Genomic DNA, 288,358 nt, shown 5'->3' on the forward strand with positions numbered 1-288,358 from the left:
ATGGGGATGCCAAACAATTCAGAGACTTTGTGGAGATTCCAAGGTGATTATTACAAGTGGTTGTAAAAGCCAGAACCACACAGATAGTAGCAGGGTATGTTTTGACCGGAGTGGGTCGGGATTTTTGGTGCAGATATTTACACGGAACCAAGGGAGAAAGTAAGAGCCTGTCACAGCAGGCCCAACGCAGGCTGTGTGGTTGCCAGGCAAGGAAACGCCCAGAAACCCGTCTGGAAGAAAGGACGACGACGACGCTGGTGGTGGTGGCTGGTAGTAGAAGAGGTGATGGCAGTAAGAGCAGAGCTGACATTTTGGCCAAGAGGCGGGAGTATCGGGTGAGATTCGGTTGTACCGTGGCCTTCACAGAAATAGGAAAAGCTGTGGCACCGAGTCTCTGCCGTTCCTTCTTTGGATTTGAGTGGTCTCTTATTTCTGCCACTTTCTACATGTTATCCCATCCCCTTCTGGGTAAACAAGTGTTTTCAGTGAAGCTTTCGTTTCTCTCTTGATAACATGACACGGCCCCACCGACTTAGCGCCCAGTGCAACATGACTCAGACTGTGTGTCTAAAACCCTAATTGCGGAGAGAGGGATTCCACTGGACCAGGTTGGGTCAGCTGTCCAGTGCTGTGACCGGTGGGTCGGGGTGATGCTGGGCTCCCTTGCCGGTGTGGGCAGGTGTTCTCTGGGCCCGGGGCAGGGGAGCCGTGGTGGAGACCATGGGAATCTCTAGTACAATATTTGGGCTTAAGGAGAAGCGGCCATCTGTAAGGTAAGGATGGTAGGATTTGATAACTGATAGGATCCGAGACGTTCCCCTTTGGGAGATGTGGTCGAGAATAAACTTGGAATTGGTTGAATGAATGAATACATATTTAGTCTGAAAAAGAAATTTCTGTATTTGCTGAAGTATTTACCGACTTCAGAGCCTGTGAACATCAGACTCCTGTATTGTTTATTTATTATTTTATTTATTTTATTTTATATTATTTTGGAGAGAGAAAGAGATAGATGGGGAGGGGCAGAGACAGAGGGAGACACAGAATCCGAAGCAGGCTCCAGGCTGTGAGCTGTCAGCACAGAGCCCGATACGGGGCTCGAACTCACGAACTGTGAGATCATGACCTGAGCCGAAGTCAGACACTTAACCGACTGAGCCACCCAGGTGCCCCTGGACTCCTGTATTGAAATGAAATTACTGCAAGTTTGACTGTGCCATTCTTTGAGTGACCTTTACCGAGTCATTTTTCTTCGTGTCTGTTTCCTCATTTTTTCCATGGGGATTAAAATACCTGCCCTATCACATGGGCTTGTTGTGATGAAAGAAATAATGCAGTTTAAAGTGCCCTGAGAACTACTCGGCGTGACGTAAATCGACGCTTTACGACTCACACGTGAATAATAGGTCACGTATTATTCCTAACAACGCCCTCCTTGGACCCACACCTGCGTGCACACGTGTGTCAAACTGCTGACTAATAGGTATTTCCCAAGGGAAGGAAATGCCGTAATGCTCAGCACTGGTCACTTGTACCGCCCCCACCTTTCCTCTGAACACTTCTGAGCAGAGAAATCACTCCTACTCCAACCAGGAGTTTTCCCACCCCCCCGGGTAGCCTCTGCTGTGAAGAGCTTATACTTGGAACAAAAGAAGGAAGACCAAGGACAATACAACAAAAGAGGTACAACTTAAAGCTTGTGGGCTGTAGTGACCATGAGAGACGACTTGTGACAGGAAGGGTGTGGATGGCATGTGCTTGTGAGTGTGAGTGCCCTAGTGTGTGCGTATGTGTGCATGTGTGTGCAGGGGGGGCGGTGGTCCTGTAGAACAAAGTTCTGGGCTAGGCCTGGCTTTCCTCCACCCTCCTGGGCCCTGGGAATGTGTGGGAGCCAGTGGTCCATGGAGGGAAGAGCCCACCTCTTCCAGCCCAACCCTCCTGTGGGGTTCTTCCTGGCGGCTGGTGGACCGGAGGAAGGGGATTTTGTTTCTTGTTTTTTTAAGGGGGGGAGGGGCACAGAGAGAGGGCGGGGAGTGTGTGTGTGTGTGTGTGTGTGTGTGTGTGTGTGTGTGTGTGTGTGTGAGAGAGAGAGAGAGAGAGAGAGTTTGGGAGAATCCTAAGCAGGTTCCACGCTCAGCCAGGAGCCCAATGCAGGGGATCCCACGACCCCGGGATCATGACCTGAGCCGAAATCAAGAGTCCAAAGCTCAACTGACAGGCCACCCAGGTGCCCTGAGGAGGAAGAATTCTAAACAGAATTGAAGCTAATGCCACTGCGTGTTGGATTTTCTTTGACTTTATTTTCAGAAAAGATCAGTTAGGGAGAGACTGGAAAACTGACACTGGATGTCAGGTGCTGACTATCTCAGCTTAGGCTCAAAATAATACCATGTCATGCATATTGTCCCCTCTAATTTACAGAGAATTAGGTAACTAGGCTTCAGAGGACTTAAATGAATATAGCAAGTAAGTAGAGACTCTGATAGTCAAGCCCAGGCTCGTTTGATTCCAAACACTATGCTCTTTCCAGGACACCATGGGGGGAATCACTAAACCACCATCTGAAGATTTCACATGGAAACACTCCCCAAGAGATGACTTATCTCTAGTCAAACACTGCATGCAACTGTTTCAGATTAACGAGCTATCAGGGATATCTTACCCACCCAGTTTATTGCTGGCAAAATACAAGCGGATGCATATCTTGTTTTCTATAGGATTTTCTTCCAGGAAGGGAGAATCTGATAACGCGTTCAGTGCTAGGAAGTTGGAGACACACACTACCGGTGCTCAGCTGTCTCTTCTCCATCCCTACCAGGGGCTGGCTCTGATGCAGCCTTTGAGGGAACTCAGCCAGTAGGGGCTTGATTAGCGGCTAGCACTCTTCAGAGCTCTTAGGGGTATGCACGTCTATAAAATAGATCCATATACTTTTTTTTAAAGGAGGCATTTTCTTTAATGTTTATGTATTTTTGAGAGATTGAGAGAGACAGAGCATGAGCATCAGAGGGGCAGAGAGAGAAGGAGACACAGAATGCGAAGCAGGCTCCAGGCTCTGAGCTGTCAGTACAAAGCCGAATGCGGGGCTCGAACTCACAAACCACGAGATCGTGACCTGGCTGAAGTCGGACGCTTAACCGACTACGCCACCCAGGCGCCCCTATATACTCTTGAACGTACTGTTATTTGAGTAGTTCAGAAAGGGGGAAACATACATCAACATGAGTTGAGTGTTTAGAGAAATTTCGTGGGAAGTGAGTTTAAACTTGGCTTTGCAATAAGAGCAGAGTTTACAGGAAAGAGCAGGAAAACAGGGGACAAGGATATTTCAGGTGAAGGCTGTACCACATATGCAGAAAGAGCCGTGAGCCAGGCTGTTTGGCGAATGCTGAAAAAAATATCGGAATGGCAGAATCGAGAATGAACAAGTGACCTTAAGGAGAAAGAGGCGTTTGCAATCTATCCTGGGGAACAGACTCTGACTATTTTAGGGTTAGGAGAGAAGCCAGAAGCAAGTGTCGTTTCGGGAAGGTCAGCACGGGGAGAGACAGGTGTTCTCATCAGTACCGGCCAGGTGGTTGACCGCTCTCCTGATCTTTAGATCTCTGGGCGGTAGAGTTGCCCATTTCTGTGTCACGCCAATGGACAGGCAGCTTATGCAGCTTCCAGAGTTCACTGCTGATACAAACTTGTCTGTTTGGAGGTGTGGGGGGACTAAATATTCTGACCAAAGATTTAAAGGGACAGATACTTCAGCATTTTGAGGCCTGGGCAGAGAGCTCAGAAATCTATTTCATGCTCTGACCGCTCTGGGCAGTTTCCTATCTGTGATGGTTCCCTGTGGCTCAAGGCTAGAATCTCCACAGCGCGACTCCAATGTGTTTTGCCAGTAGTGTCCCTGACTCTCCCGCAACCGTCTTCGCTAGCTGTATCTTTTTGCTGCGGTTTCTAAAACAAGTCCTGTTCCTCCTAACCTCTGAGCCTCGTGTATGCCGATCCCTCGGCTCAAAATGTCTTTCCTTCTTCCCTGCGCGCTCCCATCTGTCCATGCCTCCGCTTTCTTTCTCGTCTCTCCCAATGGTGTACTTAGTCAGTGCTGTCTTGTCTTTTGTACAGTAGCCACTTGACTTCTTACATTCTCCTGGCCATGAGGTTATGGGAACACCGCTGACATTCACGTGCTAGTGCGGGTTGGAGCAGACCGCCTGGGTTTGCATTGCGGTTTCACCTCTTGCTGGTTACATAAGTTAGGGCAAGTTGCTCTTTGTGTGTCTCAGGTTTCTGGTCTGTGAAACTGGGATGACAGTTGCTCCTTCAGAGGGTAGTGAAGAGGAGGAAATAAAAACCATGCATGTGAACCCTTTGACATAATGCGTAGGATCCAGGAAGCACGCGTGTTGCTGCTATTCTGATAGTGTCTTGTTTATAGCACACATACACCTATCTGTCGAATTGACCTGTGTTTTGGAAGTGGTCGGTGTTGTGTTTTCAGGGGGTGGAAGCAAGGACAGGAGGTGATGAAAGTCTAAATAAGGGTTCTGTCTAGGGAATGGGGGGAAGGAGGTTTTGGCATCACGTTATGGTCCCTGTATCTGCACGGCCTCCATGGCTCCTGAATAGACGTGTTTTCCTAACATCCTCAGGCCAGGTAAGGCTGTGTCGCTAGGGCAGCAAACGCCTCTATGCACCATGGTCCTGGTACCTCAGCCTGGCCTGAATTATCTCTTTTGTTTTCATCCGGGGGCTAAACTTTTATTTTTGATTTTTTATAGTTTATTTATTTTGAGGGAGAGAGAGAGTGTGCACACACACATGCACATGAGTGGGGGAGGGACAGAGAGAGAGAGAGAGAGAATCCCAGGGGGGCTCCACACTGTCAGCGCAGAGCCCGATGTGGGGCTCATGCTCATGGCCCATGAGGTCAAGACCTGAGCTGAAGTCGGACGCTTAACCAGGTGAGCCACCCAGGTGCCCCGGGGCTAAACTTTTAAACTGTTGCTGTCAGGCAACAACATAGATGTCAGTATGTAGTACAGGGCCTTGTGCCAAGTAGGTGCTTGATGAGTTTTCTTTTTTAAACATCAGTGAGTACCTACGGCATTCAGAAACCTGATTTGGGGGGCGCCTGGGTGGCGCAGTCGGTTAAGCGTCCGACTTCAGCTAGGTCACGATCTCGCGGTCCGTGAGTTCGAGCCCCGCGTCGGGCTCTGGGCTGATGGCTCAGAGCCTGGAGCCTGCTTCCGATTCTGTGTCTCCCTCTCTCTCTGCCCCTCCCCCGTTCATGCTCTGTCTCTCTCTGTCCCAAAAATAAATAAACGTTGAAAAAAAAAGTTTAAAAAAAAAAAAAAAAAAAAAAAAGAAACCTGATTTGGGAGCAAGGGAGGTATTGGCATAGTTGAAGGTTGCCTTGGGTTGGGAGTGCAGGGCCTGGGCTCTAGTCATGGCTGTGAAGATGCAAAATAATCTTAATAAATGTGACTGGCTTATTGAGTAGCTATTAGGTAACACCGAGTCTTCTACTTGTATTATAGCATTTGTCTCTCTATCTCCTTCTAATGTGACTGAATAGGATCGTTTCCGGCTTCCTGTAGGTTGAGGACATTGAGGCCTGTGCGGCTGTGCGTCCTCAGCCAGTAAGCAGACCTGGGCTTGGAATTCAGGTTTGCCCGATGTCGTATCTGGACCTTCTGTCACTACGCTTATGCAAACCTCACAAAGTTCCTGGGCCCCAGGTTCTTCATCTGTATAATGCGGGGACAGTAGCTGGTGTTCCTTAGACATAACACCAGATGCCCCAACCCACCTGGTCCCTAACGCTGAGCAGACAAGCATTCGGATGGCACTTCAGGCCCTTGCTGCTGCGGGGCCATTGTGAATCTCGGCCACATAATGTAGACAGAAGGCCTTGGTGCCCCGCAGGCCTCCTTGCTCCTTAGTTTCCCTTCCCTTCCTCTTTTAGCTCTAAATTCTCTGACTCGGTGATGCCAAAGGAATATGGTAGGTGTGTGTTTCCCAAAATCTGGTCTTCAGGCTTCGTTGGCTCCTGACATTTCACTGGTGGTCACTGATGAAAAAAATAAGGACCAGTAACTAAACTGTTCAAAAAGATAAATTGATTCCATTTTAGTAGTCTATGTCCCCTATAAAATGGCAATGATAATAAATCATGACTTTAGCTTTTCCAGGTGATAGGCACAATTTATAGATTTAGGTCTAATGGCCCAAATTTTTCTGAATTTTCACTGGTCCATAAAAGCAATTAATTGTCTAGGAATCTAGGAATAACAGTTGGGTGGGGTTTTTTACACTCTATGCTGAAGAGAATTTTTTTTTTATTTCCACCATGTCACAGACTGAGATTTTTGTAAACTTAAGATACAAATGAATTACAAGAGAAAGGAAATGAAAAACCAGGCATACACAAATACCCACTCCATTTTTTAATTATTAGGGTCAAAGAACATAAAATTATTCTGTCATATTGCAGCAAAGCCTTCTAATTTTGTACTTATTTCCTTGGGGACTGGCAAAAACAGGCTTATGGGTCACACTTGGAGGGACACATTTGAGGGGGGATCTGCCAGGAAATTTTAGAGCAGCGCTCTAAAATCCTGGGATTTGTGGATATAATTCAGTTATAATTCATGGATGTAATTCAGAAAGCAAGCGAACTTAGAAGGGGCAATATTTATGTATTTTTTTCTTTGCTAAAATCCAGCCAAAATTTGTCTTTTAAGTATAAAGTGAGATCACAAACATGAGTAGTGTTAGAGGTACCTAAGAATTTGGTTCCAAGAGAAGCTGTAGTTACTTTTGTATCATATTTTGACGACAATCTCAAGATACTATTTATACTTATCACTGTTTTGAGATTGTAATAGCGGTTAGTCCTCTTACTAGATTTGTTAGCTAATATATCATTAAAGAAACACATGCATTGTTATATTGCAATTAAAAAAAATCCTCGGGGTGTCTGGGTGGCTCAGTCTGTTGAGTGTCTGACTTCGTCTCAGGTCATGATCTCATGGTTTGTGAGTTTGAGCCCCGCATTGGGCCCTGTGCTGACAGCCTGGAGCCTGCTTCAGATTCTGTGTCTCCCTTTCTCTCTCTGCCCTTCCCCTGCTCTCTCTCTCTCTGTGTCTCTCAAAAGTAAACATTAAAAATTAAAAAAAAAATTAGTAACTAATTCAATCAAATCTGTTTTCTTTGTATCCTTATGTATTTTGTCTCATGCTTTTGAAAATATAATTTTAGAGATGCCTGAGTGCCTTAATCGGTTAAGCATCCAACTCTTGATTTCAGCTCAAGTCATGATCCCAGGGTTGTGGGATCGAGCCTCGAGTCAGGCTCTGCACTGACAGCATGGAGCCTGCTTGGGATCCTCTCTCTCCCTCTCTCTCTTCCCCTCCCCCCTTCAAAATACATAAATAAACATTTTTAAAAAATAAAAAAATAAGGATGTAATTTTAAGAGAGGTTCCCAGAGGCACCAGACTGCCAAAGGATCTCCATAGCATAAAAATGCTTGCGGACAACTCTTCTAGAGACCAGAGAAGACTATTCTAAAAACATTTTCAAAATTATTTCCTTCAAATCACAGATCAGAAGGTTGTGTTAGTAAATGTCAATGGGACACTGAGATGGTTTCTGTTTTGCTTTTTATCATCTACTGGTTGCGTCGGTCTGTGTTCCCTCGCGAGGCGCCTGAACGTGCTCACCTCTGTATATTCGGCACCTGGAGGGGTCAGAGAGGGTCAGGGCGATCACGTCTTCCTCCAGGTTCTTAGGGATGTTCTCGAAGGAAGACCATGATTACTAATTAACTAGCAAATCTTATCTTGAGAATGAAAGCTGGGCAGTCACCTGCATTTGAAACCCATTGGCATGGACACAGTAACCGCTCAGCAGGGCTGTGACTGCACTCTGTGGACTGTGCTCCTTGTTTCTCTTACTAGGCCATCCTTCGGGAGAGTGGCGACAGTGGTAGGAAGTGATGAGGTATGTTTGTGAACGGTGTGTTTATTTATGGCTCTAGATGTGTGTGTGGACTGGTGCTGATCTCCTTTAGTCAGACCGTCCTTGCCACTGATGAAACACAGAACTACACAGCAAACATAATTACACAAACACACACTGAAAACAAGGTTCAACTCATTTAATTTTTTTTCTTGCTCTGTGTGTGTGTGTGTGTGTGTGTGTGTGTGTGTGTGTGTGCTTGCGTGCACGTGTGTGCCTTCTTCTGGACCAAGGCTGGGTCTACAAGCCCTACTGTAGCTAAGCCTTTGTGCATGTGTGTGTTGTGTGTGTGCATTTAGGGGAGGGTGATGAAAGAACAAATACTCAAGGTAGCAATTCTTCCTGATTCAGGAGGTGAGGTGGGGGAAGGGAGGCAGAGGGGTTAGAATAGAGTCCGTCAGGACATTCCTTCTGGAAGGATGCTGAGTTGTGGTTGAGCGGTGGTAATTAGAGAGTCCATTGTGGTCAGGAAATTGAGAAATCTATTGCTACCTCCATGAGTTGGGTGCCTCAGTGATGGAATAAAGAATTATTCTAGGGAAGAGTCCAGGTAGTGTGTGAATTACAGGGGCGTGGGCAGGCATTGGCGTGCGGGGGGCTGTGGGGAGTGTGAGAGACTTCCTGTGGAGTCAGAGAGGAGGGCACGGAGGGGAAGACACAGGGCCTGCACTGGCAGCCTTGTGTGAAACAGAACGAAGTGCTGAGGGAAGGGGAAGGCGGCAACTTGTTGCTGATGGTCTCTCTCTGGTAAAGCCTGAAGAAAGCTGGGTCCTCACTGGTGCTAGACCCATGTGGGCATTTCCTGGTTACTGAGGTGGGAAGGAAGAGTTTCTGTTGGGGAAAGAGAAGGAGGCCAAGATCAGTTGCATGGGCTCACTAGAAAAGGCTACCAGTGGTCCCTGATATGGGGTCCGGACAGTGGCCTTCATGTGCCAAAGGGACCTCCCGCTGTCCACACTGGCTATTGCTCTGATGTCATGTTGCGGAACAGTGAGTGCACATGTGCTGGGCCAGGTGGGAGTGAAAGGGGAGGGGTCTGTGGTTTGTTGTGCTGGGCAGGGCCAACGTGTATCAGTGACCACATGATGCGCAAGGACATTCTGTCCTTTACCCCACTTTTAAGACAGCTCATCACCATTTCACTCATGCTTAGACATGCGATGTCAGTGATGTTTTTGTTGTCAACCATTCCCTTGTAAAATGAGCTTTGATGAGCTGATAAAGTTACTTTACAAACTGCTCCATAAGCATGGAATACCCGTGAGCTGGTGGGCTTGGAAGAAGACAGTTTCCATTTAAAGTGGGTTCAGGAGTTAGCTGCAGAAGGTGACGAGGCAGAAAAGCCTCTGCCCACCCTGGTGCTGGGGTCATGGTAGACCATACCTGTCTTCTAGAGATGATCCCTTTGTGGTTCAGATGGGGAAACTGAGGCCCGGAGGGGTTAGACAGTAGCTGGGAGACAATGAACCAACCCAGTAAGTTTTGCCCAGAAATTTTGAGGAATAGCCATGACTGGCTGGGCTCCTCTTTGAAAATCCTCAGTCTCTATAAAACTAACCCTCTCTTTTCCACTCGATCTCTTGCCTTGTGTTATCAAAGGATTTTTAAAAGAAAGTCTTAGATCATCATATGCAAATACAGACACTGTATTTACAAAATATGACAATAGATTATCCAGTTTTCTGAAATTACTTTTGATAGCTATTTCAATAGTTCAGGCCCCTACCTGGTTTAATCTACCTGCTTTGCCTAAATAGTTATAACAGTACCAGGAAAATGACCTTTGGCAATTATTCATATAACCAGTTTATTTTATTTTATTTTTGAAATGTTTATTTATTTTTGAGAAAGAGAGAGAGAGAGAGCAGAGGAGGGACAGAGAGAGAGAGAGACAGTGGATCTGAAACAGGCACTTCGCCAAGAGCAGAGAGCCAGGTGCGGGGCTCAAACTCATGAGCCATAATATCATGACCTGAGCCGAAGTCAGATGCTTAACTGACTAAGCCACCCAGGCACCTAATATAACCATTTTAATTCAAGAGGAAAAAATGACTGTTGGAGTCTGCACAGTTTACGTACAGTAATCATTTGGTCTTTGCAAGTGAGCTCCTCCATGAGCAATCTAATTGAAAGTGCAACCCTCACCCCCACCTTCCTTATCTTCCCCCTTCTCCATTGCACTTACCACAGCCTGACCTGGATGACAGGTGCACTTGTTTATTGCATCTTTTTCTAACCACAAGAGCATAAGTCCCATGAGGACAAGAAGCTTTATCTGTTGTGTTTGTTGTTGTAGAACCAGCTCCTGGAAGAATGCTTGACACATTGTGCGAGCTTAATAAATAATTGAGGAGTGAATAAATACACTGCAATCAGATCTAGCCTCCCCCCAAAGACATAGCATTGATAACTCGATGATGAATAATTATGGAAAGTGTGCATCAGCCGCTCGTTCTTGGTCTCATGGAGAACTCAACAGAGTGCTGTGGGCCACACCCTTAAAGTGAATTGACTTCTATGGATGCTTACAAAAGCACTTTTGAATCCCCCAGGTGCTGTGGGGACTGAAATGTTGCAGAATTTTTGTTTCCTTTTCTCTCCATAAAGCTTCCAACCCCGTGATTATCTCGGGAAGGACACAGCTATCTCTCATGTACCTCCTCTTAATTTAGCAGCCTTAATTATTCAGAAATACAGAAGTTTCCTGCATTGCATGACATTTGGATTCAGACTCCCTGGTTTGAAGCTGAGCTCTGAGTGCTGGACCTTGGGCACCGTAACTTCTATCAAGCTCAGTTAACTATTGGTAACCTGGAGATAATTACAGTCCCTCCTCGTAAAGTGGTTGTGAGGACTGATGGAAATAATGCATGGAAGTATTTAGCCTTGTACCGTGCACATTCTGAGTACTTAGTTAATGACCCAGATACTGTCTGATAAAACTGCAATCTCACAAAAATCCTGAGCTGGTGTACAACATGGGGCATTATAACTTAGACTACAGAGTAATGGTTGAAAATCTGACCGTGGAGTCCAAAGGCCAGTGTTGAAATTGTGGCTTTGCTTGTTATCAGCTGTGTGACATCAGGCAAGTTATTCGACCTTGCTGAAATTTTAATTTCCTCATCTGAAAGTGGGACTGTCACAATAATTAACTTGGAGTTGTCGTGAGGATTTCATGCAAAAAATTATGTAACCTTTTAGCACATTCATTCAATCATCATTAGTTATTTTTATCATTATTATCAAATTGCACAATTTTTGTTATGTGGAATAAAATATTTAAAGATTGATGACAGACTGCCAAATAACAGGTTTTTTTTTTAACATTTTTCTTTTAAAAGCAATTAAAAGCAATTTAAATTACTCTCTTACTGTATTTGCCTTTTGCCATTTGTCTCGATTTTGTTTTCCTAAGTTGCATTCCTAAATTAGATTGTAGATTTCACCATCAAGATCCCTGTGATTCAGAAAGTAATGTCAGCTAGAAGATGCTGAAGGTTTTTTTTTTTCAATAAGGTTTAAGGAAATGTTTCTCTTCTATAGGGAGAAAATAATTATTGTTGTTCCAGGGGTGCCTGGGTGGCTCAGTTGCTTAAGTATCCGACTGTTGATTTCACCTAAGTTCGTGATCTCATGACTCATGGAAAGGAGCCCTGCTTCAGGCTTTACACCGAACAGAGTGGAGCCTGCTTGGGATTCTCTCCCTCTCTCTCTCTCTCTCTGTCCCTCCCCTCCTCTCTCTCTCTCTCTCTCTCAAAATAAACAAATATTAAAAAAATTATTATCATTGTTCCATAGAACAGGTAACCATATTTAAATATATGACACAAAAAGACTTTTGATAAGAGGCAGAAAGATTTATTTTTTTTATTTTTTTTCAATATATGAAATTTATTGTCAAATTTGTTTCCATACAACACCCAGTGCCCATCCCAAAAGGTGCCCTCCTCAATACCCATCACCCACCCTCCCCTCCCTCCCACCCCCCATCAACCCTCAGTTTGTTCTCAGTTTTTAAGAGTCTCTAATGCTTTGGCTCTCTCCCACTCTAACCTCTTTTTTTTTTTTTCCTTCCCCTCCCCCATGGGTTTCTGTTAAGTTTCTCAGGATTCACATAACAGTGAAAACATATGGTATCTGTCTTTCTCTGTATGGCTTATTTCACTTAGCATCACACTCTCCAGTTCCATCCACGTTGCTACAAAGGGCCATATTTCGTTCTTTCTCATTGCCATGTAGTACTCCATTGTGTATATAAACCACAATTTCTTTATCCATTCATCAGTTGATGGACATTTGGGCTCTTTCCATAATTTGGCTATTGTTGAGAGTGGTGCTATAAACATTGGGGTACAAATGCCCCTATGCATCAGTACTCCTGTATCCCTTGAGTAAATTCCTAGCAGTGCTATTGCTGGCTCATAGGGTAGGTCTATTTTTAATTTTCTGAGGAACCTCCACACTGTTCTCCAGAGTGGCTGCACCAATTTGCATTCCCACCAACAGTGCAAGAGGGTTCCCGTTTCTCCACATCCTCTCCAGCATCTATAGTCTCCTGATTTGTTCATTTTGGCCACTCTGACTGGCGTGAGGTGATATCTGAGTGTGGTTTTGATTTGTATTTCCCTGATGAGGAGCGACGTTGAGCATCTTTTCATGTGCCTGTTGGCCATCCGGATGTCTTCTTTAGAGAAGTGTCTACTCATGTTTTCTGCCCATTTCTTCACTGGGTTATTTGTTTTTCGGGTGTGGAGTTTGGTGAGCTCTTTATAGATTTTGGATACTAGCCCTTTGTCCGATATGTTATTTGCAAATATCTTTTCCCATTCCGTTGGTTGCCTTTTAGTTTTGTTGGTTGTTTCCTTTGCTGTGCAGAAGCTTTTTATCTTCATAAGGTCCCAGTAATTCATTTTTGCTTTTAATTCCCTTGCCTCAGAAAGATTTTTTAAAATGCAAATGATACGTTATTCAAGAAGTCTTATTATCCATGCCTATTAATTATCTATTGCTGCATAGTAAATTACTCCCAAATTTCACAGCTCAAAACAAGAAATATTTTTTATTTCACAGTTTCTATGGGTTAGAAATGCAGGAGCAGCTTAGCTAGGTGGTTCTGGGTCAAGATGTCTCATGAAATTGTGGCCAAGATGTTGCCAGGGGCTGTAGTCATTTGAAGGCTTGACTTGGCCTGGAGAACCCACTTCTGAGATGACACCCTCCCTTGGCTGTTGGCTAATGGCCTCAATTTCTTGCTGGTTGTTGGACCTTCTCATAGGCCTCCTTGAGTGTCACTATGACGTGGAAGCTGGCTTCTCCAAGAAACGAACCAAGAAAAAGAGCAAGGAAATGATCCAAGAGAAATAGAAAGGAAGAAGCTGTAGTGCCTTGTATAACCTAGACTTGGGAGTCACACACCATTCCTTCCACCACATTCTGTTTGTTAGAAGTGAGTCACTGAGTCCAGCCTACTCTCAAAGAGTGAGGGACAGGAGATTTGACTCCCTCTCTGAAGGGAGGAGTATCAAAGAATGTGTGGAGGTTTTTTAAAAACCACCATATCGGGGGCACCTGGGTGGCTCAGTCACTTAAGCACCTGACTGGCTCAGGTCATGATCTCGCGGTTCATGAGTTCAAGCTCCCCTTTGGGCTCTGTGCTGATAGCTCAGCCTGCTTCAGATTCTGTGTCCCCCCTCTTCCCTCCCCCATTCACTCTCTGTCTGTCTCTCTCTCAGAAATAAACATTAAAAAAAATTTAAAAACCTACCATTTCATAATTTTGAAAAATAATGAATTTTATTTTATTGCAACACTTTACTCACTCCTGTCTATGGATATTTACACTATTCTCAGTCTTTTGCTGTTATATATGTTTCGTATCAGCTGCAGTGAAAAACCTTGAACTTACCTCGATGTGCAAGTGTATGTGTGGGCTTAATGTGTACAAAGGAAATTCCAGATTGAGTGTATGTAGTTTTAATAGTTTTTGTCAAATCTTCATTAAGTATATGGTGTTTACGGTTTGACTGTGGGTACAATGTGTGGGTACCTTTTACTTCATAGTGTCTCACATAGTGCGTTTATAAACATTGGAGAAACTTAACATAAGCCATCTCCTATCTCACAGCTACTAGCAACCACCAAAGGGAAGAAGACACAACCACTCAGGTAGGCGTTCTGATAACTCCTGTCCTTGCCAGTGAACATGAGATCACTCTTTACCTCACTAGCCAACTTCGTTATATCAGGCATGGAAGGTTATTAATTTTATGGAATTTTATATGCAAAATTAATATTATGGGATACCTTATAAGGCCTTTGGGAGTGTGAGGTATTGGGGACAGAACAGGTAAGAAAGATTGGAGTTGGGTAATTTAGTTTAGAAGAACCAAAGTCATCCTCATAGGGAAAGGTACAGCCGCTACATTTCCTTTCACAAAGTAAGAGGGCATTATATTGACAAAGAGCAATTTCTTTTTATTTTTTTTAACGTTTATTTTTGTTTTGAGAGAGAGAGAGAGACAGACCTTGAGTGAGGGAGGGGTAGAGAGAGAGGGAAACACAGAATCCAAAGTAGGCTTCAAGCTCCGTGCTGTCAGTATAGAGCCTGACTCAGGACCCAAACTTGCAAACCATGACATCATGACCTGAGCTGAAGTCGGACGTTTAACCGACCAAGCCACCCAGTCGCCCCAATAAAGAGCAATTTCTCATCAGTGTATAGGAAGCGAATCCTCTTGTCATTTAACCCTTGGGTGAAGGACCGTGGAGAATGTGGAGCTTGCATGGGGACACACTGATTGGGTAGAGAACGAGGCTACAAGGCAGAATGAAACAGTAAGTTTCAGATTCCCGATCTGGGAGCGTTAGATTGAGGCCTGAGGGAAGAAGAACCGGGCTGTGCTTTTTGAGTGAAGCTAGCATGATTTACAAGACAGTGTGGGAGAGGAGCTGTGGATGTGGGTGCAGAAAGTGGGTCTTGAACGGACAAGACTGACACTTTGCCTCCCATTGTTTCTTCCTGACTTCGTGCACCTGTGTCTCAGGTAGTGAGTGACTCACCCAACACATGAGGCTCTACAGCGCTTAGCAGCTAGGAGGGTAGATCAGAAAGGGTTCATAAAGACAGGAGCCAGGAACACACATCTGCCATTTCGTGAAACACCGAGTGAGATGCGCTGCCACACTCACTGAAAGTGGGGTAAACGTATGTCTTAGGAACATCCTGCTTCTTACCCAGCACCCACTATCTTCTCTAAGGCAAATAATAACATAATGACATGTAATGCTTTGAAATGTGAAGTGTTTTTATTTGATTTTCACAATAAGAAAGTGATGATAGGTAATAATTACAATAGGTATTGTTAGTTTCACTTTTTACAGATAAGAAAACCAAGACTCAAGGGGCACCTGGGTGGCTCAGTCACTTAAGCGTCCGACTTCAGCTCAGGTCATGATCTCACGGTTTGTGGATTTGAGCCCCACATCGGATTCTGTGCTGGCAGCTCAGAGCCTGGAGCCGGCTTTGGATTCCGTGTCTCCCTCTCTTTCTGCCCCTTCCCTACTCACACTCTGTCTCTCTCTCCTTCAAAAATAAATTAGCATCAAAAAAAATTTCAAAGAAAACCGACTCAAGAGTATTAGGGAAATTCTTTTGACTATGACAGCAAGAAATGGTAGGGCAGGAAGTCAAGCTCCAGTATTCTCATGCCCTATTTAGCATGTTCTTTGTTCTGAGAAGGAGAACTTGGGGATAAGATGAAGGAAAATACTAATGAAATATTTAGCAGAGTAATCAACCAGAGAGTAAAATATTATTGATCAATAAGTATTGATTACGCAGATTCTACCAGTAGATACTTAAGGAAATAAAGAGGAAGAAGCAGGCATAATTTTTATGCCCTGGGACCTCACACTTTGAGGAAGAAAAGGAGAAGAAAAGGGTGTGTCTAAGGAAGTAGACACACCTTTGGGAAGAACACCTTTGGAAAACTTACGTGCTTGACCACAAATGAGCTGGGGGTAGAGAGGGTACATTGACATACTAGAGGTGTTTTGATGGGGTTGATAATTTCACAAGGGACCATCCATCCCCTAAGACTCCCTCCAAATGTGTTATTTGGTTTTTTGTTTTTACAGTCTCCAACTTAATATTTGTCCCATTTTTCACTGTCCTCAATTTATACCTGCCATTCCTCCTCCCACCCTATTAGATAGTGTCATATGATATTATTAAATACACTGATCAACTCAAAATTCCCAACGTGATTTTAAAACAGTAGTGGAGGGAACTGAATATCAAACTCATTTGGGGAACTTTTAAAACCTACCCAGAAAGGTTTAAGATGGTAGATGGATCATATGACTTTACCTGTTTTCCTTTCCAAACTTCCACTGATATTCTTATAAAGATGTACCAAATGGAATGAGTCTGTAACAAAATGGAAAAAGAAAAGCAGACATGACCATTGTGCTGGGTATAGCAGAGCAGAGACTATCTCAGCTCATAATCAGCCTGAGGAAAGGGGTCTGTAGAGTTGGAGGCAGTTCTGCACAGAGAGATCACTGGGCCCTGAGCTAAGAGTAGGGAGGATAGAGCAGCAGAGGGGTATAACCAGTGTTCAGCTACGGTTGGACTTAATAAACGGGCTGTGAAGAGCATTATCTTCCAGAAAGTGGATTTACTAATGTATGTTTTCCTTATAATGAGATGGTTTCCAGCTATTTCTTTTTATGTTTACAACTCATATGAAGGCTGTTATTCATATGAAAAATAGTTACAAAGGTCATATGGAGAGGGAATGGCTGTATATTCTGAAAAAAATCTTCCTAGAGATATTGATTACCTCTCCTTAATACTTCAAAAATGGTTGATTAAAAGAAACCTTACTTGGATCCTTTTGTAAAATAAATAACTGCATTCCAATTTATATTATTTTTTATATCCATTTCTTTCTTTTTCTTGTTTTCATTTGGATTCCTGTGGTTACTGGCAAGATTCCTGGGATGAAGGCGCATGGTTTCTCATTTTGTCCCTCCCTTATCCCTCAGGAAAGAGGAATGAGGTCCCTGAAGTGCACCTGTGATATAGAGTATCTTATAGTGTTGTTTCCACTCAGTCTTGCTCCTGAATCAGCAAATACTCATTTAGAGCACCTGCCAGGGGCATCCCATGAGGCACTGTGGAATTCTTCCCAACATTTTCCCCATCATAGAGCACAGAGAAAATGATGGTGGCATCATTAGGCTAACTGAAAGGGCTCTGGATTCCCAAAAGAGGCAACTGTCAACAGGAGAATGGCCCAGTCCTGGACTGTCTACCAGTGACCCCCCTTCCAACCTGTCAACAGAACCAGGGAGTCAGTATCTCTGACTGTCAGGCTGAGACAGATAACTCAGGGAGGGGTGAGATATTCTCACTCACTGGCCTCTAGCAGCTTAAAACTTAGGAGAGGAAGACAGATTGTCCTCAGAGTTATGAGTATAGATACAGATAGATTGCTTGGGAGCAAGAGAGGGAGGGAGGGTTAATTTTAAGTCCCAGAGGAGATGTTGTTTGAACTGAAGAAACACGATTCTTGTAAGTGAAGAAGATAGGGTTGGGGGAGGGTGTGGGTTTTGCTGTAGTCATGAAGAGAAGCATGCCTTTGGAGTATAGACTTAGAGTGAATTTCAGCTCTACTGTTTATCACTGCTGATAAGTTTTATACCTTTCTGACCTCTGTTTCATTGCTCATAAAATAGAGATGAATAATACCTGTATTTCAGGATTATAAAGGTGACTAGTAATGTTTGGAAAATACCTGGAATACAGAAGCCCCAAAACCTTAGCTAGAGTGATTATTAAGAGTTAGACTATAGGGGCGCCTGGGGGGCTCAGTCAGTTAAGCATCCGACTTCGGTTCAGGTCAGGATCTCATGGTTTTTGGGTTCAGGCACTGTCAGTGCTTGGGATGCTCTCTCTTTCCCTCCCTCTCTACCCCTCTCCTACTTACTCTCTCTCTCTCAAAATAAATACATAAACCTAAAAAAAAGATTTAGACTACAGATGATACCATTTCATCTTGTAAGTAACGGCAGCCATTACAAACTCATGAAGCCTCAAAACCGCTGGCCTTGCACATGGAGCAATTCATTCCTATAACTTAAGGGGATACAAGAAACTAGTTAGATCAATGAAACTCATTTTAGAAATTATTCTATCACACCATCGAATGTGACAATGGGTTTGTTCCCTGCTTCTATGTAGGATCTTACAGGGAAATTTCTTTTTCCATTCTGCGTGATGTATTGATTGTAACTCATCAGCTGCACTGTCTGTTGAGTGACACATTTCTGCATTATAGTATGGCTCTACAGAGTTTCTCATGCTTTTGAAGCAGTGCTGTATCTGTGTCTATAGATGTACATTCTCACCCAAAATGTGAAAGACAGAGTGTGCCCTTTACCTAAGAGGCAGTGAGGTCATAAGGACAATCCTTAAGGTGGAAGTCAGGATCCTTAATTGTGCCGTGGACTTGTCCTAAACCTTGGGAGTGTGTCATTTAAACACATAGACCCCCAGTCCTTTCACTGGTAAAATAGAAAATTAGCCTGGTCATTCTCATGTGTCAGTATTGTTGCAAATATAGAATGCAACATCCTGAGTAGGATGTTGCTGTCTTAGGTCAACAGATAGGACATTGCTGTGGTTCTCAAAACTTAGCTCAGCTAATGGCATGAAATGTCAAGCTTTCCCTTTCAAAGACAGCAAACATTATCTAATAAAATGCCATTGGAATTTTACACAAGTGGCCAAAAGATACGACTTAGTTAATGTTCAAGAGAGAATAACAAGGGAATGGTAGTAGCGGGTCAGAAGAAGGAGGTGGTAAATGCAGTGGCATCTGGGGTAACCCTGGGAAGAACGTGGAGTGGGTCACCGGGGAGTTATGTTCCTTGCTACTGATGGAGGGTAGTGCCACAGCTCAAGCCAGAATGAAAATTGTCCTTCACAAGGGACAAAGTCCCACAATGGAGGCACCGAGGGAAATTTCTAGAAAGGACTGCCTGCAAGGCATGATCCTCATCTGAACATGCACATGGTGTTTAGCTCCATGTCAGGAAAAAACCTTAAACGTGGTCTGTGCGTTTCTGGTCTAAGGGAACCTGCTCAGAGACCCAGTGACAGTGCCAGTCACAGTGGTTCCTGCTTTAACAGCTGCGAGTTCTTCCTTCCTTTAGTTCCTGTTTCGTTGTCAACATACTCACTCTTAGGAATGTGGTATTTTATTATTTATTTATTATTTATTATTATTATTATTTTTTAAATATATGAAATTTATTGTCAAATTGGTTTCCATACAACACCCAGTGCTCATCCCAAAAGATGCCCTCTTCAATACCCATCACCCAGCCTCCCCTCCCTCCCACCCGCCATCAACCCTCAGTTTGTTCTCATTTTTTAAGAGTCTCTTATGCTTTGGCTCTCTCCCACTCTAACCTCTCTCTCTTTTTTTTCCTTCCCCTCCCCCATGGGTTCCTGTTAAGTTTCTCAGGATCCACATAAGAGTGAACACATATGGTATCTGTCTTTCTCTGTATGGCTTATTTCACTTACCATCACACTCTCCAGTTCCGTCCACATTGCTACAAAGGGCCATATTTCATTCTTTGTCATTGCCACATAGTACTCCATTGTGTATATAAACCACAATTTCTTTATCCATTCATCAGTTGATGGACATTTAGACTCTTTCCATAATTTGGCTATTGTTGAGAGTGCTGCTATAAACATTGGGGTACAAGTGCCCCTGTGTATCAGTACTCCTGTATCCCTTGGGTAAATTCCTAGCAGTGCTACTGCTGGGTCATAGGGTAGGTTGTATTTTATGTTTTATTAGGACATTTGCCATGTTGCTGGGCTCCATATCTGGACCGATGGCGTCAGTATCTATCCTGAGAGTGGTTCAGCTGCTCTCAGGGCACAGGTCTGCCGTTATCTTCCCCTGGTATGACAAGGTTGAATGAGTGAGGATGACTTTGCCTAGTCCTCCCTTATTAGTGAGAGGATATTTCAAAGCCTACTTTATGCTCGATCTCTGAAGATGAAGGATAATGGATTCAGAGTTTGAATTCTATGAATCTTTAAGACACAAATTTTGACTTAAAATACTATCCATATTTAGCGCCCCAATAAGACCAGCTTCATGGTTGTCTCCAGCATGTAGTTTGTTTGGTAGGAAGCACTGAACTGGGGATCACAAGCTGCTGCCTCAGACTCCGCAGAGGGAGGGTACCATCTGTGCGGGAAGTTCTCTGGTAGGAAGTTCTGGAAGTTAGATGTATTGAGGAGAAGGACACTCAGTTCCAAGACAGCTTATAGTGGCCATCAATTGATAGGTATCAAGTCCTTTACGGTCTGGAAGGCAGTACCTTGAATCAAATCTGATGGAGATCAAGAGTGGATTGGAAGAAGGGGACAGGAATAGGTTGAAATGAGTTTTGAAGATCGAGGTTGTGGCAAGCTCAAGAATATTCTATTCGTGAGGGACCCACCAAGAGCTGCCAGGATAGGTACAATAGCCACAGAGAACTACATTCAGCTGTTTGGAAAATTTGGTTCTAGTCCTTGACCATGTGACTCTGAACAAGGCGCTTTGCTTACTGTGCCTTAGTTTATTTATGCATAAAACGAAGGGGCTTGAGTAGCTATTGGCTCCACTTCTAGTTTTTAACCTCATGGACACCATTTTTTAATATAGTTTGCCTAATAAAATGTGTTTATTACAGTTTATAAGCCTATAATAAGGTCACTGTTTCTGAAACATACTTGCATATCAGAATTATCTGTGGAGTTTTTTTTTTTTTTTTTTTTTAAATCAGGTATCTAGGCCTTAACCCCAGAGATTCCAAATGCTGAACATCTGCTTTAAACTGCTGGGCAAAATATTTTAATCCCTAGTGAGGATTTATAACAACTTTAGGCATAGGTAAATGTGTTCTTTCTGTATTTGTTTGAAATTGACCATTCTCCCTGGGAATTCAGAGATAGCCACCTGGTCAGGATGACCCATCAGTTATATTCAGTTGTAGAATTCAACAGCTCTCATCCAAACTGTGGTTTCTAAATATTGTTCCCACTGAAAAGAACAAAGTCTCTTCAGAGACATTTGATTTGAGACTGGGGGCAGGAAATGTGCAAAATGAGCCTAGGTCATCAGTCATAACAGAGACAAGGAAACTATTAAAGACTACCAGGAACCAACTTGAAGAGACTCCCACTGGGTAAAGATGAGGCAAAATGAGCATTGATGATAATAATATCAATGTGTTAGGATAGATGTGTTTCAATCCATGAGTTCATAAAAATATTGGACAAATATTCTCACTGGTCCTTTTTGGAGGTTGCTAGGGCAACAACTCCTTCTGAAAGCCAGGAAATAGAGTCAAATGTTGATACTACCTCTCCTATATGCACTGTACCTTTATGATCCAAGTAATAGATGAGGGGAAATTTCTCTCTACAGTAATATTTTATCCAGTACACAAAGAATGGTAGAATTGTAGTATCATTGTCACAACTAATTGAATAATGGATCTAAGAAATGCTCACCAATGGCTATTAATATGACAAAAGGAGAATCTGTTAGATTTTATGTGTCTCCTGCTGTGAGCCATTCTTGCCAGAAAATCAAACCTGTATCTGGTCAAAACTCTAAATCTGATCATTAATTTACAGGAAATATAAGAGTAGAGAAACATGTTAGTTTACGGATGCAATCTACAAAATCCAGATTGTGGGGAAATCAACAGAACAAACCTGTTGATTAAAAAACGTTTAGCAGACACAAACCAATTACAATATATAAATCTTGCTTGCATCCTGATGACAGTAGAACAAATTATAAAATATCACACAAGGAAGGAAATTTCAACATTGACTAGATATTTGCTGATTAAGGAATTATTTTTAAAATATTTTTGGTATAACAACAGTAAGTTATTTAGCTTTCATGAAATTTATTTGTAATGCTTAAATATTTTTTTTTTTTTAATTTTTTTTTTTTTCAACATTTATTCATTTTTGGGACAGAGAGAGACAGAGCATGAACGGGGGAGGGGCAGAGAGAGAGGGAGACACAGAATCGGAAACAGGCTCCAAGCTCTGAGCCATCAGCCCAGAGCCCGACGCGGGGCTCGAACTCACGGACCGCGAGATCGTGACCTGGCTGAAGTCGGACGCTTAACCGACTGCGCCACCCAGGCGCCCCAATGCTTAAATATTAAAGAAAAAATTTTTAATTAATCTCTACACCCATCATGGGGCTCAAACTCACAACGCCGAGATCAAGAGTCTCACGTGCCACCAACTGAGCTAGCCAGGTGCCCCAATACTTAGATATTTTCAGATTAAAAGCCATCTAAGGAAGATTTGCTTCAAAATAATCCTGAGTTAGGGAGAGAAGTAACTGGAAATAAAGACAAAATGAGATTGGCCATGATTTGATCACTTTTTTTAACATTTATTTATTTTTGAGACAGAGAGAGACAGAGCATGAGTAGGGGAGGGGCAGAGAGAGAGAGAAAGGGAGACACAGAATCCGAAGTAGGTTCCAGGCTCAGAGCTGTCAGCACAGAGCCTGATGTGGGGCTTAAACTCCATGAACTGGGAGATCATGACCTGAGCCGAAGTCAGACACTTAACCAACTGAGCCACCCAGGCACCCCTGAATCGGTCATTTTTAATCCAGGTGATGGGTACATCCATAAGGGTTTGTGAGTTACTCATATTATTTATGTTAGATTTAGATTTGAGCTTTGCCATTAAAAAATTACCAGCTGTATATTAAATAAAACTCAAATCTTAAATTCCCCCCTCTCCTTATTTTTGTAGATGGCAAGAAAGAAGTTGAAATATTTCACGAGTTTGGAGCTTATGCTCAGTGTTCTTCTGCTTGTGGTGTTTATCATCACTATTCCTCTGTTCGTGCTTTCAGCCATGGATTCTTCAGAATCTAAAGGTAACAAGGAACTCTGGTGTTCTCCCTCCGTGCGTTCGTTGCCCTTGTCAGAGCAGTAACCTCATAAATGGCAGGGAAGTGATGCTCTCCTATACACTGGTGTGAGTATGTGTGAGTGTGTGAGTTTGTGTGTGTGTGGGGGGGAGGGGGATGTGATATGTGCCTCGGTGAGTCCCTGACTGAAACTGTGGCAGCCACTTAGGTATTCTCTGTAGGCCTAAGGTGATACTTTTATTTCCCAGTTAATGCAGTGCAGGATTCCACAGCTGACTCTTGAAATAAATTTACTGAATTGCATTGAATAATTCTAACTTTGTTAACAATATTAATTCACCCTTATTAACTAATTACCCCTTATGTGAAAGGCAATTGGGTAAGTATATAATCAATTAAAATATTTTAGGCCAAAGTTCTGTTCTTTAAAAAATAACAACTACCAGAGTTATTTAATTAAAAGTTTGTTGAGCTGTCTTACTCTGAAAGAGGGGCTGGAGTGTGCTGAGTGGTTCATCTAGGAACAGCTTCTATGAACCAAGTGATGAAAGGTTAGTCTGTGGCTAGAAGACTTCTCTGCCCCTCCTACCTCCATCCCAGCCCTGACAATTTCTACTTTTGTGGGGAGTTAGAGCAAATGATCTCAAAGGTTGTTCAACTCTTAAGATCCTGTGATCTCGAAGATGGAACCAAAATCCTTATGCAGAAACTGGCACAATGGAGTTCTCTTAATCCACCACTTTTGAATTGGAAAAGAAATGAAAGCTAGTGGAAAGCCTCACTGTTTTGTCTTAATGTCCTTATTAACATTGTAGTGACCTAAATAAATCTCACTTCCTTATTTTAGAATGCAATAAGTGTGTCTTTTTTTATTTGACTGAGTTTTAAATCTGAATCAAGGCACTTGGGCAGATCCTAACTGCCAGTTTTTAGATTGGTGGCCTCCCTTTACATTTTTTGTCATAGGAGGCTTTTATATTTACAGAAGTATGTCACCACTCAGAAGTATTCTCTGTTGAGGGAATGAACACCCATTGACTGAGCCACCAGTATTGAGGTTATGATGATTAGGGCAGTGACATTCAAGACAACCACATACACTGGACATGTCCTGTGTGCAAACCTATTGTTTGCACAGCCGCTGGGGGTGAAAATAAAGGACCAGAGCAGTCTGCAGATGTTTCTGTTCAGGGGCAGATACTTAATACTTTAGATTTTGCAGGCCATACGGTCTCTGCCAAAACTACTTAATTTTGCCATGGTAGCTCAAAAGCAGATAGAGATGATACATTAAAAAATGGGTGTGGTTGTGTTGCAGCAATACTTTATTTAAAAATCAGGCTGTGACCTGATTTGGCCCACAGGCTATAGCCTCCTAACTCCCAGACTGCAGAAGGTGGATTTGGTTCTTAGTAAATACAGTCAGCTAGAACAAAATGAAGCTTTCTAAAGTGAAAGTGTACATTCCAAGGACATCGACGTGAAGCCCAATCAGTAGCGGAGTTCATACCATTGGAGGCGTTGAGAACTGTGACGATACTGAATGCCTGTGATATTAGGTCTGTCTGATGGTCATTTTATGTTTGTTTGTGGGATATCCCAGATCCTGGGACAACGAGTACCACCCCGGGTTCTGCTGAGTGCCCAGTGGTCAATGAAGTGGAACGGATAAACTGCATCCCTGACCAGCCACCAACAAAGGTTTGAATTATGGATCTTGTTTGCACTTAAGAGTTTATGCCAGTGGGTAGTTTCTGTTGTTGTTTATTTTTGTTGTTTTGTTTGCTCGTTATCTGTGTGTCGCTCGCAGAGAATTGCTTACATTGTAGCTACTGGTGCCTCAGGCAAATGAATCCTGTATCCATGCTTGTATGGCCGTACAGCTTTGGGAGAGGAAGAGCTAGAAAATTCCTTTGTGTTGACAGATTAAGTTAAATATGAATTTCAGATAAACCATGAATGCATTTTTTGTATAAGGATGTCCCATGCAAGATTTGGGACTTATTTATACTAAAAATAGATTTGTCTTTTTTCTGGGCAGCACTACTTGGTCACTGGCTCTCTCTCTCTCTCTCTCTTACTGCCTCTGTTTCTCGCCTTTTCTCTGTCTCTCTTTCTCCTGTCATGATTCCGAAAGGTTATCTAGGATCTACAATAAAAAGTCATACACATGCGTAAAACATTATTATTTTTTTTTTAATTTTTTTTTTCAACGTTTATTTTTGGGACAGAGAGAGACAGAGCATGAACGGGGGAGGGGCAGAGAGAGAGGGAGACACAGAATCGGAAACAGGCTCCAGGCTCTGAGCCATCAGCCCAGAGCCCGACGCGGGGCTCGAACTCACGGACCGCGAGATCGTGACCTGGCTGAAGTCGGACGCTTAACCGACTGCGCCACCCAGGCGCCCCGTAAAACATTATTTAAAATAAGGACCAAGTTTTAAGAGCCATGTTTGGGATGGCTGAAAACAAATACCAGGGTAAGATAGTGCTGGCATCTCAGTATTTACCTTGGGGCAGTATTTCTTGATCATCTGCTGAAGTCCTGTTGAATATTATGATTATAAAATTCATTGTATACACTGCGTCAGTCGCTTTTCACATTGAGAATGAATGACAGCCAAATGCAGCCATCTGAATGAAGTCCACTGATGTCAAACGGCACATTTGTATCGGACACAGATAGGATGCCCGCTGCATGTGATGCCTGGGCATGTGGCACTCTCACGTATGTCTGTCCAGCCATCCTGTTGTTTGTACACTGGGATAATCTATGATGCTCTTGAGAATGGTTGTTTTGGTTTATCTGAAAGTCCTAGTACCAAAAGACATTTTTCTTTTCTATTTTTTTTCTCTCACACTTCTGGAGGCTAGAAGTCCCAAGTCAAGATGCTGGCAAGGTTGGTTCCTTTTGAGGGCTCTCAGGAAGAAGCTGTCCGTGCCTGTCTCCTAGCCTCTGGTGGTGGTGGTCAATCCTTAGCATTCCTTGGCTTGTAACTACATCACTCCAATTCTGTCTCTGTCTTCACATGGCTTCTCCCTGTGTGTGTGTCTGTGCTCAAATTTCCCATTTCAAAAATACTTGGCATATTGGATTAAGAGCTTAATCTACTCCAATATGATCTCACCTTAACTAATTACATCCGCAACAATCCTATTTCCAAATAAGGTCACAAGATGAAGTAGTAAGGATCAGGACTCCAACGTGTCTTTTTTGACGACATAATTCAGCCTATAACATGGCAAAGTCACGTACATGGGAACTATGGAAAGTGGGAATTGTTACAACTTGAGCCTTTGGTGTTGACTGATTGGGCGTAGATGCTGAGTCAGTGAGAAGCAACACAGCATAGAAACCGACGAGATCAGCCATAAGATGTGATGGACTGGGGTTGAGGGGAGTGGGAAGTTAAGGCAGAGAAGGGAACCAGAGCCAGATAAGTAGCTTGGCCTAGAGAAGATGTCTAAGATTGGAGCGGAGTGATGGGATAAAACTAGTCAGGAAGTCCAGATGCTGTGTTGAAGGCAAGAGAGAGATCCAATCTGGTAGATAGCTCAGGATCAGGAGATCCCCTGGACAGGACAATGCAATGTTCTGCCCAGCTGTCACAGCACTGAAGGGCAGCAGCCTGGACAGCAAGCCTGCTAAGGTAGGAAATAATTCCAGTTAGGCCAACCTCCCTTACCAAGACTATCATAGTGTTCAGTCCCCTTCATCTGGCATCTTGCCCTGGCTGAAATGACCTTGACCTTCTCTTGGATTAGTGAAGAGAGTTGCCTGCTGGGAGTAGGAAGAAATGAAGCTGAACAGAAAAGGCTGATTTAAATTTTAGAAGACCTTGGAACTCAGATAGAGGAAGTTGAGTTTTGACATGATATACAGTAGCTGGGAGCCACGAACCACTTCAGGCTGAATGGAATCATGTCATGAGAAACAAAGAAAAAAATGTAAAATGCAGGAATAAAGGAAAAAGAAGATATCAGGGATAAAGAAGAACCAGAGCACTCTGGTAGAGGGCCACGTGTCATAAAGTTCAGCATTTGGGTGATAGGTTCAATTAAACTAAATATTTTTCTTCTCATGCGTTCTTGTCGAAGAGAGAAGCCGCGTAAATAAATAACTGGAATATAAAACAACAGATCATAAGATACAAAAGAAATATGATGAGGACCACGGAATAGAATAGATTATTATAAAGGAGAAGGTGACAATATGGAATTAAAGATGAGTAAGATTTTGACACACGTGGGAGGAAGGCAAAGTGAATTCGAGATAGAAGAGGCATGTAAACAAAGTAACGGAAGAGGAAATTGTGGGGCACACACGTGGCATATCAAATGGTCCAGTATGGCCGAGATACGGGGTGGGTGCCAGGGAGAAGATAATGCCTGAGACTGGAAGGTAGAGTAGAGCTTGATGAGAGAGGACCATGAATGTGCTGCTTTGTTCATAGGAATGGGAAGTTGTGAGCTAGATAGGCTGCACCTAAGCAGGATGTTTGGCACACTACGTTCGCAGAAAGTTGACCCACACCCATTCACTCGACCCCGTTACACTGTGCTAGAAGCCTCATTGCTCGGAAGCCCACTAGAAGACGAAGGCCTCCTAAGTCCGTTCCCTCTCCTACAACACCCCAGCTTGTCATTGGTTCTTGAACTTTGGATGTCATTACTGCCTCAGGAATGTTTCTTTGGTGTTTTATTATAAAAACTTTTAACAAATTCTGGGGTATCAAGATTATAGCTCAATAAAATGAACTTTGCCTTTTTCTATATATTGTGCTCAACCAAAATAATCCATGACCTTGGCATTCATTTCTTGGCCCACTCCTCTTTAGCTCAGCTGGAGAAAAATGCTCTGGGAGTATTTTCAATGGTCTGTTTTTTCATAGGAGGTATATCTTTGGTATTTTGTTGCATGTTTTAAGTATCCTCGTGACAATATGCTGCTCCGCACTGTTGTTGACAGGCCGAGTCTATGGATAATGATGTATTTGTATAATGTACAAATTAAAGGGAAGTATATGGCTGTATGGAGGAAAGAAATTATGAAATTATGAATATGACACCAGACTAGCAGAAGCTTCCAGTGTTGAGGCCATTGCTGTACCATTTTATCGCTCCTATCTCTTTCTCTCCCCCAGGGTTACTTATAAAGAACTAATAGTAGATTTCCCTTCAGATGATTCTTTGTTGTAGACCCCCTTGTTTCTCATTCCCAATAACGAGAGGGAATCCTAGGAATCTATTTGTGAAACCACATGGAGTACTCTTGGGAGACATTTTGGGAGAGAATGAGCTCCAGGAGACCCATCCGTGAGTCTCAGAGGAAAAAAAATGCTACCTAGTCAGTATTATGTCTGGAAATCATGATAATTTGGCTTTATTCTTTTTTTTTTTTAATTCTTTTATGTTTATTTTTGAGAGAGAGAGAGACAGAGACAGAGCATGAGCAGGGGATGGGGAAAGAGAGAGAAAGGGAGAAACAGAATCCGAAGCAGGCCAGACTCTGAGCTGTCAGCACAGAGCCCAAGGTAGGGCTCGAACCCATGAACCATGAAATCATGACTTGAGCCAAAGTTGGGAGCTTAACTGACTGAGCCACCCAGGTGCCCCTTGGGTTTCTTCTTTTCCACCTTACAAAGTGTCTTTTTTTTCTTGGCCTATTGTGTTGTTGAGACCTTCAATATACTTTTAATTCTAGAAGTCACCTAATATTTTTTTTTTTAACGGGAACGTTTCTGACATTTTCCCATTTAGTAACATGCTTATTGTAGTTTTTTGATAGATACCCATTATCCAACTGAGGAAGTTACTTTTTACTCCAGTTTGCTAAGAATTTTATCATGAAGAGCTGGTGAATGTAAATGACTATAAGGTGTACTTTCTTTAATAAGTTATTGTGGTGAATTACAAAAGTGGATTTTCTAATATCAAAAGATCTGTGTATTTCTAGAAGGAACACTACTTGGTCATTACTTAATATATTGCTAAGTTCTGTTTTTAATGCTGTGTGTCCTTTTTCTTTTAGGCTTTTGCATTTGTGTTTATGGATACAGCTGGGCCCTAGTTTTCCTTTTTCTTTCATGTCTAAATTAGGTGTAAAATATCTCCTTCTTTGTTTCTTTTCTTGCTTTTTTTTAAAGACTACTTTTTTATGTTTATTTATTTTTGAGGAGGGGAGGGGCGGGGGGTGGGCAGAGGACCTGAAGTGCAAGCTCTGTGCTGCCAGCAGAGATCCCGATGTGGGGCTCAAACTCACAAACGGTGAGATCATGACCTGAGCCAAAGTCAGATGCTTAACTGATGGAGCCACCTGGGCGCTCCATTCGCTCACTCTTTTAATTGTTAAGAAACATCGAGTTTGGGGGACACCTCAGTGAGGACTTGGGTAGAGCAGAGCTTGATCCGGTCTTAAACAGTCCTCAGCATCTGGTTTCTCACCATCTCTGAGTCAACCTCAGTTCTCTTCGTGTTGGTACAGGAGCCTGTATATATCCATCATGTAAAAAGCAAAATAAGTGGAAACATCTTTACTTTTTTTGTGTACTTTGTCCATTAATTACTGAGGAGGCTCTTTAAAAATATTCCATCTTGTACTATCTTCTTCAGTTTTGCCTCGTTAGAGTCTTTAAAACCTTTCTGTACATATGTTCTGTAAATATGTGAAAAAACTTCTGCGCATATCAAGTTTGTGATGTCATATCTCCCTGGAGCCTTTTGTCATTATTTAGTGACTCTGTCTCCCTAATGGTGCAATTTTACTTGAGGCCTATTTGTCAGGTGTTGCTAAAGTGACACTAGCTTTTGGTTAGCATCCTACTCACATAACCTATTTCTGCCTCTTTTATGTACTTTTGTGAGCTTAAATTTTAGGTGTGGCATTTCAGCTGAATTGATTTCTAAGCAGTCATCGCTGAATTTATTTCTGTAAATTTAATCTATTTTTGTCTTTTAAGTTAAGTTTTTAAAACACATGATATTTGACCTAACCCATTTTTTCCTAAGGTCTCATTTTGTGTTTTGCATTGGTTCTGTTTCTCTCTGTCCTGCTCCCTACCCGTTCCCCACCCCACCCCCCACCTGCATGTTTTCTTTCCTTAGTTTTTGCATCGAGGATTTTTTTCCCCTGAGCTTTAAATTCTGTATTGGAAGTTACACGTGTTTTATTATTTTGTCAGTGCCTCTTAAACTTAAATCCTCACATCCAAGTTAAAGGACATTCGTGTCTTTGATCTAATTCTTCTTTTTAGGGTTCTTCAATCCTATTCACATCATCAGTTTTCATAGCTTCTCTTTACAACTATTTTCCGAGGTTTTACATCCTTTCTACTCTCTTATTTATGTGCATCAGGCTTCTCTTTCTGCTTCTCGTGACTGCTTGGTTCCACTGCAGGAACTGCCATTTTCAAGTTGGCCAACAGAGACTGTTCACTTTTCTGGCTACTGCAGCCAATTCTTTGATCTTTACCCTTTCCAGTTCAATGAAGACGTTATTAAGCGCTGGGAAGCATGCAAAAACCATTCTGTTTAACGCCCTTTTCAGCACCTTTCTCTTTTCCTGATGCACCGAGGCTTCATCTGAGTGGACTTGGAAAGGAAAAAACAAAAACTATTGATGGAAGTTGGGTTTGCAGTGAAACCCGATCCCATAGCATACTGTCTGCAGATAGACACCATTTTCCCTTCCTTAAATTGGTATCCACATAAAAATAAGCCTGGGGACTCCTGGGTGGCTCAGTTGGTTAAGCATCCAACTTCTGCTAAGGTTATGATCTCATGGTTCCTGGGTTCAAGCACTGAGTTGGGCTCTCTGTGGTCAGCGCAGAGCTCGCTGCCGACCCTCCGTCTCCCTCTCTCTGCCCCTCCCCCACACTCTGTCTTTCTCTCAAAAGTAAATAAATACACTTAAAAAATTAGCATGTGATTAGATCTAATTGTTCATATATCTAAGCAAGTGCTTTTTGTCTTATCATTTGCAAAGCATGGCCATGTCCTCCTGGCAACGTGCTTAACAGAAACTCAACCCGGAGTATAGGAAAAAGGCAACGGATACCAGAGAACTAAGTTTTGGTCCTTGCCTTCTCAATAGCTAACTAAGTAACCTTTGGCAGGTCGGTTCACCTCTGTGAACCTCTGTCTGTCTGAGGTTCCTCATCTGTAAAATCTGTGTAGCGGGATGTATTAGTTATTTATTGCTTTGTGACATTATCCCCAAATTTAATGGCTTAACACAAAAACAATCTTTTCTCACATTTTTTTATGGTCACAAATCTGGCTTTGATGTGGCTGAGTGCCTTTGGCTCAAAGTCTTTTAGAAGACTGCAATCAAGGTGTCTGCTGGGGCTGTGGTGTAATACTTTTCAGGCTCATTCATGTGATTGTTGGAAGGATTGAGATCCTCCAGTGTTGCTGGATGAGAACCTCAGTTCCTAGCAGGCCATTGGCCAGAGACCTCCCTTAGTTCCTTCCCGTGTGGTTCCATCCACAATACATCTCGCCTCCCCAGAGTGAGGGCTCCAGTAGAGCAAGGGAAAGAGAGCAAGCAAGACAGGAGACATCATCTTTCTGTAATCTAATATTAGAAGCAATATCCCATTATTTTTGTGTTATTCTATTAGTTACAAGTCACTAGGTCTAGTTCACACTCAAGAGGAAGAGGTTTCTTTGTACTTGTTTATAGTTAACTTGGTTGCTTCTCTCAAATAAATTAGTTGAAGTGAGAAAGGGATTGTATTCATTTTAGTCTCCACTGGATTCTGTCTTTAATTGTGGTATAAGGCAGGCACTTTTCTTAACTAAAAATTAGACTGTATTTGGGTTTCAAGGAACAATTACTTTCTACCTTTGGGGATGTTGAGAGATTATCTATCTATCTATCTATCTATTATCTATCTTTCTATCCATATACATCACACACACACACACACACACACACACACACACAATAGATGTGTTTAAAAGTCAGAGAAAACTGATTTGATTTCAAAGCTTCTGAATAAAGCAAGGTCCTTTTTCTGAAAAAACAAAACCAGTATAAATGAAGCTTCATTTGTAATTTTGGGTTACTGGTGATATACCTATATTGTAGTTTAGGATATTTAAATAAATTTATCAGTTTTGTTGTGATGGCAGATATGGGACTGCATTGCATTCCCTATATCATTATATAATAACACTAGCAGGATAGGACATTGGCCATAAAAATTAGTCTTTGAGTACAAGGTGTGCATTGACTGAGATATGGCACAATGTCTCTAAATATCATTGTAAAACGAGGTTAATGATACCACAAGCTCAAATTTTATTTGTAAGTGATAATGTTCTATAAATTACTTGACAAATCTCTTATTTTAGGCCACATGTGATCAGCGTGGGTGCTGCTGGAGACCGCAGGGGACCATAAGTGTGCCCTGGTGCTACTATTCTAAAAGCCATGGTTATCAAATGGAGGGTGACCTTGTAAAAACAAATGCAGGTAAGCCAGACAATGAGGCAGGAGCTCCAGATCCTCTGGAGGTTGGCTCTGTTTGCAGCAAAGGAAAGCCTTAGTAGCATGCAGAGTATCACCCTGCACAGCCACACGACTGCAGGTGACAGAAGGTGGGCACTACTCTAAGGCAAGAGCGACGATCTCTTTCGGCATCAAGAAAAAAAATCCATTCTTGGGAGTTAGAAGGCATGTTCTATTCCTGGCTCTACCTTTATGTCCCTTGGTAACCTTGTACAAACATTGTGAGCTCTTTGGCCCCCAAGTTTCTAACTTTTAAAGTTTGTTTGTTTGTTTGTTTGTTTAGAGACAGAGACAGCACGAGTGGGAAGGGGCAGAGAGAGGGAGAGAGAATTCCAAGCAGGCTCCGCACTGCCAGTACAGAGACAGACATAGGGCTTGAAACCATGAACTGCGAGATCATGACCTGAGCCAAAAATCAAGAGTCAGACGCTTAATGGACTAAGCCACCCAGGCACCCCCAAGTTTCTAACTTTTAAAGAGAGGGGTTTGAACTTAGTAACCTCTGAGACTGCTTGCAACTCTAATATAACATGATTTTGCTGATATGGAAACAATTCCAATTTCATACACATTTTATGTCAATGTCAATATTTATGAACTAAACACCTTCTCTTCTTTCTCCCACCCTAAAATGTAGGGATACTAATGAACATTCTGGAGGTTAACAGAGGGTGACTACTTTGGGGAGGCTCTTAGCATAAAGGTAGGGGCACGTTGCCCCTCCAAGGCTCTTGGCCTGATGGCCTTTACTAATAAGGTCTCAATTATCACCTACCTTATCACAGAACCTGGGACATGGCATCAGTGTATATGATCACCTGTAGAATGTAATGTATAATGTAATGTAACATGAGAATAACTGAGAATGAACAGAGTATATATATACAAATCGAAGGCCCAGTGTGCAAAGGGTATATGATTAACACAGAATGGCTGATGGACTGATTGAAAGAGAATTAGGCCTTTGCATGGGAGATTTCAAGCAGATTTTGTAAGAGAGGCATGAGTTTTAGAGGGAAGTGACAGTACCCAGATTCACAATCTGGCCCAAGGTACTATGTGCGTATAACAGGTGTATACCTATCTTTTCCCTTTTTTAAGAAAAAAAGGCCGACAGTCCGTTTGACATAAAGCTTAATTTGTATTAGCTATTGTTTGCTAGTTTACACAGACAGCTATGTAAACCTTTTCCCCTCTACATACTAGGATTCACAGCCCAGTTGAACAGGTTGCCTTCTCCATCTCTGTTTGGAAATGATGTCAACAATGTCCTTCTCACAGCAGAATACCAGACAGCCAACCGTTTCCACTTTAAGGTTGTGATTTCTTTATTCTTTAAACATCTTTTTGAAATGTTCTTGTTCTCTACCTGATGGCCACAGTTACTACAAAATAGGCAATGCTGCTAATGGAGGTTTTTTTCTCTACTGACATTATTCTTACCTAGTACCTCTATGTTGAAGGCATCTGTTGCCTTCCTTCAGTGTGACTGCCTCTTGAATATATTTTATAGAGTCAACTGGTAAAACTTGGCTTTCATATACGTGTCCTTGAGACCATGTGAAGTGTATTCAGGAGGGAAAAAGGAAAGAATTATCACAGCTGTGCAAACTCTAGAGATAGTCCTTCTCTGTAGACTTACAATGTGTATTTCTACCAAAAGACTAACTTCTGCCCAAGTGTTAACCATTTGACTTGGTAATATAATGGGTACATCTACCTCAGACATAATGCCATTTGGATCAGTTCCTGAGTTCAGTACTGTGAGCATAGACATTGGGGAGCACTGCTGTTGGTAGGGAGTCTTCTGTCTTGGAAATACTGAGAAGTTTCCATTTTGACTTTCTTTTCCTTCATGTCTCTGGCCAGTTGACCGACCAAAGCAAGGGCAGGTACGAAGTGCCCCATGAACATGTGCAACCCTTCAAAGGAAATGCTGCTTCTCCTTTGACCTATGAGGTTGTTGTCTCCAAACAGCCATTCAGCATCAAAGTGATCAGAAGAAGCAATAATCGTGTCCTGTAAGTTTTGAAAACCTTCTGGGGATCAGAGTAGGAAGGACGGGGCGAGGGAGGTTTGCAAGCCTGAGGAAGAAGGGTACATGCATTTCACATTCCTGAAGGTTGTAAGCCCACTGTTGGTGAACAGACTGTCTCCAAATGTATACTTTTGTCTGCCTTCCTCTCTCCTCCCCCTCCTCCACCTCTTCCTCCTCCTCCTCCCTTCTTTTCTTGTTGTTGTGGTTATTACTAAGCACTTATTATAGGCCAGGCACTGGGCTGTGTCCTTTTTTCCATTTTTCCTGCTGTGTGCTCAGTTTTTCCTCTTTATTTCCCCCTTTCCTCCATCCATCTGACCATGTGTCCACCAGTAACTATTTACGGAACATCTATTATAATGTAAGAATAGTATTTTGGTCACGCAGTAGGGTGTCTAAGGGAAAAAGAAGTCCTGATCTCTTGGCATCTATGGGAAAAAATCACAGAAGGGCAAATGGGGCCAGTTAAATAGAGGATATTGAGTCATCAAAACATAGAGGACACTTTTCTAAGAGGTCGTGTCCTTTCCACTCCACTTGCCCACCTGTCCCTGCATTTTGCATCGACGTCTAGGTTGGACTCAAGCATCGGACCCCTCCTGTTTGCCGATCAGTTCCTGCAGTTCTCCGCCCGACTGCCCAGTCCTAACGTGTATGGTCTGGGAGAACAGGTGCACCGACAGTACCGGCATGACATGAATTGGAAGACCTGGTCCATGTTTGCCAGAGACACAATCCCCAATGGGGTAAGCCCTCAGGATGGCCCCCTCTGCACTGAAGGTCATAGACTCATCCTTGACAGTCACTGCTAGCAGTGTAGGATGATAGTTGAGTGAGACTCTGGGGTGAGGCTGTTGAGGTTTGCATTTTGACACTGCCTGACGCTCACCAGTTATGTGGTTCCGGGCAAGTTACCTGTACGGGTCCTCAGTTTCTCATCTATAAAATGGGAGGAATATACTCCCCTCATAGGGTTGTGATAGGAATTAAAGGAATTTATAGGTACAGAGTCTCTAGAACAGTCTGGATAAAGGAGATCATTGAAATGATTGATTAAGTGATTCTTGCTATATAGCATCTCTATTTACCGAAAGAACTCTAAAAACATACGTCTAGTTTATTCCATTTAACAGGTGAGAAACTGAGGCTCAGAAATAGCCCAATGTTTAAAAAAAAGTTTGAAGTAACAGAAATAGGATCTCATCCCTGGCCCGTCTAATGGAAAGCCCATGCCCTTGTACTACCGCATGCCTATCAGAAGGACAGAAAAGGTGATGAGTCAAAGCAGCTCACCCATCTGTGAATGACTGGTGATGGTTATCTGATGAAGACCCTCAGATCCTTGCTACTCAAATGGGCATCACCATGTGAGAAATGTGGGCTCTAAGCTCCCTCTTCCATCTATTGAATTAGAATCTGCATTTAGGCGTATCTGGGTGGCTCAGTTGGTTGAGCATCTGACTCTTGATTTAGGCTCAGGTCATGATCCCAGAGTCATGGGATCGAGCCCTGTGTTGGTCTCTGTGCTGAGTGTGGAGCCTGCTTTGGATTCTCTTTCTTCCTCTCTCCCTCTTCCCCCCCCTCCCCCCCCCCCCCCGCTCCTGCATGTGCACTCTTTCTACCTCTCTCTAAAAAACAAAAAACAAGAAACAAAAAACTGCATTTAACTAACATTCATATGTAATTTCTTTCAAATTTTTTTAATGTTTATTTTTGAGAGAGAGAGAAAGAGCACAAGCTGGGGAGGGGCAGAGAGAGAGAGAAAGAGAAAGACATAGAATCCAAAGCAGGCTCCAGGCTCTGAGCGTCAGCACAGAGCCCGATGCAGGGCTCAAACTCACAAACCACGAGATCATGACCTGAACCAAAGTTGGACACTTTAACTGACTGAGCCACCCAGGTGCTCCCAATGTAATTTCTATGCACACCAAATTTTGAGAACTGCTTTTCTAGAGCAGTGATTTCAAGCATGACTACATATTGGAATCACCTGGAGACATTTAACAAACTCTCCACCCACAGTAACTCTGTTTTAACTGGGCTAGGATGCAGCCCAGGTTGAGAACTACTGTTCTAAAGTCTTAGAAAATCAGCTTAAGTTCTCAAGTCTACTGTTCTGAAGACTGGAAGACCAGCTATCTTGAGTAGAGCTCGATCTAGTTGCATGTTAGAAAGATGTTTGATTCGTATTAAGGCTTGATGGAGCTTTTGCAAATGTGGTTAGGTTAAGCCTCTTTGAGAGAAGAGACCTTTTGAACTACAGCTTCCAAGTTCTTGTTCTCCCACATTTTAACAGATATCACAGGCTTTCACATTTCTACTAGGTAAATGGTCATAGCTGGCTCATTCAATAAAAGAACTATAATTCACTTGGCTGACATCAACTAAATGTAGACTTGATATTTTATTTTATTATTATTATTTTTTTAATCTTTATTTATTTGTGTGTGAGCGAGAAACACAGCATGAGCGGGGAGGGGCAGAGAGAGTGGGAGACACAGAATTGGAAGCAGGATCCAGGCTCTGAGATGTCAGCACAGAGCTTAATGTGGGACTCGAACTCGCGACTGTGCGATCATGACCTGAGTGGAAGTTGAATGCTCAACCCACTGAGCCACCCAGGCACCCCTAAACTTGATATTTTAAAGATTTATTTGTTGGGGTGCCTGGGTGGTTGTGAGTTCGAGCCCCACGTCAGGCTCTGTGCTGACAGCTCAGAGCCTGGAGCCTACTTCAGATTCTGTGTCTCCCCCTGTCTCTACCCATCCTCTGCTCACGCTCTGTGTCTCTCTGTCTCTCAATAATAAATAAACGTTAAAAAAACAAAGTTTTAAAAAAAAGATTTGTCTCTTCTTTGACCTTGAGGTCCCTGTCAATTACTCACATGATTAACACTGATTTCTTAGGTCATTTCCAGCCATTTGCGGTTTAGATTGTTAGATGGTAAATTTTTTATTTTTCATTTTCTTTCTGCAGGATGGAACTAACTTGTATGGTACACAGACATTCTTCCTGTGTCTTGAAGATGCCAGCGGATTGTCCTTTGGACTGTTTCTGATGAATAGCAATGCCATGGGTAAAAAATTAAGGGAATATTCATGAAAAAATGCATAAGAGCAATTTTCAGGCCTGTGATAAGAGCAGTGGAGCCCTTTAGGAATGGCTGAACCACAGCTCAGGGGCTATGTTCTCTGATCGTCTCTTCCCTATTTCATTCTCGGTTGTTGTATGGTAGCCACAAATAAGGCTTTCTCTCCTAGCTTGTGATTTTCCTGAATCCGGTTGCCTCTTTTGGAATATTTTTCTATTATAGAGTTAGAACAACTAAGCCTATTATTCTATAATCTACTCAGAGGCAGTTTCTACCAATTTGTTCTTTTTCCTTCTTTAGACTTCCATCCAGTATAGTGGTTGATATAAACTCTGGTAGGAAATAGCCAATTGCCCTGGGCCTACGATGACAGTAGCAGGGCCTAACAAGGGAGCTACAACTGAGCAGTGAATATTTCATTTAGATAATCCAAAGATAGCAAGGTGAAGTGGAGTGGCAAGGTCATCCACAGTAAGATCAGTTTGTTTAAGAAAAAACATTGTAACATCATAGGACTCCAAGAAGTCTGCTAGCTTCCCCATCTTTAAAGGTTTAGACTGGATCATTGGTTCCCAACCTTTTTTTCTGCTTGTACCAGTAACAGTGCATCTCAGGGGTCATGAATCAATCACTACATGGGAAGAGGAGATATGTTAGGATTTTCCAGGGTTGATGGTATTGATCCCTACCCTCTTCTCAACTGAATCAATGGACCGGATAAGAGCTGCTCAAAGCATGGCCCACCGCTCATTCACAAACTGAGTCTAGAAATGGAAAGTAAACATTGCTGTAGCATCCAAGGGCATGCATGAACCCTTTCCTGTTAATTTTCACGCTATTTAACAAAAGCATCAGGTTGCAAAGAATTGCAAATTAAAAAGTAAAGCTCTGATCCTTTACTACCAATTGTTTGAGACCCACTCTAGGTGACCTAAGATGATTCTAAGATACCTAATAGTCTAAGAATAGACTGAGTTAGTGCAGGGATTGTACAGTTATTTCAGGGTGTTGAAAGGAACTAGAAAACAAGTTGAGTGAGGCTTAAAGGGAAAGGTCCCAGGATCCTAGATATTCCATGTGAGTTATTCTTGTGACCGAAGAGTACATTTCAGTAGATCTTGAATGTTTTTATTCTTTTATTCCTAAATGCAAACCAAGGCTATGGGGAGACTTCACCTCTGAGAACAGTGACTGGGGCTTAGAGGGATTTTGAATTTATAATATAATCTCTGACTTTTTTTTTTAACTTGGCTTTTGCTTGATGTGAGCTTAACTGAGGCTAGTACCTCAGTGTATCTAATTGGGTTCCATAGCTGCAGTGATGATGGGGCATGGGGTGGGAGCAATGTGTTTTGTAGCTGTGAATGTGAGAGAAGAAAAACTTGTCCTCTTGCCCTCATCAGTGTGGTATTTGGGGGCCTGTGACAAGAGATGGGCTAGCAAGAGAAAAGACAGTTTATTTACATGTGCAACATGGGAATACAGAAGAATGCTCAGCCAAGAGTAACTCAGAGGGGTGTTTAGAACTTGGGGCTTATATTCCACCCTAATACATAAATGGGAGGGGAAGAAAGGACACTTATGAAAAACCAAAGGACTTTTTGGAAAGATAATGAGCCCTTAGTGGGAAGATAGAATATTCTTGTGACGATGTCTGCTTGGGTGTGGTGCCGAAGTTTTGTCTCTCCAGGGGTGGGAATTTATGACAAGCGAGTTATTCTGGAAGCCCTGCTTTTTGGTTGATAAGGGATTTTGGAAACTCAAATGTTTTCAGCTTGAAATAACTTCTGTGCTACAGTGGCTTATCTGGACCCCTTCAAGAAATTGATTGCTTTTTCATGAAAGCCTGAGTCCTGACATAAGGAGTGAAGACACTCTAATCACCAATTACTGAGATCTGTTCTCAGAACAAATGCTTTGCCTTTCCCGTGCTGTGAGGGCAGACTCGATCAGCAGAAATGTGCCTCTTTGTATACAAAATTTGAGGCACTGGATTCACTTTATTAATATTCAGATGATTGAGGATCCTTCAGTCTAAAACTTTGTAATTAAAACTAGAGTAAATTCTAATATTTATTTTTTTCGCTTTTAATCTTGCAAGAGGTTGCCCTCCAGCCCGCCCCAGCTGTCACTTACCGCACCATCGGAGGCATCCTCGACTTCTATGTGTTTTTGGGAAATACTCCAGAGCAAGTTGTTCAAGAATATCTAGAGGTAAACTTATGATATCATGATTATGACTGAGGGAATAAATCCTAAATAGTACAAAGAAAAGTAAATTTAATAGGCAAGCACGAGTCACAAAAAATCTGCTATTATAAGTCGCTGCTGTAAATCTGCAACTACAAATTGACCCTACCTTCAATGATTTATAAAAGGGGCTAGGAAAATAGACTAATATTCTAACATTAGGAAATGGTATCTTGGGAAATGGAATACATCTTATGCCACCCAATCAATGCTTACAAAGTTTTGTTTAAAATAGAGTATCTGTGGGGTGCCTGGGTGGCTCAGTCAGTTAAGCACCTGACTCTTGATCTTGGCTCAGGTCATGATCTCATGGTGGTGAGATTGAGCTGGGCATTGGGCTCCCCACTAGACATGAAGACTACTTGGGATTCTCTCTCTCCCTCTCTTGCTGCCCCTCTCTTGTTCCTGTACTTTCTCTCTCTCTCAAAATAAATAAAACTTTTGAAAAATAGAGTATTTGCTAACTTTTATTTCACATACTTCTATCAGCTCATTGGACGGCCAGCCCTTCCCTCATACTGGGCACTTGGATTTCATCTCAGTCGGTATGATTATGGAACCCTACAGAACATGAGAGAAGTCGTGGAAAGAAACCGTGCCGCACAGCTCCCTTATGTAAGTAAGGCTTTAAACATCTTCCAGTAATAAAGGAATTCCCTTGGGGAATAAACACAACTGTTTATACTGTCTCCCCCTGAATTTTTTTTTTTAAATATACAATACAAAGATTTTTATATATTCAGGAGGCTGTACATTTTGTTGGGCTAGCCATGCCTTTAAGGAACTAGTTCTTTTTGGTAGGAAATAGTAGAGACCACAATTTTGGAGTTAGGAGGCAATATGTTTGTCTCTGTTTTCTTTAAAAAAATTTTTTTTTGATGTTTATTTATATTTGAGAGAGAGAGAGAGTGCGAGCTGGGGAGGGGTAGAGAGAGAGGGAGACACAGAATCTGAAGCAGGCTCCACGATGTCAGCACAGAGCCTGATGTGGGGGGGCTCGAACTCACAAACCACGAGATCGTGACCAGAGCCGAAGTCAGATGCTTAACCCACTGAGCCACCCAGGCACCCCAGTCTCTGTTTTTCTTATAACATTTTATTAGCAAAACTGTCCTATGCTTACCCTATTGACTACACTTATAGAATGTGTTTTTATTTGAATTCTCAAAGGATTTCTTTCCGTAGTTTAAGTGAGCAAAAGTGCATAGTACATACACATGATAATAGCATATTTTTATATTTTGGGTGGTCACATCTGAATGTATCTGGTATATCATGGAGAGTGAGGTTTTTCAAGAGTGAGGTTTTGCAATGGGAAAAACCCAGTAGTGTCTGGAATAACATTCCTCTCTCCCCAACCCCAGATACATACGTCCTAGAGCAAGAGTCCATTTCATTCCCGGCTCCACTATTTTCATACAGGCCAAATTAGGAAAAAATAGGTGCCAAAGAAAACTTGAATTACGAGAGAAGCAATGAAACAAAATGTGGGGCAGTACAATGTGGGAGACATGGGACAGACAGCCCCTTCTTCCCCCTTGTCTTGTGGATGGCGTAGGATTTAGGTATGGATATGTTTTTGATAGCCTTAGTTGATTTGTTGTAATTGTTGTGGCTTGTTTGTTAGAATGGCTTTTAAGGCCAGAGGGCCAGGCAGCAAGGTCAGATGATGCAGTTAACCTGATTCCAGGGGTGGGAGTCAGGTCTTAGGGAAAACAATGGGTCCTCTGTTTTTGAAATTACTATTGGAGGAAAAGCACCTAGATGCCAGGGACCGATCCAGAACCCTGTGCAGGGCACAGCACAGAGTCATTGTGTATTGTGGATAATAACAATGATAATAGGACTGAGTCATTCGAACAGGGAAATTCCTGAGCACAAGGTTGTGGACTTTGTGTATTCTTTCAGGATGTTCAGCATGCTGATATTGATTATATGGACGAGAGGAAGGACTTCACTTATGACCCAGTAAATTTTAAAGGCTTCCCTGAGTTTGTTAAGGAGTTACACAATAACGGACAGAAATTGGTCATCATTGTGGTACGTGCCGCCCTCTTTGTCCTCCAGGTCAGGTGCTTGCTCTTCCTTGTCGTTACATCCACCTCCCTCTCCACCGCTCCCCCCCCCCGCCCCAATTCCCAACCTCCTTTCTGTGCCTCAAGCTTGAAGCTGGGTCCTTCACTGTATTTTTCCTCTTCTTAGGATCCAGCCATCTCCAACAACTCTTCCCCAAGCAACCCCTATGGCCCGTATGACAGGGGTTCAGATGCGAAGATATGGGTGAATGTTTCAGATGGGGTGACTCCGCTCATTGGGGAGGTAATTGAATGGGGGAGATGGGGGCTGGTGCTGGCACAGGGGCTGTGGCAGTGTGTGTGTGTGTGTGTGTGTGTGTGTGTGTGTGTGTGTGTGTGTAGTTGTCTTGTTGGACGCTTTCAGATGCCTTATACACATGGTGGGGATAAACTTGCCGCTGTCGTCTCATCCCCACACACCTACCAGCCATCTCACTCATGCATTCCCCTCACAGCCAAGTCCCTTTAAACAATAGCCTGCACACTGAATACCCTGTCCTCACCCTCACACCCCTTCCCTCTCCAGCTGACTGCAGGTGGCTGTCCTCCCCTCCGTGTCACTGGTGCTGCCCTGATGGATACCACCACATACCTCCTAACTGCCAGATCTAATGGAACCATTTCATCCCACTTTGTACTCTGTTTCTTTGTAGTATTTCACCAGTTTGACTACCTCTGCCTCAAATTTTACTCGTCCATGTTTTCACAAGGGTGTTATCTGTTGGTTCAATTCTTTTCTTTTTTTTTTTTATTTTAGAGAGAGAATGTGAGTGAGAGCATGGGAGAGAGAGAATCTTTTTTTTTTTCAATTATTCTAAAGTTTATTTATTTATTTATTTATTTATTTAGAGCACACATGAGCAGGGGAGAGGCAGAGACAGGGAGAGAAAGAATCCCAGGCAGGCTTCTTGCTGCCAGCATGGAGCCCAATGCAGGGCTCGAACACACGAACTGTGAAATCATGACCTGAACCAAAATCAAGAGTCAGATGCTCAACTAACTAAGCCACCCAGTACCATTTCCCTCCCCCATCCCCCTCCCGAGAGAAAGAATCTTGAACAGGTGTCACACTCACTGTGGAGCCCGATGCATAGATCATGACTCTGGGATCATGACCTGGGCCAAAATCAAGAGTTGGGTGCTCAACCACTGAACCACCCAGGTGCCCCTCTGCTGGGTCACTTTGTTTTTGTTTTTGTTTTTCCTGCTGGTTCTCTTCTACTGCTTCTGTTGACCCTGTGTCAGAGAGAAAGCAGATAGCAGGGAATACAGAAGAGGAACTGATGCTGCAAACCCACAACTTGTAACAGCTCAGTTGACATTTCAATGGGACTCTCCCACATTTACCATCCCGGGCCTGGGCCTAGACAAAGTGAGTGGGAATGGTGAAGCAGAGGTCAGAGGTGAAGATTAATGAGATAGATGATGCTGGGTCCATGGATTCAATCATTTAGGTTTTAACCATTTTTTATTATTTATTTATTTAATTATAATTTTTTAATTCTTATTTATTTTTGAGAGAGACTGAGAGTGTGTGAGTGGGGGAGGGACGGAGAGAGACACACAAAATCCGAAGCAGGCTCCAGGCTCTGAGCTGTCAGCACAGAGCCCAATGTGGGGCTTGAGCCAAAAACTGCAAGATCATGACCTGAGCCAAAGTCAGACACTTAACCGACTGAGCCACCAAGGCGCCCCAAGGGCTTAACCATTTTTTAAAATGTGTTTTTCCACAAGTGACCAATCACATCCCCCTGATGTTTACTCTAAGTATCCAGAGTGCTTCACATTCCTAACTGGAAAGAACCTGTACCTGGACACCGTGATTGCCATGACCACATTAGGAATCTCTGCAAAGTGCTCTATTTTACTCTATATTCATTTAATTGACTCTGATCAATGTTTTTCTTTTTCTCCTCTAGGTCTGGCCTGGAAAAACTGTGTTTCCTGATTATACCAACCCCAACTGTGCTGTTTGGTGGGCAAAGGAATTTGAGCTTTTCTACAAGCAAGTGGAGTTTGACGGAATCTGGATTGTGAGTTCTTAATATTTTGAATATTTGGTGACTAATGTTCACACGGCATGTATCTATATCATTGAGTCAAGGAACATACTGGGAATAGGAAGAAAGGAAAGCACATATGGCAATAATTCTAATATTCCCAATCCTAGTATGTAAATAATCCTGCCAAAACATGTAGCTTAGGACCTAAATCAGATCATTAGATCTGGAAGCAAACTCAGAAATTTGTTTTTTATTTTCTGAATCCAGCTCTTCTTTTAAAAAGGAATGAGCTGAATGAAGTAAAAATAGGTCATAGATGCCTTACGTTGTCACAAAGTACACAGATTGTTTGATTGCCAGTTCGGGGCTCTTTCATTTGGACACGTTGGACAAATTGGCCAGAACCAAGGTACCCGGGTGCGTGACCAAACTATGGCTGTGGTAAGGACAAATGTCATGTATAATACCAAAGGAAACCAAACGCAAAGCAGCAGATGTTCAGCAAAACTGGGGGAGCTCTAGAGCTAAACTTTTTTCTATTTATAAGAGAAATGTAGAAAATTCTAACAATACAGAATGCTAAAAAGATGACAGTAAAAACCCTCTAAGATGTTGTCAGCCAAAGACATCTATCATTGACATTTTGGTGTGCGTCTTCCCGGACCGCTCACTTGCCCATCTGTTGGCACAGGCTCGCCCCCTCACTGTCTCCAAATAGGTATTTGTGTGTGTGTGTGTGTGTGTGCGCGTATTGACATGTGTGTGCATTTGTAACTATATTTGGATATATAGAGAATGTGTAAGTTGATATATATGGAATCATATAAATTGAAATCTTTTTTTGCCTAATGTTTTTGGAAATTTTTCATTTTTTTTTGTAATTATAGACATACAGCATTTTGAAGGGATTTTGAGAACCTTCTCTGTGAAGCCTTCAATGGGTAGAGAAGACAGGATCATCTATTTCCCTCCATGTGCATAAGAACCTCTTCAAAGACAAAATATCTGGAATCATTTCTCTGAATCCTCAAAAAAAGGGGAAGGCAAACATCAGTACCACATAGTTACTTTTCCTTAGTGGTAGTTTTGTTCTTTGTTTTGTAGGACATGAATGAAGTTTCCAACTTCGTTGATGGTTCTGTTTCAGGATGTTCCACGAGCAACCTAAATTACCCCCCATTCACTCCCAGTAAGTCTTGGTGGTAGTGTGATTAAAGTGGCAATGCATAGTTGGCATTTTTAATTCATAAGGATAGATAGGAACAGCCTGGCAAGGGAGTTTGGACATAAATCTGCATAGGCAGGGGCTAATGTGGGTAATATATACAGGAAATTAGGAAAGAAAAATTGAAGCACTCCATGCTTTCCTGAATAAGGTATAAATTTGAAGGGGGCCATCTAGTCTTTCCACCTACAGTCTGAGCTTTCCACCTACAGTTTCTAGGGGAAGGTCAAGAGAAGATACAGTGCAGAAGCCAGAGGCTAGTGGTTAGTTTGTGTTGCTCTCGAGTGCATACGCCCGAAGGTCATCAGGACTTAGCAGAGAGAGACCAGGTAACCGGGCTTGGTCTGTGGATGACAGTGAAGCTTGGTGACTTCAAGAGTGTGAAGAACAGACATGAACCATAAGGATGAAAAAAAGCCAGAACCCATGGCCTTGAAGGTCAAAGTCAGAGTCAGTGAATATGATACTGGTGAGCTCTGATGGAACTTTGAACAACACCATCGCTCAGGGTATTGCCCCAGAATTATGGCATTTATCATAGTTTGAAGAAAGCTAGAGGCTCACAGACACATTTCATCTTGATTAAGGGAAGAATGAGGTGCTAGCATTATAGTGTCTTAGGAATACTTCCAATCTGGTGAGAAAATGGGAAAATGGGGGTATCTGGGTGACTCAGTCGGTTGAGTGACTGACTCTTGATTTTGGCTTAGGTTGTGATCTCATTGTCATGAGATCAAGTTCTGAGCTGGGTGTAGAGTCTGCTTAAGATTCTCTCTCCCCCCTCTCTCTTTGCCCCTCCCCAGCTCGCTCTCTCTCTCTCTCTCTCTCTCTCTCTCTCTCTTTCAAAAAAAGAAAAAAGAAAAAGAAAAAGAAAAAAATAGGAAATTGGGGCAGATGGGCCAGGAACTTGGGTGGGGGAGCTACAGAGTTAGCACTTCATTCTTTTGGTGACAGAAACTATTTATGTTTTAGTCTAAGGGAAATATGATAATCAAATGGTTTTGGAAATATTAATCTGACATTAGTATGAGTATGAATTAGAAGATCAGTCGATCGGAAGTAAATAAGCTATTAAGAAACCATTGCAGTAGTTAAGATGCAAAGGTAATTTGGATCAGAGTCAGAATGGTACAATGGGAGGAGAAAAGAATGGGTGCGTGAAAGAGATTGGGGAGTCAGCCTTTATACTATCGTGTCTGAAGACAAGGGGTGAACAATGAATTTACTCTTTCATCCAATATTTCTGTTCTCGAACCACATAATTTGGCTCGGTTTGAAGAATTCAGATTCAGTCTCAAATCTAATTGAATCCTCTGGCTTCCAGATGCCTGCCTGTAGTCACATGAGCACCCGGGGTGGAAGAATGTGCATGGATCGGCACAATTTATTTATATATCAGAGAAACCACTGCAAATGTATAACCCTCTGGTAGTGAGGAAGCGGTGTGATCATTTACAGGATGGCCACAATAAGCCCCGCCCAGAGTGCCACCATTTCAGGTTCTGCAGTAGTCAAGGAGCCGGGAACATGCATCTCAGGCTCTCATTGACTGCTCCCTCTTTTGCCCCAGGAATCCTGGATGGGTACCTGTTCTGCAGGAGCCTCTGCATGGATGCAGTGCAGCACTGGGGCAAGCAGTACGATGTCCACAATCTGTATGGCTACTCCATGGCGATTGCCACCACACAGTAAGGCCCCTGTTGCTACGACTCAATACACCATGAATTATTGATCTCGTTAGGTGCCAGCTGCCAGGGTGTTGTTTTTAAAAACTCTGAAAGAGGGGCGCCTGGGTGGCGCAGTCGGTTAAGCGTCCGACTTCAGCCAGGTCACGATCTCGCGGTCCGTGAGTTCGAGCCCCGCGTCAGGCTCTGGGCTGATGGCTCAGAGCCTGGAGCCTGTTTCCAATTCTGTGTCTCCCTCTCTCTCTGCCCCTCCCCTGTTCATGCTCTGTCTCTCTCTGTCCCAAAAATAAATAAACGTTGGGAAAAAAAATTTTTTTTTAAATTAAAAAAAAAAAAACTCTGAAAGATAAATATGGTTATTAATACTGAATGAATGAAGAAACCACCTGGCCCATAGGGAAGAAGAAATCTGATAAATATTTGTGGAATGTATAAAATGAGAGAATGGATGAATAAATAAATGAATGAATGAATGGTTGGAAGAAATAAAGAGAGGTTACTTGACCAAGGGCAAATAGTTGATACATTGTAAAAGCAAAATTTAAACTCAGTTTTGCATGAGTCCAAGGTCCATCTGTTTTCCTCTGTGCCACACTGTATAGACAGGAGGGGATGTGCCTCAGGGTTTTAGATACTGGCTTAGCATCCTTATACATTGCTGTGTCCACCTTTGTGTATAGACTCAAATTCTACAGTGAGGGAAATGTCCTGAGAATTGACTGCACTTACTGTAGCTATGGCAGCAGGAAGCCAGACTGAAACCACATTCAGTCATTAGCAAAGTCATAGCATAAGTTTAGCCTTCTTGAAAGATGTTTAAAATATTATAGAGTGAGTTTTTAATATATGCATAGACTTCTAAAATATAGATGATATATATTTATAGTTACTTATAAAAGTACACACATGCATCTATACATTTAAAATGTCTTTATACTACAAAATTACGAGTGAAGTGTTTCTACTTTAAAAGAATTTAGGTTCTAAAAGGCTGTTCATAAATTCATTTTTGTGTATGTTTAAAATCACACAGTGCGAAAGATCCATGGACATACATCTATGTAAAGTTAGATTTCACCTTTGTTCCATAAAAATTGTATACCTCTAGTTACTAGCCTTTTCAAGGCTGCTTTTAAAAATCATGGGTGTTATAGGGGCGCCTGGGTGGTGCAGTTGGTTGGGCGTCTGACTTCAGCCAGGTCACGATCTCGCGGTCCGGGAGTTCGAGCCCCGCGTCAGGCTCTGGGCTGATGGCTCAGAGCCTGGAGCCTGTTTCCGATTCTGTGTCTCCCTCTCTCTCTGCCCCTCCCCCGTTCGTGCTCTGTCTCTCTGTCCCAAAAATAAATAAACGTTGAAAAAAAAATTAAAAAAAAAAAATCTTGGGTGTTATGGATTTAATAATGTACATAAAACACCTTAAGACAAAGCAAAACAAAGTGTAAACATACGTAAAGGTGCAGCCTACTTCCACAGCAACTCTGACCCTACTAGGAAGGAGCTGAAAGAGAATGAGGTATGAACTTTTGAGATCCTCGGCATTATCACTGTATCTGCTAGGTTGAGACACGCTAAGGTCACACATTGACTACTTAAGCATTTCTCCCCTTCTAGAGCTGTCAAGACTGTGTTCCCTAATAAGAGAAGCTTCATTATAACCCGTTCGACCTTTGCGGGATCTGGCAAGTTTGCAGCCCATTGGTTAGGAGACAACGCAGCCACCTGGAATGATCTCCGGTGGTCTATCCCTGGCATGCTCGAGTTCAACCTTTTTGGTATCCCAATGGTGAGTCCACGTCCCAACCTCAATTCCCAGAAAGATTCATCCTAGAAAATTTTCAAAGTGTAAAGCTCACCTCTCCTACCCTTCCTGGCCCAGGGATTTAGTGTCTTGAGAACAATGGCTTCATCTACATCAGTATGACTCTGATACTACAACATTCTTTCCTGCACTGTCTTATTAGGATAGAAAGTGCAACCTTGAAGTGATATCATTGGAATATTTTTCTATCAAAGTATAATATACACGAAAAAGTACACATATACTTAAGTATACAGTTGATGAATTTTACAAGCTGAACACATCTGTGTATCCAGTACCTAGATGAGAAAACATGACATTGCCACGTCCCTAGAGATGGTCTTGACATCTTTTAGTTAAATTCAACATATATATTTATGGAGCTCTTACTGTGTGCAAGGTATTAAGGTAGATATGCATGGTGAGGTGGAGAGAAAAGCATAAATATAGTAACAGAAACACCTTCTATTTCCCCTGAAAGTTTACAAATTTTACATATATTTTATATATATATTAAATTATGGATATTTGTATGTTTATATAAATTTATATGTATATAGGTAAGCTAGGGACATATAAATTAAATGTTGAGGGAGATCCTGAGAAAGAGACTTACTAATCCTGACAAAATTACAAGAAACAGGGAGTCAAGGAAGGGAGTCAGGAGAAACTTCATGCAAAAGGTTGCCCTTGAGTTTTCCCTTGAAAAGTGGGTTTATGTTATCAGACTAATGGGAAGGTCATTTTCAGATTGAGAAAGAAACAGGAGGCAGAGCAGTAAGGGGGCAATTGATGTGGCTCTAAGGATTGGTTTGTAGGACTGGAGTGGTAAGTGATGCTAGAAAGGTACGTTAGAACCAATTTTGAGGAGCCACCAGCTCAGCTGTATGGAGACCCTGGCAAGTTTTGAATAGGTGAGTGATGGAACCCGATTTAGGCTTTGGAAAGTTAATTCTGATAGTGGTGTGGTCAAAATAATAATATCAACAGTATTTCTCATTCTGTTCATCAAAAAACTGTTGCATATCAACTGTTTTACTTACAGTATCCACACTACAGAATCTCATAAAACTCTGTGTAGCTAATTAACGGCCACTTTAACACAGGGAGGACGCTGAGGCACAGAAGGGTTGAGTAGCTTACCCACAGTGATCTGACAGTAAAGAGTGGACATGGGATGTAACCCATTTCAGATCACACTATATAAGCCTTCTCTGTAAAAGTTGGCAAAGTTCAGTGGGAAGCAGGATGATGGAAGTGAGGTGTACATTCTGTCTGTGTGTCCCTCCAGGTTGGTGCTGACATATGTGGCTTTGCATTGGATGCCCCTGAGGAGCTCTGCAGGCGGTGGATGCAGCTGGGAGCGTTTTATCCATTTTCCAGGAATCACAATGGCCAAGGCTACAAGGTGAGGCTCCCAGGAGACACGATAAGTTTGGTACACATTAGAGCTGGGTCTGTCCGCATCCTCGCCAAGACATCTGTTGAGCCGACCTCCTACCCTGGTGCTTCACTTAGCCTAATTTGCAATTAACCAGGACCTCCGAAGATACACCATTAAAATGCCCTGCTGTCACAGACTCTGCTATTTGCACTGTGGCAGTCAGGGAGATGGCGAGCCTGTGAAGGTCTTTATCAAACATCTGTACGTTCAATCTACATTGCTCATTTTGTAATGAGAATCAAATGGGGGAACTACTTAAAAACTATTGAAAAGGCAGTCTGCTGCGAGAGCTGTCCTGAGCGTGATGGAGGTGGACAGGCTGCAAGGTGAAGAAGGGCACTTACTTGGTGAAGTGATCTCCCCCTGCCACCCGTACCGCTCAGAGGCGAAGCTTGTACCCTAGGCCCCGGGTCTTTCAGGAACAAAACTCTTGGTTCTGATGAATGGCGTCTGGAGTTCTCCAGTTGCTTCTGTCATTCTTAGCTGGATCATAATTGCAACCTTTCCTTTCTCCCAGGCCCAGGATCCTGCCTCCTTTGGAGCTACCTCCCTGCTGCTGAATTCCTCCAGGCACTACCTTACCATCCGCTACACCCTGTTACCCTACCTCTATACCCTCTTCTATTGGGCCCACAGCCGCGGGGACACGGTGGCCAGGCCCCTTCTGCATGAGTAAGTTACCCTAATCAATAGGGATTTTGCTTTTTTAAATTTTTCTTAATGTTTATTTATTTTTGAGAGAGAGAGAGAGAGAGACAGAGTGTAAGCAGGGGAGGAGCAGAGAGAGAGAGGGAGACACAGAATCTGAAGCAGGCTCCAGGCTCTGAGCTGGCAGCACAGAGCCCGATGCAGGGCTCAAACTCATGAACTGTGAGATCATGACCTGAGCCAAAGTTGGACGCTTACCTGACTGAGCCACTCAGACGCCCCCAAAGGGACTTTGTTAATGTAACTGGTGACATGGACTGTTTCAAAATATTGGAGTGAACAGTGAAATACTTCTATTTTTAATATAGATAGAATAGTCCATTGGTATTTGCAAGGCTAGTGCTGCCTACGTACTGTTCCCGAGGTATATTTAAGTGTTTTAGCCTGTTCCCTTGGGGATAGAACTAGACCAACATCAGGGAACTTTGGGATCTTTTCTTTGTTCTGCCACCAGTGAACTCTTTATCTTAGACAAATCATTAAAGTTCTGTCATCCTTCATTTCTTGATTCTTAGTTTAAAGGATTTGAACACTTGAACAGGATGGTCTCTTCTGTAATGCATTATGTTCAGGCCCTGGGATGAACTTGTCATTTACACAAAAATAAGAATTTTACAGAGGATTTCTAGAATTCCAGAATTTTTACTGCCAGCCAATCCAATGAGCATCTCCAACTTAACTCTACAAAAGGGCACGGAACAGTCTTTCCTTGTCAAAATTGAGTGAACTCCCTTAAGTGTCTGATGTTCTAGACCCTCAGGCACATATCTTCTATTATGATTATTATTCCTATTATTATACATTCATTATTTTGAATCAGTTTTTACCGTCTCCTGGAATTCCCTGTTCAAAGACGGCAGCTACCCTACAAGAGAATTGAGTAGGATTTTATTATTTGCTATTTGTTGTGATTACATCCAGTTCTTTCTTGATGGTCAGCTGAAGCTTTAAGATGTATTGCTTCACTTTTATTGTATTTAAAGGGGCATATGGCGAATAGACTTCAGTCTGGACCCTGCCTAGCATATGTCCTGGAATAAACACCTGTGTCCAACCAGGGGGAAGAAAAGGAGGGTTCACAGACTGGGGGACGTGGGTCTGTCTGCCACAGTGGTGGAGGCAGGGGTCAAGTACATGTCCCAGAATAATTTAGGGGGTTACCGCAGGCAGGCAGCCTGCATGTTTTGGACAGTTGTGGGGAGAGTTGTCAGGAAGCATTGACCCAGATATCTGTGAACGTCTCTCTGATCTGCAGGTTCTACAGGGACAGCAACACGTGGGATGTACACCAACAGTTTTTATGGGGACCTGGCCTCCTTATCACTCCAGTTCTGGAAGAGGCAAGTGACCCACAGAGGCACACAGATGGCCTCCACTTCTGTTCCTGCTGCCCTCCAAACTCTTCTCTTCCTGGAACAATTTATCTTCTTCTTATCCCAAGCCCATTTCCAGCCTCCATGGCTGGGTCGGCCCTGAAGACAGTGTGCTGAGGTTTGGGGAAATTGGGGATCTGTTACTTACATATTTTTTTCTATGAGTCTTTTTTCTTGACCAAGAGTCCAACCAGGGTAGAAGCATCTACTGGGACTCTGTGTTTAGGGACGGTCCTGTTCATCATTACATTCTCACAGCTCCTTGAGGTAGAGGCAGAATGGAGCAGGGGCCCAACACCCTCTCTAAGGTTGGATGGAATTGGGGTGTGATCTCTGCCTCTTCCTCTTAGCACCTTGTGGTCTGGGATGGTTCCTCGGCTGGAAAGGTGAGATCATGAGAGTACCCGCCACTGGGGACAGTTGGGAGGATTTCATGAGTTAATGTAAAGCTGCAATTTTTGCCACAACGTGTATTTCAATATTATTATTATTCCTGATGGGATTCCACTGGGATTTTTCTTTGGGTTTCCAAGTTATTGCTCCTATTATTCCTATTAGAAGAAAGGCACGGTTTGATAACAGAGAAAAGACAGGCTGTTTTTGCTCTCTCAGTATATGGTTCAGAAGCTCCCTTGGGAATGCTAAGAAATCCATCTTATACCCTTCAGAGACTGGGCCATGAAGAACAACAGTTTGTTTCAATTTCAGGGTGCAGAGAAAGTGATGGCTTATATGCCCGATGCCATCTGGTATGATTACGAGACTGTAAGTAGCTTTGACTTTTCTTAAACTCCTCATGACCACAGCTGCATAGACAGGGTCCCTCCCTGGAGACAGGAACATCTATCCATGCACCTAGGAGTGTTTTTGCCATGTTTTCTGTAATTTCATAGCATAAGTCACTTAACGTCAGTCATGATGAGATTCGGAAAAAAACCCACTTTTATATACTTTATTCAACAGTAAGATAAGGGCAAATGGCAGAGGGTCCAATAGGGAATTTCAGCCTGGTCAGGAGTCAGCTGACTTGTCTAAAACGGTCAGTTCATCTGCTGTATGTGAACTGGTATAAATGCTCCCCCAAATTCCTAAGTGGTGGCAAAACCTGTTGCTCTTAATTGTTTTTCCTTCCTCTCGTTCGACTGCCTGACTAGACAGTAACTCAGCTGGGTGGAGGAAGAGGGAGCTGTAGATAACTCGGCGCCTGGAGAAGAGGGGGGGCATGGATGTGCTGTCCTAACAGGTGCTTGATTTGTGTGCTTGCCTCAGGGGGCCCGAATGAGATGGAGGAAGCAAAGAGTGGAGATGGAACTTCCTGGAGACAAAATCGGACTCCACCTTCGCGGAGGCCATGTATTCCCCACACAACAGCCCGCCACCACCACTGTGGTCAGGTACAATGCGGCGGGAGTTTCCTCTAAGGGGGGTGCTGCTGATAAAATTGGTCATTGCCGTTCCCATCTGTTGCCCAGGCAGAAGATGCTGAAGCTTTATGTGGCGCATGGGGAGGAAGGGGATGGGGGTGGGGGGTGTGGTCATCAGACACTGTGATTTACAAGAAGTTGTGGAAGTTGTGGTTTACAAGATGGATGTTGAAAGAATTTAATCCCTGTTCTTTAACTTTTTTTAATGTTTATTTTTGAGAAAGAGAGAGAGAGAGAGAGAGAGAATGTGAGTGGGGGAAGCGCAGAGAGAGAGGGAGACACAGAATCTGAAGCAGGCTCCAGGCTCTGAGCTGTCAGCACAGAGCCCAATGCGGGGCTCGATCTCATGAACCTTGAGATCATGACCTGACCCAAAGTCAGAGACTTAAATGACTGAGCCACCCAGGCGCCCCAATCCCTGTTCTTTCTTAAACCGCTGCATTTCTCCTCAAAACACACTGACTGCTGGGGTGGTCATCCTTCCTGGTTTTCCCGGGACCACTTCAATTCTAGCACTGAAAGTTTCATGTCTTGGGAAGCCTCTCATTCTAGCAACAGGGGTCTGTTGATCACCCTTCCTGTTTGGCCAGATCACCCATCCATCGTGCTGTGCTCTTGACTCATTCATCCTCATTTCTAGGGACAGCGAGTCCACGTTTTATTCCCCTATAATCTCAATTCCCCATTCCTTTCCTCCCATGAGCCATTTCTTTCTTATGATGCAAAACAAGGTCCAAAAATTACTTATTCAATTCAAATCACCCTCATACCCCTGTTTTCTCCTTTACAACTCTGTGATTCTGAAATTATAGACTCCATCTGTACTAAAGAGGTACACAGTTCTGTCTGTCTCTAAAAGTATTAGCTTATTTATTTTTAACAGACTGGGCGTTCTTTGGAAGTTAGAAATCTTTCTTTTCCTTTGAACTTTCCTTACTACCTTAATTTTTCAAATTGCAGGCTTTTTTTTTTTTTTTTTTTTTTTTTTTTTTTTTTTTTTTAATGATACTTCTACATCTAATACCAAATGGTTTCCTTTTCTCTAGCTGTTCAGCTTCAGGCTATTCTGCATGCTGATACTAAAATTATCTTTCCAAGATGAAGATTTTTGACTTGTTGCTCCCCTGCATGAAATCCAGACTCTTTCATGACTAGGGGTGTTCAAGGCCAATCACAGTCTGGTTCCAAGTTAACTACTGTGCCTCCTGATGCATCGGAATACACGCCTATGGACCAGCCACGCCCCAAACCTCTGGTCCTCAGACATACCCATCTATCCAACTGTGTTTGGGCTTCTGCCCTTATTACTCTCTCTGACATCCTTCCCCCGTGCCTTCTTAACGACTCTCCAAAGATTTCATCTGCAAGTTATCTTCCTCAATTCTTCCAGCAGAGGGAGTGCTGCCGCTCCAAACTTTTTAAATACTCTTTTGTATACTTCTAATTATTTTTTGCTCTTTAGCTGACTTTTTTTTTCTTTCCTTAATTTTTTTTAATGTTTATTTATTTTTGACAGAGAAAGAGAGACAGAGCTTGAGTGGAAGAGGGGCAGAGAGAGAGAGGGAGACACAGAATCTGAAGCAGGCTCCAAGCTCTGAGCTGTCAGCACAGAGCCCGACGCGGGGCTCACAATCCATGAGACAGTATGATGTGAGCTGAAGTCGGACACTGAACCGACTGAGCCGCCCAGGCGCCACAATCTTCTTAATATTTTAAGCATTTCGATCATAGTTACTTTATACCTTGTATTTGGAAATTCTATTGTCTAAAATCCTTTGGAGAATCCAAATTATTTTTCATTGCTTTTGCCAACTTTCTTTCATGCTGGCTTATCACCTTGTGTGTTCAGTAATTTTTTTTGTGTTTCAAATGTAGTGATCTTAAGGATCCAAAAAAAGTCCCTCCAGAGGGGATTTGCCCATTTCTTCAGTTGTGAGTCAGGACTTCTGTCACCTGAGGTCATCTTAAGCTCCCTTCAAAGACCATGTGTTGGGTGGGTCTTCTAGGGTGTCTGGTGTCCTTCAGATTATCTAATCCACCACTCCTAGAAGTCTTCCAACTTTTGTGTCTCTCTTTACTTTCTGCCTGGATTATTTAGCGAATACGTTTAATCTTCCTTATAATATTTAAGGTCATCCATCAATAGAGTTGTGATCTATTTATCTTTGTGTCTCTTGGACTTGCTAACAAATGAAAGCTACTTCATACATGTGTGTTGAGTGAAAGCAGGTGATTTGGTTGATAACAGAACCTGACTTGCTCAGGGCACAGTGGAGGGCTGACATGTGAAAGAAGAGAAAACGTGAGGTCAGTGATGGGCCAATGGTATCAGGAAACGGGGAGGTAGTCCAGGAGAGTCGTGAAATAAGGAGGGATTCCACATGAAATGGCCCTTTCCCCCTCCTTCTCTGTGCCCACCTACTTCACCACCTTTCTGAGTCATGTTTTGTGCTTCATACTCTAAATTATGGAGCAGAGAACTATAGGGTTTGATTTTGCTCTCAAAATGAAATAATAATGAATAATCAAATTAGGAAAGTTGCCATTAAACTTTATTGTATTTTGTTGCTTTCTGAGTCAAAACGGTTCTTAGGCAGGGAAAACAAATATATCCCCCCAACCATAATTAATACTTCCCCTGCACGAATCATCTCTAAAATTAGGCTGAACCAATTATTGTCTAAGATCTCTTTCTCTTCTAATAGTCTGTTTTCTAAGGAATAGTTGCACCAGCAACTTTTATAGTAGCTATTGCAGGGATTTTGGCACTTAAATTCTGGCCTCCTACATAGATGTGTATTGCTAATGTTTGCAGTATTTCTGTCTCCTGTGACGTTATTGATTCTAGAGAAAGATGCACCCGTTGATTTTGCTTTTGTGCCTGAAGAAAAGCCAAGCCATCTGCTGCTAGTAACCTTTCCCATGTGAAATCTCATGGAAACACTCCCATCTCTTTTGGCCAAGTTCTCTGAGTCTTTAGTCTTGATCTCCCACCTAAACCTTGTTTCCCACAGTCGACGGAACCCTCTTGGTCTCATCATCGCCCTAGATGAGAACAAAGAAGCCAAAGGCGAACTTTTCTGGGATGATGGGGAAACTAAAGGTAGGTACTGTTAGGACAACCTGCATCTGTGAGTTACATCCTCTGGCCATTCAGCTGTGGGAGAAATCTCACCAGGCACAGCAGCGTTAATCACTCAAGAGGAGGATTTTGGTTTCAGTTGCACTGTTCCCAGCTAGTGGTAGGCGGACCACAGATGGAAGGAAAACACATTTCTACCTTTTAGAATGCTTCCATCAGACAAGCAGTATATACAGGCTCTCATTTTATTGTCAACAGGCATCTGAAAGAGATGTTTTCAAGACTGTTCCTGCCATTCACTGTAGATCTCTTCCCCAAAAATGCTTCTGTACAAATATCAATGATATGAAACATACCCATGCCGGTGAGTCAGAGTGAGACTATATTCTTCTTATGTGCCTGACTCTGGCCATGCTTCTTAGCACATTTTTCTGGCTCCAGTATACTAACAACTCTTGTGGCTCAAGCTTAGGAAACAGATTCACTTGGGGCATATGCCTTAGAAGCACTTGGAAGGGAATCTTTTCAAGGCTAAGGTAGGAAGGAAAAGGGAAAACAGTGGCCTGGCCTTGGAGACTGTTTATAATCTTGCCATTCTCAGGATGTAGCTTTCAGTACAACGAGGGTGCAATCTGTTCTTCTGGGTGGGCAGGCCAGAGGTTGACTCATCTTTCTCTCACTTGCAGATACTGTGGCCAGTAAAATCTATCTCTTATGTGAGTTTTCTGTCACCCAAGTAAGTAGCATATTTTTATGAATCTTAGGTGTGAGCTTTGTCTGACCGTTAGCTCATGTATGTTTGTGTATGTGTGTAATTGTATTCGTAGCTTCATATGCCTTTATAACTGTAGAGCACATTTCCTTTTTTTTTTGACAATAAATTTATTTTTTAAATTATTTTTTAAGGTTTTTTTTTTATTTATTTAAAAAAAATTTTTTTTTCAACGTTTTTTTTATTTATTTTTGGGACGGAGAGAGACAGAGCATGAACGGGGGAGGGGCAGAGAGAGAGGGAGACACAGAATCGGAAACAGGCTCCAGGCTCTGAGCCATCAGCCCAGAGCCTGACTCGGGGCTCGAACTCACGGACCGCGAGATCGTGACCTGGCTGAAGTCGGACACTTAACCGACTGCGCCACCCAGGCGCCCCAAGGTTTTTTTTTTTAATGTTTATTTGTTTATGAGAGAGAAAGGGCACAAGCAGGGGAGGGGCAGACAGAGAGAGAGAGACATGATCTGAAGTGGCCTCTACTCTGACAGCAGAGAATCCGATGTGGGGCTCAAACTCACAAACCGTGAGGTTATGACCTGAGCCAAAATCAAGAGTCAGACACTTAAACGACCGAGCCATCCAGGTGCCCCTATTTTTTAAGTTTTTATTTTATTATTCTTTAGATATTTTTAATGTTTATTTATTTTTGAGAGGGAGATAGAGAGACAGAGAGAGAGAGACAGAGACAGAGCATGAGTGCGGGAGGGGCAGAGAGAGAGGGAGACACAGAACCTGAAGCATGGTCCAGGCTCCAAGACAGCAGCACAGAGCCTGATGCGGGGCTTGAACCCATGAACTGTGAGATCATGACTTGAGCCAAAGTTGGATACTTAACCAACTGAGCCACCCAGGCACCCCTTAAGTTTTATTTTAATTCCAGTTAGTTCACATACAGTGTTGTATTAATTTTAGGTGTACAATATAATGATTCAACAATTCCATACATCAACCAGTGCTTAGATGAGTGCATTTCAACTTATGCCTTAACTCCCAACATTGAATTATCCATGTTAGTAAAAAGAGCAATCATATGGATAAATCAAAGCCATCAGCCTTTTAAAATACAGTTTAAAAAAATTTCTCAGGGCACATGGGTGACTCAGTGGGTTAAGCATTTGACTTCTGCTCAGGTCATGATCTCGCAGTTCTTGAGTTCAGACTCCACATTAGGTTCTGTGCTGACAACTTGGAGCCTGGAACCCCCTGTCTCTCTCTGTCTCTCAAAAATGAATAAGTTTTTAAAAAATTAAAAAAAAATTCTCTGTGCATATGTGTTTCTCTCTCTCTCTTTTTACTCAGGGAAGTATTAAAGTAAGTTTGTACTCCTCAAGCACATGTGAGTAGAGACAGCTAAGAGGTACTCAAAGCAGTTTTGGGTATTTGGTCTAGGACAGAATATTTGAGTGCCTTGACAATCTATCAGTGGATCTTTGTGCTTAATTGTTTTGCAGAACCGCTTGGATGTGAAGATTTTGCAGTCAACCTACAAAGACCCCAATAATTTAGTATTTAAAGAGATTAAAATTCTTGGGATCCAGGAGCCTAACAATGTTATAGTGAAACACAATGGTGTCCCAAGTCAGATTTCTCCTAATGTCACTTACGATTCTAACCTACAGGTAAAAATTCATTTTGTTGAGATAGTTTATCAAGAATTTATAGCTTATGGTGGTCCTTCTTGCCAAGGTTGCCTGGGTCCTGAAGGACTAGGGCACATTCTGAGGTCTGGAGTGGAGAAGAAGAGGGTTAGGAGAGAAAAAAAAGGAGGCAGTAGACGTGAGCTAGAATAGATCAGGGAGGTACTGAGGTAATGGAATCAGATAAAATGGCCTTTCCATCCCTATTCTTGTATTTGCCCCTCAGTCTTCTGTTCTCTCTGACTGGGACAGAAGAGCAAAGTGAGGAGTGTGGGGGACAGGGTTAGAGGGAATGTGGGTCTGGCCACTGCTGGCTGAAGCAAGAAAGGCAAAGTGGGAGGTGGGATTCCCATTAATTAAAAATTTGAAGTGCATTTTTTTTTTTTACTGTGTTCAGATATAAAAACTTTCTCCAACACATACATTTTAAAGAAATATTTTAAAGAAATTTTAAGAAATTTCTTAAAAGAAATATTTTTAAAAAATTTTAAAGAAATATTTCTAGGCTGATAGGCCTAGCTAATGCTGCTTATTTGGTTAGAGAATATTAAATAATAATAATAATAATAATAATAATAATAATAATAATAAAAACCCATCACTTTTCATCAGTTATAATGAGACCTGATGCTTTTGAGCAGATTGTAATCAGTTCCTCTGGTATCTCATGCTATGAGGAATCCTTCCCCATCCTCCTTCACTCCAGGCCCTGTAGGTGATCTGGGACTGGGGGCTGCTGGGTCAGCATGTTTGTGAGAGATCTTCCAAATTTGGAGTAAATGCGTAAATCTGGTATTCTCCTTTAATGTTGTATCGATGATGTTGGCCATTTTGCCTTACAACATATATTGAGGATACCTACATTATGAAGTTAGAAATAAAGTACAGTTGACCCTTGAACATCATGGGGAGACACTGACCCTCCCACACTGTCAAAAATCTGTGAATAACATTTGACTCCCCAAATCCTTACTGATAGCCTACTATTGACCAGAAGCCTTACAGATAATATAAGTTATCAATTAACACATATTGTGTGTCATATGAATTATAAACCATATTTTTACAATACAGCAAGCTAGAGAAAAAATGTTGTTAAGAGAATCATTCAGGAGAGAAAATACATTTACAGTTCTGTACTGTATTTATTGAAAACAGTGCACATGTCAGTGGACACGTGCAGTTCAAACCCATATTGTTCAAAGGACAACTGTATCATATGGTTAGTTATGTGGACAGCACCGGGCAAACCATTTGAAGAGTGCATATATGAAAACAAACTCAGTAAATATTTGTTAAATAAGTTAATTAATGCAAGAGCAAAGGAATTCTTATTGCTTGAATTTGGGTGGTGGGGAGACACAATTTGTACACATGAAACTACTGGGCAGGGGACAGGCAGTCCAAAGCAACACAAAGGAAATGTTCAGTTACAGTATACCTAATTTCAATGTCAAAGCCTCATGGAGTCGCTGAGCAAAGCCATTGGGGAAGTCAGGATTTGAGCTGGACTTTGAACGATGATGTATCAGGTAGAGATTCGTTCATCTACAAGTGATAGGCAACTGAGCTAAATGGGACTTTAAACAAATTGGAATTTTCTTCCTCACACAATAACAAGTCTAGAAAGTGGTCAGCTGCTGGCGTTGGTTCAGTGGCTCAAGGCTGTCAGGGTTGATTGGCCAGTAGCAGAATAAAAGAAGAAGCAGGAAAGAAAAGGTGGAGGGAAGGAGCAGGCCCTTAAATCCAGAAGGAAACTCTGGGCCAGCAACTCCCAGTGGACTTGGACTTACCTATGAATGGCCACAGCTATGTTACAGGGATTAAAAGGAACTTAATTAGGAACTTAAGTTCCTTAATCAGGAACTTTAATATTCCAAACTGAAATAGTGAGTAAGAAAGGAACTTTTATATAAAGCAAGCAATTAGCCGTGCGTTCCACAAAAGGGCACCATTTTCCTAGAAAGAGTTTTTGCCTAGATAACATATTCAAAGTTGAGATGTCAGAATAAGCCAATCTAAGGGTTGAGAATAGACTTACGTTATTTAGTCTGTGAGTATTGTATGACTAGAATAGGGAAGAGATCAGCTTGGACAAATAGTGTGTGGTTAGATTTGGGAGGGTCTTAGGCATCAAAGTGAGAAGGATCTGATTCTCAAAGTGTGTCATATGGATCCTTGAATCAAGGCTCTGGAGAATGGGATTTGTAGAACAGGGAAGTTTAAGGTGAATTTAGTCTGAGAAGAGCCTGGAAGAAGGGTGATTATCCTTAAAATGTGATTTTATAGCTCTGGACAAATGAGAGCTTTCACTATGGAAATTGCTAATTAAAGAAGAGATAAAAATATGTAGAAAAGTTAAATATTTGAATTAGTGGGACTCAAAGAAGCAGGTTTTAGGCTTTGAGGATTTGCTCTTGGAGAAATGAAAAGGTTGGGATGTTAGAAACAGAAGGAACTGTAATGATGTTGCCAACTCCCCAGTTTTGCCTTTGATGAAACTGAGGCCCAACGAATTAGAATAATTTGGCTAAGTTTCCACAGCAGAATGGAGATGAGAACCCAAGCCACATGTTCTTACTCCTGTGTTCTTGCCACCACTCCAGACCAAGGCGGGACACTGGTCTGAAAAATGGAGGGCAAGAATATAAGCTCGATTTGGTATGACCCCGTGAGCTTGTGTGTGTTATGCTTCAAGGGGAAATGCTTGTAGGGAAATACTTCTTGACCAAGTAAGGATGAGGAAGGGGAGTTAGGGAAGGAAAGAAAATGGGTGATCACAGAAGATTTTATTCTCCCTAATTCCCTTCCGAACATGATGTACAAGATTCGGATAGAGTTGGTACCTTTGCTCTCTTCCCCCCTCCCTCCATATAGCCCTCTTTATAGCAGCTCCAGTGCTGTGTTACTTGGATGTTGAGAGTCCGGTCTGGTTTCTATCTCCTCTCCTAAGAGAGGTTTCGGATCTTGCGAGGGTTTTGTCCTGAGCATTAATTTCCTTGTCACTTACCCATCCCTGCAGGTCGCCCTTATCACGGAAATTGATCTTGTCCTGGGAGAAGCATACACAGTGGAGTGGGGCCTGAAGATAAGGGATGCAGAAAAAATAGACTGTTATCCCGATGAGAGTGGTGCTTCTGCAGAAAACTGTACTGCCCGTGGCTGTGCCTGGGAGGTAACCCTGCTGATGACGCTGACACATGCCAAAATCCACGGCACTTCATCTCCAGCTTCATGAGCGTAGCGCCAATTCCCATGTCACTACTTAAAACCCATAGAAAGGAAAGATTTCCAACAGAACCCGAGTTTTTATCTGACTGTAAAGAATAGGTAGGGACATGAGTAGGACCTTCCTTTTTTTTATAACTACTTTGCAAGGAGACCAGGAATTTAAATGTAGGTCGCTACCAAAGAGTATCTGGCTTTGTCTCCCTGCAGATTGCCTTTTCTAGCCCCCTTATATTTGATCATTCTAGGAACACATACTGAGCTGACGTTAGCTTTCCTTTTCAGGCACCTAGTTCTCCTGGGGTCCCATTTTGTTATTTTGTCAATGACCTGTACTCTGTCGGCGACATTCAGTACAACTCACGTGGTGCCACTGCTACCGTCTCATTAAAGTCTTCTTTATATGCCTCCGCTCTGCCCTCGGTACCCGTGACCTCCCTCCGTGTGCAAGTGACCTACCATAAGAACGACATGGTGCAGTTTAAGGTGTGTGTTCACAGTGCGTCTATGTATCAGGTACTGCCTGGGTGGTTGGCAGTTCCATTACTTTTGCTAGTGGAGGTTGCAGAGCACTGAAGTAAGGGTGCCCTTCTAAGCTAACCCTGCCCCAATATACTAGATCATTATCCTAGAGCACCAAGAAACCGTTGACGGAACAGTTCTCTCTGTTCTATTTTGAAGAGATCGCGGTGTCTACTGTAAGGAAAGTGGTTAGGAGCACAAGAGTGAAAAAGGAGGCTGCCAGTTAGGTCATCCACGTGGGAGACCAAGTGTAGAGCAGGAATAGGAAAGGAGAAGGATGGCGGGCATCTGGGAGGACTGAAAAGGTAGGATCACAGGATCGGGTGATGCCTTCAAGTACATGATGAGGGAGAGGGAGGCATCAAGAATGATTACCACGTTTCCGGCATGTGTCTCTATATGGATGGTGGTGCTATTAACTGGATGGGAAAATGGGAAAGGCTTGGGCTTGGGCAAAATAAGAGATGAGTTCAGTTTGGGATGCTGAATTCAGGGTGTCTATGGAATAGCCACACAAGTGTAGTGATCTTTTTTTCCTATGATTTAATCACAACTAAGGATTAGTGATAGGCTGTTCTTATGTCTTTCTCTACTGAATCGTCAGTTTCTCAAAGACAGGAATTTCTCTGTTCATCTCTGTGTTTCTAAAATCTGACATAGAGCTTGTATGTAGTTAGTACTCAGATGTTTATTGAGAGAGTAAATGAAAGACATCAGGCGTTGCCCGAAACGTTCTTCACCACCTGCTATCAACCTGGACTCTGAGTCCCCTTACAACTTCTAATACAGGGAAAATGCTCTATTATCTTTCTGTCCTCACCAAAACACTGGCCTGTGGTAGGCACCTAATGAGTTTGAAGAAAATGAACTTGCTTGCATTTCCTGCATTAACCCTTTCTTACTCTACCTCCTGATCATACCATAGCTCTCTCTCCAGGATCTGACCTTTTTTTTTTAAGTTTATCTTGAGAGAGACAGAGACAGTGGGAGCAGGGGAGGCTCAGAGAGAGAGGGGGAAAGAGAGAGAATCCCAAGCAGGCTTCACACTGCTGGCTGGAGAGCCTGACGTGGGGCTCCAACCCACAAACTGTGAGATCATGACCCGAGCCAAAACCAAGAGTCGGATGCTTAACCAATTAAGCCACCCAGGGGACCCAGGATTTGTCTCTTTTTGACCCTGCTTCAATACTCTGTGCCTTTGCATTTATTTCTCTACCAGAAATGACTTTATCTCCTTGCTGTGTTTGGTTAATAATAGCTGCCAAGTTTTTAACACTCAGCCTGCATTTTTCTCGTGAAACCTTCTCAGTCTTCCAGTAACTGTGTTAGGCATTTTCTTCTCTATAATCTCACAACACTCCTACATCGCTCCACATTAGCACATATCACCACCCGGGTATTGCGGGTACTTCTTTTACCTCCCAGGAGCATGTGAATTTCTTAAAAACAACAGTCGTGTCTTATTTGATTTAGTGTGTCTGGTGTCCAGTACAGCATCAGGCAGGAGTAGAGTAGGTATTCAGTGAATCAATCTAGACCCCATTTTTAGCAAGAACACCTATGATTATTTTAATCAAATAGTGTTTTTGATGGATATTTTTTCAATCACAGTGGCTTTCAGATATTCACGTACACCCACACGCAAAGTAATAAATAATATATTCATACATACCAAACTGATTTCTAGACTGATTTTTCCAAGATATCACCAATGTCAAAGGGAATGTGTTACTGTGATAGGGGCCTTAAAAATGAGATATGACAGACTCAGATCAGAATGTGAAGTCTATTGTTCTTTGATATTGTAACTAAATCCCTGGTATCATGAGCTTCCAGAGACAAAGAAATATTAGCATTCAGACTCTGTGTCAAAGATACCAAGTTTCTGCTAAGGATATGGTTTTGTAGAGTACTATATTTTCCTAATTTTTTTTTCCCCACTCACCCTAGATTTATGATCCTAACAACAATCGGTATGAAGTCCCGGTGCCTCTCAACATACCCAGGGTTCCATCCAGCACCACAGAGGGTCAGCTATATGATGTCCTCATCAAGAAGAATCCGTTTGGGATTGAAATTCGCCGGAAGAGTACGGGCTCCGTAATGTAGGTAGCTCCTAGTCGGATTTGGAATTGACGGTTACCTATACATGCACTGCCAGGTCCATTGTCCTTGGAGATACCCTGGCTCAAAGCATCACACCATCCATTTCCAGATTTATGAATATGTTATTCCTTTTGGGTCTGTTCTTATGAGAAATCTTTACTTCCCTGGCAATAATTACTGAGGCACTTACATATATTAGGGATTCATTCAACCAATGTTTATGGGGTGGTTAGTATCTATTATCTCTATATTAGGTGGTTATAGAAGATGAGGTCTCTCTTCTCATGCCAAAGATTCATGGTAAATAACAAAGATAATTTAAGTTAAAATATACATAAGGAAGTTTAGATAGTGACAACTGCTATGTAGGAAAAAGAACAGGGTAGTCAGGAGTTATGGGGGGTTGACTGCTTTTGATACTGTGGTCAGAGGAGGGCTCTCAGAGAAGGTGACATTTGAAATAGGACTCAGATGAGAAGGATCCACCCATGTGGATCTGGGGGAAGGGGAAGAACCCTTCAGACAGATGGAAAAATAGGTGCACACGGCCGTGAAGCAGGAGCAAGCTCGCCATATTAAGGGAGGAGATGTCCATTGTGGCTGGAGCATATTGTGGTCGGATCGCTCCAGATGTTATGTAGCAAGTGGACCGTAGAAGAGAAGGAATAGGACCCCGCGCTGGGGTGGAGTGGTAGCAACGGAGGTGGTGACATGTGATGGGATGTGGCATCCTGGGGACAGAACTGAAGGAAGGCAGTGGGGGAGGAAAATAGGAGAATGAAGGCTGGCTCCAGGGCTGGTAGCAAGTGCATCTAAGATCATTTTAATGAAATAGACTTTGCGTTTGTGTGGAAGATTAACAGAGCTCTTGGGGGGAGAGGGGACCAAGAGTTCTGTTGTCCTGGCAAACAGGGTGTTGACTGTTTGAAGCCAATAGGATAACCCATTTCTTTTCCAAATACACCCTTTTGTGTTGCAGTTGGGACTCTCAGCTCCTTGGCTTTACCTTCAATGACATGTTCATCCGCATCTCCACTCGCCTTCCCTCCCAATACGTCTATGGCTTTGGGGAAACTGAGCACACAGCCTTTCGGAGAGACTTGAACTGGCACACGTGGGGGATGTTCTCCCGAGACCAACCCCCGGGGGTAAGGAGAAAGCACTGGGGGATCTGTGTCTGCCTCTCTCTGCTCATACTGTGTGCACTTCATGCTTCATCTTCCCTGGCTAACCTTAGATGGTCACATTCTGCATTTGGACAGAGGGCCAATTTGTTGTCAGGCTCCTTTGTTCTTTTGTATTTAGTTCACTGCATGGACCTTATCAGTCATTTTTTGTTGAGTTTCTTTCTCAGCCATGATGTCTTTTAACCTCTTACCGCTTCTCCCCCACAATTCTCCCAGTACAAGAAGAATTCCTATGGCGTCCACCCCTACTACATGGCACTGGAGCAGGATGGCAGTGCCCATGGGGTGCTCCTGCTAAACAGCAACGCCATGGGTAAGATGACACCAACATCTCCTCTTATTTCTGTGAACCAGTCATTCTTCTTTTTTTTTTAAATTTTATCTAAATCCAAGTTAGTTAACATATAGTATTGGTTTCAGGAGTAGAATTTAGTGATTCATCACTTACGTATAATACCCAGTGCTCATCCCAACAGGTGCCCTCCTTAATGCCCATCACCCATTTAGCCCACCCCTTCACCTAACACCCCTCCAGCAACCCTTAGTTTGTTCTCTGTATTTAGGAGTCTCTCATGGTTTGCCTCCCTCTCTGTTTTTATCTTATTTTTCCTTCCTTTTCCCTATAGTCATCTGTTTTGTTTCTTAAATTCCACATATGAGTGAAATCATGTGGTATTTGTCTTTCTCTGATTGACGTTTTTCACTTAGTATAATATATTCTAGTTCCATCCACATCATTGCAAATGGCAAGTTTTCATTCTTTTTCATAGCTGAGTAATATTTCATTGTGTATAAATACCACATCTTCTTTATACATTCTTCAATTGATGGACATTTGGGTCCTTTCCATAATTTGGGTATTGTTGATAGTGAACCAGTCATTCTTGAGTAATGTTAGAATGTGTTTGACTGAGGGGTGCCTGGCTGGCTTAGTTGGTTAAGCATCTGACTTTGGCTCACGTCATGATCTCACAGTTAATGGGCTGAAGCCCCACATTGGGTTCTGTGCTGACAGTTCAGAGCCTAGAGCCTGGTTCAGATTCTGTGTCTCCCGCTCTCTCTCTGCCCCTCCCCTGCTCTCTCTCTCTCTTTCAAAAATAAATAAACATTAAAAAAAAAAAAACCAGAATGTGTTTGACCTAGCTGCTCCCTAAAGTCAAAATTATTACCCTGGGGACAGTGATTTTGTTTTTTGTTTTTATTTTCTATCTAGGCTTTCTGTTTGTTTCAGTTCAGTAACATGTGGTAATGAGAGTTAACTCTTATTTGGCAAAAATGTAAGAAGGGATAGCAAGACCAAGGAAGTCCCAAAAATCCTGTAGGTCAGCCAGTGGGAACCATCTTTTTATTTTGAATTAGTGGTGAAGCTCTGGGTAAGAGTGCTCACCCTGGGGGTATGGGAGTGTGAAGAAAATGTGTATGGTCTCTTGGAAAGAGGGTGGGAAATCAGGGGAGGGGAAAGTATGCATGTAAAAACTGGTGGAATCAGAGTAAGGTCTGTTCCTGACTTCAGAGTTTTATATGGATGTCAACTCCTGGTTTCGACAATGTACAATGGTTACATAAGATGTTGTCATTGGGGGAAATTGGGTGAACTGTACAAAGGACTCTAGTACTATTTTTGCAAATTCTCGTAAGTCTTAAACTATTCTAAAGTAAGAGTAATAATTTGAAAAGAGCAGAATGACAAAACATATTATAAAATAATAATAAACCCAATGGCAAAAAAAATCCAGGGGTAGCACCCTGTAGACTTTCACTTCTTTAAAGTGCCTAGTATGTAGGCATAGTAAAAATACTTTTTCTTCATATTCTCTAATAAAGAGGCATTGGGAGAAGGAAAAGGTAAGAATTTCAGGGGTAATTCCTCCCCTTGGAAGTTTCCAGCTTGATTGATATTTTCCTATATCTTCAGATGTGACATTCCAGCCCCTGCCTGCCTTGACGTACCGCACCATAGGGGGAATTCTGGACTTTTATGTGTTCTTGGGGCCAACTCCCGAGCTTGTCACTCAGCAGTATACTGAGGTAGGAGGGAATTAAATTGATAATCAAGTATTCACGTAGTATCTTCTGAGTTCCCAAATCTACCTTTATTAGTATAGCTCTCAGATGATAACTGGAATTGTTGGTCTTTCTGGAAGATAGATATAGACTATAAAATGAGACAAAAGACATCCCAAGAACTATTAAATTTGCAGCCTCTCAAAGCATTGCAGAGTAGCAGAAGTACTAGTGGTGCTACTGGTGGTGTTGGTGGTGGGGGTGGGGGTGGCGATAGCAGTGATGGCAGTGGGGGTGGGGGTGGCAGTAACAGTGATGGCGGTGGGGGTGGGGGTGGGGGTGGGGTGGGGGTGGCGGTAACAGTGATGGCGGTGGGGGCGGCGGTAATGGTACGTTGGGGGATGTGGTACGACGTGTTAGAGGTGGTGGTGGTAGTGATGGAGGTGGTGGACCTGGTGGTACAGTAATGGTGATGGTGATGTGGTAACAGTGATGGTGCTTGTAGTAATGGTGGTCATAGGGGCCACGACAGTTACTTTGGCCGCAGCAACGAGCATGCATATAACGTACTGCGTGTCATGGATCATTTTACATATATTAACTCATCCAGTCCTCACGGGAGCACCATGAAGCAAATACCAGTATCATCCCCAATTTACAGGTGCAGGAAGTGATGAACAAGAGGTTTTTGCCTTCTGCGTAGGGCCACCTAGCCAGCAGGGATTGGAGCCTGGATGGTAAGCCAGGCATTTTGCCTCTAGATGCTGAGTTTTTAACCAGTAAGCTACAATGCCTCTAGGATTCAGAGTAAAATCAGATTTTCCAAACCTCTTAGGGAAGAAGGTAAGATCCAGCAGAAAGCTTTCTCCAAGGTGTCCCTGTGGCTTTTCATCCTCTTAGTTTCTCACCGTATTTGAATTTGCTGCTTATCTAGCTTGGGGCACTGGAAAGATGTTCTTATTAATTTATTGACAATGTCAATCCAGATTCTCCTTTTGAAGGATAAAGTTTTCTGTCTATTTTCTAGTTGATCGGTCGGCCAGTGATGGTTCCTTACTGGGCCTTGGGATTTCAGCTGTGTCGCTATGGATACCAGAATGACTCTGAGATTGCCAGCTTGTATGATGAGATGGTGGCTGCCCAGATTCCTTATGTACGTTCTCCATATGTGGTGTACTGGCTCTGGGATCTTATGGCCAACACTAGCTGTCTCTGTATGGGGATTAGCTTGACTTGGGGGGCAGGGGTTCTATAACTACACAATTTTAAAACATTTAGTCAAAAACATCATTGGTGTCATAAAAATGAAAGGTTACTCAAACAGCAGTTTTGCTTAAAACAATAAAATGGCCCAAATTCAGCCATACCACCACATGTGTAGATATAACCTCAATTCCAACACTCTGCTGGTACAGCACAGTCTTCCCTCAGCTTTGAGCTAAGCTTGTAGATAGGGATCTGGTTTCCTGATGAAATACACATGGAAACAAATTCTGTCCTTCACTTGAGGACAAGAGGGGTCCAATAATCAGAGAAATTGATCCCATGAACTTCTTACATTTTTAATTTTCTTCTATTTTCTTGTTGTTTACAATTGTTGCTATTAATGATAAGTATAGCATGCAATATTTCATTTTTAAGAAAGCTTGTCTGGTAACCCCCAGGATTGGATATTCTAAAGCAATTACAGGGGATTTTTTTTTAAAAGGTAGATTTGCCATCCATCCAGTTGTATTAGTACTGGGTAGGTTACATTATGTTATTTTCTCTGAAAGTGAACCACTGATCCCAGGGCCAGCCTCCTGGGGCAGGTAACCACAATCATTCATACCAGCCATTCACAAGGCACTTTCTCATCTGCCCTTTTCATTGATCCTCATAGTAGCCTTGACAGATATGCATTATCGTCTTTTTTTTTTCTATTTTACAACAGAAAATTTGAAAATTTCCCAGAACATAATACCCGATACCTGGGATTAGAAAAAGTAAAAAAAAAAAAACCATCTGAAATCCACCATCAGTTAGTAGAGGCGTGTTCTCACCTGGAACCTGGCCTTTATAATGGGGAACCTCTCACTTTCCTTGTGTGCTCCCCCAGGACGTTCAGTACTCAGACATCGACTACATGGAGCGGCAGCTGGACTTCACCCTCAGCCCCAAGTTTGCAGGATTTCCAGCTCTGATCACTCGCATGAAGGCCGACGGGATGCGGGTCATCCTTATTCTGGTTGGTCCCTCTGTGAATGGGTGAAGTTCGTTGAGGACAGCGAATGGGTTTAGTGAGGGGGGGAAGCTTCATATTGTGTTTCCCTCCATGTTATGAGCAGAGAAGTTGAGGTTCAGTGAGAAAGTGTATTTCCCAGAATGCACAGAAGCCCTACAGTTCAGGAGGAAGTTTGTGCCCTTCTGTTTGAAGAGTTCTCCTTTTTTCTGTCCTGAGATGTTCTCTGGCTTTGGTCTTCTCACCTGATCTGAGCTTCGATTTCAGGACCCAGCCATTTCTGGGAATGAGACACAGCCCTATCCTGCATTCACCCGGGGTGTGGAGGATGATGTCTTCATCAAAGCTCCAAATGGTGGCGGCATTGTCTGGGGAAAGGTATGACTAGAGTGGTGATCTGCTAATCCCCAGCCTGGGGTTGGGTAACTGTTGGTGTGTTTGTGCATGTTGTTTCTGGGCCTTTTCCATTTGGGTCCTGAGATCAGAAGGTCTCATTTTCTCAGTCAATATTTGTCAACACAATTGACATTTTTAGAGAATGTACATGTGTATGTGCATTATGGGATCTACTTTTCTCTAGAACAAAATCAAAGTATTACCATCCCTAGGACCTATGGTATATAATTTCTCAGGAAATACTATATAACATAAATTATTTAGTGCATTGCTTTTGAACAGTTTTCTCTCCACAGGTGTGGCCTGATTTCCCTAATGTCGTTGTAAACGGGTCTCTAGACTGGGAGAGTCAAGTGGAGGTAAAGGGCCCTTTGTGGATGTGGGTGAAGTCATGACTGCCAGGAGGGTGCAGCTGTACCCGGGATAGCGGACATCCCCATGCCATGGGTGGGGGTGTGGCCAGGAATACACTGAGGGATTTTGTCCTGTGTGCCCATCTGTGTGCTAATCACTTTACCTGTAATATTTTACTCCCCGTTGGGATGTAGGTATTATCATCCTCAGCATAACTAGGATTCAATGAGCTTAAATTACTGGTCCATGGTTTTAGGTGACTGAGTGATGACTTCAAATCCAAGGCTGTCAGATTCCAAAAGCCCATGAAATTTCCACCTCCAAGAAATACTGTTTGCCTAGAAATAGTATATTTGTTGTTGTTCTTGTTTTTGAGTATCCCTTTTAAACATAGTCTCCAAACCCTGTCTTTAGCAATGGGATCTTTTTCTCTGTAAATTTGTTTTCCATGGACAAGCTTCTCCATCTTCGCTCTTATACATCCCTTATCCTTCTTTGGGTTTCTCAATTGTGCTCTTACCTTCCAGTTCCCAGCTTTGCGTTAAAACTTGCTTTCTCCAGGGTACAAGTGCTTACTTGTAATTGCTCTTAGATAGGGATTCAAGGCAGAGGACCTGGCTTCCTCTTCTCTCTGTTGCTTCTCAGAGGAAACCACTTGAAGTTTATTGGTCCAGGCAGACCACATGGACACAGGAATCTGCCAGGCCAGAGAAGGTCAGGGTCTCCTTGGCAGACAGACATTCATTCATTTGTTTATTAATTAATTCATTCATTCATTCATTCATTCTTTTTTTTTTTTTTTTTTAGTATTTTTCCCCTAGCACAACTGAAGTATAACTGACAAAATTGTATATTTATTTAAAGTGTACAGTGTGGTGATTTAATACGTATATATCATGAAATGATTATCACAGTCTGGTTAATTAACACGTCCATCACCTCACATATTTATCATTTATCTATGTGGGGTGAGAATACTTAAGATCTACAGTCACAGCAATCTTTAAGTGTATAGTACAGTGTTTTTAACTATAGTCACCAGACTATACATTAGATCCACAGAAGTTATTCATCTTAACAATGAAAGTTTATACCCTTTGACCAGTATCTGCTCATTTCCCCCACCCATTCCCCCTGGTAACCACCATGCTACTGTCTATTTCTATGAATTCAACTTTTTTTTTTTTTTAGATTCCACATATAAGTGAGATCATATAGTATTTGTTTCTCTCTGTGTAAATTTTTCGTTTAGCATAATATCCTCTAAGTTCATGTATGCTGTTGCAAATGGCAGGATTTCCTTCTTTCTCATGGCTAAATAATATTTCATCATATATATGTATATATATATATATATATATATATATGTATATATATATATGAATGCATACATATGCACACCACATCTTCTTTATAAATTCATCAATTGATGGATGCTTAGGTTATTTCCACATCTTGGCTATTGTGAATAATGCTGCAATGAACATGACAGTACATATATATCTCTTTAAGATACTGATTTCATTTTATTCAGGATACATATCCAGAAGTGGGATTGCTAGATCACATGGTAATTCTATTTTTAAGTTCTTGAGGAACTTCCATATTATTTTCCATAATGGCCATGCAAATTTATATTCCCACCAACAGTATGCAGTGGTTCCCATGTCCTTGCCAACAGTTGTTATCTCTTGTCTTTTTGGTAAGAGCTATCTTAACAGGTATAAGATGATATCTCATTGTGGTTTTGATTTGCATTTCCCTGATGATTACTGATGTCGTGTACCTTTCCGTGTACCTGTTGGCCATTTGTATGATTTCTTTAGAAATATACCTATTCAGGTCTTCTATCTAATTTTTAATCTGTGTATTTGTTTAATTTTTTAAAGCGTTTTTATTCATTTTTGAGAGAGCAAGAGATGGAGCGTGAGGAGGGGAAGGGCAGAGAGAGAGGGAGACACAGAATCTGAAGCAGGCTCCAGGCTCTGAGTTGTCAGCACAGAGCCCAATGCGAGGCTCAAACTCGTGAACCAACCACAAGATTGTGACCTGAGCCAAAGTCAGATGCTCAACTGACTGAGCCACCCAGGTGCCCCATAATCTGTTTATTTGTTTTGCTTTACGTTTTGCTATTGAGTTGTGTAAATTCCTTATATATTTTGGAAGTTAATTTCTTATCAGATATATGGTTTGCAAATATTTTCTCTTATTCCCTGGGTTGCCTTTTCCTTTTGTTGACTGTTTCCTCTGCTGTGCAGAAGTTTTTCAGTTCTATATAGTCCCACCTGTTTTTTATTTTTGTTTTTGTTGCTGATACACGTGGTGTCAGACCCCATCTCCCCACATCATTGCCGAGACCAACGTCAAGGAGCTTTCCCCCTGTTTTCTTCTGGAAGTTTTATGGTTTCAGGTCTTATATTTAAGTCTTTAAAAATTTTTTTTAAGGTTTTATTTATTTTTGAGAGAGAGAGAGAGAGAGAGAGAGAGAGAGACAAAGAGAGTGCAAGCAGGGGAAAGGCAGAGAGGGAGACACAGAATCTGAAGCAGGCTCAGCACAGAGCCTGACACAGGGCTCTAACTCATAAACTGCGAGATCATGACCTGAGCCAAAGTCGGACACTTAACAGACTGAGCCACTCAGGAGCCCCTATGTAAGTCTTTAAAACAGGTTGAAAATTTTTTGTGAGTAGTGTAAGATAAAGGTTTTGTTTCATTCATTTGCATGTGGACATCCAGTTTTCCTAACACTGTTTATTGAAGAGACTATTTTTTCCCATTGTGTGTTCTTAGCATGCTTGTCAAAGATCAACGGATGGTATATGTATAGACTTCTTTCTGGGCTTTCTATTCTGTGTCATTGGTCTACGTATCTGTTTTTATACCAGTACCATGACTTTTAAATCGTTATACTAGGAAAGGGCCCGCTTCAGCAATGAAGAGGTTGCCTATCACCATACAAGCTCCACATTTCATCAGCCATCACGAGCATTTGGAAATCTGTGGGGCAGTTTGGATTATTACAAGGGGAGCACCAAATTGCATTCATTTAGTGGGACGTGACTAGGGATGCTCATAGCTCTGATGGCGGGGGATGTTCCACCAAGAAGTCTCCTGCCCCAAATGCCAGTTGTGTCTCTCATAAGAAGCACTCCATTAGGGGGCCATGATATGTATTTGATAGCACATAAGAGATTCTCAGTAGATAGAATAATTATGAGTATTTATATTAATGAAACCCATTTCATGAGGCCAATGGGGGCGAAGCTCCTGATATCCAGGTCAGGCTCTGCTGAAGGTAGTATAAAACAAACAAACATGCAAATAGCAGGAAGCCTGTGGAAAGCAGATTTCTGAGTCTGACGCTTAGATTTAATTCAGTAAGGCTAGGATTAGGCCTTAGAATTGCATTTTGGTAGCAGACACACAGTGGGCTCGAAAAGTGATCCTATGGCCAGGCGTGCAGGTGAGTGCATCCCGAGTTGAGACCAAGGAAGGTGAGGGTGGAAGTAAGAAGGAGGGAGACAGAGCCACAGCTTTGGGGAATGGCAAAACATTTATTTCATGGGTCAGAATCATCAGAGCACCTTTTAGTGAAGTTAATGAATTTGAGTTGGTCTCATTTCTCCCTTGGATCCCATATGGGATTCAGTTATGACTCTGGCATGGTGGGTATTGACTCTGTTTACCCTAGTCCTCTATCCCCCACCCCTACTCCATGTTTCTAACCCCGTCTGAGCTGGACCTCTGTTTCTGGTGAAAAGTTCTCTTCTTCTGGTTCCACATTTCTACCTCTATTTTCTAACAAGAAGCCATCTCTGGGGTGCCTCCCTTTCAAAGCATTCTCAGTGATGTGGTTCACTACCTCTTACTACTTTGTGAGCTGGACCCCTGCTTTCTGTTCCATTTCTGTTACCTGCTTTGTGTTCCTTTTTTGCCTTTTATCTAGAGATATGGGCTCCTACTTGCCTTTTGTCTGTTGTGTGCAAGAACTGGAGGTTTCCTAAACTAAGTCCTCTTTCTGTGGTCCCCCCTCAGGACCTACCCCCTCTGCCACCAGCATTACTTAGCTCTTTAACTCTTCAAATGCACTGAGAAGCACAGAGGAACCTATTTACTGGGACATACAAAAGACCATACACTTCCATCACAAGCAACATGGGCTGTATAGAAATTTATGAATATTTGCTGCTGCTCAGTGGTGTCAATTCACAATTATGCACCAAGCATTTATTTTATGTCAGGTTCTAAGCTAAGCACCGTGGAGGGTGCAAAGACCAGCCAGATGAGTATAAAAATAAAATGAGTTTTGAGATGCTCTCAAAAACCTTACAATATAGTTAAGCTTTCGATCCACTCTCCAGGTTAAAATAAAGACAGATTTTAGGGGCGCCTGGGTGGCTCAGTTGGTTAAGCATCTGACTTCACCTTAGGTCGTGATCTCAGAGTTTGTGGGTTGAGCCCCACATTGGGCTCTGTGCTGACAGCTCAGAGCCTTCTTCAGATTCTGTGTCTCCCTCTCTCTGTCCCCTTCCCCTGCTCGCACTCTGTCTCTGTGTCTGTCTCTCTGTCTCTCTCTTTCCCTCTCAGAAATAAATAAAAAAAGACATAAAAATAAGTTTAAAAAAAGACAAAAAGGAAGCTTTTATTATTTGAGGAAGACAAAGAGAAGGGGTGGCAGTGTTAAACTTCCCCTTTAGCTCCTCCTAAATTACTTGACACTGTAACTCTCAAGTGATTCTGCAACTGTAGTAAACAGTTGCCCACTAGTTAGAGATCTTTTCCCTCATCTCCTTTTTCCAGTGAGAATGAGACAGGAGAGCACCTGGACGTTTCTTTACAGCCTGTTGACTGTTTCAAGCTGTAGTCTCTCCCTGGCTCCTGTTTTGTCCGTCTATCTATCTATCTATCTATCTATCCATCTATCTATCTATTTAAATTCAGGTTAGTTATCATATATGTAGTATTGGTTTCAGGGGTAGAATTTGTGATTCCTTACTTACATATAACACCCAGTGCTCATCCAACAAGTGCCCTTCTTAATACCCATCACCCGTTTAGTCCATCCCCCCAACCACCTCCCGTCCAGCAACCCTCAGCTTACTCTCTGCGTTTCCTGCGAAAAGCGATCCTATGGCCAGGCGTGCTTAGGCAATGGCAGGACAGAAGTTGAAAGTTAACCATCTAACACGTGAGACAGTGACTGCTACCATTCATGTTGATACAAAGAGGAAGACAGTCCATGGATGCTTTCCAAATGCTAAGAAGGTGTCTAACTTATGCTAATGTCTCTTCTGTGCACTCATTATATTTCAAATAAGCCGAGAAGGTTATTTAGGCTCTGTTTGGATTATCTCTCACCATGTGGTACAAGGATGTGCACGAGTTATGCTCTCGGGAAGTGCCTTTAGGCTATGTAATATCATTTTGGTGGACAAACCCACTGTGTTTAATGTCTACAGCAATACCGAGCTTATGTGGCCTTCCCAGACTTTTTCCGTAATTCAACTGCCACATGGTGGAAGAGGGAGATGCGAGAACTATATACCAATCCACGGGATCCAGAGAAGAGCTTGAAGTTTGATGGCATGTGGATTGTAAGTGTGTGGGTTTATGTCTGTGCCCATGTGGACAGGTGAGTTTCGGTCTTTGTGTGTCTAATCTTATGTGACCATGACCTTTAATTAAGAGGGATAATAATCATCCAAGAAAGACCTTGGGCATATCTGATGGCAGCTCCTCCAGTAAAACACCAAGGTGATTACTAAGGAATTTCTTGGAATTGAGCCTTGCCTCATACCCTGAGGGAGGATTTTTTTTTTTTTTTTTTTAAATCTTCTAGCCAGTTATTCTGGAGAGCTTAATTGATCATTCTAGTCAATTCTCAGCTGGATTTGATGAGTCTCCCTGGGCTGGTATCTACAGGATTGCTGGAAGGTTAATGATTTGTTCACTGCTTCCTTGTCTCTGAGTTGACGGGATGTGATGATTTTAAAAAGTAAGATATATCTGTGTTTGACATTTCTAGGATATGAACGAGCCAGCGAGTTTTGTGAATGGAGCAGTGCCCCCAGGCTGCAGGGATGCCACTCTGAACCACCCTCCCTATATGCCACGTAAGAGCCCTCGGCCTCCTCTGTTGGCAGAGTCTGGGCTGCAAGGAGTGACCTCTGCAAGGGCCCGGCAGCCAGGGTTTATCCTGACTGTTCAGGGCGCACCTTAATTGGTGTTGTGTTGTTTGTTTGTTTGTTTGTTTGTTTTTTTAATTTTTTTTTTCAACGTTTATTTATTTTTGGGACAGAGAGAGACAGAGCATGAATGGGGGAGGGGCAGAGAGAGAGGGAGACACAGAATCGGAAACAGGCTCCAGGCTCTGAGCCATCAGCCCAGAGCCTGACGCGGGGCTCGAACTCACGGACCGCGAGATCGTGACCTGGCTGAAGTCGGACGCCCAACCGACTGCGCCACCCAGGCGCCCCTGTTTTTTTTTTTAATATTTATTTATTTTTGAGAGAGAGAGAGAGACAGAGTGCAAGCGGGGGAGGGGCAGACAGAGAGGGAGACACAGAATCCAAAGCAGGCTCCAGGCTCTGAGCTGTCAACACAGAGCCCAGCACAGGTCTTGAACTCATGGACTGCGAGAATATGACCTGAGCCGAAGTCGGACACTTAACCAACTGAGCCACCCAGGCACCCATGGTGCTGTGGTTTTTAGGGGGCCAAAGATTAGCACACATCAAGCGCTTTACCCAGTTGAGTGTGTGTACAAGTTACTGACCCTATTGGCTGAATTTCTCAAATTTGTTTGAAAAAAACTTAACAGTGGTGATGTCCCCAAAGGATTCTAGAACTAAGTTTCTTAATTCTTCAGACTTGTGTGAATCCCTCCATGGGAGTTTGTTGTGCCACCAGTGGGGGGAAAGTAGCAGCTTCCCCTTATCGTGGAGTCTTTGGACTTTGGCGCTAACACTTGTGTTCATGTCTTGGCTCCAGAAATTAGATTCACTATGAATTGTATGACCTTCAACAGATTACTCGATGTTTCCAAATCTCAGCTGTTTGAATTGTAAAGGGAGATAGTGATATCTCTCTTTTTATAGAGTTACGATAAGAATTACCTGAAATGATTTACAAGAAAAAAGCTTAGACTACATCCTGTCACGTGGTCAGGTGTTTGGCAGCTTTGTCTTCTCCCCCTTGCCCCTGCTTGCTCCTGGAGAACTTTGCTCCTGTGAAAACACCCATGGGCTCCATTGCAGCTCAGAACCGTGCACATTCCCCTGCCCCTGGGGAGGAAGGAGGAGAGGGACCCATGTAGGGGTCAGATTAGTCTTAAGCTCCAGTGTCCAATCCCTTAAAGGGAGGTCAGGGGTAAAGAGGATTGAGCATGACATTTATATCACTAGCTCTTTCTCCTCAGATTTGGAGTCCAGGGACATGGGCCTTAGCAGCAAGACCCTGTGCATGGAGAGTCAGCAGATCCTGCCAGACGGCTCACGGGTGCGACACTATGACGTGCACAGCCTGTACGGATGGGCCCAGACCAGACCCACCTACGAGTGAGTGGCCCTCTCCCTTCTCTGGTCCACACGACCCGCAGGGCCAGCCAGTGGCTGATAGAGTTGCTCTGCTTTTCCTTTCATGCACCCTCTCAAGGGTTAAGAAGATTTTAATCATGACTGGGTCACAATTCTTATTTATTAAGTGAACACGAGCATGGAGCCAGGCATTGTTAGAAGGACAGGTTTAAGCAAGACATGGTTCTGCCGGTGGGAGACTCGATAGTCCTCGTGCAGGAGGCACATATGGAGACCCAGGCAATGATCACACAGAGCAGCTGATGCCGTGATTAATTACAGGAGGTGAAGGGAACACAGAGGACTGGCTCTCTCTTTCCTTTATTTCATAAGTGACTCATCTCTGTTGGGTTTGTTTGTTCGTTTCTATTTCTTGTTGGAGAGCCAACTGATGGTCTACTGAACTAGCACTATCCCATTTTGTGAGCTCAGTCAATGAATAAGAAGAATTATTCTAAAGAAGCCTTCTGAAGGAATTCGCCTTCTTCCTCCCCAAATCTCAAACCTTAGTACTTAGTAAATACGTAGTTATTTGTTACTACTTGTTATTTTTAAGGTTATGTGTTATTTTTAGGTGATCCAGTAAGTTTACTATAAAGTTCTTTGTAAAACACTATGTAAAGGCACAACTTATTATTCTCTCTATCATCTAGGGTCAGTCAGTGAGGATGCCATTATGGCTCAGATTTCTGTATTTCTTCCAGTAATGCAGGAGACATTTTGTCACCATGACTCACGCTCAGAAACCCCCGGGAGGAGAAGCTCTGTGGCCTTTCCTCCCCTAATCTCCCCTATATCACCTCCTTGCTCCCCTCCATCCAGAGCTGTGCAGGAGGTGACGGGACAGAGAGGGATTGTCATCACCCGCTCCACATTCCCCTCTTCTGGCCGCTGGGGAGGTCACTGGCTGGGAGACAACACAGCTGCCTGGGACCAGCTGAAGAAGTCTATCATTGGTGTGTGGGCTTATCCCAAGGGGCTTCTGCTGGTGGGAAAGGGGGTTAGGGATCTTGGTAAAGGATTCTTGAGTGGGGAGAAAAAGGCAGATCACGAGTACTGCCTCTGACACAGCTGTGGTCTCATTGCAGGCATGTTGGAGTTCAGCCTCTTTGGTATATCTTATGTAAGTGTCTTTGGGGTCACTTCTAATCCCCAAGCAGGTTGTCACATCTTTCAGAAATCACCAACAGGCTTGTTTTATTCTACCTTGCTTCAGACAGGAGCAGATATTTGTGGATTCTTTCAAGATGCTGAGTATGAGATGTGTGCTCGCTGGATGCAACTGGGGGCCTTTTACCCCTTCTCGAGGAACCACAACACCATTGGGACCAGGGTATGATGCTAGCTCATAGCTCAAAAGTTTTATATCACTAGGAATATAGCTTCCAAATCTGAGCTACAATTAATGCATTCTGTATTCTCCGTGACATCTTCAAAACCATTAAACCCTCATCTTTCTTGCTTGTTTTATTTGATACACTTAAGTGTTGTGAAATGACTACCACAGCAGGATTAGTTAATACCTCCATCACCTCACATAATTACCATTTCTTTTTTGTGGTGAGAACATTTAGTATTTGCTCTTTTGGCAACTTTCAAGTATATGATATAGTTTTGTTAACTATAGTCACCATGCTGTGCATTAGATTACCAGGATATATGCATCTTGTATCTGGAAGTTTGTATCCTTTGACTGACACGTCTCCATTTCTCCCATCCTCCAGCCCCTTGATAACCACTGTTCTTCTCTTTAATAGATGTGAGGTGATATTTCATTGTGGTTTTGATGTGCATTTCCCCGATGACACATGATGTTGAACAGCTTCTCATGTATCTGTTGGCCATCTGTATGTCTTCCGTGGAAACTGGAAACCAATAATAGGAGGAAAACTGGGAAACCCACAAATATGTGGAAATTAAACAACCAATGGGTCAAAGATGAAATTGAAAGAAAAATTTTAAAATATCTTGAAACAGATGAAAATGGAAACATAACATATCAAAACCTGCAGGAGGCAGTGAATGCATTTCTAAGTGAATGCATTTCACCTACATTAGAAAAGAAGAAGCCAAATCTCAAATAAACAACCTGACTTTATACCTCAAGGAACTAGCAAAAGAACTAAGTCCAGAGTTACCAAAAGATCAGAAGAGGAATAAGTGAAGCAGAGGCCAGAAAAACAACAGAAAAGATCAACCAAACTAAGAGCTGGTTCTTTGAATAGATAAACAAAATGACTTGCTAAGGAAAAAGACAGAGGCCTCAAATAAATAAAATTATAAATGAAAAAGGAGACATTAGGACTGATACTACAGAAATACAAAGGATCACAGGAGACTACAATTATAAACCAACAAATTGGACAACCTAGAAGAAATGAATAAGTTCCTATGAACATACAGCTTACCAAGACTGAATCATGAGGAAACAGAAAAGCTGAACAGATAAATAATGAATAGGAGATTGAATTAGTAATAAAAAAATCATCCCTCCCGCCCCAAGGAAGCTCAGGACCATATGTTTTCCCTGGTGAATTGTATTGAAAATTTAAAGAAGAATCAACACCAAGACCTCCTCAAACATTTCCAAAACATTGAAGAGGAGGGAGCACTCCCAAGCTCATTTTATAAGACCAGCATTACCCTGACATGAAGCCCAGATAAGAACCCTACAAGAAAACTATAGGTCGATATCGCTCATGAATATAGATCCAAAAATTTGCAACAAAATACTAGCACACCAAATTCAACACATTGGAAGAATCATACACCATGATCAAGTGGGATTTAACCATGGGATGTGAAGATGATTCAACATACACAAATAAATAAATGTAATACACCATATTAATAGAATGGAAGATAAAATTCATATGATCATCTCAAAACATGCAGAAAAAATTTTTTTTGACAAAATATAACCTCCTTCCATGATGAAAGCTCTCAACAAATTGGGTGTAGAAGGAATGGACCTCAACATTATAAAGCAATGTGTGACAAGCCCACACCTAATATTATGCTTAATGGTAGAAGCTTGAAAGCTTTTTCTCTAAGATCAGGAATAAGACGTGTGCCCACTCTCACTAGTCCTATTTAACATAGTACTGGGAAGTCCTAGTCAGAACAGTCAGGTAAGAAAAAGACATGCAAAATATTTAAATCAGGAAGGAAGTAAAATTGTCTCTGTTTACAGTTTATATGATTTTATATGCAGAAAAACCTAAAGGTATCATTGAAAAACTATTAGAATGAACCAATTCAGTAAAGTTGCAGAATGCAAAATCAACATACAGAAATCAGTTGTGTTTCTATCCATGAACAGCAAATATCTAAAAAAGAAATAAAGCAATCCCATTCACAGTAGCATCAAAACTCAATAAAATGCTTAGGAATAAATTTAACCAGGGAGGTGAAAGATCTAGACATTGAAAACTCTAAGACATTCCCGAAAGGAGTTGAAGAATACACAAATAAATGGAAAGATATTCCATGTTCATGGATTAGAATTAACATTATCAGTGTCCATACTACCCAAAACCATTTATAGATTCAATGCAATGTCAAAATCCCAATAGCACTTTTCACAGAAATAGGAAAAACAATTCTAAAATTCACATGGAATTACAAACAACCCCAAATAGCTAAAACAATCCTGAGAATGAAGAACAAAGCTGAAGGTATCACGTGTCCTGGTTTCAAACTATATCACAAAGCTGTAGTAACCAAACAGTATGCTATTGACATAAAAATAGATAAATGGAATAGAATCAAACGTACAGAAATAAACCTTGCACTTACTATGGTTTGACAAGAGAGGCAAGAATACTCAGTGGAGAAAAGACAGTCTCTTCAATAAATGCTGTTGGGAAAACTGGATAATGACATTCAAAAGAATGAAACTGGACCCCTATCTTATACCACTCACAAAAATTAACTCAAAATGTAGTAGTAATTTAAATGTATGACCCAAAGCAGTAAAACTTCTAAAAGAAAACACAGGGAAAAAGCTACTTGACATTGTCCTTGGCAATGATTTCTTTGGACATGACACTGGGAGCACAGACAACAGCAATAAAAATAAGTAAGTAGAACTATATCAAACTCAAAAGCTTCACAGCAAAAGAAATAATTAAAAACTGAAAAGGCAGCCTATGAAATGGGAGAAAATATTTGTTGTTTTTTAATTTTTAAAAAATGTTTTATTTTAATTTTGAGAGAGAGTGAGTGGGCAAGGGGAAAAGAGAGAGGGAGACGTAGAATCCGAAGCAGGGTCCAGACTCTGAGCTGTCAGCACAGGGCTCAAACCCATGAACTGTGGGATCATGACCTGAAGCAAAGTCAGACACTTAACTGACTGAGCCACCGAGGCACCCCAAATATTTGTAAACCATCTATCTGAAAAGGAATTAATATCCAAAATATGTAAGGCACTCATTCAAATCAGTAGCAAAAAGCCACAAGCAACATGATTTAAAAATAGGTAAAGGACCCACACAGACATTTTTCCAAGAAGACATACAAATGGCTAACAGGTACTTGGAAAGAGCGTCATGTTTTAGTGAACCAGATTCCTCAGTGTTCTTTACATTATTTTGTTTGTTTGGTTAGGCTGTGTTGTACCAAATATATACCCAAAAGAATGTCTTATAGAGAAATTTCATCAGCTGTATTGTGAAAGCGTCAGTGACTTCTTTAAGTATATTAAGAATATTCTTTGCCTCAAAAAAAAAGTCTAAAAAAAAAGAATATTCTCAGTCTCATCTGTAATCAATTTTGGTTTAGCTATATATGATCTTCATTTGTAATAAGCGTTCAGGGACTTCTTTAGGTCCCCAGGTTCCCTTAGTGAGCTCTAAACATTCTTCTTTTCTCCTTTAGAGGCAAGACCCTGTGTCCTGGGATGCAACCTTTGTGAATATCTCCAGAAGTGTCCTGAAGACCAGATATACCCTGTTGCCATATCTCTACACCCTGATGCACATGGCCCACACGGAGGGCAGCACTGTCGTCCGGCCTCTTCTCCATGAGTGAGTGTCAGATGGAATCCCAATGACTAATGAATAATATCATTCTATGTAGTGGCTCCTGAAGAAAAAATTTCCTCCAAATTAAGTTAAAGACACAGTTGCCCTTTGCCATAAGCTTTCTGGGACAGACCATACATTATAATTCCTTTTAGCACAGTGTCAGTCATGCACTAGGTCCTTGACAAAAGGCTACTGAATGAAAAAAATTCAAAGTGATACAGTACAACACAGAATAATTTCTCTCTAAGTTGGGCCTATGAAAAGCTACCTATCTTTTGTAGCCGCTCAGGTCACAAGACAAGGCCAGATGTGAGGGCTGAAGATGTGAGGGCTGAAGGCCATTCTTGCATTTAAAATATGCCATGGTTAAGAAACATGGAGGTATTGATAGGTGAGAACATGTCTAAGTTCATCCATTTCTGGGGTTTGAAGAACATGATAGACAGTAAGTATACAGCTGGTTAAGGGAGACATAGGGAAAGAGTAAAGGAAGACAAAGAACGCAGCTGGATTTCTGACTTGGGTCTGAACTTGAGGAGTTTTCTTCAGGGTCTTGGCCTGAAGCCCTGTTGGGTTCCTGATTGTGGTACCTTGGTTTCTCTTTCCAGGTTCGTGTCAGACCGGGTGACCTGGGATGTGGACCGTCAGTTTCTGCTGGGCCCAGCCTTCCTGGTCAGCCCTGTCCTGGAGGCTGTGAGTACGGAGGCGTCTGATGACTAGAGAATTACAGCTCTGAGACCCAGTGACTAGAGGCAACAAAAGAGGACTGGTCTGCTGGGGCTCCTGAGATGTGGTCTCTTACTCCATTAAAACAAATTTTGCAGGATTGTTTGTACCATGTGCATACCTTGTTGCCAGCTAGCCCTTCCCTTCCTTCTGTAAGACATCCTCAGGAAGCAAAAGCCATATTTCACTTTTTCTATTGATGTATGTAGGCTTCTGGTTAAAATACCAGCCAATTGCATTCTCCCCAAAACTTACTGCACTAATCAGAATCCCTGAAGTACTGGTACCATAAAATCTACAAAAATTTTTTTCTGCCCAAGACCCAACCTCAGTTTATCTCTTTAGGGAGAATATGGGGTGACTGTGTAAGCAGATGATTTTTCCCCATAGTCCTGATCCCAAAGGGCTTTATGGAAACTGCCAGTCTGAGGCAGGGAAATCTCCCATTTGGGAAGAAGGGAGGGAAGAAAGGTTTCCCCAACATTGCTGGTCTTTAAAAAGATGAGCACATTGGTCCAAGGCCACCACTATTGTTTTGATCCTTTTACTGTACAAATTGGTACCTTGCCCAAGCCTTGTTTGTGTTTAATTGTAGAATGCCCGAAACGTCACTGCATATTTCCCCAGAGCCCGCTGGTATGATTACTACACGGTAAGTTTTTCTGATGATTTATACAATTTGGGGAAAACGGTAGAGTGCACAGGCTTTAGAATCTGATAGCCCACTGGTCGAATTCTGGCGCTATAACTCATTTGATGTATGATCTTGGACAAGTCACTTTTAACCTTGTAGCCTCAATTTTTTTTTCACCTCCAAATTGGATAAGAGCAGTCTCCTCACAGAATTGCTATAAAATAATTTATTTTGTGAGTGTTCTTTATGTGTGAGTTTTTATCTTCCTCTATACCACAATGGAGTGTACAATGAAGACACTAGAAGACACTTGAAATTGTTCTGTAAACTGTAGTTTTTGTTCATATCATCCCTTACGGGACTGTCAGTTCATATGTATAGGGGCCTTTCCTCTCTGTCTTTTTATTAAATGTCTCCGTCTATAGCACAGATGCTCAAGGAGTTGTTAAATATAATCTCCCGCGGTAAGCATAGTCTTAGGCAGTGTGTAAAATGCACGTGGAGGTACGGGACCCAACCGTTGTGTGTGGAAGCAACACAAGTGCATTCAGAAATGCAAGATGAACACGTCATTCTCTGTCCTAGAACATCTGCAGGCTAGTCTGAGCCCAGGAGACTCAGCTGGGAAAATGGGGCCTTTCAAAGCAACCTCAGGGCCATTTCCTCCCATGGGGACACAAGTCAGGCTTTGATTCTTAAGGAAAATCAAAAGAGGCGTTTCCTCTCCTTGTAACCAGGCCTACCTTCTGACTTTTCTGCAGAGAGCAAAGCAGAGGGCTCGAAATACAGCAAAAGGGGAACAGCAGGAGGGCAAGAGGTGGAACATACTCTGGTTCTTTCAGTCAGTGGCTTTGCAGTGGGATTAGGTGAAAACTGTACAAGGACAATGGAAGTCGTCCTCCTCCTCCTCTCTGTTTCATGGAGCCCCGAGTCCTGACACTCACCCCACCACACACACATTTTTTTTTTCTGGGCTGGATCTGTCCTCTGGATGGCCCTACATTAGGACTCTGCTATGTGCTTCCCAACCAGGGCTTTCTAGGAGGGAACAGCCAACTGTTTTTAAGTGACATAGCCCTTGTCCTGAATTTGCATGTTGACTGTCCCATTCACTGACAGTCCGTGATTCTGAGTACAGTGAGGTTCCCTGGTGCAGCAAGTGAGGTGCCTGGGCATGAAGTTTAAAAAGGTACTCCTTCTTAAGGCTGAGCCGGCATTTGCATGACCCTGAGAGTGAGCACTGCCTTAAATCGTGCACCCTAGGCACCTCGCTTATTTCATTCTAGTCCCAGCCTGGCCCAGGTGCAAGCCACCCTACTGAGCTCCAGGTATCAGAATACTGGAACAGTTTCCCCACGGAGTTCACCACCTAACCTGGAGCTGATATTTGTGTGTCTTGAACAGTAGTGCTTATGTACATAATCATATGTACTATATGAAAGAAACTGATGTGTGAGAGCTAACAGAGGACGGTGTCCTGGGATTGTTGATTTTATACATGGCTTTTAAATAAAAGAGCTTTGGTTGAGGAAAGAAAGGAAAAAAAAAAAACCACTTAGGAAGCCACAGATTGATGGGGCAAGCCATTTGGAAAAAAAAGTAAGTTTTGATGTTAAATTCAAATGAAGATTCCATGGTTGGGATTAATGGAGAAATGTCTTCTTAGTTAATCTCCACACATTTTGGTGATTACTTTTGTAAAAGAGCAGAGGTTGCCAAACTACCACCCACAGCCAAATCAGATTCATACCTGTTTTTATAAATCATTTTATTAGAACACAGTCATGAACATTTGTTCACTTATTGTCCACAATAACTGTGCTCACAATACAACAGCAGAGTCCAGTGGTTTCACCGGAGACCTTCTGGCCTGTAAAGCCTAAAACACTTACTATCTGGTCCTTCATAGACAAAGTTTGCTGATTCCAGTTCTAGACGACATACGTACACTATGAGACCTAGTCTACCATCTGATCATTTCCTTTCCTGTGAAAAGGAACAAATTAATTATTCAGTATAAGGAGCAGTGTGGAATGTTAAAACATGGCATCAGAATTTAGAAGAAGAGGTGTAGATGTACTGGTTAAAGAATGAAAGTCCCCTGGGGGAATATAAGATTGGAAAGGTACCTTGAAAGATATATAAGGTGCCAAAAATACATTAGGAAAGTAGAAACACCTCTACTGGTAAAAAGCCAAACACTGGAGAAGGTCAAGCACTGGAAAATGGAAAGTGAAATTCACCATTCTCCCTATCTTCCAACCCTTGGCCCCCCTTCTAAAGCTAACCCCCATTAACAATCTGTTATATATCTTTGCTGATAAAAATTTGTACATAGACTAGCATTGCGTATTCTTTTTGTATTTACACAAGTAGTGTCTTACTGTACATGCTGTTCGGCTCCTTGATTAGTTCACTGAATAATATTTTGTAAAGATCTTTGTATATCAAAGGACTTTGAACTTGAACTCTTTGAATGTGAAGCTCTCCCCCCCACCTCCTTTTTTAAGCAACTTTATTATATTCCACTTATGGAATCATTTAGCAAACCCCTTGTGTTCTTGTTTTCTTTTTCTAAATAATGGTGCAAGGCTGCAGGAAACACCATTGTATCTGTATCTCTAAGTTTTTATCAGTAGGATTTCTGGGATTTAAAAATTTGACAGATATTGGCAGATTGCTTTCCAGAAAGGTTTTATCAGCACCCAGTCCCACTGAAAGTTTACTGAAGTGCCAGGTAAAGATACTTAATATTTTAAATTTTTTCTTTTTAATTTTTTTTTTCCAACGTTTATTTATTTTTGGGACAGAGAGAGACAGAGCATGAACGGGGGAGGGGCAGAGAGAGAGGGAGACACAGAATCGGAAACAGGCTCCAGGCTCTGAGCCATCAGCCCAGAGCCCGACGCGGTGCTCGAACTCACGGACCGCGAGATCGTGACCTGGCTGAAGTCGGACGCTTAACCGACTGCGCCACCCAGGCGCCCCAATACTTAATATTTTAAAAGATGAAGAGGAAGGATGTTTTTACAGATGCTAGCAAAAGCATGGAAGAGCCTTGCACTTGGCAAATAAGAATGGGGACTCGGGGCACCTGGGTGGCTCAGTCGGTTAAGCATCAGACTCTTGATCTCGGCTCAGGTCATGATCTCACAGTTTGTGAGTTTGAGCCCCACATCGCGCTCTGAGCTGATGGCGCGGAGCCTGCTTAGGATTCTGTCTCTCCTCTCTGCCCCTCCCCTGCTTGTGCTCTCTTTCTGTCTCTCAAAATAAATAAATAAACTTAAAAGAAATTTAAAAAAAAGAATGGAGATTCAGGTCCCCCACTTGGAGCAGATGATTCAAGCACATCCTATTTCTGAACTTGGCTCCTTTGTTGTCACACAGGTTATTGTATGCTTAAATGAGGCAGGAGTTCAAGTGTAATTCATGCGATTCCAGTTTCTGGAGTTAGCCTAAGGCTCCGTCTCTTTCATTCAACAGAACTCTTCGTTAGCCTGAATTCCATCTTGTGTATCCAAGGGTTCCATCTTACCTACCCTAGCATGGGCTCCACCCGGTAGTCATCTGAATTTCCAGATGGAGAAGATGCTTAATACAAGAATCCTCAAAGTAAACTGGCAACTTTCAGAAACAATTTACATTCCTACCAGCACTTAATGAGAGTGTTCATCTCCCTACATCTTTGTTGGGTTTGACTATTAGGTGTTTGTTTTTTTTTAATCTTCATATTCATCTTTGTATCACTCTTGGAGGCAATGTGGTTCCTAATGCTCATCATTGATTTGATTTGTGATTATCCTTGACAGGCTATTTATATTTCTGGGACCATTACTATTCTTTTACCAGTTTCTTATTAAGATATTTAAACTCTTCACACTGATTTGAAAAGATCTTTAGATAGTTAAGTCAATAACACTTTGCCATATTCATTGGAGATATTTTTCCACTTTGTCATTTGCTTTTTAATTGTTTCTAACTTTAGATAGAAATTTTAACGTTTACATCATCAAATTAATGTTTTAAGTCACTGGAAAGAATTTATCAATGAAGGTCAGGATATAACTTTTTTCCCTTCCAAATTGCCAAATTTACCAATATTTTTGCTTTGCTAGACTCATGTTGTCATGCACTGCTCTTTTTTTTTTTTTACACATCTCCAAATATGTATCCTCTTTAATGCTAATGAGATTATACACAGAGATATAATGAACACATCGATTTGCGTTTACACATTACATTTTTAGAGTTTATCTAAGATTTCCCTTTACTATCTTTGATATGTTCATTTATGAATTGTTTATTCTGTCAGTCCTGAGCATTTTTAAGGACTGCATATTTAGATTACAGTTTGATATGTGCTAGACCAACATGCCATCCTTTTTCAGAAATGTTTTTGTTTGCTATTTTTATATATTCTGCCAGATAACACTAAAACAATTTTATCAATCCAGAAAATAGAAATAAACTTGCACTGCATGATATGATACGTGATATCATACATATCATCATACATATTATATAGTATATTAATATTTTATATATGGAAAGAAATGAAAAAGTTACAGATTTATTCCTAGAGTGTATATATTGTTACCAAAAAAACATGTCCAAGAATGTTTCATAGCATTATTTGTAAACTAGCAAACAACTGGAAATAAACCAAATGATTAATAGTAAAGTAGATAAATAGATTATATTCTATTTTTAAAAGGAATACTATAGGTCAGTATAAGTAATGAACTATTGCCACACAAGTAAAAATGATGAATATCACAAACATAAGATTGAGCACAAAGAGCCAGATACAGGAAAGTTAAAGCATGTATGAAATATAAGTTCAAAAACAGGCAAAAGTGACAGAAATCAGAGTAGTAGCTGCCTTTGGTGTGGTGATTATGAGAGGGAATGAGAAAGCCTCTGGGGTGCTGGTATATTCACTTCTTGATCTAGTTGGTGGCTTAAGGGGTGTATTCACTGGTAAAATTGTACTGAGCTATATACTTATGTTATTTCAAAGCTTAATGAGAAAATTTACATCCTCAGAGAGATAAGAAGATATACTGAAAACAAGAAATTGCATGCTATAAGAAAAGGCATACTAACAACACCTTGGAAATTAAAGGCATGATGCAGAAATTTTAAATTTTGTTTAAAAACAAATTATAATAGCACCTACCCAGAAAATAGGACAAAAAAGCAAAGAGAAGAAAAGCAGGAGAGAAAACATAAGGAAGTCCCACTTAGCTTATAACTACCACTTTTTGCACGATTTTTTTTGTTCTGTCCAATGGAACTTGGGAATTAGCAAATGCCTTGAATGAAAGATAGGTGAAGAATGTAAGACTCCTGAGGGGCCTGGGGACATCAGTCAGTTAAGCATCTGACTTTGGCTCAGGTCATGATCTCATAGGTTATGATCTCATGGTTTCTAACTTTGAGCCCCACATCAGGCTCTCTGTTGTCAGCACAAAGTCCGTTTCAGATCCTCTGCCTCCCTCTCTCTCTCTGCTCCTCCCCTGCTTTCCCTCTCTCTCTCTCTCAAAAAATAAATAAACATTTTTTTTTTAATATGAGACTCCTATCTTGGGGGATGGTTCCCATTTCTCCAGGAACATGACTCCTATCATAGCGGCCTTGGTAACTATGAATTCCCATCCCTGCACTGTCCCATCTGTGTTCATCTGGCTAGCAGAAGCAACAGGCACCCCTTACTGCTTGGCCTTTAGGCCTGGCTTGTTTTGTGAAGTGGCAGGTGCCTTGAGGCAGGAAAGGTTGATGTGCTTCAGTAAGGCTGGGCCTTCATCTGCACTGACTCTTAGGTTCTCCAAATAAGCTACAAAAACCGGCACTTTCCATCTCCTTCTAGAGTTCTTTCCCTGCCTCAGGCATGCCTATGTGATTGAGCATGCCATGAGGTGTCTTCTATCCATTCCCCCTCCTTTCTGTCATACTGGACACTGCAGTTTGTAGACTTGATTCAGGAGAGGGGGAGGCATGGGGCTATTCTGCCTTGTCTTCTTGATTACCTGGTCACCTATTTTTATGAGGCTTAAGACCAGGCAGTGTGTACGAATTAAAGTTTTTATCTACTTGTGGCCATTTTCTTTGTTTACAGCGTAGAACATATGTTGGGTTTTTAAAACCATGCTTCTCCAGCATAATCAATGACTATGCAGTTGATGTAGATTCCCCTGTGCAAAGGCATTTGGGTTGTCTGTTCTTATTTTAACAGGGCTGCTTTTAAATTTTATCTTACAGCCATTATCTTAATGGATATTTAAACAGGAATTCCTTACACTAGCCTGGTCAGAAGCCATCTACAGGAAAGTAGACAAGCTGTTGACACACTGTGTCTTAGGAATGTAATCATGAGATTAAAATCACATCATATTTATGTCATGTGTGGTAGAAGGGAAATACCATGGAGAGAAGTAAAGAATTTGGTAGGGAGATAACTCGGACAGCTTTACATATGTCGAGTTTCCCTTGACGGTGGGATAATCGATGGAGGAAATGTCCAGTGTTCATAAGATATCAGAGTGAAATGTCGTTAGAGATCATATAATCGAATTTTCTCACGTTATCAGTGAGAAACCTAAAGAAGCCCAGAGACGTGGGGCTGGAATTTTATTAAATCCTGTGGACTTTGGAGTCCTGAGGCAGGCCCGTGAAGCAGAGTCCGCCCCAGGGAGCATGGCACCCGTCACCGTGCGTCCTCTTGATCACCTACCCCTACAGTTCCTACAGGCCGAATATGTCCAAAATGAACATAGGGGACCAGATGGAGGAGTGTTATGGTAGCTTTCCTCCTTACCTTTAAAATAGCAGTTATCAAATGGGGGTGTTCTGTCATGGGGACATTTGGCAATGTCTGGAGACCTTTAGATTGTCACGTGTGGTGGTGGGGCAGGGGGCATCTAGTGGATAGTCAGAGGTAAGCGTCTGAAAAGCATAGGACAGCCCCCACAGCAAAGAATTATCTGGCCCCAAATGTCCACAGCGCTGGAGCCGGGAAGCCCTGCCCGAGGTGGAAGAAATGTGGAAGGCTGGCTTCTTAGAAACTGAGCCTGGCTCAGAGTAAGAGAGCCCTGCCACACAGGAGGCAGGATGAAAACGTTAAACATAAAGGAAGTTGTAGCGAGTTAAAGATAAGGATTTGTAAAGTGAGTCAGCTCCATTTAGTACTATCTGTCAAGTAGGAGTCAAGGTGTCAGTTGAGTTGGTGGGGTGGGGAGTGGAGGCAGTGAAAGGAGACAGAGCGGGGACAAAGTGAAAGGGAAGGTCTAGAAATGCCATTGCAAGGTGTGTGTCGGGAGCCAACCAGAAATAAGTAGGAGGATTGCTCAGCCGCCCCTGGCAGTGCTCTCTGGCACAGAAACAGGATGTGGGGGATGTAGGCAGAGATCCACGCTAGGATCTCTTGTCCTAAGTACAGTAGAAACCCCGAAAGACATGGGGTCCTGCGGCGATGTTGTAGCAGCCGTGCAAGAGTCCACGCAGTAGCTGAGTGAATGTCAAAAAGTGTAATAGCAGCTGTGTGCTGAAGGGTCACGGACAGACAGCAAGTTCGGGAAAGCGGGCAAGACGTCTGGTAAATGCATCGTTCAGGGAGATCTGTTCACTCCCTCATCCTGTCTTACCTTCCTCTGGCCCTCAGGGTGTGGACATCAAAGCAAGGGGAGAATGGAAGGCCTTGCTGGCCCCTCTTGACCACATTAATCTACACGTCCGTGGGGGCTTCATCCTGCCCTGGCAAGAGCCTGCACAGAACACCCACTTAAGGTAAATGACACGACAAGATTTCCCCTTTACCGCCAGTCAGCTCAGATCCGGGTGAAGCCTGACAATTTGTATGTAAGCAGTGCCTGATTCACGCTAGTTTTAGAAGACTTTCTGGATCTTAATTGACTCTGCTAAGAAACCTGTTGCTGGAAAATTGTGTAAGCCACATTGCCATTGATGCTTGAGGCATCATATATAGGATTTAAAAATTTTAAATCTAAGTCTATATAATAATTAATAATAGCTAACATCAAATGAATGCTTGTTCTGTGCCTAAAACTCTACTAGTATGGAGGTTTCTGTTTGGAAATTATTTTTCTTAACAAAAGGAGAAAATAAACTCTGTGACGTGAGTACTCTTATCCCCATTTTACAGATGAGCAAAGAGAGGCTTCAGGTGGCTAAGAGATTTACTCAGAGTCACACACTTAATAACTAGTTGAGCAGGAACTAAAATCCATGTCTGCTGATGTCAAACTAAAATTCTTAGGTCCATATTCATTTAATTCAAGAAATTCAGTTAAAAACTGAAGAACTTAGGACATTTGTGAGTGGAGCTCACCTTACATGTGCTTAGGAAATTAGGTCATGAAAAGAGAAAGATCACTTCAGGATTTTTCTCACAGATCCAGTGAGTTGGCTTGCAGTTTCTTGCCGTACTTTTAGAGCACTTCTAAAGGAAAATTCCATTCATTCATTCATTTATTCATTCATTCATTCCTGACATAAAGTAAGATAGCCACTGGAGACAGAACTAGAACCAGATGACAAGTCTCTTCAATCCTACTACCCAGTATTTATACCGTGAGGCACTTCTGTTAGGCTTCTATGAAAACCCTTGGTTTATGGTTTTGTTTTTAGCTAATGGCTCTTCCTACCCCATTGCAGCCGTCAGAAATTCATTGGCTTCAAGGTTGCCTTGGATGATGAGGGGACTGCTAAAGGTTGGCTCTTCTGGGATGATGGGCAAAGCATTGGTGAGTAAGGGTTGCCTTGGATTCATGTCAATGCCACTGACTAGGGGGGCAGGCCTGCTTTTTTTTCTTGTCCATGTTAAAACAATGTTGCATTCTGAAACATGGCCATTTGTTACTTTAAGTGCATAATACACATTGTGTATGATCTTTATGCCTCATGTAGAGGAAGCAGAGCTCTGAATGTCTCACCATTACCCAACTGTCCTAATTCACTGTGGGAGATAGCAGTGTAGAAGCCATAGGAAAAGTTTCTTTGTAGCCAACTGAGATAGACTTCCCTATGGTTTATGTTCAAGGCCACATTCCCTAATTACAAGGCTTACTATCCCAATAAGAAAGGCAGTGCCTCTATCAGCTGTGCTATTTATCTGGAGGGATTTTCCATTAGGAGTTTATAGGAATTGGTAAACTCTCGGGAGGAAGGCTTAAGTACCATTAGCTATGTCTAAGCCAATGCTGTCCAGTGCAGTGATGGAAGTAAGTCAGTATCTGTGTTGCCCAATATGGTAGCCATTAGGCACAGGTGGCTCTTAAGCACTTGAAATGTGACAAGTGCTTCTGAGGAACTGAATTTTTTAATTTTGTTTAATTATAATTAATTTTATTTTAAATAGATATGTGTTGTGCGTGGTTACTATCTAGGACAACACAGCTCTAGAGGGTAGCCAGTGCCCCCTGGTTGAGTGGTAAGCAAATTAGAAAGAGTCCAGAACATGTGGAAGAGTGAGAAAGCCCCAAAGGTAGGAGGTAGGGTGGGGATACCTATACTAGATATACCGAGCTCATAGTTTCCCAGGACAAAGAAGTCTTTTTTTTTTTTTTTTTTTTTGGTATTCTTTGTTCTCTGGAGATTGCATTGAAAAAATTATCTAATACTCCTCAAGATAAGCTGACCAAGACACCAGTGTTGATGTTTGTGATGGGAGTGTACGTGCATGTATGTACACATATGTGTGCCTCTAGCAGGTGGAATCTGGAAATTCTGAGGTGACCAGGAAGATGTTGGGAATGCTAGACCATGAGTAAGAAATATGGATTAAGAGTGGTATCAGGAAACTGCATTATGTGAGGTTACTCTGTTAGATATATTGATATTCATTTCAAACATTTTGGGTATGGGGCACCTGGATGGTTCAGTCAGTTAAGTGTCTGACTCTTTATTTCAGCTCAGGTTATGGTCTCATGGTTTGTTGGTTTGAGCCCCAAGTCGGGCTCCGTGCTGGCGGTGCAGATTCTCTCTCTCCGTCTCTTTCTGCCCCTCCCTTGCTTGCACACGTGTGCTCTCTCTTTCTCAAAAACCCTTAAAAAAAACACATTTTGTGTAAACAGTTTGGGGCAAAGTCTGACTAATCTCACAAAATGGACCCCTATAAAGAAGAAAAACAAAATGAAAAACAAACAAAAATCGTCCCTACTTTCTCAACAAGCAAGCAATTAGAATTCAAGAACGTAGCTCCAGATCATGCTTACCTTGTTGCTTATTTGCAGATACCTATGGAAAAGGACTCTATTACCTGGCCAACTTTTCCGCCAGCCAAGTGAGTGCAACTGATACTATGGGGGGTGAACAGAGTTCTGCTGGGTTAGCTGGATGCTGGATATCATAAGGGTACATAGAGTGCCTCCTTGAATCCCTTCACAGCTCATCTCGTTAATTTGCGTCTTTTCCTTCCTCTAGACTTCAGATGGACATTTGATATACTCTCAGGAAGTTTTCTGTGATTAAACCATTCGTGCTTCATCAGTAATTTATTCCAGTTCACCGAGGCACAGATGGACAGATTGTTTCTGTGTTATCTAGCCCTTCCTTGTTCCTATCTTTCCTTGGAATGGCCTGTATATTTTGTGACTTCTCTACATGTATAATATAGAATGTTCCAGATATATACACGCACACACACACACACACACATACACATGTTTATATACATACATCCATATTTATATATGGATATATATACATATATATACATCCATATATACATATATATAAATCCATATATGTGTGTGTGTGTGTGTGTGTGTGTATAAACATACATATCCTTATATATAAAGTTCCTGATAGCTAAGACTCTTTGTCTTCTTAGAGTTCAGGGTGAGTCTAGAGATCCTGCAGATGCTTAGCCAATGCAAAGTTGAATGGTAGTTGGAAGCAGGAGATAGAGGGCTGAAATCATGGTCTGCTTTATCCAAGGGCACAAGATGGTGACCCTCACAGTGTCTTACTTCGTGGTTTACATTTGTGCCTAAAAAAGAGGTTGAGAAAAATTTAAATGGATTTTTGCCTCTGGTTTCTTTTATTCCCAATTGACAGAATACGATGCAGAGTCATGTAATTTTCAACAAATATATCACCGATACAAACCCTTTGAAACTGGGCTACGTGGAGATCTGGGGAGTGGGCAGCGTCTCCATTTCCAGTGTCAGCATCTCTGCGAGCGGCATGGTGATCAGACCCACCTTCACTTATAACCCTGCATCACAGGTTTGTGACCCGTATTTCCCAATCCTGAGACAGCCAGAGCAGTTCCTGCCTACCTCCCTTCCAAACGACCCCCTCTCCTATAGAGCCATTTGGGAAGCCCTCCGTGTTGAGTGCATCAGCAGTAGACAGCCTGGAGGTGAAGGGAAACTTCCTGACTCATCATCATTGGGAATTGAGAGTCTGGAGCCTTACTTGCCATGTGTGTTTTCTTGTCTGCAAATTTATATAAAGCTTTGTCTTGACTCCTTCACTCCACCTCAGAGATCTATTTCCCAAACAGCCCAAACTACCATATTTCATCAAATATATGACACCTTCAAAGTTGCCCCATTATTTCATGTACCACGGTGAAGAAAAAGAGGATTACAGAAGTATGGTGCAATGCTTTAGTATCACTTAAAATTTCTACTTTAAACACATAGAGAGTTTTGCAAACTTTGTTTAAACCAAGATTTCTATCCTTTTAATGTTAGTGATAAGACAGAGGAAAATATTGGGTAGAGACACATGGACATTGATAAATCTGCATCAAAGTAATTTGGATAAGGTAAATTCTGAACGTGAAGAAATATTAGAAATGCCTTAACCAATTTGTATCCCATGTTTTATTATGAAAATTTTATGTAAATGTTTTAAATTATCATTTTATTTATTATTATGTAAAATAAAAGTATGCAGCATGAATGGGTTAAGGTATTTCCTCTGTGCTATCAGAGGCACTGGTGATACATCATTTCATAAAACTTCTTCCACTAATATCTATGGAATTTTCTCCAAAGCTAGCAACATAGTTTATACAAGTTTTCATCTTAGCACTTTCTTGATCTCACTGTCAGCTGGGATTCATATTCTTTCCTAAAGTAATCTTTAAGTGGTCTGTACCATCCATTCATAATACTGGTAATAGCAATGAAGTTCATGCTTGCACAGATAACAACAACTGTCACAAGTGCTGCTTAGCTCACAGTAATTCCAAGGCTGTTGATTGCAACACACATTCTGAGCTCATGAATGTTGTATACATGGAAAATGTGCACCTGAGGATCGATGTAGTGTGGCATTTCCAACACCTAGCCTCACTGGAAATGGGTCTTTCTTCGTGTGCTTGCTTCTTGCTTTTTCCTAGACTCTTTTTTTCTTTCATAATCCTTCCTGATTAAAAGGCCTGAAACAAAATTTTCCTTCTGTTTTGTATTCTTCATTCATTTCCTCATATTTGCGGCTTTCTTGTTAACCAATTGCCCCAACCTTACCAAGAGCTCATAAAGGACTTTGCCCAACTTTGTTGCTGACCAATGGACTGTTATACAAGCTAACACCTGCACCTGCAGTGACATTTATGGAAAACATTTGCCTAGAAAAAAGCTGAACCATTGGACTTTCACTGGGCAATCTTCAAGTCACTATTGGGGAACAGGAAAAGGAAGATCAAAGGAGCATTGTGTAGAATGGAAATAAGGGCTTCTTCTCCCATTTGTCTATGCCGTTGTGTCTCTGCAGTCATTTGTATTGCATTATTTAGGGCCTGTTGTCTTTTCCCTATCCCTGAACTAGTTTTGTACTCTAAGGAATCAAGAAACACCCTCCTCACCTGAACATTCGAGGGCTCCCTGACAGCAATGCATTGTGAAAGTAGCAGAGTAGCATGTGGACCACAGCCTTGTACCTGATTTGCTTGAGTGCAGGAAATTTCAATCACCAGATACCCTCTACTTTTCCTTTTGGTTCCCAACAGGTGTTGAGCATTGATATGACCAGCATAGACATCAGCCTCCATAAGTTCGTTTCACTGACGTGGAGAAGCACTCTGAATTTTTAGAGCAAGACACTGATGATGAACAGCTTTGAAACTACTTATACTTCATGCTCATAAAATTATTGTGTGGTGTTAATTGGCTCATGCCCAGTACGGGTAAAGTATTTTATTAATTTTGTTATGTATTTTGTCTGTGTCTTAGCTCTGTGGGATAGGCCATAGGGAAGTATTGGAAATCTGTGAGTTGTCTGACTGTCCCTGTGTGATTAACATGGTAATGATGGCTCATCACACAATAGCCCCTGAAGAGGCACTGGGTCCATGGCAAAGTTGCACGTATGTGTGTATGTATGTGTGTAATCAGGGAATGGGCCCCACTCTTGCTAAATACACAAGAAAAAGCTTGCCAGGTCAGTTCCAGGCCCTAGGGTTGACTAAGGCCTCAAGAAAGTATCAAGAAAGAACATCCGCTTGTTGGTTATAGGGAGAAGGGAGGAATAGCATGACATAAGGGAAAGGAAAGGTCAGCAGGAAAGGTGAGAGGAAACAGAAGATGGTGATAAAAACAATCCTCACATGTAAGAAGAAAACGCAAAAATCTCAGGAATGGTTAGCCTCATGGGGAGGAGCAAGGAAGGAGCCTACTCACGTGAAAGCGGGGAGATGGGGTGGGGTGGGGGGACACTTAGCATATGGGAAGTGGGGTGAGGATGAGATTTAAGCAGGCAAAGCTGAGGGAGGGAGTTTGAACGTAAAAAATGTAACTAATTTTTGCAGTGGTGTGCTTTGAAATGTGTAAAATTATTTCCTTGCTCTGTGCCTAACATACATAACCACAGTTCACACAAACGCATGCAACTTAAATGCCAGAGAAAAATAAAACAAGCAAATTTACAAGAAATTTTGAACTTTGTGACATTTTTACCTTGGGTAACCTCCCTTTGGGGTTAAGTCTTCTTGTTTGGTAAACCCTCGTAAGTTGGTCTTGTTCTCCTTGGCATCAGAGTTCCTGGAGTCTAACCGACCAATGAGATGATCAGATCTGTGATTATCCACACTTTCCCTCACACCTCCAGCATCGGGTGTTCATGAGATTGAGGTGTGTGGTAGCATGTACATGAGTGGTTGTTGCTGTTTTACTCATCACAGCAGTTGCTATATCTGGTAAAATGTCAACCGGGAAAAACAGAATTTGCAACACTATGGGTTATAACATGAGATAATTAAAATTTGGGATAAAATAATTACATATTAATGTTCAACAGAGATGTTTACTTTTGGTATTCCTTGAAAATGAGTGTGTTGGAAACGAGTATGTTTACTTCCCTAAGTCTTTCTTTCTCTTTTGTGTTTTAAAACACGAGGAGGCCAGAGTCTGCTTCTGCACTCATGTATCAGTGCCTAAGGTTAGAGAAAATGATACTGTTAAATTGGCTTAATGTTCTAATTAGCCAAATAAGGGGCTCTTGGGTGAGGACTTGAGCTAATTATGCAGCTAGAGAAACATGGAAAGATACAATGAGACTTCTTTGATCAGAAATATGGGATGCTCAGGGCACCTGGGTGGCTCACGTGGTTGAGCCTCTGACTCTTGATTTCAGCTTTGGTTGTGATCTCATGGTCATGGGATGAAGCCCCCTTCCAGTTCCATGCTGGAGTCTGATTTGGATTCTCTTTGTCCCTCTCTCACTGTTCCTTCTGCCATAATATATATATATATATATATATATATATATATATATATATATATATATGGGGGTGCCTGGATGGCTCAGTCAATTGAGTATCCAACCTCAGCTCAGGTCATGATCTCATGGTCCGTGAGTTAGATCCCTGCGTTGGGCTCTGTGCTGACAGCTCAGAGCCTGAAGCCTGCTTCTGATTCTGTGTCTCCCTCTCTCTCTCTGCCCCTTCCCCACTCACAGTCTCTCTGTCTTGAAAAATAAACATTAAAAAAAATAAAAACAATATGGGATGCTCAACATCACTCATCAGGGAAAAACAAATCAAAACCGCAATGATAAACCACCCACACCTGTTGAATGGCTAAAATTAACAACATAAACAACAGGTGTTGGCGAGGATGCTGAGAAAGGGGAAACTTCTTGCACTGCTGGTGGGAATGCAAACTGGTGCAGCCACTCTGGAGAACAATATGGAGGTTCCTCAAAAAACTACAACTAGAACTACCCTATGATCCAGCAATTGCATTATTAGGTATTTACCCAAAGGATACAAAAATACAGATTCAAAGGAGTACATGCAACCCAATGTTTATATCATTATCAACAATAATCAAACCATGGAGAGAGCCCAAATATCCATCAACTGATAAATGGAGAAAGAAGATGTGGTAGATATATGCAGTGGAATATTACACAGCCATCAAAAAGAATTAAAACTTAACCATTTGCAATGATATGCATGGAGCTAGAGTGTATTATGCCAACCAAAATAAGTCAGTCCGAGAAAGACAAATATCACACGACTTCACTCATATGTGGAATTTAAGAAACAAAACAAATGAACATAAGAGAAGCAGGACAAAAAGAGAGAGGGAAGCAAACCAAAAGAGACTCTTAGAACAATCTGAGGGTTGACGGAGGGAAGGGGGTGGCAAGATGGACTCGATGGCAGATGGGCATTAAGGAGGACACTTGTTGGGATGAGCACTGGGTGTTGAATATAAGTGGTGAATCACCGAATTCTACTCCTGAAAACAGTGTTGCCCTGTATGTTAACTAAAATAAATCTTAAGACATATGGGAAACTTGTTAGCTATCCTCTAATCCACCTAGGAAGGCTACGAGGAGGAAAGCATCATTCACTTAATATTTGAGAAATATTTTTATGTTATCATCAAGGACATCTTGGTAGGAGTTAGCTCTGGCTGCCACTGAAAACTCAAGAAGAGGATTTCTGTTAGAGAATCATGATCACCACATCTGGGAGTGAGGCTGAACACAGTTGTAGTGTCATCGACCCCACTGGCAGTGTGCTGAGACCTATGAAAGCCCTCTGAAGAATGATGTTCTTAGAGGCATAAAATAAAATGCATACCATTTTAAAGGAATCCTGGGCTGCCTGGGTGGCTCAGTCGGTTAAGCGTCCGACTTTGGTCATGATCATCAGGTCATGACCCCACAGTTCGTGAGTTTGAGCCCCGCATCGGGCCCTGTGCTGACAGCTCAGAGCCTGGAGCCTGCTTTGGATTCTGTGTCTCCCTCTCTCTCTGCCCCTCCCCTGCTCATGCTCTCTCTCTCTCTCTCTCTCTCTCTCAAGAATAAATATTAAAAAAATATTTAAAGGAATCCTAATATATTAAAATACATTTATATGAATATTTTTAAAATTTAATATAGTAACACATGAGCAATTTTTAAATTATCACTCTATATAGTAAGATTGAGCCATGGGCTTCATAATATCATAATTTCCATGTGATGATCAGCATAAGCAATGTTTTGAGATATCTGCTACAATTTCATAATGTGATATGAAAATATCTGTGATTCTGTTTTGACTCATGTACTGCTAAAACTGCTGTGCTGTGCTATCCACATTTATAATGTAAGAAAATGCTAAATTTCAGTTAGAAATTAGTGAAAAAAGATGTATTTTTTTCCCATCAATGCTTGCAGATTCCCTAAGTTATACCCCTTGGAGTTCTGGGGACCCTAGTTCAAGAATTCCTAGATTAAGGCACATCCGCTTTCCAGACTTGAGTTTAGCAACTCGGTCCCTTGTACCTATAACAACTTTAAGTGTTCCCAAGCCTCAGTCGCTCACTTGTCTCTTGAATTCATTCATTCTTTTGGCTTTTAAATAGCCAGTTCCTTAAGGACATGAAGACCTTTAGTCTAGGACTGAAAAGATTCTCAGCAGCTCCGAGAAGGGGGTCAGTGAAGGAAAGGATCTGCAGCTCCCTTGATTCTCTGAGCACAGTTGTCCTTCTGTAGGTAGAAGGTTGCATCCTGCCTCACCCCATTGGAAGTGTTTCATCCACTGGTCAAGCATTTTCTTTTCCTTTCAGTTGCATGAGAACTCAGAAGCAATATTTAGGGTCCAGAGACTTGGTTGGGTCACTTTGTCTCTCTGGGATCATGTTTCTTCATCGGCTGGTGTCAGAGTAAAGCTGTGATTTCCAAATTCTGCAAAGGGGCTCTGCATTGCTCTCTGGAAGAGGGAAGAAGGCAGATTGTCAGGGATCTGAGCTCCCCACCCTGGCTTCAGTTATTTCATTCAATTACATACTGGAATTACATCTGAATAAAGAATTTTAAGGGGTGCCTGGGTGATGCTCAGTTGGTTGAGCATCTGACTTGGTTTTGGCTCAGGTCATGATCTCATAGTCATGGGTCGAGCTCTGCATCAGACTCCATGCTGAGCATGGAATCTGCTTGGGATTCTCTCTCTCTCTCTCTCTCTCTCTCTCTCTCTCTCTCTCCCTCTGCCTCTCTCTCACTCACATGTCCTCTTCTCTCTCTCTCTAAACAATAAAAAAATGAATTTTACATATATATGTAATATACATATATACTTAACATATAAAAATATATAATATGTACTTAAAATCTTTATCCGAGTGGAATATATGTACCCTCATATACATTTTATATATCATATTTATGTAAGAAGTTTGAAAATCAGTATGCCAGATAAGCAGTCCACAAACATTTTGGTCCCAGAACCTCTTTATACTCTTAAAAATTATTGAGGATTCCAAGAGCTTTTGTTCATGGGGTTAGATCTATTGATATTTTTTATAGCTATTGATATTTATTATATTAAAACTTAAAATAGTTCATTGTACACCCAAAACTAATGTTATACTGTATGTTAACTAACTGGAATTCAAATAAAAACTTTAAAATGTTAAAATAGTTATATTTTCCAAAGAAAATTAGAAGAATTGCATTTTTACATTTTTGGAAATCTCTTTAAAATCTGGTTTAATAGAAAAAGATCCCAAAACCTCAAATGTGCTTCTACATCCAACCTTTTGTGATATCACATGTTATATAGTATCTTGAAAACCTCACTGTACACTTAGGAAAGAAAGGGAGTGAGAAAGGCAAATATCTTCTTAGGGTTTTTTATGAAAATAGTTTTACCTCACACACACCCTGAAGAGGTCTCAAAGACCTCCCAGAGGTTGGTCTCCAGAGCATACTTTAAGAACCACTTCAGAGGTTCCTCAAAAAGTTAAACATAGAACTACCCTAGGACCCCGCAATTGTGCTGCCAGGTATTTACCCAAAGGATACAAAAAATACTAATTCGAAGGGGTACATGTACCCAGATGTTTATAGCAGCACTATCAACAATAGCCAAATTACGGAAAGAGCCCAGATGTCCACTGACTGATGAATGGATAAAGAAGAAGTGGTATATATATACACAATGGAAAATTACTCAGCCATACAAAAGAATAAAATCTTGCCATTTGCAAAGACATGGATGGAGCTAGAGAGTACAATGTAAGCGAAATAAGTCAATCAGAGAAAAAACGAATACCATATGATTTCACTCATGTGTGGATTTTAAGAAACCAAACAAATGAACACAGGGGAAAAAGAAAGAAGAAAACCAAGAAACAGACTCTTACCTGTGAAGAACAAACTGATGGTTACCTGAGGGGATGTGGGTAGGGAGATGGATGAAATAGGTGATGGGGATTAAGGAGGACCCTTGTCATGATGAACACCTGGTATTGTGTGGAAGTGAATGACTACATTTTACACCTGAAACTAATATTACACTGTATTGTAACTAACTGGAATTTACATAAAAACTTGGGAAAGAAGTAAGAATCACTACACCTGGAGACTTATACACTTGTGGCTACCTTGAGGCAGACCCAGCAACATGGACCTACACTTGTAACTCCCGGCAAGCTATTAGCAGAAAGGTTGGAGTCTTTTTGAGATATTCTCTTCCCCAGAGATCACATAATGTCACTTTATGTCTTTGTAGGTATGTCAAAATAAAGAAACAGCCATCTGAAACCCTTTCACTAAAAGAGGAAGAAATTCATTCCATTTCATATTGAAAGCATCCTTATGGGGTGCCTGGGTGGCTCAGTCGGTTAAGCGTCCGACTTCAGCTCAGGTCACGATCTCACGGTCTGTGAGTTCGAGCCCCACGTCGGGGTCTGGGCTGATGGCTCAGAGCCTGGAGGCTGCTTCCGGTTCTGTGTCTCCCTCTCTCTCTGCCCCTCCCCCATTCATGCTCTGTCTCTCTCTGTCTTAAAAATAAATAAACGTTAAAAAAAATAAAAAAAATAAAAGCATCCTTATTATAACATTACTTAACATAAATACCTACAAAGACAAGGCAGTGTGGGCCCCGGCAGATATGTGTCTGCAACATTCCCTTCTTGTCAATGCAGCAGTATCACTGAGATTTTTGTATCTTGTCTTGGAGGATGGTGCTTTGAAAGTTAAGGGTGATACATATTGTTGGTTTCTGACTTGGCCATTCAATCATCTGCTTGCTTTGATCACTTTATAAGTTCTGCCAGGAGCTAACTTCACCATGCTTTCTTGCTAAGAAACAACTGGAAGATACTGGTCACATGCTTGTTTTTTCCCTTCAAAATGTCTCTTTTTCATTGGTCAGCACAAGCATGTGACCCAGTACCTTCCAGTTGCTAGTAAGCCAGAAGGGATGGCAAAGTGAGCTAATTTCTGCACTTCAGGAAACGGAGGCTAGCTGTGGCTGTTGGTCAACACTGTAATGTAAATGATGTCATAAATGAGCATGGGATATGAGGAGCCAAGAGTAAACTATCACACAAAGAATAGAATGACCTTGTGTAGCAATAAATCTCCTTTCCTAATCTCTTGCCAAGATATCGTCCCAACTTGAAGTGAGATCCTGGTACATTTTCACTCTAACAAAGGCCCTGTTTTACTGGAATGAAAGATAAGGTAGATATCTCATTTCTGAAGTTAATCAGGGTAGAAACCAAGTTTCTGTGTGTGTGTGTGTGTGTGTGTGTACTTGCCATACATTGAGCATTTGAAGGAAACATGGACTGCTCTGTCTACTGTATTACTTATGGATCTCAGATGCCATTAAAAGATGGCATGCCCTCATATTTTGTTATATATAGGATATGCAGTCTCCTACACATACTATACGCCCTCATATATTGCTGGTGGGGATGTAAAATGTTGCCTGGAATTTTACATTTTGGAAAACAGTTCTGCAATTCTTCATAAAGTTAAGGATGGAGCTCCCATATGATCCTGAAATTTCACTCCAAGGTATATCCCGAAAGAATTGAAAATATATATCCACACAAAAACTTGCACATGCATGTTCAGAGCAGCATTGCTCATATAGCCGAAAAGTATAAACAACCCAAATGTACATCAACTGATGAGTATATAAACAAAATGTATTGTTATAATGATATGATCCAGCCTTAGAAAGAAATAAGGTACTGATACCTGAGGGTGTCTAATACCTACAACAACATGGTGGAATTGTGAAAATATTACGCCAAGTGACAGAAGCCAGACACCAATGGTCATACATTGTATGATTCTATTTATATGAAATGTTTGGAATAGGCAAATCCATAGAGATAGAAAGTAGATCAGTGGTTGCAGGGATGGAGAAGAGGAGATTGGGGAATGACCACAGATGAGTAATATCTTCCTTTTGGGATGATGAAAATGTTCTGGAAGAAGATAGTGGTGATGGTTGCAAAACTCTGTGAATATACAAAAAACCACTGAGTTGTATACTTTGAGAGGGTAAATGTCATGGTATGTGAATTATATTTCAATAAAAACCCACATTGGCTAGCTTAAGAAGAAAAAAAAATTTTTTTTGAAGATATTAGTGACTCATTGAAAGTCCAAGAGGGCCAAGAGTGTCAGGTTTGTAGGCTATGTGGCTAGGAACAATAGTCTTATTACCAAGTGGGGGGTTCCATTGCCCTTAGCCTATGTCCAGCAGCCTGTACTTTCAATACTGGGCATAGGATGCCACTAGGTTGCCTGTCCCTACTGCCTCCGAAACAATGTCTCTTCACCATCCTGGATGCCACATGATACCTCCTTCTCTCCACCGTCTTCTGGGTCACAGGCACACCTCATTGGCCCAGCACAGGCCAGTTGCCTCTACCTTGGCCAAAAGGGAGATTGTGAAAGAGAATTTCTAGCCTTTTCCTTGGGGAGGCAGAATTCCCAAGATGCAAAGTTCCTTAAATATTAGAAGTTTTTTTTTTTTTAAATACCCATCAGTCAAAGAGCATGATAAATTTCCAGTGAAGGTGTCTTCTCACTTCAATATTATATAATTTCTACTTTAATGGTGCTTCTTTTATTTAGAATAATTGGTGGGAACACTTATTCAAATTAATGGATGGGCACCTGGGTGGCTCAGTCAGTTAAACACCCAACTCTTTATCTCAGCTCAGGTCATGATCTCATGGCTTGTGAGACTGAGCCCCACATGAGACTCTACACCATCAGTGCTTGGGATTCTCTCTCTCCTCTCTCTCTCTCTCTGCTACGCTTATACATGTGCACGCTCTCTCATTCCCTCTCTCTCTCTCTCAAATAAATCAACTTGAAAAAAAGTGGAAAGCTGAGTTATGCAAGAGAACTTTGGGTGGCAAAATGGAGAAAGGAACAATGTAGTGAAGCAAAAGCTATTCATTTTTTCACTTACATATTCAACGAAGAGCCATATATTTAAAACTATTTATGAATGTTAGGCTAAACACAGGAGACACCGATACAAAAGTGAAGATCCAGCTCCTGAGCTCTTTAGGCGACATGGACAGTCAAGCAAGTATAATGTGACAAGCAAAGTAATTGGATATTAACAGGAACACAGAAGAGGCATAACTATTAGAATACAACCCCACCTTCCTCTTTTATTAACAGACAGAGCTCACTCTAAGTCCCAGGGAAAGCAAGGGCCATTTTATGGTCAATTGGAAAACCCTCCTCTCCTCCAATCACCGTCAAATTTACAGGGCAATAAATCAATCCTAGCAGAAGCTGGCTACATCAACCTAGTCACCTTTGCTCAGTGCTCCTCAAGAACCACCAAGGGATAGACATAGCAAATAAAGGGATACGGCTATGAGGTGAGTACTTTTCTCCATGCATGTGGTGTTTTGAGTAAGTAGTGTTCCTTTTTTCTTTTAAATGTCCCTGTCTCCTCTGCAAAATGATCTGAACAACTCACCCTTTTCTTTTGGACCTGATATTTTCTTCCTCTTCCAGAGACCATGAGGAGTGGGAATGAGATAGTGCATGAAGTCACAGGCTGACTGGAGAGATTGTGTGTGTGTGTGTGTGTGTGTGTGTGTGTGTGTGTGTGTAACAGACAGGGAGGGTTGAATCCAAGATGTTCCTCTCTCACTGGGAGAAAACTCTCACTGGGAGCTTCCTTCTGGAAGTTGGCTAAAAGTGCCATGGATTAGAAGTACAATGAATGCATCTCTTTGGGCAGGGAGGGAAATGGTATACAATCATTAAGGTTTCGAATCATAATCTGGATTTTAATTATTCTAAAATTCTGTTTGATGAAAAGTGGCTCTGGGTAGGGAGGGTTGCTGAGTAGGAAAGACTTTCTACCTTTTGGAATCCCCACCTACCCACTTGCTGGCAGGATGGCAGTAGTCCCTAAGGCAGGAAAATGCCTAGGGTTGTCCTCAGAGGATCCTGAACTTCCAGAGCCTGTTCCCCTGGGAGGTGTTGAGCCTGCTCCCCTGGGAGGATTCAGAAGCTGTGGAAGAGGCATGTGCCTTGGGTTTGTAGAGGCTGGGAAGCAAAGTTTCCTCATGGAGAGACACAGTGTTTGGAGAAGGGAAGCTGAGTGACAGAGTGTTTGCTGTGGTAGTGAGTCATGGGCTCTGTGTATAAGAAACAAAGTCATGTACTGTGAGCACATGGGGTGGGTCTCTCAGACTTCTTTCACTGCCTGAAATTTCACCATTGGAGATCCAGCCTCTAGATCTGTAAGCTCTATAGTCCAGGAGACATTGTGGAGAGAGTGAGAACACTCAAGGACTGGTTTAAGAAGCAGAGCCTCAGTGTTTGCCTCAGTTACACCACTAACCATGGTTAGGCACAATTCCTTAACATTGACATAAAATGGGCATCATGTTGCCTGCCTGGTCAACTTCAATGTAGGGGTATCATGGGAATATAATAACATGATATATATCTTACAGGGATTAGAGTAAACCTTTGAAGAGTTTAGAGGAGAGATACCTGATAGATTTAGGCTAATATGAAAAGATAGTTAATAAACTCCACCTTCAATCCCAAGCCTCAATCCTAACTCCCTGCAACCCGTGGCAAATTATTTGTAGATCCTTGCTCCTTACCTCCATTTCAAAATTAAGGTGTTTTTTTTGATTGTCTTTTTACACATTAACCAATGCCTGTCTCAATTAAAAAAATGAAGCTATACAGGTATGTAAATACTTACAGAAATGGTCATGGCATTGGGCCAGGGCTGAGAAGAACAGGGGTACAGGGAAATGCAAAGTTAAAAGAGAGGTGAAGTTAAAAAAAAAGTAAGAAAGTCTGTTCACCTGGATTTATAGATTATTACTACACAGTTGTTGGTTTGGTATAGCTGGAACATAGGGGAGAGAAGAGGCAGGGCGGCGGGCATAGGAGATGTCATGAAGACCTGTGAATACAAAGCTAAAGCATTTATATTTTATTTGGGAAACCACTGAGGACTTGAATAGAGGAAAACTAAATGACCCCATTTGTGCAGAAGAAAGAGCAATCCATCTGCAGAGAGGAAGCAGAGAGCCGGGAGGAAGCTGTGGTCACAGTTCAGGCCAGAAATGATGGCCTGACTAAAGCATTTCCAGTAGGGATGGAGAGAAAGAAATAGATTTGAAAGATATTGGGAAAGGAGTCTGACTGAACTGGTGACTGGCTGGAAGGACTAAAAAAAAAAAAGAGGAGTCAAAAAATTTACTTAGGTTTTTGACAAAATTGTGATTCTGTTCTTCAAGATATTAATCATGTTAGGAGAGGCCAACTGGGCAGAATTGGCATAGGCTGGGACTGGGGTGTGGGGAGAGATGAGTGCAGGTTTAAGCATGCTGAATTTGGTGAAGTGTGTGGGGCATCCAGGTGAAACATCTAATAGGTGGTTGCACACATGAATCTGAATATCTGAGCTAGAAATACAGATTACATTGTCCTCTGTTACATGAAGTCATGAGTCGTGGAGCTTGCTAAAGGAGAAAGGATAGTGGACCTATGTTGAAAATGTGGGACATATCAATAGTTAATGAAGCAAGGGACTAAAAGGAAATTGAAGAGGAACCAGAAACATGGGTGAAAACCAAGATTGAATGATAATCAAAAAATCCAACCATGGAGAAATTCAAAGAGGAGGAAGTGGTTGATAGTGCTGGATGTTTAAGAGAGTGCCCATTGTATTCAGCAGCTAAATCCCTGGTGACCTTGACAGGAGGAGTTTCCTTGGAATACAGGAAACAGAAGACATGCCAGTATTATATGAGGAAACTAATACAGGGAGGGTGGAATTATCTTTTTGGAAAGTTATTTGTGGAAGGAAAAAGAAAGTTATGATGGTACCTAGAGAAGAACACAGAATCATCACCAGAGTTTAGGGCGACTTGGGATATACTTTTGAGGGGGAAAGAACACATTCAGAGGGAAAGGTTGATAATTCAAGAAAGAGGAAGGATAATTGGTGGAATAAGATTTTTGAGAAATTCATAGTGTGTGAGATCTATAGGATAGATACAAGGGTTATGCTTAGACAAGAGGATGGAAAACTCTTCCACTGAGAAGAGGGGAAAGGATAAGAATTTATCTAGTTGTAGATAATTTTTATAGAAAAGCTTGGGTTGAGAAGCAGGGAGACGAAATAGTTTCTGTAAACTAGTTGTTTTGTTTGTGATGTTGGAGATGATTGGACTGAGAGTAGCAAACAGTATAGGTGACAAAGGTTGGAGCTTGAAAACAAGGATCAATATTTGAAATTTCCCCTAAGAGAAATGAGAGAAAGTGGCAAGATTGTCAGTCAGCATGAAGGTTCAACATATTTGTCAGATTATGAACCCAGTGGCATCTACATTGGGCTGAGTGCATAAACCCAGAAGGGAGAAGTTTGGATCAATGGCTTCATTGTATAGATTCAGTTAGCAGATAAGGGAGCAAGGAAGATGTGGGAAATAATAGCTATTGAGGCCTCCATCGGGGAAAGATGGTATCCAGGCGGGACTAAGAAATTAAGAGGGAAGGGAACACAACAGAAGCCTCAATGTGATCAAAGAATAAGGAAACAGTGTAATGAGAAGGTAAAAGGGCATGAGCTTCTGCCCAGGAAATAGGAAGTAGAGGCTAAGAGTTCAGAAGTGGACCAATTCTGAGGGGTGATAAGTTCCAGGGAATAGCCAATATGCAGGGGTAGTAAGAAGCGTAGTGATGGTAAAGAGTCAGCCAAGGAATGACATGGTGAAGGCTGTCATGGAATTGTGAGGCATAGATATAATGTGAGGTTTACTATAATTAGAGCAGAAGAATGAGAGTAACTCCAGAATCTGACTTCATTTTGTAGATGGAGAAATGCACATCCAAATAGCTAAAATACCCATCTGTTGGTATGCAAGCCAGGACAAGAATTGAACTTCTTTGGTTCCCAGTTCATTACACACTCTAATACACCAAATATTTTAAAACATGGGTCTATGCATGATCAACAGGGCTACTGTGAGCCACCAAATTTATATGGGTTTGTGTGCTGTGATCATGCAAACAAGCATTGTGCTGGAGATCAGAATTAGGTTCATTTTTGTTGCAAGAGTCTTAACAGGTTTAGTCACTTCTGAACAATTAAACTCCTTACCATCATGGTATAGGAAGTGGAATAAGATGACTAGAATTCAGGTTTTCTTACTTTTTCCCTCCCTGAGTGTACCCTCTTCTCTACTGCCCAGGATGGGTGTGAGGATCAAAGTGGCATCTAGAAGGGCTTTGTGAGCCACCTTAAACCCTCATCTCTCTCCTCTACTCCATTCCACTCCTCCCTTCCTCCAGTTCTTTACGTCTGATATATTCTTTCCTTGGACAATACTGAATCCCTCTGCAGACAAAAAAGACAGGAGGCTTAGAGGTGTTAGACGCACAGACTAGAGTTCATTGTAAACACTGTAATGGATGGAAACCAATATTCTCTTGATTATATAAAGAGGAATGCTTATAATCAAGTCATCTTGCAAATGAGTTCACATTCTAATCATGATGCCTATCTTTTGGATTGATGGGGTTTGTGGTTTGCTTAAATGCCATTATCTGTGTCCGTCTAGATGGCAAGGAATCTGAGTGTGTTGGAAGTCCTTCTGATCATCTTCTTCCTAACTATACTCGCCTTAGATATCTTCTTGATGCTTTTGGTGTTGGGAAATCCTTCAGGTAAGGAAGATGCTTGTTGCTTTGGGGTTGGAAGGATTGGTAAAGAAAGTCCTCTCTGGTTGCCAAAGCCATCATTATATTTCTTCACTCTTCAGCATGGCACCACATTGCATTATTCAAAATCCACATCCACAACTAATTTAAGTCAATTTTCAAAAGACAAGTGTTCTTTTTCTATAGCAAATGCTTTAATGATAGTGATGTTCAGGATCTTCTGATGAAAGTCTCATTTGATGAAAATTTAACAAGATGCAAAATTAGGCTCATTGGATTTCTGTCCTTCAATCCAGTCATGAAGCCTTCAAAGAGAAGGAACAGTTGAGGTAACAGTGCCCAATCCCATTACATCACGGAAAAGGAAATTAAGTTACAGGCAACTTGAGGGCTGATTAACTTGGCCTAAATAGATCTATTATAATTAGCTTCCAGCCCATATTCTGATTGAAATAACTATGATTTCTTCATCAATACCTTTGAAACTGTTCTCTCTCACACAGAAGCCTCAAACAGAATGCCCTCTCCTTCATGAACACATGATACTCTAAATAATAAAATAATAGTGTGTAATACAAAACCCTAGCCCTAATTAAAACAGAATTTGAGGTTTATTGTGCTTGATGAAGTTCCCTTTCTAAATGTAGGTTAGGCATGCATTGAAAAGAAATTGTGCTGAGAGCAGAGCCTACCTACTCAATCTCTTTTCACCACTGTCCACAGTAAGCATTAGGGCACTTTCTAGGAACAGTTATGTCTTTGAAAGAAGATTTGAAAACCATGGATATAAACTGTTTTTAGCCTATTACTACCTTTTCCCTAGAAAACTTTTTTTGAGTATCAAATCCCATGATATTACTATCCAATATACATGAATAAGTGGTTTCTCTTAGTTAAAATAAAACTACATCTTCACACCTGCATTTTTACCCTAAATCACACTCTAATTCATGCAGAATAGTTTCACTTTTAACTGTTGTATATACTGGGCTTCTCTCGAGATGCTTTTTGAAGATATGTTTACATGAATTGAAAAGGAGGGTTTTTAATTTAATTTTTTTTGTTCTGGTAAGAACACTTACCATGAGGTCTACTCTCTTAATAGATTCTTAAGTGTACGATACAGTATTGTTATTGCATAATGTTGTACATCAGATCTGTAGAACTTATTCATCTTGCCTAACTGAAACTTTATACATGTTGATTAAGAACACCCCATTTCCTCCTTCCCCCAGGCCCTGGCACCCATCATTCTATTCTTTGCTTCTGTGAATTTGACTATTTTAGATACCTCCTATAAATGGAATCATACAGCGTCTGTCCTTCTGTAACTGGCTTATTTCACTTAGCAAAATGTCCTCCAGATTCATCCATGTTGTTGAAAATAACCAGATTTCCTTCTTTTTCCTTCTTTTTTTTTTTTTAATTTTTTTTTTCAAAGTTTATTTATTTTTGGGACAGAGAGAGACAGAGCATGAACGGGGGAGGGGCAGAGAGAGAGGGAGACACAGAATCAGAAACAGGCTCCAGGCTCTGAGCCATCAGCCCAGAGCCTGACACGGGGCTCGAACTCACGGACCGCGAGATCGTGACCTGGCTGAAGTCGGACGCTTAACCGACTGCGCCACCCAGGCGCCCCCAGATTTCCTTCTTTATTTTATGTGTGAATAATATTCTGATACACACACACACACACACACACACACACACACACCACATTTTATTTATCCATTCATTGGTTGATGGACTCTTGGATTGTTTTCACATCTTGGTTATTGTGGATAGCACTGCAATAAACATGAGAATGCTAATATCTCTTTGATATTTTTATTTCCATTCTTTTGAATTATTCAATCATGCTGATAGCAGAAGTTGGATTGCTGGATCGTATGGTGGTTCTATTTTAAATTTTTTGAGGACCCTCCATACTGTTTTCCCACAGTGGCTGCACCAGTTTGCATTCCCACCATTAGCATACAGCCATTTCCTATTGCTCCCATTCTCATCAACACTTCTACCTTTTATTTTGTTTTTCAGATTTTATTGTTAAGTAATCTCTACATCCCAAATGGGGCTCAAATTTACAACTCTGAGATCAAGAGTCACATGCTCTACTGACTGAGCCAGCAAGACATCTCTTGTTTTCTTTATAATAGCCATCCTAAAATGTGAAGTGATATGTAATTGTGGTTTTGATTTAAACTTCCCTGATGATTAGTGACATTGAGCATCTTTTCTGTTTGCCATTTGTGTGTCTTTAGAGAAATGCTTATTCTAGTCATTAGCCCATTTTTTAATCAAGTTATTGTTTTTCATTTTGGTTTTACTGTTGTGTTGTAGGAGTTCCTTATGCATTTTAGAATTTTGCCCATTTTCAGATAGAAGGTTTGCCAATATTTTCTCCCATTTCTTATGTTAACTTTTCATTCTGTTAATAGGTTCCTTTGGTATCCAGAAGCTATTTAGTTTGATGTAGTCCCTCTTGTCCATTTTGGCTTTTGTTGCCTGTGCTTTTGAGATCATATCCATAAAATCATTGCCAAGACCAATCTCATGAAGTGTTTCTCATATATTTTCTTCTAGGAGTTTTACAGTTTCAAGTGTCTTACTTTTAAGTCTTCAATCCAATTTTAAAATAAATTTTTATTTCATATATATACACACAACTGTAGAGCCATAAAGGTAGGAGAGTTGTTTGAGGTCTTTTTTGAATAGAAACAAAGGCACTAAAGGGTACCTATTATGTCCACTGTTAACTCAAGACTCAAATGCAATTCTGGGTTTTGACTGGCTCATGGAGCCTACTGAACCAGGTCCTACTTCTGATGTTACATTGATGGGTGGGGGAGAGGGGCTCACAGAGGTGATAAAGGCTAAAGGAAGAATAGCCAACGTTGAGTGAGGATCTTTGTTCAAATGGAGATTATAATATCTTCCTGGTTTACCTCACAGATGGCTGAAAGTAAGTGGGAAAAAAAGCAAAAACAAACAAGCAAACAAAAACAAATGTGTGGGACAACAGGATAGCCACATGTAAAAAAATAATCCTGAATCCCTACCTGACATCACATATGAAAATTAACTTAAAATGGATCAAAATTTGAAACGTAAGAGCCAAGCGTATAAAATTCTAAGAAGAAAACATAGTTATGAATATTTTGATGTTGAGTTAGACAGCAGTGTCTTAGATATGACACCTAAGACATAACAACCAAAGAAAAGATGGGTAAATTTTACTTAAAAAAAAAAAAAACAATTTGTGCTTCAAAAGACACCATCAAGGAAGTGAAAAGACAGCCCACTGGATGGGAAACATATTTGCAAATAACATATCTGATTCTTGTATCCAGATGTATAAAGAAATCTTACAATTCAAAACTTAAAAGAAAAATAATCCAGTTTTTAAAATGAGTGTAGAATTTGGACAGACATTCTTCATAAAAGATCAACAAATGGCCAATATGTCATGAACAGATACTCGTTATGAGTTTTGGGAAAATGTAAGTCAAAATCACATACTCTTCACTCCCAGGAAAATGTCTATAATAACAAGTGTTGAGGATGTGGAGAAATTGGAACCCTCACACACTGCTCGTGGGAAGGTAAAATTTTGGAATTTTAGTCCCTTTGGAAACAAGTTAGGCAGTTCCTAAAAAAGTTAAAAAGAAAGAGCTCAACCATATTACTTAGTAATTCCATTTCCAGATCTATACTATATCTATCTATCTATCTATCTATCTATAATTCAAAACATATGTTCACACAAAAACCTGTATGCAAATGTTCATTGCAGAATTCTATGTCATAGTCAAAAAGTAAGGGGCGCCTGGGTGGCGCAGTCGGTTAAGCGTCCGACTTCAACCAGGTCACGATCTCGCGGTCCGTGAGTTCGAGCCCCGCGTCAGGCTCTGGGCTGATGGCTCAGAGCCTGGAGCCTGTTTCCGATTCTGTGTCTCCCTCTTTCTCTGCCCCTCCCCCATTCATGCTCTGTCTCTCTCTGTCCCAAAAATAAATAAACGTTAAAAAAAAAAAAAAAGTAAAAAAACAGCACAAATGTACATCAACTTTGGAACAGATTTTTTAAAGTGTTATATCCATACAATGGTTATGATTCAGCCATAAAAAAAAAGAAGACTGAATTATTGTTATGTGTTGCAACATAGATGAGCCTTGAGAACATTATGCCAAGTGAAAAAGCCAGGCACTAATGACCACATACTTTATGGTTCCATTTATATGAAATGTTCAGAATAGGCAAATCCATGGAGACAGAAAACAGATTAGTGTTTGCCAGAGACTGGGAGAAGAGAGGATGGGAAGTGACCATGAATGGGTATGTGATTTCTTTTTGGATGAAAATGTTCTGGAATTAAATAGTGGTGATTGGCAACACAACTTGGTAAAAAACTGAAAGCAGTTGAATTGTACAGTTTAAAAGGGTGAATTTTATGGCATGTGAATTATATCCAATAACAAGCAACCAAACAAAAAGCAAATGTGTTTAACACTTGTAGGCACAGATAGATACCAACTACTAGTGATCATTGACTAGAGAATTTGGCTGACAAGTCTGTAACTTTGCCTGCAGCCTTTCTGAAATTGTGATTACACTACAAACTTTCAACTTTTTCCTTTAATTCCTATGCAGGTCGTTCATTTGTTCCAGAGTGCCCAGATATCCCCGAATCAGAGAGGATAGACTGTGTTCCTGGGCATGTGGTGACAGAGGTCAGAGAAATATGCTCTCTGCTATTGTTCTACTGGAATCTATCTATCTATCTATCTATCTATCTATCTATTTATCTATCTATCTATCATCTATCTATATCTATCTATCTATCTATCTATCAATCAGTTAAAATGACTTTATTTCTATAGGAATTTCATTGATAGTAGAACAGTTTGTTCTGTCAACAGCTGGCTGGCATGGTTATTTTTGCTAAAGCATTACTATTCACATGTTGATTAGCTTGTTAAGTGTTCTTGCCTGTTTGAGGTGATCAGAAAAAGCCCTTTATAAATGTATATAAATCTGTGGACACTAAAAGGACAGTGATCTTTGAACACATATGTTTTCCTTCTGAACTCCTATCATTCTATTGTATTTCCTCATCTCTAAGTTTTGCATTATATTATATTATTTCTATTCCCATTTTCATAATTTCCCCTATGTGTTATTTTTTTTTTCAAATTTATACTTAAATTCTAGTTAATTAACACACAGTGCAATACTGGTTTCTGGAGTGGTATTCAGTGATTCATCACTTACATACAACACCCAGTGCTCATCATAACAAGTGTCCTCCTTAATACCCATCACTCATCTAGCCAATCACCCACCCACCTCTCTCCATCAACCCTCAGTTTGTTCTCTCTCTTTAAGGGTCTCTCATGGTTTTTTTCCCACTCTCTCTCCCCCCATATGTTCATTTGTTTTGTTTCTTACATTCCATATGAGTGAAATCATGTGGTATTTGTCTTTCTCTGACTGATTTATTTCACTTAGCATAATACTCACTAGCTCCATCCACATTGCAAATGGCAAGTTTTCATTCTTTTTGATGGTTGAGTAATATTCCATTGTGTATATACACCACATCTTCTTTATCCATTCATCAGTCTATGGACATTTGGGCTCTCTCCTTAGCTTGGCTCTTGTTGATAATGATGCTATAAACATCGAGGTGCATCTATTCCTTCGAATCTGTATTTTTGTATCCTTTGGGTAAATACCTAGTGGTGCAATTGCTGGATTGGAGGGTAGTTCTATTTTTAACCTTTTGAGGTACAGCCATGCTGTTCTCCAGACTGGCTGTACCAGTTTGCATTTCCACCAACAGTGCAAGAGGGTTCCCCTATCTCTGCATTGTTGCCAACACCTGCTGTTTGTGTTGTTAATTTTAGCCATTCTGACAGGTGTGAGGTGGTATCTCATTGTGGTTTTGGTTTGTGTTTCCCTGTTGATGAGTGATGGAGAGCATCTTTTCATGTGTCTACTAGCCATCTGGATGTCTTCTTTAAAAGTGTCTATTCATGTCTTTTGCCCATTTCTTCACTGGATTATTTGTTTTTTGGATGTTTAGTTTGATACGTTCTTGATACATTTTGGATAATAACCCTTTATCCAATATGTCATTTGCAAATGTCTTCTCCCATTCCTTAGGACACCTTTTAATTTTGCTGATTGTTTCCTTCATTATGCAGAAGCTTTTTATTTTGATGATGTCCCAATAGTTCATGTTTGCTTTTTGTTTTCCTTGCCTTCAGTGACGTGTCTAGTAAGAAGTTGCTACGGCTGAGGTCAAAGAAGTTGCTGCCTCTGTTCTCCTCTAGGATTTCGATAGTTTCCTGTCTCACAGTTAGGTCTTTTATCCATTTTGAATTTATTTTTGTGTGTGGTGTAAGAAAGTGGTCCGGTTGTATTCTTCTGCATGTCACCATCCAGTTTTCCAACACCACTTGTTGAAGAGACTATCTTGTTCTCATTGGCTTTATTTAAAAGAAATAAGTATGTCAAGTGGGAAGAAGATGGTGGTAAAGTGGATTGTAGGCCTATGATTTGTTTGGAGTTATTTCTTTCTTGCCTTATTTGGATAAACAGCAATACTGTGGAAGTGGGGAAAGGAGGATAGGGTAAAGCGAAGAGGAGGAGGAACTAAGAGAGTGTTGGTTCATGGGGTCTAAAATCCAGAATAGAGGGGGAGTTCCCAGTGTTGCTAAATGTGTCATAAGTGTGACTCCAAGCATAGCCATGGGAAGAGTAAATGTTTGTGGGCTAGACTATGTATTCCTTGCGAATAGAGGCCATCAAGCACATATGGATGATTGATTCACTTGTAGAACTCAAATGACTTGTTATAACAAAAGCCCTCTAAAATCATGTATTGGCAACAAATCACCCAAATGAACAGGTGCTAAAAACATAGATTTTTTTTTATGTTTATGAGTAGCTAACACAAGAATATCAGCTATTTGAACACTGCTTGTTTGTGACTTATGACTTTATCATAAAGGTTGTATGTATGTAGATTTTATTCCTTTCCCTCATATTCTACATTCTATATCCCATAATATCCTATTGGGATATTAATTAGGACTGCATTGAGTTTTGAGTTATATTTAGGCATTTTTTTAATGTTTATTTATTTTTGAGAGAGAATGAGACATAGTGCAAGTGGGGAAGGGGCAGAGACAGAGAGGGAGACACAGAATCCAAAGCAGGCTCCGGGCTCTGAGCTGTCAGCACAGAGCCTGATGCAGGGCTCCAGGTCACTAACTGCAAGATCATGACCTGACCCGAAGTCGGACACTCAACTGACTGAGCCACCCAGTGACGCCTATCCCTTTTTTAAAATGTATTTAGGCAATACTGATATCTCAATAATTTTGAATCTTCCCATCCTAAAAACATAGGAAATATCTCCATTTCAACTCTTTTTTATATATGTATATTTCTTAGCTAGGTTTTATGTTTCCCTTAATATGCATTTTGTTACAGGGATACCTAGGTAGCTCAGTAGGTTGAGCATCTGACTCTAGATTTTGGCTCAGGTCATGATCTCGCAGTTTGTGAGATGGAACCCTGCATGGAGGCTGTGCTGTCAGTAAAGAATCTGCTTAGGATTCTCTCTCTCCCTCTCTCTCTGCCCCTCTCCCACTCATTCTCTCTCTCTCTCTCTCTCAAAATAAATAAATGTTTTTAAAATATATGCATTTTATTACATATGCATTATGAGGATTTTCCCCTAAATCTTTCATATGCTTAGTTTCTATTATATATGCAATCCATTAAATTTTCTACCTGGTACTTCTTTTATTACTAAGATTATTTTACACTTATTACATTTATTTTATTTTATATTTATGTATTTATGTTTTATTATATCAGAATATATTAATTAAATAATTGGCCAACTGAAATTTCCTATTTCTAGATGGTTTCTGTAGTTCTTCTTCTTGAGTTATTAAGTATACATTTGTATCCTAGTTCATCAAATATGTACATGTTTATCTTTCAGTGATATTGCAAAATAGTTTTTCAAAGTATTTGCACCAATTTACAGTCCCTCTAGCAGTAGGTAATAGCAGTTGCTCTGTATCCTAACGTACTCTTGGTGTTCTCTCCTTTTTCTTTGTTTTTCTTAATGTAATTTTAACTTAAAAATTTTAATATTGAAATATAGTTGACACTATGATATGTATGTGATTCCACATTTCTACACATTACACAATGATGAGTATAGTCACCCTCTGTTACCATACCATGTTATTACAATACTGTTGACTCTGTTCCCTCTGTTTTGTATCTCCCTCATGACTAATGAAGTTATACACCTTTTCATATACTTACTGGCTACATGGACAATCATATTTGTGATGTGTCTTTTCAACTTTTTTAACCAGTTTTTTCTGTTGGACTGTTCATATTTTTCTTGTTGCTTTGTAATCATTTATATAGTCTGAGTGTAAATCTTTTATCAGATATATACATTGTAAGTATCTTTTCTTACTCTGTTGTTTGACTTTTAACTGAATGGTGACTTTTGATGAAAAGTAGTTCTTAGCTTTAATAAGATCCACGTTACCAAGTTTTAATATGCATTTTGTATTCTATTTAAAAATTATTGCCTACTTCAAGGTTAGGAAAATATATTCCTATGTATTCCTCTAAAAGCATTGTTTCATTTATCAAATTTGGATTTTTAATCAGTCTAGAATTGGTTCTTGTGTATGCTATCAGGTAGGAGTCCAGAACATTTTTTTTCTTGAATCTTTAATAGATCCATCACCACTTACTGAAATAACCATCTTTACCCCCCTGCATTGTAGTGGCCCCCACACTGTAAATTATGTGTCTTTACAAGTGAGGATCTATTTCTGGAATATCTATTTTGTTCCATTGTTAGTTTGTTCTTTTGCCAATACCACACTCCCTTTATTAGTATAGCTTTATAATAGGTCTTGATATGTGATTGTATCGGTCTTCCAAATTGCCTTTATTTTTCTTCAAGATTGCCTAGCTTATTCTTCACCCTTTAGATTTCTAAATACATTTTAGAATCAGTTCAGTCCACTGGTTTTCTTACAAAATCTGCCAGAAATTTTATTCTGTTCACATAAAATGTACAGATTAATTTTGGAAGAATTGTCATACTTTATGAGTGAATATTCTAATCTATGATCATGATATATTTTTTCATTTATTGAGATTTTTAATTTTGAAGTTTTTGGTGTAGATGTCCAAAAATTTTTTCCAAGTATTTTCTAACTATATGATGTTTGATATTATTTAAATATTTTTAAACTTTAATTTTCCATTTAGCTGTTGTTGGCACATTGACTTAAAATTGATTTTTTGAATACTAATCTTGTAACCAGAAATCTTCTTAAATTTATTTATTATCCTAGTGTGTTTATAAACACTTTTTAATTTTTCTTAGATAATAATGATACCTGCAACTAATAACCATTAACACTTTTTCCCCAAAATGCATTTCTTCTTCTCCTTGTCTAGTAACACTAAGGATCCTTTTTCCTTCTTATTTTTCAATATAGTTTGAGATATTTTATCTAAAAGGCAATATGCAACTACAATAAGTTTCAGAGAATGGAACTTTCTGGGGAGTGATTTTAACTAAACATAAGAAATAACTTTGTGATAAAATATTAACCATGAAGGTGAAATTTATGATTTTGGAAGAAGTTAGCAACACATCATTCACGGAACTTAAGCATCTTTCAGAGGCACTGCTGAAAGAATCCTTATATTAAATGGAAGTTGGATTACATAATTTCCAAGTTGATTCTCAAGTGTTATTAGTCAATAATTTGAGTGGAAAATAGCAGAAAAGTCTATTTGGAAGATAACTGGTGAATACTCTTTGGGAAAGTTTGGTGTTAGGAGAAGAAAAGAGAAAGGGAAGCTTGTCATGAGTCAACCACTGTAGACCAGGGAAGAGTTTATGAAGGTCTGTATTACTGTTCGTGGTGGCAGTGGAAATGGAAAAGAAGGAGATGTATCTATGTCAAAGATTTGACCTTTGGTACCTGCAATACTGGGAATGGCTTAAAATTGAAGTAGAGATGTTATGGCAGACTGCATTCAAAAATACTGTATTTACCTGAAGGTATTGGATTTCTTATCTTATTGCTTTTTATACAGGTCTATAGATTCTGGAACAGTTTATGGCAGTGAAACTGACCTTTTGGACTTTACCAACCTCAGTTTCAGAGGTAGCAGAGGCACTGAACATCTGCCTCGGACTTAGGAGTATCAGTTATCTGGAGGTTATCCAGAACTCACAAACTCTCCACTGATCCCCCTCCAGCTTATGTTGATGTTGTTATCTGGAGAGGATGGGGCAGGAATATCGACTGTATATATGGAGAATTAGTAGGCACATTTAAGAATATTTTATGGTCATGATGTGATTGCTTTGTTTATAATAGACATGAAACATTGATTTAAGCTGTATTCATGGCATGGTTTTTCATAGCAATTACATCAGACGTTAGCATCTGAGATACCTTTTCCAAACCAGTAGTGTCGTGACATTATTTTGTTTTTCTTTATCACAAAATTTACACTGGATACATTTCCTTAATAAGAAAGATGGAGACATTATAGTTATGTACAGAGTAAAGAGGGAAAGTCATTCCTTATTCATAATGTTCTCTCTACCTCCAGAGACACTTCCCAGAATCAAGTCAATAACATGGTGTGTATCCTTCTCTTGATCTTTCTATGCTTTTGCATATATTTATGATTATATTTGCATATAAAATTGATTATCAATACATAAGCAGTACTTTCTTTATGAATATATTTTTACATATTATGCTCATATATTAACATCTTTGTTTTGTTTTAACACAAATTATACTATATATATATATATATATATATACATATTCTTTTATAATTTGCTAAGTTTGGTACCTACCCTGGTGTTGGTTTCTCTCATGTTTGGTGGTTCTCGACTGTCATTTTGTATTTAATTATCTATGACCACCTTCCCTATTTACCTTGGCTTGCACTGAGTATTTGGGAGGGAAGGAAAGGACTGCCAGAGAGAATGTGGGTACTTGTCTCACGATAAGGGGGGCTGGCTTATTAACTGGTGTATTGCCATGGCTTCCAGCTCCTAGCATCTTTCCTAACTCCCTTAACCTATGAACAAATACTTCAGGATGCCCACCAATTAGCCAGAGCTTACCAATAGCTGTAAGGAATGTCAGATTGGGCAGCTAAGTGTTCATACTGGAGCTTCCCAATTAATCATCCAAAACTATGCCCCCAGTTCTCTTCTACTTCTCCACATTGACTTGGCTTAGATTAGCCAGTTTTTTTCTCCTCTTGTGTTTTAAGCTATGAATACGTTTTTCCCTAGAGTTGATAAAATCTACTTCCTGTGTCTCTGGTCAGCCATATTTCATTATAGCTGACTGTTTTGTAGTGGTTTTGCATTCTTTTCTTTCTTTTTTTTTGAAATGTTTATTTATTTTTGGGAGAGAAAGAGAGACAGAACATGAGCGGGAGAGGGGCAGAGAGAGGGAGACACTGAATCTGAAGCGGGCTCCAGGTTCTGAGCTGTCAGCACAGAGCCTGACGCGGGCTCAAACTCACGAAGCCTGAGATCACCTGAGCTGAAGACGGACACTTAACCAGCTGAGCCACCCAGGTGCCCCTGCATTCTTTTCTTAATGATATTTCTGTCACTTCATGTAAATTTAGTTGGGTGAAGAGGTGGATGCCTATGTTTATTTCAACAATTTACCATCTATTTTATTTCTTTATTATAACAAAACCATTTTTATGGAAGTTAATCTTAAAGTTGTGGGACCTATAGAAAAAACATCTCACCAAAGGATAATCATTTCAAAAATCCATAATCAAACCACTCTGAGAAGCCATACGTGGTTTATTTTTACCTTGTGGACATTGTGAATATTTTCATCACCCTCTGTCCTAGTTCTATCTTAATCTCTATTTTCCTTTGCTTTCCTTTTCTTACACCTTAGAAATGCATTTCTTTATGCCATATTGTTAGTCATTTCCATGACTCTTCCTCATGAGAAAATCTAAGCTGGTTGGTCTGACATCCAGCTCACTTGTGGTATGCGTATTGTGTGCCTCCAGCCTTGTTTCTCTTAGTTAGTGTTCTTGGTACAATGAGCTTGTGGTTTTTATGAATCTGTCATACCTTGCTGCTTTCTCTGCTTGGAATACTGCTCCACTGTTCACTTATCTAACCCCTCTTGGTGCATTAGAACTGGACTCATCTTTCACCTACCTGGAAGCCCTCCCCATCCCACTTGCAGCCTTCTAGGCTGTGTTCAATGGCTGATGTGTATGTTCCCTCAGCCCCTGGGCACATTCTGTCGAGTACTCCTCTCATACTGGAATTGTCTGCATTACTACTAGACTATGATGTCAGTTTGCTGAAGGCAAGAACTATGTCTTATTTATATGTATTATCATCTTCTTGTCTGGTAGGTAATAATCCATATTGGATGGCTGGATAAATGTGTGAATAAAAGAAGAATGAACATATGACTGAATGTAAATTCTTGTCTTAAATTGTTAAATTCTTCTTGGAATAAAATTGATTATTACTCTTAGACAGTACTTTCTTTGCTTTATTTCATACAATGCTAACACTGTGCCATTGTTACAGAATGTCTGCAGATGGGTATATAAATGCTGCTGGAAGCCTGTGACACATACAGGTGCCCCGAGGTGCTTCTTCCCTAGGAACTGGGGCTATAAAGTTGGCAAGAGACAGAATGATACAACAGGTGAGTACTGCCCTAATGAGGTCCCAGAGAACAACTCTTGATGACTCAGATAAGCTAACTGCAAAATAAAGGCTAAAAGCTGCCTCCTCGCCCCCACCCCCCCAGGGTTTACCGCCAAGTTGAAAAGGCTACCTACCCCATCTCTGTTTGGACATGATGTCCCTGACGCCCTCTTCGCGGCTGACTATCAGACATCCAATCGTTTTCATTTTAAGGTTGGTTCTGTGGTTACCTTTGAATACATCTCTGAAGAATGCCACGCCCCTACTCTGGTTTCAGCTCATTGTCCTTTAGACACTGCATAGAGGTATGGAGGCAGAATGTGCCTCTGTTTCCCTCTGCAGGAATCTCCCAATGGGATGGGTAGGCTCTTTTGTATTTTGTGGGGGACATATGATTGGGTGATCTTTTTTTTCTCATAAATCAGGAAACACAGGGTTAAGAATTAGAAGCTATTCTCACTGAGAGTGAAAGTCCTTCATAGCTCTACAAGGAAATTATCTCTTTTTATAGCTTATTTATTTATTTATTTATTTATTTATTTATTTGGGGGAGAGGGGAGAATGGGTAGGAGGGGGGACAAAGAGAGAGAAGAGAGAGAGAGAATCCCAGCAGTGCTGACAGTGCGGAGCCCGACATGAGGCTTGAACTCATGAACCGAGAGATCGTGACATGAGCAGAAATCAACAGTCAGTCACTCAACCGATTGAGCCACCCAGGTGCCCCAGAAGTGGTCGTATCTGGAGTTGTTTTTTCTCTTTTTTTTTTTTTAACCTTTATTTATTTTTGAGACAGAGAGAGACAGAGCATGAACAGGGGAGGGTCAGAGAGAGAGGGAGACACAGAATCTGAAACAGGCTCCAGGCTCTGAGCCACCAGCACAGAGCCCGACGCGGGGCTTGAACTCACGAACCGCGAGATCATGACCTGAGCCGAAGTCGGACGCTTAACCGACTGAGCCACCCAGGCGCCCCTGTTTTTCCTCTTTTTATTCTGACAGATCACTGATATGGATAGCAAACGCTATGAAGTCACCCTTGAAAATATTGACTTGCTTGATAGGACTCCTAAGACCTCTAATTTGAACTATCACGTAGAGGTCATTAATGAGCCCTTCAGCTTCAAGATCATACGGACCAGCAACAAAAGAATCTTGTGAGCTTTTCAACACTCTTTGTGTATCTTTGAATGAATATATAGTCTCAGTATCATTCACTCTGACTTACTAGGGGTGGGTAATGAGATAAGTATGATTTGGGAAAATATTTGGACCTCAACAAAATGTCAAAGCTTTTACTGTAGATCATTAACGCTGTTCATCTGTCATGACTGCAGAGCACAGCATACTAAAAAATAAATGTGCTGGTGTGCTAAGTTAGATAAAAACACTTGCAGTTAATATATATTCTGAAGTAGGAAATGTCATTGTTTCGGATTACCATTCACTTTGCAACTCAACTTTACTGTCTAGCATTCTAAATTTTTATGTCCTGAGAAACTTGCCATGAAGAGCCTAACAGTGACCTGAGCATAAATCATAAACTGTACTGGAGAAAATACAAGGATTCGTGTCAGTAAAATTTGTATTCAAGTTCTGGCATCAACAAGCCACCAGTCAGCTTTGTGAGGTTAGACAAAGTATCTCACGTCAGCCTCAGTTTCCACGTCCGTAGAAAGGGAATCATGATGTCCACTGTTGCTCTGTGTACCGAGATACATTCTGGAGGCATCCAGAGTAGTGCCTGGCAAGAAGCAGACGCAAGCGTAAGGTTGTATCTGCTCTCTTCCTCCAGTCATCAACTTGAGTTTCTGGTGTCACGTCTCTGGTGCTACGTTCCTCTAGAAATAAAGAATCAGAGACCCCCTAGAAGGACCTTCAAAGGTAGTATGAAAGTGAATGAGAACATGCACAAAACAACTGTTCTCGAAATCGATAGGGAGAGTAGCAGACAGTTTCCCGGCAGAGATAGCTGGTTGGTGACTCTCGTCCTTGCCCCATGGCCCAGGTTGGACACGAGCATCGGGCCCCTGCAGTTCGCCCATCAGTACCTGCAGCTGTCTTTCCGACTGCCCAGCACCTCCGTGTATGGGCTGGGAGAACACGTGCATCAGCAGTACCTCCACAACCTGACCTGGAAGACCTGGCCCATCTTCACTCGGGATGCCACCCCCACCAAGGTGAGCTCCCCTTCCTCCTGCCTGTTGCTCACAGGAAGGAATCTTTCTCTCCTTTCCAGAACATGACCTAGAGTCAAGCAACCCACAGAGTTACATCCATATATTATTTTGCCCAAGTTAGATCTGTTTGTGTGGGAGAATACTTGTTCTTGAGGCTTATAAACTCATGATTAGTAATAAATCCATTTTTGAAAATCTCCCTTTTAAGGGAAGATATAATTAATGACTGTACGATAGCCTAATATATATTAGAAAATCCTTCTGCAAAATAACTCCGTCTTTCATAATTGAGTTGTATCTAGGGGAGAGCTTCAGCAGGAGCTATCCTCCGTAGAACTTTGTGGACTAAAAAATACTTCTTTTAGCAGCTTTAAAATTATTCAGACCTACTGAACCATAATCTGCATTTTTACAAGGCCCACTGGGACCCACATGCATATTAAAGCTGTTCCAGGGCAGTGTCTCTCAACTTATCTGTAGTGAAGAATCAGTTCCTTTCTCTCTCTCTCTCTTTAATCCTAGGAAAATAGGATTACTCAAAGACATAAAAAATATATGTTTAAATTGAACAGATATAAAATCACTCGTTTAAATTACTGTACGAGTTCCTGAACTCTTTCTCTTGATTTTTGTACTTTCCTTGTTGCTGACTTACAGTAAAGCGTGTGGGGAGGTACCAGTTCGGGAACAAGCTTTGAGCAGCATTGCTTTGTAGAGCATGTCCTGAGGCCTCCATTGTGCTTGTAATGTTTCCCAAATCTGTGCAAGAGGTGCAGGTTAAGTAGCCCATTAACTGGCCCACCTACCACTATCTGATGCAAGGAAGGGAGCTTACTTACTGAATGAAACAGAGAGAAAAAAGCAATGGCCAGCACATTCACTAAAATGCTTGCTCAAGGACCCTGACAAATAAGGAATGCTAAGCATCATACTAAGCTTGGCCTTCTATAGCTAAAAAATTCTTGAGTTATGTAATCACAGATTAAAGTCTTTGTGTACCTTCCTTCCTCCCTCTCTTCCTTCCTTTTTTTTCCTTCTCTCTCTCTTTCTCTCTCTCTCTCTCCCTCTCCCTCTCACATTTTTACTGTTATACACACTATCTTTTTTTAGATCAGTGTTCATCACAGCCCTGTGATGGGTTCAGTATCTTTTTCTTTTTCTTTTAAACCTATTTACTACCTAAGTGTTATATAGTAATTATAGAGAAAATAGAAAACACAGCTGGCATAAAGAGGAAATTAAAACTTTCTCATACTAACATCATCTTCTGCTAACATGTTGTTGTGTGTCTTTGCCAATATTTTCCAAATTAAAAAAAAATTTTAATGTTTATTATTTATTTTTGAGACAGAGAGACAGAATGTGAGCGGGGGGTGGGGGGGTGAGGGGGCAGAGAGAGAGAGAGGGAGACACGGAATCCGAAGCACAATATTTTCCAAATTAAAAAAAAATAACTTGACTGAGATACTATTTATATACTTTATAATTCGCCTGTTTTAAATGTACAACTCAGGAATTTTTTAAGCACATTATCGAGTTGTGCAGCTATCATCATAATCCAGTTTTGGAATATGTTTTCCTCATACTACCAGGATCCCTTATACCTTTTTTAGACCTAATCCCTTTCCCACCTCAGTGCCCATGTCAGCCCTGGGCAATCACTAAGCTACTTTCTGTCTGTATAGATTTGACCTCTCTGGATGCTTCATATAAATGGAATTATGCAATATATGGTTTTTCACTTAGCACAACATTTATGAGGTTTATTCATGTTGTAGCATGGATCAGTTTTTCATTTCTTATTATTACTAATAGTATTCCATTGTATGGATATACCACATTTTATTTATCCATTTTTCAATTGATGTTACCATTTCAATACCTTTTTTTTTTTTGAGAGAGAAAGAGAGAGAGAACACAAGTGGGGGAGAGGGAAAGAGGGAGAGGGAGGGAGAGAGAGAGAGAGAGAGAGAGAGAGAGAGAGAGAGAATCTTAAATACGCTCCATGTTCAGTGCAGAGCCCAATATGGGCTTGATCCCACGACCCTGGGATCGTGACCTGAGCCAAAATCAAGAGTCAGATGCTCATGAGCCCTTTTGATACAATACTAAACTACATCAAGTATTGACCAAGTACAGGTTGTACACAGATTTTGATTTTGTTTGTTTTAGGATAAATAAAAACATTTTTAACATATACTACTATTATTTCCTATCATTTTTCTTGACAGGGCATGATTAATCTGTATGGAGCTCATACATTCTTCCTGTGCCTCGAAGACACCAGCGGCTCCTCTTTTGGGGTTTTTCTGTTGAACAGTAATGCCATGGGTACGAGGCGTCTTTTTATCTTGGCAGGGATATGTTTTGCGATGTGGCTTTTATAAGAATGACTTTCATGGTCAGATCACTGTTTAACCAAAGGTATATTTAACCTATAATGCTTCTATAGAAACAGGAACCCCAAAGTAGGATAACCTGTTACAAATGTAGTTCATGCTAAAAGCTATTTACATTGAAAACTGCTTCAGGGTTCTCTTTTGATGCAATGTTATCCATAAGATTCTGTGGATAATAAGATCCATTGACAGGTAGGTCCCAAAGATACCTGTGGATTTCAACACGTAAACCAGGCTGTCTATCTATAGGCAGCAAGGCTGTGTTCTGCAGGCTGTCTCTCATAGCTCATCCCTACCCCACTCCAGAATCTTCCCCCTCTAGCTTCTGGACTAACAGAACCCTAATAAGGACTTATTTTTATTTTTATCTGTAAGTTGTAATTAAATTCATCTAATAAGGTTTTTAAATAAGTTACATCACTCACAAATTCCAAATATTTGTATTGTTCCATAGCCAGATTAAAATAGAATTGATTCTTCTTTCTCTTAAAAAAATCAGTCCTTCATTAGTGTTTTACTCACTTAATAGTATGATAAACTTCAGCAATCACCTAAAAAAAGAAACATGTGATTTTCATCTCTTTCAAAATGAGACTGCGATTGTTTTGAATAGCTCAGGTATTCACATTCTAGAGAAAAGTATATTTGCAACCATGAAGTTCTGTTAACTCTCATTTTAATCTTTTCAGAGGTCATCCTTCAGCCTGCTCCTGCAATCACTTACCGCACGATTGGGGGTATCCTTGACTTTTATGTATTCCTGGGAAATACTCCAGAACAAGTGGTTCAGGAATATCTGGAGGTATGGGCTTTGCTTGTAGAGAGTTATAATTTATTGCTCTTATCTCATACACTCATTATAAATTAAGAAGAGAAAAATTAAATTTATGTAAGCTATGCATTATGAATGCTGGGACTGTGAGTCTTTCATTGGTCGTGTGTTTATTTTGATGCACATTTGTTGGGTGCCTGCTGAGTGCTAAAGAGGCATTGTGCAAGGCTTACTAAATGCAAAAATAAGTCAGATACCATCCTGTTTCCAAGGATATCGTAGTCCATCCATATGTGATCCGTCATTCCAAACATCAACAGCCACAAATCAGCAGAATTTATTCATTCATTCAATAAAGAAAAATTTAGTGAAAAGAAACTATGTCAAAGGAACTGTGCTATTTAGTTTTTATTCAATTTTTACAACAGGAAAGAACTTTAAATACCATTTAGCCTGAACTTCCTGTTATACAGATGAAAAACCTAGGTATAGAAAGATGAAGTGACTTGCTCAATATGATACAAAGTCATGTGAAATATGGTCCCAGATACCAGCTAATTTGTAATCAAATAGGGGAAGTCTGACACTGTCTGAAATAATTATAGTAGGAGACACCTTACAATAAGTGCCATTAATGAGGTGCAAAGAAACTGTGTGGGAATTCAGAGGCACTGTCACATGGGAGGGCAGCGGCTTCTAGGGAACAATGTGAAATAGGGCTGTGGCTGAGATTTTCTCGGAGTGTTGGGTTGAGCAACTTGAAGACCTGGACTTTTTTTTTTTAGTTTATTTTTATTTATTTAGAGAGATAGAGAGCAAGCAGTGGGGGCGCAGAGAGAGAGAGAGAGAGAAAGAGAGAGAGAGAGTCCCAAGCCAACTCTACAATGTCAGCTCAGAGCCTGATAGGGAGCTCAAACTCGTAGACCAGGAGATCATGACCTGAGCCAAAGTCAAGAGTCAGATGCGTAACCAACTGAGCCACCCAAGCACCCCTGTAAACCTGGATTTTAAACATAGTCCAGTGTTTTTTCACGTAATCACTCATAATCCTATCAATCCTGATTCCTATTTCCTTAGCACATACCACTATCTGAAATTATATTAGGCATTTATGTATTTCCTTTAATCTCTGTGAGAGCAGGAACTATGTTTGCTTTATGCTGCTATATCCCAAGTGCCTACATCAATGCTCAGCACATAACATAAACACTCAGAAAACATTTACTGAGTGAATGATTACTATTTTTTTCCTTCCAGTATGACACCATTATTCAATCATTTTTGCTAATCCCATTATTTTGTGACGTTGCAGTTGCTGAGAATATGTTTAGGTACTTAGGAAAGAAAGATGTGAGTTGTAGAATTTTGCAAATTACCTTAGGAGATTTCTCTTGACTCTGACATTTTTAGATCTGGAGGCTTTATAGAAGGTGAAATGGAAACAGTGTTTTCTGTGTCAGACATGGTCCTCAAAACAGTAATTTTTTAAATGCTTAGCCGGGCCTGTATCTATTTTTTCAGCTCATTGGACGACCATTCTTGCCTCCCTACTGGAGTCTTGGGTTCCAGCTTAGTCGCAGGAACTATGGCGGCATCAATGGATTGAGGAAGGTTGTGGACCGAAATCGTGGAGCTGGGATCCCATATGTAAGTTGGAACTTCTCTTATCAGTGTAAGACAGCATTTCCTATCTTTTAGTGTTTGCATCTAATTCAGTTTATTAAGAACATATACAAAGAGATAGATGGAAAGTTGGATAGATAGATACATAGATAGGGACATCTACTGTCAGAAATTTGCATGCTAAATTACCTATACCATCATCAAAAGAGCTTGGTTTATGGAGTCAGATGGGTATGGTTTTGAATTTTACTTTACTTCTTCCTAGTTCTGTCAGTGTTGGGCTAGTTAATGAACATCTCTGAGTCCTGGTTTCCCCCTTTATAAAATGAGAATGTAAGGCTGACTTCGGTGGACTGATAGGATTGCCTTACACTTTATGGAAGACAGGCAGCACAGAAGATGAACTGTTGACAAAGTTAGCTGTTATTTTATAAAAGAAAGCAACATCTGGGGTGATATGGCTAATAAGAGCTGATGGCTATAAAAATCACTTAGAATAAGTATCTCATAGTGACCTTGCACACTCCTTTAAGATCTAGCAGACTCTGATATCAAAAGCTCTGTTGTTCCAAAGCTCTGTTTATGATGTTCAATGTCCACCAGTAAATAGATAATTATTAAGTGTATAATATTTGACAAATTCATCCAGGAGATACATAACGTTATTAGTGAGGTTATCAAAACAATTTATGTTGGGCTAGATCTTTGGAACTGTGTTGCAAGCATATGTTTGACTAGGATCCAATTTGGCTAGGATATATTTGACTTTGGCCTGATCTCAGGACTTTTCAATCCCCTCTCAGGGCAGAAAGGGGAGCAGGCAGAGAGATGAATTTTTCCTGTGAGAAAACATGACCACTGTGTTGTTTTGGAGTAACTGATTATATGTTTCATTTTAATGCTCCCAAATATGCTGTCTGCAAGCATTCAATTCCAGGAGGAATCAGGCCAGGTCTCAACACGTCATTATGATTTTATAAGGTGCTTTCACAATCATGGTTAACCCTCGTTTATTGGTATTTGGTACATAAGGTAATGGAGACTCACTGCACAGTTCATAACTTTTCCAAGGCCACTCCAGCTAGCTAAATGGCAGGACCAGGATTCAAAAATAGTGCTTTTGACTACAAGGGGTGTTGGTTTCAATCTATCCCCGTACCTCTGATGGGAAAGGCTTTTCTGAGGTGTTGCTCATTCAGAAACAAATGAGCTTCTCTTCCATGGATTGGATCTTTCCCACCACGTGGTTCCCGAGGACACCTGGGTACTAGCTGACTGCCCTGTGTTAGAACAGATGTGCCACAGTGGCAATAGGCCACAAGCCACATTTCCTTCAGGCCTGCAAGCCAGAGCCTTCTAATACACATGAGAAACACTTACTTAAAAGACCTTCGGGTGTCTTTGAAGTTGTGGCAGATTGGAAAAAAAGAGCAGCTGGAGTCACCTTTGGGGCCTATCACAAAAGCCCCAGTGGACCCCACCCACCCGTGAATACGACCTGGGCAAATGTCACTCAACCCCTTTGCATTTCAGTCTCCTCCCTGAGAATAACACCTGCCCATCTCAGATTGATAGGCAAACCCTAAAATAATGTGTGTCTGAGAGTTTGGTCAATTAAAGCTCTGCCCTCTGTCATTGATCTTTGGGAGTTATTACTCTAGCAGTTTTATAGAACAAGATGACTGTTTTCTCCTCTTCTGATATATTCTAGCTTAATGTTTAGGCTCCACGTTTGCACAGTGTTATAACATTATGAATATACTTACCCAAACAGACATTTGAAGCACACCTGTTTTACATCAAGCATCCAAGCTCTCGAGTTACAGAGATGAACAAGACACAGTCCCTACCATCAAGTTCCCTCCCAAGTTCCTCCCTTATAACATGCACCTGTGAGGAGAGAGAGAGACAAAACTACAACAAAAAGCACCTGCATCTTTCAGAAGGGGCTTATATACTTCTAGGAGGTAGCCAAGTCCTGGGAGTTTGAGGATCACCGAGAAACACAGCTTCAGCTTTAGTGAGCAAGTACCAGCGCTATGATACCTTCCGTGAGCACAGTGATATTTTCTAACCGGCGGGTTGGATCTTTCAGGACGTCCAGTACTCTGACATAGACTACATGGAAGGGGGAAAGGATTTCACGATTGATAAAGAGGCTTTCCCTCGTCTCGAAGATTTTGCCAAAGACTTGCATGGCCAAGGAATGAAATATGTAATCATTATGGTATGTTCAAACAAATCTGTTGCCTCATTTTGCCTTTCAAAGTGTAAAAGAAATTTACAAAAATAATTGTTATCATATTTATTTATTAGCATCCTGGAATATTAAATAACTCTAACTACCAGCCCTATAAGACTGGAAGTAGGAAGAGAGTATGGATCTGGCAGGACAATGAATTTGCCATTGGACAGGTAATTTTGCAAGAAAATCACTAACTTACAGTCATCTGGGGAAGTCGGTACTTTTGTTATGAGAGTGAGTAGAAGGCAGTATCATTACTATTTTCATGGCTTTAGAGGCTTCCTTTAATATTAGTTTTAGACCAATAGATGTCATAGTAAAATAATTAAAATTCTGGGGGATTTAAAAAAATTGAAATATATTTCACATATGACATTGTGTAAATTTGAGGTGTACGACGTGTTGATCTGATACGTTTCTATATTGCAGTATGATTGTCATTGTGAAAATACCATTTCTACCACTTCACATAATTATCATTTCTTCTTTTGTGGTGGGAAAACTAATATCTAGTCTCTAAAAAGCTAGCCCCTGAATTCCTAGACTATAGATATTTGAGAAGCAATGTATTATTAGAAGAAAATTCATTTATTCTTAAACTCCTCCTGCACCCCAATTTCCTTGTCTTTCCCAAGACATTCAGCTATAATAATGCAGCAATATGCTCATAGGCTAATGTGCAACCTAATGTACTTTTGTTTTCCATGAGACTTATAGGTAGAGCCTAGCCTTTGTTCCAAGGTAGCAGTTTTAGGCATTGGAGTAGGCTGATTAGAAGCCTCTTTTCAGAGTACTTGAAATCAAATCATGTAGGCAACTTTTTATTCCAGTTACTTACAGACTCAGCCCTAGATAATTGGATTATGTGAGGTTTCCTAAAACATACTTAATCTGAAAGTTTATGTGACTGCAAATTGTGTTGCTCCTGGGCAGTTTACTTTTCAAAACTCCTTTTCAGGGTTATCAATGCCCCTTACATAACTGCTCACTGAATTCCTATCATTGACTTTGTTTACAATACTTAATTCTATGTGTTTTCTTTTTCCTTGGGTCGAACCTTCCAGGAAATAGTAGAGAAGTTCCCTTCCTTCCCCAAGCCAATGCTTTGCTTGGTTTTGTTTGAAGAAAATTTCTAAAATATCAGGTAGACCGATAGTCATCTGTAAGTACAAAATCAGAGGCCATGGTCACATAAACATGATTTTTTTCATCTAAAAAGTAGGTTATCCAGACCTGTGAGTCATTTCAGTAGGACTCATATTTGAGTGGTATACAATTAGTAAGTTGCATGTAATTAGTGGGTGGAGGTTTATTATAAAGGCATTTGGTTAGAATGAAGCTTGCTGGGTCTGCTCTAGATAGAGTGTTGCTGTAGGTGACTTCTTTACCACACTGCCTATTTCCTGAGGTCCAAAATTACCTCTGGTTATTGTTTGTGCCCTATCACCTATTCACTCTTTGGTGCCCTATCAAATAGTTCAATCCATTTAAATTGAGAATTTTAAGCTCTCATCTTGAGGTTTAAGAAGTCTCAGAATTTTATGTATGTGTTTTTTACATTATATATTTATATTTTTATAATATTTATAATATAAATATATACATATAATATATAATATTTATTCATTATATATTCATATATGATATATATTCATTATATATTAATATATAATATATTATATATATTCATATATATAATATGTTTTCATTACATATATGACTATATATTCATTATATTGCCTGAACATCATCCTAAATCATAACCTATAAATTCGTTGAGAAAATTAATAAGAATGTAAGCACAAAATCTTGTATCCTATCAGTTCAGGATTTTCAATAATTTGGCTATAAGTTTTATCTTTGTGCTATTTCTGGAAAATGTTGAAAGCTACATTGATAGGAATAGATAGGAAGAGAAGAGAGGATAAGAGATATTGGAACTGAATAAGAAGCACAAAATTCATTTCACCATTTTGTTTGTTTATTTATTTATTTATTTATTTTTCAGTAAGTTTTTTTTTTAATTTAAAGTTGTTAACATAGAGTGCAATATTGGTTTCAGCAGAATTCAGTGATTCGTCACTTACATACAGCACTCAATGCTCATCACAAGTGCCCTCTTTAAATTCATTTCGCCATTTAAAACAGATTGTTTATATACCAAAATCAACATATTCTTTATAAACTTTGTTATTCCACACGGGTTTAAATGCTCTTTAATTAACACACTAAATGAATCCAATCATTCGCTCCTGAAATATTATCTAGTTAGACGTGTGAGAATTTTAAATAGTTCTTCCATCTGGTCTGACATGATGAAATGTTACTTTTGTGTTTTCATAGAAAAAAGACATCTGATAACGTCTCAGTTCTGTGATCAGCAATTGTTCCTTCTCTTTTTACTTCTTTTGGGTTCCTTGCATCTATTTTACTATTTAGTTTTGGGGGGCATTTTGATTCTGAAATGATAAGATGCATGGGGCTCCTAACAGAAGAAGCAATAGCCTGCCATCAGTGTGTAAGTCACCCACCAGCCACACCAACTGTGGTGCCTTCTTTGTTCTCTAGGGATATCCCGGATTGACGGTCTTTCCTGATTTTAGCAATCCAGTTTGTATTGAGTGGTGGAGAGAGCAGATCAGTGAATTTCATAAAACTCTCGAGTTTGATGGAGTGTGGATTGTAAGTTGTTATTCCCGGATCAAACTTCTTTTGGAAATGGATGTTCCAAGATTTGAGAATGAGTTTTGACCCTGGTCTGTAATAAAATAGTCTTCTTGCCTTAGTGCTTAGGGGTGCCTGGGTGGCTTAGTTGGTTACACGTGGGACTTCGGCTCAGGTCACGATCTCATGGTTTGTGGGTTCGAGTCCCACATCAGGCTCTGTGCTGACGGTTCAGAGCCTGGAGCCTATTTTAGATTCTGTGTTTCCCTCTCTCTCTGCCCCTCCCCAGTTTGTGCTCTGTCTCTGTTTCTCATAAATAAATGAATGTCAAAAAAAAAATCCTTTTACTTAATGCTGAGCTTCTATGCAGTGAAATAGACCCCTCAAAACCCTGGATTTTAATTCTGGATATGCCACCAACTGATTATGTCTTTTGTGAGAAAGTCTTTTGCTTTCTCGTGGTCTCAGCTTTTTCCTCCATTAACTGTCTTTCAATCTAAAAATACTGGTTTATTAGAGGCTATAATTGGTATTATTTGTTGCACTGCTTCATTAAAATTTAAAGTTAATTAGAGAATGATTTAATGAATCCACTTTATTTTTAAGTGGGGATAGCAGGTGGAGATATTTCTTTGAAAATTGGGAAGTTATCTCTGTTAACAGGATTAGGCATCACCTATGTTTTAATTTTTTAATCCATTTTGAAGAAATAGATTTGATCTCAATTATATCTTCATGTCCCTCACTGAGTGGAATAAAAGGGGAAATTGTAAAATAGAAACATTTCTCTATCGTAGGCTTTTTTTAAAAACAATTTTTTTAGTGTTTATTTATTTTTGAGAGAGAGAGAGACAAAGCATGAACAGGGGGTAGGGTAGAGAGAGAAGGAGACACAGAATCCAAAGCAGGCTCCAGGCTCTGAGCTGTCAGTACAGAGCCCGACGCGGGCCTTGAACTCACAAACTCCGAGATCGTTACCTGATCTGAAGTCGAACACTTAACTGACTGAGCCACCCAGGTGCCCCAAGCATTATTTTTTTTTTAACACATCACTGAAATAATAACAGCAACAGCAACAATAACATTTATGGGTAAAAATCAGCCTTTGGGATGGTATTTCCTAATTAACTAATTGAACTCAATGTATAAAAAGTAAAACGTGCCTGATACCACTGAGAGTTGGAGGGCAGTTTAGGCACAATCTAATCCAAAGGATGAAACAGAGGTCAAGAAAATTTAGGAAGATTACTCAAGACCCCAAAGTCAGTTGGTAAGAGACCCCAGACGGGCTCCTAGTTCAGGTGACATTCCCAGACAACCAACCCAACTCTAGGTAACCCTTTCCCTTGTGTGGCTTTTGTGTCTTTGCAGGAAATGGATGAAGTATCCAGCTTTCACCACGGGTCCAATCGTGGGTGTGAGTCAAACCACTTGAACGTTCCTCCTTTCACTCCCAGTAAGTTGTCACAAGGCTTGTTGAAAGCAGCCTCAGCAGCACTGGTTGTGGCAGAGCTCAGTCCCACTGTCCTGGAGCACGCGGCCTGCAGCCAGGTGGGCTGCTTCTCTGCTGGAGGCCCTGCCACCACATTGGTCTCTGGCCACCTTTTCTTGCTGCAGGAACCGAACCCCAGGGCGAGTGTGTGATGGAGACATGCCTCCCCCATGGGGTTCTGTGTTCTCCCAGCCCCTTTGGGGTTCTTCAGAAAACCTCAAGTCCAAACTACCTTCCATTGAAGTAAAGCTGCAATTTTGTTAATTTTTTTTCCACTCATTAGCCATAATTGGAAGCATCAATGGTCCCAATTAGGTCTCTCTTAATTTTTATTAATTAAAAAAATTTTTTTAATGTTTATTTATTTTTGAGAGAGAAAGAAAGAGAGACTGAAGGAGGGACAGAGAGAGACACACACACACACAGAATCCGAAGCAGGCTCCAGGCTCTGAGCCATCAGCACAGAGCCCGAGGCAGGGCTCAAACCCACGGAACCATGAGATCACGACCTGAGCCGAAGTCGGACGTGTAACCAACTGAACCACCCAAGTCTCTCTTATTTTTAAGTCTCATTTCTAGTCAAATTTTCCATTCCTGATTTTGAAATTGTGTGTGTGTGTGTGTGTGTGTGTGTGTGTAACAGCATCGAATAGATTGTGCTGTGGAAACAAGTAAGCCCCAGCATCTAAGTGGATTAACACAATAAACATTTATTTTTTGCTCATATAATACTCCACCATGAGATGTGTGGCTGTCAGTCAAGCAGTGACTCAGGGATCTAGTTACTTCCATTGAGTGGTGCTCCCACCTCAGAGTCCCTTGTTTCTGGCTTCCTGGGTGAAGGAGAGAGACGGTGGAGGTAGAGGGAGTTTTATTGGCCTTGAAGTGAGGTGTGTTCAATTGGCTCACATTTCTTTGCTCAGAAAGCCAATCACATATTCTCAGTTTACCCTGGAGCCAAAGTGTGAAATACAACCTTCCTCTCCCAGGAAGAGAACACAGGCTTGGTGAACATCTGGCCAGTCTCTGCCAGTTTATTCTGGTTTGTCCACTTTCCCTGTACCCTGGACTAAGGTTTACCTGTTTCTTAAGCCCTTTCTGGTCACTGAAAGAGTGGAGAACTTTTTTGGGAGAAATCTTGTCTTCAGATCACTTAACTTCTTGCAAAATCTATTTGCTTGCCCTGTTTACTCTTTATTTGTCTCTGCTCAGTCTTTGTTCCCATTTTTTCCCCACTGTGGATCAGTTTATTATGTTTCCCTTTTAATCTCTTAATATTCTTCTTAGCCAGAACTAAGTTGTTGTGTTGTCGTAGTTTTGTTTTGTTTTGTTCTATGAAAAAAACTGCAATGTCATCCTGTTCTGCCTGCTTCTGGCAAACACCTCACTCCCTACCTCACAGCATTGTGTCTTCCTACCTGTGACTAGCCTCTGCCCCAGAGCTGCTCTGCTTCTCACCTTTTCAGGTTTGGAGAGCACAAACTAGCATGATAAAGACTGAGATATTTACCTTTGACCTTTAGACAGTTGTGGCATCTTTTCTTTTTTTGTTTCTAATATTTATTTATTTTTGAGAGAGAGAGAGAGCGCGAGCAGGAGCACGGGAGGTGCAGAGGGACAGGGGGCCAGAGGATCCAAAACAGGCTGGGGCTCGACCTCACGAACCTCGAGATCATGCTCTCAGCCAAAGTCAGCCCCTCAAGGGACTGAACCACCTGGGCGCCCCTGGAGTGTCTTTTCTTATCATGGAAGTGGTTGTGAGTCCCATTCCACAGGCTGAGCTGTGCCAAAAATACACATTTCATTATGTTTTGGAATTCAGCTTAATTTCTGGTTAAGTTGACCTGGTGGGATTCTGTTGGGCTTGTGGAGAAAATTCAACCTCACGGTTTCCTGGTCCCACTGCTTTCTGGACTTGTACTTCATACTGCAGCCCTATGTCCACAACAGGGCTTCACGAAGGAGGGCTGCTATGTCTCAGTTACTGGTCTACCAGAGAAAAAATAAGGGAAGAACGAGATCCTAGGCTACAAAGCAGAAACTTTTGAGCATTTTAGGGAAAATACAGTCGCAATGGTGATTCTAGAGGCAGGATCTGAGTTCTCATTTGTGAAACCACCCAAACGTCATCTCTCATTTCTTTAAAAAGCCTACCCAGCATATGAGTGCCTATAATGGAAGAGTGAAAGCATTTTCCTTTCCACTGTCCCTCATGTCTGTTCCTAACACATTCAGTTCCTCTTGATCAAATATATGTAGAGAAATGTGTGTGTCTTAGTTGTATTTAATCTCAGACCAACTTCCTGTGGCAATGAGCTTGTTCCTCAGTTACTCCATCCAGCACCATTTTTTTGTGACCTCAGTGGGCGTGCACGTTAATTTTAATGATCTATCTCAGGGGCTTAGTGTAGATCCGTGTAGGAAGCAGCATTTAGGGTAGAATTTAAAATCTGGAAAGGATTCCGTTAGGCGGAGACTGGGTAGGAAGATAGAACAAGGAGGAAGCAAACAATTGGGTGGATATTTTGTTAGAGCCCATTGACAAGGAAGTGCCTCGCTAATGGATATTTCCCCACAGGAGTTCTGGACGGCTTCCTTTCTGCAAGAACCCTCTGCATGGATGCAGAATTTCATCAGGGCCTTCACTATGATGTCCACAGCTTGTATGGCTACTCCATGGCAAAAGCTACACACTTGTAAGTACTTGGTTTTCCCCCTAATTCCAGCTTGGGGGAGTTAGGAGGCAGAGGGCTTTCAGAATCTTCCAGAAGTATGTTTTTCAAATATTTTTGTGCTGATAAGGACACAGAAACTCAGATCTTATAGGCTACTAAAGAGCTCTTTTCCTATAGCCCCTTGGTTTCTGTGGGAGATTAGTTTTGTTTGGCTTGTGACTAAGGGACTTCATCAGATACTAGTAGGCAGTAAGGTGTAAGGTATTTAGAGCATTCATCTGGAAGCCATCCCTTGCTGAGGTCCTATTACCCAATGTTGCTGTGGTTAACACACTAAGGTTTCCTGAATTGGCAAATAAAGATATAGGACCAAGTTAAAATTGTACTGGACATACTTACACTAAAAATTATCCATCGTTTAAATGAAATTCAAGTTGACCTGAGTGTCCCGTGTTTACCTGGCAATGCTGCATGCAATACTTCTAGCTACTCTCCCCACTGCCTGCCCCAGTCTCCCTCTCCATTCTCCTGTCTGCAAACATATGCTTATCTTTAAAGCCTCTCTTCAGATGTTCATTCTGGAAACCTGCCTGTCAGCTCTAGAAAAAGACTATTTCCCTTTTTTTGTGCTACCTTTGTTTGTATTGCAGTAAGCTTAATGTGCAAAAATCTTGTATTATAACTTTTAGATAAAGCCTCTCTTCAGATGTTCATTCTGGAAACCTGCCTGTCGGTTCTAGAAAGACTATCTCCCTTTTTTTGTGCTACTTTTGTTTGTATTGCAGTAAGCTTAATGTGCAAAATCTTATAACTTTTAGATAACCCATTTTTTCTTGCTTGCTGGACTGTAAGTTTCTTGAGGGAAAAGCCATGCCTATATCCTTAGCCTGAGGAATAGTGTATACTAAAGATGTGTGTTGAATAGCTGCTGGTCTGAGGGAGAGAAGTCAGGAAGGGCTCCACAGGGGACCTGGTGAGAGAGGTGAGTTAGACTACACCACTTGTTTTCCTGCTCCATTGTGCCCTCCAGACTTTGAATTATGCTGGATTGTCCAGGTGAGAGAGAGTCCTTGTCCAATAAACGCCAAAGTTTTGATCGCAATAAAAGAAAAGCTTCAGGAAAAAGGACACATTTCTAATTTTGTTATCTTCTCTCTCTGACCTCTGTCTCCCTCACTCTACCTTTCCTGGGAAATAAATTAGATGAATAAGGCTCAGGTTCCTCATCTTGGGAACGGGAGGCTGGGACTGATGTTGGCCAGAGTTTCTTTTAGTTCTGATCTATTTCAACCCGTAGACGCTTCTAAGAATGGAAAGTGGGTGGGAGAGTGGCTAAGTGATCAGGGTAAGAAAGAATGGGCAGGAAGAGGGAAAGAGAGTTGCAAATTGCTTTATGGCTGGTGTCTCCATGTAATAAAAGTTCTGTAAGATCATGATGGGCTTGGTTCATAGATTCTAATAGCTATGATTAATAGTTAAAAGGTAACTGTGATGGAGAAGGTAGTAAGTGCCTTTCTAAGTTCTCTGGGTCAGACAGAGTGACCTAAGTCCCTGGAAATAAGTGGAACTTGGCCTTTGGATATGAGGCAGAGTGGTAGAAAAACAAATAAGATGTTTGTTCAGTGGAATCTGAGCATCAGGAAAATTTAAGTCATAGATCTGATGGCTATTTGGCTCAGCCTTCCTGGAAGTATTGTTTGGGGGCAGTGATTACTGGTCTACCCCAAGAATGAACTTCTCCTCCCTCTAAGCTGAAAGTAGAAAGATCAGATCCCCTCAGAGATCAGGACTGGATGATAAGCAGACAAAACCTGAGGGATAGAAAGGAGAGACTTGAGGATCTCTGAATAAGATTGTCCCTCTGGGCTTGAAAACAGACTTATTTAATCTGTGGTACCATGAAGGTTGGCCTGTAGATAAACCTGTAACCTCAGATAACCTTATCCCTGTTTCAGTTTTACTCTGTACAACCTGAAGGTGTTTCTTTTATGATCCATGACTGCAGCATACAATAAACTCCCTAGTCAGTGGTAATAAAGGCAAAGTACCTGCTCATCGAGAGCCAAGTAGACATGAGGGTAAGGGTGGAAGAGTGAGTTTTCTCCTTTATGTTACCTTTATCACTTGTTAAATTGTACAAATAGAGGGCTCACTCTTCTAAACCCATCTTCTTTTTCAGAATTTTCTCCCCTCTGCCCTTGTAAGTCATTTGGCATTGATAGACTCCTCATAAGGCGGTCCTCAGGATATGAAGTGGGGAAGAATTGGTGGCTGTGACAGGGTCTGTGAGGAACTGCCCGGTGCCTGCTGGCACACTTGTCTCAGACCATGTACCAAAAGGAAAGGGCTCACAGCAGTTGTGGCCGGGGTGTCACTACCCCATAGTTGTAATTTTGTTTAATATGAGATCCCTAAAGGAAGGTGTGAGCTGTTTATCAGGGAAGGAGAAAGGAGGGAGAGGCATTTCAAGGAAGTGCCTATGCAAAAGAGTATTCAGAATAAAAGCTAGGAAAAGAGCCGTCATCTAACTACGTGTTCTTCCCACCCCATGCTCCCCTCCATCCTGAAGTCTTTATCTTTCTGCACTCCATCTTTTCAATTCCTTTGCTTTCTCTTCTATCTAGTATAGATATTTGTATATCTAGTATAGGTATTTGTATTTGGATTGCATTTAACTTTATAAAGAGTATCATATGTCATCTTTTGAGACTCACTGATCTCATATTAAGATTTCTCAACATTGAGAACTGCTAATTATAAGTTCTGAAGCTTTTGAGGAACCCAGGTGCCTGGAGCCCAGGTGGTGTACAAACTATCCTCCTAGGCCAGCACGGGCTACAGAATTTCAACATGAACGGGTGTTATACTAAACAGGATGATATATGTATGGGCAGCAAAGCATGGAAACAAGGGCCATTGGAAAATCTCTGTCTGGAGGGAGAAGACGGAGCCAAGGACCCAAGGCACGGTTCCAGTGTCTTGTCGACCAGAAGGGTCAGAGGCACAACCAGATCCAACAAGATGAAGAAAGCATAATCAAGAGGACAGGAGTCTAGAGACATTTCTTAGGGCGGGGGGTGGGGGCTGGACTATAGAGGTTTGTGCTGTCTTACATGAAGTCTAAAACCTTATTCAGAAGTGGGAAAGAAGCTCTTAACAATGCTAAACTAGTTTGCTCACCTAGCTTATGATGCCCTGATGCTTTTTCTGTTTGGTTGGAAAGTCCATTGCTGCCCTTGGATATAGGTGAGTGCTAGACATTCACAGCTCACTTCACATTCAATTGATTGTGTTCCTTTTCAGGGCCATGGAGGGTATCCCCTTGAACAAAAGTAGCTTCATCTTATCCCGTTCTACTTTTGCTGGGTCTGGCAAGTTTGCTGCTCATTGGTTGGGAGACAATGCAGCCACATGGGATGATCTCCGATGGTCCATCCCTAGTATCCTTGAGTTCAACCTATTTGGTATCCCCATGGTGAGTTTTCCTCTTAACCAAGGAAACTTAACTTTTTCTCCTTTGGCATTCTTTCCATTACTAGTCTTTGAGGTGTCTGAAAACCAAGAAGCATATATGTCTCTGTGTGGTATGTATTAGAAAATTCATTTTTAGGAAGGAAAAAAAAGAGGTTAGAGTGGGAGAGAGACAAAGCATAAGAGACTCTTAAAAACTGAGAACAAACTGAGGGTTGATGGGGGGTGGGAGGAAGGGGAGGGTAGGTGATGGGTATTGAAGAGGGCATCTTTTGGGATGAGCACTGGGTGTTGTATGGAAACCAATTTGACAATAAATTTCATACATTAAAAAAAAGAAAATTCATTTTTATATGTGGCATGAACTGTCTTTTGAAGATGAATGGTAAAACTTTATCAGTGGGTAGTCATCCATGGACTCTCTGAAATTAGGATAGAGACACCATGAGTAAAATATATTAGCATCACAGAAAATGTCCATCAGCAAAGCATCAGAGAATAGCAAAGGATGAAATTGGGAGCTGAATATTGAGGATGAGCCCTTGATATACCACCAATCAGTCTTCCTCTTGTCAGCTGATTCACAATGCACATTTGCTGCTTTCTTCCATTTGGCTGGGGGCTGGCCCTGAAAGCCTAGAGAACCCCTTTAAACATGGAATGGTGGAAATAAAAAAGATTTTGTCCCCTTACTACATAGGTATACAATCACTGCTGTCTCCTCTCTCACTGACCACTGTACTTGTATGTGTGCTAAATCTCCAGGTAGGTGCCAACATCTGTGGTTATACAAAAAATGTCACAGAGGAGCTCTGCAGAAGATGGATGCAGCTTGGAGCCTTTTATCCACTATCAAGGAATCATAATGGGCCTGAGTTTGTGGTAAGGTCTCCAAGGGAAGGGATGGAAACTTCTTGGATTGTCTAATCTAGTTGTCCTCAAAGAGGATTGCAGAAAATCCTACAGGTTGGCCCTAAGTGCAGAAGGAAAATAGATAAATTTGGGGTCATAGGCCCAAAGAGCAGAATATTGGGATAAGGGTATATGGGAAGGAATATATACATATTGAGTGATTTTATTGTGATTTATATTGATTTTTCTTTTACCCACCAACAAAGGTGAGAAAAGGTGTTAGAGTTTCTGTGGTGCTATTATGTCTGTCACTACCTTTCATAAGATGGGACCGTTGGAGACCACTGGTACTATGAAGTACTATGAGGAACCTCAAGATATAAAATAAATTAGATCAGCTCTGAAGGGAGCAGGACCCTCTATAACCCTTTTATCTTCATGGTTACCTCCATGGGCTTCTTTATCACCCTTGCAGCTGCCATAGACTGGGATCATAAGACACCTGTCAAACTTAAACTCTGCCACATGTTTGCAGTTTACATTGGTAAAACCATTAATCTTTGATACTGTTTTTTCATCTATGATGAAGAAGCAGGACCAAGATCCTTGTAGTTTGGGGAACCCTTTGCTATCTTCCAAGGTGGACACCATAGCTACTTTTATCTGAGAAAGCTTCTTATCATAAGGGAGCAAACTTTCAATACACAATGGAAGTATCTAATATTTGCTTCCTTCTCTCCTAGGATCAGGATCCCGTTGCCTTTGGCAGCCACTCTCTGCTGGTGAATTCCTCCAAACATTATCTGAACATCCGCTACACTCTACTCCCCTATCTCTACACCCTTTTCTACCGAGCTCACACCCGGGGAGACACCGTGGCAAGGCCCCTTGTCCATGAGTGAGTTTCCTGACCCACCAAGAGTCCCTCTCAGATCCTGATCTCACCTGGTTAGTCAGGATCTTGTTGCCATCTAGTGTGCTGTTGTTCTGTATTGGAGGTTTCATCTGCCTTCTCTGTTTTCTAGGTTCTACAAGGACCCAGCTACATGGGAGGTGCATGAGCAGTTCTTATGGGGGCCTGGACTTCTCATCACACCTGTTTTATATGAGGTATCTTTATAATCTGAACAATAGTGTGGAATATCACATTTGTCCTCATGGCTCTCTGGCTGGATAAGCTCAGTCCTGAGTGTCTATAGCTGTGTTTAAATATCAATGCAAATATGAATGAGAGAAAGATTATGAAAGTTTGGAAATTAGAAAAATAGTAATTCTTGATCCACTGTGTCACCAAGCAAAACAATTTCCATTTTGTAAAATTACATTAAAACTTGTTTTCTTAAGCCTATGGCCATGCATTGACAGGGGCTTTAAATGCCATGGGAGTTTCAGCTGGCCATCTGTCTGTACTTCCCTTTGACCAAAGGATATGTGCTCTTGGGGTTGGATCGGGAAAAGAGAAGAGGCGAGAGAGAGAAACAGGGAGGGAGAGAGGTCTGGACAAGGGGAGGGTGTTACCCTGGAGACCATATATATGAAGGACCACACATACCCTTCCTAAGTATGAGTGGGGAAGTGTGGGGGAGGAATCAGGATTATGCTGGCCATTTTATAAACATGAAAGATCACCACTGTATTCATGTCAAAGACCCGTCTCTGGGCAGATGCTGGGCAGTGGGCAGTCCTACTGGAAGGTTCTAGAGGTTTGGCTGTTTCAGTCTCCTCCCACCCATCAGACTACACAAGTAGCTCAGTGAAAGAACTTTCTATGCTTCTCTTGGGAAGTTCCAGAGCCTTGAAGCAAAACTTATTTATTTATTTTTAATATGAAATTTATTGTCAAATTGGTTTCCATACAACATCCAGTGCTCATCCCAACAGGTGCCCTCCTCAATGCCCATCACCCACATTCCCCTCCCTCCCACCCCCCGTCAACCCTCAGTTTATTCTCAGTTTTTAAGGGTCTCTTATGGTTTGCCTCCCTCCCTCTCTAACTTTTTTTTTTTCCTTACCCTCCCCCATGGTCTTCTGTTCAGTTTCTCAGGATCCACATTTTAATTTCTGGGCACAACTCTGCTCTCAGTAAACTGCCCAACTTTCTAAGTATCTGTATTTGCACTTGTAGAATGGAATGATCCCAACCATCTCTCAAGATGGTACAGACAAACATATGAGGCATTGTGTAAACTGTAAGGGGTGTGCTGATGTTGATCATTGTTGGGGTTTCCCTAGGGTGTGGACCAGGTGAAGGCATACATACCGGATGCCGTGTGGTACGACTATGAGACAGTAAGTAAGGCAGCCCCGCTTGGGTCAGAGACCAGCCTCTAGCAGAGGGCATTTCTAAGGCAACGGTCCTGGGAGCTTGGGGGAGGATAACGGTGCAATGCTTTAACTTTAGTTGATAGAGAGTACTTCTCTGTGAAGAAGGTCTTTCTAGACATACTATGAAATGTGCATAACTGGGGTAGGTTTATAGGAATTTTCATTTTATGAACCTGGTTACTCTGCAGCTGTGAGAACTAGTAATTGGCTGGAGGCTGTGATACCCTAGTGAATGAAAGCCCAGTTGTGGAATCACCACATGGTACAATATAAAGAAATAGGGCAGATTGGAGTCTCAGATCTGCTATCTACTTTAATTATGCCTTGGGCAATCCTTCGCTTTTGGGGGTCTCTGCTTTCCTTTTTTTTTTTTTTTTTTTGTTTCACGTTTTTATTTAAATTCCAGTTAGTTAATATATAGTGTAATATTGTTTGGGGAGTAGAATTTAGTGATTCATCACTTACGTATAACACCCAGTGCTCATCCCAACGAGTACCCTACTCAATGCCCATCACCCAGTCAGCCCATCCCACCATCCAACACCCCTCCAGCAACCCTCAGTTTGTTCTCTGTGGTTAAGAGTCTGTTTTATGGTTTGCCTGTCTCTTCTCACCCCCCATATGTTCATCTGTTTCGTTTCTTAAATTCCACATATGAGTGAAATCGTATAGTATTTGTCTTTCTCTGACTGATTCATTGCAAATGAGGTGACTGAACTAAATGATCTCCACAGTACCTCCTAGTCCAACAGTCCATTACGTGCTGTGTCCTCATTCCGTTGGTTAGGGAGTAGCTATCCAGTGGAGGAAACAACTGGTAGAGATGCAGCTACCACCCGATAGGATTGGACTTCACCTCCGTGGGGGCTTCATATTTCCCACCCAGCAGCCCAGCACAACCACAGAGGCCAGGTAAGCTCCTCCCTCATTCTTCTATGGTGTGACTGCTCTGACGCTCCAAGGGGAGTGTGTTATGGGGCAGGCAAATGGACACTAAATGTGGACAGATCGTGGGAAAACCTCTCCAGTCAGTAATCCATCTCCCCTCCTTTCAAGGTCAGCCCTGAAGTGGCACCTTCATGTTCATTTAGTGGGTAAGGTAGCCTCAGCTCCTCCATGTTTCTAGAGCCTTTCACTTGGGGACTGAATCGGATTTTAAGAACAGTCAAAACAGTCATTCGTGAGGATTTCCCTATGGCCAGGAACTGTCTTCAAGTAGATTCCCTTAGGCATGAGAGAATCCAAGGTAAATAGGAGGTAAGAGTTATCACATGGAAGTCAACATAGCTTCCAGGGTCAAGAGTCAGAAAGTTCAGGTTCAGGCTCCAGCTCTATTACACATTAGATGTATTGCCATGGACAACCTACTTTCTGTGTTGCTGCCTATCACTAGTCAACTGGGGATGACAATGGTTTGAGTTTTTAGTGTTATCATGCAGGTTAAATGAAAATATAGTAGACATGGTTTATTGTCCATAGGGCACTTAGAAGAATGCTTGACACATGGCAAGCACCCAGTAAGTGCTGATTATTAGTAGTATTGCAAGCCCAGTCTTTGGCAGGAACGGCCTCCTTCTACCATTGTTATGCTCATTCACTACCAGCCTCTGTTGTCTACCCACACCCAACTTCTGTGTTTCCATACAGTGTCAATATCTACTCCATTTCTGGGATAGACTCTGAGTTCATCTGTCCCTAAGGCATAAAAGGGGTTGGTTGAACATAGTTCTATGTCTTCTTCATTCTCTGAAAATTGAGGGTTGCTCTTTCACAGTCGGAAGAATCCCCTGGGACTCATTGTTGCCTTGGACTATAAGAGAGAAGCGAAGGGAGAGCTGTACTGGGATAATGGTGAATTCAAAGGTAGGCTTCCCTCTGGTGCCCTCCCTGGGGTTCTCAGTGGAAAGTAGTCATTGTAGGCTGTCCAGAATGGCACTAACCCTGTTATCATCAGTGCTTGCTTCTGTAGCTTGGAACCAGTTTATTCTGAAAATTCAGTTAGCCAAGCACAATGCATTAAAATAGACTTCAGATGAGCAACTTGTATGTTATTGACTCTCCCAAAGTGACACACATTATTTGGTTTAGTTTAATTACTCTCTTCTCTGGGTATCATTACCAATACCAAATAATACGTTTTGTAAATAGATTTGTAAAATATTGCTTTGATTACTATCAAGGTGGAGTATCTAATTTGTGTAGTGTGATTTTCCACTGTAAGATTTCCATAGAGGTAACCGACAAAAGCTTATGTGTGGCCTGTGATTATATAAAAGCCGTGCCCTGCATACGATTAGCATTTCTTAATATTCATTGGCTATTTATTATTGCACTGTATATAGAGGATATAAAGATGGATGAGCTGTAGACATTGCCCCCGAGGAACTCCTGGTCCAGCAGGATAGATACAGTGTGCATGCGGATGACTATAAGTGGAGGTCACCATGTTTGAAATGCCAGCAAAATGGCACGACAAAGTACCATGGGAGCTCAGAGGGGGATGCAATTAGTGCTGGTAGAAGCGGTCCAAGAAACTTGGAGGCTTGAGAAAAATGGGAAGAACTTGGGGAAGCAGAGGTATTCCACATGAAGAGGAAAGCGTGACCGCACAGCTCCTCTGCTTCCTATAATAACAGGTACCCTTCTGTCTTTCTCTTTTAGATGAAAAGTATATTCTGTATGATTTTTCTGTCGCCTCTGTAAGTACTGTTATTGAGGAGCACACAGTGTGCATCCTTTTCTGTGATTGCTTCTTGAGTTTTCGGTTTGCTGTGATGCTTGGCAATGTGGAACAGAGACAGGGCTTGTGACAATCCCAGAAAAAATTAGAGTTAAAATGATAGTTTTTAATCTATGTTAGATATATAAATAAGTTTATCAAATATCAGTATGACTTCAGTGAAGAACTTGGATTTTTCTGGAAAAAAAATGCTTACCTCTGAGTCTGATAGGATGAGTCCTAGCTTCGGGGATGTGTACTTGGTGGGGTGCAAGCATGTGTGGGATGTAGGTAGGGGCACGGGGCCTGTTGGAGATTCTTCCATAATGGTCCTCTTATCCAGCCCCTAAAGCTTGGGCACAGGTATTAAGTGGTGGTTTTGAGAGGTTGGAAGATACAGAAAGATACAGAAAGATACAGAACATTACTTGCCTCATCTCTCTCCCGAGGGGACCAAGAGGAAGAAAGGCAGTGATGGTAGCAGGTCATATGAGAATTCTAGTTGGATTCTCTTAGAAGTCTGTGCATGGGTAGGGATTTCTTTTTTCTTTTATTTTCTTTGTAATGGTTATTTATTTTTGAGAGGCAGATCATGAGCAGGAGAGGGGCAGAAAGAGGAAGACACAGAATCCAAAGCAGGCTCCAGGCTCTGAGCTATCAGCAGAGAGCCTGACCCAGGGCTTGAACCCATGACCCATGAGATCATGACCTGGGCTGAAGTTGGACGCTTAACTGACTGAGCCACCCAGATCCCCCTATGGATCATGCTTTTTGGTGTCCACTCTAAGGACTCTTTGTATCCCTAGATCTTGAATATTTTCTCCTGTATTTTTTCCCTAAAAATTTGAGTTTTACCTTTAAGTCTGTGAACTGCCTTGAGTTAATTTTTTTAATGTTTATTTATTTTTGAGAGATAGAGACACACAGACAGAACACAAGTGGGGGAGGGGCAGAGAGAGAGGGAGACACAGAATCCAAAGGAGGCTCCAGGTTCTGAGCTGTCAGCACAGAGCCTGACGCGGGGCTTGAACTCACAAATTTTGAGATCTTGACCTGAGCCAAAGTCGGATGCTCAACAGACTGAGCGACCCAGGTGCCCCTGCTTTGAGTTGATTATTATCAAGATGTGAGGTTTAGGTACAGTTTCTCCTTGGGGCCTCTGGATGGCCCACTGCTCCAGCACCATTTGTTGAAAAGGCTCCCTTTTCTCCATTGCATTGTTTTTACACCTTTGCAAAAAATCATTTGTGGGTTGCCTAGTCTTTTTAAACATCAAAGTGTCCCTGTTTTTTTTCTTCAGTCTTTAGTCCCACCTTGGTTAGAGGTCAACTACATCACTTTGAACTGTGGCTCCCCGGGTAGGTGGTCTGCTTCCCTTGGCCTCAGTCTTCTCATCTGAAGAATGGGGCTCACGGTGGCTTTAGCCTCATAGCTTCCTGTCAGAATTCAATGAGATGCTTAGTACCATGCCTGGCACACAGTAAGGGTTCAGAAATTTCAGCTCTTATTATCATTAAAATAAAAAGAAAGAGTCATCTAGGCCCTCTTTGTGTGTATGTGTATGTCTTCACCTTTGTGTGCCCACAAGTCTCTATGCATAATCATGTCTTTTTGTCTGTTTTATGAGTACCCATAGTGTCACTTGGAAATTCTGTGATGTCCAGAATGTATTTCCTGAGTGATAGAATCGATAAATAATCAGTGAACCCAAACAAACATGAAATGTTACTGAAAGATTGAAGACTGTTAAGAGTCTGGGTTAACAAATTCCCTGGGGATGATCACCAGGCACCAATTAGAACTCCAGAGATAGGGGAGCCTGGGTGGCTCAGTAGGATAAGCGTCCAACTCTTGGTTTCGGCTCAGGTCATGATCTCACGGTTCTTGAGTTCGAGCCCTGCTTGGGGCTCTGCGCTGACCGTACAGAGCCTGATTGGGATTCTCTGTCTCTCTCCCTCTCTTTCCCTCTCTCTCTGCTCCTCCTGTGTGTTCTTTCTCTTTCAAAAATAAGTAAATAAACTTAAAAAAAAGAACTTCAGAGATAAAGGACATAGCTTAGATGTCAGAAAGAAAATTGTTGAGTGGTATTTGGTGATGTACCGGGTTTCTAAGTAGATGTGTGTTATTTCTTTTTTTTTTTTTTTCCAGAACCATCTACAGGCAAAGGTTATAAATAATAACTATACGGACCCCAACAACCTCACATTTACAGATATCATAATCTTGGGAATGGACAAGCAACCTATGAATTTCACTGTTTCATTGAAGAATTCTTACAGGTCCATTTTAAATGTTACCTACAATGTTTCATCAAAGGTACAAGATTGTTCCCTCCTTTCAGGGCCCTTATCGAAAGCCCCGGCCTAAGGTTCTTACAGACTGCTCTCCCTTGCTCTTTTGACCTTCAGCAGTTACTGGCTCACTGCAAAATCTATGCCATCACAGGGAAGTTGCTGAAGGAGAATCATATGCATGCTCAATATGGACTCCTGAGCTTTCTTTGCATTATAATACTGCAGAAGGCAGAGAAGGCAGTTCTTCTCTGGGCAGATTTAAAACTAGACCTGCTGATCCCAGATGTGATGTGGTCAAAATATGATTCAATACTTTGGCCTAGCCCTGGAGAGTATTCACACATTTGTCCTCCCATTTGAGTTAAAGACTCTCTTTGCTTCAGACACAAAGATATAGGTGTAAAAGGTATAAGAGGTATAAAGGTATAAAAGACACGCTAATTTTATACCATCATAGAAAATGAGAGTTGAATAAAATACAAGGGGTAATCCAGTTCTGCTCTTATTGAAGGAGTCCCTTACATGATAATCTCTGACAAAAGATTCCAATTGTTAGTTGAGTATTTCAAGCACCAGGAAATCCACTATTTCTTAGGGCAGCCCCCTTCCATTTTGACAATGCATATAGCTAACAGTACGAGCCTGGTTTCTCGAATGAGGCAGGATGGGGTTCCAGTCTTAGCTCCACTGTCCCCTAGCTGTGAGATCTTGGGCAAAGAAAGCATTAAGCCCCTCCACACCTCATTTTTGATCTTGTAAGATGGAGGTAGCCGTAGTATTTGCAGCATAGCATCACCTTCTAGGATTGATAGAAATAATGCATACAAAGTGGTTGTCACGGTGCTTGGCCCATATAAATGCTCAGTGTAGTTTTAGTTTGTGTGATTACTGCCATCATTATTGAAATGTATGCACACCACACCCAGGGGGCAAAGTCTGAAAAAGACAGCCCTGCCTGTGATCTGTACAGCCCTTCCCATTCAGTATCCCACAGTGACTCCACGAGGTGAGAAAGGTCAGGAATAAGCCAAGTCCATTTTTCCTGACAGGGAGGTCAAAAGCCCCAGAGGGTAAAAGCTAATGTTCCAAATATCCCATGACAAAGTGGTATTGGATGAACTGGTACTGAATGAAGATCATCAGGGAAGGACATTATCCAGGTGGCTCAACCTCACCTCATTTGTCACCACAGCCTCCTTTCTCCTCCCTCAGGTGGTGAAGATTACTGATCTCAAGGGACTGGTACTTGGACAAGAATTCTCCATTAAATGGGAACTTCCAGTCAGTGACCTGGAGAAATTCAACTGCTACCCTGATGAGCCCCCCCTCACTCTGGAGCATTGCAGGAAGCGGGGCTGCCTCTGGGAGGTAATGATCTGGAACACATCACCACAGTGAGCGGGAAGTTGTAAAAACTGCCCCATGAGTAATTAGACACCTAGAAAACACTTTCCGAATGATAATGGGTTGAACCGTAATCATCCTTCAGAAGGAAGCTGACACGCTGTCAACCGATGAATTACTTTGCCAATTCTGTGTGATAGGTGACCAGTGTTTTCCTCAGATATCCTGAATCCAAATATACTTATTGCCACTCTGGCTGTCTCTTTCCTCCAACCACAGCATTAAAAACCCCACTTTTATTTTTAATACATCCATGATACATTGGGTATGCATTGTGTATGGAGTCTTTTAAGCGATTCTTTCCCATCTATGAGAGGGTCCATGCAGGAAGGTAAGACGGTTTCTCATCACTTGAAAAACAGAGAATGAAAGTCAGAGAAAATAAGTGATTACCCCAGGATCACAATGGGGGCCGTGAGGGCAGTGGGGGGCGGAACCCTGCCTGAGATTCCAGTCTCCAGATCAGGCTTTCTGCTGACACTTCCCTGTTCACCCAGGGGAGGAAGCCAATGGGCATGTATTTTTAAATGGATGTATTCATTTGCTGGTGCTGTCATAACAAAGTACTACACACTGGGTGACTTAGAACAACATAAATTTGTTATCTCAGACTCCAGGGAGCTAGAAATCTGAGATCAAGATGTCAGTAAATATGGGTCCTTCTTTTTTTTTTTTTTTTTTAAACGTTTATTTATTTTTGGGACAGAGAGAGACAGAGCATGAATGGGGGAGGGGCAGAGAGAGAGGGAGACACAGAATCAGAAGCAGGCTCCAGGCTCCGAGCCAACAGCCCAGAGCCTGACGCGGGGCTCGAACTCATGAACCGCGAGATCGCGACCCGAGCTGAAGTCGGACGCCCAACCGACTGAGCCACCCAGGCGCCCCAATATGGGTCCTTCTGAGAGAAGGGAGGGAGACTCTGTCCTATGCCTCTCTCCCAGCTTCTGGTGGTTGTCTGGCACTCTATGGTCTTCCTTGGTTTATAAAAAAACATCGCCCTTGATCTCTGCCTTCATCCTTACATGGCATTCTCACTGGGGGCAGGTCTGTGTCCAAATGTCCCCTTTTAATAAGGACACCAGTCATCTTGAATTAGGCCTATTCTAAAGATCTCATTTAACCTGATCATCTGCAAAGACCCTATTTCCAAATAAGGTCACTCTAACAGATACCAGGGTAGGACTTCATATCTTTGGTGGGGTGGGTGGGGGGGCATAACTCAACCCATAATAATGGGCATGGTGTAAGAGACTCAGGCCGTGTGAACCAACTTCCTTGGTAATTAGGTCCTTGAAGTGTGGGTGTTAGAGGCTGATGGAGAATTTCTCCTCTTATTCAGGACACAACTGTTCCTGGTGTGCCTACCTGTTACTATGACACCATCCCTAGTTATGCTGCCAGTAACATTCAGTACCTGCCCACGGGCATCACCACAGACCTCACCCACCTGATGACCCCTGAATCAACTCGAGCAGCCACTGCTGCTGGTTCTCTTTCTGCAACGATCAGCTTCCTCCGCCTGAGTGTCATCTACCACACAGAAAACATGCTGCAGTTCAAGGTAATTTTCAAGGCATTGCAGGTTCTGATCCTCAACATGGAATTCTTACAGCTCCATATGGATGAAAGTCACTGAAACATCTTCGTGTCCAAATCCCTCATTTTACGGACAAAGGCACGGCAGCCCAGGGAAGTAAATGTCAGAGAGCTAGGAGGATGGTGGACCCAGGACATAACCTTGGATCCACCAGGGTTGTGAATTTCCCGCACCGCTGAGTGCTTGGGCATAAGCATGCTCAAAGGACCATTACTCAGCCCTGTGAAAAACGTGTCTGCTCCATGGGAAACTCACATAGTGGCATTAACCCACTTCTACCTTTAGAGTTATTTTTCTAGCAGTGGTTCTTAAACTTCAGAGAGCACCAGAATGACCTACAGGTCTTGTTAAAGCTCAGATTGCTGGGCCCTGCCCCTGGAGTTTCCAGCCCGAGAGGCTGCCTCTCTAACACGTTTCCGGGTGATGCTGATGCTGCGGGTTAAGGGGCCACACTTTTGAGGCCCACAGCTCTGGTCTGATGGAAGTACAGTGCGAACCACATAAATTTCCTGATAGCCACATTCCTAAAACATATTTGAAAAATATCAAATGAAATTCATTTTAATAGCATTTTGTTGAACCAATATGCTGAAATGTTATCTCACCGTGTAATCCAAATACAATCCTTGAGATATTTTAGGATCTTTTCATCATACTAACTCTTTAAATTTTGGTGTGTATTTTGTACTTATAGTGAGTCTCAGTTCAGACTAGCATATTTCAAGTACGTAATGGCCACAAGTATCTTGTGGATTTGCTGCTTGGTGGGTTAATGAACCAAAGTGGGTTTGCTGCTTGGTGGGTTATAGACAGAGACTATGTCAGGTGGAGTTGCCTCACTAGGGTCATCTTTATGTGTACAAATAGGGAGACCCCAGGGAAGGATTTCCAAAGCCAGGGACTCCCAAACAGGGGTAAGTAGGCTCCTTTCCTTAGGGCTTGGGATGAATATTCAGAGGGGGGTTTTAACATTATAATGAAGCTAAGGTAACTGTCCCCACTGTCTTTTTTTTTTTTTAAATGCAGGTGTTATTATTTTTTTTTTTTACATTTTTGTTGCATTGATTTATTAAGTGCATTTACAGACATCATTTTATTTATTATTTATTTATTTATTTGTTTATTTATTTATTTTAATATGAAATTTATTGCCAAATTTGTTTCCATACAACACCCAGTGCTCATCCCAACAGGTGCCCTCCTCAATACCCATCACCCACCCTCCACTTTCTGATTCATCTGCACAGACCTCTCCTCAAATGTCCCTTTTCCTGTTCCAGTAATCCATTAGTTAATTTTTAAAAGATGAAATTGACAGTTAGGCAGAAGCTTCTAGGGGTTTCCTGAGTTCAGTGAGTCAATCCTGAATTCAGGAAGTCACAGGGTCTCGCTGGTGACAATACCGCCTTAGACAGCTCTTCTCTAGAAATTGTTTTTCACACTGTAATATTGCATGAATCACCCTGAGATCTTGTAGAAATGAAGATTCAGATTCAAAAGGGGAATGGGAGGGAGGCCTGAGATTCTGCATTCCTAACAAGACTGCAGGTTATACTGCTGCTTTGGGTCTGAGAAACACAATTTTGAGAAACAAGGCTATAGACAAAACTTGTCTTAAGTGTCTGAAGTTCAACCATTAAGATCTGAGTCCACATTAGAGAAAACTCAGTTCTCTATTTCTAAAATATACTCACATGCCCAAACGTCATCTCACACCTTTACATACACATTCATATTCACATTCTCATACACATACACACACACACGCACACACACACACACACACATATTCTATCCATGAAATTCTATACCCATAATTCACAAACTGTTTAGAGAAAGTGACCTCCCTGCCTTTGAATAGGTATTTCTAGGAGCATTTTGAGTTCAGGATCCATATCGGGCACTGTAAGTGGGGAGGCTTCACATCTATTTGCTTTGGGATATTTGATGCCTCCCCATGTGATTCAAACTGGCCAGAAAACATGGGAAATGAATTATATGAGCTGGCATGAGGGATTTTAGGTCTAAGATTATTCCATCAGAAAGTTTTTTTCTCTCTTGTCAGATCTTTGATGCCACTAACAAAAGGTACGAGGTCCCAGTGCCTCTGAACACGCCTCCCTCTCCTGTTGGCTCCCCTGAAAACCGTCTGTATGATGTCAGGATTCAGAACAATCCTTTTGGGATCCAGATTCGACGAAAAAGCTCCAACACTGTGATGTAAGCACAATTTACTTAGTTTTATCAAAGTGGTTCTAGATCTAATTTTGGTGGTTCTAATTAATGCAGGTGAAATTAATCTTAGAGATAATGTAAATGTGTGTGTGTGTTTGTGTGTGTGTGTTAAACAGGGAATTAATCTATTACTCCATTTTCTATTAGGCACTAACTCAAAAAGAAAAATGAACAGAGGTTTAAAATAGGTGTTGCCTGATTTCAGAAAAAGAAAAATGCATGTTCTACTCATTGTTTGTGTTAAGGAGAAAAGAAAGCTGTATTTAATAAGCACAACAGAGGCATTTGGGTGACTCAGTCAGTTGAGCATCTGACTCTCGATTTTGGCTCAGGTCATGATCTCAGGGTCATGGGATCAAGCCCCATGTCGGGCTCCATGCTCAGCGTGGATTCTCTCTCTCTCTCTCTCTCTCTCTCTCTCTCTCTCTCTCTCTTTCTCTCTGTCTCCCTCTACCCTTCTCCCCTGCTCACCTACTCTCTCTCTCTCTAAAAAAGAAAAAAATGCATGACAGATAACCTAGGACAGAAGTCAACTCTATATACCCTCCTTTCAAAATAACAGAAGACTCAATGAGAGAGGGAAAAGTTTACTAAGGAAAGACACACCACTTCTTACAATTTTCTCTTCTACCAGTGCTGTAGACTTAAAGCGTTTTCACAATGTTAAACATGAAAAGAGTTCTTATCTGTCATCCCTTGTCTTGCTGCTTAATGGAATGGAATGAAGGTCTGGATTTTGCCTGGGACCAAAGTTCCCCATCCTAGTAAATTTCATCACCTGTGTATGCACATGTGGACAGCCTTTGCTCTTTGACTGTGGCCTAACTTTTGTCAGTTGGCTTCTTTGCTAAGAAGTCCTTTGGCCAATCCAGAAAAGTTTTTCTCTTTCTTTTCTTTTTCTTCTTTTTTAAAATATTGATTTATTTTTGAGAGAGAGAGAGAGAGAGAAAGAGGGTGTGAGCAGGGGAGGAACAGAGAGAGAGGGAGACACAGAATCCAAAGCAGGCTCCAGGCTCTGAACTGTCAGCACAGAGCCCGACGCAGGGCTTGAACCCACAAACTGATATCATGACCTGAACCGAAGTCGGACACTTAACCGACTGAGACATCCAGGTGCCCCCAGAAAAGTTTTTCTAAGAGCTTCACACTTTTCTGTTGGTAAATTTGCTTAGACCTTGTTCATTTATTCATACATGTATTCAAACTAGTACTCTGGACAATGACAACTAAAGAGATGAACGAAACCTAGTCCTTGCCTTAAAGGAGCTCATGATCCAGAAAAGGAGTTCTCGGCCTTGCAAATCACAGATAAAAAATGCAAACATGGAACCTTGGTAGTGAGTACTTGGACCAGGATCCACACATGCCTTCATTCGGGAGGCTTCTGAATCAGCTAGAATTTCCGAACACGTCCTGTGTTTGCTCTGGGCTGTCATCAGTGTGGTGTTAAGGTATGCCTTTCTGTTGCAGTTGGGACTCTCAGCTCCCCGGCTTTACTTTCAACGACACGTTCCTCTCCATTTCGACTCGCCTCCCCTCTCAGTACCTCTATGGCTTTGGGGAGACTGAGCACACAGCTTTCAGGAGAAATATGAGCTGGAACATGTGGGGAATGTTCGCTCGTGATGAGCCACCCGCGGTAAGCATGGAAGAATAAGATGATCAATCCGTTTCTCTTGGTACATTTTAATCCAATAGCGCCCTATGAATCAGCCTCACCTTATACTGATCAATTCTGTGCTCAGGTGAACTGGGCCACATGTTATGCTCTTCTGTCCCTAAAAGACACCCATATTCTTTTCCCACAGACTATGGATTTTACTTCATAAACTTTTATTTAGTGTGTTCTATGTGTCAGGTATATAGAGACACTGTCTGTTCCCCAGAGGCTTATAGCCTAGAGAGACAGATGCAGAAATAATGGTAACCCAGTGTAATCAGTGCTTATAACAGAATTATGTAATAATAAACAAGGAGGGAATGGAGGAGGAGGGCACCTAGTTTTTTACTTGGGGTGGAAAGGAGGGTTAAGGAAAGCCTTATAAAGGACATGACATGGTGCTCAGTCTTCAATATTGAGTAGAGGTTTGCTGTTTGGATTATGATGTAGAAACAATCCTTTGGATTTTTCTCTCTTTGATTGCTGCCTACTCTCCGCCATGACTCTCCCAGTACAAGAAGAATTCCTATGGCGTCCACCCCTACTACATGGCACTGGAGCAGGATGGCAGTGCCCATGGGGTGCTCCTGCTAAACAGCAACGCCATGGGTAAGACAGAGACATGTTTCCCATGTACCAGCGTAAACAGCAGTGGCCATTTTCCTGGGATCTGGAATACCAGTAGAAATAGGGAAATTCAAGGGCAAGGGAAATGGGACAGATAAACTGACCATTCATTCATTCATTCATTCATGACTTATGAAGAGCTCTGGGCCAGGTATTAGGGGTCACATTTTGACCAAATTACCTGACCTTATTTTACTGTGACAGTTTAACTTCCTTTCACAGAGTGATACAAGATGTTGAGATTAAGGTTATGTTTGGGGTATCTGCAGACCCATCTCTAATTCCACTTCGTGAGAGAAGGCTTTCCAGAGGAGGAGGGACTTAAAGCAAGAGGGAGAGTGAAAAGAGCACATTTTAGGGCAGATTCCCTGTCTGGGTGACGTATACCTCCGAGGACTCCCCATCTTCTTTGTTTTGTTTTTAACAGATGTATCATTCCAGCCCACTCCTGCCCTGACATACCGCACCACAGGAGGGATTTTGGACTTTTATATGGTTTTGGGGCCAACCCCCGAGCTTGTAACTCAACAGTACACTGAGGTTGGAAGTCATTCTATCCATTAATAAATCATCAATTGTCTATTGGGTATTGCCATATTCTTAGCACTGAGATAGGCTGAGTTTTGCTATTATGATCCTTGGGTATTCCTATTACACTACTGCTATCTTCCCCCAAAGTCAGGTTTTAGTGTTGGGGGTATATAGGCATTCAGATACCCCACGTGTCTCTTAATTATTTGCTGAGTACTCTAAGAATCTCTAAGCAGTAATAACACCTGAGTTCTCAGCTTTCCCAGAGTGGAAGTTCCAGAATATAGGAGACTTTCTATCATTCCACATGCCAATGGTCATTCCATATTTATTTGACTTTCTTATTTTTCTTGAGGGAGGCCTCTTAGATGGGACAGTGCTCAGTAGAAGTGCTCAAGTTGTATCAAGTATAAGGCTTTTCTTCTCTTTCCCAAAAAGTCTTCTGGACCCATTTTTCTTCTTTATTCTAGTTGATTGGTCGGCCAGCAATGACTCCATACTGGGCCTTGGGATTCCAGCTAAGTCGCTATGGATACGAGAATGATAAGGAGATCTCCCAATTGTATGAGGCAATGATGGCGGCCCAGATTCCCTATGTATGGATCACCCACTCAGCCTGTGGTCTAATTAGTTATGGGGAATTGTGCCTAATTATGGATTGAAAACATCTTCAGAGAAATTACTGTTGACTCTCTCAGTGTAAGGAAAATGTAGCTGTGGAGCTAGTCTTATGTGAAATACATTGCTTTTTAAATGTATTTCATGCCACCCTTTTAAATCAAGCATTCAGAATTGAGAGATGCATTAATCCTTCAGCAAGTTAGCATTGTGATTGGAGGGTATAGTTACTCACTGTCTTTTGCCAGGAATATCCTCCAGTAGGCATGGCTGGTCTTAAACCAGAACTTTGGGGACTTCTAAGTGAGTATCATGTCAAGAGTAGTATTACAGTTCTAGATTATACTATGATTGTTCTTGGAGAGGATGGATATAAAGTGCCAATATGAAAGAAAGCAGTTAAAACAAGTCTTTGTCTTCTCTAAAGCACGTATATGCATATCATATAAAGACAACCTAGTCTCCTTCATAAGCCCCAAAAAGGGCAGTCCATTGCTGTCAGCATGCAGAATTCCAAAGACAGCATGCCCTTTCTCCTCCATAATCATCAGTTTCTCATCACTCATGCTCTTTTTCTGCTTTCAGTCCACCTCTTGAGAGTTTAGAGGACAATTAATGACTGGAGGATGAGAATAAAATCAAGTGTTATGATGTTCTCATCAAAGATAATTTGAAACATTCACCCAGCCTTAAGTGTTTTCTTTTTATATACTACTCTTCCATAAATGTATTAAATGTAAATCAGAAAGGGGAGGAAAATTAAAAGATCAAAAAAGTCCAGAGATCTACCTCACCAAGGTGATCAGTGTTAATGATATATATGTCAGTTCATTGTTTTCCAAGCTTTGGCTTATGCACAAGTCTCTGCTCCCTCAAACAAGTTTTACTTAGAGTCTTAAGGGTGATTTTCATCTTCATACAAAAAGAAACATCTCTTTTTTTCAACTAGGTATTAACCGCTTTAGCCATCATCCCACAATCCTGGATTGATTAACTTTCATGTACAGAAGCCAGGTTTGGTAGTGTATAGAGAAAAAGAAAAATAAGGTTCTCATCTCAAGGACCATCCAGTCAAACAGGATGGCAGAAATATACACATTCGAGGAAACTATACAATAATGTAATTCTAAATGTGAATAAATTCAATCAGGTTTACCAGAGGGTGAGAAATAGATAGTTTTTTCTGTTTCTCAGAGAAGCCCTGCTTTCTACCCTTGAACATTCAACTAGCACTTGGTTTGATAGGCTCACTGAGTTTGAAGTTTGAAAAGTGGTAAAAATATGAATGGAAGGAAGGAAAGGAGAGGAAATTCCAGCTGGGGGAACAGGAGAAAGATGGGGACAGGTGATCTGTAGGTAGGAATCAGAAAGCAATCTCAATCAGCAGAATTGAAAAGTCAGTGTAGGGGAGTACGGGATAAAGTAGGAGGGACCCAAGCTGGGGTTGGCAGGATGGTTTGTGTGCCCTGAGGCATACTGCCACAGGAGCCCCAGTGTCTTGCTTGCTCCTTCCTGTAGGATGTCCAGCATGTAGACATCGATTACATGGACCGGAAGCTGGACTTCACTCTCAGCCCCAGCTTCCAAAACCTCGGTCTCTTGATTGACCAAATGAAGAAAAATGGCATGAGATTCGTTCTCATTCTGGTAGGTATTTAGAAGACTAGAGCCCATTTTCTGTTTCTGTGCTCATGAGTTTAAAATAGAACCATTGAGGGAAACTAGATAAAGGGTAACGCAAGACCTCCCTGCACATTTTTTGCAACTTTCTGTGAAACTCTCATTATATTTTTTAAAGTTTTAAAAAGCAAGGGCACCTGGGTGGCTCAGCCGGTTAAGTGTCCGATTCTGGGTTTCAGCTCAGGTCATGATCTCACGCTTCATGTGTTGGAGCCCCGCATCAGGCTCTGCGCTCACAGTGAGGAGCCTGCTGGGGCTTCTCTCTCTCTCCCTCTCTCTCTCTGCCCCTCCCCACCTCCCTCTCTTTCTCTCTCAAAATAAATAAATAAACTTAAAATAAAATTAAGTTTTAAAAAGCAGATAAACAAAGGACAGAACAAATGAAGAATGGCTTTCAAAAGGTGATGCTTTGCAATATTTATTTTTCATAACTGAGTGCCACTGGGATGTAATTTATTATGATGGTTCTCTTGGTAGAGTTAGAACCGTGGATTGATACAATGAATATAGCAACAATACCCCGAAATCCTCACTGTTTCAGGCTGTGCCTCAGAGGGAACAGCTATATCCTAGTCTTATCCTTACCTTAGGAGGTTCAAAAACCCCTCCAGTTGTATCATTAACCAGCAGTGGTGAGGCTCAGGGGACTTATTTCTTCTTAATGAACCTCACAAATAACTGAGCTAAGATCCAGAGCATAAATTTATTATTTTGCGTTGGAAGCTGTATCTTGATAAACACAGAAGTAGTTATCTGCAAATGATCCTCCCTTCTGGCGTCCAAAATATAGAGGATTATTTGCTGACTTTTATTCATTCTCTCATTCATTCAAGTATGAATTAAATACTGGTCTTTGAAAATCACTTCTACAAAGTGTGTGTGTGTGTGTGTGTGTGTGTGTGTGTATAATCTAAATTAATGATGATATCCTTTTTCTTACAGGGATTTTATTCTATTGAACAGAGATGGCCAATAAATAAACAATAAAAATAATTTCAAAAAGTGATAATTTATGACAATTGTGAAATAGGGTACTATAGAGTAAGTGAGGAAGGTATGGGATGAGGTAAACAGGGAAGCCACTTTTGATACACAGGTTGGGCCATGGAGACATGACATGACATAAGAAAGGAGCTTCATGGTCTGAAGGAATATTGATATTATACTGTAGAAGCACAATAAATTGGCTTTCTTCACATGAGGGTAATGTCTTATTAACCTGGTTTGTCTCCAGGAATGTTTTCAGATAGCATACTTTATTCCTCAGTAATTTTGTAGACATAAGGCAAATTATCTATGGGTATCTTGGTTTTGTTTGTTGTCTTGGAGATGAGTTCCTCATGCTTGCTGTTTTAAACCCTTTCACTGCAGGACCCAGCCATTTCTGGCAACGAGACCCATTATCCCACATTCAAGAGAGGGCAGGAAAACAACGTATTCATCAAATGGCCTGATAACGATGAAATCGTCTGGGGAAAGGTAAGCCTTGGGAGAAGATGCCCATAATTAATCGGCACCAGAATGTCTTGATTGAAAGGGGCCATCAATAAGTCTTGGAAATATATATTGGGTAATTGATAAATTATGAATGCATAGACGTTTGCCTGATGCTGATTAATAAGACCAAGGTTACAGGTCTAATTGTCTAAAATACCAGTGAGCTTTATTTTATTGTCTGGAGATATTCTGGTGCTCCACTCCTTATATATTCCAGCTGGTCATGTAACAAACCTAAAGAATTCCTCTGAGAATGGCTCTGAAATCTGTGTCTGGTAGTAACCCACACTCAAAACTTGCATTCGTCTTTAACCTATGCTCCTTAACATCCTCCATATCTAAATAAACCATTAAGTCCTATGGTTTTCCTCTTCCTCTTGTCTTCCTTAGTTCCTTTTTGTGACTCAATCCTCATCTGTTTGATTTATAGCAACAGGATTTTAGATGAACTTCCTGACCCTGGCTGACAGTGGCTCTCAGCTGGGATTCAGACTCTGCTCTGTAACTGTACTGTGCTACTTCCTGTTGTGTTAGGTCCAGGCCATGTTTACTGCATCTTTGGATGTTGCCTTCTCAGCTTACCTAGATTATATCTGCACTTCAAGACCAAGTCAAATTGCCCTCCTATGAAGCATTCAGTGACCAGTTTCACTCTCCCTATTTCTTCCCTTTTCTATATTGTTTTTCTCAGAGAGTATAGCATGTAACACAGCATGCCTGTTTTATCTGTGGACTCTTAGAAAACAAGGACTATTTCTTACTTAAGTCTCAGTAGATACAGATTGTAGTAGAGTGCCTGTCACATAGTAAGTGCTCAGTAAGTGTCTGATGAATGAATGAATGAATGAATCACTTATATAGTTAATGTCCTTCTAGTTAAAGATGCAAGTGGTTAAAACTATGGATTTTTTAATGCTATGTATATTAGAGGTCCCCAATAAGTTACGATGCTGCTTAAGATTCCTGAGGCTAAGTTTATGGGTTGTGAATGGAAATCAACCCTATTTCTTTAGAGTCATGTTTTAAATTTGTTATTTATAAAGATAATTTTGTTATATGTCTATGACAGACAGCAAAGCAATCATTTGAAAGGTGATTGTTCAACAGATATATGTTTTATGAATATACTTTATTGTCAGATTGGCTTACATACAACACCCAGTGCTCATCCCAACAAGTGCCCTCCTCAATGCCCATCACCCATTTTCCCCTACCCCCCACCCCCATCCACCCTCAGTTTGTTCTCTGTATTTAAGAGTCTCTTGTGGTTTGCCCCCTCCCTCTCTGTTTGTAACTATTTTTTCCCCCTTCCCTTCCCCCATGGCCTTCTGTTAAGTTTCTCAAGATCCACATGTGAGTGAAAACATATGATATCTGTCCTTCTCTGACTGACTTATTTCAGCATAATACCTTCTAGTTTCATCCATGTTGCTGCAAATGGCATGATTTCATTCTTTCTCATTGCCAAGTAGTACTCCATTTAAAACAGATTTATTTTATTTTATTTTTGAACTTAATGAGTTTGAAGACTTATGGAATGAGTCAAGGGACCCCAGCCTATTTCCCCCCAACAGAATTCCATATATTCAGATCTTACAATTTAATTAATGACAAAGATCTCCAAGAATTATATGGAGAAGCATGTCAATGGAGTCTAACACATGAATCATCTCATGGTCCATATGCAATGCCTTGTGCAGGTTTTAATTTTTTTTCTTTTTCTCTAGGTTTGGCCAGATTTGCCCAATGTGAATGTGGATGCCACCCTTGACCATGAAACTCAGGTTAAGGTATAGTTACGTGCAGATTTTTGTTCACATTGCCCTAAACATCTGGATCCTTCTGAGTTTTATTCCAGTGCTTGGTTAAGGCAGCTCCTTGAGCATGGTTGTCAGCTGGTAATTTATTGGTAGAAGGAGATCCTCAAACAGAAAACACAATAAACAACTTATCTGGAAATATGTAGAAGGAAATCAAATGAAATGTCTTCACATGTGTGCTTGTAACGGGTTGCATTTTGTTTAAATCCAATGTTGTCTGAAAAACAATGAACGAAAGTCCAGAATATTTTCACTGAGGAGGTTATGAATGCACTGGCTTTTTAATGAATTGTCTACATCTGAAAAAAATGTGCCTGCCAGTTTGAAGGAGTAGTGGTTTTGATCTCAGTAGTTGCTGCCATATCAGCCTGGGCATCTAGCATCCCCTGCACTCTGCAGCTCACTTTTCCCTGGATGACTGGTCTCCTTTATTTGGCCAGTGTAGGAAAAACATTTGTGTTTCCAAAATCCGATCATTTATACACAGTCATTTAATTTTCCAACTCATATGATTAAAGGCCCAGTCATAAAAGCAAATCTCACATTTAAAGGGGATTTAAGACTATGTAACCTCCTTCTAGAAGAATGAAGAATGCAACCAGCCTTCTCTGATCTTTTTGTGCTCACAGTAAACTCTGTAGCAGTAACAGCAGAGCTGAGGTTAGGTCAGACCCTGAGTGGGGCATTGTCTTGCACAAGTACCTGCTCATCCCCCCTTCCTTGTCCCCAGACTCCCCTTCCCAGACAGGTGAATACCCAACCATGTGTTACTCTTACAGCTGTACAGAGCCTACGTTGCTTTTCCTGACTTCTTACGTGATAGCACAGCTGCATGGTGGAAGAAGGAAATACAGGAGCTCTATGTGAACCCTCAAGAGCCAAAGAAGAGCTTGAAGTTTGATGGATTGTGGATTGTAAGTACCCCTTAGTGGTTTTTCTTTGGAAATGCTATCAGTCAAACCACGGAGAGGCAATTTCAAGACTAGCAAAGCAGGGAGCTAAGGGTGGAAGAATGAGAGGAACACTGTTGCAGAATTGAGGTGCTGGACCCCCAGAGGCAAAGAGATGATTGTGGGTCTTCCCAGAAACATGCTGCAGAAGCTGGAGCCCATAGAAGAAATGTCCCACTACTGGAGATGCTGCCAGAGAAAGAGGGAGAGGGATAAATACCCCAGCTTCTCTTATCTCCCACCCTCCAGTTGCTGGCCAGTGCCTCCCATTGGCCAAACTACCCAGAAGCTAATGCTAGGGGAGCCCGAGTGTGTGATACAGGGCAGAAATGGGGCCAACAAGGCATGAAGCCAAGAGAAAATAGATGCTCGCCATAGTGCTGGTGCAGGATCATCTTTAAAGGCCTGCTGACATGTTTGTTACACATGTCAGTTGGGCTTAAGAGTAGGGCTTCCTGAAATGTCTCTGGGACATATGGCTATTTGTGTTTTTCTAGGGGTGGGAGGCATATCAGTGTTTCAGTTTCCTTTACCACTGTCCAATGGCCTGAAATCCTGAGCATATTCTAGGCCAGCTGTCAAGAGCTTCACAGGTCTCGGCTAGGCTGAAAGTAGCTCGTTATTCATCCAGAGACAAACATATAAGCCCACTGGCAGCCCTGAGTTTTCTCTGGCCACTACCTTCAGGATAGACAGACACAGAGCAGACACATGAAAGATTAGCCCAAACAGGCAAAGCAAATAGTATAGAGATGTGGGTAGCTCTGAGGAACGGGGAGACTGATTACTTGGGGTATTTGTTTCGCTGGAGGGAAGACATGGCTGGAAAACTCAAAATAGTGAATAGGTCCCCAAATACTTGCCTTTGCCCTTAGTATGGCCTGTTTAAGGTAGTTCACTTTACAAAACTTTAACCTTTCTGCTAACAAAGTAGGCAGTGAACATTCACTTCGGGAATCACTGCTTCTTGCAATTAAGTGATAAATCGTCCCAAGTATGATTTGGTTTCCAGCTTTGTTTCTGAGTTACCCACAACTCCTCAGGATTGCATCTACTGCAGAAAGCGAGACAGTCCTCCTTGCGCTTGGTCTCTGCTGGTGTCAGAATTAGTCCAAGCTAGTGGACTAAGAAAGAGGAGGGGAAGATAATGGCAACTATTGGCCACAGATAAGAAGTGAGTGATTCACACATAGTAAAACAAAGTTGGGCTTTTTGTGTGGGGAAATGGATCAAGAAATCTACCTTCGGTCATGGATCCAGCATATTCTCCATATTTTTGCCACTATGAAATAATCCTCACAAGGTTAAAAATGCCAGGTAAACTAGGAGTTTGGCAGTCTATTGACACCAATATGGATTCTTAGAGTCCTTTTGGGTCAATGTCTTAGAGTAAACAGAGTCCATGAAGTGACTAGCTGAGGGCTTAAATAAGATGTGTTCATCTCCATTAGGTCGGTGTCCTCCAGAGTAAAGACCACACTGCCTCTGACATCACACAATCTTTCTTGTTAACTCATTGCAGGACATGAATGAGCCATCAAACTTTGTGGATGGATCTGTCAGGGGCTGCAGCGATAAAAGTCTTAACAAGCCACCCTATATGCCACGTATGTAAACTGATTACTTCATCGAATTACTTCCCAACTCAAAAACTCTGAAAGTTTTCCTCTTATTGTCAAAGTGAAGCTTAATTTTAGAGACAGATAACACTTGTACACATGACATAAAACCCCAAGTAGAATAACCTTGAATAAGTGTAAATTACTAATCAAGCATAGAAATAATGACATGATGTATTATAAAAGAAACCAAGCAATACGCGATTACATTGATAACTATGAGCTGATTGTTCAAACTTGAACCCGCTGCACACACACACACACACGCACGCACACACACACACACCACAGTCTTTTCATTAGAGAGTGAAAATCTAGGCTCTGCACTCTTTCTGCCCATGTCCACAGATACTTCATGAAGGACATACCCTAGTAGTCCTGTGGTACAAACAGAAACAGAACATCATAGGACCTGACCCCCAAGGTATCTCAGAACATTGAACCCTCTCACCTTTCGGAAACCCAGGGGAAGGAAGCGACTCACCCTCTTACCAGTAGTTTGTGAGACAAAATTTGTAATCTAAGTTTCTTGAGGTCTGGGTCATTGGTCACTCACCAACTCCTGCCTCCCTTTCTCTCCTCCCTCCCTCCTTCCCTTCCTTTCTTTCTTCCCTCCTTCCTTTTTTTCCTTCCTCCCTTACTATTTGCCTATCAGACAAGAACTAACAAATCAGAAAATGTAGAGATCTTAAGATGGTTGCTTGAAAAGATCCATTCCCTTGAGAATGTTACCATCTAGTGGAAGAAACAATCATAACAACAGAAGAGTTGATTGTGCTGATAAGTGTGCGATTGACAGCACTCTATAAGTATCAGAGGAAAATGAAGCGTGGCTTTCCTAAGTCTATACCCTGTCCTTACCCTTCATTAATTGTAATGTTACAGGATGTTGTTTTTATAGACAAAATAATTCTTGAAATTGGAACTGTCACTGGTAACAAAGTCGTTGATTGAAACGGAGAAATACCGAGACAATGGGCATTTCTAGTGAATGTACAAAGCAAAATGTTTGGGCAGTAACTTGGCATTTCTGTTCAGATTTGGAGTCCAGGGACACGGGCCTTAGCAGCAAGACCCTGTGCATGGAGAGTCAGCAGATCCTGCCAGACGGCTCACGGGTGCGACACTATGACGTGCACAGCCTGTACGGATGGGCCCAGACCAGACCCACCTACGAGTGAGTGTGTTCCTAGAGCAGCTGGCTCAGTAGGAAGAGCATGAGACTCTTGGGATCATAAATTCAGGCCCCACACTGGGTATAGAGATGACTTAAACAAACTCAAAAAAAAAAAAAAAGAAAGAAAAGAAAAGAAAAGCCTACCTCAAGTTTCGCCAACTGAAAGCAACGTTAAGGCCTTCTTGGTCACCTTAGATGCCTTGACTCTATGTCTTTTACCCTTTGCCAAGGGGATAAATCTGAGAAGCCACACCTTCAAACTTGGGGAGGTTTCTTAAGACAGCATTACCTTTCACTTCCTGCTTACTCAGGACTTCAAGTTAAGCCAGGAGTGAGTCACTGAAACTTCCTCCTTCCATGGCTCATGTACAGTCTTTTCGATCCCCTGGAATATGTAGGAGTTTTACAAAGTTCTCCATGGTTCTACTTCTCCAGGATTTACTCTAAAACCAGCCAAGCTGTGTTTGTCTTGACTTGAACCACAGCCTGAGTACCTGTGATGGTGCCAGAAAATTGTTATTGTTTTGGTAAATCCCTCGATTGGGAATTTTTTCTCCCTGCTGAGTTGAGCTCTGAGTCCAATCAAATGGCCACAACACCCTGGGAATAGAGATTTGCCAGGGGGCTGGAAGCTAGAAAACAGTATTAATTGTGCTCTGGGGATAGCGCTTTTAACAGAGCCCCAAGAGAGGTCAGACCTCGGAGGCTGCTGAGGCTGCTGGATTTTGGAGCCACTGAACTAGGGATGGGGTCAGCTGGGAAGAGCCCCAAGTTCAAATGCCACAGACCTCACTGTCTTGCCAAGACTTTATTATTTTTCTTGGATAGATGATTTTCATTTCTTTCTATGGCTGGTTAATTTCCAGAGTTCTGAAATGGTGACAATCGAGCTTTTTGCCTCAGACACATCTACCCTTCCTCTGTATCCCTGCCTTGTTTCAGGCCTTCACATTATCTGTTGGATATGTGTGTGTGTGTGTGTGTGTGTGTGTGTGTGTGTGTGCGCATGGGTAAGTGCATGTGTGTGTGTGCATCCATGTGCGTGGTTGTTTTGGTGTGAAATATTGGAAGCGACCTAAATGGATGAATCTCCACCACAGTAGCTAGCCTCTCTTCCTGACATCGTTTATTGAATAATTCATCGGTGTCTATTGATTTGCAATGCATTCTTCAGCAAATATGTGGATTGCATTATGTGCGAGGATCTGTTAATAGACTTCCCCTTTTGTTACATTGATTTTTCAGTCTTACACAATTGTTTTTATTTTCTCACTGAGGCTACAGGCTGAAGATCCGCCTTCCTTAGAGAGATACTTGAACATCTTTTGTGCATATCTGTCCTTGTGTGGAAACTTTATCTGACCTAGTGAGGACTAGTGTAGTAGAGAGAATATTACCAAAGAGCTATAGTCATATATATTTTTATTTGGGTCCTAGATCTTCCTCCTTGCTCTTTAAATGTCCTTTGACAAATTGTCTAACTCTGAGCCTCAATTTTCTAACAGTAAAAGGAGGCCAAGGAAACCTTCTTCATGAGGTTGTGAGACCGTGTACATGGGGGTGACCAGGAAAATACCTGGGTTAGAGTAATTGTTCCATAAACACCTGTGTCACCCCTCACCCCACTCCATCCTCCCACCTCTATGTAGACAACTAGTTAATTCAGTTTTTTTTTAAGAAAGGGAATCCACATTTAGATGATGATAGATCTCCCGTTGTCTTGCCATGACTCTTAGCATCACCTTGAAATAGCAGATGCTTTCAGGGAAGAAGCTTTCTGGCTCCAAATGGAACACCATTGCTGCCTCACACTCCAGGCTGAAGCTACTCTCTGTAACGTAAATGTAATGTAATGTAATGTAAAGTTCCATGACTGTTCATCCTCAAATTCACCCTCAGTTCACCTCCTTGTTCACCTCCATCCAGAGCTGTGCAGGCGGTGACAGGACAGCGAGGGGTCGTCATCACCCGCTCCACGTTCCCTTCTTCTGGCCGCTGGGGAGGTCACTGGCTGGGAGACAACACTGCCGCGTGGGACCAGCTGAGGAAGTCTATCATTGGTGAGTGGGCCTCCTCCCGGGGGCCTCTGCTGGCGGGGAGGGCACTGGATCATGTGCTCTGTAGCCCACTGGTTATGTCTAGTCATGATCCATGTGGGCAGGGGAAGCAGCAGGAGCGGAGTTCTCTCTATGCGGGTGAGAGTGTTAATCCATACCCATCTTTTGGTATTTTCGTCATGAGTGGCCTGGGGCTTCCAAATAGGGTATGGAAGAGACAGGTCAAACCTACCCTCCGAAAGAGCTACTTCACCCAACACGGCTGTATCTTCTCATTGCAGGCATGATGGAGTTCAGTCTCTTTGGAATATCTTATGTAAGTTATAGTGGGGCCATTTTTAATCGTTCAGTCAGATGCCAACATGTCTGCAGCCTGCAAAAGTCCCACCTCATGCTCTGGTTTTGCATCGTCTCAGACAGGAGCAGATATTTGTGGGTTCTTTGGAAATGCCGAATATGAGATGTGTCTTCGCTGGATGCAACTGGGGGCCTTTTACCCATTTTCCAGAAACCACAACACCATCGGGACAAGGGTAAGGCAGAAGTGAATGCCACAGTTTTGTGTCCTCAAATCACAACTTCTCTTTAACCCTCCAAAATATCATACTTATTTGTTGAGGAAAAGTCATAAATCAGCACCTCCGGTTCTTAGAAAATCCACAGAGTTGACAATCCCAGAGTTCTAAGCAATTTTCGAGAATACGCTTTTGCTCATCTCTTGGGGGGATTCATGCCTATGAGGAAAAAAGGGTTTATAGCTCCCCATGGGGCTAAAAGAAAAGGAACTCACCTTCTTTAGAGAGTTTTTATTTTACTCAAGCCCATTCAAGCTACGTCGGTGGGCACAGAGACCCATCTCTCTAGACCTGTGCAGGGCCAAGGCCACACCTGTGCAGAGGACTTAAGAGTCCACTTCAGAGTGGGAAGCAAGAAGCACTAATTTAGTAGGACAGTAGGGGCAAGAGAAAGGGCAGGATAGCAATGAAGGGTGAGATTTATGTCACAGACACGTGGGATATGTGCCTGCTGACCCTTTTCTGATACCATTACGATGGCATAAAGAGTGTCTGCCCCGTGTGCCTTTATCTCTTTAGAGACAAGATCCTGTGGCCTGGAATTCAACCTTCGAGATGTACTCAAGAAAAGTCCTTCAGACCAGATACGCCCTGCTGCCTTACCTCTACACTTTGATGCATAAAGCTCACGTTGAGGGCAGCACTGTCGTCCGACCCCTTCTCCATGAGTGAGTACAGCCTGGATCCCCAAGGAGGTTTGGCCTGTCTTGTGAATGGTCTTCTGCAAGAGTCCTAACAGTTTCCTAACAGTTTGTCATGCTTTGTTTTTGTTTTTTTTTTTAAGGTTTACAAATGACAGAGTGACATGGGATATAGATCGTCAGTTTATGTTGGGTCCTGCTGTCTTAATCAGCCCCGTGCTGGAAAGTGTGAGTTTTCCATCAGAGATCAGAAACCCTCAGTCACATAATCTAAAGTACAGGAAGGGCATTTTAAAGATCATTTTGTCCCACTCACTATTTTTGTGGCAAATACCTTTCTAGAACAAATAAAGGAGATCTTTTTCTTTTTTTTAATGTTATTTATTTATTTATTTATTTATTTATTTATTTATTTATTTAAGAGAGTGCATAAGTGGAAGAAGGGCAGAGAGAGAGAGAGAGGGAGAGAGAGGGAGACACAGAATCTGAAGGAGGCTCCAGGCTCCCAGCTGTCAGCACAGAGCCTGAAGCGGGTCTCAAACCCACGAACCGTGAGACCATGACCTGAGCCAAAGACAGATGCCTGACCAACTGAGCCCCAGGAAATCATTTTCTTTCAAAATCTCCATTAATGATAACTTCACAACACCAGCTGATCTTTCACTCTAGTGTCTTGTTACCCTGCATCTTATAAAGTTTACCTTTTTAAAAAATGTATTTTTCAATGTGTCTGAAGAATTTTCCCAGATCTTTTTTTGACTACACTTCCCAAACTCTTAAAACCATTAATAAAATTACCATTTTTTTAGCCTAAGTTCTACAGAAAGAATTTTTAAAATCAAGATTAAGTTATTAGAATATACATAACAACGTGTCAATTTTATGTTTCAGAACACTTTTGAGATCCAAGCTTATTTTCCCAGAGCCCGTTGGTACGACTACAGCACGGTAAGAACAAACCTATTTTGTGAAGAACCAGATTGGTCCATGCTGGCCAGAAGGGCAGCCAGCACTTTCTCCTGGCTTTGAGGCACATAATTTCTAAGGCAATCATTTTCAACCTTTCAACCAAGCAAGGTTTGCTAAAATAAAAGCATCCACAAAAGCATAAATAGGTAAAATCTGACATCCCATATCACACTGCCTTCTTTCTTAACTCCATCCCCACCTTTTCTGGAGAATACAGAGAAAAGAATAGCTTTCCAGAGTTTTTAACAATGCTGAAAATCAGAGATTTTCCTGTTTAGACTTGTGGTTTCTTGCTGACTTTCCAACATGCTGCCTTAGAAAGGAAAAACTTGTACGAAAGCATGCATCTGTTCATTTCATCGATTTATCTGTCATCCTTACCTGCCTATCTTCTCTCTTCTAGGAATCTGGCAACACGTCAACAGGTGACTGGAAAACCCTGGAGGCTCCCCTTGACCACATCAACCTTCATATCAGAGGAGGCTACATCCTGCCTTGGCAAGAGCCTGCAATGAACACTCAGGCCAGGTAAGGAGGAGCAAAGGTGTTGCTGGCCTCACTTTGTCATAATGAGGTGGCCTCACAGGGGGCTGACCACCTTAACCAGGGCTCTGTGGGTAAATAAACCAAATAACAGACATTTCATTGATTCAATTCTGTAAATGCCTTCTGAGTGGAATCTGGGGGAGGATGCATTCATTCATACAATCAGTCCTGGGGAGAACTTTTACTATAGCTCTGTGTCCAAGGCCTGGGACAAAAATTTCCTTGAAGGCAGTAGTGTGTGCCTCTTTCCACACTACTAAAAAAGTTGGGAATATTAATGAGCTCTTTGATTTGATGGCAACCCAAGGATGATTCAGTACTCCTTCCAAGGTCTACTTTGGTCAACTCAGGAGAGATTGTATACTTATATTTATGTAGTTATATTTTTATTTGTGTGTATGTGTGTGTGTGTGTTAAATTAAGGAGAACACGTTGTGTTAAGAGAGGCAGAGATAAAAAGACCAAGAACCATTCAAAAGGGGAGAAGTTAGCTCCACCTTGTGGTATAAATCATGGTTTAACATGAAAGACAGCTTTGAGCTGAGCGTTGAATAAAAAGTAGGATTTGAAAACATGAAGACAGGGAAAGACATATTCTGGGAGTATTCAAGAACCAAAGGTGAAAAGTGAGTTTGGTTTGGGGAAGAGTAAACCATTCAGTTTAATTGGAGCGAAGATAGGGGAGAGAGATGAAAGAAATAAAATTCAAGCAGGTTAGGACCAGATCCTGGAGGGCTGTAAATGCCAGGACAAGTACTTTGCATTTTATTCTATAGCAATCTGGAAGCTACTGAAGGGTTGTTGGGTGGTTTTCTTCCTAAGGAATTCACATCTTATCCTATTATAATATGTGTGAAAGTAGAGTTTGAATATTTCATTTTTAAGTGTCTATTTTTAATTCACACAAAGATCATGAGTAACAAGTTCATATTCATTATTACAAATGAAATTTTTAAGGGGTGTGTGGGTGACTCAGTCGGCTGAGCATCTGACTCTTGATTTTGGCTCAGGTCCTGGTCTCGTGGTTTGTCGGATTGGGCTCTGCACCTACAATGCAGCCTGCTTGGGATCTTCTCTCTCCCTCTGTCTCCCTGTCTCTCCTCTGCTTGTGTGTGCGCACGCATGCACCCTCTTTCTCTCCCTCCAAATAAATAAATAAACTTAAAAAAATTAAATCTTTAAGAAATTAAATATTTTGAGATGTATTCAAATTAAAGGACTGATTATACATATTTGGTGTTTATTTACCATAATTATTTATAAGTCTCTACTATAAGGAAACCACCTCAAAACTTCAAACAAATATTTTCTTTTATTAAAATAATTTAAATATGACTGCACTTAATGAAAATTAGTTTGCATATACATCCTTTGAGATGTAATCCATTTCTATTTGCAAAATATATTTACATAGACAAATATCTAAGTACATCTCATTTTAATGGTATTTATGTTTTCATGTTATATAATATACATTTATGTGTAAAATTTTCAAAAACAAAATTTTTTTTCTTAATGTTTATTTTTGAGAGAGAGAGAGAGAGAGCATGAGTGGGGTAAGGGCACAGAGAGAGGGAGACAGAGAATCTGAAGCAGGCTCTAGGCTCCATGCTGTCAGCACAGAGCCCAACGTGGGGCTCGAACCCACAAACTGTGAGATCATGACCTGAGCTGAAGTTGGATGCTTAACCGACTGAGCCACCCAGGTGCCCCACAAAATTCTTTTTTAAACTATCTCGGAAACTTTAATATTTAAGCAGCATGCAATAAGCTCTTTTGTAAAGAAGATACATTTTTAATTATGAACTATTTTTGATTTTTGAAAGTTGAAGTTATACCACGTTTCATTAAATTTGTTTTTTTCTATTAGCTTTTAAGTATCTTGTATTTTATCTCATTTTACCTACTTTTAGAACTTTATGTGCAATTTTAATGTATTAAGTTTTTTGATTTTGTTGAGTAATATTTTCAACAGCATCTGTCCTTCATTCTTACAACCTATAATCTAGAGAAAAAAAAACTCCTTTTTTTCCATAGTCGACAAAAATTTATGGGATTGATTGTTGCTTTGGATGACAATGGGAAAGCTGAAGGTCAGATATTCTGGGATGATGGACAAAGCATTGGTAAGTCTGAGCTTTCCAGGCTCCCCCTACAGCATGCAGAAAAACCATAGCTCAGGATAGAATTGGCATGAACTGGAAATGTTTCTCTAAACCTGTTTCTGCCACTGTTAATAAAGCGAATGTGTTGGGAGAATGCTTGCAATTTTTCCTGCTCTTTATATTACATTGTAATTACTGTAGAACAGTGTATGGTCCCCAGCTTTGAGGTTCAACAATGTGATGTTATGGAGTCAGCCAGGAGTGATCTATCTCTGTATAACTAACTGCCTTGCTCTGATAAAAGTGTGCATGCAAATATCATCCATTCTCAGTGGGTCACAGACTTGGCTTTGTTATTTGGACCAGCCATCTGTAACCAGACACCCTTTTCCTCCTAAGTAGGTTCACTGAGGAGGCAAATTAGAGCTCAGAAAATTTCTTGGTGTTTCAGAAGTAGGGTATTAAGTACTGTCAAAAAAATGCTTATATCAATGAAATATTACTTTGTATGCCTTCTTTCTCCAATCTAGGGATATGACAGTGCTACCTTAGATAATTGGGGTTTGTCAATATAATCAGAGCATCCTCTTCCTTAGACGTTTCTGTAGACATACTGACACGCTGTTACCAACTGATGCCCATTCTCCATTCCATATTACTGTAGACTAGAACATTCTAATCTTGCAGTGGGTCACAGTTTATGAAATTATGGTTTGTTTTTCAGTAGTAATATCCTCCTTTTTGTTTTCTTCATTATGAGGGTAATATATTGTCATTAAAGAAAATATTTTAAAGACAGAAAACTAGAAAAAAGTAATAATATTTTTGCTATATTATTTTATATATTTCTTTTATATATATTCTTTTATATATATATTTTTGCTATATTCTTCTATATGCTTTCATGTGACGTAAGAAAATGTATAATTTTTTATATCGCTGAAAACATACTGCATATTTAATTTCTGAATCCTGTTTCTTTGCACTTAAAATAATGACAGAAATATGTCTAGATGTTATCATATACTTTTCATAAACACCATTATGATTGCCATATTCCAATGAAAGGATATGCTACAATTTATCTCACTTTCTATAATTGCTCTCTATATAGGATACAGGATGTTTTCTGTTTTCATTGTTAACCAACAACATCGAGGATTAACCTTTGTATGTCATATTATTTCCATAGGGTAGATTCCTAGAAGTGAAATTATTTTTTTAATCAACTTGACTGAGTTGTATTTACACAAAATGTATCCATCCCACGTATACAGTTAAATGAGTTTTGACAAATATATACAGTTGTATTGCCACTACCACAGTCAAGATACAGAACATTTTCATAACTTGTAATTTCAAGACCCATTTGCATCTTTCCAGTGAACTTCCCCCTCACCCCTGCCCACTCCCAACCTCCAGTTCCAGGCCCTGCAATCACTGATCTGCCTTCTGTCACTATAGATTAGATCTGTCTTCTCTAGGTTTTACGTAAATAGAATCATACAGGGCTTATTCTTTTTGTGCTTAGTTTCCTTCACTTAGCAAAATGATGTGTGGTCACAAAATGTTTTGCCATATTGTGGCATGTAAAAGTAGCTTATTACCTTTTTGATTCCTGAATAACATTCCACTGTATGGGTATACCAGAATTTGTTTATCCATTTACTAATTGGTGAATATTTAAGTTGTTTTATGTTTTTTACCATTATGCATAAAACTGCCATGATTATTTGAGTATAAGTCATTTTGTAATCCTATGTTTGCATTTTCTTTGGGTAAAAACCTGGAAGTGAAATTGCCAGCCTGGGCCGTGTGATAAGCATATATTTAACTTTTGAAGAAACAGCCCTATTATTTTCTAAAATGGCTATACTCCTCCCCCTTACTAACGGCAATATTTCCGGGTTCCAATTTCCCACATCTTCACTAACACTTGGTATTGTCAGTTTTTAAAATCTTAACTCTTTTGGGGGCACCTGGGTAGCTCAGTTGGTTAAGCTTCCAACTTCGGTCATCATCTCATGGTTTGTGGGTTCAAGTCCCACACTGGGCTCTGTGCTGACAGCTCAGAGCCTGGAGCTGTTTCAGATTCTGTGTCCCCCTCTCTCTCTGCCCCTCCCCTGCTCATGCTCACTCTCTCTCTCTCTCAAAAATAAATAAACATTACAAAATTTTTAAATTTTAACTATTTTAGTGGTACATAGTGCATCTCTGCCTGGACTTAATTTGCATTTCCTTGGCATTGAACATCTTATGTTTATTGGCTCTTTGTATATCTTCTTATTGAGGTATCATTTCAAGTCCTTTGCCTATTTTTTATTGGGTTATCTTTTTATTATTAAGCTATTTATTATATTTATTAGAAGAGTTATGTACACCAGCCTTTTATCAGATACAATTTGCATTGCCCTGTCTATAACTCACCTATACAATTCTTCTATAGCATCTTGCAAAAAACAAACTTTAATTTTTATAAAAGTCCATTTTTTTCCTGCTTTTCTTGACGAAAAGATGGGTACTTCTTGCGTCTTGGCCTAAAACGTATTCTGGTACCGATTCTAATGTGTGGGAGGAGTGTTTGCCCCATGCCAACTAGTAATTCTGGGACATTAACTAGTGTCCTTCAACTCAACCCAACTCCTACACTATCTACCTGGAAATAGCATCTGATCCCATAGGTTAAGTGCTCAGTCCCAGAAAACTGCCTCCTCCTCCCTCTCCCACTTCACATTCCTCCCACTCCAGATTGGAAGTTCCAACAACTCCTGCTTGGGATTCAGATACCACTTTCAAGACCACTGTTACCTGTCCTTCAGACCAGCTGGCTATAAATCAGAAGTTCCCACAACCTCCTTCTCAATTTCAGTTAATTTGCTAGAGCAGCTCCCAGAACTTAGAGAAACATTTTATTTACTAGATTACCAGATTATTATCAAAGAATATAAGCCAGGAACAGCAAGTGGAAGAAATGCATAGGGCAAGGTATGTGGGAAGGGGCTCAGAGCTTCCATGCCCTCTCCAGAGGCAGTATTTTTCCCAGATTTCTACATGCTCACCAATACGGAAGCTCTCCAAGCCCCATCCTTCCGGGGTTTTAAGGAGGCTTCGTTATCTTGGCATCATTGGCTACGTTATCGGCCACTGGCGACTGATACCATTTCTAGCTCCTCTGCCCTTGCAAGGGTCTCATGGTGGGGCTGGAAGTTCCAGCCCTCAAATAACAGGGTTCGTTCTCCTGGCAACCAGCCACGACCCTGAGGTGTTTTCCAAAAGTCACCTCCTTAACGTGACAAAAGATACTTTGTTTTCATCAGTTAGGAAAAAATCCAAGGGTTTTAAGAGTTCTGTGCCAGAAGAAGACCAAATGCAAATTATACGTCGCAACATCACTTGGTCTAACTCAGGGTTACAGAGATTTTTCTCCCTCCTATATTTTTGAAGATTTACAGTTTTAGCTTTTACATGTAGGACTTCCAGCTATTTTGTATTAAATTCTGTCTGTACATAATGGTGAAGGCTCATTCTCCCCCCACCCCCCGCAAGTGTTTCTATTTGATCCAGAGCCTTTCCCCTGTTGTATTATCTTGACACTTTTATCAGCTGTGAATAGGTCATGTATGGCTGAAAGTCTATTTTTGGATTATTCTGTTTCATGGATCTGTATGTTTATACTTATGCCAATGCCACGCTGCGTTAACTAATGTGGGTTCAAAATTGTTTTAACAAGCAATAATTAACAAAAACTTGCTAGAATTTTTGCCTGCAATTACACTGATTCTATAAATCAGTTGGGGATGTCTACCTATCACTTTTAATTACGTTGGCCTGTTTATCTCACTGTTTTGTAGTTTTCAGTGCATGGGTCTTACACATATTTCGTTAAATATATCGCAAGTATTTCCAAGGTTTTGATAATATTGCAGATGGCACTTTAAATGTCTTCTCAATAAATGGATACTTCTTATAGCCTCATCCTCATTTAATATAGTATATAAAGAGCTATTTTTCAAATGACTCAGTTGCTCATATAGAGGTGGAACCTGGCTAAAGAGAGGAATATGAAAGAATTAGATTACTTTTTTTCAAAGTTCAAGTTAGTCTTCGATTAGTTCTGTAAAGTTCAATGTGATAAGTAAACTCCATGGAGAGGAACGTGGAATGTGGCATTCCATAGATCTGGATTCAGATACCATTTCAATCATTTACTGGTTGTGTGTCTTTTTTTTTTTTTTTAATGTTTATTTTTGAGAGAGAGAGACAGAGAGAGACAGAGCGTGAGTTGGGGAGGGGCAGAGAGAGAGGGAGACACAGAATCTGAAGCAGGTTCCAGCCTCTGAGCTGTCAGCATAGGGCCTGACTCACAAACCATGAGATCATGACCTGAGCCTAAATCGGACACTTAACCGACTGAGCCACCCAGGCGCCCCAATTGGTTGTATGTCTTTTGGAAAGATGCCTAATATTTCTTTGCCAGCATTTTCTCATCTTTAACATCTAGAAACCTCTGCTTATCGTATAGATTTTTTTTTATGCAGACAAAATGATTTAATGTGTAGAGAGAATTCCTGGCACATGGATACTGAATAAAACATATCATTAATATACAAGGTAAATAAAATTCCAGGATAAGCCTTTAAGATGCATTACATTCAAATCAGTGTGGTTAATGTGACCACAGAAAGTCCATAAGTCAGAGAAAGGAGACTAACCAAGTACCCACTAGATTTTAAGAGAGTTACAGGCTTAAGGCACCTGGGTGGCTCATTCCATTGAGCACCCCTCTCTTGATTTTGGCTCAGGTCATGATCCCAGGGTCATGGGTTCGAGCCCCATGTCAGACCCTGAGTGTGGAGTCTGCTTAAGATTCTTTCTACCCTCTGCCCCTCCCCACTGCTTTCATGAGCTCTCTCTCTGTTAAAAAAAAGAAAAGAGAGAGAGTTGCAGACTTGAACCTTGTAAGAGAATAATATGCTACAATGCATTTTTAATTTAAGAACTGTATTTATTAATGACCTAGAATGTTCCCAATCTTAAACCTATGTGAAGGATGAAATTTTAATCAAGGATTTGTTTGGTGAGTGACAAATTTCAGCAAAAGGAGTTAGTTGCTGTGAGGAGGTATTCAACACTGTATCAGTGCCCTCTTGCCAAGGTCACTGCCAACTATTTGCATGCCAGCTGAATGCTTGGGTGATTGGGCAGGGAGCAATTCCATTATCATGGTATGGATCATGGGAAATAAAGTGAGTTTAGAGAATGATGAGAGATAATGAGATTAATTCTGCACACTTGGATTTTGAGATGCCTGTGGAGCCTCCTGGTGGAGCAGGGATTTGGAAATATGGATGTGATGCCAGAAAGACTGAGGGACCCACAGAGTGATAGGCCTGGGAGTGTTATGACAAATAGAAATGATACACTGGATTGGATTGATCTGGTAGAAGATTTTTTTTTAATATATATTTTTAGGGGCACCTGGGTGGCTCGGTCAGTTAAGCATCTGACTTTGGCTCAGGTCATGATCTCACAGTTTGTGTGTTCCAGCCCCATGTCAGACTCTGTGCTGACAGCTCAGAACCTGACATCTGCTTCAGATTCTGTGCCTCCCTCTCTCTCTGCCCCTCCCCAGCTCACGTGCGCGCTCTCTCTTTCTCTCAAAAATAAACATTAACATAAATTTTAAATAATATATATATTTTTGTGAAAAAAGTAATACCCTTTTTTTGTTGTTCTTGGGCCTTCAACTTTTTTTGGTAACGGCTTTATTGAGATATAATTCACACAGTGTGTAATCTACCCATTTAAAGTGTACAATTCAGTGGTTTTAGTATATTCACCAAGTTGTATAACAATTACACAAGCAATTTTAGAACAATTTATTTACCCGCCAAATAAGCCCTCCACCTTGTAAATACCACCCTTCAATCCTTCCTTACCCTGCCCCCATTCTTTCCAGCCCCAGGAAATGCAGTCCTAGGCATTTACTGATCTGTCGCTATACATCTGTGTATGCTAGATATTCCCTATAAATGGAATCATGGAGTCATATAAATTGAATAAATGTGGCCTTTTGTTACTGGTTTCTTTCACTTAGCAGAATGTTTTTAAGGTTCCACCATGTCATAGCATGTATCTATACTTCATTTCTTTTCTATAGCTGAATAATAAAACTTTGGATGAAAATACCACATTTCACACATCCATTTATCAGTTGGTAGACATTTGTGTTGTTTCTACTTTTTCACTATTAGGAAAAATGCTGCTATGAACATCTGTGTGCAAGTTTTTGTATAGACCTACTTTTTTTTTTCCAGTTCTCTTGGGTACATACCTAGGAGTGGAATTTCTAGGCTATACAGTAAGTCTATGTTTACTTTTTTGGAAACCCCCAGATCCTTTTCCAAAGAGGCTGTACCATTTTACTTTCCTTCAGCAGTGCATTAGGGTCCAGTTTCTCCACATCCTTGTCAACACTTACTGTCTTTTTGAGTCTAGTTGTCTTCGTGGGTGTGAAGTAATATGTCATTGTGGTTTTGGTTGATTTGCATTTCCCTAATCACTAATGCCATTGAACATCTTTTCATGTACTTACTAGCCATTCACATATGTTCTTTGGAGAAATGTCTGTTAATATCCTGTGTCAATTTTTACAATAGATTGTCTTTTTATTATTGAATTGTAAATGTTTTTATAAAAAAAATTTTAGATACAAGTCCTTTATTAGACATATGATTTGCAAATATTTTCTCTCATCCAGTGGATTGTCTTTTCACTTTGTAGTGTCCTTTTGAAGCACAAAAGGTTTTCATTTTGACGAAGTCAAATTTATTTTTTTGTTGCTTGTGCTCTTTGTGGTATACTAAGAAATTATTGCCAAATCCAAGATCAAAAAGATATACCCTTTTTTTCTTCTAAGAGTTAAATAGTTTAGGGGACACCTGGATGACTCAGTTGGTTAAGCATCAGACTTTGGCTCAGGTCATGATGTCACAGTTCAGGATTCAAGCCCTGCGTGAGACTTTCTGCTCTCAGCCAGAGCCCGCTTGGGATCTTCTGTCTCCCTCTAGCTCTCTGCCCCTCCCCCACTCTCAAAAATAAACATTAAAAAAAAAAAGAATTTTAAGAGTTTAAGCTCTCACATTTAGATCTTTGATCCATTTTGTGTTGATCTGTGTATATGGTGTGAGGTAGAATCCAAGTTCATTACCTTGCATGTGGATATCCAGTTGTCCCAGCATAATATGTGAAAAGACTATTCTCCATCATGAATTGTTTTGGGACCCTTAATGAAAATCAACTGATTTTAAATATGAAGATGTATGTATATTTTATATATATGTGCATATATTTATATTACACATATTAAATATAAATAGAATTATGGACAGAGAAATAAATCTTCATCATATTACTGTATATATTTACATATACATATACACATAGTTACATATACTTATATATACATATACTATATTTATTACTGTATATTTATATTACTATATATATTTACATATACATATACTATATATTACTATATATATTTGCATATATATACACATATATTACTATATATATTTACATATACATACACACATAGTTACATATATTTATATATACATATACTATATTTATTCTCATGCCAGTACTACAGTCTTGATTACAGTTGCTTTGAGTAAATTTTGAAATCAGGAAGCCAGAGTTCTCCAACTTTCTTCTTTTTTAAGAAAGTGCATTTTTTTTTTTTGAGCAGATTCCTTCAACCTTGGTAGTACTAATATTTTGGGGCTAGATAATTCTTTGTTGCTCGTGGTGGCATGACTGTTAATTAAAAGATGTATAAGGGCAAGAACAAAACATGAAGTGAAACTGTCTTTGAAGAAATAGGAGTTACAGAAGCTACATGAGAAGAATGAGTAAAGTAGACATCTACTAAGGATGATTTCAAGGAGGGGATGTGTGGGGAAAGGTGTAAAAACCTGAATATTGTGAAGAGATATTTAGATTTAATATACTGTGTCACTGGTGACTCTGAAAAGATCAGAATCAGTAAAAAAAAAAAAAAAACATAGGGACTGAAGTGTAGGAGATGTTGGACTGAATTATGAGTTGAGTACACAGACATAACAAACAGAGGCTACCTTTTTTGAGATAAGATGGCACTAAAAAGGAGATGTGGAGATGCGGTGGCTTGATATAGAGTCAAGTAAAAGGGTTTGTCGGAATGGAGTCCTTTGGAGCCTAATTGGAGCCTGGAGGAGCAGAGAGGGTCTGGGGAAGAACTGGTGGAGTAAGTTTTGTAGAGGCAGGAGGGCTTGTGAACTAGAGCACTGTGGTGGGATGATCTAAGAGTAGGGAGAGAAGAAGAATGAAGATGCAGATAATGATAGTGAACAATCCATTTTGAGCACTTATTCTGCTCATGCAGCATGCCATGAACTAGGTACTATTATTATCTCCATTTTACAGGTGACAGAATGTTAAGTTACTTGCCTGGGCTTGTACAACAACTAAGTATAGAGCAGGGATTTGAATCCATGCCAATCTGACTTGAAAGCCTGAATTCCTCACCACTGTCCTCTGCTTTGAGCCTTTATCATCATAGCCGTGTCAACTCTCATGGCTACATGCTTCCTGTCTCGGCACAGAAAAAAGCGATCACTAGCCTCCATGTTTCCTCATCTGGGGTATCTATCCTGAGTTCAACCAAGATCTTCTACTTTTATAACCACTTTTTATAACCACTTGACCCATACTTGAAACATCCTCTTATCTGTACATCCCCATGCTACCCTGGGGTGAAATAGTCCCTTGGCTACTATCCTTAGTGTTCCTCAGAGAGGTCATGATTATCCTGATTGGTGACTATGACCCCGTTGACTGAATGCAACATTATCTGCTCTAGTTGAAGCAACGACTAGTCACTTACTCTTTTTTTCTTACTTGCAGATACCTATGAAAATGGAAACTATTTCTTGGCAAACTTTATAGCAGCTCAGGTAAGACTATTTTTATTGAATTTTATAAATCCATTCCCAGTCAGCTGCAGGTTAAGCGTTATCAGTTCACTGTATTGAAATAATACTCTGCCTCTTAGTAGGAGGAACTTCCTGCCTTTACATTTATAAATTGGGTCTGTCGATAACTAATATAAGGATAGTCCTTGTTTTGACAATTACCCAATATGCCATCATTCTCTAAAAAGATGCTTGTAATTCATATAATGCTGGTTACAAAATGAGTCCTTAAATGTACAACGTGTTTTCTGGGGATGAAACAGCATTTCTTGGCTAATAATATTTTGCAGGATAAATGCTAGATCGGTTATCTATTGCATAACAATGGTGTGTAACAAACAACCTCAAAACTTCAGCAGTACGTAACAATACATACTTATTTAGCTCATGAGTTTGTAGTGTTTGGAAGTTCTGGTCAGATGTTATGGGCTGGACCTGCCTGATCTTGGCTGGCTCACATGCATCTGCGCTCAGTTGCGGAACTGTTAGGCTACTAGGGTGATCCTGGCTGTGCTCACTCATACCTGTCAGCTGGCTCTTCGATGGCCTAGGATGGCCTTATGGGCAGGTCTGGGCATGACCTTTCATGACCTCAGAAGAGGGCAAAAACAGTAGTGGAAATGCTTGAGCACTTTTTAAAATCTCCAATTTGCAGCAAGTTGACTACTATCCTATTAGCGAGGGAGAGTTACATGGCCAAGCTCAAAGACAAAGGTGGAATACAACGCCCCATCCAGAGAGAGGGCATTGCCAAAATTACATAGAAAAGGGTATGAATAGGGAAGGGTGAATAATTAGAGAAATTAATACAACCAATCTACCAGGCATGTTAAATGATCATTCTATGTCAGACCTGGAATTTGCTTCTCTATAATTTTTACCTATTTGCATTTAAGGAATAGTATAACACAAATCTATTGTCTTTCATACATAATACTGCTTCAGGGATTTGAAGATGTCCATTGTGTATACTCTCTGTCTTCTCTCGGAATTATACATCTGCAGGCAAACTTCACACTTCTCCTGTTTTGTGCTTCTATGGGTTTCCAGATCTGATTATTCTGTTTCGACCACAATTAGTCTAGATTCCTCTTAAAACATGGTACCCAGGACTGAGAGAATATCTTATTAGAGCTGCATTAGCCAATATGATAGCTACTAGCCACATGTGACCATTGAGCACTAGAAATGTGACCATTTAACTTGAAATATTTGAAAGATTGTAAAATACCTCATTAATATTTTTATATTGAATAAATGTTAAAAAATAACATTTGGGATATATTGGGTTAAATAAAATGTATTTTTAAATCAATTTCTCCTATTTCTTCTTACTTTAAAAATATGTGGCTATGAGAACATTAAAAATTACATATATGGCTCACATTGATTTAGAAGCCCTGGATTTTAGTTCTATTTCTACTGCTAACTAGTTATTTAACCTAGGGAAGGCACTTCCCCTATTTAATATGTGTTTCTTGATGATAAAACGCCTGTAAATAGTTTCTAACTCTAATATTCCATTCTTCTGTTATTCTAAACAAGGGATAAATAAATTTGTATTTCTCTGTGACACTTGATGGAATTTTTTCTAAGGATCAGTGGCTTGAAATGAAAGAACGCTTCTAACTTTCCCTGTGGGTAATTATCAGTGGTGTTCAGGGGTGCCTGGGTGGTTCAGTTAGTTAAGCCTCTGACTGTTGATTTGAGCTCAGATCATGATCTCACGGTTCATGAGTTCGAGTCCCACGTTGGGCTCTGTGCTGACAGCACAGAGTCTGCTTGGGATTCTCTGTCTCCCTTTCTCTCTGCCCCTCCCCACCGTGCTCGCTCTCTCTCAAAAATAAATAAATAAACTTAAAAAAAATTACCAATGGTGTGCTGGCTGGTACAGGGTTATGCGGGTGTGGGGCTGATTAGTAGCATTTGCTAATTCCTGTGGTGTAAGTACTCCCACCATTTTAGCCAATTTCAAGCTATCAACTGGCCTGCAGAATTCTAGGCAACTTAACGGTAGGGTCTCTCGAATCAGTAAGTGCCAACTGGCTTCAGCACACCCATTTACTTCAAGTTCTATCCATTTGTCTTAATTTCCCCTTGATTCTGCTTGTGCAATCAGTCTCAAAGTCTTATTAAATTCTCCATAAAGACAATTGAACATTTTTTTTTCTTTCTACTGTTGCCAGTTAAGGAGTTTATACCATCATTCTATTGCCACTATCCCCTTGATTTATTGTATAAAATCTTCATTATCCTATCTTACATTGTAACCAGTCTTATTCCTGTTGGCTCAGCACCAGCTACCGTAGCTCTCGTGCTCAATGAATGTGCCTTTCTTCAACGTGTCCCTGCCCCCATTCCCTTTCTCATTTCACCTTTCTAACTCCATCCATCCTTCCAGGCTTCCTGAAGTTCCATGTCCTTCCTAGGTCCTCTCTTGACCACCCTATTCCACAGTGATTTCTCCTTTCTCTCAACACCCATGACAAATATTCACTATGATTTTCTTTTTTTTTTTTTAATTTAAACTTTAGCTTGTTAACATATAGTGCAATATTGGTTTCAGGAGTAGAATTTAGTGATTCATCACTTAACATATAACACCCAGTGCTCATCCCAACAAGTGCCTTCCTGAATGCCCAATCACCATCTAGCCCACTCCTCACCTACTTCCCTCCATCAACCCTCAGTTTGTTCTCTGTTGTTAAGGGTCTCTTGTGGTTTGTTTCCCTCTCCCTTCTTTTTTTTTTCATTTAGACCTTAATCATGCTCTACATTGCCACTTATCTCACATTGGTTTAACCCTTGTGTTGATGCTTAATCAAGTTCATGATTTAGTCAAGTCCCTATATTTGTTGCAAACTGTCCTTAGTCTAGGGACTGTTTGCCATAATTCTTTGTTCACCCTGTGTTAACTCACACAGTACAATGCTCAGAGCCCCATCATGATTCCAAACGTATCTATATCATTTAGCTGCTCACTTCACTCCCAGAGCCTGTTTCCTCATCTGTAAAACTGAGATAATGATGCTTTCTTTTCAAGATCCTTATAAGAATTAGTAACAGTATAGGTAAAATAACTTTCGTAATGTTGGCATTATCAAATTTGTTGTAGCAGGTACTCAGGAAGTGTTTCTTCATGAGGTGTTTAAGAATTAAAACAGTAAACCAGCACAACAATACTAATTTGAGGTTTCTTAACATTTTAAAGTGAAGTATAGTCTATCAGCAGACGTATTAAGTATTTTTTTCTTTTTACATATTCTTTATAGAACATATTGCAAATCCAAACCATGCACAATAAGTATTTGAGTGACTCAAATCCACTGAAAGTTGGATATATTAAAATCTGGGGGGTAAACTCTACTTATGTGACACAAGTCACTTTTACTTATGACAACAAGCAATTCATGGAGAAGAATTTCAAGAGTGACCCTTACAATCAGGTATGTCTCAAAGGAATATTATCATATTATAAGTTAAATTTATTATTCTGCCAAATTATCACCACTATTATCATTCTTTTATGTGCTTCTATTTGAAAGGCTATAGAGATATGTGCAATAGCATGTTCATGAAAAATTGTGCGTATCGAATCCTGTTGTGAAATGTGCAACATCGGCAGTCTTCCCAATGTAGTCCAGGGATCAATGTTTAGTAGTCTGATGAAATCCTTTCCATGTGTTTCCCAGAAATGGTGCTATGTGTTAAGTAAAGTTAGCCTCTCGGGCTAGCATCACAAAATTTATTTGCTTCTGTGACAGAGGCTAAAACAAAAGAAGAGTGATCCCATAAAAATTGTTGGAGATTTTCTCCCTTCTTCCTGAAATTACTCCCAGGGAAATTAACCCCTGGTCAAATTGATAGATCTTGTAGTCTGGTGAAAATTGGCAGTAAACTGTGGTCATCATCAAAGTGAATATGTCCCACCTGTGATGTGAGGTAAAATTATTTGGTTAACAAAACAGAGTGACATAAATAGCAGATGCTACTAGACCCTCTAGCAGGGTCTGCTGTAGGAGATGCCTATGCGGAAGACAAATTACCAGCAGAGGTACCAAGAGTAACCACAGAGGGAAAGGTATCCCACGTTAGAACACTAGACCTGTCCTAAGTATGAACTAGTGACTCTTAGGTGGGATCATTCAGAAGGGAAAATAGGTAAGTATAATTCCTGTTTTCCAAGCAGTGAAAGAGTGACCTGCTAATATCTGGATTTTGGAAAACGCCCCTCTGAACACTCAGATAGCTTCTCTCTCTCTAGTCCTTTCTAATTATCTACTTCAACACATTTTTCCTGGACTATTGTGTTCAAGACCACCCTGGTTAAGACTGATGCAGAAAATTTCTCAACACCTTTTTTTTTTAGGAAACTTAGTAGCATATCAGATGCCTATTATATGCCAGGCACTTATACTCAGCATTGGGGATGGTGAAACATGAAACCAGCCTACCTTTGGGAAAGTTAAAATCTAGTGGCAAAGCAATGAGATTTTAATACATGTTGGTTTTTATCAAAGCCTCGGATACTTGAAAGCAATGTGGTTTGGCCTGATGAAGTGGAAAGACACAGATTTCCAGCACAGGGATCATGTACACAACACATCCTTCTGTTTATCTGTCTGGAATCAGTGACCTGGAAAGGAATCTATATCCTTTTATTACTCTCTGGAAAAAGAATGAATACATCTGTTTTTGTTAAATTATAATTTGAAATATGCCTTAAATATAATGTTTAAGTAGTTCTGAAACACCAACTTTGTCTCTTATTTTCTGGCAGATACTAACAATTCAATTGACTGACAAGATTATCAACCTGGAAAAACTAACTGAGGTTACCTGGATATGCGGTGGCCCTATAATTTCCACTACACCTATGACAAGTACCTTCCCGACAGAGTCTCTACATCCTTCTACAGTTACGACTAAGGCTACCACTTTTGAAACTGTTATCACTAGTTCTGCGAGTACTACTACGACTCTTCCTATCACAACCACTCCTTTCCCAACAAGTACTATGGAAGATACAACAAATACTACTATTACTAATACCACTACACCATCCTCTACAAGTACCCCTACTGCTAGCACTAGTACTCTTCCTATCATAACCACTTCTTTCTCAACAAGTACTATTGAAATGACAACTAGTACTACCAGTTCTGATCCCACTACACCATCCTCTACAAGTACCTCTGCTGCTAGTCCTAGTACTCTGCCTATCACAACCACTCCTTTCCCAACAAGTACTATTGAAATGACAACTAGTACTGCTGGTCCTGATACCACCACACCTGCCCCTACAAGTACTAATACTAGTATTAGTACTCTTATCACAACCACTCCTTTCCCAACAAGTACTATTGAAGTGACAACTAGTGCTGCTGGTCCTGATACCACCACACCTGCCCATACAAGTACTACTACTAGTAGTAGTACTAGTGCTCTGCCGATCACAACCACTCCTTTCTCAACAAGTACCATTGAAGTGACAATGAGTACCAGCAGTTCTGATGCCACTATGCCATCCTCTACAAGTACTCCTGCTGCTAGCACTAGTACTCTGCCTATCACAACCACTCCTTTCGCAACAAGTACTATTGAAGGGACAACTAGTACTGCTGGTGCTGATACCACCACACCTGCCCCTACAAGCACTACTACTAGTACTAGTACTCTGCCTATCACAACCACTCCTTTCCCAACAAGTACTATTGAAGGGACAACTAGTACTGCTGGTGCTGATACCACCACACCTGCCCCTACAAGCACTACTACTAGCACTAGTACTCTGCCTATCACAACCACTCCTTTCCCAACAAGTACTATTGAAGGGACAACTAGTACTGCTGGTCCTGATACCACTACACCTGCTGTTACGAGTACTACTACTAGTAGTAGTACTAGTACTCTGCCGATCACAACCACTCTTTTCTCAACAAGTACTATTGAAGTGACAACTAGTACTGCTGGTCCTGATACCACCACACCTGCCCATACAAGTACTACTACCAGTAGTAGTACTGGTGCTCTGCCTATCACAACCACTCCTTTTGCAACAAGTACTATTGAAGGGACAACTAGTACTGCTGGTCCTGATACTACTACACCTGCTGCTACAAGTACTACTACTAGTAGTAGTACTAGTGCTCTTCCTGTCACAACCACTCCTTCCCCAACAAGTACTATGGAAAGTACAACAAGTACTACTATTACTAATAGCACTACACCATCCTCTACAAATACCCCTACTGCTAGCACTAGTACTCTGCCGATCACAACCACTCCTTTCGCAACAAGTACTATTGAAGGGACAACTAGTACTGCTGGTCCTAATACCACTACACCTGCTGTTACGAGTACTACTACTAGTAGTAGTACTAGTACTCTGCCGATCACAACCACTCTTTTCTCAACAAGTACTATTGAAGGGACAACTAGTACTGCTGGTGCTGATACCACCACACCTGCCCCTACAAGTACTACTACTAGTAGTAGTCCCAGTACTCTGCCGATCACAACCACTCCTTTTGCAACAAGTACTATTGAAGTGACAACTAGTACTGCTGGTCCTGATACCCCTACACCTGCTGCTACAAGTACTACTACTAGTAGTAGTACTAATACTCTTCCTGTCACAACCACTCCTTTCCCAACAAGTACTATTGAACTTACAACTAGTACTATTATTCCTAATACCACTACACCGTCCCCTACAAGTACCACTGCTAGCACTAGTACTCTTCCTGTCACAACCACTCCTTTCCCAACAAGTACTACTGAAGTTACCACTAGTACTACCCATCCTGATACCACTACACCTTCCCCTACAACTACGGCTAATGCTACTACTACTCTTCCCATTGCAGCAGCTCTTTTCCCTACAAGTACTATTGAAGTTACAACTAGTACTACTATTCCTGATACCACTATACCATCTGCTACCAGTACTACTGCCAATACTAGTAGTATTCATCCTATCACAACCACCCCCTTCCCAAAAAATACTACTGATGCTAGCACCAATACTAGTGTTCTTATTACCGCTACTCTTTCCCCAATAAGTACCGATACCACTACCATTAATAATAGTGTTTTAATTACACCCACTGCTTCTCCTATGAATGTGGGTGCTAATACTACTAACAACAGTTTTCCTATTACGACTCCTTTTTCTGTAAGTACTTATGATACAAACACTGCTATTGCTATGGTAACGACTTCTTTTACAAGTACTGATGTTGCTAGCGCTGGCAACCACACTCCTATTACCAGTTCTCCTTCCCTTACGATATCCGGTGGGAATAGCACTAGCATTACTATTCCTACAACGTCTACTCCTTCTTCTACAGATATTTATTCTCCTAGCACTAGTGTAATAGCTAATACCACCACCAACACTGTAAACGGTACAGGGCATGCAGTAAATATTACTGATGCAGATAACTCTAACAGTGTTCCATATAACACTACCCATGTTTCTATTCCAAATGCTACAATGGCCTCAGACACATTAATGACTGTTCTTCTAGACACAGCAGCTCACAATCAGGTAACAGCCAACTCTGCAGTTAGTTATTTACCTATTGTTGCAACTAATGCTACCACAGATAGTACAAATATTACCATATATGCTTTAAACACTACCATACTTGATAGAACAACAATGGATGCTTCTACTCCTGTATCTACCTACATTGCAAACACCGTAAATGCTACTCTAGTTCCATGATTACTACTCGAAGCAGGACAGTTACTATGGACCTCTCTTTAAAAAAACTATTACAGGGGCACCTGGGTGATTCAGCTGGCTAAGAGTCTGAATCTTGATTTCAGCTTAGGTCATGATCTCACATTTCATGAGATCAAGCCCTGCACTGGGCTCTGCACGGACAGTGTGGAGCCTGCTTAGGATTCTCTCTCTCTCCCCCTTTCTCTCTGCCACTCCCCAACTCTTACATGTGCACACACACACACACACTCTCTCCAAATAAATACATAAACTTGAAAAAAACAAGTATTACAGATATAAAAAATGAATGAACAGATACATGATCTTATGCTACGTAAGTTTTCACAAATGTTAACATTAGCTTTTACATATATGGCTATTCTGAGCACTGTAAACTTTGCAGATATGTCTAAAGATGTATCCATGACTACTTTTATAAGTGTAATTAAAGAAGGCATGGATACTTCTTTTGCAGCCAGAATATATACTCCTATTTTGAAAATTATAACTCCTGTAGTCCCAGCAATTAAACTGTAGATATGTTATACATCTTTGCTAGAGACTTCATAGATAATTTTGGTAGCTCAGATAATACCGTATTAGGCTCTGTAAATACTATCGTTTTAGGTGTAGTTATTGAAGTAACCTAACTTATTCTTGGGTTACAAGACATGATACCATAACTGACAGCACTGGTGATATGGGGCACTCACATGGCCAATAAAGCAACAGTTATTAATATCATAGTAGATTATTTAATTAGCAATGTTAAAAAATAATGCTTTATTTTCTTAGGGACTTTCCCACATACCATGGCTACCAACATAGCAATTCACTATTACACATCTTGAAAGTATTATTCCTTCTAAAGCAATCCTACATCCTAGCTATAACTATAGATATGGAAAGTGCTATCATTATAGATCTTGTACATACTTCGACTCTAGGAACTAAAATAATTACATTAAAAATATGATTACTTTTACTACTATAGGAAATAAAATTGTGATTATAGATGTTAAAAACATAACTTCCTAAACTTTGCAACCACTACTTCCATAAGTGCTACTGATAGTCTTACTACAAATTTGAGAAGTACTTTTATGTGCAGATATTAAAAGTACTTCCAGGTAGTTACAGTTCATCTGAGGAGATCATTTTAGGCCCTTGATGTTACGCTGAATGGCTGGATTCACTTACAAGTCTCCAACTCTTCTGTAGACCAGAAATCACGCAGATGGAGATGGATACTTAAAGATATGGCTAGGAGAGATAGTCTCTGCCCTGGGGTCAGAGTTATGGTTTACTTTTTCTCTTACCTACCAGCTTTTCCATTATTATTCCACCATGAAGACTCTCCTTCTGTGTTAGGACTTTCAGCATGTTCTTGGTCTTTCATATCCAAATTTACTATTTTTCCCTTGGTCTGTTACTTTCTTAGATTAGCCAGATCCCATAAAGAGACTCATAGTCATAACTGAATATGGCCAGTTGAATGCTCTTGAAGGCTTAACCCTAGACAGTATTCTCAAAATGTAGTTTGGGTGCCCATGGGAGGCCACAGAACTCTTTCTGGGGTTCACAAGGCCAAATCTATCTTCATAATACTACACCATTAATTTCCTTTTTCACTCTCATTCTCTGTTAATATACAGTGGCATTTTCCAGAGACTTTATGCTGTGTGCTGTCACAGTAGATGAATATAGAAACAGACACAAGAATCTAGCTGTCTCAATTAAGACATTAAACAGATTTACGAAATACAAAATATCATTCTTTTCACTATTTTATGCTTTGAAATATAGCTGTTTTTCATAAAAATGCATTATTTATGTTAACATGTAATTGATACATTGTATTCTTGATGAATGAAAAAATAAATATTGCATAAAGTATTTTACAAATGACTCAATTTTAATTTCAAATGCAGTACATGTTAGCAAATATAAGCCACCTAAACCAAGCATAAGGTCTTCGTTAAATTTGAACATAAAGGGGTTGTGAGACCAAAGAGTTTGAGGATCACTTCCCTAGGGCCACAATGGCCTGGATCCACTCTCGGGTCCAGGTCAAATACATTGAACTTCCCCAGCACTCAAAAACTCCAGCATCTGCGACTTGAGGTTCTAACCACACATGAATGTCTACCCCCTACTGCACACCTATCTGTGTAGCCTTCTGATCTAGCACCACACCTGTCCTGTTGTCTGGCTGGCCTGACAGAGTTCCACATGAGGGGCACAGATTCCTCAGTTAGTTGCATTTGCCTTTTGAAGTCTTCCCACAAGCTGTGGCCTTCTGAATACAGTTGATAGATCTTCTACCAGGGTATGTATGCCTCTTAATTTGACCTTTCAACTCCAAACAAAACAAAACTCATAATTCCAAACTGTACTAGTGGCCTTGGTCATAGACTCCCTCACTTGTTTCTTTACCAAGGGAGCTTCAGTGCACTTATCTGATGGGCACCACAAACCCTGATATGGGACAAAGTGCTCTGTGTCCTAAGACACATGGGAGTCCTGCTGCCAACCCACCACACTGAAGCAGATTAGTTGGCCAAAGGCTTCACCTAAAACACTTGGGATTTGGAAAACCGAGGATAAATTTGTTGAAACAACCATTGTTCTTTAGTTACTAAAATTCATTCCCTTTGTATAGAAATCAACCATAAGTGAAAATTTGGGATCTTGTAAAGGTAAGTACTCCTGAAAAAAAGAACAACAACAACAACAAACAGAACAGGAAAAAGGAAACCTGACTTCAGAAGTTTGAAGGAACTTGAGAACTGAAACTTGAGAGTCTAGGCACAAGATATGATCCTGGAACCAAGTTGAGAACACCTGGAAAGAGAAGAGATAAAAGCAAGTGTCAGCTTGCTCCTTCTGGGTCTTGAGCTTAGCTGGACCCTGTGCTTCTGTCAGACCCTAACATGGATGATATACCCCATTGGGCCAGCTCTAAGAACACCACCTGCTACGAGGTTGCTGCAGTGACTATGGCTATAGGTAGACATGTCTTCCCTTGCCTCAGTTTCCTCATCTATAAGATGAAGGAAACATCAGAACTGCAATGTACATGGAAATGCATTTTCAGTCTGTAGAATGCCATACAAATTTTATTGTTAATCCACTGAGTGTCCTTATGTCTATTTACACTTTTCTGTTCTTCTTCCCCTATGTACCTTCCTGATACATAGCGGTTTTTCCTTTGAGCTGGTACTTTGTAATAAGGCTATTCTGAGTCTCTTTTTTCAAATGTTTTCAAATGCTTCACTGCTCAATTAAATAATGTCCATCTTTTCCTCACTTTATACAATAAATAGATACAACTATCCCAGTTTTACGTTATTTTTCTATATTTTTCTTCAACTTTTTATACTTGCTGCTATTCATATGTTTCCCTCTAGAAAGAACAAAATATATGAACAAAAACCAGACAAGAAAACTTTTGAAATCGCCAGTAGAGTTCATGTGCAGTGTGTATGTGTATCGTGTGTGTGTGTGTGTGTGTGTGTGTGTGTGTGCGTGTGTGTGTATTTTCATGCACATTATCTTACATAGCAAACATCATATTTTCTGCTGGTAAATTTTTCTCTGGTTTGTATAATGAACTTTAACATATCAGTGTTTCTTCATGCTCTTCAAAGAGCCCTGTTATTTGATGGTGATTCACTGAATAAATGTGAGCACTATTGCTTGGAGAGGCTTTGGTTTATCTCCTATTCTGGCAGTGAGATATTGAGTTGCACAGTGTTTTCCCCAAAATGACTTATGTTTAGTCTCTGCACTGAGGTGTGGACAGGGTGATCATTGTCTCTCAACTTATCTGCATGTGCTTATACTTCTATTCACTTAGGTTTTGTCTAAATAGGATATAAATGTTGAGCTGTTCATTGAAATAAAGCATACACATTTTTACAGTCACACCACAGTGAATGGGATGTGAGGCGAGATGGGGTTGGCACCGTGCTGGGAGGAGAAGAAACAATTCTCCATAGCTGGAGGCACTTTGATGGCACCTGGTGATGGAAAAACCTCAGAGAAGGTGATCTCAAGCTGGACAGACACTGATTCATTTGGGCACAAGATGTTTAGAGATCTTTGGGAAACTGCTTTTACCCACAGCTGGAAGTGTTATCATATGTTAATTTCAAGAATAATACAAAATATTCTAATTTCAAATTAGATAAGATTATTTTTTGCATTTTATAAAGCATCTGTATTCTTATTTTTTAAATTTGTTTTTAATTTGCATCCAAGTTAGTTACCATATAGTGAAATAATGATTATTAGGAGTAGATTCCAGTGATTCATCTCCTGTGTATAACACCCAGTGCTCATCCAAACAAGTGTCCTCCTTAATGCCCCTTGCCCATTTAGCCCATCCCTCCACCCATAGTGTCTCCAGCAACCCTCAGTTTGTTCTCTGTATTTGAGAGTCTCTTATGTTTTGTCCCCCTCCCTGTTTTTATATCATTTTTGTTTCCCTTCCCCTATGTTCATCTTCTTTGTATGTTAAATTCCACATATAAGTGAAGTCATATGATATTTGTCTTTCTCTGACTGACTAATTTCACTTAGCACAATACCCTCTAGTTCCATCCACATTGCTGCAAATGGCAAGATTTCATTCTTTTTGATTGCCGAGTAATACTCCATTGTATATATACACCACATCTTCTTTATCCATTCATCCATCGGTGGACATTTGGGCTCTTTCCATACTTTGGCTATTGCAATTTAGACAAGATTATATTTTTCTTTCTGGTAAATTAAAATTTATAATTATAACATATTCTATGACCTTTATGAAGATATATATTTCTAATTCCAGCTTAAGGAAAATTTAGTCTTTTATTGGATTATTTAAATAGATGGTTAGTCAGATACAGAGTTTATAATATAGATGACAGGCTATGTTATGGATGTAACACAAGCTTATTTCCCAATATATGCCCAAATGAAAGCACACCTGAGTTGGAACAGACTTTAGGGATTATGTAGTTTAAAACTGTTACGTCCTAAAATTTCCTCTAAACTGTATCTTTCCAGTCTTCATCATCATCTGACTAAATACTTTCTTGAAGGGTTGCCCATTCAATTATTGGGCAGTATTAATTTTTAAAACATTTTTCCTGGTACAAAGATGAATTTTGGCTCCTCAGAGATGATTTCATGAGCTTTAATTTCACATCCTAAACCATGTCTACGATAACCTTCCATTTTTTTTGATGGTGGCTACTATTTTCCTACTAATCACCTAGATCAGAGCTCCTTATTTCTCAAACATCACTCTCATGACCTGTAGTTTTATGAAAAGTCCTGCTTATTTTTATTTAAATGCCACCCTTTTCTGGCTATTTAAATAATTGTCTATAAAATTCTAGTGATTTGCAGCTCCAAGAAACATGTGTTATTACTCACTTATTATTTGTTGTGTTATGCACAATAGCTGTAATTAATCCAAACAAATACTATAGCTTGCAGGCTGGAAGTTCTCTGCTCAGAGTAGCCAAAAACTCTTGTTTAGAAAAAACTTGACACTTTTCTAAATTGATTTTTTTTCCAGGTTACTCTCTATGTGCCGTTTGTTTGTTTGTTCATTTGTAACATTTCCTTGATATTTCATGCTGTCTCTCTATAGTTCTTGGGCTGGTTTCTTGTTTTAAATTGACTCCCTAATTTTGAAATGAGTTTCGAGAAAAGCTGCAAGAACAATATGAGTAACTCCAGTGTAATCTTCACCCAGATTTCCCAAACATTATCCTTAGATTATGAATTATTTACCATATCTGCTTTCTCTGTCTTCCTTTCCCTCTTTCTCACACACATGTATAGAATTTGAGAGTTTGTACACAAGATGTCTCATCGGAACAAAATGCTTTAGTGCGTATTTCCTAAAACACAGGAACATATCCTTACATAACCACAATACAACCAGCCAAATCATGAAATTAACGTTCATGTAATACTAACACCTAACGCACAGACACCAGTAAAATTTCACCAATCATCCCAATAATGCTTTTTAAGAACAACACAAAACAACAACGATGACAACAGCAACAGTAAAGAATTTGGCCCAGGAGTGCATATTGCATGTTGCATTGGCCTGTTTCATTGGATTTTTGTTTGCTGCTTAATTGTCTCCATGCTGAAACTATTCCTCAGTCCCTCTTTTTCATTCATTATTTTGACATTTTAAAGATAACACACCAGCTCTTTGTAGAATATCCCTCATTTTAGGTTTGTCTAATATTTCGCGTGATTGCAATGACGTTGTACATTTGAGGCAGAAATAACACAGAAGTGATGCTGTGTCCCTCTTGGTGCACACATCAGGAAGTGTGTGATGCCTGTTTGTCCATTACTGGCAATGTTACTTTGGCTGAGGTGGTGCCTGCCAGGTTTCTCCACAGTAGTTGCTTTTTTTTTCTCATAGTAAATAATAAATATATTGTAAGGAGATACTTTGAGGCTATATGGCTATCTGCTTCCTCTTTTATATGTTTGGCCACCTGTTGATGAGTCTGGCCTGAATCAATTACTACTATGAGTTTGTCAAGTGGTGATGTTCCTTTTTTTAATGTTTATTTATTTTGAGATAATAAAATAAATTACAAAGTAAATAAATGTTTATTTTGAGAGAGAGAGAGAGTGGGAGTGGGGGAGGGGCAAAGAGAGAAAGAGAGAGAGAATCCCAAGCAGGCTCTGCACTGTCAGCTCAGAGCCCAATGTGGGGCTCTATCCCACAAAGTGTGAGATTGTGACCCGAGCCAAAATCAAGAGTCGGACTCTAAACCGACTGAGCCACCCAGGCACCCCTCAAATGGTGATATTCTTTAACGTTCCTTCTACATTTGTTACTTGGCATTATAAAGACTCTTCTTTCTTTACTATTTATTTTTTGAGTAACTCTTGGTAAATTGCCACTTCCCAGAGCCCCGCTAAATGTGCCCCTATTCTGAGATCCCCACATAGTCTAACAATCCAGCAATGAAAACTCTAACTCCTAGAAATCAGGGGGCTTCCAGTGCCCTTCTTTATGGGGCCACTCTGATCGGTGAGTGCCTGTGCAATGGCTTAAGTGTATAAAGCCGGAACGTGATTCCTGCCTGTCCAAGAAATGGACAAATCAAGGGCAGTTTAACTAGTTCAGGGGTCCTCGGGCTTGGATCCATATTGGAAACACCTGGAGAGTTCCATAATTCCATAATTATGGACTCCATGGAGTCCATAATGGGACTCCATGCCCATCACCCAGTTAATTCTAATATGGAGTCAAGACTGGGAGCCACTGTGTTAGTGGAGTAGTGAGGTGGGGGAGCTTTCCTGTTCAGTTTCAGCTGACTCAGAAGTAGCAGGAATTTGGACACTAATGAGAATTCTAGCCAACAGGAAAAAGAAACTCAGTGATCCGTTTCCCAAAGGAGAGAGAGAGACAGAGAGGGACAAAGAGAAGAAGGGAGGAGAAGGAGGAAGAAGGAGAAAGAGGGAAAAGGAGAGAAGAGAAAGGAAGAAGGAAGGAGCAAAGAATGTGATAAAATACAGGCAATGGATAATTCTAGGTAAAAGATATAGGAGAATTCTTTCAACTTTTCTATTAATTAGAAATTGTATCAAAATATTCAACAAGAAGGACCAGAGCCACTGTAAACATTAACCTATGGTTCCTCCTCTCCTCACAAAACCACAGAAAAAAATAATGAGGGAATAAATTCTTATTTACCCTCCACATTTAATATGGGGTTTTGAGTAGAGGAGGTGAGGTGGAAAAGGAGTTCGAACCTGACCTTAGAGACCCCTCAGGGATGAGGGATGACAGGCCCAAGTGACGCAATGTTGAGAAAGTTGGGGTCTTTCCCTTTCCACCTCAGTGCAGAGCATCTTCCTCCTACAGTGTGTCATTAGACCATCAACAAACTGCAGTCACAAAGCACATGGATTGGAAAAAAGCCTTGAGGTATCTAATCAAGTCCCCCACCCTAAGTATGAAGGTTTTAAAACATTTCTCCATACTACATGGCAATGAGAAAGAACGAAATATGGCCCTTTGTAGCAATGTGGATGGAACTGGAGAGTGTGATGCTAAGTGAAATAAACCATACAGAGAAAGACAGATACCATATGTTTTCACTCTTATGTGGATACTGAGAAACTTAACAGAAACCCATGGAGGAGGGGAAGGAAGAAAAAAAAAAGAGGTTAGAGTGGGAGAGAGCCAAAGCATAAGAGACTCTTAAAAACTGAGAACAGGGGCGCCTGGGTGGCGCAGTCGGTTAAGCGTCCGACTTCAGCCAGGTCACGATCTCGCGGTCTGTGAGTTCGAGCCCCGCGTCGGGCTCTGGGCTGATGGCTCAGAGCCTGGAGCCTGTTTCCGATTCTGTGTCTCCCTCTCTCTCTCTGACCCTCCCCCGTTCATGCTCTGTCTCTCTCTGTCCCAAAAATAAATAAACGTAAAAAAAAAAAAAATAAAAAAATAAAAAAAAAAAATTAAAAAAAAAAAATAAAAACTGAGAACAAACTGAGGGTTGATGGGGGGTGGGAGGGAGGGGAGGGTAGGTGATGGGTATTGAGGAGGGCACCTTTTGGGATGAGCACTGGGTGTTGTATGGAAACAATTTGACAATAAATTTCATATATTGGAAAAAAAACAAAAAACAAAAAACAAAAACAAAAAAACAAAAAAAAAAAACATTTCTCCAGAAATATTGGTCCGAGCGCTCTAATATATAATGGAATATATATATAATATATATTATATATATATTATATATATTATATATTATATATATAATATATATAATATATATAATATATATATAATATGTATAATGGAATGCATCCCTTTTAACTATAGATATAACTATAGTTATAATTACAACTATAGTTATAATATAGTTATAACTATAACTATAGATATAATCTATAACTATAGATTTAACTATAATATATATAATGGAATGCATCCCTTTTAACTATAGAAACATCATTCTCTGTAGATTGATATAGATATAGTTCCTGTCTCCAGGCATCGGGGGAGGAATGCTCAGTGGCACTGGGGAAAGGTCAGAGGTTGATAGTTGAGCCCACAGGGAAAATGGCCATTGAGATGCTTGTAGAAACTCAAGAACAGCTCCAAAAGGGCAGAGAGGGTGCCTTTCCCATTTTCCATTCATTTCAGTAGCTCCTGTTCTAACCTGATGTCAAGCACACAGATGGTGCTCAGGGAATATGTGCATGATCACAAAATGCTGAAGTCAGGAGATGGGGAGAAAAGTAAAACAAAAGAAGGAAGGCTAAATAGGGACAAGAAATTCAAAGAAGCACAAAAGAAAGCAGAGGTGCCTGGGAACTGCACTGGGCCACGAGCTGGGCAAAGGGAGCCAGTGGGAGATTCTGGCTCAGAACGTTGGGGTTGCCCAGCTGGCTTGAACCTGTCAAAGTAGACCTGAGGGTTGGCTTCTGAAACCCAGCCAGAAGCGGTGCTTGGTTTTTGTTTTAACCTAGAAGATTGGGGTTGAAAGAATTTGCTTGGGAGCCTTGGAGTAATACAGATTGGAATAGAAATGTCAGATTTGACAAAACAAGGAGAAAAGTGGCCTAGTTGTTCTGTGTTTTTAGCTATACCTCATCTTTATCTGTGTGTTCCTTCATGCTGTGGCAAGTCATTTGTGTACTTCACACAGCTACCAAATGGCATCAACCATGTTTTAGAATCAAAAGGAAATCCTTCATTTCCCTTGGATGGGGGGACCACAGAGATACTCAACAGTGAACTCACACAGCCCTCTGCTTCTGGTGAGCCTAGTTTTTTCCATAATCATAAACTTTGACAATTCTTTTTGATTTAAGGACACCAACTCCCTCTGCTCACACATCATGAGGCCCAGAAGTGACCCCAAGCATTGAAAATGTCCAGTACTGAGATTGCAGGAACAGAATGTGAACACTGAATATTCTGCATAATCTTAGGATGGAGCCTCCAGAATTCTCCAGAAGAAGTGACAGTAAAGGTAACGGGCTCGTTATCGTGCATACACCTCACCAATCCCAGAGGTTGCTGTGCCAGGAAGCAGGGCTATGATGTGAGATCAAGACTTGGCTCCTCGAGCAGTAGTAAACAATTTACTCAGGCCAGATCCCTGGTTTCTCAGGAATTAAGATCCCTCTAAACACACTGGGATAGCCAGAGTAGGGGTCCCTTCCAGAGCACATGAACAAAGAACAAGGCAATTCCTCTTGTAGCATGGTGACTTTAAATTTCAAAGGACACGGTTCTACAGAGATTATTCTTAAGCTTGGAAGACAGAAATGTCCCCAGAAGCTCAGAGCAGCCACCACCAATAAACCTTTCCTGTCAACTGTGGTTCCAAATTGCAGTCTGACTCCACAAACCATTTGTGCCTACTCCCTTCTGTGTCCATGTGAACCTTTTTGACATGCCCTGGGCTCCAGAGCTAAGGACTACTCCTCTCCTCCTTGGCCTTGACCTCTTTTCAGAGCCTAATTCAGCCTTCCTGGTTAGTTAGGCTCTTGACACCTAGCAATCTGAGTGTTGAGAATGTGACATTTGGTGGGATAAAGATCAACTGATAATAGAGGCACAGGTGAGGAGAGCAAGGACTGCATTAGATGTTGCATTTGGGACAACCAGGTCCTTAAATGTCCTCCAGGTGCTTTATACTGAGCCATTCAAGAGACCTCCCAGCTGCCTCTCCTGGACCAAAGTCTCAAAGGAAGGAGATGGCAACAGGAAGCAAGTTCAGTTCTATTTAATCTGATGTCTTGAGTTTTGTCCCTTATAAACAGAGCCTCTCCCTTTCCCACCAATCATACATGTGGCTTCCTGCCTCTGACTCATAGGGAAGGTGAGGCAAAAAATGCCATAAGAAAAGAGAAACAGGAGCCCCCTTTAGGGTCAGCATGGGTAGAGGAGGGTTTACAGGGCTCTCCCTCTGCATTCAAGCTCCCACCTCCCCAAATGGTATCCCCTTGGGTAAGCTGGAGCATCAAACTTCTCAGAGAGTGGTGCACACCCAGCCTTGAATCCTTACTTTGTCAGAAAACATATGGTCCCAAATATGGACCTTTTTGGTCCCCAAAAGGATGAATTGTATCCCTAGGCATGGAAGAGTCTTTACGGAATGAGTGCAATCCCCAGGCCCACGATGTCCTCAGGCCTGGGTCATGGGAAGGGGCAACAGATGGGGGGCTTTGGAGAGCCCAAGCAGAGCAGAATTTCTGTATTTGGTAATAAGGGGAGGGCTGAGCAGAGAGGAACCTGAGTATTTGACATAAGGAGATAGTATCAGACTCCAACCTGCAGGGTGGCAAGAAGCCAAGAAAGAGCCCCCTGCCCAAACAAGAGGGCAGCCAGAGGGAGACACCTCAGGGTAGCAGTGCTGGAGCCCGAGAGGGCAATTGGTGCAGCCCTGAAGCCTGCAGGGGTTTTGTCCTGGGGCTCCACTTTGCCTCCGGAGGACTCCAAGCAGGGTCCCCGAGGAGCACGGATAATTTCTGGAATCCAGCCTGTTGTGTTTTCCACTACCTCCTGTAGGAGAAGGAAAATGGGGTGAAATGGGTAAGGGCAGAAGCTTCTCCCACCCTCATTTCCTTTCTTCTGCACTTACTTAGTGATCCCCAGTCCTTGCAGCCTCACAAACCAACTGGGATATTCCAACAACCCCACAATCCAGAACAGCACCAGCCCATCTCTCTGCTCCCCAGCCCTTGCTTCCCTGACCCAGTGTTCTTACCACTGCCATTCACCTACCTCCTTCTTTCTTTTCCTGGCTTTTTCCAACACCATTCCACCCCCCTCCATCCCTAACCCTGAGAGGGTGGTGTCTCTTGGAACACTCACATCAATGGTCTTTATTATCACTGTCTGCTGGGCCTCCTTGCAGGCTTTCTCAGCCTTCTTAATGTTCTCTGGGGTCCATTCAACATTGTTCATGGCCATCATGCCTTCCATGGAACTGCCATGGGCAAGGGGAACACACAATAAGATAGGGTCAACTTAAAGCTTTGACAAAATAGCCTCACTTTTGTTAGCATAATTTCTAGGTCAGCATAAACCAAAAAGAATGCCTCACAATTTAATATGACCACGATGAATTTGGCAGAGGAGAAATATCAAAACTCAGAGATGAGCATTTTTTAAGTGAAAAAGAGAAACTCTTGACTCTTTAAAAAGTGGTTCTTAATCTGAGGGCCATGAAGTTCAAGAAAGTCGATGGAGTGACTTCAGGGAACCTATAAATGCCCTGAAATAGTATGTGAAATGTGTGTGTCTGCACAGATGTGCATTTTCCTTGGAAAGGACGATCAGAACTTTCATTAGAATCTCAGAGACAACCCTTACCCCTAAATAATTAGGGGTCACTACTTGAAAGTAAGCAGTCTTTGACTGTCAGGTAGTGCATGAGAAAAAGGCAAAGAATTTGTACATAAGTGATCTAACTTTTAGAGGTCAGTTCTTATCTGCTTTTCTGAATGACCTCACTAATATGGAAAAATCTTCTATCTTACATCAGAGCTTCAAGAGTCAGACGCTGACAGAAGCAGGCATTAAGAAGGCAGGGGCTAACCAGGGAGCCTGCTGAGGAATCCTAACTCACTAGTGTAGGGGGTAGTAGGTGGTCTTCCTTTTCCTCCTTCCTTGTCCTCCTCAAGACCCCTCCCACACACAATTGAAGGTCTTATCTTCCAGGATGACTCACTCTGATACCTCCTCCCCCAGCTCATGGGCCACGTGGATGATGTCAGGGTACCCCATGCAGCTGGAGATGTTGTTTCGGGGATAGTAGAAGAGGAAGATGAGGCACATCTCATTAATGGTGCTGGGACCCCCCTGGAGAAGAAAAGAGAGCCAGAAATGGAACAGAAAGATACAAAGGCAAGCAGAGAGAAGGGAACAAGACAGGCAGAAAATAGGTTATGTGTCATTCTACCAATGATTCTGTTTTCCTTTTCCCTTAGCCTGCAACGAGCTCACTGAGTGTTAATTACTACTTCTTAGCTACCCTTTCCTTTTCTGATTGGTGGGCATTCATTGATGTTATTTTCAAAGAAATATTCCATATATCTGCCCTATCCACTACATTTCCACAGCCACTGCTCTGGTTTGAGAAGATGGTTGAGAAGATGAGAGAAGATACTGAGTTTCCCAAAAAAAGCCACTCCCTTCTGAGCTCTCCATCTCTATGTGTCTAAAGCAAGACCCATTCAAATATGTCACATGTTCAGTTCACTGTAGTAGGACCTTATGGTTTTTCCCTGTGAATCCCCTAGTGCATTTTCCCCATCTGTCTCTTACAGTATATATTACTTTCTACTTTGCATCATAGTATATATGGCTATAGTTTCTTCCTCAATAGCACACAACCCCTTAGGAGTCCTATAAACACTGAAACTACTTTTGATATACAAATGGCTGGGTTTCCTTGTGACCATAAGAACAATAGCTAACTCATAGGGTGCCTGGGTGGCTCAGTTGGTTAGGCAGCTGATCTTGATTTTGGCTCTGGTCATGGTCTCACGGTTCATGGGTTCGAGACCCCTGTTGGGCTCTGTGCTGACAGCTCAGGGCCTGCTTGGGATTCTCTGTCTCCTTCTCTCTCTCGGTGCCCCTCCACCTCCTCTCTTTCTCTCTCTCTCTTTCTCTCACTAAATAAATTTTTAAAAACCTTAAGAAAAAAAAATAATAGCTAAGTCTAATTGAACATCTACTATAAGTCAGGCAATGATCTAGATGTTTTATTTATTTTTTTAATTTTTATTTATTTTGAGGCAGAGAGAGGCAGAGTATGAGTGGGGAGGAGCAGAGAGAGAGGGAGCCTCAGAATCCAAAGCAGGATCCAGGCTCTGAGCTGTCAGCACAAAGCCTGACATAGGGCTCGAACCCATGAACCGTGAGATCATGACCAAGCCGAAGTTGGACACTTAACCGACTGAGCCACCCAGGTGCCCCATTGTTTTACATATGTTAATCAACTCTCACAACAATATTATGAGATAGTATTGTTAGTTCTTATATGAATTAAGAAACTGAGGCACAAAGAGATTGAATAACTTGCCTAAGGTTAGAAAACTACTAATAGTTGTGTTGGCATTCAAACCCAGGCAAAGAGACCAAGCTCTTGGTCGCTATAACATGCTGTATGTCCATTGTCTTAGTGGGTCATTGACACCAGATAATAGGGAATCCTTGTACCCATCTTAAAATCACTGTGATGTGAGAGCATGAAAAGCCCCATGTAAATAATATCACTGGAGGAAGAAAGGGGCTTCAGCTGGAACAATCAGTCACTTAACTGCCAAGGCCAGGGGTGGGGTCTATTCTGAGGCTACTGTCCTTGACCATGGTAGGGAGGGAGGTACTCACAAAAGTCAAGGAGTCCCGGTCCAGCGTCTGGTAATGACACTCCACCAGCAACTCATCTCCCTATTCAGAGTGAAACATGAAGGACCCCTTCAGACCCATTCTGTGTCTTTCAAGACACAGAAGGACTGCTGCTGCCTGAGAACCCCCTTGGCTGACAGGGATGAGCTCTGATCCCGCCTCCCCAGCCTGTCTCCAGTCACACCTCCCTGCAGGCTCCCACCTGTTTAATCTCCATTCGATAAGGTAAATCTCGAGTCTCCTGCAGATTGAAGTCGTAGAAATCATCTTTGCAGATTATTCGGAGTTGTGTTCCATTTCTAGAGGGAACAAAGCAGTGTAATGTGCTCATACCGTGGGCAAAGATTTACCATAAAACAAAAAAGCTCCTCCTTCCACAGCTTTATTCCGGTCACCTCTATTCTATGGGTAGTTCTAGCTCCTCCTTACTCCCAACCAAGCATAACCTTAGGCTGCAGAATAAGTAACTATTCTCACATTTGTTCCCACACGCAGATGGGAAAGCTTCAAGTCCATGTCTTCCCTTACCTGTATTGCACCGCCTGCAGAGCACGGCCAGCCAGGTGGGTGTGGAGCAGGTAGCCAAATACCTGTATGTCAGGCACTGGGACGCCATTCATCTGTGGCAGGGAGGAGAAGACACATCTGATTTGTTAAGAACTCTCATCTTGCCCTGTTCCTTGATTTTTCCCCATTAATATTTGACATCTTCCTCCTATGACTGACACGAGCCCCTTTAATTCTTACTGGGCCCTCCTGGACCCTCTTCCTGCCCCACCCCCCGGCCCCAAAGCCCTGACTCCTTCCTTCCCTTGCATGATCCAGATTATAGGTTTTTCTGAACATAGGTAGCTATTCTCCGGGTCCAGGGCTCAGGCTGTGTGTGCTTATGGACCAGCCCAGATCTGTGACGGGAAACAAGGAACCTTGGGGAGGATGTGCCTCCCAGCTTCACCTCCTCAAACTTCTCCGTCTTACACAGCCCATAGGACAGGAAGGACTCCGCGCCTGGGGGTATGAAGTGGATGGGGAAAGTGAAGAAACCCAGCTGGAGGACTCCCATGTCGTATTTGCGCAGCTTTGCCGTATAGTATAATCGGATGCCTGAGGAGTCGTACACACCTGATGCAGAATGGAAGAATCACAGAAGGTAAGAGAGCTGGTCACCATGTGGGAGCAAGAGGCCCAGGAAAGACAGGGCAGGGCTGTGGCCCAAAGGAGCCAGCGTGCATCCCGCAGCACCTTCCCAACACCTCAAGGAATCAGCCAGGCACACCAGTTCTTCTTCTATAAATGCTCCAGATGCTCACCCGGAACGTTGTGAAAATTGCTGTAATGAATCTCCAATCGGATCCACTGGGGGTCTAAGGGAGTCCCAATAGAGACACCCACATCATCTGGAAACTGGTAACTCTGTTGGATGGAGGAAGATTTGGCAGCGGGAAGGGCTTGGTGCTAGGTGCAGGGACCAGCACCTGCCCATGTTTTATGGCCCTCATCCCAGACCTCCCCCATCTCCTGGCCTTCCATCAGTCCAGCAATCCCAGTAGCCTGACAACATGCACACACTTAGCCACCTATTTCCCTCATCACAAGACTCACTGTGCCCCCGACAGCCCAGCCCACGATGACCTGCGAGCAGAGGGAGAAGGCAGGGTCAGCCCCGTAGCAGTCACTGATGCCCGTGGGGAGAACACTGGCATTGCCACAGGCATAAACCAGGATGTGATGCACCATCGTCTCGTTGTGCTTGAGCAGCTTGGGCTCAAACTGGGTGAGGGAAGGAAGGCAGATCAGAGTCAAGATCTTCTATGTCAAGTCCTGTTTCTCCCATCCCTTTGCCCCAAAGAAAACTATACCCATTTCCCACTTCTCTTTCTCTTTCTTTTCTATTTGCTCTCTGTTTTTTTGTCCCCAACCCATCACTTACCCCGACTCTGTCTGATTTCTCTCTCAGCCTCCACCCTTTTAAAGTCCTTCCCTGAGTGCACAACATGCCAAGTCTAGCAGAGAATATCCTCATGACTTCTGACTTTCCCTTAGTAATCTCACTAGTCTACAATATCTGAGCACATGCCTCATTGGATTCGCCTCTTAAAGAAAAAAATTGGCTCCCACACATTTGCTAGTTATTGTAAGATCAAAACTTGAAATCACTCAACTATGAAATCAGGTGGCCAAGTTGAAGTTCCCTCTAGCCAGACTTCATGGACCTGACAGCCCTTGGCCATGACCCCCAGCCTGAACTTCCTTCTGGGCTATGAGCACAATTCTAGGCCCAATGTGGGGCTTGTATTTTGCCCTTCGGAAACACTAATTTGTTACCTTCATCAAAATCTCTGCTGCATTGTGGGACTCAAATAGAATAGTGTTGGGCTCAAGAAATCATGAAACTACCACCTCCACCAAATCTGGCCTGGCCTCCCTGTGCTCCCAGCTACTTCTCTCAGCAGTTTTCTGAACATCATCCTTCCAGAGCTGGCTGTGCTCACGGCGCTGCTCAACTGCCTTAGCAACATCTGGTTCGCCCTACCTTGAAGATGTGATGCTTCTTGCTGACGATGGGGAGAGGGAGGAAGGTGCAGGCATATGTGGTGTCATCTTCTGGAATGAGGAACTGGAGAAGGACACACAGAGGCTGAGCTGGTTGGGAAATGAGGCTCTCAGAGAAGCCGGGGAAGGGACAGGCCAGCTTGGCAGTCCTCAACGGACTGGGGAAGTCATAGCAATCTCAATTCAAGGAATGTACTGGGTATTGGGTGCAAGAGGAGGGTCATGATTGAGTGGGAAGGGGGCTGGGAGATGGCTGGGTGGGGTGGAGGGATCTTACATCAGTGAGTTCCAAGTCATGGATGATGGTGTCCTCAGGGACGTCAAGGTCGTCAGGGTGGACTATTTGTAGCAGGAAGATGGACTTGACAAAAGTACGGTCCCGATCCAGCTTCAGAGTGTCATCCAGGCCATAGGCAGCCAGAACCCTTATGGTGTCACTCTGGGGGTGTGATTGGCATTGAGGTGTTTCTGCCCGTGAGTAGCACTTTGCACATACCCACACCCAAGGACTGACACAAGCCACTTGCTCACATCTACACAGTGGAATGGAAGGAGCTTCAGACTGGGGGATCGAAACCATCGGGTTCTAGTTCTACCTCAGAGGCCAACTTGCTGGAAATAAAAGCAAGTCACATTCCCTCTCAATGCTTGTATCCACATCTGAGAAGTGACACACTAAAGTTCAGTAAAATCAAGCAAGGTTCTTGGATAGGGGAAGCCAGGGGAGGGTGGGGTGGATGCTGAATCAGTGGGAAATCAATCCCTTTGTAGAGGGCTTGTGGATTTGGGGAGGGACATGACTGGGGAGGTGCCTGGAAAGGCGCAGAGGGACAGAACCCCTGGGAACTGTGCCTGCCACCTGAGATACAGGCACATTCCGGATGGGGAGTGACTCCGCCTACCCAGAAGGAAAAGCTGCTTGTAATCGAATGCTTCCCTCCCCTTCCTATTTTACCGTAATGTCTTGGTCGTGGGCATCACAGGAGCGGAAGGGCCTGGAGAAGCGCATGGTGGTGTAGACAGCGTCTTCTGTCAGCCCCTGCAGCTCAGCATCCTGGCTCCCGTCCTCCTCCAGGGTGTCTTCATCCACCAGGTGCTGATCCTGGGGTCCAGTGAAGGTCAAAGAGTAAGAACAGGAAACTCCAGTGGTCATGACTGTGGAGCGGCTAGTGACCCTTTAGCTCCCCCAAGGTACTAAGTTAGCAGAACCCGGGTCTTCTTCATTTTGTAGTTTGCTCCAGGGACAGAGCATGGCATCAAAGTGGATCCTCAGGTAGAGGGATGAACAAACTCTGATGGAATTTCGCCAGCTGACCCTGATTTACTTCTCCCGTTCCAAATCGCAAGTCCATAAATCCTAGTGTTCCTGCATCTCTAGCCCGTGAAAAGTCACATACCCTCTGGACTCTCAATGCTATCTGTCCTCTCTTGTGGCTCATAACATTGACCCTTCCCCATACAAATGCAGTTCAGATGGGTGAGGTTGGGAGATGGGTGAGTTGCTTCTTCATCTGTAAAATAGGGTCATAATCACCCACCTCATAGTGAGGCTGTGAGGTTTAACAAGCAAAGATTGTGGAACAATGCCTGGTTAATCAAAAGTACATTACAATTTTTTTTTAACATTTATTCATTTTTGAGACAGAGCATGAACGGGGGAAGGTCAGAGAGAGAGGGAGACACAGAATCCGAAACAGGCTCCAGGCTCTGAGCTGTCAGCACAGAGCCCGACGCGGGGCTTGAACTCACAGACTGCGAGATCATGACCTGAGCCGAAGTCGGACGTCCAACCGACTGAGCCACCCAGGCGCCCCAAGAGCACATTACAATTTTAAGCTATTACTATGGTAGCTGCTGCTGTGTTTATTAGACTATTTTATGTTGTGGTCCACCCAACTGAGCTTAATAGAAGCTAAGGCTGAAGACTGCTTCAAACAGCGTTGACTCTCCCTCATTGTCCTGCTTTTAGTCGTGCAGGACCCTCTCTCGGCACAGTGGTTCCACTCCTTAGCACCTTAGGGACACGCAATCTGGAAGACCTAGTTTGAAACTCTCCAGTGGACCATTTCTACAGGGAGAGGTCAGAAGTCAGCTGGTGTTCTGGGCGTGTGCCTGGATAAGTTTGGAAAATCTGGATCCTTCCTGGACTCAGAGTCATCCTCAACCCAGCAAGAGACCCTCATCCTTGGAAGGGAGTCACCCTCAGACTTACCGAGAAATAGACATTGCCATCAGGCAGGACTCCTCCAACCACCAGATCGCTCCCCACTCTGGTGTAGCGATTTGTGACACCCAAGCCCACCCAGCCGGCTGTCCGGACCTGGAGCTCAAACGTGATGATCTCAGACTCAAGGTCAAAGTCCCAGCGCAGGAAAATGACATTGGAAGGATCTAGGAACCTGGAATAACGCAGGCGAGATGTGGGGCCAAAGCGTTTGCCTTGGAAGAGGGCTGCCAGAGTCATAAGTAGGAGAAGCCTGAAGAGAAGGGCACAGGTCATGGCTCCTGGGGTCTGGAGCATCTCTCCTACAGATGGACACTCAAGAAGTATGGATTTATATGTGCCTCTACCAGTGCTAGGCACTGTGCCACAGGGGAGGGACAGACTGGGGCTCTTCTGATCTGATTATCCCCTGGATTCCAAGTGGTGCCACTTACATAACCCTGGAGGTTATGAGGTGTGAGGTGGTCAGAGAGGGTACAGAGCAGATTGCTCTTGCCCTGGAGCAGAGACCTGACATGAAATTCTCAGGAGTGGGTCATTTAGACTCTTCCACCCCGACCCCATGCTAGGGTCCTGCCAGTGGGGACCCTACAGAATCAAGGGGGTTGGGTTTCTCCCTGTCTCTCCTCCCTCGCCTTTCTTTCTCCCTTTCTGCACCTCTGCCCCATCCCTATATCCTTGGATGTCCTTACTGAGCACCCTGCCCTCTGGCACCTGTCCCCCACCCAGTTTTTATGGGCATTTTTCTATATCTGGAATTGGTGCATAGCCGGGGGTGGGGGCAGGACTGATTACATGCAGCAGAGGAAGGAGAGAAGTTTTTGAGGGGGTGTTTGGGGAAGGCTACGATTTCCATCTCCCGGAGGAGTCTTTGCTACTAATCCCTGGAAGGACACATAGAGGTGAAGGAACCATAATCAGCTTTCCAGATGGGTGAGTCTGAGGCAGTCTTGAGTTTCTGCACATTCCTGGGGAGCAGCAGGGAGGAGGAGGAGGGGAAGGAAAGAAGAGGGAGAGATAGGGGGATAAATGTAAACTGGCCTTTGGGATGTTTGGTGCTTTACCCTTCCTTCCATGAATTGCCTGCCAGAGAAGTCACATTTAGTTGACTCTCCACTAGGGGTCTTTGGTATTCAAGCAATAAAGACACAGAAGGAGTGTTAGAATATTAGGACACCAGATTTACTGAGAAATAGACACTACTGCCAGGCAATGAATTTTAGAAAAAAGAATTTTAGTGAAAAGGAACTTTAGACCCACTTAATTTTTCAAGTATTGCAATCCACTTAATTTTCAATGAGGAAAGGGAAATACCAAGAGGTAACATGAGGAGTGCCTGACCCCCCATCCAGTCAGAGGCAGAGCTAACACAAGAACACAGGGGCTCTGCCCCCAGGCCAGTGCCCGTTCCATTATTTGCTTAGGTTACAGACACCCACAAGGCACCCAGCCACCTGCCATGCCTTCCCCACCGTGGCTGGCCCTGGTGGAAGGGGTTATCATCTGCTGGTTGCTTCTTAGGGAGGGGACCCACATCTCACTCTATTTCCAGAGTTCTTTCTGCCCAAGCTATGACACAGCTGGGCCTGAGCCAGAAATCACCTCACTGACCCCCAGTGTCCTTCCTGTGTCAGGCAATGGAGAGGCTCTGAAAAATTAACAAGGACATGCGTCCAGGGGGCATCTGCCAGCACAGAAATTAGACCACACATCACACAGGAAGTCAGCTCGGAAGTGGGTAGGAGTTGGGACATCTATTTACGCCTCCCTCTGGGACATGCATATTCTTTTTAGTATCAGTTAAGTTCATCAAAGCTGCTATGGACCCAGCTGGGGTGGTTGGCAGGCTCTGTGAGCCCCTGAATTGGAACTGGGGTGCAGTGGGAGAAGAAAACCCATTTCCCATGCCTTCTCTGAGAGAGGGGAGATTGCTGGCAGTCATCTGGAAGGAAGAGGTTTACCTTGGCCCAGGATGGGAGCAGGGCCGAGACCAGAGGAGGAGCCTTGGGACGCAATGACCTTGAGGAGCAGGAATCCAGGGAGGAGATAACAGGAGTATCAGAGACATTCTGATCCCAATCGCATTTGGGGATTAAGGCTAAGGGAGGGGGTGGCAGAGAGACAGGCAGCCCGTCCTATAAACCAAGATGGGGCCAGGATCCCTTATCCTGCAATCTGTCTACCGGCCAGAGAGCCTGCCTCAGGGAGAAAGCTGGGAGCCCGTGCCTGCAGCTCACGGCTTCTGTTCCTGGTTTCCTTCTGGCCACCCACTGGCCTTTTCTCTCCCTGTTCACCTGTTCCCCCAGTTATGGTTTGCTCCCTCTCCCAGCCCCCTTCCCTTCTACCCTCTGATCCCCAGAGCAACTCTCTCCCAGAATAAACTCAGAATGCAGTGCACGTGGCTTGCTAAGTGAGGACGTCTCTGTCCTGGCACGTACATATTTCTGGTATTCAAGATGTGCGATTTGGGCATTCTTCCCAGAGCTTCATCCCTCTCCGTCCCTGGAGAGATGAGGTTGGGAACAGGCAGGACAGCGAAAGGCAAAAGGAGACCAGCACATGTTACTGAGAATGCAGGGCGATTGATATTTTCTTTACGATTAGATGATGCAAATTTGAAATAGTCAATGAAATAATAGAAATTATTAATGAACTTGTTTTATACACAAAATTGTACATAATGAAAATGTGGGGTTTTTTTTAATGAACAACCACACAATTTTGAAGTCATCAAGCCAACTGAATTATAAACTGTGTTATGCTGTCACCACATGGCATCAGTAACCGTTATCCTTTGCCAGAATCATGGGAACCATATTTACACCTGAGCAGATTAACAAAATTAGTGAATCTGGGAGGCGCAAAGCCCCAGGACACCAGGCCACAGCTGTTCCCTGACGTGCAGTCTCCCGGGTGGTGGGCCTGCGGTCCTATCGTGCTCCAGCTGTCTTCTTCATTCATCAAGTGTCTGTGACAGTGCAGATACCTCACTGGGAACACCGATGTGAATATGGTGCAGTCCCAGGTCTTGAAATTGTAAAGTTCAGTTGCTAGATCCCTATGTGTCCCCTTACTTTTGTCCATAAAATTCTGAGGGGGAAGAGGAGGTAGCTATGGGCCTTTACATCTGATTTCCCAGATCGCTGATTTCCAAACTTTCTGAAAAAACAAGGCCTCTTACCACTGTTGAAAAGTTACAAGATCTTGTGAGCTCTGTCTCTCTCTGTCCCAAAAATAAAATAAAAACGTTGAAGAAAAAAAATTTAAAAAAAAAAAAAAGAAAAGTTACAAGATCTTGTGATTTTAATCTCAGCTGATGACTGAGAGAGAAGGAGACGTAAATGCTGCTATTAATTCTGTGAAATTGGAATTGAATTGGTAGTTGACCATGGCGGTGACAGGAGTCAACTCTAAGTGCTCAGTCTGTGCCAAACTCTATTCCAAGAATTTTTCATGTATTAATCTATTTACTCCTATAAAGTCACCTTCATAATTACAGAGGGTGAAACACTCCCAAGGCCACCTGCTAGGTAGGGCCGGTGCTGTGAGTTGTCAGGAAGATGTAACCGAAAATCAAAGCTCCTCCAATTCAGAAAAATCTCTCCCCAAAAGTAGGAGAGAAAGAAAGCAGTCTCATTACTGAATAAGCATTAAACCAATGTGATACACATCCCAGGCATTTTGTTAAGGGGTTGCAAAGACAGACAGAAATCCCGGCCTTTTATATAGGTAATCAGATACAACCCATTACATAAATGTTCTCGAGATAAACTATAGCCAGACCTCAAATAAGAGGCCGGGACAGGACTTTTGTTAACCCACAGTTCATCTTACAGTCACTTGGTGACAGGGGGTGTCCATCTGCGTTTGCTAATTTGCTTTACCCAAAGGCAAAGTAACTTGCCATATCTTTAGGACAGGGAATCGTTTTGCAACTTGATGGGAGGCATCTACTCTAAATTTAGTTAGGCTCATCCTGATACTTGTATTTCAAAGAGAGGATGGCGGGACCTTGTGAAAACATTTCTGGGTGATTTACACACATTCCAAAGAAACAGAGAAAGAACTTAAAATTACAAGTTTTCTAAAGTAAATGCTCTGAGGGAATGGACAGGAGTTAAGGGTCTTTCCTTATTTTCAACAGGGAAAATGAAGCCTCTTATGTTTAATTTGCAGTTACCCTTACAGAGGAGAACACGTGTGATTAGAAACAAGCGGCCACTGTGTACCGACCAGTGTGGCCTCTTGCACGTGGGGGAGAGAGGTCTTCACTGAATCCACCAGCCTGCTTGGTTGCATTGAGATGTTTTAATCCCTTCAGAAGATCTGAGGCACAGATTCAGAACCACTGTCGTCTGTGTCCCAGAATCCCAGAGATTCTAAGAGGGTGCAGGACTAAACTAAGTGCCCTCACCAAGGCACTCAGTGAATGTGGGGAGCGTGTGCACGCCCATGTGAGGGCTGTTGGCGTGCAGGAAACAGGAAACCGTGGGGTCTGAACCGCAGTGAGAAAATGAGACAAAATATTGCGTTTCCTGGAGAAGCCCCTCCCTTTTGAGTTTCAGGCCCAGAGTGTCAGCTACTGATTGCCACCTTATGGACCGGGACCCTGCTCTCCTGCCTGACTGGGCCCGTCCCGCTGCCGAGCTGGAGAAAGCCCGTGGGGCCCAGGCAATGGTACCATTTCCCATTCTGTGGGGCTGGGTGCTCATGGCCACCGTGACAACAGGTCAGATGCCAGGCCGAGAAAGCCACTCCATGGGCTGAGGGAGGGAAAGAGGGACCAGTAGGCACAGAAAGTTTTGTTCCCTCATCCCAGGCTTTCCAAGATTCTCCCAGCCATCGCACCCTCCCACCTCCGACCCCTGGGGAAGCATCTCTTCCGTCTCCAATTGCCATTGCTCATGGGCCCCCCTCTGAGATTTTGCGGCAGCTGATTTGGGGGAGGGGAGGCGGGTATCGCTACCCTCAGTACCTTTAGCCTGGCCTGACTGTGTATTTCAGATGCCTCAGCAAGCTTGGTGGAGCAAAGGCCCAGGTGGGTCCTGGTACCTCGTGGACAAGCTAAAACCCTGCAGTGCATCCTGAGGGATTCCCAGTACCCCTGGATGAGCTGGTACCAACAGGATCTCCAGGGACAACTACAGCTGCTGGCCACCCTGCGGAATACTGGGGATAAGGAGCTCGTATCCCATCCTGGAGCAGATTACCAGGTGACACGGGTCAATAACATGGAGCTGAGGCTGCAGGTGGCCAACGTGACCCAGGGCAGAACCCTGTACTGCACCTGCAGCAAAGACACAGTGAGACACCCTCCTTGGACAAATGAATAAAAACCATCCCGGATTGGCAACCACAGACCCAACCTCCTCCCCCGCCCCGACAGCCCCCGTAAGCCTGCTTCCTCTCCCCCCAGATCCTCCCTTGTCGCCTCTTTTCTATAAACGGGCTCTTTTTTTCCCCCAGTTTATTTATTTTTGAGAGAGAATGTGTGAGAAAGAGGCTGTGCACCAGGGGGAGCAGGAAAGGGGTAGAGAGAGGAAGAGAAAGAGAGAGAGGCAGAGAGAGAATCCCAAGCAGGCTCCAAGCTGCCAACGCAGAGCCGGACCCGGGACTCCATCTTGCAAACCGTGAGATCATGACCTGGGCCGAAATCAGGAGTCGCACAGCCAACCGACTGTGCCCCTCTGTAGACTCTTCCTGCTGCTTTCCCACTGCCCTTTTGGTGAACACTCCGCCTGACTAGCACGGCGATTTGACCACAGGCTCCGAAGGGCTCCGTTGCAGACCACTCTGCCACTTGGGAGCTTTGGGAGAAACTTGGTTTCTGTGCCTATAAAGTACAGACAGTAACTCCGCCCAGCTCAGAGCTTGCTGTGAGGATCGAACGGCACGATTCTTCACAATATGCCTACATAACTAGCCAATGCATTTTAATACCAGAGGAGTGCTGGAAAGAAATCTGGAGAAATTCTGGGAGCTCAGAAAGGAGGAAGAATGCGTATCTCAATAGGTAGCCCCTTCATCCACACCCCTAGAATAAACACCCGCTTTTCCAATTAGATCCCCATATGCAGCACTCACCACCACTTAAACATCTCACACCCCAATCTCAAGTTGATCTCTTTTGAAGTAAAATCCTCCAGAGAGGGCCTGACCTGGGAAGGACCAGGGTCTGGAGCCACAGCAGAGGGCTCGCCAACCGTTGACTAAAAAACCATGGCTCAGAACTGGGTTTGCAACCTGAGCAAGGTCATACAAGGAGTGAGGGCCACACAAGGAGCCTAGGGTCCCAGGCAAATGGACCAGAACCAGCAGGCCGGTGCAGGGCCTGGAGAGAGGCCCCGGTCCTGGGTGCCCTGCAGAGACGGTAGGCCGAGAGGCTGCTGCTCCACTCTGCCGCGAGCTCGGAACATCTCTATCCCAGAGGGTGCGGACCAGATGAGCAGGTAACTGGGGTGCAAGGTGGGAGTGAACGAGAAGACATCTCAAAGGAACCTCAGTCCCGATGGTGGTCTGGGTGGCTGCGAGGCTGGGCCGCTGGCAAGTGTCCTTTCCTCAGTCCTTGTGGAGAGGGAGTTTGTCCACTAGGGGGCACCATCTGCCCGTAGTTCTCCATGATCGGCTCAGACCGATAGTCTGGCATGGGTCACAGGTGAGTCTTCTCTCAGCCCCCTCTCCAGTGTGTGGTGAACACCTGCGCGGCTCTAGAGGACAAGAACGGTGATAGGGAGCAGGGCTAGAGCCTGGCCCAGGGCACTGGGGACATTTGGGTATCTGTCCTCTCATCCCTCCAAGAAGGGTACCTCTGAGAACGCCCCGCTTAGATCCTTCCTCCGAGGCCAGCAAGAGGCTGTTATACACCGAGATGGCAGGGCAGAGAGGCCTGGGCCACCTGCCCTTAAGGAAAGCTGAGGCCCTCTGCTGGCAGCTTTTGAAACTCAGCCAAGCACCTCCTGCTGGAGCCATAGAGGGCACCGTCGCTCTGGTTGATGGGTTCGCTTCAACCCCAGTTCCCGGGAGCTCCCTGGAGACTTCCCAGACGCAAATCTGTTCACTTGGACCATGAACTATGCCTGAATACCACTTCCTAGCCCCTCGATTCCTAGCTGATTGAACTAGCCCTCCTAGATTGGCAGATGGTGGGGATTCACACTTTTTGATTAGATTATCAAATTTGATTGATGCTTTTTGATTAGATTATTTTATTTATCCGTTGTTATCCAGATAAGAAATACTGATCTATGTGATGTCGTCTCCTGTCTACAGGCTGGTGAGAGTGATTTGTCCATGTCTTTACAAAGTATATTTAGCTTCATTTTCTCATTCAATACTTTCAAATGCCCTCTTAGGCAAGTACCACCATTTGTTGCTTTTTATTTTTGCTTTTATTTTAATAGGGAAATGGGTGCTCAACAGTGATGTCACGCAGGTAATCGGCATACAGCTAGGACTCAAGTAGAGGAATTCTAAGTCAGATCTGTGACTCTCAACACCTCATGATGCTGCCTTTTTGCGTAATGAATACATTGCCACCGGGACAAGGCAGGTGTGAGTTGGAAGGCATCTCTGCCCCTTCCAGAAAGGCGGCTCCTGTCTGGTGCAGACATGGTCAGAGAGCCCAGGGAAGACCACACACGATGTGGCAGCAAGTCAGGTGAGTGTCCTGCAGAGACCCTAAGTACCCTGCAGACTTGTCCTAGGATTCAGTGGGTCCAGATGGGAATAGAAAGAGTTATACATATTAAATCTAATTATTTGGAGGGGAAAGTAATATATTTTGATGGTGTAAATTAGGTTCTGCTCTGTAGTTAACTCCATAGTTTGGGTTGGTTTGAAACTTATGGGATTCCAGGACAGGCAGGTAAATACAGTCACTTAAGACTTTGTTCTCCTTTGTCTCAGCCATCCTCTCAATTAATCAATACGTGCATAGAATACCCACTCTGTTTTCAGTCTTTTACTAGATATGGTGTGACTTTCAAGAAATATCAGGCATGTTTCCTCTTTACCTCCTCCAAATTTTACTCCTCTTCTCTTCTTTAGTCTTTCATTTGGAAGGTCCTTGGAGAGCAGAAAACATGAGCTCAAAGTTGCACTTGCAGCTCTGAGAGGCAGAGGAAGGAGGATGGGGCCTCTTTGTTATCATTCAGATTCCTGAGCCCTGAACAGAAATATAGCCCATATTTATGGTCCCTACACCATCATTTCAGGGCTTTTGAGCAGGAGAACAAGCGTGGGTCTCCTGTGAAGGCAGGGGCTTAGATACAGGTGGGCTTAGGAAGAGGGAGTTGATAACAGGCTAATAATTATTAGGGCTTAGGATCCATGCAAGTCCCTTGAGTGTAGGCACACACCCCTGAGTACCCTGGTGGGGCTTATTAAGGATAAACTGGGATAAAGTGGGGTTGGTAGACAATGAATCCTGACACAGATTAGCAGTTAGCCAAGCTGAGGAGAAAGTTTAGAATACTAGAAAGCTTTACAAAATTGTATAATAGTTGGGGTTGTGAACTTAAACTTATTTTTCTACTGTTGTGGGTTCTCCTCGTTATATACAATGAGTGTTTAGGGTTTCTGAAATCAGGGAAACACTTCAAAAACAAAGCAACTCTATCTGACAGTTGCCTATCTAAATGATATTACAATGTACTTGTCTTGCAGTTGTAGTTTTTGACCTCTACCCAAATAAGTACAATAATATTGTAAAACTTCCTTTTTATATTTTATGCCTAAGAGCCTCTTCCATACAGGCTGGGAAAGACAGGTGCCTGACACCTGAGGAAAGGGAACATATATTGGTAAATTCTATCAGAATGTTCTCTGGCTCTCTGATATAACCTGATTTACTTATTTATTTATTTTGTCTGTGTGTGTGGACATGAAAATAGTTTCCATCCAAGTTGAAGAAAGACAAACACAGATGTAAAGAAATGGTGACAGGGAGACCTGGATGGTTCAGCCAGTTAAGCCTCAATAAATTTGGCTTGATGTTGGCTCAGGTCATGATCTCACAGTTCATGAGTCCGAGTCCCTCATTGGACTCCACACTGACAATGCAGAGCCTGCTTGAGATTCTCTCCCTTGCTCTCTGCCCCTCCCATGCTCTCTCTTTCTCTCTCTCAAAATAAATTTTAAAAAAAACCTTAAAAATTATAAAAGAAAAAAGAAATGATGACAGATTACCAGTCATCCCTTGGCAGACTTAAAAATGGGATTATCACTTATTGAGGGCCTACTGTGTGCTAAATATTATGCTCCATGCCTTACATAAGTTATCTTATGTACTACTGGTCCCATTTTATAGATATATTCAAACAAGACAGGTTAAATTACTTAATTCCTTGCCTAAGGACACAGAGTTAGTAGCCGTTGAAGTTGGGATTAAATACCAAATTGGATCCCAAATCCATGCTCTTCCAGGCACACTAAGCCTGGGATCATACTTTTGGGCATCTAGAAATGAGATAAAGTTACATTGGAGGGGGAGATGTTGGAAATCAAAGAGTGGAGGGATAGCAGTCACAGGAGGGAGCCAGCTAAACTGACAGAATCCAGACAGCAAAGCATATTGAAGGCCGAAGGGAAGTCGGGCAGGTGGCCAGTCGAGGGGGCAGCAGCCAGGAGAACCAACTATATGGCAGGTAGGCAGCAGCAGGAAGTTGTGACAGCAAGAAGCTGGCCTTATATGGGCTTCCAGCAACATCTAGGAAGAGTAAGGCAGAGCCCAGGCTTATAGGAGCTGGGGAATGAGACAAGGTTGTCAAGACAAAGACAGCATTAATGGAACTGGGATTAAAAGGTAGGGTGGGGGTGCTTCACTGCAGGAACAGAACAGAGTCCCAGTTACTAGATTTGGGCTATTCGGTAGAAAAGGGTAATGACAAGTTTGGCTTGGTGATGAGTTAAACTTCTCTTAACGAAGGATAGCATTGGCCCCATGTCTTGGGCTGCTGTTGTAGATGGGGTTCTAGAGATTATAGGCATGCCAATTGAACGGCTCAAGGTAGGGATATGGGCTATAGAGAGCCAGCCAAAAGCAAGTTTGAATGCATATTTTATAGTTGAAGCAAATCCTACATGTGATTTGCTAACATTTAATAATCTCTTAAAAACAAACCACCACCACCACCACCACCACCACCAACAACAACAACAAATCATAGAGCAACAAGGAGCACTGGTTTGATTTTAGTCAAAGTAGCTGCCAGACACCCCAAAGTAAGATAATGAAGGTACCTAGTACTGCTGATTTTTCAACAGACCTGGGAGCAATGACCTTGGGGTTCCTTGGCAGTGTCAGCCCCTGGACTGGCTTCTCAACCCCCATCTTTAGCTTCCAATGGGCAACTTGATTCTACTCCAATTGTTATAGACAATGACTTCAAATCAAAGCTTTTTTCCACCCTGATTCCCTGTGGAACAGAGCTCATTTTATGGTTTCTGAAATCCTCCTGTCCTTGAAACAAACACACAAAGGAAGACTTGCAAATTGTAAGAAGTCTTGAAAGTCTCATCAGTACAGTAGCTAACATTAATTTCTGTGCACAAGCATAGGCTCTAGCCTTATCTTCACCTTGTTTTTGTGAGATCCTGGCCTACTCACTCACATTTAGCTTTGGGGATCATAGCTTTTCAGCCTTGAGAACAGTAGTTACAGGGGATATCCCCTTACTCAATGGAGCAGCATACTCTCCAAAATCCTAACATGTTATTATGATTTGAGGAAACTGATAAATACCCTCCCCCTGCTCCATTTTCTCCACATAACTTCTGAACAAATGGAGGGAGACAAAGGGGTAAGGCAGATGGGAAGGGAAACTTCTGGCAAGGTTACTTACAGAGCTGATAGAAAATATGGCTTAGACACATGGCAACAAGGGATTCCCAAGGCTGCAACTTAAAATTAGAAAGATGTATCCCACCATTCAGGATCTTCTACCAGTGGCAGACTCTACCATATTTTCTACTAAAAACATAAAGTGCAAATAAATAAACAAATAACCTTATAGATGCCAGATGTTCTCCCCTTTCAGTGGCATTTGTCTCCCACTAAAGGGCCTCTTAGATTTTAGTCTAACTTGTTTCAGGAAAACAGATAAGTGTTAAGTTATTAAATTCATCTGCTTCTCTTACTCTTAAATGGAAACAAACAATGTTATGTGGTGATGTTTTGGAGCCCTTAAGAGGATTCTTTCAAGGGTTCTCCATAAAAATGGGATCCCCAGGAATGAAACTGATAGGAAGTTCAAGTTCTTATTTGATTTATATCACACAAAACAAACAAACAAACAAACAAACAAACAAAAACCACCTGACAGATTTGGTAATAGTGGACCAATGGGAGTCAACATCCTAAAATGTGATGGGATCCTCCCTAGGTCACAAACCTGTTAGTGACAGAAACTGGTTCAGTGCCCACCTGGTACCCTAGAGAATGGACCGTGTTGTAACATTGAGAGTCTCCCTTTTAGCCCATACAAAGTTGACCTGGATCTATTTAGTTGGTAACTTGTGCTCTAGGGACAAGAACATAGCTAAATTTTTTGAGATTCTGGGTTCTGAATTGATACTAATTTGTGGTGTTTGTGGTGGTAGGGAAGACTTATAATCAGTGCTGTCCTCTGATCAGTGTGGGGCTTTTGAATTGAGGGATAAATGGATTTTTTTTTTTAACCTAAGTCATCCCTGGAGTAATTCAATGGGGCTCTGAAACCATCTAGAATTTATTTCCATATTTCCTATGTGCATTGGCGAGAATGGAAGGGGTGCATTTGTTTTTTACAACTGGTAGAATCTCTACAGTATCTCTTGGGTCTGTGAAGTGAGGGCTTTTATCATAGAAAGGGCTAAGAGAAAGTTGGTGGGACTTTCCCTTAGTAAATCTAAAACATCAGCACATTGTTGAGGTCAGTACTACCAACACAGACTTGAAATATGCTGGGTGATAATTTGTATTTTAATCTCATTCAGTTCTTCAGTTGGCCATGTCATAAGAGTGGTGGGGAACGATAGTGTTTGATTATCGCATGGTAACACCAATTATAGTTGCTGTTCCATATGTAGCCTCCTTACTAGAGCAAATAAATTCAGTCCTTCACACTCGGTATGCAATTATCCATCTGGAAAATGTATTTTTGTACATTGCATTGAGAAGCTCAGAATTAATTCGTTTTCATTTGTCAGGGACAACAGTATTTTTTTACCTCCATGCTCCAGCAGTCACCATTGCTCTGCCCCTGAAACTGAATATAGTCTTTAAGGAACTTGACAATCTCAAAGGGTACCAGGCTGATCTATTGTATTGATGATACCATGTTGGTAGGATGAGATAACAGGGAGTAGCAAGTTTCCTGGGTGTCTTGGAAAGGCAGGTATGTGATAGTGGGCAGGTGATGCAACCAGTAAAATACAGCCACCTGCTACTACAGGCAGGTATATGTTGGATTCCTCTGCTGAACTGAACATGTTTTATATTTGTGCTCCCTACTGTGAAGAATGGTCTCTGAAGATCTCTAACTTTTATAAGCAACATCCATCTCATTAGGATATCATGCTCTGAACCATGTAATGAGAGATCTATAAAGTTGCTAGTTTAGGAAGAGAGTAAGTCAGAGAAGACTTTGCAGCCAGCACGGGTTGAAGTACAACTGGCTGTTTGTTAGTTGTAAACTCTGTTGATTCAATGGTGCTGGAAGTATCTTTAGTGTACTGAATGAAGCTCATGTCAAAACCTAATAAGAAAATCAAAATAGAGATCCCAAAACATGGTAGCAAATTCATGCTCCTTTTTCTTTTTTGGGAAATAGCTTCTGGTTTGCCACTGGGGTCTAGTGGAGACTAAATGCCTGACTCCAGATCACCAGTTCGCCATGAAACTTGCTCTAGGTGGGTAACTGTTACTGATTTGGATATATGCTCAACAACATTCCATCCCCAACTTCTAGTGTAATGGGCCAGAGGTAAATTAGGCCCCGAAAATCCAAATAAATTGCACTAGCAATTGCCCTGGAAAATCTTTCCTTAAGCCACACTGTGACCTCAAATAGATTTCTTCATAAACCGTTCACTGAGGATGGAAAGACTTTACTCATTGACAGGTTGATTCTGATTGCACATCTACTAATGTGATAATAAAACCCCTCAGAGGGATGCCCTGAGGGAAAGAGGAGAATGGGATTCTTCTCAGGAGACAGAAGTTCAATCAACATATCTAGTTTTCTTACCTGAGGTAGGGTTTATGTGAATTTCTTGAGAGTGGCTAGTGGTCTGCCCTGACAGACACTCAGAAGGAGGGAGATGGACGGAATGGGGATTAGCTGTTTGGGGAAAAATAATGTAGTGGGATTTTTCAGGGTCAGTTTGGAGCAGGAGAATATTGTATCCCGTGAGAATTCTCACCAAAATGCTCTCACTTTTGAGGAATTTAAGAATCGTATAGACAAGCGGGTCTGTTCTGAAGTCCTTCTTCATTCTCCCGAGTGCTTTTTAGTGGCTCCATAAAAAAGTGATGGGGCCAAATGGAGCTTATGCACCTGCCTACCACCACTGCTGCAGATTCAGTGTGCCAGCGTCAGTGACCAATCTCAGCCCTGATGTAGTTCTGATGTAGTGCTGTACCCCAGGTCCCCTGGCAGCCCCTTTCATCGTGGAGGGAGTAGCTATTGTCCTTACTGAAAATGACATAGTCTGTATTAGATCTTTCTTTTCCTTGCCACCTTCCCAGCACCTTCATCTTTGAATTAACTGAATGCCTTACGTATCCTACAAAAAAAGGAATGTATTTTCCTTTTTTAAAACTGTTTATTTATTTTGAGAGAGAGAGAGAGAGAGAGAGAGAGAGAGAGAGAGAGAGGAGAGAGAGAGAAAGAGAGAGAGAGAGAGAGAGAGAGAATGAATGGGGAAGGGGCAGAAAGAGAGGGAGAGAGAGAGAATCCCAAGCTGGCTCCATGCTGTCAGCGCAGAGCCCATTGTGGGGCTTGATCTCATGAAATGTGAGATCATGACCTGAGCCAAAATCAGGAGTTGGATGCTTAACCAACTGAGTCACCCAGGAGCCCCAGAATGTATTTTCCAACCGAGGAAGCCACTGTACAGTGACAATGGTGAGACAGTAGGCTGATGCCCATGGAATGCAGTGACCTTGACATATGCATTATCACCTAGAATCAAGTAGCCTTATAAGATAACAGAATAAACTACTGAAATCATAGTACCATTTTAAGGTGGGAAACATCTCCAGAGGGTAAGGTGCTCTCTTGCAAAAACCATCTGTTTTTCCATAGCTAAAATGTCAGTTAATACCATATCTGAAGGTGAAGTTCTCACAATTGCCTTAATAATCTGTACACAAAGTGTTGCTTTTCAACACTGCAAGCTGGGGTCTACTCAGTTCGAGGTTTTCGAACCCTAGAGAGGACAAGATTTCCTGCTGGCACTTTGCTTCCTGAGAGGAGTTCTCTTGTCCTCTAGCTAGACTGTAAGTGTCCCATAGCCTACTTGTGGTGGCCACAGGCAGTACCCTCTAAAATTCATTTTTGTTTTTGTGCTTTTGATCTTAAGTAACTATTCATTAAAACTCTCAGGTGGTAACTGGCGCTGCAGGGGTGAGATGAAAACACAGGGAGTAAGGAAGAAAAATGCAAGAGTAACAGTTATAGAGAATGGAGTCCCTGCAGCAGCAGGCATAATAGAAGGGGCAAGCATATATGGCAAAATCTGGCCCCAATTCCCTGTTACATCTGCTGTGTCATATGCCTCAGTTCACTTTTGTATTAACCTCCCATGACTCAAGCCTCTATCCAGAATTCTGCAAAATGAATGACCATGATCTACGCCTGGTGTAGAGAGTCATGTGGGCAAGGAGAAACAGAGTGCAATACCTCCTATAGTCTCCTTCTTAGGAGCCTTTTCCCTCACCTGTATGTCTAATCAGCTCTCTCTTTGTCATATTTCCTTCTTCCTTTTGGCATGTGCAATTCAACAAAAGTGCACATTAATTCAGTGCAAGTAGTAGGGATTTATCACCCAAAATGGTGGACTGGCCTTTTTTTTCAATAGGTCAATGATCCCTTTGTTAGAACACAATCCCCACTTGATAAAACTTCAACTGCCTAAGGGGTAATGAGTTTGCCATCTTTATCGAATGGGGAAGACAAAGGGTTATCATGTAAGGTCACAGTCTAGGGATGTACAAATCACTCACTCCGTTGGGCAGAAGTGAGACAGGCATGCCTGATGCAATCCAGGGCATCTACTCAAGGTTTAATTGTGAGGCTGGACACAGGACAGGCTGTGCCACATGATCCAGAATTCCTGCCATGGGAGCTCAGTTGTTTTTGATTGTGTTTCTAATCCAGGACATGTAGTTAAAGATTTTGGTATAGATGCCAACATCAGCTCTCAAAACACATCCATCTGCAAAAGCCAATATTCCTTGAAGGACCCCATTGCAGACTGCTGGGGCAGCTGTGACTTCCTGCCAGGGGAAAAAAAAAAAAAAGGAAACTAGGTTATTTTATCTTTCTGGCAAAAAACACAAAAGAAATAAAATGGGAAAACTAAGACATTAAGAACATACTACCTTGCAGGACAGCCTCCTTCCTGGCACAATGCCTAAGCACAGCATACCTTCCTGGATCTTGTAGGTTTTATAGGCATTGTGGCACTCACGCCTGGAGATTATGGAGATGTTCACATTCTGCAGTGAGTCAGGATCTTTGGCTAGAGGACAGAAAGACACAGAGCTTCCGTAAGAGTCAGTAGATAACAAACCTCCTTTTTTTCCTTGCCCTCTTTTTCAACCTATTCCTTCTGGCAGAAAGGAAAAGATATCAAACACTGAGAGAAATAAAAATGTGGCTACTTGGACAGCAGGAAATGATCAGATTAACAATTTCTCACTATACGAGTGTCGATCTCTTTATAAGAGATTAGATTCTTGGAAGTGACATGTAAATATGAGACATTTCTGCAATGAAATGAAATAAATCACTTTAAAATTTTCTAGAACTTTAAACGTTTCAAGAATATCCTTTGATATGGAATTCTGATTTATTTTATTTTTTGAGCTTTTATGTTTATTGGTCTTTTAGTTGAAATTCATCACTGACTCCTTTTTAAATTTTTTTTATTGAAACATATTTGACTTGTAACAATGTGTAAATTTAAGGTGTATAATGTGTTGATATGATACATTTATATATTGTGGGGTTTTTTTAAAGTTTATTTATTTTGAGAGAGAGCAAGAGAGAGCAGGGGAGAGGCAGGGAGAGAAGAAGAGAGAGAGAATCCCAAGCAGGCTCTGCGCTGTCAGTGTGGAGACTGATGCAGGGCTTGAACTCACTAACTGTGAGATCACGACCTGAGCCAAAGAGTCGAAAGCTTAACTGGCTGAGCCACTCAGGCGCCCTGATACATCTATATATTGTAATAAGATTGCCATCATAGTTAGCACCTCTATCATGTCACATAATCCTTTCTTTTTTGTGGTGGAATAATTAAGATCTAGTCTCTTAGCAAGTTTGATCATATCATGATATTGCTGTCTATATTCAATATGCTATGTCTTGGGTCTCCAGAACTTCTTTAACTACTGGCTGCAAGTATGTACCCTTAAACAGCGTCTCTTCTTTTTAGAGTTTGAAGGAATTTAGAGAGCCTAGTTTTTCATTTGTCAGATCAAAAAAAGTCAGTATCTGCTAAAAAAAATTATTTCATAAGCCAGATCAAAATGTATTGCATTTTTTTGGTTATGTCGTATCTCTTCTTGACCAAGTAGCATAAGCCGGATGAGTCAAACATACTGCTCATCAGAGGGACATTTGCCTGTTTTCAAAACTCAAATGGAATGAATCTCAGAGGTCAAAGAATTTCTACCTGTGTAGAGGACATAATGCTAAGTGAAATCAGCCAGACACAGAAAGACAAGTACTGTATAATCTCACTTCTACATGGAATCTAAAAGAAGCCAAGCTTGGGGCGCCTGGGTGGCACAGTCGGTTAAGCGTCCGACTTCAGCCAGGTCACGATCTCGCGGTCCGTGAGTTCGAGCCCCGTGTCAGGCTCTGGGCTGATGGCTCAGAGCCTGGAGCCTGTTTCCGATTCTGTGTCTCCCTCTCTGTCTGCCCCTCCCCCGTTCATGCTCTGTCTCTCTCTGTCCCAAAAAAAAATAAATAAAAACGTTGAAAAAAAAAAAGAAGCCAAGCTCACAGAAACAGAGAATAGAATGGTGGTTGCCAGAGGCTGGTGGGTCGAAGATATAGGAGTATGTTGATCAAAGGGTACAAACTTTTAGCTATTACACAAAGAAGTGCTAGAGATTTAATGTGCAGCCTGGTAGCTATAGTTAATAACATTGTACTGTGTACTTAAAACTTTCTGAGAGAGTAGATCTTAAGTATCCTCACCCCACACACTTACGTAAAGTAAGTACGTGAGGTGATGGAACCATCATTTCACATTGTATATGTATATCGAAATATGACGCTATGCGCCTTAAATACATACAATGTTTAATTTTCAATTATACCTCAATAAAGCTAGGGGAAAAAGAATTTTTACTTTTTTTTTTTTTTTGGAATATTCAAGTAAATGTACCTCAAGGTCTGAAGGTATTTACCAAAGAGCAGTTTAAAAAGGTTGGAGCCATGGCAGCATTGTTAGAATACGTGTACAGCTGCCTCTTGACTTCTGTAAAAGGAGGACTGGGGTAGATGGATGGGTATAAGCTGACAAGCTTGGCCAACGTCAATCTCCTTTCCATACTATAGTGTGTATATCACATGGCGAATATTAAATACATAAATAAACTTACTCATGAGCTAGTCTTGCATCAGTCTTGCATACAGAAGCTCTGCCTGGGTTGGCACAGTTTGCATATTTATCTTATGTTGAATACATTAATATTATTTCATGATATATCAAGGCTTTAAGTTTCTGTATTGCCTGAAATAGTTTGAAAACATCTGCTACAGTTTGTGCCACATTTTAGAGGTCACAAAACTGATGCCCCAAAGGCAAAGTGACCACCTGTCACACAGCAAATTAAGACTAGGATACAAATGTCTTCTTTCCACTAACACCATTTCTATCATGTCTGGAAGCATAGATGGCAGCAGGAGACAGTGGGAGAGGAAGCTCAAAGGACTCCCTCACTAAGGTACAGGGAAAGGGAAAAAAGATGAAAAAATGAATTAAGAGGTCAGAAGGAAGCCTCACTGGGAAGAGTTGCAGAAGCCAAGAATAGAGAGGGAACAGAGGCATCTCCTACTCTGAGAGAACAGTATTATCTTGAGGTCACTCACAGGCATCACATAGGTTGTAGGCCCACGTGGAGACCATGCACATGGCTTCTTCAGGGGCAGGTTCCTCAGGCAGGCTGACCAGTTTCACATAGTCATTGAGTTCAATGTATTCTCTCAGCTTGATTAACATCAGGTCGTATTCAATAGAAGTGACTGAGAAGTGTGGATGATGAATCATCTTCTCATAGCCAACTACTTGTATATCTTTCTCATCAGAGTTTGATGGATTTGTAATCCCCAATATAACCTGAAGCTTTCTGAAACAGTGTAGTTGTTTGAGAGAAGACTTGACAGAGATTATTTATCCATCCTTTTGGGCCTTTATTGGCCCCTTCCCACAGACCTTTTTCTCTACCACTGGACGTCCCCAGAAGACCTCCCTAACTCCACTTAATTGAGCAGTGGCACCAGGCAGGGTTCTGGGTCTGTGCCCAACCTGAAACCCCAAAGCATAAAGTGGTGTTGGGGGCTTACTACTTACGGTAAGTTGCAGTGTGCAGCTGTGATCACCCATAAGGGGTGAACCAGAACTCCAGCACAGGGCAAGTAATCAGATTTCAAGTAGACCAGGTATGGAGGAGTGATGTCAGTTAGGTAATCTGGATCAAAAGCCAGGGCAACTGGAGAGAGAAACATAGGAAGTTCTGAGAGTTTTGCAGGGATCTCTGGGGAAAACAAAGGAAAATTACTTAATACGCTTATGTTCCCCCTACCCTTCTAATACCTTTGTCTGTAAGCTGAATTTGTAAACTAGCTTACTTTGTTCTAAAAACGTGAAGAAAAGGATACAAACATATCAATTTTCAAAAGATATGGGTATTTCCCCTTTTGTTGTCAATAAATATTTTTCAAATTAAAATACAAGTTTTCTAAATACTTTCTACAATTCAGCGAACATATGTTAAATCAACTCATAGAGAACTTTATGTTTTTACCATTTTTGAGAATGCTTTTATCTATCTTATCCCTTTCCCCTACAACAATGAAAGGCAAAACAGTACAAGTGCCATTTAAAAAACGGACCAACTGCTAACGGAATCTGAGGAGGGGGAGATAATTTATTCATTCAGCAAGTAAGTACTGAGCATCTAGTAGGCGCCAGGCTCTGTTTTAGGTGCTGGAGCAACACAGGGAACAAAGCAGATAAATATCCCTGCTCTCGTACATTCTGATGAGGGGAGACATTCAATAACAGTAAACACAATACATAAGTGAATGATACAGCGTGTTAGATGGTGATTGGTGCTGCGGAAAAAATAGTACAACAGGGAAAGAGGGAAAGGTAGTACTGGGATGTGCATGCATGTGGCGGGGCCTTCTGCAATACTACATAGCAGTCAGGGTCAGTAGACCTGTGGACAGCATGAGTCATGACCAATGGAATGAACATGAGGGAGTTAGATCATCAGATATCTGGGTCTTTGGGGTTCCAGGTGGAGGAAACAGCTGGAGCAAGTGTCCCAAGGCTCATTTAAGGAGCGTCACAGAGGCTGGTGTGGCTGGCATGGAAGGTGAGGGGGAAAAGAGCAGGAAAGCACAGAGACTGCAATGGTGACGTGGGGTTTTATAGAATATCATTAGGATGTGGACTTTCTTCTGAAGGAATGTTAAGCCACATCTGGGTTTTGTGTAAGGCAGTGATAGTCATTTCCTTATGGAAAAGTGTGAAGTGTAGGAGTAGAAAGCAGAGAGGTCTGTTGGAGAATAATGTGATAATCCAGGCAGGAGATGGTGGCTTGGCCATCGTGGGCAGTGGAGGTGATGAGATGTGATTGGATTTAGGATATATTTAGAAGATAGAGCCAACGAAATTTTTCCAAATAGATTGGATGCGGGGTGTGAGAGAAAGAGCTTTTATGCATACCTCCAAGGTTTTTGCCTGAATAACTGGAATCTGCCAGGACAAGACCAAACAGCCTCTAATGCTCTGCTATGTCCATTCATTAGTTGGACCTCTGCTTTCGACCCCTGCCTCTGCTTCTCATTCCCTCATGCGCACATTGGTCCTGTTCTAGACAGGCCCAGGGTTGGGCCAGTCTTCCTTGGGAGCAGGTCTGGTATTGGGGTGTCAATGTCCACGTCTCCCCCAAAAGCATACAAGCAATCAGCTGAGATGAGGCAGATGGGCAGTGGCACAGTTGGAAAGCTGGTGGGGATGGTAGTGGTGGTGAGGGAGGGAGAATCCGTTCTTCACTTGTAGCCTGGAGCAGTGCCTTCTGTCTTTATCTATCTTTCGTGATTCCTCCCGGATTTCTTTTCGGCAAATAAAGAGAAGAATGTGGAAGATACTCACCAGTCAGGTTCAAGAGAGCCCAGAAGAGGATAAACTTCATATTGATGTCAAAAGCCTTTTCAAAGGATGAGTTTCAGCCCAGAGTCTCTGGAAAGGATGGAGAAGAGGGACAGAAAAGGGCTAAGGAAGATACAGCAAGAAGGGGTGTATCATCCAAATATATCATCTGAATTCTTCCGGTGGCAGGATTCAGTTCCAGAAGAGGCGGCCACCAGTCAGGATGGTGTCAGGGTATCAGAAAGATAAGAACTGAGATCAGGTGTCTTGGTCCCTGACACAGTAGAGAATGGATCTGAAATGTAGCATTTTTGTTTTCCTTTTCAGGGGAAAACACACCTAATCTGAGAGATGTCAGGGCTCACAGTGTTTCCACAGCCCCCTCCTCTGTGCTCTGGCCTTTGTGAGACTCTGCAATCATGGCCCTCTCCAAACTATACTCAGGACAGTGACTCCTCCCATCTGTGTGATGCTAACCCCTAGTTGTGTGACACAGACATTTGTCTCCAGTGGCCATAACCCAGCCCTCTGGTGCTGGCCTGACCCCTCTGCCTGGCAGTGAACTCCTCCTTGAGATATATCAGCCTTTTCTTTCATGTCATTGTCCATCCACTCATTTACTCCCCCAGCCAGCCAATAATTTATATTGGGTGTCTGACTTGTGTGAGGCTCTGTGCTCACTGTAGAGGCTGCTTAAATGTGACAACACTGCTCTGCCTGCAAAGAGCTTATACACTGGTGGGAGTAATGGGTACATAGACAGGCAATTACAAAATAAAGTATTCAGAGCTCAAGCTCTACTTGTACCATTATCTACGTGGAAACATTCGCAAAACACATGATCTGTTAAATGATTTGTATCCAAAGTATGTAAGGAAGTTTTAAACTCAAGAAGAAAACAGACCGCTCAATAAAAAAGTGGGCCAAATATCTGAACAGATACCTTACCAAATGCATTAGTCTGCTCAGACCGCCATGATAAAACACCACAGACTGGGTGGCTTAATAAACAGACATGTATTTTCCCACAGTTCTGGAGGCTGGAAGTCCATGATCAAAGTGCCGGAAAATTCATTCCTGGCTTGTAGATAGCCACCTTCTCATGGGACCTACCTCCAAATACAGTCATGTTTGGGTTTAGGGCTTCAATAGATGAATTTTGGGAGGACACAGTTCAGTCCATATCAACAAAGAAGATACACAGATGGCAAATAGCATATGGAAAGATTCTCAACATACATTAGGGAATTACGAACTAAAGCAACAACTACACGCCTTAGAGAATGGCTACAGTTTAAAACAGAACACCAAATGTTGGCAAGGATGTGAAACAACAAGAATGTTTATTTATTGCTGGTGGAATACAAAATGTACAGCCACTTTGGGAAATGGTTTGGTGGTTTCGTACAAAGCTCAACATAATCTTACCACATGATCCAGCCATCACACTCTTCGGGATTACCTGAATGAAAATTTATGTCCACAAAATCTTACACATGAATAATTAGAGCAGCTGTAGTCACACTTGCCAAACCTTGGAACCAACCACGATGTCCTTAAATAAGTAAATGGGTAAGCAAAGTGTGGTACGTCCACCTTGGAATATTATTTCGTGATTTAAAAAAAATGAGTTATCAAGTGATAAAATACATGGGGAATCCTTAAATGCTTATTACTAAGTGATAGAAGCCAGTGTAAACATATTATATATTTTGAAAAAGTCAATCTATAGAGACAGTAAAAAGATGAGTGGCTGTCATTATTTGAGGAGAAGGGGGCAAGGATGAACAGGTAGAGCACAGGGCATTTTCAGGGCAGTGAAATTATTCTATATGATACTCTAATTGTGGATACATGCCATTATGGGTTTGTCCAAAGCCATAGTACTATATAATATAAAGAGCAATCCCTAATATAAACTATGGACTTTAGTTACTAATAATGTGTCAATATTGGCTCATCAGCTGTAACAAATATACCATACCAATGCCAGATGTTAATAGATTGCTCAATGGTAGAATCCAGGTAATGGGTATACAGGTATACACTGTGAAATTCTTTCAGCTTTCTTGCATGTTTAACAATCTTCGTAATAACATGTAGGAGAGTTTTAAGTTTTTGCTTAAATTCCACTTAGTTGACATACAGTGTAATATTAGTTCCAGGTGTTCAATGTAGTGATCCAACACTTCCATACACCTGGCGCTCATCACAAGTGGCCTCCTTAATCCCAATCATCTATTTCACCCATCCCCCCGCCCACCTCCCCTCTGGTAATCATCAGTTTGTTCTCTAGAGTTAAAGAGTCTGTTTCTTGGTTTCCCTTGCTCTCTTTCCTTTTTTTCCTATGCTCATTTGTTTTGTTTCTTAATGGAGGTTGAAGTATTGCCTTAGAACACAAGTTAGATACTTCTTCAGCCTCCATTGTTATAAAGAAGGAGTATCCAAAAATTTATACTCTACCTGGGTCTTAGAGGAGGGGAGGAACTTGTCTCGCATAAAAAGGAGAGAAAAAGTAGTTCAAAAAGAGGGAAAGCCTTCTGTAAAAGCATGAATATATGTAACAATGTGGTGTGTTTGAGGAACAGCAGCTATGTATTACAGTGAAAGTGTTAAGAACTAGGTCGAGAGATAAGCAGGAATTCTATAACGGAAAGCCTTAGTGTATAAGCCCTGCATATATAAGACTTGTGTAAGTCTTGATTGTGTGGGAGATAAGGATCCAATAAATTTATTACTTGATGAAATTCTATTGAATATTTTGGACAGACTTTAAGCCCACTGTTCACGCCTTGCATAATCCCTAATATCCTCTTCTTAGATGTGGGATGTGTGAATTGCTTCCAACTAATAGAATATGGCAAAAATTATGGGATGTCATTCTGGTAATTATGTTAATACATAACACTAACATTGTGTGTGTGTGTGTGTGTGTGTGTGTGTGTGTGTACACACATCTACCTGACTAGCATGCACAAGAGAGATTTTTCCCACTGGCTTGGGGATGTAAGCAGCCACACTGAGGAAGATTAAGTGTCAAAGAACTATGTACGGATGCCCTCTCTGTGCAAAGGATTGCCTCAAGGACCTGAGGGCAGCTTTCAGCCGACAGCCCGCAAAAGGTGAGGATCCTGTGTCACACAACCAGAAGGAAATGAATTCTACCAACAACTTGAGAAAGCTTAGAAATCAAATTCTTACTTCAGAGCCTTACTAGACCCCGAGGAGAGGACCCAGCTAAGTCATACTTGGACTCTTGATTTGCAGAAACTGTGAGAAAATACATGTTGTCTTAAGCTGTTCAGTTTGTGGCAACGTTATTATGCAGCAGTGAAAAACCAATACAAAGTATACGGTGTGCTGGCACTTTATTAGATATTATTGATTTAGTGGTAAGGGAAATGGGAATCTTGCCCTCACAGATGATGAAGACACATAGGGGAGACGGATATAACAAGATTTGCCACCATGGATGTCCCAATGGGGGAAAGAAAGGGAGGGATGTAGAAAAACACATAGCAGGGACCCTAATGTAAAGGTTAGAAGAAGACTTCCTTGAGGAAGAGATGTTTGGTGCTTAAAGGATGAGTAGAAGTTAAGCAAATGAAGAGATGGGGGAAAAGTCTCTGGAGATATAGACGAAGACTCAAAAGAGAAGGGCATGTACAGAAGAGTGTGAAGAGAGACCCAGAAGAATCCCACAGAATGGACCCTTCAAGAATTGTCAAGTAGGCACTGCCTGCAAAGAAGACCCAGGAGGCAACCAGAGAGCAGATCAAGGGAGCCCATCCTTAGGCTCCATATTTTGGATGGAATAGGCTTTATCTTGCTTCCATGGTGACAGAAAGAAGTCAATAGATAGGGGGAATGGAAAAATATAAAGAAGTAGAGATAATCAATACAGCACACCCATGAGGAAGTCAGGGGAGATGTGATCCATATCACAGGTGGACATAGAAGCTGTAGATAATAGGGTCTCACTTCCAGGAAGGATGGAAAAGAACGAGGAAGAAAAGCACTAAGTATGTTTGCAGGGTAGAAGGTGGGAGGTCGAGTGAAGTTATCGCTGATGGCTTCAACCTCCCTGTACTCCCATGCCAGAGGTCACCCAATGAAGATGAAGCACTGAAGACAGGAGCAGAGAGGCAAATGCTTGAGGTGGCCATTATGGAGAATTGTACAGACAGTGACATGGGAAATGCAGGATTGCCAGGATGTGTTGAAGACATAATTTAAGAGTTACTTAAATACTCAGATGAGCGTTTTATTAAAAACTCTGGAACAGTATAAATGTGATTCAATAAAAGGGACAGGGGTGTTGGGCAGTGACTCAGAGATGGGAAGCAGTGAGAAACTAGGAATGAGGCTACTGGAGAAGACAGGCAAACAGAAGGGCTTGCAGTTTGAATGACCAAGGATTACAAGGAAAAGAAGCATCGTTTAATTAAATGGCCTCAGTATCCAAATTTGAGAATTTTATTTTTGTTTATGTGTCAGGATAATCTATGGTCTTACTTGTGACCCAGCTTTTATTGCTTTTTTTTTTTTTTCACTTTTTTACCTTGGTGAGGGATGAAAAGCATAGAACCAACCTTCCTCTGCCATCTCTACAGATGTATGGATTTGCCACCTCTCTCGTGGGATGGAACACCATACTCCTCTCTCTGCAGCCTTTTCCTTTTGTGGTATTATTCTCTCTCTCATCTCACCGACCCTCTCTGTTCCTCTGCCTATTACCTTTTTTAGCAGATGACCTCATATCGCACTGCCTCTCCCCTCTATGTAACACCATGGCCTCTCACTCTAGACCCAACTTTTGGGTCACTTGGAATCCTCTCAATTCTCTATTTTTAAGTGTCTTGGTCAACAGGTCTAGGATGCTATACCTCTCCCCACTATATGCCAGGGTGAGAAGAGGGCTGAGCATCTGTCAGAGCTCTTCCCAGGGGCACAGAGCTCTGCTGAAGTCTGCGGCTACCAGCCATAAACAGACAACTCCCTGTTGTTTTTACTTAGACATCTGAGATCCAGATCTTTGTCTCCAGCTGTCTGCTAGAAATGACCATCTCCATGTCCTTCAGGGATCTCAAATATAACTTGGACCATCCCTCCTACTCATGACCATGCTCCTGATTCTTTACACATGAAAACATTGATTCTCTTCCTATTATCTTTGTGAACCACCACCTACCCAGTTGCCCAAGTCAGAAACCTGGGCATTATTCCAGACACTTCCCTTTCTCTTTCTACTCACAGTCAACACATGTAAACTGTAGACACTCTGCTTCTTTAGTCCAAATTCAGAAATTTGATGATGCTGTCTCTACCATGGAGGTTTTAGTGACACCCCCTCTGATTCCAACAAGATAAAAATCTAAATTCCTTCCCCAAAGAGGTCAAGCCTTTCACTATCTAACCCTTGCTCACCTCTACCTAAGAATCTTTTATCACACCTGGTCTCCTCCTCTACAATTTATTTTCTACCCGCCAGTATTACTTATATACCTATATTATCCAGAACATGCCACATTCTTGTGCTTTTCTGACTTCTACTTAACTATCCCCTCAGCTTTATAAAAGTCTTCCCTAAGTTGTCTATTTGGTGAAACCTTCCCTGGCTCTGACACCCAGAATGGCTTTCTCTGTGCTCTCATGAAACTTCTTATCTCCATTGTAACAATAGTCATCAGGTAGAATAATCGGCTGTTTGATGGAGATGAGAGTCACTCTTTTATCCCTTTCATATGCGGTGCCTACTAAATTGCTGATAACTCAATAATTTTTGATTGAATGAACAAATGGTGGGGGGGATTGTTACATTTCTCATCATGCTTACAGTTTATATATCAAGAGATCAGTGATCACAGCATGAGTTCTTAGTTCATTTTTTTTGTTTACTGAATGTTTTCTGTTTGAACTCTGTTCAAGAACAAGAAAGATCAAGAGCTGTGAATTCAGTGTAGAAATTATGAAGATGTTGCACTGAAGATCGGGGAATGGGAGAGCCTCAGTAGTTATTTATGACTTTCAAGATCCATCTTGCATGGTGATAAACTTCTGTGAAGAACCCTTCACTTCCCAGGGTGATACTTCCTTTGGCCCAGGACAAGATTCCATGCAACCTCCCATCACAGATGGCCGGGGCAGCTGAAACTTCCTGCCAGAGAGAAGGAATATAGGAGGTCAATGTTGCTTTGTCCTCATGGAACAAGAATAAATCCCAAGAGGTGGTATATTATAGCTGCAGAGGCATCTAAAGGATGGGACTCATTTGTTTTTGAAAGGTAACAACCCTCTCTTCACGTCCACCTAGATCTCACCTCTCTTGGTTCAAGCTCGAGCCCAAACTGAATGGAAGAAAGAGGAGAAGGGACAAATGATTCTACCCAGAGTCTTTCCCATTGTAAAATGAGGGAAGGGGAACTAATGACAAACCCAAAATCTTGGGGGAGAGAGGAGAGGGACTCCAGGCCTTTTGGATGAGTGCCATGTGATTTTCCTCAACCACCTTCAAAGTCCCCTTGCTATTTTTCTGTCTGAAGAAAGTTACCTTAGTTCTAGATAAGATGTTTAAAGGTTGTCCCACACACATGATGCGTGCTGCCATTATTTGTCCCACCATGTTCTGGCAGTCATTGAGGGGGAGAAAATATTGGTTTATCCAAGTCAGGATGTCAGGGTCACTGACTGTGGGGAAAAGGAAGACAAATAACATCTAGTCACTCTGCTTATCACACATACTCTTATAATCGGCCCCTATTTTGAGAAATCCTTCTTAGGGTTTCTCATTCAATATCTGTGTCAAATCAGTAGATTCAGAACATGATGTCCCCCTCACATCAGAAATCAGATCTGTAGTTCCCTCTCTACTTGCCTAATTTAGAAACCTTTCAAAACCCATGAAAAGATTATAAATGACATAAAAGCAGTCAGACACACACAAAGCCATTGTCCCTAAGAAACCTTTATTTTTGGCATCGAATTTTTTACATTTAATCATAAAGGGAAAAAACTATTTTGAATGTGTCTGAAGCTGTTTTTTAATGAAATAGATTGTTTAAAAGTGGATTATTTGTAAGTGTATGAAGTTATGGTGCTCATCTTCCTCATAGTGATTGTTACTCAGCTGTTAACCTTAGGATGCAAGGATTCTGACCACAGTATTAAAGAATTCTAATCTCTGGTGGAGAGTGACAAGGAGGGAGGAAACAACAAAACTGATTAGAGATTGCTCAAACTAAGCCTAGTGTCACTTATGGAGCAGAATTTTTCTCATAGTGTATCCAAAACACAAAGTGTCAGGCCAGACAAGAAAGAGGGAAGTTATGTTCAGTTTTAAGTTTTTACGGGAATTGAATTGAAATGCATAGAATAAGGTAGGTGAAAGTAACCAAATACTTGAAATAATGAATTCCTAACAAATATTTGAAGCCTTGCACCAAAGAGCTTACAGAATTATTTTGTCACTGTGATTCTGACATGAAGAACCTATGTGATAAAACCTTCATATGATTTTATTTTTTTTTCAAATGATATGTAATAAATTATTTTTCTATTACTTTGAATAAAGCTTGTAAAGTCAAGGATAAAAATTGTAAACTTCAATTTGCTTAGAAAAAAATATTCATTTAGATTCCCAGGAATGTTGCTTCTGAATTAAAAATGAAATTGCCAAATACTGAGAATATCAAAGTTCTCACTTTTTATTTGTTTTTTTTTTGTTTATTTGTTTTTGTTTTTGTTTTGTTTTACAGGAAAGATAGGAGTGTTCTGTGGCTATCAGCCCAGGGTTTAAACTTGATTTTAAATCATGACATTTGCCTCAGTGAACACAGTTTCATCGAGCTGATCAATCAGTGTCACTTTTTAAAGTCAGCCATTCAGACCGCCTGCAATAAACATGCCTCAAAGTGCCAAGCAGTGAACAACAATCTCACACAACAACCATGCCTCTATAGACATCAACCCCCTTAAGCTTCTTAAAGTCTTATAATCCCTGTTCAAAAAACTTCTCCCAAACCGCATATAGTCCCAGTACTCTGCTCTGCTCAGGGAGAATTTGTCTGCTCAGCATTGTTCTTCCTCACTGTGATCAGCAATAAATTTAGTTTTATCATTTCATTTCAGATATTGAGTGGTGCCCCCATCATCCTTTGACAATACAGAGAGCCCGATGGGTTACTAGCAGCCACGTGAAGTAAAGGCCACCGACAGTCAACAGATGCGTAAGAAAGCAACTTTCTTCCTCAAGTGCCCGTGGTGAGACATGCTTCTGCAGAGTCCAGGTCCGCTCTGCCCATGCCAATGAGAGCTGACAGGCTGGAGACATGTGTGCCTGAAGCAGAGGCTGTGGCAGTTTTTCCCATTGGTAGGTCGGGCCAGAGAGACACCAAGAGTATGTCATAATCAAGTCCCCTGTGCATGCCCTGGTGTCCACTTCTAAGGGGGGACTGTTGGATGAAGCAGCAGGTATAAGAGTTGCCTTCTGTGTATAGGAGCAGCTCCCTCAGCCACCCCCACCTCTCCGGGTCCACCTGAGTGAATCGTATCGATATAGGTGTGGTTGTCTGCGGCGGGGGATGGGGAGTATCTTCTGCCAGCTCCCCACATGTTCTGTTTTTGTTTTTCCACTGCTGCTTGATGAATTGCTTGCTGGGTTGTCAGCAGCCATCAAGAAGACAGTGAGCTACCCTCCCACAAGATGCCTTGATACTGTCTTTAGAGTGAGGACTCCTGGTTCCCCCAACCATTATTCGAATTCAGTTCCCCAGACTCTGGTCTTGAATGTTCTAGAGATACCACAGTTCCTGTGGCTCCACTCATTGGTATCAGATTGGCTGCCCTGTATCAGCCTCTTCGGATTTTATCTCTCGGCAGGATAAAGTCCTGGCAGTAATCACGAGGGTCAGGAACATTACCTCATAGCTGCCATTCCCTTCACGTAAATCCCTCCACATTTTCCCCCAGCTCCAAAACCTCCTCAGGATGAAGAACAGAGTCGAACACTTACGGTTTTTGTATTCATTCCAAGTCCAGGTTGGGATAAAGCAGGAATCGTTAAATGCTAAGGGTTCCATAGATATGGCTATGGTTCCCACGTGGGAGTTGAGCACAGCAGCCTTGGACAATTTTATCAGCATCAGGTCATTCTCCAGAGATTGTGCTTTGAATTCAGGGGAGGGCACAGTCAGTGAGTAATTCCGTGTCTGCTCTTTCTTATTTTTGACGCTGGGTTGATAAACTCCCAGTCGGATTTTAACACTTTGGAGGAAAAAGGGCAAGGAGATAGAGAAAAGCAGGGTCAAAGAATGTCAGAACCACAAAAAATGCCAGAACTGACCCCCCCCCCCCCCGCCCCAATCATCTTAATTTTGTCTCTCAGACTTGAAAACTGAAGTGACCTGCTTTGGTTTGTGAAAGAGTGCTAATAGTTTACGGGGTTGTAGAGTCTAGAGTCAGTGTGTATGTAAAACCTGGGGTGTATCTGCCACCTCGAGTGTACTTGGTACAGTCTAGTATTGTTTATTATTATTATTATTACTATTATTATTATTATTATTATTATTATTAAGATTTGGAAAACATGCACGGGCAGGTGATAGAGATGTGCCCGCACTCCATTGTCCCAAGCAGCTCTTGAGCAAGTGTATTGAACCCTTCACTTCTGGATATTCTTAGGTCTCTCCCAGCCCCTCTATAGCCCCCATGTCATTATATTTATGATGTGCTGCCTACTTTTATCACTGATTCCCAGGGCTTTTAATCTATCAGGATGCCCACTTATCATTTTCCATTATATTCCCTGGACACATTCCAACATACGTGCTTCCACACCAGGAGTCCAATCATGCTACGGATACAAGAGCCATTTCCTACAAAAACCATTCATGCATTAGAGCTGGCTGAGAGAAGAACATCAAGTTTTCCAACTCCAGTTCTTGGGAGGGGATGAACTGTCTTTACTTCATATTTCTTATGATGTGCAGAGCAGAGATCCCATCTGTGTTTGGGGTTTTTGTTTGTTTTGTGTATTGTGTTTTTTTCAATACTTTATCTTTTTATTTAAAGTCAAGGTAGTTAACATATACTATAGTATTTGGTTTCAGGAGTAGAATTCAGTGATTCATCGCTTACATACAACACCCAGTGCTCATCCCAACATGTGCCCTCTATAATGCCCATCACCCACTTAGCCCATCCCCCCTCCAGCAACTCCATTTGTTCTCTATATTTAAGATATGGTTTGTCTTCCTGTTTTTATCTTATTTTATTTTTCCTTCCTTTCCCCTATGTTCATCTTTTGTTTCTTTAATTCCACATAGGAGTGAAATCACAGATTTATCTTTCTCTGACCGACTTATTTCACTTAGCATAATACACTCTAGTTCCATCCATGTTGTTGCAAATGGAAAAATTTCATTCTTTTTGATTGCCAAGTAACATTCCATTATATATGTATATTCCATACATATATATATATATATTCCATTATATATATATATATTCCATATATCTATATTCCAAATATATATTCCATATATATCTATATTCCATATAGATATTCCATATATATCTATATTCCATATCTATATATATTCCATATCTATATATTCCATGTCTATATATATTCCATATCTATATATTCCATATATCTATATATTCCATGTATCTATATATTCCATATATCTATATATATCACATCATCTTTATCCATTCATCAGTCATGGACATTTGAGCTCTTTCCATAATTTGGTTATTGTTGATAATGCCATTATAAATATTAGGGTGCATTTGCCATTCAAATCAGCATTTTTGTATCCTTTGGATAAATACCTAGTAGTGCAATTGCTAGTTCGTAGGGTAGCTCTGTTTTTAATTTTTTGAGTAACCTCCATACTGTTTTCTGAGTGGCTGCACCAGTTTGCATTCCCACCAACAGTGGAAAAGAGTTCCCCTTTCCCTGCATCCTTGCCAACATCTGTTGTTTCCTGAGTTGTTAATTTTAGCTTTTCTGACAGGTGTGAGTTGGTACCTCACTGTGGTTTTGATTTGTATTTCTCTGATGATGAGTGATATTGAGCATCTTTTCATGTGTCTATTAGCCATCTGGATGTCTTCTTTGGAAAAGTGTCTGTTCATGTCTTTTGCTCATTTCATCACTGGATTATTTGTTTTTTAGGTGTTGAGTTTGATAAGTTCTTTATACATTTTGGATACTAATCCTTTATCTGATATGTCATTTGCAAATATCTTCTCCCATTCTGTCGGTTGCCTTTTCGTTCTGCTGATTGTTTCCTTTGCTGTGCGGAAGGTTTTATCCTGATGAGATCCCAATAGTTCATTTTTGCTTTTGTTTCCCTTGCCTTTAGAGAGTGTTTAGTAAGAAGTTGCTGCGGCCAAGATCAAAGAGGTTGCTGCCTGTTTTCTCCTTTAGAATTTTGATGGTTTCCTGTCTCATATTTAGGTCTTTAATCCATTTTGAATTTATTTTTGTGTATAGTATAAGAAAGTGGTCCAGTTTTATTCTTCTGCATGTTGCTGTCCAGTTCTCCCAGCACCATTTGCTGAAGAGACTGTCTTTTTTCCTTTGACATTCTTTCCTGTTTTGTTGAAGATTAGTTGGCCATAGATTTGTGGGCTCTCTATTCTGTTCTATTGATTTGTGTGTCTGTTTTTGTGCCAGTACCATACTGTCTTAATGATTACAACTTTAATAATACAGCTTGAAGTCCAGAATTGTGGTGTCTCCAACTTTGGTTTTCTTTTTCAACATTACTTTGCTTATTTGGGATCTTTTCTACACAAATTTTAGAATTATTTGTTCTAGCTCTGCAAAGAATGCTGGTGTTACTTTGACAGGGATTGTATTGAATGTGTAGATTGCTTTGGGTAGTACAGACATTTTAATAATATTTGTTTTCCTATCTATGAGCATAGACTGTTTTTCCATTTCTTGGTATCTTCTTCAATTTCTTTCATAAGATTTCTATAGTTTTCAGTGTACAGATCTCTTTCCTCTTTGTTTAGGTTTATTCCTGGGTATCTTATGGTTTTGGTGCGGTTGTAAATGGGATCAATTCCTTGATTTCCTCTCCTGCTACTGCATTATTGGTGTATGGAAATGCAACTGATTTCTGTATGTTGATTTCATTTTATTTTTTTTAACATATTTATTTATTTTGAGAGAAAGAGGGAGACAGAGAATCCCAAGCAGGCTCCTCACTCAGCACAGAGCCCCAGATGGGGCTTGAACTTATGAACCATGAGATCATGACCTTCGCCAAAATTGGGAATCAGATGCTTAATGAACTGAGCCACCCAAGCACCCCACTGTATGTTGATTATATATCCTGTGACTTTGCTGAATTCATGTATCAGTTCTAGCAATTATTTGGTGGAGTCCTTTGAGTTTTCCACACAGAGTATCATGTCATCTGCGAAGAGTAAAAGTTTGACTTCTTCCTTGCCAATTTGTATGCCTTTTATTGTCTGATTACTGAGGCTAGGACTTCCAGATGTTGAAGAACAGTGCTGGGAGTGGACATCTCTGTCGTGTTCTTGACCTTAGGGGAAAAGCTCTCAATTTTTCCGTATTGAGGATGATATTAGCTGTGGGTCTTTGTATATGCCCTTTATGATGTTGAGGTATGTTCCTTCTATCCCTACTTTCTTGAGGGTTTTTATCAAGAAAGGATGCTGTATTTTGTTAAATGCTTTTTCTGCATCTATTCAGAGGATCATATGGTTCTTATCCTTTCTTTAATTAGGGTGGTGAATCACATTGATTTGTGAATACTGAGCTAGCCCTGCTGCCCAGGAATAAATCCTACTTGATCATGGTTAATAATTCTTTTAACATACTGTTGAATTCAATTTGCTAGTATCTTGTTGAGAATTTTTGCATCCAGCTTCCTCAGGGATATTGACTGTAATTCTCCTTTTTAGTGGGGTCTTTGATTTTGGAATCAGTGTAATGTTGGCTTCATAGAATGAGTTAGGAAGCTTTTCTTCCATTTCTATTTTTTGGAACAATAAGAAGAATAGGTATTAACTCTTCTTTAAAGGTCTGGTAGAATTCCCCTGGGAAGCCATCTGCCCCAGGACTCTTGTTTGTTGGGAGATTTTTGATTACTGAGTCAATTTCTTTGCTGGTTATGGGCCTGTTTAAATTTTATATTTCTGGGGCACCTGGGTGGCTCAGTCAGTTAAGCGTCCATCTTCAGCTCAGGTCATGATCTCACGGTCTGTGAGTTCAAAGCCCGCATCGGGCTCTGTGCTGACAGCTCAGAGCCTACAGCCTGCTTCAGATTCTGTCTCCCTCTCTCTCTGCCCCTCCCCCTCTCACACTCTGTCTCTCTCTCACTCTCAAAAATAAATAAACATTAAAATTTTTTTTTAAGTTTTATATTTCTTCCTGTTTCAGTTTTGGTTGCGCATGAGTTTCCAGGAATTTGTCCATTTCTTCCAGACTGTCCAGTTTGTTGGCATATAATTTTTCAGAGTATTCTCTTATAATTGTTTGTATTTGATGTGTTGGTTGTGATCTCTCCTCTTTCATTCATGATTTTATCATGATTTATTTTATTTGGGTCCTCTCTCTTTTCTTTGTGATACATCTGGCTAGGGGTTTATCAATTTTATTCTTTCAAAGAACCAGCATTTAGTTTCATTGATCTGTTCTACTGGGGTTTTTTGTTTGTTTGTTTGTTTGTTTCTGTATCATTTATTTCTGCTCTAATCTTTATTTTTTTCCTTCTTCTTCTGGCTTTAGGTTTTATTTGCTGCTCCTTTTCTAGCACCTTTTAGATGTAAGGTTAGGTTGTGTATTTGGGACCTTTCTTGCTTCTTGACATAGGCCTGAATTACAATGTACTGAATGCAGTTGTAATCCTCTTAGGGCTGCCTTTGTGGCATCCCAAAGGCTTTGGGCTGTCATGTTTTCATTTTCTTTTGCTCCCATGTACTTTTTAATTCTTTCATTGATTTCCTGATTAACCCATTCATTCTTTAGTAGGATGTTCTTTAGCCTCCATGTATTTGGGGGCTTTCCAAATTTTTTCTGTGGTTGATTTTAAGTGTTACAGCATTGTTATCTGAAAATACGCATGGTATGATCTCAGTCTTTTTGTACCTGTTGAAGGTTGATTTGTGACCCAGTATGTGTTCTATTCTGGAGAATGTTCCATTTGTACTTGAGAAGAATCCGTATTCTTCTGCTTTAGGATGAAATGTTTTGAATATATCTGTTAAGTACATCTAGCCCAGTGTGTCATTCAAAGCCATTGTTTCCTTGGTGATTTTCTGCTTCAGTCCATTGCTGTAAGTGAGGTGTTAAAGACCCCTACTATTAGGGTATTTTTATCAATGGGTTTCTTTATGTTTGTTATTAATTGACTTATATATTTGGGGGCATATATATATATATAATATTCTATATATATATACATATATATGTGTATATATATATACATATATATGTATATATGTGTGTGTGTGTGTGTATATATATATATATATATATATATATATATATAATATTAGTTATTCTCCATGAGAGAGTTTCCTGACACCTTCCTATTGATCTCCTCTTAAGCCACCCAAATGGGTGTTACTTTTCCCATTGGGAAGGATATCCTCTCTCTTTCTGGGTCTTCTGGTTCCTTTAGAATGTCATTAAGACTTGCCGGGATGTCCTATGAGACTTGCTTTTCTTTAAATAGATCCCTCCCAGTCCCAAGAACAAAGGGATACTTACGGTAAGGGGCAGTGGGCAGCTGTCAGTACCCACTCAGGGTGAATGAGAGTCCCCACACAGGGTTCTGGGCTGGACTGCAAGTAGACCATGTAAGGAATAGTAAAATCTTCTGGTAAGTTCAGCTTATCAGCTTCAGACTCTCTGGCTAAAATGACTCCTAAAGAATTGACAGAATCACAGGTAGAGAGAGAGTCAAACAGGTTGTGGGGCAACACTTAGGGTAGTTTTTTTCAGCCTAAGGTTTTCAGAGATAATACCAAGGACTTCAAATTATTTTAAACATCTTTTTAAAAATCAGAGAGAATCACGCATGCCACCCAAGCTATATGCTTCAGGGACACTGTCTTTGGTTGAGAAGGAAGCATATTAACATTAACTCATGGGCTGATCAGGAACTCTTGACTGGTAGTGTGGTGTATTATAAAAATGGGGGAAAGTGAATTATTCCTTTCAAAACATTATTTTTAATTAACATGCCAACCAAGCATGGAAGTAATGATTGCATACCACCTGCCTTTGGTAGTGAGGGGATGGAAAGGCTTTGGGCAGGGCCCTGGGGCCTCCAGTGCACTGCCCCCGGCCTGCCTGCCTTCCCTGCCCACACTTCTGAGTCCATCCGCCAGGCAGAGGGAAGCATGGCTGTCCAGGGAACGTGGCAGTCTAAGGTATCACACATTCGATCCTCAGGAGAGAGTGGGGCACTATAGTGACATATTCCAACTTGCTCACAGGTCTCAGAGGGGATGGGAGAGCCCGCTGATGGGATAAGTCACATGGGTAGAGATTCCTTTTGTTTTTTTCAACAGTTAATTGAAGGAAATGCCTGCCTCTTCCTATCTCTTCAGCTGTGGCTGACTGCTTCCCCTTCTGACCCTCCCAACCCTCCTGACCACTGTCCCATCCCTCGCCAGGAGGCCCAGGCTAGCCACTCACCAGCTGCACTCAGGAGAGTGAAGACGAGACAGGGCTTCATGGCGGGCAGTGATCTTGGACTGGATCAAGCTGTAAATGTCCCAATCCTTAGTCCAAGTGCCCTTGGCAAAGACAGCTGGGGAGAAACATTTACTGGGGGTTAGGAGGAGAAGCAAAAATCTAATGCAGTCTTGAAACTAGGGCTCAAACCCCAATTGTATAAGGCCCGGTTGGGCGCTGTCTCTGATCTGGGTGCAAGAGAGGAAGTAGCAGACCAAGTCAAACCCCTGGTGCTTCTTCTCTGATCCCAAATATCTCAGGAGTTATGATGTATCTGCTGACATTTTTCCTCCCTCTCTGTGACATAGCCTTTCTTTGTTGTCCCCTCCTCCCTTTGTGACTGGGTCCCCTCTCTCTCTGCCCTCACTTGCTGTCTCCCTTCTTCTAAAGAGTCCCTCTGCCATTCTTAGAGACTCATCAAACACTGGGATGTGAAATAAATGTAACAAGTCTTTCCCCACCCCCATTTTCATAATGAGGCAGCTGTGGTCCTCATGGAAGTTATTGGCCAAGTCAGGACTCGGCCCTGAGTCTCTAGATTTTCTCTGCCATATCGAACTTTATCTGAGCCCTGTGCTCCCAGAAGACGGTGGCTGTCAAAAATCCTCTGGGACTTTTGTGCTCAGGGAAATGGCTTACCACAAAGAATTACCCTTCCACACACGAGTTACTAGAGACTCCATCCACTCTTTCTCATGGCTCCTGTAGAGCTTGGGATGACTCCCCTGTTTACCTGTGACAAGGCCAAACACCTTTCCCAGTTTGCTTGTAACTGCTGAGGTGGCCAGACAGACCCTCCAACTTCCCCATTCTTCATCTCACGAATGATTAGCTAGGTTTAGAACTCTTTATTACCTTGCAACTGGCTACACATAGAGAAAACGCTTTCTGTTCAGCTGAGAAGTCCCGACTGGAAAATAATTGTTTTTTTGTTTTGTTTTGTTTTGTTTTGTTTTACTGCAAATCTCCACACCTGTAACTTATTTCTTACTCCCTCTAAGGTGTCTTCAGGTAAAACCATCTTGCTGAGACTCTCTGATCTTTGGATCTGGGGTGCTCTTACTGAATAGTCTGAATACAGCCAATCCCTTTCCATGTACACTTTTTGTCTTTCACATGTATTACTCTTTTCAATATTCCTCTTTATAAGTTAGCCTTACATGATAACTTCCTGACTGTACCCTCCAGACATATGAAATAAATGTGGGTTCAATCAGGGATATTGGTTTACAATTTTCTTTTTTTGTGATGTCCTTCTCTGGCTTTGGGATCAGGCTCATGTTGGCCTCATAGAATGAGTTCAGAAGTGTTCCCTCCTCTTCAACTTTTTGGAAGAGTCTGAGAAGGATTGGTGTTAATTTCCTCTTCAAGTGTTCGGTAGAATTTGCCAGTGAGGTCTGGCCATGGATTTTCTGTGCTGGGAGGTTTTTGATTACTGATTCAATCTCTACTCCTCACTGATCTGTTCAGATGATCTATTTATAAAGTGCTCAGAACAGTGAGTTCTAATGGCAAATAGTAAATGCTATATAAATGCTTGTTGTGTGAAATAACTGGAACCTTAGTATCTCCAGGTTTTCCAGGCTTCTGGGGATGCCTTCTTTTTCTTAACATCTAAATATTGTTGTGAAGTCCTACAGAGCGATGAAAAGCATGAGCTCTGGAGTCCAGCTTCTAGGATTTCATTCCTGGCTGCAGGACTTCCTAGCCGCCTTATCCTGAGAAAAACATTTGACCTCTTTAAGCCTCAGGGAGGAAAGAGTATTTGTACCTATCTCATAGGATACTTGTGAGGATTGAATACTACTGAAAAGCGTGTGAGAATGGTGCAACACATTGAGAAACAAAAACAGTAAATACTAGTTGTTATAATGATGATGATTACATTTTCCACCCCTGCAACAATGAGAAATGGCTCCTGAATACTAAGAAGAGCAAACCTTCAGTATGTCTCTGGTTCACAGAATTGTGTATTTTGGCTCAGCACTGTCCCAGAATATGCTGCTCGTGAAAGTCAGGGATTCAGGGTTATTAAGTACCATGGGTTTAAAGTGTGCCCAGTCTAATACGGCTCTTTCTACAGAAATAAATTACTACCCCCTCCGGTTGTAACCAGGTTTCATGTGTGACACCCGGTGACAAATGTGGGACTCTGAACAGATGTGGGAGGAAGAGGAGGAGGACGGAGCTGGTCAGCAGTCCCAGCCTGCCCTGCGCGGCACTCATTCTCAACAGGCTTCCTCCTCAGAGAAGACTTTTGTAAGGTGGCAAGGACTACCACCAAGTTTTGTGAACTAAAAAGCCTGGGAATTTCACTAAAAACAAGCGACATTTTTGTTTCGTAAAATCTATTCCATGTTTATTGAGAAAAATATAGAAAAGTAACAACAGAAATATGAAACAACAGTAAAAACTCACTAACCATAACTCCACTTAAAGTTGTCCACTATTAGCATGGCTAGCATTGCAATACTTTTTGCTCTGCCCATCCTCTCTCATTTTCCCTCAATAAAAAAAAGTTAATAATTCTTTGACTTTTCTCTTAAGAGCATTTTCAGGTTCACAGCAAAACTGAGAGGAAGATACAGAGACTTCCCATGTGCTGCCTGACCTCCCCGATCTCACACATGCATACAACCTCCCCCATTATCAACATCCCCACCAGATCGGTGCATCTATTACAATGGATGAACCCACATGGACACATTATTGCCACCCAAAATCCGTAGTTTACCTAGGGTTCACCCTTGGTGTTATACATTCCATGGGTTTGGCCAAATGTACAGTGACATGTGTCATCATAGCATAACACAGAGTATTTTCACTGCCCTAATACTCCCTGGGCTCTGTCTATTCATCCCTTCCCCCAACCCCTGGAAACTACTGGTCTTTTTATTGACTCCATGGTTTTGTCTTTTCCAAAATTCCATACAGTTGGAATCATCCAGCATTTAGCCTTCTCATTTTGGCTTCTGTCACTTAGTAATATACATTTAAGTTGCCTCCGTGTCTTTTTGTAGCTTGATAGCTCACTTTTGTTTTAGCCCTGAGCAATACTCCATTGGCTGGGTGTCCCACAGCTTATTTATCAACACACCTATGGAAGAACATCTCTGTTGCTTCCAAATTTTGACAATTATAAATAAAATTGCTGTAAACTTCCAGATTTTTGTGTGGAGAGAAGTTTTCATCTCGATTGTTGGATTATGTTTCAGCAGATTCCATAGCTGAGATGGGGTATAAACAGACAATGATTAGACTGAGTTACTCAGAATAAATGAGTATCTCTAAGACTAAATAAAGACTTTTGTATTTGTATCCATTCAACGAGACAGAACTTCTTAATGGACTTTTAAAAGTGAGACTAAAATAATACAAAGACAGTAAGTAAATATCTTTATTTTTAACGGCGTTTGAAAAGTTGATATCAATACCAAAATAACATGCCATAAAAGATAAATGATGGGGGCGCCTGGGTGGCTCAGTAGATTAAGCGTCCAGCTTCAGCTCAGGTCATGATCTCACAGTCTGTGAGTTCGAGCCCCGCGTCGGGCTCTGTGCTGACAGCTCAGAGCCTGGAACCTGCTTCAGATTCTCTGTCTCCCTCTCTCTCTGCCCCTCCCCTGCTCATGCTCTGTCTCTGTCTGTCCCAAAAATAAATAAAAACATTAAAAAAAAAAAGATGATGACAATGGTTCGGACTTCAATAATGAACTTAAATAAGATTTGTAGGGTAAAAGAGGCTTCTCTTTGTCTTATTAGAGCAAATACTCTCTGATAAATTCATCTTGAGCATATGTTGAAATTCTTTCCTGGCTAATGGGAAAACTAACAAGTGGATTATGGTGTGTACCAGTATGAAGTAAACTTCTACCCAGCCTAGCTATCCTGTATGAAAAAAATATTTGCATAAGGAACTAAGCTTCTAGGTGCAGATATCACTTTAGTTTACACAGCTCCAAAAGGTCACAACCATGAGGTTGACAGTTGAGAGCCATCTTAGGGTTTACAGGAGCAAGTGATACATAAAGAAAACTCATCTGTTGCTATGATTAGACATGGCAAGAAAAAAAACACTTTTTCTCTATGCAGTTGTTCCTAATCTCAGATTGTTACCTCCTTATATTTCCATATTTTTCTGCACAGATACCATGTCTTCCTGGATCTTATTGAATTATGAATTAGGTATTTACTTGGAGTAAATATATTTTGGTGAGAGATATCTCTTCTGACTCTACAAAGTGGCTTTTTATTTCAAATTATAGGATGCTTTCATAGGTCTTTTTATGTGTTTCTCAGATTATACAGTTGACCGATGAACAGCATGGGTTTGAACTGCACAGATCCACTTATATGCGGACTTCTTACAGTACAGGACTGCAAATGTATTTTCTCTTCCTTCTGATTTTCTTAACATTTTTCTCTGGTTTTCTTTATTGTAAGAATACCACATATAGTGCATATAACATACAGAATATGTGTTAATCAACTGCTTATGTTATCAGTAAGGCTTCTGGCCAATAGTAGTCTATTAGTAGTTAAGTTTTGGGGGAACCATGAGTTATACAAGGATTTTTGACTCTGCAGGGTGTTGGTGCCCCAACCTTCATATTGTTCAAAGGTCAACTGTATTTTAGAAGCAGGTGTGTACTTTCCAGCCATCCACCCCTGTATCTGGTTTGCTTTTCTGTAGCATTTGCATTGATCAGCATTATAGTCTACCATCTCTGTTTATTTGTTTTCTATTTACCCAGTGAGGACATATATACCATGAAGGTAGGGTTTTGACTATTTCTTCTGCTGTATCTTTAGAGCATAAGACAGGGTGGGGACATTGTAGGTCATCATTAAGTATTTGTTGAGTACCTGGTTGGATAAATGAATGAAATAGTTACATTGTCTCCACTGAGGGACGTACCAGATGTATTTAATCAATCTTCTATTAATGGATCTTTGGATTGTTTCTGGATTTTCAGAATTACATAGACAATGTATCAATACGCACCCTGGATTACTCTAGTGGAGATTGTGGCTGCCTTCTTAACATCCACTCCTCCTTCTCTTGGTAACCATCCTTATAACCATTCAGTTAACCAAACACGTACCAAGTTCATTGCGGAATGAAGGTCCACCCCTTGCTCTGAGGTTATGCTGGGTAACCTAATTGTAAATTAATCAGCATAATCCCACTAGACTATTGACTCAGGTTTGTGCCAGTGACCAAATTCAGTGAAAGACACACATTATGATGTCTGCCAGGGACATCTGGGAAAGAAACTTCCTAGATCTGATGGGAGTAACTTTGTCTTTCCCCCTCGATATAGACAAGGTAGAGTCAGGCTCTGAGGGCCATTTCAATCACAAGGTTTTATCCTGAGGATAAAATTGACATTAATGCACAGGACAGAGACAGGAATCATAGGGTCCTTGACATTTTTGAATTGCTGAATCAAAGCATCCTTGAAGCCTTCCCAGTTTTTAAGCTTCCATTAGTACATCTTTAAAGGCCATTTGAGTTGGCTATTCTGTTCTTTGCAATGGAATGACTCCTAAATTATACACTCCCATTTATACTTTGTTTTTGTGGTTGTATGGATATTTCAATAGAATAGAGTTTTAGAAATGAAGTTTCTGGGTCAAAGAGCATACAGATTTTACATTTTAGTATAAATTTACAAATTATGAAGAGTTAGATTTTTTAAAAAGACAGTTGATAGAAAATGACAAGATAGGCTGACAAGGGAATATTGAATAGTATCAAGAAAAAGGATTTTTTTTCATACTTTTCTTTGGACCTTCCCTTATTTCTCATCTTTTATATAGCTCCCTTAACCTGCCAGGTCTCTAAATCTGCCCTCTTCTTGCGGTGAGGTGGGTGGTGCTGGTGTGGAATAGAAAATGTTTTAGAGGAAACAGGAGAATCTTTAAGGTCATTTGTTTCTAGAGAGAAGCCTGAGATATTTAGTTAAGGTAGATCTAAAGCTACCTATTTTAACATAGAGGAGTTATATATGAAATTAATTAATTTAGGTCATATGTAAACATGAAAGCAGTTCAATGAGAACTATGGAAATAAGACAGGACAACTTAGTTATGACCATATATTTAAGAGCCTTGAATGCAAGGCTAAGGAATTTGGCCTCCATCCCAGTGGAATTGACAAGGCAATATGAAGGGCTCAGGACTGGTTCCTATGAATGTGCCATCCAGAATTACAAAGGAATAGAAATTTGGTAATGGGGCATGTATCTTCCCATATTTTCCTCTTCCAAAATACCTGGTGTGGACTGTATGTTTGTGCCCCTCCCCCATGCCCACAAATTTATGTGCTCAAACCTAACCCACAACAGGACAGTATTAGGAGATTGAACCTTTGCAAGGTTTATATGGTCATAAGGCTAGAGACCCCATGATGGGATTAGTGTCCTTATAAGAAGAGACTAGAGCCCTCTCTCTGCCAGGTGAGGACACAGTGAGAAGGCCCCTGTCTACAAGCCAGGAAGTGGGCCTGCACTGTTTCCCACTGCACCTTGATCTTGGACTTCCCAGCCTCCAGAACTATGAGAAGTTAATGTTTGTGGCTTAAGCCACCCAGTCTATGGCATTTTTGGTATAACAACCTAAACCGACTAAGACAATATCCCTTCTTCACCTTATTACTGAGGCTGTGAACATTTCCCCGTTTCAAACCTCCTCCATCTGCTCCAGGATGTCCATGCTTAGATCCCATTATATTCTTCTCTTGGATCCATACCGGATATGCACAGGAATCACGTGTTGGGACTTGTTCTCCAAACCAACTCTGTAGCCACGACTTCTATGACCTCAGTGTAATAGATCTGCTCTGTAAACTGACCTGCGTTTTCACTTTCTTTCTTTTACAGTTCAAAATAGTACATTATTTGGGCTGGGATGTGGGGGTCTGGTGGTGGAAGATGGGCAATGGGCACAGATTGCCTGCAGACATCATGCCTGCAATAGCAATAAAATCCCAGTGGGAAAGCAAGAAAGATCTTAGAGAACTGGAATATATAGGTAGGTAAAATCTTGGGAAATGCAGGAAATCTGTGATTTGTACAAAAAAACCAAATTCTCCATCTGGTGGTTTCCATTATCTAGCCTCACAGTTTCAGATGGACTGGAGCAAAAAAAAAAAAAAAAAAAAAAAAAAAAGGAGACCATAGTGTCACAGCAGTAGCAATGCTTTGGGAATAAGGGCCACTGGAGCTTCTTCCCTGACTCTGAACTAACTGAATGACTTTGGGCAGTTAATTTGCCCTTTCTGTACCCTGATGTCATCATCATCTGTTCAAAAATGTGATGGCAATAGTGACTTCAAAGCTTATCCATGCTTATATCTTCAATGGACCACACAGAGCCTAGCACATAGATGATCAGTAAATTCATTTGGATCAGGTTGAATGAATACCTATGTAACCTTTCCAATTCTATCCTCATGTAATTGTTCAATTCTGTGCCCCCTCTCTTACTCAGCAGTCAGTTTGAAGATAAAGTTCATAAATATTAAGTAAGGACAGTTCTTGGACACGTGGTGTGGGGCAAAATTTTTTTATTTAGATACTGTTTTCAGGCATAGGTGGAAGGCGAGGTTGACTAACGGGATAGGGTGTGGAGAGGTCCATGTGCTTAGTTGGCAGCGATGGTCTGCTGAATCCAGCTCACGTAGTTGCAGACCTTGGTGTAGACACCGGGTTTGCCTCTTTGAGCGCAGCCGGCACCCCAGGACACAATGCCCTGGAGCTGGTTGTTGCAGACCACAGGGCCACCAGAGTCACCCTGAACAAGAGGAAAGAGACAATAAGAACTCTCAGTTACACCAAGTTGGGGGGAAGGCTCAAAGTTGTTTCTCCATTACCCTGGGTCCGTTTTCCCAGGTTGCTGATTCTCCAGGAAGCATCTTCACTTTTCCTGGGAATCCAACCCTCAATCTCTGTACTACATCCCTATCCTTTCTACCCCACCCCCTTCCTCCTAGCTCCTGCTCTTCTCTTAGTTGCAGGCGGGCAGGACCAAGAAGAGGTGAGGACAGGTGCATGCAATGCCGCCCAGCTAGCCCTGCTTTTTTTCCCAGAAAGTTTCCTGGTACAATATACCTCCTCAGCAGGGCGCCTGGGTGTGCTGTTTGCACACCATCTTCTGTGTATCTTTTTACCCTTGACCCTAACCATTAATATCTCAAAAGGAAAATTTATCATTTATCCCAAATCTCTCCCTTGTCCCTTATAATCCATCCCAGAGACAGCTTCTCAATCTGTGTTTCAGGAAAGGGAAAATATGGTGGAAATGCCTGCGGCTTGGCCAGAAGGAGTACAGAGAAACTAACCTGGCAAGAGTCCTTTCCGCCTTCCAGGAAGCCCAGACAGATCATGTTGCTGGTGATCTGGCCTGGGTAGGCTTTACGGCAAGCACTGTCAGTTAGTATGGGAGCTTTCAGACACTGCAGGACATCGGGATAATTTTCTGTTGGGCGCAAGGGTAAAAATGGAAGAATATTACCCACAGGATTCTTGGAGATTTCTTTCCCAATCTCTCCCTCCTTCCCTACTTTGCCAGTAACTTCTATTTTGGAAGAACAACTTTTATCTGGAAAGTCTTTCCAAACAGTTTTAATCAACAAGTTGTTCTCTCTGACGCTGGCATCAGTGACTCCAGACCTCAAATCTGGAAACTACCTCTTAAGCAGGTCTATACTTTAGGTGGTACCAAATCTCTCAGCCTCTGTTCTGTTTACCACCTCGGTTTCTACTTCTTTGCAAATCACGAATCACACTTCAGCTGAACATCTGCTATCTTTATCACAGTTCATTTTTTCTTGTGTTTTCCAGCAAAGGAATCTTCCTAAGACTCCATACATCCACAAACTATCCTCTGGGAACCTTGCCTTGAATTACAGTTCAGACTAACTGACCCCCAACATGTCTTTCACTTCTAGGATTTTCAGACTTGGTGCTTTTGTTCCAGGTGACACTCACCCCCAAAGCTCTGGACATTTCCCCAGCCAGAGATGAGGCACTGGGAACCAGAAGGTGCACAAGATCTTGGCAGAGAGATAGCAGACACTCGAGAGTTGAGGGTGGCAGGTGAGCTCAATTTAATCAGCATGATGTCATTATCAATAGTGTTTGCATTGTATCTCGGGTGGCGGATGACCTTGGCCGAATTGATGAATTGTTCACTGCCCTCAGAGACTGCAATGTTGTGTTCTCCCAGACGCACCTGGATTCGGCTGGATTAGAGGATGCAAAGTTCTGTAAGTATCCAACTTGAGATTTTCCCCTCCCCTGTTCCCCCCAGTCATAAGCATAAGCATGAACACCATCCCCTTCAAGTGTTCCCACACATAGGTAATTGTGCACTTAAGGCAGCCCTACCAGATACGGTCCAGGTTAGAGTAACTCTTAAGTGGGTGTCACTACCACCCGCCATCTTGTTAGAATAGCTAGATGCCTTTAGTCCCCATGACTGAACGACACCAATACAATGATGGCAGGTTAGGTGGGAATTGATGAATATTATTCAGCACATGCTATTCCTCCTCTGGTTGAGATGATCAGTTATTGTAGGGAGACATGGCAGGAATCAGAGACATGCCAGGATTTTAAGGGGGCAGAATGAGTTGTACTTATTTTTAACATTGTACTGGAAACTTCTTTTGGGTTTTTACCTCCATATGCCATTTTTTTCCTGGTTGAGCTATAATGATTGGGACTATTTATCGATTAATGCTCTTAAGCTAGTCCTAGGTATACTTCATCACTAACTAGTTCCCCTCCTCTGTCTCTGGTACCATCATTTGGAAGGCTACCAGGGAACTCTAAGGTTAGCTGTCTATGTAAAATTCCCTCAATGCAACATACAGTGCCTGGGGAGAATGACAAGGCTTCTAGAATCTGAATGCTCACCCCTCCAGCATAACTCTCTAGTTTCCTCTGATTGTGCTTTGGCAGGGCTGGGGGATGAGCTGATCTGGGAGAATAGATATGTGAGTATCAGTTACTTACGACTTGTAGCAGTGAGCTGCAGACACCACCCACTGGGAATTGATGAGGGAGCCACCACAGAAGTGGTAGCCCGAGTTCAGGGACACCTGGTAGGGGACAGAGTTCCTCGGACAGGTGTAGCCCCCAACGATCTTGTCATCATCATCAACGGGGAAAGCAACTGACAAGGAAAAGTTGGAAACTATCTGTTAAAAGATACATCTTGGAATTTCTACTTAGCACTAAGTTTTTGTAGGTGAACTAGAAAAGAGAAGATAATGTTTTCTTGTCACACATAATCATGACATGGTGATAACATAATTTTCCCATAATGTTTTTCCCAAAATCTTATTACTCTATCTATACCTTTGACACATACTCTACTTACATTATTATAAGTATCTAATTTGTAAGTTATGCTTTAAATTTGATAAATATACTGTTTTTCAACATATGTACCACACACACACACACACACACACACACACACACACACACACCTTGATCAGAGACTCTTATATATTAAATGCCCTGAACATTACTACGTAAGGATGTAAAGAATACTTTTTAGGAGTGCCTGGGTGGCTCAGTCGGTTAAGCATCTGATTCTTGGTTTTGGCTCGGGTCATGATCTCATGGTTTGCAAGTTCGAGCCCTGCATCGGGCTCTGCTGCTTGGGATTCTCTCTCTTCCTCTGTCTCTTTGCCTGCCCCTCCTCTGCTCACTCACTCACTCTCTCTTTCTCTCAAAATAAATAAATAAACATTAAAAAAAGAATACTTTTTATACAAAACTTTGTTCAGCAGACATGCAAATAGGTGTTCAGTGAAGCTTTGCAGTAACCATGCTTATACTGATTTATGGTGGTTGGTATAGGATACTTATTCCCGTGAAGTAGAGGGAAGGAAGCTTTTAGAAGCCCCCTAAGAATGTTCTAGCCTGGAAGGAATTGGGAGTTTGTACTTTTGTTCCCCAAATTTCTCTTTTTGGTTCTTGTGTAAAATTTTCATGAAATAATTTCATAGAACATTATATTTGGTTTCCCTCTCCAACCTTTCCCCTTATTCCAATTATCTTTCTAACATTTTTCAATTTATTCAGCATTGTGAAGTTTGGCCCACTGATTTATTAAGATTTCTATGGCTCCCAAAGTCTATGATTATATTATATCCACCCTAGTGTTCAAATATTTTGAAGTAATTTTGGGAAAGACATTTAGAGACTAGTGTATTGAATTTATACTCATCTAATTCGGGAAAGTTTAATAGCAAGTTTTTGATAAAATTTAGTAGTATAAAGAATAGAAACAGATATTTCTCTACGTCTTTTGATGATTAAATGATATGTTATTTTACACCAGAGAGATTTCATTAAGAAAGACATTGTAAAACCCAGCCCATAGCTTTTATTCATGAGAAATAAAGTATCTTTGCCTGTTAAAATCCTTTCGGTATAGAGGAGACTCTGGTTCTGACCCTCACAGCCTCTTCAATGAGCCCAAGACTAGTCATTGTTCCTGATTATTAATTCAAAATGCAACATTTCCTTATTGTTAACTATCCTTTCCTTTTCTCTCTTCGTTCATAGATTTTATCTTGGCATTCAGGGCAATTTCTGCCTCTTTATACTTTCTACACTAATTACTCCTGCTCACTATAATCTGTCCCCAACAAGTGAGGTTTAATTATGTATAGATATTTGTACTATGGTAGTTTCCCCTTATCCATGGTTTCGGTTACCTTTGGTGAACCGCAGTCAGGAAGCAGATGATCTACTTTCTGATGTATCATCAGGAGGTCATTACTAGCCTAACACTATCTCACTATGCCTACGTCATTCACTTCACTCCGTTTATCATGTAGGCATTTTATCATCTCACATCATCACAAGAAGAGTGAGTCAAGTACAATAAGATATTTAGAGACAGAGATAGAGAGAAGAGCATGACACATAACTTCTATTACAGTATGTTATGATTATTATATAATTGTTCTATTTTGTTATTAGTTATTGTTAATCCCTTACTGTACCTAATTTATAAGTTAAACTTTATCATAGGTACATACATATTGGAAAAAACCATAGCATATACAGGGTTCAGTACTATCTGCGGCTTCAGGCATCCCCTGGGGTAGATGTATCCACTGCGTTCATTTATTTATTCGTAAAGACTCACCAGCAGCTCCCAGGAGAGCAAGGAAGATGAAGGTCTTCATGGTTGCTCACTGGATTTGGACTGAGAAGTGTGATGCTCGCTTTTCATCCACAGGTATTTATACCCCCAGGTTTGTCATTGACACCCATGGCCATGGGTGCCAGAAAAGTGATTTGAGTGGAAACTTACAAATCCAAATTTAGAATTCAATTCTATGCCAAACTGAAGATAATTCAGCATCATATTTAAACATCAGCTTTTGTCTACTTTTCCAGAAAGTTGTGGAAATGGAAATAATAAACCCACCTGGTACAATTTGTTCCCCATAATAGAAAAGTACATTGGAGCAAGGTCACAGAATGGGGCTGCAGGTGTCCTGTTTCCCAGACAAAAATCTTAAGTATTTGGTTGTCTCAACTGTGAACTTTTATCTGAGGACTCTCTTGAACACTACCCCCTTGATGTTTAATTAATATTGGCTCTTTCACAGTTATATAATTTTTCTTGTGGCATCTGTGGCTTTGTATAGCCACGTTAAACTTTCATTATTAATAGGGAAACTTGTTTCCTTGAGAAAAGAAAAAAGTGTTCTGAATTGAAACCATGATCGAGGTAAACAGGAGAATGAAAGAATAACTTACTAAAAGTTACTATATATTTTATATCTATAAAAACTTTGCATATATTAATTTAGAAATTCTCATTGCAACCCTAGAAGATACCTGTTACTATCCCCTCTATACATATGGGGAAACTGAGGCACACAAAATTTACAGAGGACTTGAGCAACATCACCTAGCAAGCACACGGTAGGGTCAGGATTCCAATCCAGGAAATCTGGCTTCAGAGTCTGTGCATTTAACCACTATACAACACCTCTCCACTTAGTTCATCACAATCTGGACGCCAAGATAATACAGGAATCTTGACGAATGGTGATACAATTGAAATCGGTGGATTGCTTACTATGTGTCAGGCACCATGGATGGGGTTTCTATACATCAGTTCATTCAATCCTTACCAGCACCTTTATAAGTGTTGTTCTAATTTTTACCATTTTATATATGGGGACAGTGAAGCTTGGGGAAATTACATGTTTTGCTCAAAGTTTTATACTCTTGAGTGGTTAATACAGTGTTCAAACTCGAGCAGACTCATTTCAAGGATCATAAACTCTACTGTGATGCCATAAACATAACTACGGAGAACAACCTGAACTCCACCAAATTAAGGGATGACCCTAGGAGCAGAGAGAATTCTTAGATAAATTGAAGAAATGGGTTCCTGGAGCAGGAGTTGTCGTAATTAATGAAGCATGGCAGAAGTATCCAGAATAAGTGAATCTCAGGGACCAGATTCTACTCCCACACATCTGAATGGCCTACCAGGATGTTACTTCTGCTTTAGCAGATGATCGTCTCTCATGAAGTAGTTTGTTGCTTTTACATTCAAAGTTGTGCTGATATAAAGATGATTCACTAGAAGGCAGAATTTCTCAACCCCAGCACTACTGACATTTGGGGCCAGGTAATTCTGTGTTGTGGGGAACTGCCCTGAACACTGTAGGATATTTATCAGCACCCCTGGCCTTAGTTACAAGTACCACTAGCCCCTCCTCCACGTTGTGACAACCCAAATGTCTCCAGACATTGCTAAATGTTCCCTTGGATTCAAAATCATCCCCAGCCGGAAATGACTGATCTAAGGAGAAAAGATGGGCAAAGTAGCTTCTAAGGCCATAGCCATGGGTAAGTGATTTGAATGTTAGCACAATGTAGGCACTAATCAACTACTGAATGAATGGCACATAAAGCAGGGGGCTGTCCCTCACTGATACCTAAAAATCATGGAAATTAAGGAGTAAGAGAAGGGCCAGGCCCAGAGTGAAGAAGGGAGAGCCTTCTCAACCCGTCCAATTATCTTCCTTTCTGATACCTCCATGGTGAAGTGTTGGAAGTTGTGTGGTTCTGAATCACCCCTGGAACTTCCCTTGAAACTCACCAGAGACCTTAGCCCATATGAAAAGCACATCATCTTCAAAGAGTTCCCACAATAGTTGGCTCATGTGCTGCTATGCTGTAGGGAGCTCTCCCTGGTGCATTCTGGGTATTATCACTTGGACCCCTTCTCCCTGGAAGGGGAAGTGTGAGGGTTGCCAGGTAAGAGGAATTATCTAGACTCAACTGCAAATGCCCAAATAAACACCTGAGATAAAGAACATGGACCCATCCAGTGGCAGCGTGATGACTCTTCAGTCATCTAAAGCAGTAGTGGGGATGTGGGGAAAATGCCGAGTGATGGTTTCTGGACTTTAGGTATTCCCAAATAACTCTCACATGTGGTGCATGGAAACCATGCACACAAGTTTTGATTAAAAAAAATTTTTTGGGGCGCCTGGGTGGCGCAGTCGGTTAAGCGTCCGACTTCAGCCAGGTCACGATCTCGAGGTCCGTGAGTTCGAGCCCCGCGTCAGGCTCTGGGCTGATGGCTCGGAGCCTGGAGCCTGTTTCCGATTCTGTGTCTCCCTCTCTCTCTGCCCCTCCCCCGTTCATGCTCTGTCTCTCTCTGTCCCAAAAATAAATAAACGTTGAAAAAAAAAAAGTAAAAAAAATTTTTTAATGTTTATTTATTTTTGAGAGAGAGAGAGAGACAAAGCATGAACGGGGGAGGGTCAGAGAGAGAGGGAGACACAGAATCCAAAGCAGCCTCCAGGCTCCGAGCGGTCAGCCCAGAGCCTGATGCGGGGCTCGAACCCACGAACCGCGAGATCATGACCTGAGCTGAAGTCGGACGCTTAACCGACTGAGCCACCCAGGCGCCCCAAGTTTTGATTTTAAAGTAGACTTTTTCCCTGAGCCTCTTCTCAAGCATAGATGTTGATATTTCATGTGTTGGTGAATCTTTAATGCACATTAAAATGAACACATGCTGTTTGATAACACAGCTCTTTAAATAACAGTGGTCATTTGTGCGCTCCCTAAAATCACGTTGAAGACTAGTTGTTTTGTGTATGTGCCGCCAAAGCAAACACATGTTGAAGACTGATCCCATAGCATCAGGCAGAGGGCCCGACAAAACGAGAGTGGGAAATCCCAAGTATCACTGGTGGTCATGGCTGTGGTGGCTGCTGGGTGTGGAAAGGGTATGGAGCAGAGTAGATCTGCATATTAAGTGAGAGCGCAAAGTACGCCAAGCGGAAGATACTAGAAGAATGTTCCCTATTGAAGAGGCCAGGAGAACATGGGATCAGTGTGAGGTGTCTCTCTACATGAGCGCCACGTCGATCTTTTCTGTAAAGTGGGTGAACAAACATGAAGAAGATATCCTTGCACGATTGTGTGGGAGCTCACACTTGTAAGATACCTTTTACTCCTGAGATACTGAGCCTCAATCAGCCTGTGAAGTTGGGCCCAGGAGAACTGGGTTGAAACTTCTCAGATTCAATAGATATTCTTGTCTGCGCTTTGTGTGTGCAAAACATCTGTCCTCAATAACATCGATGAATTCTGGTTTGCAGTCAACACTGGTCATGCCACAGTGTGTGGTTGTGGAGGAGGTGGGGGGGGGGGGTCTCCTTCCTCAGTCACGTCCGTGAAAATAGCCATGTGCAACGTGTGGTAATGTCCACGTTCCTTTTGCCGGGCAGAGTGGGTTGGTACCTATACTTCTTTTCCTCACTTCAAGCACATGAAGGTCCAGAGGCATGTGTCCGTATTTAATGCATCTGTATTTGTCACCCCTCTTTCCCATGCACACGGCTTAGTGGCCTTGGAGGACTATCTAAACTTGGGCCTGAATTAAGGGCTGGTTGGGCTCCAGCAAATATGTTGACATTTATATTGGCAGAAGCAAGACTCACCGGCCTCTGAAGGCAACTGTATGATCTTCTCTCTGATGGAGTCTGTTTTTCTTTTCGCTTAGATGCTCCAGCCACCTTCTTGGCTAACGCAATTCTAGTTACTGAGGCCATTTACTGGCTCCTTAACCGTGCCAACAGGAAGGGAAATTTTTAAATAAGAATTCCTCTCCCTGAAAAAAAAATATATTAAATTACTAAAAAAAAAAACCTGAAATAAGCAATCAGGGCAACAAGAATGCAAAAAAGAACAAGGTTACAAAGTACGCGCTTGTGTCATAACCCTGATGCTAACCTGACGGTCCGTGCTAAGCTCAATTTCTAATCATTGCCATGTACAGAAAACCAGTGTTGGCAAGTAGAATGCTCTTTCTTGGTAAAGTGAACCCTGGAACCAGACAGGCTTCCTTGAGAACCCTGCTCAAGGATGGCATTAGTTTGAGGACATTTCTATTCTAGCTACATGTGATTCTCTCCATGATATTGCTTGCAGGAGTCAGCAAACATTTCCTGTAAAGAGCCCAATAGTAAATGTTTTAGGCTTTGCAGCCAATACAGTCTCTGTCACAACTACTCTTCATTGCAGCGTGAAGGCAGCCATATACAGTACATGTGTGGTTGAGTGCAGCTACGTTCCAGTAAACCTTCTTCATTTCCTGAAACAGGCTGCAGGTCAGACTTGAACCTGGGCCATAGTCTGTTGACCCTCTCCAGAAGAGAAGGCAGAAATGAATTAAATGCCCCACATCCAGACTTAAAATTGAATGGTGATTGTTTCAACGATCAGGTGTGGCTTGAAAGAAAACTAGTGATCTTAAGAGAATTAGCTCACTGTTGACCTTCAAGTAATGCTTTCGGGAGAAAGTAAGAAGTAGGGAATTGGGGGTTTAGGGGTAGGATATCGGAATGACAGAGAACAGGGAAAAACAAAGAAGAGAATGATAGAGACAGAAACTTGTACCAAAGGATGAGAAACAATAAAATTCTGGGAGAGAACATTTCAATCTGGCAACAGAGTTCTGGTCTTCATTCTGCCGCTAGCTTCCATTCTGGGGGGTCTTTGCACATTAACATCCTCATGTATAAAATGAACACCCACAGAAAATCAGGGGGAAATAGAAGTTAACACAATCTTTGATCCACATACAAGAGTCTTGTTAAAGTGTTAACACAACTAAATTATGTCTCTGTCAGCATTCGCTTCCCACTGCTCTGTCCTAAAGATCCTTGACTTATCTTTGAAGATCCTTGACTTGCCTTTCAAACAAACCACCTGTGCCTTCGTTCAGGACCACGGTCTGCTAAAATAAATAGCACTACGAGTATTTTCTTGTTTCTGGATTTACTGTCCTTCAACCTACCTCCATACTGTTTTACCAGAGTGGTCTTTCTAAAATTCAAATGGATCATGTCATTTTCCTCCTTAAATCTCTTCGATAGCTCCATATTGATGTTGGGATGCATTTAAGTTCTTGGGCATGGCATTGAAGCCTATGAACCTGGACACTCTTCACTATTTCACACCTCTGTGCCTTTCCCACTTGCCTCACCAGTTTAACACCCACTCATTCTCTAGGTCTCTAATCAGAGAGAATCCTGATGAACCTCACCTGTACTCTCTAGCTCAAATCAGGCCTTCTTGAGTTTTCTTGTCAGCTTCTACTTTTATAACATTTAGTTCCAATTATATATAAATTGTGTGAGTATCTATCTGTGTAGTGTTGATCGTTTAAAATTCCTGAGGGCACAACCGATGTCTGATTTGCTTACCATTCTGCCTCAAAGCCAACATGTATCTGGCACATGGTAATTGTTCATCAAATTACTGCTGAATGGGGTTACCTCCCTCACTTCTTCGCTCGCAAACTCCAGTTCATCCATTAAAATTTACCTTGACATCATCTCTCCTTAGAGTTAACCTCTGACATTTATCTATGCCCACCCCTAACTCCACCCCACGCTGCCTCTGACTTGACAGATAAGTCTGTTACCTTTCTGCGCTCTTTTAAAGCCGTGTGTGTATTGCTATTATAACTTCTGAATTTTCTTGTAAACGTTTATTTTTTGTCTATTTCCTCAACTAGATTATGATCTCCTGAAACAAATATTTTGTATTTAAGTTCTCAGTCTGTAGCTCTGTCTCTGGCACAGAGTAGATGCTTCAGTTTCTCTTCGCCACATCAGATGCTTGGGCCCCGTCTATAACATCCCACGAAAGGTCTTCCAGCCTCTATTGCAGAAAGGAGGTCCCAGTACCTTCTCAACCATCCAGTTGGAAAGTGTTTCCTTGTGTTGGGCCAGAAGATTGTTTAGAGCTTTTAACCATTTTTTCTTAATTTTGTCCCTAGGTAATGGAAGATCAGGAGACTCATAATAAACGATAAGTGATCAGGGGTCACGGCCAGCAGAAGATTATGGGTTTTAGAATAGTAAACAGGAGAACCAAGATAAGGCAAGGTTCGAACCCACCAGAGTTTCCCTGTCCCTATTTGTAGCAGGAGCAAATCTCAGAAGGCAACCTCAAAAGTTGCCTCATATTACTAGAAAAATAGCATGCCAGAACTAAAAGTTGAAACTATGTGCTAGCCTCTTTATACACAATGAACCAGAACTGGTTCTTAGAAAAAAAATAAACTGGTACAGGACTAGATTGCTTACAGATTTGGCTTACACTCACCTCCTTCAAAAAGCCTTCTCCAACTTGGGCAATCCCCGAACAACTGTTTTTCTGCATGTCCTTCAAATGCTGCTGAACACGGATTATACCCTACCAGTTTACGATTAGTGAAACGTCATACAGGAGTATTTTAGGTGCTTCGTCTCACTATTGGCTCTGTCTCACCACCTAGAATATTCACACACACAAAACCAAAGACGTATACCCCATAGGTTTTGTTATTTATCATTTTATTTCCCCTTCCACACGGAACCCATTGCAATCAGGACTCTTCGGTAGAGTCACAATCAATGGCTGTTTGGTGACCGGAACATAGAGGGGGCCAGTCCCCCTTCAGGCAGACTCTTGAATGCTGAGGGAGAGCATCAGGTTGTAGTTCTGAAGACCGGGGTCCTGGGGAGATGAGAGGGTGGTGATGAGAACATGTGCGCACCTGGGGATGATTGAAGGGGCCCCCTCCCTCCTCCTTCAAGAGAGGAAATATCGAGAAGCATGTGGTGGGCCATCAGGAATCACTGCTGCTTCAGGCCAGAGGAGCTCACCTTTAAGGTTCTTTGCAAAGACTGGCAGGTGAGAAAGGGTTTTGCGGGGAAGGAAGAGAAAGAAACGGATTAACATACGTGTATTATCTAGACATAGTGGTATTAAATATGTGCGGGTCTTTGTATATCAATTATACCTCAATGAAGCTGTTAAAAAATAAATAACGTCCTAGAGAACAATATGCAGAAATTTTTTTTAAAGCAATTTTTTAAAAAGATACAGCCTGTGACCTTAAAAAGCTCGAACTCAGCAGGAAGACAGGTACACGCATGCCAATAATGTGTTAGTATAGGAGGGAAGAAAGGAAAAATCTCAGACTTTTAGAACAAGGAAATTGGCATTGCTTCTTGGAGAACAGGGTGGGGGGAAAAAAAGAGAAATACAAATGGTTCAGAAAAGTCCAAGCAAGTCAAGTACATGTTCACTAGCTGCAGCCATCACTCTGCATTGATCCTGACCTGTGTCTAGAGCATAAGGGGAGAGACAAGGCCCCGAGGCCTCCCCACACCCACCGCCAACCTGAAATGCATCGAATTATTCCCCAAGCAATCTGTGAAGTGAAATATCTTTGCTGTCAGAGGACTAGTGCTTTGCATTGTATCTGTGCAGGAAGGAGGCCTGGCACAGGTGACAGAGATTCTGCCAAGTGAAGAGGGTGTTCCCAAGAAAGGGGGTGTTGGCACCCAAGTGGGGTGAGGAGAGCAGCCTGGTACAGGCCGTTGAAGCCCCAGCAGGTTGAGAAGGGTGTCCATACTGGGCAGGACGTGCGCCATGTCGGGTATCAGACGCTGGACTGAGGTGAGGAGGATTCCAACGTGGAGAGGACTCCTTGGCACAGGCTGTTGGTTCCCAAGCAGGGTGAGGGGGGCGTGTGCCAGGGAGAGACGGTTGGGGCTGCAGTGGACAATTGGGTCCATACAAGGAGACTGATCAAATATGTAACTCTGTTGAGAACAGGAGCCAGTTTTCTCAGTACTGGATAAAGGAATTGCGAATACAGAAAGAACACTAGAGTGAACCTTAGAGTACTGAAATTGGAACTGGAATTACTGGTGTAACACTTGTGGCTTTTCAATACATGTACATGGATGGAGAGTTAAAGATACATGTTAATGCGGGTGCATTCGTGTGTGTTCCCCAGGCTCTGTCCACTGATGATGTAGAAGTACTGTCACCTCAAAAGCCCAGATCTCATGCCCATCTCTTGTTTTCTGAACACTGTTATCCACTTAAAGGAACCAGGGCTCTTTGGAGAAATAGCTGATTCCAAGATGGGAGCAGGGAAAGCACAGGATGAGCCTAGAATATATTCTTGTGCTATACTATAAGGAAATCCTCAAATACCCATCGTCCTGGGGGCCCTGACAACAAGGCTAGTTTAAAAAGGGAAACATTACTTTCACTTCCAAATCTTTGGACAATGCTCGACAAACATTGGAAAATTATCATAACTATCCTTTAAAATAAAAATTAGTACTAATACATAAATAAACTTTAAAAGGGGGGGGCATGCTCGAGTGGCTCAGTTGATTAAGCATCCGACTCTTGGTTTCGGCTCAGGTCGTGATCTCACGGTACATGGGTTCGAGCCCCACATGGGCTCTGTGCTGACAGTACAGAGCCCACTTGGGACTTTCTCTCGCTCTCTCTCTCCCCCTCTCTCTGCCTCTCCCTGGCTCGCATGCTCTTTCTCTCTCTCAAAAGAAATAAACTTAAAAAAATTAGTACTGAAGCTCACCTCATGCCAGCCAAATTCATTTTTTTATCATTCCCATTTCAGCCTTGTATTGTATCCTGATGCCCTGCCCTCAATTGCTGTAAGCCGCAAGTACAAATATACCAGTGCCAACCATACCACACTGGGAAGTAATTTTTTAATGGTTAGACTCACATGTGGTCTCTTACCATTTTTCCATTGCATGTATTTATTCATTCATTCAAGTATGTGTTAATTACCTGCAAAGTGTTCAGTATTGTCATAAGGAGGCGGCGGGGGTGGGGGTGGGGGCGGGGGGAGGCTCTGGAAGGTCCTAGTGGGGCAAACATCTGGGTGGAAGCTTATCCTGAACGGCTCATACTGTTTTAAACAGAGGGTAGGAGATCAGTATTTGAGACTCTCCCTTTATCCAGGTTTCGGAGATGAGGAAATGAGAAGGTGAGTAGATGAAATGATTTAGCCATATAAAAACCAATTATATTTTAACCTTCCGAAAAACATACACTAAACCTCTCCAAACTCAATGTTGTCTAAAAGCATATCCTGGGGCACCTGGGTAGCTCTGTCAGTTAAGTGGCCGACTTCAGCTCAGGTCATGATCTCGCAATTCAGGAGTTCAAGCCCCACGTGGGGCTCTGTGTGGACCACTCAGAGCCTGGAGCCTGCTTTGGATTCTGTGTCTCCCTCTCTCTGCTCATCCCCTGCTTACTCTCTCTCTCTCTCTCTCTCTCTCTCAAAAATAAATAAACATTAATAAATAAATTTAAAAAATAATAAAAAAAGCATGTCATATTGCTCCTATGAGTCTAGAAACATTTTGAGGATGAGAATATTGCCTTTCTCGCCAATGCTTGTTGGACAAACTGAAATTCTGTGTGCTCTGTGCTCCCCTGGGCCCAGGAGTAAGGACTGGAGGCAGCAGGTGGAGAGGAGGTTAATGTGCCCCTGTGACCTCTAGGAGGAGCTGTGACTTCACCAAAATTCCCGAGGCTGGTCTGGAAGAAGGAAGGGGAATGGGAAGGAGGCTTAAGAAGGAAGCAAATGCTCTGGCAGCAGGGTTTGCTCCTGGTTCTGCTTGGGACATGGTACCTGAACAGCCTAGATGCGAAAATCTAGTCCAGGTTGCACTTCTCCAACCTCAATAGCATCGCGTCTGCGGTCCCCGTGGCCCCTGTCTCTCAGGACCTTTTGTTACTCTCCAGTGCTTCCCCTGTATGTGTGGGTGCCCTGTTCAGGCTCAGCACCCCAAGTAGGCGAGATGCTTTCCGGGGGCACGGCTTGCAGCATATTTCTCTCATAACCTCGTCAGCACCCACTGACGGTGCTTCCTACCCAGTTAGCATTAAATTCCTGTGTCTTAAAATGAGTGCAGCTGGCTCCAGGGAAAGGTTCTGGAAGCCAAGCAAGGTGGCCTCTGAGTTAAGCCAGGATGGGGCTTGCGTGGGTTTCTCCTGGCTCCCTGAGAGGTGGTGGGGGCGGCGGGGGGAGGGGGACACCTGTCCAAGGGGAAGGGATGTGTGTTTGAGTGGAGGAGGTGCTGTTAAGCAGAAAGAGGAAGGAAAGACTCAGTTATTCATTGGGGAGGGGAGGAAGCTACTGACAATGACAAAAAAAAAAAGCAACTGCCAGAAACCTCCTCGAGGCAGAGGGGGGATGGGCCTTTCCTCCGCCTAGGGACCTGCATCCAAACCCACGGCAGGGGGGGGCAAGGGGGGGTGGGAGAGGAAACGTGAGCTGTAGAACCAACAGGGGCAGTGACCTCCCGAGCAAATCCTCTGTCGGGGCCACGGACACACATGCAGAAGACAGGAACCTGAGCAGAGAGTCACTGGGTCCCTTCCGTCAGACACTGCGATGAGCTACCAGCCCCTCTGCTGTGTGGTCCTTTGTGTCCTCGGGGCAAGTGAGTCTGGGAACAGGTGGGACATCTCTGTCCTCGGGTTTCTAGCTTCTCTCATGGAGCTGCTTCCCAAGACGCTCTAAATTTGTTTTCTTGCTCCCACAGTCCCCGTGGACACTGCAGTTACCCAGACACCAAAACACCTGGTCGCAGCGACAGGGAGTAAGGGGACCCTGAAGTGCGAACAACGTCTGGGACATAACGTTATGTACTGGTACAAACAGAGTGCTCAGAGGCCACCGAAGCTCATGTTTGCCTACAGCTATAAGGAACTCGCCGAAAATGACAGTGTCCCCAGTCGCTTCACACCCGAGTGCTCAGACAGCTCCCACCTGCACCTTCACGTGGCCGCCCTACAGCCAGAGGACTCCGCCCTGTATCTCTGTGCGAGCAGCGAGGACACAGCCCCGCACAGCCAACTGCTCCCCGTGCACAAACCTCCTGGGTGCAGCCGGGGAGCCGTGGGGGCGACCACGGCTCAGCTCGACATCTCCGGTGGGACCCCAGACAGACAGAAACCCCAGGCCACGACGTGCCGGTCGGTTCGCTGGATGCAGCAAGGCCCAGTTCCCTGCACAGACGCCCACAGCCTGTGGCCTGGCTCTGCCCGGGGCCAGACTGTGCCCGCGGCTGAGTGCGGGACGGAAAGGGTCCACCTCAAGTTCCTCCGGTAGCTTCCGATCGGCACGTGGCCCCGGGGACTCTTTCAGGAGGCACGCTGCACTCTGGCCGCGGCGGCCCTGCCAAGCCTCCTGCCAACCGGTACCTTTCTCTGCCTGTTCCTTCCACCCAGGTGAGACCCTGGATCTCAGCCCTGGTCCCAGCTCCAGACGCGCTCCGAGCCCCTATGCAGAACACCTGCTTGCCTCACCACAGGGCCCTGTCAGTCCCTACCACTGAGGACAGTGGCTCCCTCGTGAGTTTCGGATCGCTGTCCTCGAGGCCACTCTCTGCTGCACACCCGGGGACTCAGCTCTGCGCAGGCTCCTCTTCCTCTCGGGCTTTGACACTTTGAGGCTGGATTCTTTTTCCTTCTGTCCCTTTAATCCTAATTCTTCGGGTCTCCACATCCTGCGTTATCAGCCAGAGAGCCTGATGGCCCTGGATCGTTGCCCGCAACAGGCAGGAAGGGGAGAAGGCCCCCAGCGTTTCAGAGCACGACCGTATACTCGGGGTTGTGCTGAACCCCATATTTTCTGGCATTGCCCCTTGCAATGGCCCCAGTGCTTGCACACACCTTGGGACCCTAAGGGCTGAGCGGAGCCCTGTGTCCTGGGGAGTCCGATGCCCGCACTGACACCAAGGCTCCCTCCTCTCTCCTGTAGGGGGCGCTCCAGGGGGAAGTGGGCGTTGCAGGAAATGTAATGCCTCAGTCAGACTGACTAGGAACCATGGGAGCTCAGAATTCTCCTCCTGTTTCTGATGCCCAGAAGCCTGTTCTAGGAGAGAACTCATTCCTTCCCAATCCCGTCATGGATTCCTGGCTCTTATGTTGGGTGAGTTTTAGTCTCTTGGAAGCAGGTGAATCTTTGGGAATTTCTCATCTTGGATTTACCTGAGGCTCTTTCAAACCATTTCCTTATTCAATCTCTGGCTTCTTTCTCCTCCCTCAGGACACACAGAACCTGAAGTCAGGCAGACCCCCAGCCACCAGGGCACAGAGATGCGGACGAGAGGAATCCTGAGATGTGACCCAATTTATGGGTTCTGTACATTGGTACAGACAGATCCTGGGACAGAAAGTGGAGTTTCTAGTTTTATTCTACAAGGATGATCTCTTGGAGAAGTCTGAAACAATCAAGGATCGATTCTCGGGTCAAAGGCCTGATGGATCATTCTCCACTCTGCGGATCCAGCCCACAGAGCTGGGAGATTCAGCCACGTACTTCTGTGCCAGCAGCTCAGCCACAGCCTTGCACAGACACCTCCAGCCTGCACACAAACCCTCTTTGTATGTATCTGCCTCTTTTCCAGCTACCAGAATGCTTTTGCTGCCCAAGAAAGTCTGATTTGACTTGTTTTTTCAGCCGTTTCCAAATAGATATCTGAAATTTAATCACCAAAGTAGTTTATCTTTGGCAGGAATGTCCAGGGAGCATTTTTTGCCAAATTTTTATAGATACTACAGAGCTTGACTGTGGCCTCCAAAGATGGAGCGTTGTTGCCCAGGAAAAGACCATCACATGGCCTATGTCTTCTCTTTACTTCCTTTTGCATCTTGGATTTTGTTTTGCTTTAGTAGCTTAGAAAAAACCATTTTAACTCATAGAATCAGAAATGGTTATCAAGGAAGGGCTTTAGTATTTCCATAAGAGTATAGAGGATTTCCAACAGTAAATCTTCAGAAGGACGTGCAGTTCAGCATAAGGGCCTGGACTGTCGATGAGTCTTTCCCAGTAAGTACTTGACGCGTTTGGGGAAATGATGTTAACTCACATGAGAATGAGTTAAGAGAACAGTAACAATGGAGTCCGCTCTTGGGACAAGGCCAACAGAGGTCTAAACCAGTGAGAGAACCACCAGAATATAGCAGGACAGGGCAGGATCGAATTCAGCAGCAAAAATCAAGTAGCACCTAGAAGCAGAGCATGAATGAACTTGTCACCCTGAACTTGACATGGGGCATCCAGATTAACTTCCTGGGTTTTGAGTAAGATCTCAGTGTTCTTGAAGGCCTGGAGCAGGAAAGGCAGAGTGAAGACTTCAATAGAAAAGAATGAATTTCCTCATAATAAGTCAGGATGAGCTCAAGCAATGAATAGAGGCGAAAAAAGTGTGAGCAGATCATATCAGTTATAAACACATGAAATATTCATTTACTCAAGTTATATCCATGCCAGCACCACCATCTACAGGGTCTTCTCCAGGGTCATCTACAGCACCACCAACTACAGAATGACTTTCCTCCTGACATGAATCCCACCAACTTTGCAGACCAAAGGATCCCATTTTACAGCTAAGGAAATGAAATCATGGACCTGTAGTGGTGGGATCCATTCTTGTTTTCATGTACTACGTCCTTCAGAAGCATCTTACCTTGTAGAAATGAAGAAAGGACCTAGTAAAGGTTTGGCTAAGGGGCTAGCTCAGATATAATACCCTCAAGCTCGGGAGATACTTTCTAGGATGTGGTATGACTTGTACAGAGGGCTGAGATATGGAACTATGTACTCAATCCATGAATCCAGAAGCCAAAGGGTGGGGGGAGGATGGGTATCCCTCTCATTACCACCCCCAGTGATCCAGCTGCAAATCCAGGCTTCTTTTCCCTGTATTTTTAGGGTCTTCTAGATAAAAAGTTCTGATTCTTTAAGACAGGGGTGCTTCCACCACAGGACATATGAACATGAACTATGACTGTACCTGGTCATTTTGGGCTCCTTTCGATGGAAGCCCAATAGGTAAGGAAGGAGGTATTGATCTTGACTATCATGAGGTGATAGAGTTGCTCCTACATAATGGAAACAGGGAAAGGTTTACCTGGAATTCAGAGAACTAGTTCAAACATCTCTTGGTGCCTAAATTCCTGGTGATAATGACAGTTCTGCAATTGCAACCATTTTGGCCTGACAAAGTAAATGTACCTAAGGGACTCAAAACCCTCAGAGACGAATGTCTGGGTCACCCCACAAAACAAACATCTTAGACCACAGAAGTGCTAAGCAAAGTTGGAGAAAATCTAGAATTGGTGATAAGGGAGATAATAAATCTCAGTAATGGCTTTGTGTACAGTAAGAGCAGCGGTCCTATAGCCCTAACCCTGTATTTGTACAGATTGCAGCTGAACCCCACCTTGAAGACCTTATTATTTGGACTTGAAACAATGCAGGGGGTAGACTATTTGAAATGCCTCGATTGTATCACCACCTATCTTCCTGGCTCTACCCCTGATTCCAGCCACAACTATTTCATGCAGCTATTCCAAGCAGACATTGACCCCTTCATATGGATTGAACCTCCTCTTAAATATGGGCAGTGTATCTAGCTTTCTTCCTGAAGTGCTCTGTGGCTGTGGTTGAGACACATGAATGGCCTACTAGAAGCTTATACACGCACGACCCAGAAGTGTCAGGGTGTTAATGCTCTATGGGACAATCCTCAACCAATGGGGGGATGAGAACGAAGAAATAAAGCTTTGTGTCTGTCTCAGACTCCCTAGAAAGTTCTAGATTGACGAGCAGCCATTTATCTATAATGATGGCCCAATTAATATACATCTTTTTCATATTGTCCATCCTTTTTGTTTCTGTGCATGATTTGGCCTCGATATCTCCATCTGACTTATCTTCCACTTTTCCTATTCTTTCCAGCTGTATCTGTTCTGCCTTTAACCCCATATATTGAATTGTTAATCATAGGTATTTTGTATATTTTGTTTCTACAGTCTCCATTTACATGTTTACTGTAGTTTCCAGTTGTCCACTAAAATTCTCCATTTTGTCATTCACTTTGTTGAATATAGTATCGACAGTTATTTTAATATCAGTGTCTGACAACTCCATCTGAATCATTTTGGCTCTGTTTCTTTTTTTTTTTTTTTTGTAATTTTTTTTAATGTTTATGTAGTTTTGAGAGACAGACAGAAACAGAGCACGAGTGGGGAAGGAGGAGAGAGAGAGGGAGACACAGGATCCGAAGCAGGCTCCAGGCTCTGAGCTGTCAGCACAGAGCCCGATGTGGGGCTCCAACCTACGAACCATGAGATCATGACCGGAGCCGACAGCGGCGCTTAACCGACTGAGCCACCCAGCTGCCCCTGTTTCTTTTTTTTTTTAAGTTCGTTTTATTTATTTTGAGAGAGAGAGAGATAGAGAGCAAGCGGGGAGGGGCAGAGAGAGAGGGAGACAGAATCCTAAGCAGGCTCCATTCTGTCATCACAAAACCCAATGGGGGTTCAAAATCACAAACCATGAGATCGTGACCTGAGCTGAAGCCAAGAGTCAGATGCTTAACCAACTTAGCCACCCAGGTACCCCTTGGGTCTTTTTCTTTGTTTTTTCTTCTTGCTTTTGGCCATGTGATGTTGTTTCCTCACGCAATAGATAATATGTGTTTGAAAGCTAGATATTGTATATGAAAAACTATAGATATAATCTCAAGTACTGAATGGTATATTTTCCTGTAGAGAGGATTCCTTTTTGCTTATGCTAGGACATATTGGAAGAGGCAAATCTTTTTTTTTTTTTTTAATTTTTAATGTTTATTTATTTTTGAGAGAGAGGGAGACAGACAAAGTGTGAACAAGGGAGGAGCAGAGAGAGGGAGACACAGAATCCGAAACAGGCTCTGTGCTGTCAGCACAGAGCCCGACGCCGGGCCCGAACTCACAAACGGTGAGATCATGACCTGAGCCGAAGTCAGACGCTCAACCGACTGAGCCACCCAGACGTCCCCAGATCTTCTTAATCTGGTTGATAATTGAGCTGGATTGAAGCTAAGCTTTAGTTTTTTTGATGGCTGTTCACTTTTGCTCCTAGTATGTGATCATTTAGGTTCCAAACTAAACGTCTGGAGTATTTCTACTTTATTAAAGTTTAATTTGCATAACATAATATTTACCTATTTCAAGTGTACAACTCAGTGACTTTAAATAAATTTATGCCCTGAGCAACTATCACCATGAATCAGTTCTGAAGCGCTTCCACTGCCCCCAAATTTCCTTTGTCCTCATTTGCAGTCAATCCCCACTCCTACTTGAGGCCCCAAGGCCTCAGTCTTCACCAAGACCTTCTCTTAGGCAGTCCCTGAACACAGACATTGCTCCCCAGACCAGTAAGGTCATGTGATTCCTCCAAGCTTCTCCCTTCTCAGACTTCTCTTTCTTCTTAGCTTCTTAGCTGCTGATATTAAATTGGCAGTAACAGTCAGGGAAAAGTGATCTTTCAGATTATCCTTTCTCTCTGGGATGTTGATCTCTTATCCTTCTCCCTTCTTTCCTTTCTTTGCAAAGCTTCACTTGTAAGCTACAAGGTGCGAGGAGGTAGGTGCTTGGGGACTGGGTGCATAAGCCTCACTAGCTCAGCAAACATCTAGGGGTGCTCCTGGTTAGTGTCATACAATCTTATTTTATGTTTTAATTAAAGTTTATTTATTTATTTATTTATTTTGAGAGAGACAGAGACAGCACAAGTGGGGAAAGGGGCAGAGAGGCAGAGGGAGAATCCCAAGCAGGCTTCGCCCTGCCGGCACAGAGCCCGGTGTGGGGCTCAGACCCATGAAGCCGCGAGATCATGACCTGAGCCGAAACCAAGAGTCAGACGCTTGACCAACTGAGCCACCCAGGTGCCTCAGCATCATACAATTTTAAAACTGGGAAAAGACCTGGAAATTATTTATTTCAGCTCATTGTTTTATAGATGAGGAAGTGGGAAGTCATATGAAGGATAGTTTTTAACTGTGTTACTGCTGAATAGATTCCTAACTTCCATATGATATAGATTTTTCTATCTCTGGTCTAGAGTAGTCTGTGAATTTCTTTTTGCTCCTATCAGAGTATAAGCATCATGAGAGTGAGCATATTGCCTTACTCGTGCTTTGCACTAAGTAGCCATTCAATGACTGCAAACAAACAAAACATGCTAAAAGTTCCAGGAAAGATGGTAGTTGTTTCTGTTTTGCTCACTACTGTTTCCCTGGTGCTTGTTCTGTGTTCAATGAAAAACAACAACAACAAAGGAACCACTTGTCTTGGAAGAAGTTTCACCACTAGTTGACCGTGTCGCCGGTTTGTGTGTGCGTGCGTGCGTGCGTGCGCGTGCGCGCGCGTGCTGCCTCTGTGGCAGTCTTAGCTCCCTGCTCCAGTGCCTGGTCCTTGCTGATTTCGGTTTCTTAAGGGCTGGCTGGAGCCTGGGCCCGGGAGGGCCCTGAGGTCTGAGAAGTGTGCTTTGCTGACCACTAGGAGGCGCTGTGGCTTTTCCAGAACCCTGAAGCGGGGGTGGGGCGGAAGGAGGGAAAGAATCAAGGGGGCAGTGGTTCTCACCAGGGCAATTTGGTGACTTAGGAGACATTTTGTTGTCCCAGCTGGGGCTGGGGAGTGCTACTGGCGTGCAGTGGGTAGAGGCCAGTGCACAGGACAGCTCCCACAGCACAGAATTATACGGGGGCTGCTGAGCAAAAATCAGACATTCAAGGGAGCCAAGATTTGAGTGGGATCACCCTGAATTATTGTGAAGAAGAAGATCCAGAGAAGAGAAACTAGCCAGACTCTGAGACCAGATCTGGAGGAGGGAAAAGGCAGGGAGGCAGAGAAACATCATTTTTTAAAAATTATGTTTATTGTTTTAGAAAGAGAGAGCATGAGCAGAGGGACAGAGAGAGAGAAAGAGAGAGAGATAGAGAGACAAAGACAGAGAATCTCAAACAGGCTCCATGTTCAGTGTGGAGCCTGACTCAGGGCTCGATCCCACAACCCAGTTGGTTGAGTCTGGTGGTCTGATCCCAGACTCTGTTGCTTGAGTCTGATGCTCAACCAGCTGAGCCACCCAGGTGCCCCGGCAGAGAAAGATCCTTAAGGCAGCATGCCTGCCCCATTCAAACTACCCCCAGAAATTCCAAACTCCTTTGAAAGGAGTAGGAATGAAAATGTCTTTGAAAGGAGTAGGGCAAGAAATGAAAAACGAAGAGAGCCCAAGAATGGGGAAGTCATTCTAGGCTGTGACATCACAGACCAGGAAGGGTGTGGACAACTGCAGCCTGGCTCTTACCTCTGAGGACTGGAACCCCTGGTGGGTCTCCGCCTGTCTCCACCATGGGCTCCGGCCTCCTCTGCTGTGTGGTCCTCTGCCTCCTGGGAGCAGGTGAGTCCTCGGTCCAGGTGCTGTGATGCAGCTTTGAGTCTCTAAGCCTGTGTTCACCAGGTGTCCAGCAACAGGCTACCTCCTGGGACTTGTCTGAATTCTGCTTCTTTCCTTCTCAGCCCCCCTGGACACAGCAATCTCCCAGACTCCCAAATACCTCATCGCACAGATGGGAACTGAGAAGTTCCTACAATGTGAACAAAAGCTGAGCCATGATGCTATGTACTGGTATAAGCAGGATTCCAAGAAATTGCTGAAGATCATGTTTGCCTACAATAATAAGGAACTCGTTCACAATGAAACAGTTCCAAGTCGTTTCTCACCTAAATCTCCTGACAAAGCTCGTTTAAACCTTCGTGTCAGCGCCCTGGAGACAGGTGACTCTGCCGTGTATCTCTGTGCCAGCAGCCAACACAGCGTTGCAGAGTCACTGCCTCCCTGTGCACAAACCCCCTGGCCCAGCCAGGAAGCTGCGGAAGGGGCTATGTCTTGACCCTGAGGCTCCATTCACCCCCGTGAGACCCTTAGACGGGAGTTTCCAGTCTGTAGTACAGGCTGCCCATACACCCGGTGAGGTTCTTCTTTATTTATGCCCACAGAAGTCTCCCAGAATTCTACTTATCAGCTAGAGCAGGGGTTTCCAGTAAATTCGCGGAAGTACTCGGGATTTCACAAACAAGAAGATCTTAACTGGTGGAAGAAGCCCTTCCTTGAATTTCTTTGCCGGTACTTACTGTACAAACATTATGACCGAAAACACGCTATTCACTAAAAATGTTCCCTGAGCAAAAGCCTGGAGGAAAGTGGGGTGAAGGCAAAAGTTTCTAAGACCACAGGGAAGTCAGATTATTATTGAGTGCACTGGTGAATAGAAAAATATTTGGAGAAGCATGAAAGTTCATGGCAATAGGTAAACTAGAGAGAAAGAAAGACAATATAGAATAGAAGCTCTGGATTGCTTATGTTCTCCTAAACACCCACAGGGGTAGGCTTGTGCACTACAGACTCCTCCTCCAGGAGGGCTGACCGGGGCGATTCTTCCCAAATCTGACCGAGTAGCATCTTGAAGATTCCTCCAGAGCAGGCAGTACCCAGGTGGCAGAGGACATTGAACACTGAAAGGACTTTCTACACAAATCTCTATGCGGTAGCCAGTTGTTGGCCCTACCTTAAGCGAGATAACATGAGCAAATTTGTATTTGGTACAGCACTGGTACCAGTATGGATCAGAAGAGAGATGTTTCGGGGAGGAAATAAACAACTCGGAGACTTTGAAAATATTCTACATGATGCGGCACCTGTGTGGCTCAGTCGGTTAAGTGTCCCACTTTGGCTCAGGTCATGATCTCATGGCTGGTGAGTTCGAGCCCCACGTCGGGCTCTGTGCTGACAGCTCAGAGCCTGGAGCCTGTTTCACATTCTGTGTCTCCCTCTCTCTCTCTGCCCCTCCTCCACTCACACTCTGTGTCTCTCTCTTTCTCTTAAAAATAAATAAACATTAAAAAAATAAAATATTCTACCTGAAAGATTATAGACAATATAGAAGAGAAGCTCTGGCTTATTTATGTTATGATCTCCTGAAGAACGTTAGGTTTCAATCTTGCAGTTTCTAATGTAGGATTTGCTAGGATCTATTTCGGTTTTGCCCTCCCCGGTAGGGAGCCCTAGCATGCGGTCATTATTACTAGCGCCTGGCCTTTCAGCGGACTCCGTGGGCATCACAGAACATCCACCAGTGTCTCTTATCCTACCTGGGTCTGAATGCCAATGTCATCCAGCTGAGTGCCTTCTGAAATCTCTGCTCAGCTCTCCAGCCTACTAAGTGTCCTCTGCTCAGCCTTCTGGAGTCCCACCCTGAGCATGCACATAAGGAAGTAGACAAGGAAAAAAAGGATTTCCTGACACTCAGCCTTGGGGTTCCTTTTCAGTACTCTGTGCCCCGATCCAAGCTGTCTTGGGATCAGTTATGTCTTTTCTCTAGATCTTCAAGCAACATACACTATTCTACGTTATACAGATAACATTTATTTGAATTTCCTTGCATGTTTACCATTCTACTTCTTCACTGCAACTCAGATTTTCTTTACATCATTTTCCTCCTTCAGGCACATCCCTAATTCAGGTACCCGAAACTCCCCTTTCACCCACCCCTTGCTTTGGGAAATGCTTATGTTCGCTTTTGTTCTCAGGGCAACCCCGCCTTTCTCTTCCACTTATTGCTCCAGGTTTCAGTTTAAATTCTACTGTCTTTTGTAATCCTTGGGAGTTTACTTATTGGGAGCCAAACAATCCCAAGTTTTTGCGGTTTCATTGTAGAGGAGTGTCTTCTTGCTACAGTGGATGTCCAGCGTAAGAAATACAACAGTAGCAATGCCAGCCTTTGAACTAAGTTTAATTTTGGGTTCTTGCCTAAGAATGGAATATCTCCACCTGTATGAACTAGAGGCCCCTCATATACGTAACCTGTTCAGGAGGAGAATATCCAACGCCTTTGCTTAAACTCTCACCCATACTACCCTTACATTTTTTGTTTTATGGGCCACCCGGAAACTCTGATAGACTTTATTCTGTTAGAAAAATGAGTAGGAATTGAATGTCCTAGGTATGCGGATGAACGGCAACGTTGCCAACCCTTTTTGTTGTTTCAGAGGCTTCTTTCGTCTTCACACTTCCGTGGATCTGGTGTCATCACAGCCCCAACCCCTCCAGCTCCCCATCTGTGGAATGAGGGATAGGGCGCCCTCTGCAGCGCCGCCACTGGGCTGGTTCGAAGCCCGCAATCTGGGAAACGTGCTGCCTGGGCCACAAGGAGGCGCTGTGGCGCCATTGAAAACTCGGAGGCTGGGGTGAAGGGAAAGGATGGGATTGAAGGGAGGGAAGGGGTCAGGAGGGAAAGAGTGCATTGGGGCTCCATCCTTGGGTCATTTGGGGGCATCAGTTGAAGGTCCCTCGAAGATACTAAACTGAAATCATTTTCAAATTGATTTCCCTTCGTCCTGCACAGGATGCCTTCTGTTGTTCTCGTTAAGCATCCTGTTTACTCTCAGCCCAGCCAAGCTTTGTACCCTCAGTGCTGGGACAGAGGATGGCTGCTCCCTCGTCCTCCCCCTACCCTCCCCCCCCCCCCCCCCCCAGCCAGTGTCTGGCTCCTGGCTGGCATCCAGTCCTGCCTTTTTAGTGGTGGGCACTGGGCCCAAACGGAACCACAGCCCTCCTATTTCCCTCCTCCATGAGGTGGGCAAAAGGGCTCCATGGGGCTTAGACACTGAGGGAAGCATCTGCATGACTGAGCGGAGAAGGAAGGAGATCTCTTGAAGCGGAAACGATCTGTTGCCGAGTGGGGTCTTGGAAGGAAGCTGGATAGAGAGAGAGCCTAAAAACGAGGATGGAAGCTAATAGCAGGGGAGCGTCTGTCAGAGGAATAGCTCATCCCAGTCCATTCAAATCCACCTTCTGCCAGAATCTGTACAAGGACAAGGTGTGAAGCTGGAGGAAGAAACACCCCCCTGGGTCAGGGACAGTGACATCACAGGCCAACCACTAAACAAGGCCAAGGAGACCAGAGCCTGGCTCCCTGCCCAGGACACCTAGTTACATGGTGCTCACCTTGGCCCTGACTCCACCATGGGCTTCAGGCTGCTCTGCTGTGTGGCTCTCTGTCTCCTGGAAGCAGGTGAGTCTTGGGTCCCGATGGGCAGCCCTTGTACCCCATGCTAAGTCCCAAGGGCTGCAGCAATACTCTGTGTGAATTCTGCTCCTTTCTTCCAACAGTCCCCGGGGACACTGCAGTTACCCAGACACCAAAACACCTGGTCGCAGCGACAGGGAGTAAGAGGACCCTGAAGTGCGAACAACGTCTGGGACATAACGCTATGTACTGGTACAAACAGAGTGCTCAGAGGCCACCGAAGCTCATGTTTGCCTACAACTATAAGGAACTCGCCGAAAATGACAGTGTCCCCAGTCGCTTCACACCCGAGTGCTCAGACAGCTCCCACCTGCACCTTCACGTGGCCGCCCTACAGCCAGAGGACTCCGCCGTGTATCTCTGTGCCAGCAGCAAGGACACAGCCCCGCACAGCCAACTGCTCCCCGTGCACAAACCTCCTGGGTGCAGCCGGGGAGCCGTGGGGGCGACCACGGCTCAGCTCGACATCTCCGGTGGGACCCCAGACAGACAGAAACCCCAGGCCACGACGTGCCGGTCGGTTCTCTGGATGCAGCAAGGCCCAGTTCCCTGCACAGACGCCCACAGCCTGTGGCCTGGCTCTGCCCGGGGCCAGACTGTGCCCGCGGCTGAGTGCGGGACGGAAAGGGTCCACCTCAAGTTCCTCCGGTAGCTTCCGATCGGCACGTGGCCCCGGGGACTCTTTCAGGAGGCACGCTGCACTCTGGCCGCGGCGGCCCTGCCAAGCCTCCTGCCAACGCGTACCTTTCTCTGCCTGTTCCTTCCACCCAGGTGAGACCCTGGATCTCAGCCCTGGTCCCAGCTCCAGACGCGCTCCGAGCCCCTATGCAGAACACCTGCTTGCCTCACCACAGGGCCCTGTCAGTCCCTACCACTGAGGACAGTGGCTCCCTCGTGAGGTTCGGATCGCTGTCCTCGAGGCCACTCTCTGCTGCACACCCGGGGACTCAGCTCTGCGCAGGCTCCTCTTCCTCTCGGGCTTTGACACTTTGAGGCTGGATTCTTTTTCCTTCTGTCCCTTTAATCCTAATTCTTCGGGTCTCCACATCCTGCGTTATCAGCCAGAGAGCCTGATGGCCCTGGATCGTTGCCCGCAACAGGCAGGAAGGGGAGAAGGCCCCCAGCGTTTCAGAGCAGGACCGTATACTCGGGGTTGTCTGTGCTGAACCCCATATTTTCTGGCATCGCCCCTTGCAATGGCCCCAGTGCTGCACACACCTTGGGACCCTAAGGGCTGAGCGGAGCCCTGTGTCCTGGGGAGTCCGAGGCCTGCACTGACACCAAGGCTCCCTCCTCTCTCCTGTAGGGGGCAGTGAGGACCCCTGAGCAAAGTTTCAGACCAAAAAAACCAGGTGCCGGTTGAACTAATGTGGCAACTCTCCTGTCAAGGCACATCCTTAGACTGTGGGGTTTCTTTTACCTGAATGCGACTCTTCCCTGTCAGCTGGTTGAAAGAGATAAACACCTCTGGATTTGGTATTTTTTAAGGACTGTCTTATCACGAAATAAAACTAGCCTGCCGTAAAGTGCATTGTTTGGTTTAAGGTTTGACAGGGTCCTCTAAACAAACACTGTGTCCCCACAAATCATGCCCTACAGAGGACCAGAGGAGACGAACGGGGTCCTCACGGGCGGTGTCTTGCTCCAGACCCGGCAGGCCCACGGTTTCTGAGCTGTGGTCCTCAGGAACCAAGGGGTCCCTGAGTCATGGCTGTCGACACTCAGGGTCAGCACTGAGCTTTGGGGAATCGGAGAAGGGGTTTCCAGGTGAGGTCCTGGTGCCCAAGCCAGCTGCAAAGGGAAGGAGGAGACCAGCCTTTGGGAAATGGGTTCGAGACATAAGTGTGTGTGTCTTCGCCCGTTCGTTTATTCTGTAACCCAGCTGTCCTTCTCCGATTTCTCTTTTCTTCTCACTCAAGGCTCGACCTGGAGCTTCAGATCTGCGGAGACACCTGCCCTAAACCACACAGGCAGCAAACGGCGCTGCCACCAGCTCAGAGCCAGTGGACAATGAATGGGTTGGGCCCTTAGTGTCCTCGTCCATCCTCCTTCCCTTGCGCTGAGATGTCCTGTCAGGCTTCAGGTCTCTCCTCCTCACGTGCGCTCCTCTCCACACTGACGCTCCCAGGTTGTTTCTTTTTTTGGTCCCTTTATTCCCAGCGTTAAGTCGTCAGGCTCCGAAGTGCGAGTCACAGAGTCGACGCGCCACCGGACTGTGGCTGCGATGTGGCCGCGGGGAGGAGAGCGGGTCCTGCCGGACCCTTGGCCTGGTGCCCTGAGGCCCTTACTCTCGGAGGGTCCCTCTGCAGCTGCCATATTCCAGTAGAGCGTGAAGGCCAGGGGCTGAGCCCCGGGGCATCGCGTATGGGCGGCGGGGGGCACTAGGGCTTCCCACTCCCTCCTGCAGGGATGCTCCTGAACCTGCGGGTGCCGCCCAACACTGTGACATCACAGGGTCTCCTTCCTGGGCTACTAACGTCCAGATGTCCAACGGGGAGAGGCCTCCCCTCACCCTGCCACGGGCAGCAGGATCTTCTGCTGGGTGACTTTTGATCACCTACTCCTGGGAGCAGGTGCGTCCTGGGAGTGTGGGGGACATTCCTTTCCCACCCCCTTTATCTAAGACCGGTTCCAAACTTCTGCCTCATTCTCTTTCTGGCCTCTGTCTCCGCCCACAGGGCACAGAGAACCCAGAAGTCACCCAAAACCCTAGCTGCTACATCCCAGAGATGAGACAGAGCATGGCTCTGCAGTGTGAGCCCGTCTCTGGTCACTTGTACTGCCTGTCGCACCGACAGAGCCTGGAAAGCGGCGCGGAGTTACTGATTTCCATCTGTAACAAGCTTCCTTCAGAGAAAACAGACTTTGTGAAGAACTGATTCTCAGCTGAGACTCCTGACAGATCGTACTTGCTCCAAAGACCCTGGCCGCGCAGCTGAGAGACCCAGCCATGCACCCCTGCCCCAGCAGCTCAGCCCCGGCTTTGCAGGTGCTTCCTGCCCTTGCCCCGAACTCGAGGCTGCTCTGCCCCCAGGCTTTCCCGCAGCCCTTCCTGCCCACAGGGGCAGGGGGGGGGGGCGGGCTGCAGCGTCTTCCCAGGAGCAGAGGTCAGAAGCTAACTTTAATTTGCAGAATAGGAAATTTGCACGGGGATATCCGGGGCTGTGGTATTAAGGAAATATTGTCAGGTGCCACGGAATGTGGCTGTGGACCCCAAGGGTGGGACAAGTATGGCCAAGTGAGCGACCAGATGAGGCTACAGAGGAACCTGTAAAGGACTGACTTTTCAGAAGCTAAGACCTGAGGGTTCTTGAACCAGCAGCAGGAGGGATGATGTAGGGGACACTTTATGAGGGAGATACTATATTTCTTAGGAATAAGGCAGATAGACTTAAGTTTTCGATTAGATAAATCAACATTAGTGTTCAAGGCTAGTTGCATTTATCATATTGGTTATACACCTATTTATTTATTCATTTACTAATTCATTCATTTATTCTGTTTTAAAGTTTTTTATTTATTTGGAGAGAGAGAGAGTGTGTGAGATCAGGGAGGGGCAGAGAGAGAGAGAGAGAGAGAGAGAGAGAGAGAGAATCCCAAGCAGGTCCCGCACTGTCAGTGCTGAGCTGGATGCAGGGCTCGAACCCACGAATTGTGAGATCATGACCTGAGCAGAAATCAAGAGCCAGACATTTAACTGAGCCACCCAGGTGCCCCCATTCAATTATTCTTTAAACAGACAGTATCCTACCCCAAGATACGGAAAGTATAGTTAGTGCGCTGGAGGGACCCCATGGGCATTAGAGGAAGAGTGAGTCACAGGGCCGTGTATGAATCAGGGCTCAGCCTTCCCTAGGCAGCAAACTCTCCTTCACGCCATGAAGCAGCCAAGTCCTCTAGAAAGGGTGCTGGGGCCGTGAAGACAGAAACGCCATGGAGAGAACATGCAAAATGAAGAGGAGAACTGTAGGAGGGGGAGCCAGAGAAATGGTCCTGGGAACAGTGGCCATGGTCCCCCAGGGAATTTTGTTGGGGGATTTCCCTGGCAGGATGGCCCTGAGGACGCTGTCCCTTATTCCCCGAGGAACCACTAAGGGCTGAGCCCAAGGGCACCAGGGAGGACACCCTGCACCAGTGGTTACAAAAGCAGACCACAGGGCAGCGGATGGTATCTTGTGGCAAACACCCTGTCTCCCCCAGTCCTGACCCCCGGAAGCAGCAGACAAGGCCAGTTTTCCTGGTATCTGGGAAGAAATGCAAGTCCCTGATGCAACTCAGCAGATGGAAATCTTTAGGAGTCAACCCTGGTTGGGTTCAGCCTCAGATGGAAGGTGATTCAGCAACAATAAACAGTAAATCTTGGGGCTCCCTAAGGACTTGTAGGCAATCAAGCCAGGCACACACGTGCACTTCAACATTGGTAGGTTAATGCCCAGAAGTGGTGCCTTTTGGATATGCACGAATATGTGTTCTTCCTTTGTAAGGACAGTTTAGGGAGTTCTGTGAACATCTGATAACATGTAGATTTCACAAGTAATTTTAGAAAGAATTCTGTTTGGAAGAATGATTCAAAAGTATATTAATGGTTGTTGACACTGGATCGCGGGATACATCTTTTATTACATGAAGTGAAATGCATAATATCAATGTTAGTTATATACATTTTGTCAAATGGAAAAACTAGCAACACCACCCCAAGATGCAGGCTCGTCATCACCTCTTGGTCTCAGTCCTCTTGCAGTCGATACCCATCCGACAGGTAATCAATCACCGCTCCATGCCTATGATCATAGATCAGATGTGCTTGTTCTTGAACTCATATAAATGGAATCATACGCTCTTTTGCGACCAGCATCTTTCACCTAACACGTGCTTTTGTTATTCATCCTTATCGTTATGTGTGTTAGTAATTCATTCTTTTTTTTTATTCTGTGTATTTTTTTATTGTGTGACCCTGCCACAATCTGTATATCTACTTACATGTTGATGGACCCATGGGTTGTTTCTAGATTTGGGTGATTGCATTCTGGTACGAGACTTTGGTGTGGACGTATACTTTTATTTTCTGTTGGCTAAATACCCAGGAGTGAGATTGCTGGATTATATGGGAAGTACGCATTTCACTTTATAAAAAGGGGCCACACCTTTTTCCCACATGGCGATACCATTTAGCCTTCTCGTCGGAAATGTGAGTTCCATTTGCTTCCCTTGTTCGCACTGGGGAAAAAAGTAGAATGTGGGGAAGAAGCCAATACAGTCGTTCAAAGGAGTTGGAGTCAGTACTACATTCTGCTGGGAAATGCCACACAGGAAACAGGGAGGGCTCCGGGGACAATGAGGATATGGGACCCAGGGAATTTCCTGGAAACCTTCCTGGCACAGCTGACAATATAAACACTTTCAG

At 42.1% G+C, this 288,358-nt stretch overlaps 5 protein-coding genes and 1 gene segment (V, D, J or C); 3 read left to right on the forward strand and 3 right to left on the reverse strand.

Moving 5' to 3' along the window:
- The first annotated feature begins 1,486 nt into the window (after positions 1-1,486).
- Positions 1,487-99,013, forward strand: MGAM (maltase-glucoamylase). 4 transcript variants are annotated; one of them, XM_045495944.1, is made up of 48 exons: positions 1,492-1,683; positions 22,891-23,017; positions 24,615-24,712; positions 32,369-32,489; positions 33,732-33,841; positions 34,395-34,546; positions 35,138-35,309; positions 37,540-37,639; positions 39,756-39,868; positions 40,394-40,519; positions 41,813-41,944; positions 42,107-42,223; positions 43,899-44,012; positions 45,087-45,171; positions 46,778-46,895; positions 48,504-48,675; positions 49,982-50,098; positions 50,652-50,806; positions 52,098-52,182; positions 52,924-52,980; positions 53,485-53,609; positions 56,654-56,742; positions 57,408-57,457; positions 58,945-59,112; positions 62,153-62,305; positions 62,644-62,844; positions 64,831-64,985; positions 65,966-66,134; positions 66,390-66,486; positions 68,089-68,201; positions 69,205-69,330; positions 70,276-70,404; positions 70,666-70,776; positions 71,091-71,153; positions 76,608-76,742; positions 77,174-77,261; positions 78,566-78,704; positions 79,545-79,678; positions 79,811-79,845; positions 79,939-80,055; positions 83,601-83,749; positions 84,358-84,442; positions 85,071-85,127; positions 92,770-92,894; positions 93,783-93,871; positions 95,360-95,409; positions 96,186-96,356; positions 98,092-99,013. In XM_045495944.1, the coding sequence occupies exons 2-48, from the start codon at positions 22,891-22,893 to the stop codon at positions 98,173-98,175; spliced, it is 5,478 nt and encodes a 1,825-aa protein (XP_045351900.1). In that variant the 5' UTR covers positions 1,492-1,683; the 3' UTR covers positions 98,176-99,013. The 4 variants fall into 4 exon arrangements, with proteins under 4 accessions (XP_045351903.1, XP_045351902.1, XP_045351900.1 ...); XM_045495945.1 differs by lacking the exon at positions 1,492-1,683 and adding an exon at positions 7,885-7,997; XM_045495946.1 differs by lacking the exons at positions 95,360-95,409; positions 96,186-96,356; positions 98,092-99,013 and having other exon boundaries at positions 1,488-1,683; positions 93,756-93,856.
- An 8,090-nt stretch (positions 99,014-107,103) lies between these two features.
- LOC123606991 (probable maltase-glucoamylase 2) lies at positions 107,104-193,244 on the forward strand. Of its 6 annotated transcripts, XM_045495939.1 has the most exons (50): positions 107,104-107,224; positions 111,449-111,554; positions 116,197-116,276; positions 124,226-124,346; positions 124,452-124,561; positions 125,347-125,501; positions 126,353-126,524; positions 128,756-128,855; positions 129,613-129,725; positions 131,217-131,342; positions 133,414-133,545; positions 133,635-133,733; positions 136,132-136,245; positions 137,599-137,683; positions 140,298-140,415; positions 143,698-143,869; positions 144,631-144,747; positions 145,461-145,615; positions 145,743-145,827; positions 146,950-147,006; positions 147,830-147,954; positions 148,817-148,905; positions 149,704-149,741; positions 151,910-152,077; positions 153,268-153,423; positions 154,799-155,020; positions 157,122-157,276; positions 158,762-158,930; positions 159,464-159,560; positions 160,006-160,118; positions 160,580-160,705; positions 162,246-162,374; positions 163,779-163,886; positions 165,632-165,694; positions 166,504-166,638; positions 168,197-168,281; positions 169,332-169,470; positions 171,397-171,530; positions 171,809-171,843; positions 171,944-172,060; positions 172,622-172,770; positions 172,887-172,971; positions 173,635-173,691; positions 174,116-174,240; positions 176,296-176,384; positions 185,313-185,362; positions 188,653-188,826; positions 190,161-190,380; positions 190,498-190,943; positions 191,073-193,244. In XM_045495939.1, the coding sequence occupies exons 2-50, from the start codon at positions 111,449-111,451 to the stop codon at positions 193,110-193,112; spliced, it is 8,055 nt and encodes a 2,684-aa protein (XP_045351895.1). In that variant the 5' UTR covers positions 107,104-107,224; the 3' UTR covers positions 193,113-193,244. The 6 variants fall into 6 exon arrangements, 5 of the variants coding, with proteins under 5 accessions (XP_045351895.1, XP_045351894.1, XP_045351897.1 ...); XM_045495938.1 differs by having other exon boundaries at positions 190,161-190,737; positions 190,975-193,244; XM_045495941.1 differs by having other exon boundaries at positions 190,161-190,638; positions 192,015-192,161.
- A 16,385-nt stretch (positions 193,245-209,629) lies between these two features.
- On the reverse strand, positions 209,630-210,770 carry LOC123607004 (putative DBH-like monooxygenase protein 2). The gene is made up of 2 exons (XM_045495954.1): positions 210,353-210,770; positions 209,630-210,139 (listed from the first exon to the last, which is right to left on the reverse strand). Exons 1-2 carry the CDS (start codon positions 210,653-210,655, stop codon positions 210,032-210,034), a joined length of 411 nt encoding a protein of 136 aa, XP_045351910.1. The 5' UTR covers positions 210,656-210,770; the 3' UTR covers positions 209,630-210,031.
- Positions 210,771-227,519: 16,749 nt separating this feature from the next.
- LOC123606997 (serine protease 58-like) lies at positions 227,520-233,336 on the reverse strand. Of its 2 annotated transcripts, XM_045495952.1 has the most exons (6): positions 233,234-233,336; positions 232,898-232,984; positions 231,086-231,224; positions 230,605-230,861; positions 227,883-228,022; positions 227,520-227,777 (listed from the first exon to the last, which is right to left on the reverse strand). In XM_045495952.1, the coding sequence occupies exons 2-6, from the start codon at positions 232,935-232,937 to the stop codon at positions 227,628-227,630; spliced, it is 726 nt and encodes a 241-aa protein (XP_045351908.1). In that variant the 5' UTR covers positions 232,938-232,984; positions 233,234-233,336; the 3' UTR covers positions 227,520-227,627. The 2 variants fall into 2 exon arrangements, with proteins under 2 accessions (XP_045351908.1, XP_045351909.1); XM_045495953.1 differs by lacking the exon at positions 233,234-233,336 and having other exon boundaries at positions 232,898-233,227.
- A 14,958-nt stretch (positions 233,337-248,294) lies between these two features.
- LOC123606996 (cationic trypsin) lies at positions 248,295-260,931 on the reverse strand. 3 transcript variants are annotated; one of them, XM_045495951.1, is made up of 5 exons: positions 260,799-260,931; positions 258,644-258,803; positions 257,615-257,868; positions 256,966-257,102; positions 248,468-248,488 (listed from the first exon to the last, which is right to left on the reverse strand). In XM_045495951.1, exons 1-5 carry the CDS (start codon positions 260,836-260,838, stop codon positions 248,483-248,485), a joined length of 597 nt encoding a protein of 198 aa, XP_045351907.1. In that variant the 5' UTR covers positions 260,839-260,931; the 3' UTR covers positions 248,468-248,482. The 3 variants fall into 3 exon arrangements, with proteins under 3 accessions (XP_045351906.1, XP_045351907.1, XP_045351905.1); XM_045495949.1 differs by lacking the exon at positions 248,468-248,488 and adding an exon at positions 256,175-256,418; XM_045495950.1 differs by lacking the exon at positions 256,966-257,102 and having other exon boundaries at positions 248,295-248,488.
- Positions 260,932-270,834: 9,903 nt separating this feature from the next.
- LOC123606998 lies at positions 270,835-272,621 on the forward strand. The segment is given in 2 exon segments: positions 270,835-271,473; positions 271,576-272,621. Coding segments are annotated over 2 exon segments (618 nt in total).
- Positions 272,622-288,358: the final 15,737 nt, after the last annotated feature.

Source organism: Leopardus geoffroyi, chromosome A2, assembly GCF_018350155.1.
Source record: "Leopardus geoffroyi isolate Oge1 chromosome A2, O.geoffroyi_Oge1_pat1.0, whole genome shotgun sequence".
NCBI classification, from domain to species: domain Eukaryota; kingdom Metazoa; phylum Chordata; class Mammalia; order Carnivora; family Felidae; genus Leopardus; species Leopardus geoffroyi.

Excerpts from the sequence above, each read along its gene's own strand:
- MGAM (XM_045495944.1), top strand. The coding sequence starts at position 22,891 with ATGGCAAGAAAGAAGTTGAAATATTTCACGAGTTTGGAGCTTATGCTC. Across the intron at positions 56,743-57,407 it reads GGATGATGGGGAAACTAAAG|ATACTGTGGCCAGTAAAATC; the intron begins GTAGGTACTGTT and ends TCTCACTTGCAG. Across the intron at positions 64,986-65,965 it reads AAGAGTACGGGCTCCGTAAT|TTGGGACTCTCAGCTCCTTG; the intron begins GTAGGTAGCTCC and ends TTTGTGTTGCAG.
- LOC123606991 (XM_045495938.1), top strand. The coding sequence starts at position 111,449 with ATGGCAAGGAATCTGAGTGTGTTGGAAGTCCTTCTGATCATCTTCTTC. Across the intron at positions 145,828-146,949 it reads TCACACCTGTTTTATATGAG|GGTGTGGACCAGGTGAAGGC; the intron begins GTATCTTTATAA and ends GGGTTTCCCTAG. Across the intron at positions 147,007-147,829 it reads TGTGGTACGACTATGAGACA|GGAGTAGCTATCCAGTGGAG; the intron begins GTAAGTAAGGCA and ends TCCGTTGGTTAG.
- LOC123607004 (XM_045495954.1), bottom strand. The coding sequence starts at position 210,655 with ATGGTTTCGATCCCCCAGTCTGAAGCTCCTTCCATTCCACTGTGTAGA. Across the intron at positions 210,140-210,352 it reads ATGACTTGGAACTCACTGAT|TTCCTCATTCCAGAAGATGA; the intron begins GTAAGATCCCTC and ends GTCCTTCTCCAG.
- LOC123606997 (XM_045495952.1), bottom strand. The coding sequence starts at position 232,937 with ATGAAGTTTATCCTCTTCTGGGCTCTCTTGAACCTGACTG. Across the intron at positions 230,862-231,085 it reads GCTGCACACTGCAACTTACC|AAAGCTTCAGGTTATATTGG; the intron begins GTAAGTAGTAAG and ends ACACTGTTTCAG. Across the intron at positions 227,778-227,882 it reads GAAGGAGGCTGTCCTGCAAG|GAAGTCACAGCTGCCCCAGC; the intron begins GTAGTATGTTCT and ends TTCCCCTGGCAG.
- LOC123606996 (XM_045495949.1), bottom strand. The coding sequence starts at position 260,838 with ATGAAGACCTTCATCTTCCTTGCTCTCCTGGGAGCTGCTG. Across the intron at positions 258,804-260,798 it reads TGCTCTCCTGGGAGCTGCTG|TTGCTTTCCCCGTTGATGAT; the intron begins GTGAGTCTTTAC and ends TTTCCTTGTCAG. Across the intron at positions 257,869-258,643 it reads GCAGCTCACTGCTACAAGTC|CCGAATCCAGGTGCGTCTGG; the intron begins GTAAGTAACTGA and ends CCTCTAATCCAG.